The following is a 288,358-nucleotide window of genomic DNA, read 5'->3' as shown; positions in this document are numbered from 1 at the left end:
TATAAAATAAATGTATTATTCGATGATAGAGTTTGCATATGAAGCTAAACTTCATGTTACAAGATGAATTTAGTTGGTTATAAGATTTTTAATTTAAATATTTATTTTATTTTATTTTTATTGTAAACCACCATGTAACTTATGCACGTCTTTTTTTAGCCAATATCTCTGACACTTTTGAAGACAATTCTGTTAAATTCATGACTCAAAATTATTATTCTCCATGTTTTTGCAGTTAAAGAAGAGCTCAGTGAAATTTTCTTTGGTTGGTATTTAAAGATTTCAGACTGATTGCAGACCAACACAGCTGCCGCTCAAGCAATTATCAATTATTATTATTATTTATCTTCTGCGGCTGTTGCTGCAAGATGCACATGGATGCATCAGGGATTTAGGTACACTAGCAGCATGCAGAACTGCCCTGCATTGTGTGGTTGCCCTGCAAGATATACTTGCAGCTAAAGAGTGAATGCTTGTAGTCTCTTGTGTCCAGAGCTCTGAATTATAGCACACTGCATGTGCTGAAAACAAAACCTTGGCTCAAACTTTGCTGAATAGCAACATTTATCTGTATAAAACACACTTTACCCAAACCAGCTCAAAACAGCACTGCTTTTAAAGAGGTGAGCACACCAGTTGTATTTCATTATGCAATGCCAAGCTTCAGTGTGAGTATGTAATTTATTGAAAAATACAGCTTTAAAGTAGAGCAAGAGATTGAATAAATCATGATCTCATTTCGGCCTCATTACAGTTCATTGAATTTTATGACAATCCACTTTATATAGTCTCTGAAATCTAGGTGAGGAATGCCGCCCTTCCCATAAATCAGCGAAAAAGTCACAACGATTTTTTTTTAGTAATTTCTAACAATGCATCCAGTACTGAGACTGGGCTGAGGATTATACTGTATGTTCTGTATGTAGTGTAATGGTTATTTGTACAGTTTAAAAGTTATTTTTGGAGTGTATAGCCTAATTTAAGCTGAACTTTTTCTCCTGACCAAACCGCAGTAGTCTAGGCAAACAAAGTCTGCATTTAGACTATGTGTGGCATCGTTTAAAAATGTGTTCATTAAGGAAAATTAATAAATACAGAATTTCAAGTCCAAAAAATTATCAACACTCTTTGACAATAGCAGAGTTTTCTAGGCAAGAATGTGAGGAATGTACATGAACAGGGCCGTTTCTAGCCATAAGTGGTATAAGCAGGCCCACGAGCCACCAGGGAGCCTGGCAAAGCAAGGTTGTTTTATATTTAATATATATATATATATATATACTGTGAATATATATATACGTATATAAAATCTGCAAGTAAGACTCAGGCAGCTGTTATGGCTCAATTAGACAGCCTCGCTCAATGATCCATTCTAAAGGATTCATTCTAAACTCCTTTCAGAGAGCCTACTCTGCTCTGATTGGTCAGATGTCCCAGTGTGTTGTGATTGGTCTACCGCTTACAGCATGTGTCGGAAAGGAAACGGCCACTACCATATCCGAGTTTCAACTCCATCTGAAAAAATGTCTGTTTTACCTTACCAATTTGATCCTGAGTCCGATAGTGATACATTGGAAGATCAACCCGAACCACCATCGCAAGCACGACGAGAACAGAATGTTTCTCAGTGGTAAGTTTATATGTAGTTTGACAATAACGTGAGTTAGCCGGTTAGCAGAGGCTAACAGCTAACAGGATAACAGGCTAACAGCCTGCCAGCCTGCACTGGCTGTACATGTACATTTGTTACCAAATTACGTAGGTTAGTACAGGAAGTAAGTCTGGAATTACTAACGACTCGTTTCAGGTGTTCAGAATCGGTTCTTTCTTTTGGGTGTCAGTAATTCCAAATTTCATGCACTTTGATTTTTTAAACTTTGCAGACTTTTTTACATTCACAAACAGCTATATAACACACTACATGAAAGGTAATATTTGAAAAATCATAATAGGTGCTCTTTAAGACTTTTTCGGGCAAATTCACTAAATAGTTGTGCCACTTTTGTGTAAAATTTCAGCGCAAAACGTCTTATTTACAAACCACCCACGATCTAGTTTAAGAAGGCGCAATCAGCGCTGAAATACCACTGTGTCTTGACTAGTCACTGTCATTCCTTTCTGCACAAACACGGCTCTTTTTATGTAAATCAAGTTCATTATAGATTGCGCTTTATTCACAAAACTCCATGCTATTTTCCTGTTTCAATTTTTATCATGTTATTACCACCCAAGGAAATCAAGCAGTAAACTGAATTTTATTTAAAATATATGTTTATGTTAATTTTCTATTGATCATGGCAGTGGACATCAAATTAACAAATTATGGACAAGAGTGTTACAACCTGGCATACATCCAGTAGTGTGGTGTACTCAAGCATAATTCCTTCAGGTGCTAAACCACAGCATGCATGCGCTTTTACCGGGCATGCTTTATTCTAAGTTAATTCCCCCTTCTGTGTTGTGGAAGTGGCCATTTTATATTTATATTTACTTTAACCATATGGTTAAATAGTGGATGAGTCACAATCTCAAGATGGCGCCGAGTATGGCTGCTGCGTTGCGAGCTCCGACACAACATGGTAGTGTTTTGTTTGTTTTGTTCACAACTCTTATGTTTTTTGTCTTGGATGTCGTCTGCATTATTGTCTACGACAGACAAACACTTTTGGACATTGGTTCAGCAATTTCACACCATAAACCGGACTTCAAATTCCTCAATGCCGACCTGCTGTTTACAAACACGCAAGCGGAGCCCTTTGTCTGGGCTGCACGGCCGCGGAAACGCAAGAGGAAAAGGGGAAACAGAGCCGGCGTTCTCATCAGAGTAAGATGCCGCACAAATCGACCCCCGCTACCCAGTATTCTACTGGCAAATGTTCAGTCTCTGGATAACAAGTTCTGCGAGCTGAAAGCGCGGATCTCTTTCCAATGAGAGACAAGGGACTGCTGCATTATCTGCCTAACAGAAACTTGGACGTCTGCGGAGATTCCAGACTCAGCCATTGAACCCGCGGGGTTCTCCGTGCACCGAGCAGACAGAGCGAAAGACCTCCCAGGTAAAAGCAGAGGTGGTGGTGTATGTTTTATGATCAACAAATCCTGGTGTGATCAGAGGAACGTACATTCTATCAAGTCTTTCTGCTCTCCTGATCTGGAATTTCTCATGCTTCTGTGTCGACCATTCTGGCTACCAAGGGAATTCACAGCGGTCATTATCACAGCTGTGTACATCCCCCCACAAGCAGACACAGACCGGGCAATCAAGGAACTGTATAGGAGTATAAGTGAGCAGGAAACCACGCACCCTGAGGCCGCATTCATTGTGACCGGGGACTTTAATAAAGCCAGTTTCAAATCAGTCACACCAAAATACCACCAGCACATTAGTTTCAACACACAAGGGGACCGGGTTTTGGACCATTGCTACTCTCCCTTCCGGGATGGCTACAAATCCCTCCCCCGCCCACCATTTGGTAAATCGGACCACTCTTCCATTCTGCTTCTGCCCGCTTACAGGCAGAAACTGAAACAGGAAGCACCCACCCTCAGAATGATCCAGTGCTGGTCGGACCAATCAGACTCTACGCTACAGGACTGTTTTGATCACATGGACTGGGAGATGTTCCGGTCCGCCTCTGATGACGACATCGAGCTTTACGCTGATAGCGTAATGTGTTTCATCAAAAAGTGTGTGGAGGACGTAGTTCCGACCAGAACAACACGGATCTATCCAAACCAGAAACCATGGATAAATAGCGATGTTCGCGCGGCACTTAATGTGCGGACCTCCGCTTTCAATTCCGGGAATGCGGAGGAGCATAAACAAGCCAGTTATGCCCTCCGAAAAACTATCAGAACAGCAAAACATACGACTGGACAAGCCCGCTCTCCAATACTGCACTCGAGAGCTCATCATCTTCGCGGGCTCCGAACAAGAAGCCAGACTCGCTGTGAGACGAGCCGGCGAACTCATCTGGAAGCCTGATTGGGGCAGACGAGCGTGCTGGGGCATGGGAGGTCCGCGGGGGGATACCCGGCTGAGACGATCCCATTGGGGTCCCCAAATCGCCCCCAGTGCTAGCCGTGCTGGCCTCATACCCGTAGGTAGAAGGACCGAGGCAGGGAGCTGCTGGGGTGGCTCAAGATTGAAGGACAGTTTAACACCATCAACTCTAGAAACATGTGGCAGGGAATTAACATCATCACGGACTTTAAAGGGAATAAAAACTCCACCATGAACACCGCTGCCTCTCTCCCGGATGAGCTAAATACTTTTTATGCTCGTTTTGAGGGAAATAACACCACCCTCGCGGAGAGAGCTCTCGTTGCCGAAGCTACAGAGGTTAGTTTACTTTCCGTCTCTGTAGCGGATGTAACCCGATCCTTCCAATGGGTGAATATCCGCAAAGCTGCGGGCCCAGATGGCATTCCGGGCCGCGTCATCAGAGTGTGCGCGAACCAACTGGCTGGTGTTTTTACAGACATTTTCAACCTTTCCCTCTCTTTGTCTGTAGTCCCCACATGCTTTAAAACATCCACCATTGTGCCTGTTCCAAAGCAATCAAAAATAACTTGCTTAAATGACTGGCGTCCTGTTGCTCTGACCCCCATCATCAGCAAATGCTTTGAGAGACTAATCAGAGATTACATCTGCTCTGTGCTGCCTCTCTCTCTAGACCCATTGCAGTTTGCTTACCGCAACAACCGCTCCACTGATGATGCCATTGCATCTACACTACACACTGCTCTCTCCCACCTGGAAAAAAATAACACTTATGTGAAAATGCTGTTCGTAGACTACAGCTCAGCATTCAACACCATAGTGTCCTCCAAGCTAGATGAGAAACTCCGGGCTCTGGGCTTAAACAGCTCGCTGTGCAGCTGGATCCTGGACTTCCTGTCAAGCAGACGCCTGGTGGTTAGAATAGGCAGCAACATCTCCTCATCACTGACCCTCAACACTGGAGCCCCACAGGGCTGTGTTCTCAGCAAACTCTTGAATTCCTTGTACACACATGACTGTGAGACAACACATAGCTCCAATGCCATCATTAAGTTTGCTGATGACATGACGGTGGTAGGTCTGATCACTGACAATGATGAAACAGCCTACAGAGAGGAGGTGCACACTCTGACACACTGGTGTCAGGAGCACAACCTCTCCCTCAATGTCAGTAAGACAAAGGAGCTTGTGGTGGACTTCAGAAGAAAAGACAGAGAACACAGTCCCATCACCATCAATGGAGCACCAGTGGAGAGAGTCAGCAGCTTCAAGTTCCTGGGTGTCCACATCACTGAGGAACTCACATGGTCCATCCACACTGAAGTCGTTGTGAAGAAGGCTCATCAGCGCCTCTTCTTCCTGAGACGGCTGAGGAAGTTTGGAATGAACCGCCACATCCTCACACGGTTCTACACCTGCACTGTAGAGAGCATCCTGACTGGCTGCATCTCCGCCTGGTACGGCAATAGCACCGCCCACAACCGCAAAGCACTGCAAAGGGTGGTGCGAACTGCTAGACACATCATCGGAGGTGAGCTTCCCTCCCTCCAGGAAATATATACAAGGCGTTGTGTGAAAAAAGCTCGGAGGATCATCAGAGACTCCAGCCACCCGAGCCATGGGCTGTTCTCACTGCTACCATCAGGCAGGCGGTATCGCAGCATCAGGACCCGCACCAGCCGACTCCATGATAGCTTCTTCCCCCAAGCAATCAGACTTTTGAACTCTTGATCTCCCATGATCAAAATACATCAGCACTGCACTTTATTACTCTTACTCTTATATCTCACACTGGACTGTCATAAATATTATTATTATATTAAAATCTCTCTTAACAACTTACTATCAACCGACAGCCTGAATGTCAATACAGTACAATACAACCTACTGTACATTCTATATATACTACTATATATACTTTTTTTATTTTTATTGAATAATGTTTATCTATATTGTGTGTATTGTATACTGTACAGTGTATGTTATTATTTGTATATTGTTGTGTGTAATTATGTGTATATTAGACTTTAAATTGTGCTGTGTTAATTTGATGTTATTGTAAATTGGTATATGTCTCATCACTGTCACGACTGCTATGCTGATCGGAAATGCACCCAAGAATTTCACACACCATTGCACTTGTATATGGCTGTGTGACAATAAAAGTGATTTGATTTGTGATTTGTGTGGGCAATTGAGATGGAACTCACCAGAAATGAGTGGGATCAGTTGTTGAAAGGTAGGGGCTCTGTGAAGAAGCTCTGAACAAGCCTCCTGTGACCCCCATACTGCAGCTCGTCGATTTCAGCTTGATCTTATATCTGATATGAAACATGATTTAGGAACTGTAAGAAGACTCTGACAAAGTGCTTTCTGAACAGTAGTTCAGGGACAGATGGTTGGTCTGATATTGATACATGCAGAGATGTGATGGAGGGCTGTGTTATTTAGTAACAGCAGAAAACAAGAGGGAAGCCATCAGATAGATAGCACACAAGACATGGGTTTGTATCATCTCTGGGGTGAAACAGGTAAACATTCGTAAACACAATTTGTTTGTGAGATTTTTAATCAATGATATTCATCATTATCTAGAAATAGCTGTGCATATCGTCTACAAGTAGGGTTGTTATGACACCAACATTTCAGTGGTGGATACCAATACCAGTTAAAAATTCACAATTCTTAAAACCTCTATTTTCAGTTTACTATCGTCATCATTTTTCAAAGTATGCAGTAATGAGCAGCATTTTCGAAAATTTCCATTATTGGTGGAGGAATATGCTAGTGTGGATGTGAGGTGTAAATTTTTCAAAATCAAGGCGTTTTTGTGGCCACAAATTGACTATGTTGACATGATGGGCATTTGACCTAAATTTCAAGAAATGCATTTTACCATTCACACATACAGAAAGCATGAGTTCTTTAGAGAGCTTGTGTTCGCACATACATATGAACATCAGTGCGCAGGTACCAAACTGAGTCAGTCCTCGGTACTGATATTGTAGAAAATCTTTATGTTTTATTTACATTTTAGTATTGACCTTACATACTTATGTCAAACTTTTGACATCCCTGCCCCAACAAGTGTCTGGAAAGAAATAGAGTGATGCAGGTACTGTATAGAGGAAGAAATGGAAACAGATGGAAACATGAGAAAGAGAAACAGTTGAACCAGTGATTGCTAGTAATTAGGTATTAAATGTCATAAATACTTTTATAATTATAATGTCCAATACATTTGAGCCTTTAGTCAAGAGTTTGAAGAACATATTTCACTTGTCCTCTTCCTGTGGAGCCACTCAAGCAATCCTCCACGCCTCCTGCTAGCTACAATAATCATTAGCTACAACATAATTTACCCCCTGTCGGGGCAGTGGTACTCTTTGTGTGTTCAGAGTCAGGCCAGTGAACAGGCACCACACAGGGAGGAGAGGAGCCGGGGAGACCTCTCGCTCTCGCTCTCTTTCTAAACAGTGGCCTCATGGGAAGAGAAACTTTAGTTAAAAATACTGGTTTAGTGGACTCTCATTATCCAATGTTTTAAATCATGCAAATAGAGTAACACTTCAGCTTGCAAAGTGTGAACCTTTGGGTGCAAGCACATTTCAGCTAAACATATGTTTTGAGAATTAATGCATACAGTACATCCAAGCAGAAAACTAGGGAAGCCCTGAAGTGCAAGGTGAGAAACTTTTATGTAATTTTTTTTCTGATGTGTGTAAGAACACAGAAACATAAAAAATATATTGTTTGTCTGCATAATTTCTAAATTTTTCTACATATTTAAAATTTTTCCTTGGAAATTTATAAAAACACACACACACACACACACACATTTATATATATATATATATATATATATTGCGATAACAACCAGCTGACTATACATTATTACTGTTGCGTACCCCTCCAAACATTCAACATCCATTTGTGTACCCCCTCTCTAACGCATAGATAACATTCACACAAGGTATTTTGAAAATATGTATATTTAACACAATTAACTTTGTAAATCGTCTCCCTTATATTAAACATGTTTTATTTGTACATGTTTTGTACGTGTTATATTAATCATATACATATTGAATAAATGGCTTACCGATTGAGATGTGTATGCTAGATATGTTAGAACTGCATAACTTGAAAACTCCCCCCTCATCGCGTTGCGATATTCAAGAATATAGTTTGGTTCTGTGCCTGGAATTGTGCATCATTGCAGGTACGGCATTGCCGGCTGACTTTGAGCATTGTGGGTATGTATCTGTGCAATTGCATGGTCAGCTCAAGGTGCTTTTTTTATGTCACATTTGACACTGTTAGCAAGGTTGAGCTCATTTGCTGAAAAAAAAAAAGTTTAAAAAAAAAAACTAAAATCGTGGACGACTGACATGTGCGAATGTGGTAAAACAGTGAAGTATCAATTTTACTTGCTATCACTAAGCTACATCACCTAGCAGAGTGCTGGGCTGGCGAAAAAAGATAATTGTGTGATGCACAACAAATAAGTAGATGCATTTTTTTTTTTTTAACCACAAAAGAAAGGATTATATAATTGCATATTTATCTGACCTTTATGACACAACCATTTTGGTGTTTCTACACAAGAGGGCACACAAAATGATTTTTGCCAGTGAGAAATACATGAACTGGGTTTGAACGTTAATATAGACAGTGATGAAATCAAAAGAAAGGTAAATCTCAGAATTTTATTCACGTACCCCTATTGTTACCTCACATACCCCCAGGGGTATGCGTACTCCAGTTTGGGAAACACTGCATTATCCAAACCAAATAAATAGATAAATGTACATGAAATGTTGATTTACGTTGTAATATGATATTATGTGAGAAGAAATAAATCGCTGAACAGGTGAATTCTACCTCTGTTTTGCATTTGAGTTCTGTTGGTTTATTTTGTGGAAATGAATATGTGACTGCTTATTATCCAGCTTATTCAAGATTACTTGCTAGATAAATAAGTAAATGGACATGAAATATTGATTTGTGACAAAACTGATATTAAGTGAGAAGAAAGAAATCGCTGAACAGCTGATTTGCACCTCCAGTTTACATCAGAGATATGTTGGTGTTTATTTTATGGATATGACCATCTGACTGCTCATTATCCAGCTTATTACAAGACTACTTGCCAAATAAATAAATAAATTGATATGAGTTTAAATAATTTTATTAGTCTACTTGTAGAGATCGCAGAGTGAAGTAAGAAAGATGACAATAGCCTAATGACCGTTCTGATATGTCTTAATCCCCGGATGTGCCGTTCCTTATCAGAAATACCAGACCACTAGATGATGCCATCAACCAATCAGAATTGTCTATTCCAGAGACCCGTGTAATAAAAAAACCTTTAAAGACAGTCCTACCCTGAGCTCTGAGGATAATCGATGGTATATGCTTCCGCTGAAGCCATCAGTCCTCATTATAAAAATCATGTTTAATGCAGGATTCTTGGTGAAAAACGGCACTACACATAATCCTGAGGGGGAAAATACATCAGTCGGAGAATCACAATAAAAAAGCCGCTCACGTCCATGACTCGCTGTGAATGACACAACTGAGTTGTTTTTCCTTCACTCACAAACTACTTATAAGTGTATGTATCTGAATATTTTGCAATATACTTTTAATATATTGATTCTATACTTATAATCAGCAACTTTAAGTGTGCACACAGTAATTTTTTCCTCATTAAAAAAGTTTAACTCTTAAAGACATTAATTGTAATTTTGCAATATATGTAGGAAATCATGACCACTCATGTTAAAATGAAGACTCCGGTCATATCAGTAACCTTATAAAAGCTGTTTTATTCTACATGGAGAGGGTCTGCACATGGGGTCTGCCATGTTAGAATCACATGACCAGTTGAATACTACTCGCTTAATCTCAGTAACCGTCCTGTTATTTGACACTTTCACTCATTGATTAAAGTAATCATGGCTGTGACTGTGAATACTTCATTTCCACAATGGCATCTGAAACTGAAAACTATTGATTTTAAATGATGCTGTATCCAAGCCGCTAGGTGTCAGTGTAAGTCCAAGATGACACAAAGACAAAAGTTACTGAGTGCACTTTTAAATCAATTGTTTTATATTTTTCTATCACTTTTGATTACATCATTCCCAAAGCATAATGCGAGTGTAGTTCATTCCCTTATTAGAGACGTTATGAAACAGTTTTGTACCTTTGTCTTTTTGTCTGATTTGAAAATACTTTTATGCTTCAAATCTATTGTAATGTTGTGATTCACTTCGGAGCTGGTTGGTTTGGTTCTTGGCTTAGAACTCTTTTATAAAGGATTTTATGAAATCCCTATGAAAAAACATATGAATGGGAAAATACTACCGGAACCAACATGGCTGAAAAAAATGTGGGCACTGTTGCACTCCATTTCTATAAATTTGTAAAATGCAACAGCTGACATGCTATTCCTGTCATTTGACAACTGATGATCTTTTACAAATGATGTCCTAAAATGACATTTTAAAATGACTGGATGACTGATATTAGGAGTCCTCATTTACTGTGTATTTGCAGTACTGTCTTCACTGACTTATAATAACTTATAAATAACTGTATTGTTGGTGGTCATCATTGGTTGATGTGAAAAGCTCCAATCACTGATCACTCCACAATTACAGCTGGTTAAAAAAATGTAAGACACTCATTTGACACATTAAAACAGAACAATCCAACCTACTAATGTAAATCTCTCTGTTTTATCTGCACACTTTTAGGTTTTGGTATTATTCAAGGTTTTGTTGTCACATCTAATGGTTAGAAACACAGATCTTGATTCTTAGCATTTTATTTTTTGATGCTTATAAAAACTGCCAGTTGCTATACACATTAAAGGAAGTCAAACATGTTTTTTGATTGTGAGCTGAGTAAGAAGGGCAGGTGGCAAGCTTATTCTCATTAAACCAGGAAATCTCTGCTTCCAAAATTATGGATGTGATCCAGGCCCAACTACCTCCTCCCCAAGAGGCGTAAACGTTCTCATTCAACAAATACACAATCAAAAACCTCAGGGTGGGGGGAGAAAACAGATCAGGTTCAGTAATCAGCAAGAACATCATTTTGGAAAGAGATTATATCCAAAGACTGCCATGATAGTTTTAAAATCGGAAATAAAAACACCATGGGTTGGTGTAAAATTGGGGATTTAAGGGGGATCGTGGTTGAATCTAGTAAACAAAGAACAATGCTCTGTGTGTAAGCAGACCTCACCCTCCCAAATGGCTCCATAGCCCTGCTGCTTGCTTTTCAGAGAATTTCTGCATCTTTGGGGAGGTTGGTAGGGAAGCAATCTCTCAACTGTTTTGATTTCAGTCTTTTTTCCTGCTCGCTGTCATGCATTTCCAAATCTCTTTTTTCTATTCCCTGGGTTGTTTGGAAGGTGGCTGATTTCTCTTAGAGCTCCACACTGCTGGCTCCTGCAGACAACATCAGCGGGAGGAGTAAATAGAGGCCGTTACTTTCCACTGGGTTTATCCACCATCCACCATGGAATGATTGAACAACAGCTGATAGATGGTTGGGGGAGAAATCAGGTCTCCATGCCACAGGAAGGACCCTGGGAATCAACACAGCTGTGGGCCATTCACATAAACTTCCCGAACTCTCTAAAATCTAATATCCTAAAATCTGAAATCTGTACCCTCATGACCTTTTCTCACTCTCTCCCATCTCTTTCTGTCTGATTTGAAAGCTATTTCCAAAAAACTTGACTCTCATTTCAAAACACACCTTATCATCTTTCTCTCTTGCCAATCTGCCCTCTTTACTTTTGCGAATAAAATCTTTTATCCTTCATTTAATTCTGTCTCTCAAATCGCCCCTGTTGAAGTGATGTTGAAGGGCTGGAAAGGTCCAAAGTATTAAACTGCACACAGAGAGTATTGGTAACACTTAATGAACCAGTGCTGGAAACTATTCTTTCATAAGATTCATTTCTGCTTTCATCCAAATGTAGATAAATTAGTTAATTTAGTTCCTGTTTTAATCTTATGACATATTTAAACATTATGAATATATCTACAGCTTTGACCATTCACCAGTAAATCAAAATTAGATAATCAATTTACCAACTGATCAGTTTAACACTTTCTGTTCACTCCAATAGGTTTTCTGTTTTCCTGTTATTTATCAGAGGCTATGTCTGAAATTAAATACTAGCATTCTGCTTACTGCAACTGCACAGTATACACTGTACATTGCCTGCTTTTTTTATTTTATTTTTTATAGTATGTAAAAGTCACTTTGTAGTATATGGTATGCAATGCTTCTAAAAGTAGTATGCTACTATGTAGTATGCAGTATACATTTTTTTAAATAGCAGTATATGTGGCATGGGGGGGGGGGGGGGGGAGGGGCGTGCCTTGCCACTCTCTCTCTCTCCTGCAGACCAACATGACCATGCCCCCACATGCCACAGTATACTACTACATATTATGCAGTATACACTTTTTTAAACAGTTGTAGACTACTGTGTTGTAAGCAAATTTTTTAAACTGCAGTAGTATTTAGTATGCAATGTTTCTAGCAGTAGTATGCAATGTTTCAAAGAGTAGCATGCTACTGTGTACTGTAGTATGCATTGTTTCAAACAATAGTGTGCTACTATGAAGTATGCAGTTTGCAACACTTAAAACAATAGTATGCAATGTTTCAAACAGTAGCATGCTACTATGTATTACGCAATATTTCAAACAGAGGTTGTACAGTATACAAACTGTATACTGCAGAAATAGTAAGAGTAGTATGGTAGTATGCTATTTACACACAGTCAGAAAATTCAACAGACTTCAACAAAACAGCAGAGTGCCCAAGGCACTAAAAGCAACCATGTATTTATCAAACTAATTCATGTTATTGTAGCAGTTTACTGCCTGTAAACTTGTTTGAGTGGCAGTCCTCTTAAAAGTCCCTTATACCTGCCCTAAAAATATGTAACATTATACAGTCTGTAGCCTTTCGCCTCAACTCTGTGTATTAGTTCTAATGAATAACGCATAGAAAAGTTTCCCAAAAGTCCCAATGTCCTGGATATACAGCTTACTAGCAGTGAGCTGAAGATGGTCCTTTCTCTCAGCGCCTCAATCGATCTGAAGATAACTTGCCCCTGGACACGTTTTAACTGGGGAACACTTAAGTCTGATATAGACCTGACTGCACTCTCTGCACTTATCTCTGTAGGGATAAAGTCTGTAGGATGGTTTTGGTCTGATGCTTCAATAAGTGTAGTTATAGAGAGCTACGGTTAATGCTACCAATGAAGGGAAAGAAAGACAAACAAAACAAAAAAGAAAATAACTAGAAAGAAACACTGGGAACTGGGTATGTGAACCCAACAGAAAAAAGAGAGAAATTGAGAAAAATAAACAGTAGATTAAATAGGACAAGGAAAAGAAAAGGAATGGAAAGTTGAGAAAAACTGAATTTAAAAAAAGAAATAATAAAAACAGAAATAGCACATGTGGGTGGAAGTATGGAAGAAAAAGGTGGCATTGCTCTGTAGGCAGATGCATCTGCACCTTATTTTTTATGGGGCATTAGACAAAAGGAAAAACTATCTTAGTTTAATATGTGTAAGATGCGTTAGTCTAGTGGTACAATTTTTGTTTAGTGTGCAAGGCTAACCGAAGTCAAGAGTCTTATGAGTTATAAGCAACATTAGAATGGGTAGATGATGACAGATTTGTGTAAGAAGTGACTTGATTGGACTGAAAAAATTTAAACATGTAAATGGTGATTCCCATATAAACTTTAAACTTAATTATAAAAGGTAGACATACTTTTTTAGAAGTTAGATTTAGAATCCACTGGGCTTAAAAATCAAGTGATGTGCCCAGACTAATCGCACAGTGAATTCGGCAACAGCAGGTTCAAAATTCTGCTGCTAAAATTGATCTGAGTTTACTGAAATTTGAACCACTGCCCCCAGTGACCAGAGCTGGAGGTATTGTTCAATGTATGCGCACGTGTGCGCTCCAGTTTCCATGTGAAATGTCCACAGAGTGGTGTCAAAAGCGAGTTGTATTTTTAGCTGTAAATTATGCAGTACAGTCAACAGGAATGCATATTTTTTTAGCCCTATGCCTTATCCCTAAACCTATAACCGTCAGTGAAGTAAAAATGTAATTTTAGAGCGAAAATGCAACCTCTAAATTGCACTCACCGTTGATTATGTGAACGCAATTACTTCCTGGTTCCCACAGGACCAGAACCAGAACCCATGTCTTGGATGTTGCACTACCAGTAGTGCTAGAGGGAAAGATGAACACATTTGAATTTTTGGAAAAAATGTTTGATGGTGGGATTGCAAAATGTCGATTTCATGTTGATGTGCCCCCTCAGTTTGAATAGGCATAATGCTTCTGTCTACAGAGACCTGTCCACCAGTCTCCACATGAACACTAAACATCTCACAAAGGTGTATCCAATGTGTGTGTGTGCATCCCTGCATTATAAACAAGATAATCCTCTAAGACCTATGTGTACATACATTTACGGATGTATAAACACTTTTGGATTATTGGACTTGATTTTGACATTTTCAACATTTTAAGGCTTAAGGATACAGAAAATAAACACAATAGTAAAGGAAAAAAAGAAACTGTTATCCTTCTAGTTAAAGGTGAAGTGTGTAATTTTTTTTTTTAAATGTTAAAATACATTCTCCTATCCCAGTTTCATATGAAGAGACAACTGTAAGTAAGCCATTTTTAGTTACCAGATTCCACTGGCATTTAAACACTATTAAACAATCAAAGATTTGCTGGTTAAGTGTGCCATTTCTTTACTAGTAACAGCACCAAACAGAATTACTATCTGTTTGAGCAACTTAATTGTACCAGACATAATAACAATGGATCAACCAATGGCAAGAGGGACTAATTGTTGGCCTGAACAATAGAAGATGGGGGAGTTTTTGAAATTTTTCATTATTTATGCAATTCAATTTGGTACTGCAAAAATTACACTCTTCATCTTTAACATGCACTTTTTAGACATTTAAAACAAATTATTTCTCTAGTCTTTCTAAATGGCTACTTTAATTTATGGGCTCCTGTGTACTGATTTATTAAATCTGACTGAAAGTAGAACAACCTTGTTTTTATTGTCCCCTGAGAACATCTACCTGTCCAGCATCCGAAAGCTTGGCTATGATCACCTATCAGAAGCTGCCGTGAGCCAGCCACGTTCCTATCGACCCATCCGATTGGCTGAAAGCCCCCTCTGCACTTCATGGCCCAGGAGACCGGAAGGTCGATATTTTCCTGCAAGAAGAAATTATTGATCCTTCTCCAAGACCCCAACATCTCTTCTCCCCTGCCTCCCACTAAACAAAACACTCCAGCGGAGGAGAAATCTGGCATAACGATCAGTTTAAACGATTAGTAACGGCTCCAGCCAGTCAGTAGCAAAGCTATGGGAATGAGGGAGGGCAGATATGAAACAATACACAACAACAGAACTCGATAACATGTGATATATGTGTGTGCACTTTAGGGCTAGGGTTGGAAATTGTAAGGAACTGAATGATTCTGGAAACGATTCCCATTGCTCTTAACAAGACTGGTTCCTTAAAGAAAAAGTTCACCCAAAATTTACTCAAAAAATTGTTTGCCAACATATTTACATAATTCACTAAAAACAATGCAAGTTCTAACACGAACATGCGTGCCACTGTGAACGAGCTTTTCTCATATTCACTGAGAAATTACTTAAAGGGGTCATGACATGCCTTTTTTTTAAAATTATTTTTCTATTTTCTCACTTATAATTTTAGTAATATTCTTAGTTATATATTTGCAAAACATGATCATTTTCCACCATCATTCTGACTCTCTGTCAGAAACACTCAGTTTTGGTGCTGCTTCTCCTTTAAGACTTGACAGTACATGCACACTGTTATGATTAGCTCTCTGCTCTTGATTGACCTGCTCTCTCTACTTGCCATTTTACTGCTAACTGCTACTGGGTGGGCTACGGAAGTGATAAGGTAAAGTGACAAGGTTGTTTTAGCAGCTTGGTTTCAACAAATGCTCATTTTGAAGTGAGGAGAAAGTTTTGAGTTCTGAAAGTTTTGAGTTCATTATGTTATTATAGTACAATGAACGTCTCGGTTACTGTCATAACATCCATTCCCTGATGGAGGGAACGAGATGTTGTGTCAATGTAGTGACACTAGGGGTCACCCTTGGGAGCCCCAAACACCTCTGATCTTTGAGAAAAGGCCAATGGGAATTGGCGAGTGGAATTTGCATGCCACTCTCCTGGACATAAGGGTATAAAAGGAGCTGGCTTGCAACCACTCATTCAGGTTTTGTGCTGAGGAGCCGAGACAAGGTCCTGGCCATTTCAGAGGATAGTTCAGTGTTGTGGCAGGAGTCTCATTCCCTCCATCAGGGAACGGAGGTTACGACAGAACATGACTGGGGTAAAAAACGTACGTCTTCACCTCAGGGGAGGGGAAAGGCGCTATGCGCAAGCAGTACACCCAGCCAGCTGTCCCGGAACTTATCTGTTCGTACCTGACAACACACGGGACGAGACCAGCTCAACCCGGAGATTATAGATTCTTGCAAAGGTATTGGGTGTTGCCCAGCCCGCTGCTCTGCAGATATCTGCTAAAGAGGCACCATTGGTCAGAGCCCAGGAGGCTGCCACACTCCTAGTGGAGTAGGCTCCTAGCCCCAAGGGGGCGACACGTCCTGGGCGTGATATGCCTTAGCGATGGTGTCAATGACCCAGTGGGCGATCCTCTGTTTGGAGACAGCGCTCCCTTTCCGCTGTCCGCCAAAGCAGACAAAGTGCTGCTCAGAGCGTCTAAAGCAAACCAAGATTGCGTCTGCAATCCAAATAGATGCACAAAGCACGCATCGGACACAGCAATGATAAGGCCGGGTCTGCCTCCTCCCGGGGCAGCTTCGCTTGCAGGCTCACCACCTGATCCCTAAATGGATTCTTGGGAACCTTGGGCACATAGCCCGGTCGGGGTCTCAGGATCACATGAGAGTAACCCAGACCGAAATCCAGGCACATTTCGCTGACAGAGAACGCCTGTAGTTCCTCTTGATGGAGGTGAGCGCCGTCAGGAGGGCAGTCTTCAAAGAGAGTGCCTTTAGCTCAGCTGACTCTAGGGGCTCAAGTGGAGCTCCCCGTAGGCCCCGAAGGACCACGGAGAGGTCCCACGAGGGGATGAGACGTGATCTGTGGGGATTTAACCTCCTTGCGCCTCTCAGGAACCTGATGATCAAGTTGTGCTTCCCTAAATACTTACCATCTACTGCATCGTGATGTGCCGATATAGCGGCTACATACACCTTCAAGGTCGCAAGGAGTGTGAGGTCCAAGAACCAGGTCTGGGTAGGCCAATAGGGCACTACAAGGATGACTTGCTCCTTGTCCTCCCTGACCTTGCACAACGTCTGTGCAAGTAGGCTCACTGGGGGGAACGCATACTTGCGTAGCCACAGGGGCCAGCTGCGTGCCAGCGCATCTGTGCCGAGGGAAGCCTTGGTCAGGGAATACCAGAGCAGGCAGTGGGAGGATTCCTGGGAAGCGAACAGGTCCACCTGCGCTTGACTGAATCGACTCCAGATCAGCTGGAGCACCTGAGGGTGGAGTCTTCACGCTCCCCTGAGTGTGACCTGCCACAACAGCACGTCCACTGTGCCCTACACCGGGGGAAGGAGTGGTGCTCTTACCAGCTCCTGTGTAGCAGGTCTCTGACTTCCTGGGCTGCCTGTCTCAGGGGTACTTCGAAGCCTTCCTTGGGTTCTTGGCGGCCAGCCGTGAGACGGGTATTCCTGTGGGCGTCTCCACGCCGGGGCCAGCCTGCTGGGGCGGGCTGTGGCAGAGCTGGTGTCACCGCAGGGAGATGCCCTTGGCGACGAGCAGACGGGGTGCAGGATCTTGAGCCACGCTGGGGTAGGATATGTTGGATGGCCTCCGTCTGCTTCCTCACTGTCGAAAACTGCTGGGTAAAATCTCTGACAGTGTCGCCGAATAGGCCAACCTGGGAGATGGGGGCATCAAGGAAACGTTCCTTGTCAGCCTCCCTTGACTCGACCAGGTTGAGCCAAAGGTGGCGTGCATCTGGACCACCAGGGTGGACATCGCCTGCCCGAGAGACCACGCCGAGCACAGCTCCTGCATTGATCTCGGGTCAGAACTACCCTTGTGCAGTTCTCCGAGCGCCTCGGCTTGGAGCACTTGCAGGAGAGCCGTGGCGTGCAAAGCAGAGGCGGCCTGTCCAGTGGCACTGTAGGCCTTAGTTGCCAGTGATGACGTAAACCTACAGGCCTTGGACGGGAGTCTCGTACGGCTCTGCCAAGTGGCGGCGCTCTGCGGGCACAGGTGCACCGTGATCACCTTATCCACCTGGGGAATTGCCGAGTACCCCCTGAAAGCCCCATTGTCGAGGGTAGTGAGAGCAGAGAAGCTCAGAGACCGGGTCCGGGCAGTACAAGGTGCCCGCCACAATCGCGTGAGCTTATCACGCACTTCCGGGAATAAAGGTATGGGGGTGGGGCACCGCCGTGAGTGGTGCTCGGGGCCCCGGAACCAATCATCATCGAGCCACGAGGGTTCAGGGGAGAGCAGAGAATTCCACTCCAGCCCGATGCTTGCAGTCGCCCGAGCAAGCATGGCTATCAGCTGCGCATGGCGTCAGACTGAACCAACCCGCTCTCCGATGCTGTAATCGAAAGCTCATCCGCTTCGCGAGTCGCGAATGAGATTGCGAACTCGCCCTGAGATGAGCCGGTTGTCCCATTGTAGAACTTGCTGGGGCAAACGAGTGTGCTGGGGAATGGGAGGTCCACGGGGGGTTTCCAGGCGGAGCGGTTCCCATTGAAATCCTAACCGATGCGGCCTAAAACCCATAGGTAGAAGGACCATGGCGGGGAGCCGCTGGGGTGGCTTTTCCTCTGAGGAAGGAAAGCCACGATCGCAATGTTGCCATAATCATGCTCTCGCAGTGAGAACATGACCCGTCCGCGAACGCTGTCCCTGCATGGGCAGCGCCCAGCACGTGAGGCAGCGATTGTGGCTGTGGGAAATGGAGAGGTAATGATCGCACCCAGGAAATATACACAAATGGAAAGACATCTTTAAAAAGATGCTCTCTGTGAGTGCCACTCTTTTAGAAGGGAAATATACTCTTTTAGAGGAAGAATATACTCTTTTAGGCTGCTGAAGCACCCAGGGGCGTTCTCTGTACTCAACCGGTGCAAGAGGGGGAGAACCTGCTGTAATGCACCGTAAATCCAACAGCCTTTGTAGAGGTGAATGGATCGGCAGAGGAATTCAGCTCGCTGAAACACAAACACTCGGCTCCGAAGAAAAAATCTGAATGAGTAGTTGCAAGCCAGCTCCTTTTATACCCGTATGTCTGGGGGAGAGGCATGCAAATTCCACTCGCCAATTCCCATTGGCCTTTTCTCAAAGATCAGAGGTGTTTGGGGCTCCCAAGGGCGACCCCTAGTGTCACTACATCGACACAACGTCGAGTGAGTGACACAAGGAGAACTCTTCTTTGTCAAAAAATCAGGGAAAATTTTATTCTTCATGTCATGACCCCTTTAAATTTTGGGTTGTTTCTCACTAAAACATATCATATGTCCCCAGAGACTTGGAGTATGACATACAAATTGTATGAACTATTTTTATGATTCTTTTGGGTCTGAGATATTATTAAACCATCTCCTTTTGTGTTCCCCAGAAAAAAGAAAGTCACATGGGGTTGGAACAATAATAATGTCAGAATTTTCTTCTTGGGTGACTAAAGGATTCCATTAACAATTCGCTTAATACTTTTGAGAAAAGTAATTTGGAAATAAGAAATGCCAAATTTTGAGATCATTTCAGATTTTAGCAGAACAGATAAATAGGCATAAATGTAATGCAGTTTTTACAGTTTTGTACACAGTAATGATTCTTGGTTCATTTCAAGTCAAACATGATGAAATTAAAGCTTGTAGTGTGTAACTTTTTCAGTGTTAAAATACTTTCAGCCGTTCCTCGAAACTGAGCCATTGGATTAGCCACGCCCCCTCTTTCCAAAACCCAGAGCTCCAAAGATACCAAATTAGCTTTACTGAGACCGACATCATGCAGAAACGTTTTTTTTTTTTTTAAAACAACAGCAGCAAAATAGCACCCTCAACAAACTACTGTTATGAACAACATGGCTTAAAAATGGCAGTAAGTCTCAATAATTCGCTGCAACTACAATACTAAGAGAACGAGCAAAATAATTGACAGGTCGAAAGCGTCATTGTTTGCGGACACATTTGTATTTGCTGTATACAGAGTCTAGTGTGGTCACAGAGACAGGTGAGATTTCTAACAACACTTGTTTCATTAATATCTCTCAGGGAGTAGGAAAATTTTTTGCACACCTTTCCATGAAAAAATCACTTACAGCACCTTTAATATGCAGAGACAACTACAAGTAAGCCATTTGTCTGTAAATACAGACTCTTAGCACTTTAAAAATTGATCTGTTTGTTTTGAGCAGCCTGTCCAGCCTGACACAAAAACATTGGCTCGACCAATGGCGTGAGCTGGGGGTGGGACTATTGTCAATTCAAACAAGAGCAGATGGGGGGCATATTCACAAATCTGTCTGAAAACAATATTTATAATTGCAATTTTGTTGGATGGTCATTAATGGCGCAGAAATTAAACACTACATCGCTCTGACTGATTAATTAGTGTGTTTTTATATATATATATATATATCCCTATAAGAACAAGCTTATAAGTAATTTGTTCAGGAATTGGACCACTGTTTGTTTGTTTGTGCTGTATATTTCACTCTGTAAATTCAGCACATCTGCGGAAGAATCGAGAACCACTAACAGAACGGAAAGCCATGAAATTTATTCGGTTCTGTTTTTCTTTTTTTCTAATAGAACCCATTCTGAAACCAGTACTCCACTTCCTGTTTCCCAAGCCTAGTCTGTGCTGTATTACGCATGATATGTAATGACAATATGACTCACAGTGAAATATGTGTTTCAGAGACAGATAAACTCTGACAACCACAATTCTCATTCTGATGTCCTACTGGGATTCACACTTCTAACATTCACAGTATCTGCTCTGTGAATCAGCGACAGAGGACAGGCCATCGCACTAGAGAAAGAATAGTACAAATCTATTGGTAGGTCAAAAAAAGCAAAATACAACTTGAATATTAATGAGCATTTACGTTTATGGCTTAAGGGCGTAAACGGAGGAAATTATTTTTCACTTCCAAATTTTGCACACCACAAAGCCCACACAGGCTCTGGTTAAAGGCGATGTTTTAATGAGAAGAATTCAGCACCATAACACAAAAACTTTTAGGTGCTTAGGGAGGAACACAGGGGCCCTATTTACCACTCTATCTGTCTGTCCTAAACAGGAGCCAACACTTCTAAAACCCTTGTCTCTCATCTTCAAAGCATGATGGCTGGTGGCATGGAAAGAGGTCTCCCCCCTCATGGGCAAGACACAGAAAGGGCAGCGGCAGGGGCTGGAGGAAGCCTAAGTCACCCTGGTTGAAGGGTATCTTTGTTCCCCGCCAAGTGTGCTGGCTGCCTGGGCCGGGCTTAAATAGAGGCCCTGGTGGGAGGCCTTCAGCTGGTGGAGCTCATCTCCGGCAGCTCCCCGCAGCCCTTTTTCTCTGAAGAAGAGGGCAGGGGGTACGAGTGGCGCTGATGGGTGGGCGAGAGCCTCTACTATGAGTTTGCTATAATGAGGGGCTGTTCGCTCAAGTCTGAAGCTGCTGGAGTGTGCATTAGCGAGATGGTTCAAACTAGTTGTTCAACGTGTGTAGCTCTGCGCCTGCCAGAGGTGTTTATTACTTGACAGTGGGGGCATTTTTAATTGAGCTTGAAAGTTGTGTCTTGGGCAATGGGAAGGCTGATTTTGCTTAAGCTTTGGAAAGCAGAAAGGACAAGGTCTGGTCACCAGCATGTTGTGTTACTGGACCTTTGTATGGGATGTTGGTGTGCTGGTATTCCCACCATACTTTTTACTCGCTTAACCAGCAGTGTGCAGATTGAATACATTTAAAGTGGGATATTTTCTGAACATTTAGAGCCTAATCTCATGAAAATTACAGTAACTGTGGTGGCATTTTTGCTAAATCATTATATGGTTCCTTACATGTATCACGGCAGTTCCGAGGTGAAATGTCCACTGAATGGTTCTAAGAACAAGTTACATTTTCTCCCAAACAGATGAGTTTTTCAAGGCTAATGCTCAGAGTTTTAAATCAAGAAAACCTACCTCCCAACTCTAAACCTTAAACCTAAACCTAACTGATTGTGTCATACGTAAAAGCAATGATGAAAAATGCAATTGCTAAAGCATCCACGTCATGTTGCAGTACTTTTAGGACACTTTTGGTTTATGTGTTGACTCAAGTGTTCATCGGGACTCATACCAGTGTCCTTTTCATTGCAAGTGCAATGCTCAATATATTGAGTTACCGTACAATTTGATTGTAATGTGCACGTTAAAATGTAACCCATTACAAAGGGAATAAAAGTCATTGTTGTTTTAGCAACAATGTTTAATTCACCAGGAATCTAGTGCGGTATTTAAAATGAGCCATGTAAAAATTATTTTGTACAAATTTAGGTAAAGTAACATGCTTCTATGAGATCAGGTAGAAAATTTGTCATTGCCTTCATTTTTTAAATATGATGCAAATGGCTACATCAATGTCATCCCATACTAGTTTAGGATTATCTTAATCCTGATTATTTAGTCATGAAACAATATACAAATAATGAAAGATGATTAAGTGTCCCACTTTTAGTACCTTTACCTGTATTTACCCTATCCAATAAAATAAATCTTACCAGAACCTAAAAACTGCAAAAGTTACACTGATCCTGAGGAGAAACAACTTGTTCTGCTGACAAAAGTCCAAACTTTTACATTTTGTAGTATTTCATCATATGTAAACCCTTAAAACAATACCGCCATTTTCAAACTACATGGCTCTCTTGGTTTCAAGCACCACAATACTCCTAGCATCATTTGCAGCCTGGCAATGCACAAGCAATGTTTATTTGTGTTTTTATTTATATATCAAAGTGTTGCCTGGCAAAGTGTGCCTCCTAAGCAGTCTTTCTCTATCACAGGCGAAGACTATCCCTGTCCGTTTCCCTTGACTACGAAGAAAGGCAAACCAAGAGCGAAAAGAAACACTGAATGAAACATAAAGGGAAAGAGGTAAAGGGGTAAAAAAAAAAATTTTTTTTGATATATTTTGTATTTTCTGAGTTGTATCTCCCAGGATACGTTGCCCTATTAAGGTACAGAAAAGTCATTAATATTTCTGTTTTATTTGATGCAAAAAAATGAGTTTCTGACTTCCCGTCTTATTTTTGTTTGTTAGTATGTGTGAGAGAGAGAGTGTGTGTGTGTGTGTGTGTGTGTGTGTGAGAGAGAGAGAGAGAGAGAGAGAGAGAGAGAGTGTGTGTGTGTGTGTGTGTGTGTGTGTTAGTGTGTGTGAGAGAGAGTGTGGGTGTGTTTGTGTGTGTGTTTGTGTAACCAGTGCTGGGCAGATTTCTTGTGAATTGTAATCAGATACTGATTACAAATTCCATGACAAAAAATGCAATCAGTAACGTAATCTTGTAGATTAAATTTTTGGGTAATATAATCTGATTACTTTTGGATTACTTCCAACCTAATTCTATTTTATTTGATGTCACATGCATTTGAGTAGGTTAACCTTGTACCATTTTAACATAAATGTACAATAAGAAAATGTATTTAATTCTTTATTACAAACAAAAAGAGCCTCACAATAGAGCTCCTTATTACATTTTTAAAAAAGTACATTAAACATTACATGAATGAACATACAATAGACATTAAATCTAACAGCAATGACAGTGCATGGCCAAAGTTTATCATTCAAAACACTAAGACATCAAGTTCATTTTAAGTGCATAAAACAATTGAAACATTGCGAACATTAATTGGTCATAAAATCAACATAAAATGATTATAAAATGAACAAAAATGAATGTCCATAAAATCAACAACAATTACATTGCTAGGTATATCAGTGGTATGCTGATTTAGAATGAAAAAATTAAAATATAAAGAGTATGAATTGAGTGATCAATAAATTAACAATTTACTGCCATTACCTTCTTAATATGTAATCATGTAATCCATAAAAAGTAACTGTAGTCTGATTACAAATACTTTAAAATGTAATTTAATCCAATTACAGGTACTTGATTTTGTAATCTGATTACATAATCCAGATTACATGTAATATGTTACTACCCAGCACTGTGTGTAACAAAACTGAGAAAAGTGTAGTTTTATTGTTGCATGTATGACCTATGTGTAATATTAATGCATGTGTGTGTAATATTGTGGATTAACCCTTTTTCTTCCCTTAATCTGGCAATGTATCTCAGGGGATATGTACACTTCAAAATGTGCTAAATAAAAGCATGAACAACATATTACTTCATATTACAACATAATTTTCTTCTTCTGCTTCTTAAGACAATGTTCTCATTTAATATTATAGTTTTATTGTTTTTTTTTTTTTACTGAAGAAAAAGCAAGATTAATATATAATTAATTATCACAGTCAGCATGTCCTGCACCATGGGCGACCATGTTGATTTGAGGTCAGGCTGACTTAAAGATCACAGAAATTTTTAACCAAGTCATGTGACCCACATACTCAAAACAGACCCTACTATAATAAATGATAAGAAGATTGGGTGAGAATCTCTTTCTCATACCCCCTATAAGAAACTAAAGAGTATGTATCTTGTGGTGCACGTTGCCTGTTTTAGGGTTAAGGCAACTTTTGTTCTCCGTAAGCTGCTTAGAGCTCTTTCTATCAAAAATGACACAATAGTATTGTGTTTGTGTGTTTACCTGGGCTAAGACTATATCTTTGATGTATGTTGGTGACTGGTGAGTGAGGGTATTTATGCGAGTAAATATATGCGAGTGGGTGATGTTTGATGAGCCGTTGCTTCTCTCTTCGTAAGGTGTCTCTTTTTCTCCCCCAGCTCATCTCCTAATTGGAGTCACCATACAAACACAAACTCCCATTGGTGCAACCCCAAATGCTCCAACACAACATCACATGTACACACCCACGCACGCACAAGCCCGCGAACAGCTCGTTTTGTGTGATGACAGTCACCTCTAGCATCTCTGCAGCCAATTAAATGTGTTTTCAAGACTTGTCAGATCATTTTCCACTTCCCCTTCCTCCCTCGTGTACGAGCTTGTCTTTACACATCAATGGGAATGTGTCACAGCCAATGGCAGGCCAGCATCTAAAGAGCCATGAAGGGTTGAAGAACACACACACAGGATTTGGACATGTCCATGTAGTTAGTGCTCATCAGAGGTCTTAGGGGCCTTTCAGAACAAAAAGTTATTTCCTTAAAAAAAAGCTCCCATGCGATATGCAGCACAACGGTCAAAGACATCTATCTAGTGCATGTTTACATAGAAAAAAATAGGTGCAAAAGCCGTAGGGGCATTAAGACTAAATGCATTCTTAAGTAAAAAAAAAAAGAGCTAGAAGCAGAAAAAACTCATAGAATAGGACATAGGTGTCTTGAGACATGTTTTTTCAACTTGACATGGTGCCTAAAAATCATGGCACTCCTGCATGAGATGCTATGAACACAGCAAGAAATAGCACAACTGTAAAAAACATCTGGCTAGCACGTTTACATAAAAAAAAAAAATAATAAAAAAAAAAACAGCGCAAACGGACGCAAAAATACGTAGGGGCAGTTCAGACCGAACGCATTATTGTGCTTAAAAAAGCTAGATGCAGCACAATAAATATAACAGAACTCAGGTGTCTTGAGGCATGTTTTAAAAGTTATTTTTAACTTGACAAGTCATCTAAAAAATGTGAGATGTGCACAACCGTCATAGTGGCTATTTAGACCGAACGTGTTCTCGAGATGGTTTCTCAAGATGCATTTTTAAAAGTTGAAGTTCTTTTAACTGTACCGTGACATTGTGTCTACAAAAACGTGGTACTCTTGAACAAGATTCTGAAAAAGCAGCGCAATGAGGCACAATGATAAAAGTTGTCCATCTGGTGCATATATTAAACAATAATTTAAAAAACCAGCGCAGATGAACACAAAAACTAAGAGGGCCGTTTTAGACCAAGTGTGTTTTTGCGTTAAAGAAGCTAGTCACAGTCAAAGACTTCCATGCAGTGCATGTTTACATAGAAACACAATTAAAAACAGTGCAGACGGATGCAAAAACGTATAGGGGACCATTTAGTCCAAACATGTTATTGCGCTAAAAAAAGCTAGACGCAGTGCAATAAACAGAATAAAAACTCAGGGGTCTCGAGGTGCGTTTTTAAAATTGCCATTTTAAACTTCACACCACTTCTAAAAAAAGTGGCGCTCCTGCATGAGACGCTGAAAAAACAGCGAGAGTTGGTGCAGTAGTCAAAGACGACCTTATAGCGCATGTTTATACAGAAAAACTATTGAAAAAAGTGCAGACAGACGTAAAAACAACATTCAGTCTGAACGGCCCCTTATGCCGTAAAACATCTTCCACAGAGCCAAGAAAGAAATAATCGCAAATAACACTCCTCAGAATTCATGCAATCTCTCCACCACACACATACATATACTATACCTTGCTTGCATACACACACACACACACACACACACACACACACACACACACACTAATGCATATATAATCAGCGACCTGACCTCTCTCCTACATATCTCCTGAATATTCCACAGCACCAAGTTTGTAGATATACTCATCCTCAAATAGACACACACAACCTCACTCCCACGCATACTGTATATAAACACAGGACATTGCCAAGATTTGCTAGTCTTCTAGAGCTTTCGTTTAAAAGGATACTTCCCAGCATGCTCCACTACCACCCTGTAATCGATGTAGCTGTTGCTGGAATGGAAGTTAAAGATAAACAGAAGTTTTGCTCATTCGAATACGGTCACCTTATCAGCCTGATTCAGAGTTGTGCCCACTGCCTGGATTTAAAAAACAAAAACAAGCAACAAACTATGTAAATGACCGCCAAACACAATGCAAATGATTTGATGAGAAATGTTTGCATTTACAGACATTTTGATTGCACAGTTTGGTATCTTAGCAAAACAATGGTGCATGACATTGTTGAAATATCTTCTGAAACTCTAAAGAAGATGTGTAAAAACAAACTTCTCAGGAGAAAATACAGGAGACTTAAGGAAACATCTCCATTTGCTCTCCATTTAATCTCATTGCTGTCTAGAAGAAACAACTGAGATATTAAAGAGATTGATAGTTTTTACCAATGGGAATCTCTTCTGTGATTGTTAATCTGAGTATAAATCCTCTGTCAGGTGAATAAAACACAAGTCTCTGATTATGTTGATAAATTACATGCATTTGACAAACTGTGAGCCCCTGAGGCAAGCTTTTTATTCTGTTTAATACAGTGAAAATCTGATTTCTGGCATCTGCAGTACAAAGTGTGTGCATGAAATGTCTTTCTGCTATAGAGAGTCATGCCTGGTTGGCTGTATTATGCAATTTCATTATCATATGGGCCATGCATCTCACATTCCATTTATTAGAGGAGATAAATAGCTCCCTAAAGTTTAACAGATGGTGAGAACAGATTCAGCAAGGAGATTTACACTGGGTTTATTCTATAGGTTAATGGAACATTTCAAACAAAAATGAAAATTCTGTCATCATTTATGCACCCTTAAAGTATGTCATTCCAAACCGGTATAAATTACTTTCTTTTGAGGAACACAAAAGATGATATCCATGCAATAAAAAGGTTTTACCCCTAAAGAAATTAACAGTAGTTTTGAAAAATATATTTTAAAACATGTACTCTCACATGAGATGAAAAATCCAGTCATATCAGTAGCCTAACGAACAATAGCAATACCATTACGATACCACTTCTGCAGGATATTCTGTAAAGCTGCTTTGAAATTATGTGTATTGTGAAAAGTTCTTTACAAACAAAAAAAGTGACTATTAAAAGCTGATTTATTTTACATGGAGCTGGGCTGTGTCATGGGGGCAACCATATTGACATTATGTGACCAGTCAAATACTACTTATTTTTTATGTCAGTAACCCCCTATCATTGGACACTTTTGCTTACAAAATAAACTAATTATGGCTGACTGCGAATTCTGTATTTCTACAAGCGCAGCAGTAACTGAAAACTTTGGCTTTTACAAGATGCTGCATCCACTCCACTAGGTGTCAGTATAACAATGCCTACATAATAAAATCAATGCTGTGCCAGAGAACTCTGCAAATCCATTGATTTCAACTGCGATGGTGCATCGGAATTACATAGAGAAAAAACGCAAGGGTTTGCAAAAGTAACACTTCGTCATTGCATCAAAAATGTGAGAATTTTTGCCAAACTCAGATCGTGCCATGTTGTTTTGTCACATGATTTGGTGCGTCAAATGTTTAACCCTTTAATGACAGCCTTGAGTCTCCTGAACTGGGATCAGTCCATTTAAATGAAATGAAATTATGCATAGCCTATAGCGAAGCCAAAACGTAATGTTCACGCATGTGGACGCGGGAAGAGTGCCTCTTCAGTTTTACGAGGAATAACATGAAAATTTGGCTATCAACTACTAGAAAATCAGCCTTATCTAAAGATCTCCAAGCAAAATGCTAATGCGATTTTTGTCAACAAAATAAGTATCCTCTTTTTGATGAAAGTGTTCCGTCTTCCCTCTCTTCCCAATCTAAATTGCACTGCCCTCCTCAATTAAAATATCTAGCTAACTTTATACTAATGAGTCCTTAAACAAGGAGATTACCATATCGCTGACTAAAGTAAAGAAAGAAAGAACACTTCAAAGCTATGAAGACAGTAAAGGATCCATGGCAGGGGGATGAATAAGCAAGAAAAAATAAAAAAGGGGGAAAGAAAAAGGGAGGGGTATCAGAGCGATCAAATCCCCCAGCTTCCACTTGAACTTTACTTAATGTGCATAGGGACCTTCTGCTGCAAATAATTCTGATAGAGTCATATCATGTGTCAGCTAGAGAGAGACAGGGCAGAGTCTAGAAGAGTGCAATGTGGTGAATGCTCTCACAAAGACCTGTGACAGCTCAGACTCCATAATTAAACGAAGGGAGTGGAGATAACAAGACACTTTGTCTCTCCTAGCGCCCCTGTCACCTCCGTCATGAGGCTTATCCTTCCACCCCATGCGCTGAATACAGACAGAATGATAAGGGACATCCATTGCTCCCACCTGCACGTATATTACACTAATCTTAAATTATTCACTGCTCGCACCTGCGCCGTACTCATAGAAGTTATGGGAGAGCATTTAAAAGAGGGATTTAGGTTGAACATATCCACTGTTTGTAGGCAGAATGGATCTCTTGAGTGAAAGTTTAGCTTTAGCGATTTACAATGTTTCTGTTACTATGTTTGAAGAAGATACTATGGATTCACAGCCAGTGTTGTACATATTCCAGGTAAAGGTGTAGCAGCCACGAGGGATGTGGGGGACACGCTCCCTGCACTCTTTAAAAAGGTAATTTTTTTGTCCCCTGCACTTTTCCAAGCTAAACCCATACCGAGTCCAAATGGTGGATTTGTATACAGTATTCTTTGCGTTTTGTTACTTTGGGCTGATTGAGCACAGCTGCGCGCGCTGTCACAGACTGTCACTCAAGCCGAGTCCATCACTGCTGCAGCATCAAGCTCTTCAAAGTGAAACACTTTCCTTGCTCCACAGAGTGATAAAAGAATAGTTTTGTCATGCAATGCCTTCATTTAAAACCAAGACAAGCGGATATTTCAAGATTAAAATTGAAGCAGGGGCCTGGGTAGCTCAGCAAATATTGACACTGACTACCACCCCTGGAGTCATGAGTTCGAATCCAGGGCGTGCTGAGTGACTCCAGTCACGTCTCCTAAGCAACCGGTTGCTAGGGAGGGTAGAGTCACATGGGGTAACCTCCTCGTGGTCACTATAATGTGTGGTTCTAGCTCTCGTTGGGGCACGTAGTGAGTTGTGCGTGGATGCCACAGAGAATATTATATCATGTGCAATATTTACACATTCACCCCGTGCCCTTGCACTGGCAACTATAGCAGCTAATTGGGGCTGATTAACTGTATAAATCCACGTAAACATCCAAGTTAAGTGTAAATGCCTTTTGCTCTGCCGTTCGTGTGATTGACAACTGGAACGCGAACAGATAGCATTTCTGTTTGTGCACAGCGAGGTGAGAGATGTGCGGGCGAGGCGATCGTATGGCGAATAATATATTTGTTCACATAAAGAGTAAACGCATTTGATCTAATGTACATTATTGTATTTATTTGTTATACTTTAGTATCTTTAAACTCCAATACAAGATGGGTAGTGTTTCTGGGCGCATAGCGCCTCATCCGACCAAATTATCATAACCTACATGTTATAACCGAATATTTAAATCATCCACAGAATTATCATTTCCACTGTGTGCAGTCTCCTGAGTTAAAATAATATCACCTCAGTGAATTATTTAGTAAATAAAGAATTCTTCAGCTTAATGGCAAAATTGTGTATACATATAAATAAAGAGTACATTTTAAAGTGTATCTGTATGTTTTGCCTCTCTATATGTTATTATATTCTTAATCAAGTAATGATTTGTCAAAGTAATTTAATACATTCAGCATGAAATAAAACATTGCAGGAGTGAAGAAAGCAGTAAACACCCAGCTCGTACATCTTCCCCGTGGTGGATTATGGGCAATTAACCATCATCGAGAGTTAATCAAATGTACACTCGAAATAAGAGTGCATAAGAGGGTAAGAATGAGTGAAAAAAAGTAGGGAACGAGTGGCTCACTCAGAATTCAGACACTCTTACAAAATGGCAGACACCCAAAACAGTGAACTATATAGTGGATAGGAGGCGGTTGCAGCCACAGCGAGTGTTCCGCAACCGGGGTTGGTGCCCTACGCAGGCTGCATACTCTGTGTTTAGAGAGTGGTAGTACTGCTGTACAGAACTAATGATCTAAATTCTTTCGACACTGAAAACTGTAACTACACTTAAATAAGAATCCAGACAAGTAGCCATTAATAAAGCATGATCTTGCTTTGGTTTATATTTCAGCATTATATACAATGTCCCTGTGGGACATTTTCACATTTTCATCGCAATAATTACTAGTAACATTTCCAAACCTATCTTCTTATTGACAAATTCATCCAGATATGACAAGAGCCCTTAAAGAAATAGTTCACCCAAAAATTTAAATTCTCTCATCATTTACTCATCCTCATGCCATCACAGATGTGTATGACTTTCTTTCATCTGCTGAACACAAATTAAGATTTTTTGAAGAATTTCTCAGCTCTTTTGGTCCATACAATGCAAGTGAATGGGTGCCAACATTTTAAAGCTAAAAAAACAAAAAACAAAAAAAAAAAAAAAAATCACACAAGTCAGCATAAAAGTAATCCATACAACTCCAGTGGTTAAATCCATATCTTCAGAAATGATATGATAGGTGTGGGTGAGAAACAAATCAATATTTGTCATTTTTGCTATTCATATTTTACATTCTTCTCCCTACCCAGCAGGGGGTGATATGCAGAGAAGAATGTGAATCTCCAAAAACACAAGAAGAAGAATGTGAAAGTGATCTGTTTCTCATCCACAACTATCACATCACTTCTGAAGATATTGATTTAACCACTGGAGTCTTATGGATTACTTTAATGCTGCCTTTATGTGCTTTTTGGAGCATCAAAATTTTGGCACCCATTCACTTACATTGTTCTGACCTACAGAGCTGAAATATATCTTAATTTGTGTTCTGCAGAAGAAAGGAAATCATACATATCTGGGATGGCATGATGGTGAGTAAATGATGAGAGAATTAAAAGTTTTGGCTGAACTATCCCTTTAAAATGATAGCTCAGCCATAATTTAATATTCTGAAATCATTTCCCAACTCTTATGTTGTTCCAAACCCATGTGACCTTCTGTATTCTGTGGAACACAAAAGATGTTAGACAGAATGCTACAGACTGACAGGCTCGGTCACCGTTCATTTTCAAAATATAGAGGAAAAAAACACATTCACTGAAAATAAATAGTAACTCGGGCAAACATTCTAATATCTCCTTACTGTGTTGCATGGAAGAAAGAAAGTCATATGGGTTTGGAACAACATGATGATGAATGATGACAGAATTTCCATTAATAATAATAATAATTTTGTAATACATGTTAAATTTGTATTATGTAATGCAATATAGGGGAGTTAACATCAATTATGTAATTTGTGAAAGTACGAATTACAAGTTAATCACTACTTGAGTAAAATTTCAATAGGATACTTTCTTACTCTTACTCAAGTAATTATTTATGTTAGTACTTTCACTTCTACTTGAGTATTTTTTTTTTTTTTTTTTTTTTTTTTTAAGTAATTGTACTTTTACTTGAGTACAGTTTTTGGCTACTCTACCCACCTCTGATTAACACTGCACTGTAAGTGTTGGGTCTGTGCAAGCCACCTACTGACAGCTGTGTCCCCCCACTTTTAAAATGACTGCTACACCCCTGGTTGTAGGCATAAGTCTATGATCTTTTGGAGAGATATATGGAGTTCACTTCACACCAGTGGTTGATTGACAGTTAAGGAGTCGAAGCATATCTTTCGAAGGTTAGATCAATACAGGCCATGTGCTTGGGGAGATATAACTTGGCACCATACAAAGGAGATGGATTTCATCAAAGCCAGAAGAAATGCTCAAGTCTAGGTAAATGCTAAAGGTATATTCCACTCAAAAATGAAAATTATGCACATGATTATTTACTCACATTTATGTTGTTCCAATCCCAAACAGCACCGTCCTGCCGAGGCATGGACTCTGCAAGACTCTACAATACCTGTGGTATCTGGGACTAAGACATTAGCAGCAGATCTTTCAAGTCCTGTAAGTTGCGAGGTGGAGCCGCCATGGATCGGACCTTTTGGTCCAGCACATCCCACAGATGCTCAAATGGATTGAGATCTGTGGAATTTAGTGGCCAGGGCAACACCATGAACTCTTCATCATGTTCCTCAAACCATTCCCGAAACATTGTGGCAGGGCGCATTATCCTGCTGAAAGAGGACACTGCCATCAGGGAATACCATTGCCATGAACGGGTGTACCTGGTTTGCAATGATGTTTAGGTAGTTTTCACATGTCAAACAGATGTTAACATGAATGGCCAGACCCAGGGTTTCCCAGCAGAATTTTTCCCAGAGCATCACACTCCCTCCACCGGCTTGTTGTCTTCCCACAGTGCATACTGGTGCCATCACTTCCCCAGGCATACGGCGCACACGTACACGGCCGTCCAAGTGATTAAAAGAAAACCGGAAAAAAAAAAAACTCTGGCCCTTGACAAAGTCGCTCAGGCCTTTACGCCTGCCCATTTCTCCTGCATTCAACATGTTGACTACAAGAAATGATTGTTCGCTTACCATCAAATCTGCCCAGGCCTTGACATGTGGCCTTGTTAGGAGATGATCAACGTTATTCACTTCACCTGTGAGTGGTCATAATGTTTTGGCTCATCAGTGTATATAGAATATTTTCTCATATTATGAAATCATTGAATAGTTTTGGATGAGATAGTTAGTTATTCACTGTAAATCATGACATCTACTGCAGCTCTCCCTGGTGCATTCATGACAGTTTATATGTTATTTAGTAGCAATGTCTGATTCATGAACGAATTGTTCAAATAGGCTTTGTTAACTGGATCAACAGATTCATTGAAAAGATATGATTCAAAAGAATGATTCATATATGAACTTAGACAACATTACTTCTTTTGTGAACTCTCATGAACGTGCCAAAGATTTACAGTGAATAATAACTTTATTCTGTATCTCACTTAAAGCAAGCATATGATTTCAGAATAGTTGGAATATAGTGCACAAATCATATGGACTACTTTTATGATAATTTTATGGTGCTTGTACATTGTTTATGAAGCTTGAAAGCTCCAGTCCCAATTCATTGAAATTGCATGGAAATGAGTGACCAGCACATTCTTCAAAGCCTCTCCTCTTGTCTTCCATTAAAGAAAGAAAATAATATGGCTTTGGAATGACATGAGGAGTAAATGAAAATAGAAATTTCATTTTTGGGTGTATTATTCCTTTAAGAGTTACGATTTCACTTGTATTCTTTCGCACAGGAAATGTATGGACAAAGGAACAGATGCAACAGCCTATAGACTGAAAAAGTCTGGCATGGTAGCATTCAGAACTCTTCTGTTCTGAATCCAAAAATTGTATAATCTTTTAGGAGCCTTCTAAATAGGATAGCATAACATTTGTCAGTTAATGCAAACACACTATTTCTGTTTAAATTAGGCAGCCTAGCTTCAAATAAACACATGAAGCGCGCGCGCACACACACACACACACACACACACACACACACACACACACACACACTTCCCTTTTAAGATTTCCATAAGCCCATAATCTGATCTGACGTGTAGTTATGTTTAAAGTCAAGTTTCTCTTTGGTTACTATAGCGTGGGGCCAAAGAACCTGGTGAGCTGCAATGGGATTTAAATAGTTTGCATGAAAAGCCCTCCAAATGAACCCATAAATAAAAAATGGACTTCCTTTTAGCTCTCCATCTCTTTCATGTGTAACATGCTGCAAGGTGGAGATTAGATGGTCTTTGTGTTCAGTGTCAATTTGAAGTCAAAGAAAGAAGCTCCTGCCTCTACTGTTAAAGATAAAGTGACTTGCATTGAGTCTGTGTAGAACCTGGACTAATAGATGAGGATTTTTGAGAAGATATGCATGTGTCAATGCATGCTAGGGGAGGATTGTTAAAGTATGCTATAATAAGGAATGATATTTTCAGGTTTGATTGTTATTAGCCTAATTCAAAGCTACCTGTTACATTTAAATTACCTTTCCAAACAACAAGTAATTAAGCTTCCAAATTTCTGCACACATTTAATTGGCTCTGTCGGATATGATCAGTCAAGTGTATCTGGAAAGCAAATTTGGTTGAATATAAAAAGCATTTAATAAAAAATAAAAAAAAAAGTCATGCCAATTTCTGACTCTGGGGATTTTTTTTTTAACATTTCATATTAATGTCTTAAGGTAGTTGTTTACAAGAGGAAAATGATTACAGGTTTTCTTTCATGGCATCACCAAACCAAAATTATATGACAACCAGTTTAATTTATGTCAAATTATATTTTTTAAATAGAAAATGTTCTTTATAAAGCCTCAAATTACATGGAAACTCCAAATATTTCCTATATTTTTGAGAAATAAATTTTAGGCAGGGAAAAAAAAATATCCTTTAAGCAAAAATGCATCAGTCATACTTTCCACAGCAGATGGATGTTTAAGCAGACATGTGGAAACAGAGCTTCCCTTTACTAAACCCACATCAGCAAGTGCTATATCCAAAAGACTGCACCATACAGACAAATATTTATGTGATATTCTCAAAATATGGCTTAGGCCCCTCCTTTAATGTTAGTCTATGGGATGCTAGTTTAAGTGTCTACTTGACTAAAATATGAAATCTAATCACTTAGAAAAGAAACAGTACACATTTGCTCAATACGCTGCAAGACTTGAGGTACCATTCAAGTCTGTAGCACAAATGGGACGAGTTACGTGCATAAGTCCAACTCCCAAACCCTAATTATGAGCAATAGTAATAGTGTTTGCATGAGCAAGCATCACTTAAATGCACGTTTTATCACTTCACACAAAAAATATGCTTATACACACTAAGCCACATTTTGCATTCATATGTGAGAGACACATGAATTAATTAACACGACAAAACAGTAAGATCAAAACTGTTTTGCATCAGGTCACGACCATGCAGTTCCCGGTTGAGACTGCTGGGTAAGACGCATCTACCAAAATAACACTTGAAACTTCTCCAAAGTCTTTATAACCCAGAGCCAACTTTGTTGGATGCCTCTAAATAGATGTCTGTGTGTCTGGCTGCTTTTGTTTAGTGTGCAATTTTGCCTGTTGTCTGCCTCTTCCTGTCTTAATTAGTAGAAATAGGAATCTGTTTAATGTGAGGAATAACTTCCTCTCCAGCTCCAATAGGAGCACAGCTATGCTTTTACTCCTGCCACACATTTATGTATCCTACCTACTGAAAAAAAGACTTAGCTGGTCTCCCTGCCTGGAGAGGTTGGTCTGTTTGCTGGTTTTAGATAAGTTTTGTGCACTTGTCAGACAGTCAGGCTGGAAGACCAGCTGTCAAACCAGCTAAATGAGCCTAAGCTGGTTTAAAAAAGTCTAGCTGATCTCACAGCCTGGACAGGCTGGTCTGTTTGCCAGTTTTAGAATGGTTTTGTGCAGCTATCAGCTGGTCAGGCTTGAAGACCAGCTGTCAGACAAGCTAAAGGAGCCTTAGATGGTTTTAGATGGTCTAGCTTGTCTCACAGCCTGGTCAGGCTGGTCTGTTTACTTTTTTTAGAATGGTTTTGTGCACTTGTCAGCAGGACAGTCTGGACTGTTTGCTGGTTTCAGAACAGTTCTGTGCAGCTATCGGCTGGTCAGGCTTGAAGACCAGCTGTCAGACATGCTAAACCAGCCTTAGCTGGTTTATGATGGTCTATGTGGTCTTGCAGCCTGGTCAGGTTGGTCTGTTGGCTGTTTTTAGAATAGTTTTGTGTATTTGTCAGCTGGTCAGGCTAGAAGACCAGCTGGCCAACAAGTTAAAACAGCCTAAGCTGGTTTAAGATGGACTAGCTGTTCTCCTAGTCTGGTCAGGTTGGTCTGTTTGCTGGTTTTAGAAAAGTTGCACTTGTCAGCTGGTCAGGCTGGAAGACCAGCTAAACCAGCCTAAACTGGTTTAAGATGGTCTAGCTGGTCTCCCAGCTTGGTCAGGCTGGTCTGTTTGCCATTTTTTTAATGGTTTTGTGCACTGGTCAGGCTGGGAGACCAGCTAGACCAGCTGAACACTAGCTTGGCTAGGCTGGGAGATCAGTTAGACCAGCTTAACCCAGCTAAAATGAGCAAACCAACTTAGGCTGGTTTAAGCTGATTTTATCAGCAGGGTTAGAAGCACAAAAGTTAAAATTAAATTGAATGTTCAAGAAGCACATTTTGGCTCTGTACAATGTCAATACTTGCCAATTTAATTTCATAATTTCATCTCAGTGGATGTATCAACCCCTGCCAGTATCAATATATAATCACATTAAATGGCTGAAACAGATCAATACAGGACCATTCACTGACACTATTAGTCTATATATGTACATAAAAAAAATCTGAACCAAGAAGATCAGCTTTCAATAGGACTGTGCATTCAGTTTTATTAGAAATGCAGCTTGTTTTCAAGTCTAGCCAAATAGACTTCAATGATACACTAAAATCAAGGCCCTTGTCTAAAATGGGTTTCTTTAGGGGCCTTTTATCAAATTAAACTCTATGTTCCAACTGCAATGCTATAGTGAACCAGCAGGGGCAGAATAGAATGTTCGTAAAACAAATGGACTATTGCAAGACCAGTAAACTTAACAACAGCTATTTTAAACAAACAGAAGAGGGTAAAACTATAGCTTGTTCCCTCATTCAGAGCTCTTAAACTTCCCTCGCCCATTGGAAATGACTGAATACGTCCTTGAAAAAGAATGAATAAATAAATGCAGGCCAACACTTGGTTAAAAAAATTGCACTCCTTTCAAATTCAGTTAAAGCCTCTTCAGGCACATAGCCTTCCTGTGTGCTTCTCAGGCCGTATCTGGCAGCCTCCTCACTGTCAGGCTAATGCCTCTCTGATCTCGCACTGAAATTTCGATTAATCAGGACTGATGTCTTCCTGCTTGCACTTCAACATACAACAGTGACAGCCTGATTTGTTCTTGTTTTTATTTAACCTCTTAACTTGAAACTTTGATTCTTTTTCTTCTTCTTTCTCCCACGCTAACTTTGAAACCTTGGATGTGACACTAGCGGAATAAATTGGTGGATTTACCTGCCTTGCAAAAAAATAAATAAAAAGAATGAGTCAATTACAAGACAAAAGCTGCATCTGAAACCGTGTAATGTCACAGTATGTACTGTATTTGAAGAACGCACTTATCTGCCAGCAAAAGAGTACGTTCTTTTAGGTATGCATGTGAGTAGTATGAATCGATTTCAGACATACTTCATCCGGGGACATGGGCATTGTATTGTGACCTGAACATATGACGTAAGAACAGTTGTGGAAGTTATCTGCTCTGGTTTTGTTAAACAAGCACCATTTAAACACAAGGGACAATTATGGTATATAAAGCACTTACAGTTGAGAAGATCAGTCCGCCTTGCAATGCACCGCCATTCCTTTAAATCCAGTGTTTTGTACGTGACGTCGCCTCGGCTCCCGAGGGAGCCATTCTAAGGTTGCTTTCCTTAAAAAAAAAAAAAAGTGTAAACGGGGGGCCTGGGTAGCTCAGCGAGTATTGACGCTGACTACCACCCCTGGAGTCGCGAGTTTGAATCCAGGGCATGTTGAGTGACTGCAGCCAGGTCTCCTAAGCAACCAAATTGGCCCGGTTGCTAGGGTGGGTAGAGTCACATTGGGTTAACCTCCTTGTGGTCGCTATAATGTGGTTCTCGCTCTCGGTGGGGCGCTTGGTAAATTGTTCGTGGATACTGCGGAGAATAGCGTGAAGCCTCCACACGTGCTACGTCTCTGCACTCAACAAGCCACGTGATAAGATGTGCAGATTGACGGTCTCAGACGCAGAGACAACTGAGATTCGTCCTCTGCCACCCAGATTGAGGCAAGTCACTATGCCACCATGAGGACTTAGAGTGCATTGGGAATTGGGCATGCCAAATTGGGGAGAAAAAAAAAGAAGTGTAAACATTATGGTTCTGTGGGTCTGTTTGAGCATCCCGAGCTGCCCGACACAGCAACATTAGCTCGACTAATGGCATGAGTTTAAGGCAGGGCTATCTGTTTATTCAACCAATGAAAGATGGAGGAAGTGTTTGGGAAACTTGATTGAAAGTCATTATTTTTGCAATTACTTTTTGTGCTGCAGAAATTTCACACTTCAGCTTTGGGTCATTATGACACTACTTGATATGAAATGACAAACATGCTTAAGCACTCTGAACAGATGTTTAACAAGACAATCAATGATTTAAATATGAACTGAAAGAAAGCCCTACTCTCTTTTTAACAGTAATTAAGCTCTTTTATGTTTACAGACACTGAGCTAGTTAAAAAAAAAAAAAAAAAAAAGGTTAAGAGCATGTACTGCATGTAAAATCCAGCAAAATATGTTACTATGCAGCCTACATAACAGCGACCAGCACTGATGGTTGTAATAAAAAACAGCAAAGGCAGACAAGCGTAACCATTTTTGAGCAGTTCTCCAGTTCCCTCTGAGAGGAGACAAAGTCAATGAGAAAGAATTACTAATCAAAGGAGGAATACTGCTAACATTAATGTCCAATAGCACAATGATCTGGAGAGAAAGAGGGCACAGAGGAGTGGATGTGTAGGCCTACCACAACGATCACATGAACGAATGGATGTAAATATTCCAAGCTTGAAGCAGCTCACAATTCAATCAGCGACCCCTGAAACGAGCTGGTATATTTACAGAGCTGTGCTAGCATGTCGACATGTGCAGCAGATGATGTAGCCATGGCATGCTAATGAACAGCGTTAGTGGGGAGAGAGATCGATGTGTTTGTGTGGATGGATTTGAGCAAAACTGAGCATTGATTTGAAAAGGAGTGCAGTCTAGTCTTTCACCTGCACAGCCAGGGCAAATTCGTTCTCTCTTCCACCAAGTGCTGCTTTTAACAACTTGCGCTAGTTGATAATTCAGTTACTAAAAGAGATAGAAAGGAAAATTGACCAAAGTTCTTCTCTACAACCAGCTTTCTACTATGAAGGACACAAACTTTGGCTAGGAGTTTGATCAGTTAGCTCTTAGAGCATTTGCTCATCTGCTATGTGTTTCTAAAATGTTTTGAAGACATTCATGTTTAACCCTTTAAGCTCTGATAGGTCATGTGAGTTTTTTTTTTTTTTTTGTCAAAATATGAATAAGTATTAGTATTATAAGTTAACACAAAATAGGTATCGTTTGAAAGCTTAGACGTTCTACTTTCCAATGCATTTAGGCTTTATGACCAAAACTGAACAAGTTCTTTGAAATTTGCAGACAATCAGAAGGGTTCCATTTTGATTATATTGACCAAAAAATTGCAGTGTACATATTATTGCAATCAGTAAAAACATCAAACTCATCAAATAGCCAAGTGTCATATGTTGTTGGAAAGCTCTCAAAGAGGGTGCCAAGTAAAGGACATGGATTTGATGCAGACTCATTAGCCATGTTTCCACTATTGGGCCAAAAGAGGGCATGCTAGTACGTGCCAGGGCCAGTTGTGTTCCCACTGTCACTTCCGGGGCTTCATCGTGCCTCCTCAGAGCTTTTCTCGGGGCCAACTGCCAATGGCCCGCCAATCACCCTTGGGCCAAACAATGCCAAACAGGGATTGAGGCGGGTTCAATGTCAAAGGTGGAGTTTCGCCGAACTTTACAGGTTGTATATCGAGTGCACAACGGTACAGTTATAAAAAAAAAAAAAAAAAAAAAAAAAATGCAGGCACAGTACAAATCTGTTAAAATGCCCAGGGGACAAAGCGGTGCCCAAAGAAATGACTTTCCATGGTTCAGTGAACTTTCATAAACTGTGTGCTGGGACATTGTCCCGGTGTTAGTGGAGAGACCACTCAGGACACCATGGCAGTTACAATCGGTGAGTTGTCAACACTAACTTATCCAGCTGTTTACATTTTATAAAAACTCTATATTCTAGATAACTAGATACCTCAGCTTGAGCTTCCCTCTTGCTTATGAAATGGGCAGGGTGTGTGACTCGGCCCCGGCTGGCGAGTTGATAGCCTTGGCTCGCACTGGCCCAGTAGTGGAAAAACAGCTATTGAGTCAAAAGGCACTCATTCTGTGAAATCTCATAACTAAAATCATGTCTGCATGCTATGCAAACCTTTGGTGATTGTTGTGTTTGCATGTGTAATTAGTTCTCATGTACAATTATTCTTTTTATTTGTTTGGAGACGTTTTTGGACACTAGGATAAAATATTTGTAATGCTATAATTTGATTGCATTGCTGTAACAACAGTTTTCACAGAGAGTTGACATGACTGGGAACACAGCAAAAGCAGTTTTTCGGAGCCACCTTATATACATCAAGATATGTCAAATTTAAAAATAATGAAAAACAAAATTGTCGTGTTTTTTTTTCCATCAGTTTCTTAGGCTGAGAGTCTCAGAAATGTATTGAATCTATATCATTAAATAAACAGAAAAAGTTATTTAAAATGATACCAAACACTTGATGCTTTGTCACGCTATAAGCCTTTAATTTTGGGTATGCCACCGAAACAGGAAATCTTTAAAAACACCCTCAGAGCTTAGTGTTAAGAATGCTGGTGAATCTGCTTTTTTCAGATGAACGTTTGCTTAATGGCTAAATAAGTCATCAACTCACTAGAAAGAAATTAGCCTGGGATCCACTGCAAAAGAGACTCTTGCAAGAACTGTGTGACAAACCTGCAAAAATATATGGTCAATTTGCAGTAAACATTACGATTAGAATGCACACTTCCAAAAAATGCTTGCTGTAAATTTGCGGCAGAACTCTTTGCATGTGATTGTTTAAATGTTATGTTAAAATAGTAACAAAAGTTCTTTAGCTCTCTGCAAGGAGGAAGCAGGAGGTGGCAAAATCCAACTCAAAATGGGTATTTTGTCAACACAAATTCGCTTTCCAGCATAACACAAAAGCACACACAAACACTGCTGCGTATGTGCATCTCTCACTCTCTCCCACACTGGCGTCTTGCTCGCTCTTAAAAATGGGTCTCCATTCTCACTGCAAGAACAAACAGCTGTTTGAGACAATCAATGACTGGTGAGGGTCATCACCCAATCCTCGCTCTCCAGTCACAGCCAGCACTCGTCCACGCCCCCACAATTATGTATATTTTATAAAAAATAAAAATAAAGTCTTAACGTCATACACATTCTGATTCTCAGGTTAATTGTTTAAGGATGTTTACATACAAAAATACTAAGAAATTATTTTTTGCAAGGGCAATTTGAGGCAAACAATTTTGGGTAATTACTCAAAGAAAGTGATCCACTACAAATTACTTTTCTAAAAATTGTAATTAGATTAAGGATTACTTAATAAAAAAAAAAAAGTAATCACATTACCAGTACATTTTCTCTTAAGTTATAGTCTAAACCACTTTAAGAAAAAAAAAATAATCTACTTGTTCATTGTTGCATGCTAGCCATTTTCTCGTTTCAAATTTACGACACACCTTCAATTGTCACAGAAACACAAAACAGAAGTACATATGAAAATTAACATTTTAAGTGTATTCTACATATTTTAGAAATATGCATAACCCAAATAATTGTCACAACACAGATGACAGGTTGAACCAATTGTGGGAGCTTTATTGAAGAGGATACTTTTAGGTAAGTCAGTGATAAGAGGGATTGGTAATTTAGCTTAGAATGACGGAGTTAGTGTTCCCAGGGAGAATGCTGAAGGGTCGCCACTCCAGGACGATGAAGAAAGATGAAACCTTGGGATATGGAGGATATACGAGGGTGTATATAGCTTCACACTGGACCTCCGACAAGCAGGCGAGTCTGAGCGTCCCTTGCTGAGACTATATCTAGAGGGGCGGAGCCAGCTCGTTTACCGTGGCTGGCATGGGCCATGACGGGGAAGTAACCTCCATGGTCACTGCCGCTGACCGCGGTGAAACCCCCCAACCACCGGAGCTTGGAGAGGGTTAGCAGTTATTTAAGGGGAATGTTGGGAGAGGAGTCACCTTGTGGGTTGTGGTGATGGGAAAGACCTCCTCAATGTGTAACGAAAGCACTGTAGGTCTGGATCACAGGGCCATTTTGATTCCATAACTTCGTAGCCCACTGTAGAGCTCGCCCAGAGAGCAGTGAGATAAGCTACCTTTGCTCATTCAGTGGGGAATCTACCAGGCTGCATCTCCATAAACTGTGAAAGTACAGAAGGAATCCACGCTGGTGCCATGGAAGTAGGGATGTACGTCGAAGATGCGAAAGTTGCAGAGGCCGTGGCTGCTGAAGTCTCGTTCGGGCTTTGTGGAGAAGTTGCAGGGACGTTACTAGTAGCTGCAGCGGTGAGCAATGTTTGTCAGTTGATTCAGAGGTTGATTAACCGCTGGAGTCATGGTTGTGGTCTAGTCTGTCACGACACAAACACAGATGACAGGTTGAACCTAATCGCGGGAGCTTTATTGAAGAGGATACTTTTAGGTACACTACAGTTCAAAAATTTGGGGTCACTTGCCTGAAATGTTTCTCTTGATCTTAACCTTCTGATCTGAAGGCGTATGCTTAAATGTTTGAAATTAGTTTTGTAGACAAATAATTGTGCCAACAAAATAAAAAAATAAAAAATTAAGAAAAGCAGCCACCAAGTGCCCAGCATATAGATGGAAACGCCTTCAGTACTGTTTAAAAAGCATCCCAGGGTGATACCTCAGGAAGTTGGTTGAGAAAATGCCAAGTACACTTCTGCAAAATCTAGGCAAAGTGTGGCCACTTTGAAGATGCTAAAATATAACGGTTTTGATTAATTTAGGATTTTTAGTCACAACATAATTCCTATATTTCCATTTCTATTATTCCATAGTTGTGATGACTTCACTATTCTAAAATGTGAAAAAAAAGAAAAAAAAAAAACCCTAAACTTTTGAATGGTAGTGCAAGTCAACAGTGATAAGAAAGATTGGTAACTTAGCTTAGAATTACAGAGTTCATGTTCCCAGGGAGAATGCTGAAGGATCACCACTCGACAAAAAAAGGAAGAAGATGAAACCTTGGTTTATGGCAGATGAGGGATTTGAGGGTACAACTATAGCTTCACATAGGCCTTCCAACAAGCAGGTGAGTCTAAGCATCCCCTGCAGGGACAAGACAACAATAGAGTGGCTGGGTGAGTATTTATGGAGGGAATGTGATTGAGTGATGGATTGGGATCAGGTGTGAGCGATTAGTGGTTCAGGGAGAGGGAGATGAGTGTGGAGTGAGAGAGGGAATCTGGTGTGGATGTAACAATAATGTAATTAAAAGTGGTTAACTTAATTTAAAGTCAGTAACTGTAATCTGATTACAAGAACTTAAAATGTAATATGAAAACTACTTTTTGTCTAAAAAGAAATTGTATAAGATTACATTTTTGTATTGAGAATGTTTCTCACACAAATAATAATTGAAAGAACTCAAAAAGAACTTCAGAGCATCACATGATTGTGCTTGTCACAATGTGATGACAACAAAAATAGTTGCACCGATGACTGTATTAACAAATTATATTTAGCATTTTTAGAATGAATATACAAAATAATGACCCTTCCAGAAAGCAGAAAAGTTTTGATTACAGACACATTTCCATTTTAAATGCAGGTATCTCTTTTTCCATGTTCTCCAAATATTATTTTGTACAGAGTGCTGGCCTTTCTTCGTGGATGAAGAAAGCTTTAGGCTTGACATGTCAGATTGATTCTTTTGCTCGAACAATTTGTTCTCACTCAATACGGACTAAATGACTCCTTCGTCATCGATCCGATGGTGCTGCTGTTTGCCGTCTGGCCTTGACTGTTTCAAGTCTCAGGCATATTTTCCTTTTCTCTCTTTTGAATGTGCTCGGCTCTGTGGCTGAGAACATGCCTCTTTATGAAATTACACGAAGTGCCTTTACTTACAATTTGCAGATGCAGTGATGGTGACCTTTGGACATAGTACTGTTTTTTAGTACTCTGTCGCACAGACATGGATGAGTAGACAAAGTGAAATGCTTTTATGTGTTTGATAGAGGAGGAGTGTGCATGTAATGAAAGACATCTTTACTCATCCAGACAGCAATCTTTTAACGCCTCGGGCCCGGTGCGGCTGAGCATAGTTTCTTCTCCTGGAGACGTGCCGGATGTGTTGTGCTTGTGCACACACTAAACTTTCTTTGTATTTTTGGCCACTTGTCTGAGATGGTGTCTAATTTTATAAATTGATATGACAGAAATGTGCAAATACAGGTGCATCTCAATAAATTAGAATGTCGTGGAAAAGTTCATTTATTTCAGTAATTCAACTCAAATTGTGAAACTCGTGTATTAAATAAATTCAGTGCACACAGACTGAAGTAGTTTAAGTCTTTGGTTCTTTTAATTGTGATGATTTTGGCTCACATTTAACAAAAACCCACCAATTCACTATCTCAACAAATTAGAATATGGTGACATGCCAATCAGCTAATCAACTCAAAACAACTGCAAAGGTTTCCTGAGCCTTCAAAATGGTCTCTCAGTTTGGTTCACTAGGCTACACAATCATGGGGAAGACTGCTGATCTGACAGTTATCCAGAAGACAATCATTGACACCCTTCACAAGGAGGGTAAGCCACAAACATTCATTGCCAAAGAAGCTGGCTGTTCACAGAGTGCTGTATCCAAGCATGTTAACAGAAAGTTGAGTGGAAGGAAAAAGTGTGGAAGAAAAAGATGCACAACCAACCGAGAGAACCGCAGCCTTATGAGGATTGTCAAGCAAAATCAATTCAAGAATTTGGGTGAACTTCATAAGGAATGGACTGAGGCTGGGGTCAAGGCATCAAGAGCCACCACACACAGACGTGTCAAGGAATTTGGCTACAGTTGTCGTATTCCTCTTGTTAAGCCACTCCTGAACCACAGACAACGTCAGAGGCGTCTTACCTGGGCTAAGGAGAAGAAGAACTGGACTGTTGCCCAGTGTTCCAAAGTCCTCTTTTCAGATGAGAGCAAGTTTTGTATTTCATTTGGAAACCAAGTCCTAGGTCCTAGAGTCTGGAGGAAGGGTGGAGAAGCTCATAGCCCAAGTCCAGTGTTAAGTTTCCACAGTCTGTGGTGATTTGGGGTGCAATGTCATCTGCTGGTGTTGGTCCATTGTGTTTTTTGAAAACCAAAGTCACTGCACCTGTTTACCAAGAAATTTTGGAGCACTTCATGCTTCCTTCTGCTGACCAGCTTTTTAAAGATGCTGATTTCATTTTCCAGCAGGATTTGGCACCTGCCCACACTGCCAAAAGCACCAAAAGTTGGTTAAATGACCATGGTGTTGGTGTGCTTGACTGGCCAGCAAACTCACCAGACCTGAACCCCATAGAGAATCTATGGGGTATTGTCAAGAGGAAAATGAGAAACAAGAGACCAAAAAATGCAGATGAGCTGAAGGCCACTGTCAAAGAAACCTGGGCTTCCATACCACCTCAGCAGTGCCACAAACCTCCATGCCACGCCGAATTGAGGCAGTAATTAAAGCAAAAGGAGCCCCTACCAAGTATTGAGTACATATACAGTAAATGAACATACTTTCCAGAAGGCCAACAATTCACTAAAAATGTTTTTTTTTTTTATTGGTCTTATGATGTATTCTAATTTTTTGAGATAGTGAATTGGTGGGTTTTTGTTAAATGTGAGCCAAAATCATCACAATTAAAAGAACCAAAGACTTAAACTACTTCAGTCTGTGTGCATTGAATTTATTTAATACACGAGTTTCACAATTTGAGTTGAATTACTGAAATAAATGAACTTTTCCACGACATTCTAATTTATTGAGATGCACCTGTATGTGCAAATATATATCTGCCCAGTAATAAGCCAGTAACTGTCATTATTTTATAATTGAATTTGCATCTGAAGCTCTGCGTGTGGTCCAGATAGATGCGCAGGGCGCGAACTGGACATAGCAATGACAAGGCCGGGTCTTCCTCCTCTGAAGAGAGCACTTGCAGTTTCACCACCTGGTCTCGAAAGGGAGTGGTGGGAACTTTGGGCATGTAACCGGGCTGGGGTCTCAAGATCACGTGAGAGTGTGCCGGCCCGAACTCCAGGCATTCGCTGGTGACAAAGAGCACCTGTAGGTCCCCCACCCTCTTGATGGAAGTGAGCTCGGCCTGCTCCAGGGGGCTCTCTGTATGGCAGGTAGGACCACAGAGAAATCCCAAAAGGGAATCAGGTGCGGTCTAGGAGGATTCAACCTCCTTGCGCCTTTGAGGAACCTGGTGATCAGGTCGTGCTGCCGTGAGGATCTCCCATCCAGTGTATCGTGATACGCAGCTATAGCAGCCATGTACACCTTCAGGGTAGAGGGAGACAGCCATCTCTCCAGCCCTTCCTGTAGGAAAGACAGCACAGACCCGACCTCTGTGGGTCTTCACCACTGGAAGAACACCAGTTCGCAAAGAAACGCCACTTCAAGGCATACAGCCACCTCGTAGAGGGGGCTCTGGCCTGAGTGATCATATTTACCACCGCCGGCGGAAGATTCGCTAGGTCTTCCGCGTCCTGTCCAGGAGCCAGACATGGAGATTCCAGAGGTCTGGCCACGGGTGCCAGAGTGTGCACTGCCCCTGAGTGAGAAGGTTCTGCCTCAGGGGAATGCGCCAGGGAGGGGCTACTGCCAGGAGCATCAGGTCTGAGAACCATGTCCGGTTGGGCCAGTATGGCACAACGAAAAGGACTTGCTGCCCATCCTCCCTGACTTTGCACAGTGTATGTGCAATGAGGCTCACTGGAGGAAATGCATACTTGCGTAGCCCCCTGAGGCCAGCTGTGTGCCAGGGCATCCGTGCCTAGGGGAACCTCGGACAGAGAGTACCAAAGGGGGCAGTGGTAGGACTCTTGGGAGGTGAACCTGCGCCTCCCTGAATCTCTCCCAAATCAGCTGGACTACGTAGGGGTGGAGTCTCCACTCCCCACGGAGCATTACCTGCCGTGAGAGCGCATCCGCTGCATGGTTGAGGATGCCCGGAAGGTGAGTGGCTCGCAGAGAATTCAACATCTGCTGACTCCAAAGGAGGAGGTGGTGGGCGAATTGCGACATGCGACATGAACGTACACTGCCTTGGCGGTTTATGTACACCACGGTCGCTGTGTTGTCGGTCCGGACCAACACATGCTTGCCCTGAATCAACGGCAGAAGCCTCCGCAGGGCCAGCGATACTGCCAGCAACTCTAAGCAGTTGATGTGCCATTGGAGTCAGGGCCCTGTCCAGAGCCCCAATAATGCCTGCCCATTGCACACGGCGCCCCAGCCTGAGTTCGAGGTGTCTGTCGTGACCACGATGCACCTCGAGACCTGCTCTAAGGGAACGCCGCCCGTAGAAATGCGAGGTCTGACCAATGGCTGAAAGTCTGATGGCACTGTGGTGTGATAGTCACCTCGGGACTCGAGCCTGTAGCCAGTGCTGAAGCGGTCCCATATGCATCAACCCGAGATGGAGAACCGCCGCCAAGGATGCCATATGCCCCAGGAGAATCTGAAATTGTTTCACTGGTGCCGCTACCTTCTGCCTGAAGCTTTTCAGGCAGGTCAGCACTGACCGTGCACGCTCGGTCATAAGACGTGCCGTGAGAGTGACCGAGTCCAACTCCATACTGAGAAAAGAGATGCTCTGCACAGGGGAGACCTTGCTCTTCTCCCAGTTGACCTGAAGCCTGAGTCGGTCGAGGTGCTGAAGCACAAGGTCCCTGTGCGCACACAATAGATCCCGCGAGTGAGCTAGGATTAATCAGTCGTCAAGATAATTGAGTATGCATATGCCCTTCTCCCTTAACGGGCCAGGACAGCCTCTGTGATCTTGGTAAAGATGCGAGGGGACAGGGACAAGCTGAAGGGGAGGACCCTGTACTGTTATGCTCGTCCCTTGAAGGCAAACCGAAGAAAGGGTCTGCACACCGGCACATTTACCTGTTCGCCGGCCATCTCTCGATGGAGAATGAGGGAACGTAAGGTACTCGTGTCCGACTGGTTGACCAGAAAGACTTCCAGTGCTTGGCCGTCACGAGCGCAATGACCTAGGGAATGAGGAAACTGCTCTTTTATTGACCATATGGATGCCGAGGCCCAGAAGGCACCCGGCAATGTTATACTCACCGTGTGCTGGCCCAGTAGCGATGGTGGGGCTGGTAAGTTCATCCGGGCCAGACCGGTCAGAGTCAGTCGCCTCATCCCTGGGTCGCCCGTGTCAGGGAGATGGGTGCACTGAGAAAGTGAACCTTCTCAGCGTCTCGCATCTCCGCAAGATTGAGCCACAGGTGCCACTCTTGGACCACCAGAGTGGACATCATCCAGCCCAGGGCGCACGCCATGACCTTCGTCACCCGTAGGGCGAGGTCGGTCATGGTACACAGTTCCTGCATAAGCTCCGGGTCAGTTCTACCCTCATGCAGATCTTTCAACACCTTGGCCTGGTGGACCTGCAGAATGGCCATGCCGTTCAGGGCGGAGGCGGCATGACCCACAGCCTTGTAAGCCTTCGTCATCAATGAGGAAGAGAACTTACAGGCCTTGGAAGGGAGCCTTGGTCGGTCCCTCCAGGTGGCTGTGCCCTGCAGGCATAAATGCACCGCTACAGCGTGCTGTCCCTGGGGAAGCTCGACATATCCCTTAGCCGCTCCGCCGTCGAGGGTAGTTAGGATGGATGAGCCTGCGAAGCGTGTATGGGCAGAAAAAGGTGCCTTCCATGACTTCGTTAGCTCCTTGTGCACTTCCGGGAAAAAAGGTACCAAGGCGGGGCATGGCCATGAGTCGTGCTCTAAGCCCAGAAACCAATCATCCAGCTGCGAACACTCAGGGCAGGGTGGAGGGTTCCACTTTAGCCCAGTGTTCTCAGTCACCCCTGGGCGGGAGCTCAGAAGATTCCAACAGCAGAAGCCCACCCTCCGATGCTGTGACCGATAACTCATCCTCGTCACGAGCCCCGAACGAGACATTAAATCCGCCCTGAGCATGCTGGGGGATGGGAGGTCCACGGGGGTTGAGCCAGAGGAAATGCTCCCATGTCCACATCCAGATTGCCCACAGCGCTCGGCGACCCAGCCGCCTGATTATCAGCCCAGGACAGACTGGGCTGGGAAGCAGCCGCAGTGGCTCCGTGCTTCACGAAGAAGGAGGTGAGCCATGACCGCAATGTTCTCATGTGCATGTTCTCGCAATGTTAACATGACGCCTCCACGAAAGCTGCCTTGGCGTGCTGGCGCCCCAAGCACTCGAGACAGATCTCATGGGAATCCGGAGGGGACAGATAATGGCCACATCCAGTAGCACAAAGGCGAAAGGCCATCTTTAAAAAGACGCCAATCGTTTGTGCGAGCTCTTTTAGAAGAAAATATACTCTTTAGAATATACTCTTTTAGCACCTGCAGACTCGGCCACCAAAGCGCCCAGGGGAAGCACAACACTCGACCGTGCGAGGGTGACTGCTGATATGCACCGTAAATCCTGCAGCATAAGCGTTGGTGACAGGGACGAACACACGTGCGTACAGCTCCAAAGAAAAAATCTGAATGAGTGATGCACGCCATCTCCTTTTATACCCGTATGTCCGGGGCGGAGAGTGGCATGCAAATTCCACTTGCCAGTTCTCATTGGCCTTTTCTATTTTTAAGCAAAGGTGATTGGGGCTCTCAAGATTGAACCCGTAGTGTCACTACATCGACACAACGTCGAGTGAGTGACAGACAGGGAACATGCTTGACTTAATGAGCTCATGCATGAGTGCAGTAGTAGAAACAAGATGAAATAAAACTAGATTAAAAAATATCAAATAACTGTGATAGAAACATCACTGTGGCCTCATATTTTTGGTCTATTTCCTCAATAATACAGTACATCCTTGTACAAATGGGAGAGTTTAAGCTGATCATCTCTGCAGCGTGGTTTGATGAAATTCTGCTTTCCTCTAAAGAATTGAATCTATCCCTTCACACCAAAAGTGGGAACTAACCATTTAAAATCCACTCAGAACAATCCTCAGAGGAGGATATCTTCTGCTCATACCCATAGACTATGGTTGCCACTTTCTCAATATGCCTAACAACCTCCAAACTTTAAAATGTAACCTAGTTTATGCCTGCCAAGAACACCAACAAACCCACTTCCTCTTTCTCAGTGGAGGCACACAGCATTAAGTGCTAAGTACTCAGCAAAACCGGTTTCCAAGGAGACTCACCCAGGCCGTGAGTGAGGAGATGGATGAGTTTATGGAGCTGGATGCCACGATCTATGATAGGTGTCATGACAATGAGAGCACTCATGTTGGTGTACATTTCCTTGTCCATCAGCCAGAAGGCCAGAGACTTGTCTCTAACCAACGCCTAAAAACAAGCATGGAGATGTGAACTTCTAACCTTGAATAGTGTTTACAAAAAGAGTCTGATTTCAGTCAAAGAATTTACAGTGTGAATGGTGACCAGCAAAACTATTGAAGCTGGTTGATCAGCATGGTCTTTCTGATGAATCTGGTTGACCAAGAATGTCCTGCTGGTTAAGCTAGTTTAGAAGCCTGCCAAGGACACAAGCAGACCAGCAATGCTGATCTTTTTTATTTATTTATTTATTTATTTATTTATTTTTCAGCAGGGATACAATGATGTTTTAAAAACTCTTTATCTTCTCATTAAATAAAATTACATCCATAAACATTAAAAACTGACATTACCAACCTGGTCATGGCTCCCAGCATAGGTGACTGAGGCTTCCCCTCTCCTTCTGTTAGTCAGGGTTTCATCAATGCTCCCTAAATCCCAGTCCTCATCCCTAACTTCCTTCAGTATCTTTGAAGGAAAATCAAGAAAGCACACATTTTTATTTTAGTGTTAAGACTGAGGGTTCTCACAGTTATGGGAAAGCTGGATATATCAGTGAAATTTAAAAAGGTATTTTCCAGGCCTGAAAAGTCATGAAAAATAGTAAAATCTTAAAAGTTATGGAAAAGTAATCGAAATTTCTTTTGTGAATATAATGTTTTTATGGGTTTGCTCTGCTCTGAAATATATAATCACTTATATGTTGCTCTTGCGTTGAAGACTGTGATGTTTGATTTGTGAGTAAATTATTCTTTTGAGTTGGTTCTTTTCAATGAATTAATAAATTCACAAATTGGTCTAAAAAAGATTTAAAAAAAAAAAAAAAAAAAAAAAAAAAATTACCAGTAATCAGAAACAACTGGAAAGGTCATGGAAATATATTGGTTTAAAAAAGGGTGGGAACCCTGATAACTGCTATAATAACAAATAAGTACCATGGTATTACTATGGGTTATTTTTATGGACATGTTACTGTGGTAATATCATTGTTTTGTTATATGAGAACATCCTTTGCATGGAAAGATGCAAACTGAATCAGTCGTGGTAAAACACTTGACTCTCTTAGTGGGCACTGACAAGCAGACTACTCGGCCAATTAGTCTTTGAGCTGCAGTGTCAAGTTGAGGTCAGAGTCGCATTTGAGAGTTAACTCAGGACAAAATTCAATATAGCGAGCCCAATGGACTGGGAGGCCTCCATAGTCCAGGTGTGGGATCCTCCATGTGTGAAATTCCAGATTGCTCCTCTGCATTCGGATGCCCCTCCCCTGTCCTCTGTCTATCCCATGTCCCGTATGTTGGAACAGCCATCTTTAAGCAGAATCTGTAGTTAGTGGAAGACTGGCTCATTGACCACATAAAGGCTCAGAGCTAGTGAATCCCATTGACTTTTCCAATACCAACTATATTTCTGGGTCGGTGACTTGGTGTACTTAGTGGGATTAGGTCAATGACTATGTTAGGACTCAGTGGAGCAGTGTTCAGGTCATTGGATGGATCAGTGCTCTGTGTCCTCCAATGACTTTTTTGAGAATGAGCTCACCTTCTGAAATAGTTGAAGCAAAGGATGAGAGTTCTGTTCTCGCTTGCAAGAGCTCTGTGTTGATCGGACACAGTTTGTGTGGCCAAGGGTCAATGAGTACAGCTGGATACCAGAGCAAGCCTGGCACCCTGCGTCAGAACACGGGATTAAAATCTCCGTTCTGCTTAAACTCTCTCTAATGAACGCAAACACCTGCTCGCTGTGAGACACCTGTTTCTGATTATGACTATTTACTGTACCTCAGGATGTTTTTCCCCCCGGTGAGCATATTCATTTGGTACATTATTTTATAAACATTTCAGAGCATACTGATAAATAGTTTGGGTGGCTGGCATATGCTTAGAGTTTATGTAGAAGTGAATGGTGATGGGTAAGGAGAAACAGACATAAAGAGAGTGATTGAAAGTGAGAGAGAAAGGTATTAATATATCAAAATAAATTTTATTGCACCACAAATGTGGCTAGAATGTATTTAAGTCATTAACACAAACTACATTTTACATATGAAGAAGAAAATCTGAGTGGTATTTGCCCACGCAAAAGTCGTTGACATGATGCTACTGTAGGGTGTTGTGGAACATTGCCATGGCATTGCTTTGTGGATGTTAGAGCATTGCTACAGTAAGTAGTTGTTTTAGGGTTGTTGCCTGGTCCATTTTATCATCCACCAGGTGAAAAGCGTAAGTACAGTCACTTACAAAAGTAATAGCACACCTCCCTTCAACAAGCCCCATGATTTGAGGCATCATTAGGCCCAGATGGAATCTGTAGATTTTTTTTTTTTTTTAACATTTTCTGCCGTGATAATGAGGGAAAAATAAGCTGAATTCTGTATAAAGTATTTAAACATAGTAATTAGGGCTGTCAATCAATACAAATTTTTAATCAAATTAATTACATGATGTAGCGATTCAATCAAATGAATCACAATTAATCACGTCAATATTTGCTGAGAAAAATAAAGATAATTTACATCCAAATAAATATAATTTAATATATAATGATTTCAGTAATTACAAATAATAAATAAAATATTCAGATTATTAAAATACACTCACAAAACACTGTGTTAGGAACACCTGAAATTTTGTAAGGTTTTTTTTTTTTTTTTTTTTTTATCAAACCGCACAATGATGACTCTTAAGACATTACAGATATTACAGCTTCTTTTTCTGTTAAAAAATCATTTTCTGTAAAGCTGCTTTTAAACAATGTTACTTGACTTGACCTGTACACCTACTTATTCATGTGAATATCTAATCAGCCTATCATGTGGCAGCAGTGCAATGCATAAAATCATGTAGATATGGGTCAGGAGCTTCAGTTAATTTTCATATCAACCATCAGAATGGGGAAAATATGTGATCTCAGTGATTTCGACCGTGGCATGATTGTTGGTGCCAGACAAGCTGATTTGAGATTTATCTGCTGATCTCCTAGGATTTTCACTTACAACAGTCTCTAGAATTTACTCTGAATGGTGTCAAAAACAAAAAAACATCTAGTGAGCGACAGTTCTGCGGATGGAAAAGCCTTGTTGATGAGAGAGGTCAATGGAGAATGGCCAGACTGGTTCGAACTGACAGAAAGGCTACGGTAACTCAGATAGCCACTCTGTACAATTGTAGTGAGCAGAATAGCATCTCAGAATGCACAACATTGAGGAGGATGGTCTACAACAGCAGAAGACCACGGCGGGCACTTTATTAAGACCACTAATAAAGTGGTCAGTGAGTGCATATTACATTACTGTAAATATATAATGGCTAACAATTAAAGCATTGATTAGACTATACAAAATGTGGCTTTAGAATATATTGTTTGTTTTGTTTCCATATCTTTGACATCTTTCACGTAAAATTAAGCCTATTTCCATTTTTGGCCTACTCTAGACAGTAATCCATTCTCATTGGAGTTTTTCAATCTATCTCTGCACGCTTTATCTGCGCAATTAAAAATGTTTGTCTATATACACATAGATGGACACTCTTAGTTTATATAAAAGTAGACTGAAATTTTGAATAAAGCATCTCAAGATCCCTGCATTCTGCTGTACTCTGGCCAACTGTGAAAGGCTTTGTATTCATTCATGTTTCGAAACCTTGCGCTTTCCATCTACGCACTTGGCATGCACCATCCAAATAAAGCCAGTTGAGTGCAGCCCTCTCTGACGCAGCATAAAACTCTGGTGTGTAGGTGCCCTGATAACCAGCTACTAATGGCACACGTAATACCAGTAGGATATTGGAACGTCAGCCGAGGGAATTACTTCAGGGAGCAAAAGACAGGAAGGAAGTGACTCTGACAGGCCCATCTCTCTCCTCAGCTCCTCCTCTCCTGCTCACCATCATTAGAGCAGACGGGTGACGGACAGATAAAGGAAACCTTTTAATAACATTGCAACCTTTTAAGAGGGGGCACAAACGACAGAGCCCACAGGCAAGCTGGAGCTAATCAATGTGGCTGTGCCCTGCCATCTACTCTTTTTCCCTGACACCCACTCTCTATCTGTTCTCTCTATCGCTCTCGCACTCCTCATTCTGTCAGTAGAAGGGGAGACATCTTCCACCTACATTTTCACAGCTGATCCTCTGAAACTTCTCAGTTTAAACAGCACTTTTCCTCCTTATTAGAACTGTTCTCTGCTCTCCCTAATGGGACTGACTCTCAGTCTGTCATTAGCAGCAATGTGTTTTAACAGATAGAGGATGAGGCCTGTGATAGGATTAAGCTCCTCTTAGGGGAGAAATATAATGCTGTGGTGACTTTTAACAGCTGGTTGTTTTTGCCTGTCTTTTCCTTCACATTCATGTTTTTTTTTCTTCTTCTAAGTATTCACTGAGATTGGAGGTTTCTCCTCCCACATAGACTCTTGTCTGGGGCTTAGCTGTGGAGTAAACTTTCCAATGCCTTTTAACTCTCTTTCCATCTTAATTTCTCCAAAAGTGGGTGCCGATGGTATTTCAGCAGGCGAATAGTCCTCTAAAGTCTAATGCAACTTATATTCAGGTCTGGCTTTATTTAGGTATAGAATGACCACTTTTCATTATTCAATCAATTCCAGATTAATAAAATCAATTTACTTTACTGATGTAAAATTGGTTTTGAATGTAACTTCATTCTGACACATACTGAATCACTTTTCAGTCATTTCACAGATTCAACTTTCTCAATATGATTTTATATTGGTTTGCATGTGTGTGCATTATATTGGTATTTTTGTGACATGACATCATGCCTAAATAAGAACTAATCTCTGTCCGAGACAACACAACTCTACATCTGCTTTTCAACCACATTAACACGTTTTAGCAGCAACAGAAAGACACCTTAACTCCACCAATCAGTATTTGTTAATGAGGTGTAAATTCTTGCCAATGATCTTGATGTTTAAGAACGTCTACTCAAAGTAAATCCTATAAAACCGAAAAACAGCATTAATCATAAGCTGGAGAGGGACAGCCACATTCATTAATGATTTTACTGCCTCGTTGCCCTTGTCCTTATATCATAAAGGAGGGGTGACCAGGCATGGAAAACAAAACACAGAAGAATTACACTCATATAATCTCATAAAGTCACTCTCAGATTTGTGTTATTTTTCAAGCTGGTTTACGCAACCGCAGTCTTTAAAGATGTGCTGTTTATTTTTAATTAGAACCTCTGTTGTTGGGCAATGGTTTATGATTTGCTCTTTTAACAAACATGATTATTCATTCATGCTTATGTGATACAGCAGAGGACACTGGGGATATGCAACATTTAGATATGTAAACTCTCCCATATCAAAATGTTAATGTGTAATAAACATATGAGGATATGTGCATACAAAAAAATCAACATGATCAAGACAGAACTGAAAATGTGCTTTTAAGACTACTATTTGAGTGCTTTCTTCATAGCAGAAACATTCTGTTTGATGAATCAGTCTATAATTCATTTAAAGGTATGGTTAACCCAAAAATGAATATATATATATATATATATATATATATATATATATATATATATATATATATATATATATATATATATATTTATTTATTTATTTATTTATTTTTTATTTTTTTGCAAGAATATATTAGGTAGAATGTCCAAGGTGCTGTATTCATATGTTGAATGGGAACTGTAGTTTACAAGCTCCAAAAAAGACAAAAAAGTTCCTTACGACTTGTAAGCTACATACCAAGTCTTATGAAACCACACAATAGTTTTGTGAGAGGAACAGTCCAAAATTTAAGTTGATTTTCACTGAAAATCTTGCTTGATAGCTGTGGTCACAGTTCACTTTCACTGAATGGACAAAAGCAGCATAGACAACTAAAAAAATTATTTTATGTTCTACATACAAAAATACTGCATGGTTTGGAACTGCATAAGGCTGAAAAGATGATGACAGAATTTGAACTGTTAAATGTGATTGTATCAATATGAACTTTTCATAAGCCGTTCAGAGTATAAGAGGCAAGAGTTTGCCCCAGAAAAAGTTTTCATCCCTAGACCTAAGTTTGGATCAAATTGATTCAAAGCTGGAGCTGGAAGCTGTGCTTATTTTTTCTCTTTTTAAAAGATCAAGTCAAGAGAACAGAACGGTTTCCTGTGGAGTGAGTGCATCAGGCCAACGTGTTACATGCACTGCTGGCACACTTACACTGCCTTACAATGGCAATCTGTGAAGATCTTTCCAGTCGAAATATGCTGCAGTTTACTTGTCTGCCGTCTTTGTTGTGTTTGCTGTATAATTCATTACAGTTCACTGAATGTGACAAGAACTTCGGCTCACATTTCCTCTTAATATAAGCTTAACAAAGAAAAATATGAAGAAGTGCAGGGCAAACTGACAAATTTTTTTGTTTTTTAATTCCTCGTCCGGTTAGCGAATGTGCATAAGCGCCAAAAACTGGAAGACACAGATAAGCAACATGAGACACAAAGACGTAAACAACAAAGGAACTGGAATAGAGAGAGATTCCAAATATATAGTGAAACAACAAAAGAAAAACAACAGTAGAAGTGAAATCTTGAAGCAAAAGTGCTTTCCCTTTACGAGACATTTTTATATGATAAAAAGCAGGTTTTCATATTCGAGATAGGGTTAGTATACTAATACAAGGAGGATATGGAGACAGAAACCACAAACTGCTTTTAGAATCTCAATGTTTTCAGAATGTGAATCATTATATAGTCTTCAAATAAATATTCCATGCTGAGATGCAATGTGAGATGCATTTTATTGGTGCCTCTGAGCCACAGGAAGTAGAGATAGGATTTGAAACAAGAGGAGTCCTGGTAAAATGACTTCAAAGGGAAAGTTCACCCAAAAATGAAAATTCTCTCATAATTTACTGAACTTCATGCCATCCCAAATGTGAATGAATTGCTTTCTTCTGCTGAACACAAACAAAGATTTTTAGAAGAATATTTCTGCTCTGTAGGTCCTCACAATGCAAGTGAATGGGTACCAAAAAATTTTAATCTCTTAAAAGCATAAAGGCAGCGTAAAAGTATCCATAAGTCTCCAGTGGTTAAATCCATATCTTCAGAAGAGATATGATAAGTGTGGGTGAGAAACAGATCAATATTTAAGACCTTTTTACGATCAATCCCCACATTCACTTCCACATTCTTCTTTTGTTTTTGGCAATTCCCATTCTTCATGCATATACAATATATCACCAACTACTGGGCAGGTAGGAGAATTTATAATAAAAAGGACTTAAATATTGATCTGCTTTTATGTGCTTTTAGGAGCTACAAAGTTCTGGCCACCATTCACTTGCATTGTGAGGACCTACAGAGCTGAGATAGTTTTCTAAAAATCTTTGTTTGTGTTCAGCAGAATAAAGAAAGTCATACTCATCTGGGATGGCATGAGGGTTAGTAAATGATGAGAGAATTTTCATTTTTGGGTGAACTATCCCTTTAACACAGAGATTCTTAGATAATGAGGAGATGCATAAGCCTGGGAAGACCCTTTTGTGATATAAGCATAAGATTACTGTAATCTGTCTTTACTCCTTCTAAACAAAAGGTCATCTGTTTCATAGTGTATACACTCCCCTGTACACACTTTAAGGGATAGTTTGTGCAAAAATTACAAATCTGTCATCATTGTTTCAAACCCAGTTGACTTTCTATCTTCCGTGGAACCCAAAAGGAGATGTTAGGGAGAATTTTAGCGACTGGCCAACACACTGATGTGTTGGCCAGTCACTAAAATGATTTAGCGACTGCACTCATATGAATTCGTATGACTTTCACTGCAGCCAATGACGTCGCTGGACATAGTTTTCATCTAATACATGACAATTACTTGTTTCTGTCACACACAACAGTTTCCTATCATGTTTACACACTTTACTGATCGGTTAGGTTTAGATAAGGGGTTTGGGTATGGCATAATATTAATAAGCATGTCTTTGACACCTCGCTCGTGGAAATCGCGCTTACTTCTGCGTTACACATCCAGGCATTTGCACGTGATGAAATCGTAAAAATTCATAAGGACAAAATCGTACAAAATCATACAAAATATCATAAAATATATACAAATTTTCATGAGATCAGGTTGGACTGGCAGCCTCAGTCACCATTCACTTTCATTGTATGGAAAAAGGAGCAACGAAAGTGAATGGTGATTGAGGCTATCAAACCCTAAAATCTATGTCCTTATGCACATCTCCTTTTGTGTTCCACTGAAAAAAATAAAGATATTTGGGTTTGGTACAATATGAAGGTGAGTAAATGATGACAATATTTTCATTTTTGGGTGAACTATCCCTTTAAGTTTGAAATAATGCACTGTTTGCAAAGAGAACAATACATTTAAAGCTTCTTTTTCATTTTAGCATAAGAAATATTCAGTAATGTTTATTTAACATACCAAATGTTGTCTTTATGTAAACAAATAGTTAACTTTAATTATTTATCTGCAACAAAGTTCAGATTTTATATGTATAAGTTAACTTTATTGCTATCAAACCATATATCTTATTTATGTTATGTGTCTGTGTTTATGAGCAGAGGAGAAACATAAATAGACAAATCAATAAACGATAAGCTGCCATGCCATCTCTAGAGGACTGGCCAACTCCAAGGGTCAGCGGTACAACACACACACACACACACACACACACACACACACACACACACACACACACACACACACACAGCTATCCTTATGAGGACATAGACATAATGATTTTTATACTGTACGAACTATAGATTCTCTCCTCTAACTCAACCCCTAAACCTAACTCTACCCCTAAACCTAACCCTTACAAAAAACTTTCTGCATTTTTACATTTTCAATAAAACATAGTTTAGTAAGTTTTTTTAAGTGATTTAAATTATGGGTACACTAGAAATTTCCTCATAAACCACATTTATAGCATAATACCCTTGTAATTACCAGTTTGTAACCTAAAAAAAAAAGTCTCCGTAAACCACCCAAACCCACTAACACACACACACACACACACACACACACACACACACACACACACACACACACACACACACACACTAAATTGTAATGTATGTATGATGAAAGAGAGAAAGACAGAGAAGAGTCTATGGTACAGCTGAAATTGAACTGATACTGTGAGACAGAACAGAGGACCGCATGGATCTTTATTTACTTGCACAGTGCTGAATTAGCCTCCCTGCCATCAATTATCTGTAATTCCTCGACTGCACAGTAGAGGGAGGAATTACTACAGACACTCAAGATCTGGCTATAGCACACTTGATAATCTTAATACATCTACAAATAGCCACAATTTAAACATTAGGGAAAATACACAGTATATTTGACTTACTGAAACTCACGGGAAGGTTCAGAGACCAGAGGCTTTCCATAAAAAAAAAAAAAAAAAAACAGAGTAATCCATAGAAAATAACAGCAAAAATGAGTCTTCTATAGCCAAACTGCCATGATGACTGACCATCAGGTGTGGTCCCCCCCCCCCACACACACACACACTCGGATGATATCACACCTGCAATCTCATGAAATCTGCCATTTTTACCAAATAAACAGGAAACGTTGAGCACACACTGCACATGCCCAAACCATAGACTTAATTAGTGCAAGCACAGCTCCACTGCAATAACATACAATCATTGTAGTTCAGTCTGACAGAAAGAGAGAGAGAGCGAGACTCATATTATCAACGCTTCCTCTCTTTCTCTCCCTCCCACTTCTCTTCTCTTCTTCAGACCACAGGAGGAGGAATAAAAGTATATTGATACATAATTCATCAACCGGAGGCCGAACTTAATGCCCAATATATTCTAATAAGGAAGCCCAAATCAGACTGACTTCCCATCACAATTATACATTATGAGCTTTAATTGTTCCACTTGAGAGAAGACGGGCAGGAGGGTGGGGTGTTAATGCGATGGGTGGAGGTAATGGAAAAGTATTAGATATTTTGAGTTAATTTGCTTAAGCAAATTAATCAGATCAACAGCCACACGGAGCTCAGCACCAGGATATAAACTGCATAAACAAGACTTGTGGAGTGCTTTTAAGCCAGACAGGCCAGAAGGATATTAATCTGTTTTCTAGTGCCACTGCTGGTAATTACACACAATGGCTTCATTTGCTATGACCTCTTTCTCCCAGAGCACACAAGACGGATCTCATGCATGTACACAGATTAGAGACACAGACTCTGAAAACTAATAAATATGCACACATGGATAAAACACATGCAATAGCTCATAACTGCACTAAAACATTCCCACACAATTGCACATAAAGTGCCTGTAGACACATATGGATTTAAATAGCTACATAAACAAAAATTATCTCACACACAGGTTTGTTTGCTTTTATGGACCCCCTGTTGCTTTCTGTTGTTCTCAAAATAAGCTAATTAGAGGTGCTTTCAAAGGTAAACATCACTATAACTATAGCTCATACATACAATTTTGGATTTTCGAAACACCAAATCACGTAACTTATCCAATACCATTTGTGCCATAGACATGTATTATACAACATAGTCTCAATGCAACTCTAATACAGTTGAAACTTTGTTTTGCAGCACTTTTCATGTTACTGTCTCCTTAAAGGAATATTCCAGGTTCAATACAAGTTAAGCTCAATCAAAAACATTTGTGGCATAATGTTGATTACCACAAACATTTATTTTGACTTTAAAGAAAGCAAAAATTTGAATGGGGCAAATCTGTAAACATTAAAATACTCACTGTTTCCAAAGTACAGCCACAAGACATAAACAATATGTGTGTTAACATGATTTAAGTGTGATAAAATTGCTTACCTTTTCTGTATAAAGTTATAGCCAATTTTACAACTTCATTGCAATGATGATGTAGGGCCATATTTTAAGAGCACAGCGCAATGCTTTAAGTCATAAGCGCAAAGTCAATGGGCATGGCAATGAAGTTTTGGTATTTTCGTGCGAGCATGGGCTAAATCTAGGCGCAAGTGGGTTTGACGAAATTGCCCGCACAACGTGCAATGCACAAATGGGCTGGATCAAGTGCAATTTAATTCTGAGTTTCTTCTCTGGTTATTCCACCATCTGCTTCCTATTATATAGTCATTCCCTCAAGTACCAGCAATATAAACAAAGTCAGCACATTCATAAGAAGTTGGTTGTGTAAAAATTTACTGTGATTCTGTGAAAATGTGATTCTCATCAGGATTTGGATGTATGCTCTGTTAAATTAAAGATATTGTAAAAATTATTAATAATTTTCATCTACTGACACACAAATCATGGCTAGTATTAATAGTTTTATATTTAATATTTCTCAGGAAAATAACAAATTGCGCATTGCACCACTTCATTAACATACAATGCACCCACAGTTTGTGCACCTACACCCACAGTAGCGGAAACACTCCCACCCACGGCCACTTGTTTTTTGCACTGGCATGAAAATTCCACTTAGAATTAGCACTCTCACGAAAATTGGATAAGATATTGCACACGGTTGTAGCGCTGTGCTTTGCACACTCACAAAAATAGAGCTTGTAATGTCGTCAAATCCTAAAATCCATAGAGACCGACAAATCAACATAGGATTTCAAATCAATACAAAACAGGCATCGAATTTAAAATAGCCTCCTATCTAACACTTTATTTCACAAGTTCACATGTTCATTTAATCTTTGAATGGAAGAGAAGCTAAACATATTTGGCTTTCTGTCCATGATGGAGGGCTCGAGCTCGAGACTCGAACCGAGCATGAAGTAACCACCCGGACTCCTTTGTTTGATTTAGAGGTAACTAGTCATGAAGGTGAAGTTGGGGTGGGGGAGGGATGCCAGAAGAACAGTTGTAGGATGGAGGTAAACCGCAGATTATATATGCTTACTCCGGTGCTGATTGGTTGGATTAAATGAAAATGCTCCTCCAAAACTTTTGTTAAGAACTCAACAAGTGGACAGTGAGCCAGAAATATGGTAGTTCATGAGATGGTATAGACTGCAAGATTCTCTATAAAAATCTAACCCCCCCCAAAGAGTTAGTATTAAATAGAAGCTGCGAGGCTATGGTAGCATTACTGAAATTATGTAACATTAAGATGTGACAGTCTTTCAGCAAAGTGAGCTGTTCAGTGCTGAAATGGGGGTGTTGTTTAAGAACTAGCGGCGGATGCATTTGTGAATGAAGGGAGCTGAACGGGAGCTAACATATATGTGAGAGTGGGTTTACTCACAACATTCGAACGGGAGATCCCAGCAGGCAATCGAACGGGGAATCACAGCACTTGATATTGATTGGGCCTATTGGTTTCTTATTAGAACACCCCCCCCCCCCCAAAAAAAAATTTTTTTAGGAAGTATTTAACGAACATAAGCCGTGTGGGCGTTAGATGATGATGTTATAGATGGCATGCTTGTAGTGACTTTTAGTGCTGTGAGCTCCTGTGGGAGCTGTCTGGTGCTAAATAAAAGGGGGGGGGGGGGGGGTTGCACTTAGATAGATGTTGGTTTGGCGGTGGATGCAATTGTGAGTACACATACCTATACATCCAGACGTGGACCGTTCGAAAGGGAGGGCTGCAATCCGAACTGGAATTGCGTGCAAATGATAGAGGGTTCTTGCTCACAGCATTCGAACGGGCAAGCTCAGCAAGCAATCGAACAGGGACCCACACTGTATTCGAACAGGAGAGCCCCCTCTGCGCTTCAAAAGTGAGAGACCATGATACAAATAAACACGAGTTAGCTTACAAAGCCTTTGAACAGGAGAGCCCTCGCTGTGATTCGCACAGGAGAGCCCGGGTTGCATTTGAGCGGGCGAGCCCTCAACTGCGATTCGGATGGAAGAGCCCACAGCTGGATCATGAAAGCGAACACAGTGCTCGAACAGGAGAGCCTATGGTGAAACCTGGAAGCTCACATCATGCTCGAACGGGAGAGCTAGCGCGGTGGTCTGGATACGAGCGGAGCCTTGAGCTATGAATGACAGCTGAATTTAAGTTGCAAAAAATGTATTAATGAAGTTATTTATTCATTCATGTATGATTAAACATTTCCGAAAGCGTGTATATTATCTATATGTGCATATGCATACCTATGGACAAATGCTACTCAGGTAGACCTTTGAGCAGCATTGGTTGCTGCTCCATTGCAGAATGAATGACTGAAATAATGGGTCGGCCGGGATTCCGAATGAAGAACTAGGGGATAGCAATTGGAGATAGTAGAGAAGAAAATGTAAGCATTGTGGAAGCAGTGCCTGATAGCGCAGGTATATAATCCGAATGTTTATTTGATGTGTGTTTATATCTATTATACGTATTTCAATAAGTATGTCTCTGAAATCAATAAGACATTCAGCAGGTGTCCCTTAGATGTTAGTGATTTAGAAAGTTTACAACTCTGATCTTTAATATGTTTAGCAGATGCCAATTAGACTGATGCTTCCAGATGAAAGGTCTATAATTGAAATCTCAGAGGTGCACATAGCCTACGCCATCTTGGGTGGTGGTTACAGGTGCAAGGAAATGAGCTCTCGCAGGAGCGAGAATGAACGGGCAGAAACCTGAAGCATGGGACCGCACAGCATTCGATGAGAGTGCTCCTGTTTCACATAAAAATTAGTAATGTTTTATATTAAACAAGCATGCTTTGCAATATGACCGGGCAGAATCCTCCAGCATGGGACCACACGGCGTATGATGGGAAGGGCCCAATTTTACGTGTAAAGTTATTTACATTACATTTAAATGAGAGCTCACTCTGTGATACGCATGGGCTGGCTGTTTAGAGGTGTCCTGAAGCAGCCCGATTGTCAATCACTAAAGTGTAGTGATTAGTACGTATGCGTTGTAGGAGAAGGGGACTTGACTTGCGAAGCTGGGGCTCATTATGACTGTGGTGAAGCATAGACAAAAGTGCTTCAGCGGAAGCATGTTAAAATACTGCGGCGGCAGTGGAACAGTATTTGAACCATTAATGATGCCGAAGAAACCCGAAGCGTGGTCGAACATATATCACATTAGTCAGCAGCTAATATTGCGGCTAGAAGGGGCTCAAGGTTGGGCATGCATCTGCATTCTGCTGAGATCACAGCTGAGCCAGGCACTCTGATAGCAGGTGTCTCCATTATCAGAAACATTGGCATGAGGGCTACCACAACTTGCTGCTTCCTAGAGCAACAGTGTTTGCGTATAATATGACATTTCCAGATAATGTAATGTGTAAATTATGCATTTGCAGAAATGCCTAGCATTAAGAGGCACTGGCTATTAGGGTATTTAATGAATAGTTGAGCCAGAATAGTAAAAGGTGGGATGCAGGAGCAGAGTTTAAAGCACTGCTGTAGTTATTGAGTGTTTGAACTGGAGTGGTAATGAGAGCATGGTAAAAGGAGCTCTGGTGGGGGCTAAGAGTGACTGCAGTGTTTTCACTGTTGTGGAATCCCCTGTAGATGCACTTCTATAAAGATGTCAAACTTAGGAAATTTGACGGAAAGGTGTATAGCAATCGGTTTTGTTAAGTTATGATAATGTTGATTAATGACACATAACTTTAAGATTGTGTAGCACGATTAGGTGTTGCAAGACACCTGAGGGCACGTGAAAAACAAATTAGATGTGTTCAAACGCTTGTTGAGGGAGAAAGAACAAAATGTGGCATCTGCGGACACCTTTGGGGGAAGGCAATAGACACTTATAATTTCTATAATTATTACAGCTTATGGAGGGAATAACATTTAAACAGTTGTGTAATGTAAGTGCATGAGCAGCCATAATGGTAATCGGTAGGACCAAGCAGGTGAATAAAGGAAGCTTATTGTAGTGGAAAAATAGTGTTCTCATTTCCTTGCAATTGTAAGCAGGGGTAGAGGATACAGAAACAATCAATTTATTTGCTGGATTATTTCTGGATCATATGTGAAGCGATCAGAATAAATACGTATGTGCATAAATGCGACATTGTTTAAAGTGTTGTTTTGTAATTGAATTAGGAGGCACATGAAACTAAAGTACTTGGATGACTGTCCGTGGTCTGATATTATTTAGCTTACACGTATGGTTTCTTTAGTAAATTATTCTCAGAACGTAATGTAATTCAATTCATTCTGTATTATATTGGGAAGAGATGACTCGTCTCATTATGACAGGGATGTACGAAATTATTTGGAGTTTGTGCCTGAGAATTGGATTTAAAAATATATGGACACCATTTGTGATAGTGTAGTATAAATACAGCTTCTTTGTAATAAATTCTACAGAATAACTGAGATATTCTGAGGATAAAATCCAAATTCAAGGCTGAATTATCTGGTGCTGATTTCAACACGTTACTTTAAGATTGTGTAAAGCACTGAATTATGACAGATTTAGTGTACCACATTAAAAGGTAGACATAGGTACAAATTAGGCTCTAAGGTGAATTTTAAGGGTGTGTTCACACTTGGCAGGTTTGGTTCATTTAAAACAAACTCTGGTGCGATTGCTCTGTTAGTGCGGTTCATTTGAACAAGTGTAGATGCTGCCATCCGAACCTTGGTGTGCACCAAACAAGCCTGAATAGTGGGTCTCGGTCCGCTTCTAAACAAACTCTGGTGCAGTTCGATTGATATATGAACAAATGATTGCAACATGGACCAAAGACGTCTAAACGGACCAAAAACAGGAAGTAATTTGCCTAATACTGACCTCAAGCATTCCTGGTTCTTCTCATCATATGAGCTATGTTGCCCTTTACAGCTCGGTACAGGCGTTGGAACCGCCATCAACTGTCCTTGCAGCATATCTTCATTTGTGTGTGCAACGGAGGAATTCCTGGTGCTGTACTGACTCCTTTACACATTTTATTAGCTCTTCGTTTGTTCTCAGCTGGTAAAAATACCACCATATATACATATATAAATCTAACGAGCGCATTTCGCCCAACAGCCAGCATTGTTTTGGATGTTCGGCAAGTTCCGTCGCAAAAAATACGTCTTAAAATTTGTCCAATCAGGCTGTGACTTTATCATGATGCCTTTTGTTTTGTAGCTTTAGGTTCGGTGTTAAAAATGCCAGTGTGAACGCTAAGCGAACCAGGACTAAATGTATCATTTTCTGTTTTGGTCCAGACCAAGAGGACCAAGAGAACTGAACTACAAGTGTGAACACACCCTAAGAGTCTATGGTCCAATAATTTAAAATAGCTTTAAAATAACCAATAACATGTGACAAAATAGAGAAGATTTCCTGTGAGATTAAAGAGATGGATTGATTTCACCTGCGTGAAACGTTCCTCCTGGTCTGCGGGAGGAGAGAAAGTTATACAACGGGCTATAATTATACGTTTGAATAGATTTGCAGAAAGCGCCTGCTGCTTGGTTAACAGAGCTGCATGGCAAGGTGATTGCAAAGGCTGCAAGGAGGCGAGACACGCTGCGGAATGAAGATGTGACATGGAGCGCAACACGCCGCTTGCAGAGCCGGAGTTGATTCGCATCTGCTTGCACAGAAGCTGTATGCAGCTGTAGGAAGCTGTAGCCTGGTCAAAGCAGATGCTGCTGTGGCAGCGAGTTCACTCAAACAGGTCGCTCTGGTTTTGAGAGATGTTTATAATTTAGAGTTGCGGTCAATTGAGAGGAAGTTTGTTTGTTCTGTGATTGGCCCTGTGTTCCAAATGGAATAAATCACCCTCCGAAGGGCATTCAAAGGAGAACAATCATGATAGTCATGTGAAATAACTTTGAAAATAAATTCCAATAAAAGGCGAATTCCGAAAGTCCCACACTGTTTAGCCCTCACAGTGGATTGAAAGTCTTCGAAGGGAATACGGCATAGGGATGATCACTTCTGCATGAAATGCACACTAGAATGGCCTGCTCTGCAAGGTATTCAGGGGTGAAAGGAATTAAACACATGGGCTGGAGAACTGGTTTGAAACTGGAGTGTGTTGAAAAAAGTTTTAAATCAGTGCTGATCTTTGATGTCCTTGCCTCAAATTAAAGCTGTGATGGAGTTCAAGTGACGTGAAGCAGCGTCCAAACGTGGAGGCACCACTCTGGGTGGAAGTTAAGATGAGAGGACCTACATACAACCATATTGAGCTGTACTTAAGGTATACAGTGAAGCAGTGGCTGCTTGCGGAGGCATCTTCAATGTCAGGGTCTGCTTCACTGAGGAAAGATTAGAAAGAAAGAAAAAAGAAAGAAAGACATGGCAGAAACAGTTGTTAAAGTGGCAGCTGCTGTTGCCATGAAAATAAGAAAATAGTGAGCTGCTGCAGCAGCTTTGTTGAAAACATGAGCTTATCTGGTGAGGGCAAATGCTTTGTGCATAGAAGGTCATCTATCGCATGGATATGATGTGGGTAAGTGGGTGGGGCCAAATGCTGGAAGAACAGTCGTAGGACAGAGGTAAGCTGCGGCTAATACATGCTTACTCTGTTGCTGATTGGTTGGATTAAATGAACATTCTTCTCCTGAAATTTGTTAAGAACTCCATTTTAAGAAAGGAAATGTGCGTGAACAAATGTTGTTATTCCATGTTTATTTAGGCAATAAAAATGAATGGTGTATGTCAATAACATGCTTCCTTCATCTCGTTCCAAACCAAATGTTTGCTTTCTTCTGTGGTACACAAAAAGTTATTTTTCTATTAAAATCATGGTTAGGTTTAGGATTTGGGTAAGGGGATAGACTTCATGGTTCCCTGTCTGTCACTCACTCGACGTTGGAGCTGAATGGTCATGCTCATTGAGCTGAATAGCACTGTTCATTCACCTCTGCTGGATCTGACGGCGCATTTCAACGGCTTCTCCCTCCTCTGCATTGGTGCACTGCAGAGAACACCCCTGGGCGCTTCGGCAGAAAAACTAGAGAGTATATTTTCTGAAAGAGCATTTTTCCCCTCTAAAAGAGTATATTTCTCTAAAAGAGCGCACACACGGAACGTCTTTTTAAAGACGCGTCTTTCTAAAGATGCCTTTCCGATCGTGTGTTATTCCTGGTTGCGGTCGTTTTCTCTCAACTTCGGATGGTCATGATCGCTGTCTTTCGTGTCTGGGCATGACCCACACGGAGGCAGTGTTTATGAATGGTTCATGTTCTCACTGCGAGAACATGACCATGGCAACGTCACAAAGAGCCAGGTAAGTGCTTTGATGTCCCTAGACTCAGCACGGCCACGATGTGCTGTGGCACCTCGCACTCCGCCCCGCCGCGAGGCCCCACCTTCCGGTATGTCCAACAATGTTGTCCCCATGGTCCCCCTCGCGCAGAATTTGGACACGTGGCTTGCGCTTTCCAATCCGTCTCGGTGGCTGGTCCGGACCGTCCGACTCGGCTACGCGATTCAGTTCACCAGGCGCCCGCCCAGGTTCAGCGGTATTCACTTCACCTTGGTCAAGGGCGAAAACGCTGTCACCCTGTGTGCGGAGATCGCTGCCCTCCTACGGAAGGACGCGATAGAACCTGTCCCTCCAGCCGAGATGAAGAAAGGGTTTTACAGCCCCTACTTCATCGTACCGAAATAAGGCAGTGGGTTGCGGCCAATCTTGTACCTGCGAGTACTGAACCGGGCTTTACACAGACTCCCGTTCAAGATGCTGATGCAAAGATGCATTCAGGCGAGCATCCGGCATCAAGGTTGGTTTGCAGCGGTAGACCTGAAGGATGCGTACTTTCACATCTTGATCCTTCCTCGACACAGACCCTTCCTGCAGTTCGCGTTCGAGGGTCAGGCGTATCAGTACAAAGTCCTCCCTTTCAGCCTGTCCCTGTCTCCTTGCGTCTTTACAAAAGATCGCAGAGGCTGCCCTTGCCCCGTTAAGGGAGGTGGGCATTCGCATTCTCAACTATCTCGATGACTGGCTAATCCTAGCTCACTCTCGAGACGTGTTATCAGAGTCTACCCGTGGTGTAGCGGCTTCTTGGGACCTGGGCAGAGGTGCCTCTCTAACAGACATTTGCAGAGCAGCGGGCTGGGCAACACCCAACACCTTTGCAAGGTTCTACAACCTCCGGGTGGAACCGGTTTCGTCCCAGGTAGTGGCACGCAACACAAGCGGATAAGCCCGGGATAGCCGGCCGGGTGTATTGCTTGCACATAGCACCTTCCACCTCCTTTTGAGCTGAAGACGTGCGCCGTTAATTCCCAGTAGTGTTCACAAAAGTTGTTCCCTGGTTGACTTCCTCCGAGCCCTGTGGCAGTCGAGTTTTCGGAGAGACTCGCTGCCGGCCCAGTACACGCGCTAACTAAGAGCCCTGTTCTGGGGTAGGTGCTCCGCATGTGGTGGTTCCCTGTAAGGCTAAACCCCATGGGATCTATATCCTCCGCTAGTTCGTTTCCCTGCTGGCAAACTGCGTCTTCCTTGGGCAGAGCCCCTCTTCCCCGGTCAGTAACTCCTCCCCCATTGGGCAGGATTTACCTTGAAGGCTCCATACATGGTTGGAAAGACCATGTGATGTATTCTTCCACTTAAATATCCCCCCCCCCCCCCTTGGGGCGAGGTGTGGTCTCCACGCTGTCTTCCCCTTGGGAGGGACACCCCCCGACTAGACCTGGCGGCCCAGTTGGATAATCCCCCTTCTTTTTTAGGGAGTGGAAAAAAAGAAGGGGAAAAGAGGCCACGACTGGGTTAAGCCTGTCTCTATCTTTGGGTAGTCGACTTGTCCCCAAAAAGGGCCGTTCGACACTCATAACTGTGTTGGGGGAGGTTACGTGTCGACCTGGTGTGCTGGCTATGAGGCACAAAGCAAGTCTGCCCACCACACACCGCCAGTTCACGTAACACAGTTCAGCCTTGTGGCATTTTGTATAGGGAACCCTAGTGTCACTACATCGACACCAACGTCGAGTGAGTGACAGATAGGGAACGTCATGGTTACTGGTGTAACCTCCGTTCCCTGATGGAGGGAACGAGACGTTGGTGTCGATGTAGTGACACTAGGGGTCACTCTTGGGAGCCCGAGACACCTCTGGTCTTTGATAAAAGGCCAATGAAAATTGGCGAGTGGTATTTGCATGCCACTCCCCCGGACATACGGGTATAAAAGGAGCTGGTATGCAACCACTCATTCAGTTTTACGCTGAGGTGCCGATATAAGGTCCGGCCATTTCAGCGGGTTCAGCATTGTGGCAGGAGGGACCAACGTCTCGTTCCCTCCATCAGGGAACGGAGGTTACACCAGTAACCATGATGTTAGGTTTAGGTTTGAGTTAGGGGTTAAACTTAGGAAAAGTCATGATAAAGACATTTATATAAGGCATGTTTTCATAGAAAATAATTTAAAAACAGATGCTTTCGGTGTAAACTTGTTTTTAATCACAGAACCGTTTCAAAAAAGACTGTGTATATTGTAAAACAAAAAAAGTAAAGTCTCTTCAAGTAATTTTAACCACAGACCTTATTTTACCAACCTGATCTCATGAAAATTACATGCCGGTGGCAACATTTTTGCAAAATGATATTCTTTGGTCTGTTACATGTCCAGTATCACGGCAGTTCAGAGGTAAAATATCCACTGTGTGGCACTAAAAGCGAGTTCAATTTTCTCCTATACAGATGATGTTTTATGGTGAATGTTTTAATGAGTTTTAAAACAACAAAACGTACCAACCTATAGTGTCATAAAAGCAAATAAGAGAAGAAAAAATGCAATTGCTGAAGCAACCACGTCATTTTGTAGTGCATCTATGACATGTTTGGCTCATTTTTGGTCATTTTATGAACTCACAACTGCCCATATTATATTTTTCAGTTAAACCTGACTTCTCCACCTTACAGGGAGCAGCAGACATAATTGCCACCCACCACAGGCTGACAGAAACTAAGTTGACTTCTGATCTAATCTGCTCCTCAGTTATTCATTCATCTCCAATTCCATATCTCTTCCTCAGGAAGTAGGACTAAACTCTCGCTCTCCTCTCTGCCCCACAAATCAAATGGCATTGTTAATAAAACTATTGATTCCACATATTAATGCATTCATCACAGAATATGGTTTTGGAGATAGAACAGCTGCTCTCTTTATGGAAATCTCTAATGATTTCATTAGGTTTTGAGGAGGTTTCATTACAGGCAGTGGACCTCTTCTCTTCCTGTTTCTCTCCACTCTGTTCATCATCTGCATTATCGATTCAGGGTGGCAGACATTTTAATTTCACAAGAGAGCCACGCTCAGCCAACCTCCGTCACAGTGTATCGCGCAGCTCAGAAACTCTAACGCTGTTTGTGACATGGAGGAGGAGAGGTAGAGAGACACAAAGAGAGAGAGTGGGGTGGAATTCAATAGTAAATCAGTAGACAGTTTGCCCTTTTGAACACCTCACTGTGAAAAAATGAGTTTTGAGTTTCAGCACAGACAGGTGTGTGTGTGTGTGTGTGTGTGTGTGTGTGTGTGTGTGTGTTCTTTGTTTGAGATGGTTAAAGACACAGGGTTACTTTAGTTTTTTAGTTTTAATTTAGTTTCACCCCAAATTAAAAACTAATTATTTTACTTGTGAGTTTTTAAACCCATATTAATTAAGAAGTACCATACAATACAAAATGTGTGTGCTATATTTAAAGCCTTCTGAAGTTTTTGTGAGGAAAATACCAACATTTAAGTAGTTTTTTGGGGAAAATTTTGCCTTAGGTCATAGCTCTCAAATCTCATTCGCGCTTTTGCATATTCAAACTCGGTCCATCACAATTGGCTACAAGACATGCGAAAACTTACTTCATTTGGTGGCAGTGATATCAAACCTGGGACAACAATGTCTGGACTTGAATATTTTGTTTGTGTGAGATGAGATTTAAAATCGACTATGTTACATGTTAGCTGTGACATGTTATCTTAAATTTGCTTAAAATGTTGCTTAATTTGCATAACGTTGGCAAAAAATTGCTTACATTTCAGTCTGTTCCTCACACAAAGTTACCGTATGGCTTCCCAGATAGCACATGAATATATCCGAGATGTCTGTTTTAGATCTTCTTATCTGGAAAGCATCACAATCTCTTTAACATCTGCTAAACGTTTTTAAATAATCAGATTTACAAACATTATAATAAATGTCTCAAAGACATCTGCTGAATGTCTTACTGACATCCGAGACATACTAAGAGAAATGCGTCTTATAGATGTATTTGCAGATGAGAAAACAAAATAAAAAATAAAAAAACCTTTTCCAGATGTAAACACACACATCAAATAGACGTCTGGGTGATGAATGTGTGCTATCAGGGTTCAGAAGATATATAGTGCAGTGAGTAAATAATGACAATTTTCATTTTTGAGTGAACTATACCTTAAAGATTGTAAACAGGGATACGGTTGATATTCTGTAAACAGCTTAAATGCAACACAAATTCCAAGGCTCTTTTTCATATGATTGAATATGATTTGTTTCACTTGTTTTCAATTGTTTTTTAGGGTTGCGTTCTGGTTTGGTGCCAAGCATGAAAATCTTGATTTTCCCATGCAAGACTTGAAAGTCATTAGACTTTTGGAAGTCAAATTAAATAGGCTTGCAGAAAAGAGATTGTTTGTGTGTGTGTGTGAGGCAAGATTAAGTTAGCTAAAATGACACAGATCAATCCTTATGGCACCATATTTCACATGCTTTGCAGTTATGTAAGCTTACCTGTCCAATAAGAAGAACATCAGTTCTGATCCCCAAAACCGAATGAAGGTCTCTCCAGTAATCAAATGTCCTGCCAATATTCACTCTAGTTTTCAAGCCGTTCACACATTGGCAGAAAAAAAAAAAAAAAAAAAAAGGCATTTTTTTGAAAATGTAAAAATGCAGAATGTTTTTTGTGAGGGTTAGGGGATAGAATATATAGTTTGTACAGTATAAAAATAATTATGTCAATGGAGAGTCCTCATAAGGATAGCTGCACCAACATGTGTATGTGTATGTATGTGTGTGTGTGTGACAGAGCAAGAACAAAAATGCACTTGCATAAATGCCAAGGCTTAATATAATAGAGAGACAGAGACATAAATATATCAATACACAAATAATAACTTTTAATAGCCTTCAAAATGCTGCCAAAGGACAAATGACAGATGGACAAAATGGGTCCGAAATAGAGGCCTGACAGAAAAAAGGAGCTACTATGTAAACAAATCATGCCAGATCTGTGAGTCAGATCGCACTGAACTCACGCAGCAAACTCAATCAATAGTCTTCCTTTTGTCATTTTAAAAGGCATGGACATGCAAAAAACCTGGCCCAAATTAAAGCTGAAACACCCACGCTGATACACATGCAGATACAGCTGAGCCAGCTGGGAATTTGGATGTGAGACAGCCACTGTGGAAAATCTACAAATACACAGCTTCATAAAGAGAGGTGACCCCAAAACAGTGAACTGCAAACATCAAACAACATCAATGGCACAGAAGCAAACACAAAGGGGGAACATCAGGAGCTCACCTGAATTCATTTGCCTGGCACGGCCATAGTCAGATGATAATCAAAACCCAGTACTCCCTCTTCAATGGACCTGCACAAGCCTGGCATCCCTGATACATCCTGCACAAAAAATCATGATGCGAAAATGGTGAGAGAGAAATGGAAGAGAAAATGCAAAATAGATCCAAGAATGTGCATTTAGCAAAGGATACAAGTCAAATCCTCATACAAAGCTAAAAAGTGTAGAGAAGAACATTGCACCTCTCTGAACATAGTTTTGGGTGGAAAAAGTGCTATGTCTGGTTTTCTCGAGCTATGTTTACAGTTTGCACAAGGTATATTTTTAAAAGCTGTGTTTGAAGTTTGCTCCAAATTGCAACTGGTGAGTTGCAGGTGGTCATTTATCCATTAGAGGGTGAAGACGAATTTTTTTTAGACCAAGATAGGCAGATTCTGCTCTTATGAAGAGAGGAGCGCTAGTCATTGATGATAGTATCTGGGCTGGAGTACAAATCATGTCTTGTTAGCAGTGCTTGCTTGCAGCTTACTGTAGCTTGATCAGTAACAAGCTACTGTATGTCCAACACAAAGTTGTGTGGTTTGACAAAACGCTACATTTTTGTAACATTCTATTGTGCACACAGTTTTACAACCAAGCAAGCTGAGGTCAACATCAAACCAGATCTCTCAAAATGTCCTTACTGTTTCAAATGTAGCATTGGGAAGTCCTGTCCATTATGGGTTTGTATAGATGGGTCACGTAGCTAAATGGGCAGATAACAAAAAATTACTTGATTGATTTAAGTTCCTTACACAGAAGTCCCTTTTCATCACAGCGGCATGTTTTCAAATCCGATATATTCATCATTTGACAGGGTAGGTTGGAGCCTCCCTGTTTTAGTCTGTAGTTAATGACATCTTTCATTGACAGTAGAGATGGACTCTTTCGAAACACTGCTTCATGAAGCTTCGAAACTTTTACGAATCATTTGTTTCGAACCAATGCTACAGAGCACCTGTCAAACTGATTACATGATTTTAGCAAACAAGGCTTTGTTACATCATACTGTTTCTAAATGTTTCGCTGTTGGTCGCTAGGGGGCATTGATCCCAGAGTGAAACCCTGAATCAGTGTTAAATGCAGGCTGTAAATGATCTTGAGTTAGTTTAGCAATAATTTAAGTCCATTAAATCAGACTGATTCAAACAAGTGTTGCTGATTTGAATGCAGTTGTTTTTAATTCCTTGTCAATCACCTTGAAAAATCTAAAAGTTGTGTTTATGAGAAAGAAGTTTGAGAGAGACAGAGAAAATTTGTGGTATTTGTTTTACAAAAAGTGAATCTGAAATTTCAACTGTAAATGTGCGGTTAGTGGTTAACATACTTGCCAAATAATCTGAAGCACTTCAGATTTGGGTTTGAGTCCCATAATGAGTGAAAGTAATTAGTCTCATTTTTATATGTTTATTTCACAATCTTTATACACATATTTGTTGTTGTTGTTTACACAAAACAAAGCATTGTTTTAGAATAAAAAATAAATATTGTTTGGTCTTTAAAATATTTTTAAAACATCATAAAAAGGCCAACTATGGACTACATATTCTGCAAAGATTCAGATCTGTTTATTCCAGGATATTGTAGATTACCATTAAAAATACATAAAAAATACAGGGGAGCAAATCATTTAAAATGCATTTTGTCATTGTAGCTGGTTTTGACTCTAGTCTTCCTATTGCATTTACCAATAGATATCCTCAGCGTGCAGTGTTTTGAATGCTTTGAAACAGTGAATTATTTTCCGAAGCAACTGGTTTAATTGATTCGAAGTTTCAGAAAGCTTCAGTTCTCCCCTTACTCAATGACAGCCTACCAGCATCGCAGCTGGTCTATTTAGGGCTGTTGTCTGCCATTTGGGCATGCGTTGTTGTCAACTCTGCCTTCCAGTGTCGCATGTGTTCGTCTGAACTAGAGTGACCAAATGTCCCCATTTTTACTGCGCATTCAAAACAGTGTGCAAAGTGAAAATACATAGCAAGAAAGCCCCTGTTAAAGCCTACTTGCAACAAGGTTAATAGTGTGCTGTTTATTGTGACCAACAGAAGGGGCTGCTCGCTATAGCAGCTTTAAGTCATTCGTCTTCCTTTACTGATTACTTTTTCGCACCAGTTTGCCATTAAGAATTGGACCAGGGAGCAAGCGCAATTCATCGCAAAATGCAAAAGAATCATCATCATCATTATCGGCTTCGAGGTGAGGCACATATTTACTATGTTATAAAGAAGTTATTTTGTTATGTTAAATATAAAATTAATGCATTTAAAATAAGAATACGACATTAATAACATGGGAAAATAAATTAAATGTATAATAAAGTATCTGCAAAGAACAACAATAAATGTAAGTCTGCGCATTATAGCATAGATTACATTGCGCCTTGCTGGGAAACAAGCAGTAGTGTAGTCTAGGGAATACGCATGCATACGCCGCATGCCCACCTAGCTTTCTTAGGATTTTGCATATGCCCACCTGAAATAAGTGATGACACGTATGGCTGCCAGAACAATGAGTAGTCTTTTGACCTGGAACTTTTTCAGTGCAGCACCGTTGAGTGAATTGTGTGTAATTATCCTTTTGTGCATATTGCTGCCCCCTTCGGCATAACGTGGCGCCATTTTGTGGCCCATTCTGCATAACGCGGCATCTCATTTCAGCTTAGTCCCGGTTCTCCCGATGGCCAGTCCGCCCCTGATCGGCCCCAATGTGCGTCTGCCCACCAGGAAAATGCCCGGTATGCCAGATTACCAATCCAGCCCTGTAGACAAGTGAGATCAGTTCTTTTGAAATTCACCTGCCAGTTTGCCAGCAAGTTAGTAGCCTACCATCTTACTTTTAGGAAAGTACCAGGTAAAGGTGAAGGAAAACAGGAAAAGTGAGGGAACTTTAGAAGAGAGTTAGAAGATTGATGTAAAGAGTGTGACCAAGGGCAGGTGTCCCTGTGGAGTCAGCTGCAACAGTTCTAATATTCAATCATTGTTTAGAAATGTTTGTGTTTAGTTCACTTTTATGCCACAATGTCATCTACTGTATACAGTGTAGAAAATAATTAACTCATATGTAACAGAAAACAATTAAAAACTATCAACTTTACCTGCGTATCAGAATCAAAAGTGTATGATATACCCAGGGTTGGGAGGGTTACTTTTAAAATGTATTCCACTACAGATTACAGAATACATGCTGTAAAATGTAATTTGTAACGTATTCCGTTAGATTACTCAAGGTCAGTAATGTATTCTAAATACTTTGGATTAACCCTTCAGCACTGGTAAATTTTTTCACTTGTTTTGACTATAAAAACTCTGCCAGTACAGTAAGACAAAATACACATGTTAAAAATACATTCTCTGAAAAACCTAAACATCTAATGCAGCGTTGTCTCTAAAACAAAATAAATCAAATTTTAGATATTTTTACAGGAAAACAATACAAAAATTATTATCAAGAATACGATTTTTGCCTTAATATCAAAGGTCTTACTAGAAAAAAAGAAATTATGATTCAATGTGAATTTTCTTGATAAAAAAAATATGACCGTGCCTGGTAACGTGCATGTAAAATGGTTGGAAATAGCATTTTAGATTATGTAAAGTTGATAATTTACACAAGGTTTATTTCTGTTTCTTCTGCTCCAAACTTACTTCAAACGTACTTCTCTGTCTGCTCGTATGAATGTAACACATCATAAGAAAGTGTTTCACCGCTGTTCAGATGCACTTTGGATCACATCATTTATATGTATAAATGTTTTCCATCTGAAAGGACTAAATATTAAATGAAATAATTGACAATAAAATGCAAAGTAATTGTAACGAATGAGGCTGGTATCCATTCAGCCAACCGCCAGAGCGAGCCCTCTCCCGAATACTAGTCATGAACTGTTTCTTCTACGTTTACTTCTTGTTTGCACTGTATAAATAGCCATGCCTTTCCATAGATACTTTGCGAAGTATTACTTATATTTTGTATTTTAAATACGTAATCCCGTTACATGTATTCTGTTACTCCCCAACCCTGAATATACCATAGTTCATCACATTACCACATTCACAAAATACATAACATCCAAACTGTCCCCCTTTTTTCATTTATAGATAAGTAGCATGTGAAATTTCAATTACATATTTACCACTGAACTAGAAATGCCCCCGTTTTTCATTTCAGAAATCTGGTCACCTCGGTCTGAACGCTACTTCCTGTTAGTTGTTTGGCTGATTTATGGCCTGCTGTTTTGCTCAAATCTATGGAAGTAAATTAATGACAAATGTCTTTGAAACATAAAAGCACACTGAATTGCACTAATTGAAAAATAAACGCATTGCATTAACAGTGCTTGCATTTTTTAGGGGATGCAGTTAAATATGGATGTATATATAAGCTGTGAATATTTCAACTGAAAACATTTTGCTCCAGCCAGGTCTCCTAAACAACCAAATTGGCCTGGTTGCTAGGGAGGGTAGAGTCACATGGGGTAACCTCCTTGTGGTCGCGATTAGGGGTTCTTGCTTTCAATAGGGTGCGTGGTAAGTTGTGTGTGGATTGTGGAGAAAAGCATGAGCCTCCACATGCTGTGAGTCTCCGCGGTGTCATGCACAGCGAGCCACGTGTTAAGATGTGTGGATTGACTGTCTCAGAAGCGGAGGCAACTGGGACTTATCCTCCGCCACCCGGATTGAGGTGAGTAACCGCGCCACCACAAGGACCTACTAAGTAGTGGGAATTGGGCATTCCAAATTGGGAGAAAAGGGGATACAAAATAAAAATAAAAAAATATTCACCTTCCAAAATGTTCACTCTCTGCTTCTAGGATTCACCACAAGGTGGTGCAAATGGGTGTTGATGAAAACCAACACCCATTGGTCAAGAGAGAGAGAAAGAGAGCATGACTGACCTTGTGAATTCCTGCTTCTGTTGCAGTGATGAACAGTAATGCTGCAGGAACTCTGTTCCTCAGCTGTAGTGTGATAGTAACCCGCTCCGATCATGGAGTGACGCTGCCATAAGTGCTATCGAAAATATCAAGTGTTTTGTTGTCTGAGAGAAAACATGGAGAAAGCCAGTTTCTTTCATGTATATCTCTATAGAAACTCTTATTTTGACACCAACACAGAAAGATTTCTCTCCTCCTCCATGTTGAAAGTTTATATCTTCTCCCAACTTGGAAAATGATCAGGTTTGGCAACCTGTATGTGGTTGATTACTTGGTTTGTTGTCACTGTTAGCTGTGATTGGTAGTAATGCTGAAGCTGTTAGTTTAACTCTATTTCTCATCTATAGTGTAGTAGAAATCCAAATGATCATGGAGTGAGAGACAATTTTGGATGTCTTCAAAGAAACTTGCACACCTGACTGGCACATTTTGTCAATGTCAGCTCAACTCACTCATAACACACACAAGACAATCTTTTGCTCAAATCTTTAATGTCACAGGGATGAATGAAAATTCACACATCTGCACTGCTCTTACGCGTTAGTTTGGAACGCCACAAACACAAACAGAGTGATACAAACAGTAAAGCATCACAGTGCTGATAGTCTGCACTATCAGCACTCTTGGAATTCCTCTCGTCCAATCAGATTTGGAACTGGAACTAACTGTCATATAATTGGCTACATTTCATTATCTACAATTACTTTATTCTAATTTAGGCTTTGTCTTAACATTTTTCTCTGTCCCTCACCACAATAGCTATACAGATATTTAAAGATATTTCAGCCTTATATTGCTTTAATGTAGTTGTAGAGTAGCTAATTACTTTTTTAAAGGCAGCTTGTAGTTTAACTACTTTAAATAGCTTATAGCTTGGGAAGCTACAGTTTCAAAGTAACTTGCCAAATGTGGCTTGTAAATACTGGATAACACTACCCAACTTTAATAATCTGGAAATACTATAAAAGTACTAGGCATCAAACACTTGATGTGACTTGAAACAATCTATGTAAATGGATATATAAGAAAATAAAACCTGGCCATCACACACCGAACATTTTTAAGTTTTTGAGCACAAACCCAAATTGTGCCCTGCAAATCAGGGATAAAATCTTTTAAAGTCAGGTAGTATAATACAGCCTTTTGTTACATGGGGTCAGGCCAAAATCATCAAGGACATTTGGATGATTCGCTCACCTTGGTCAAAAGACTGAGGTTTGTGTCAAATCTGACTGTAGAATATCCCCATTGGTCCAGGGGGCAGTATAAGACCACCACACTAAACTTTACGAGGTGGGTGCTAGCTGTAGTATGGAATTCAAAACAAATTATAGAAAGCTTAATAACGCTTCAGAGACCAGAATTCGTAAACTTTTATCCAATCATGAGACCCTGGGATTGAGAAAATTAAGGTACGGAAAGTATGTTGCCTGGGTTGTGATAACCCATGAGATGCAGATGTTGTTCCTCTTCAGAAATGCAGCTGTACTATTCCATTTCCTCATTCATTCTGTACTTTGATTAATCACATTGGCAGATGGGCAAATTAAAGCAATTGGAAAAATGCCTGCTTCTATTACAACCTGCCTGTAGGTCACATGAGACCAATGAAGAAATAGGGCAGAGAGAAAGACTGCAGCACAGACCTATAAGGTGCCTTGCCCACTGAAAATCTCTCATGTTCTTTTCTTGAATCTTTTGGCCTTAATCACCCAATTATCACCCTGATCCATTAGCTACACTGTTCAGCTTCACCTCTCAGGAACTCATCTTTAAATAAATGCAACAGCACAGAGAGAGCAAACCGAATAGAATGAAATGAAATTTCCACTCTTGAGAGAGGAAAAAAGGGTAACGGGAGATGTAACTGGTGGGAAAGAAGTAGAGAAAAAGAACAAAAATTATACCTCTTCAGAAAAATAATAGATTGGTACTGCAGTGCAGGTGGGCTCACCTCTGCTACAGTGATGCATTGTGGGTAGAGCTTGTGCAGAATATGATTGGACAGCATCAGATATATGAGTGCATCTTCATCCACATGCCTGCCGAAGTATTCGCTGTAGCTCCCTGAAAATGACATTCCTGGACAAACAAACAAGACAATCGAACCAAAACCAGAATAACAGAATTGAATTAAATTGTGTAATTCTAAAAATCTCCAGCAAGACATGGGTTTCATAAATCAAATCATAGTCCTCTCAGATGTAAAATAATATCACTGTGATGTGTGCAGAATGGCCCTCTCATCATTTACCATAATAGTCTACGAGTGCCTTTGAAATCTATTCATGTAATTTGTACTTTTCCTTTGAATGTCATGATTCAGAGTCTTATTAGTGCAACACAAATGACATACTTGGCATGCTTCAGCCCTGCCGACACAACTCTGCATCAAAGCACTTACAGTACTTTTTTCCTACTGCTTAACTAATTCAAATATGTATCAAAGCACATTTAGAGTAAATGATTTACCATCTCCCTCAGTAAAACTAAAACTAAACAAGGACATTTTACAAATATGAGATACTCAGATTGAGGTCGAGCTTCTTCTTAAAGGAATAGTTCATCCAAAAATGAAATTCTGTTATAATTTACTCAATCTCAAGTTATTTAAAACCTGTATGGTTTTCTTACTTCTGTGGAACACAAAATAAGAAGTTTAATAGGCTGTCCGAGCTGCTCTGTTCCATACAATGACTTGTCCATATCACTTTTGCACTACATTTCAAGTTTTTTTGAAGTCATTTGATATCTTTTTGTGGAACAGACTCAAATTTAAGTCATTCATTAAAAATCTTGTTGGACAGTCATGATCACCATTCACACTGACTATATGAAAAAAAAAAAAAAAAAAAGCAGATTGGACATTCTGCTATAAATAGCTCATTTTATGTTCCATGGAAGAAAGTCATACAGGTTTGGAATGACATGGTGTTAAATAAATTATGTTTATGTTACATTTTCATAGTGAACAATGAAAGGTATGATAGGACTGACCGATCCCATGATGGTCACACCATCAAATCTGAAGCCGCCAAAGTAATACTCTTCCATCCACCAGCGCAGGTTGGAGAGGAGGAACCACACCACCTCCCAGCTTTGGAAAAGAAAGAGAGAGAGAAATCATCCCTACAACATTTACATTAAAGGAATAGTTAACCCAAAACTGATTTACTGAAAATCATTCACTCTCCCTCATGTCATTCCAAACCTGTATGACGTTCTTTCTTTTACAGAACACAAAAGGAGGAATTTAAAGTCTCGTTTGTGGATTTCCATACAATGGCAGTTAATAGCGACTTGAAAGCTTAAAAAAAAACAAAACAAAAAAAAACACCCAAAAGTGTCATAAAAGTAGTACAGGCAACTCATACAACATAATCCAAGTCTTTTGAAGACATATGATAGGTTTTGGTGAGAAACAACATGAAATGTATTTATTTATTACAGTGAAAATCCTGTATGAATTCATGATTGCATGTGAGAAGCTCGCTCACAATGGATCTCGATGAAACCTTGCGAAAGCAAAAACCTTTTTGAAACCTTTTTGCTTTTGTGAGGTTTCAGCACATGCCATTGTGAATGAGTTTCTCTGACAGAAAAAAAATTCTGTTTGTTTCTTACAAAAACCTAATGCATGCCTTAAGAAGGCTTTGAATATGACGCATGAGTTGCATGGACTACTTTTATGAAACTTTTGGGTTGCTTTTTAATCTTTAAAGTTGTTATCAACTGCCTTTGTATGAAAATCAGAGATGGCAACAATCATTAAAACATCTCCTTTTGTGTTACACAGAGGAAAGAAAGTTATATTGGTTTAGAACAGCATGAGGGTAAATAAATGATGATAGAATTTTCAATTTTGGGTGAACTATTCCTTTTTATACTTCTCTGATGAAACCAAAACCTCCAAAAATCAATCAACTGTAACCTTCTCTGATGCATAAAATACAAAGCAAAACAAAAAACACATTGAGCAATGGATTCATTCTTTGATTAAATAGGAGCAGCAACACAAGTTTGTTTGATTCCAACCAGAAAGACAGATGGAGAGAGAAAATAAAGAGGGAGATAGAGAGAGAGAGAGGGGCAGCAGGTTGGGTGGCTGTGGTGGTGTGATTCCCTGAGGACAATACTGAACAGTGTGTGAATAAGGGGTAGATGAAACTAACTAAACAACACTGAAAGCACTCCATCCTCTGAGCAACATCACCATTCTCACTGAGAAAACAACCTCCTGCTTTTTACATTTTGTTCTGAGCTGGTCTACTTCTTCCTTTTGAAATATATTTGTCAAAAAATAAAAAAAATAAATCAGTCACAAAGCTAAACACACACACTCAGAAATGAAGGCATGAGACAATAACACACTCACAATGCAGAACACACACACACACACACACACACACACACACACACACACACACACACACACACACACACACACACACACAAGAGAGAGAGAGAGAGAGAGAACCAGGGCATCAATAATTTTGCTTTGTATTTTATGCATCAGAGAAGGTTACAGTTGATTGATTTTTGGATTTTTGGTTTCATCAGAGGAGCATAAAAAGGAATAGTTCACCCAAAAATGAAAATTCTATCATCATTTATTTACCCTCATGTTGTTTTAAACCAATATAACTTTCTTTCTTCTGTGTAACATAAAAGGAGATGTTTTAATGATTGTTGCAATCTCTGATTTTCATACAAAGGCAATGTGTAAGTGTGCTTGTGTGAGAGTGGGTTTGTGTTTTTCATATTTGACAGATAAAAAATAAAAAATAAAAAAAAAAATTGCTATATTTTTGGTCTTTCCCATTCATTTTCAATGGTCGGTTAATTTTGACTGTGAATACCAAAGGTGTCGCTTTTTTATGATCACTTAGATTTATAGAATCATGCCCAATTTTTGTTTTATGTTCAGATGGCAAATTAAGGAAAAGTCACCAAGTCTTGTACTGTTCAGATAAAGGAAATCATTTTTATTAAATTAAATATAACCAAAAATAACCGAATACCATAGGAGGGTTCACTTGGTAAATACTTAAATATATAGAGCATTGTAACATAGCGAAATCCCCAGTGTATTTTGGGCTTGTTTATAGCTAAAAGTCCAGCATTATGCACCAAATGGTTATTCTGGTTATTATTGGGATTTTGGTTGCACACTAAACTGCTTTTGATATTTTTTCATTCTGGACTCTTCTAGCCTCAATGTCTGTGCCTGTCATAGTAAGGAAATGCTAATAAATGTTTTATCATTCTATAAAACTAATATATAAATTATGATTAGTGGTTATCTGCCTTTTCCACCATCTTGGTTATCAGTATCGGCAAAATCTACTATCGGTCAACCTCTATTCATGAAACCCCATGAAATCAAAAGCTGAAGTGTTGTGAATTTTAGTCCATGTCTATTATATGTAAAGCCATCTATTGTGATTCCTAAAATTTGACAAAATAAATCTTTAGCAGATGCACGCATTTAAATTGTACAGTCTCTTTCTTCTAGAAAAATGTTACAAAAAATATTGATGACAAATGCTGTCAAGAATGAGGATCTCCCTCCCCCTAATAACACCTATGACTAACTAGTAGCAAATCATGGTTAATGGCTGTGACATAACTAAAAAATACAGAGCAGATCACTTCAGTATGTCTCAAATTTCCTGTTTCGATAGGAAATACATAAACATAGGAAAGACAACCGTTAAATGTAATTTAAGAATCAACCATTGAAAAACCATACTGTTTGGCTGCTAATCTGAATGTATTGGGGAACATGTCCTCCACAATGTCTATGGCAGCTACAGACCTGTGTAAACTGATTGAATAAACCATTCAGCCCAAATAAAGATAGATAGCCCAAATAAATGGTTTAAAAGTGCTTACAGTAGGGAACAAGTTAGTCTTCGGAGCACTTATTCGGTAGCTCCGTGGACACTGGTTCGTGGTTGCTGTGCGACGCCCCCTAGATGATTTTTGCCGACGTGCCACATATTTCCGTGTCGACAAGTGGGTCCTCCGAAGACGCCAAGAGTTGCACCACCATGTCCCACCACAGGCTTATTGTGATGGGCTCCCTCTCCATTTAAATAAACCATAGGTGGGTGCTTTTTGGGGGAGGGTGGGTGCTGACCATGAAAACTCTATCCATCCAAATACCCACTATAATGCATCACTTCCTCCTCGGGGGGCTAAGGACTGCTCCTGATGCCCCCCACATCCCATGGAGCCACTAAATGTCCGAGGACACTCGGTGTATGGCCGGGAGGCGGTGGGGCTGTCCAAGGAGAAATTATTTGTCCTTTTTTACCATTTTAAAGTATTTATGACTTGTAAGTGGGTGCAATAGCATCAGGGGGATGTGCTGAGTGCTGTACAGCTGTTTTTCTCAAAATTAGATTAGATTAGATTCAACTTTATTGTCATTGTGCACAGTACAAGTACAAAGCCAATGAAATTCAGTTAGCATCCAACCAGAAGTGCAAATAGTAATATATTATAAAAAAACAAATGCAGGTAAAGTGCAATTGCGAATGAGGTAGATTTGTAGAATAGTGCAGATGAACACTGTAGTGCAGAGACATGGTAAGGTATGAGATATAAAGTGGTTCAAAAGGGAAATGAGCAAAAATGGTACATATATACACATTATACTATACAATGCATATTAAGTAATATATTGGATACAATATATGTATATAAATAAATTGAAAATATATAATATATACAAGTAAATATACTGTGTGTAGGCATAAAGTTATTGGAGTTACGGGAGTACAGAAGAGTACTCTGTGCAAGTGGCAAGAGTTGTGTGATATTAAGAAAGGGCAAGAACGCATCATTGTGATGAGGAGGAGGGCAGGGCCGGGCCGTGAGGACACACGCCTGGCCCTGAATCTGGCTAATCAGCTGGGAGGGGGATAAAGATGATCCGTGTGTGTATCTATGTGTTTGTGTTTACGTTGATTTAAGTTAATTTATGATATTAAAACTTACATTGATTGTTCAGCCGGTGCCCGGGAGGGATGCACTGTTGCGGAGTCCTCACCGCTGCCATCCTGACAGGGGAGCAGCCATGGCCATCTGCCTGGGGACAGAGGGGTCGCTGCCGGCTTCTGAGAGTCGGAGGAACTGCTGTCATCCGCCAAGCAAGGGGAGGAGCCATTCCGTCCCCCAGCGGTCGGAGGACTTGCTGCTGTCCACCAGGGGAAGAGCGAGCTGTCATCCGCCAGAGGTCGGAGGAGTGGCTGAGGACCAGGCAACGGCGTGTCCGGGGACTGGCGAGACAGTTTTCTGTCTGTCTCGCTCTCTCTCTGTTGCTCTGCCTCGCTCTTTCCCTCTCCCTTTCCCCTCCCCTTGTTTATCCCAGGGCTCCAGAAATGCGGGGAAGACCTGCCGGCAGGCACGCCTAGAAGGCCAACACCCCCCTCCAGGAAAGGGGGAAGTACGTCATACCGGGGGTTTCCCCAACCTGAGTCAGGTGATGGAGGAGTGTGACGAGGAGGAGGGCGGGGCCGGGCCATGAGGACACATGCCCGGCTCTGAATCAGGCTAATTAGCCAGGAGGAGGATAAAGATAAGCCGGAGGCACCAGTTCGAGAGAGAGAGAGCCACGTGCAGCCACTGTGTGTGTGTGTCTATGTGTTTACATTGATTTAAGTTCATTTATGATATTATGATACCTCAGAGTTTGGGACATAAATCAAGAAAAATAACTGTTACTTTACATTCACAAATTCGGACAGGCTTTAAACTTTGCACACTGTCTTAGGGGCTTTGAAATATGTAGATTTCAAATTTGTGTCATTTGGAGCTTTCTGAGGGATGTCCACGAAAAACCTATAGAAATGAATGGAATAAATTGCTCATGGGATTCACCCTGGCAGCATGCCCAGAGGTCATAGAGACCACAAATTTCACAGAGTGACCCCTCAAGGGTCTCTTGAAGACATATCAAGAGGGCTAATGATTTTGGTGAAGTTTTGGTCGAACATCAGAGAACACCTTTAAAGGGCTCTGGTCGGGCACAGCGGGCACCTGCCGTGTGCCACATGAAGAAAAAAGTGTCAGGAATGCCTAAAACACACTTATAGAGGGCATGTGGGATGCCTGGGCACTGCCCAGCATGAATTAGGGTGACGTATGGCATCGGGGGGCACATGGGGGGCAAAGGCATGCCAAAGTTGTATTTAGTGGGTAAGGGTACAAATAGCGGTTCTGTGGATGAAAAGAAGACTATGAGGAAAAATAGTGGGTAAGGGGGACACAGGAAGTGAGTTCGTGGACACAGGAAGACTAGTGGGTTTGTGGACAATAGGGGCCCTGTGGATGCTCTTTACATTACTAGATGCGCCGTGGGTGATAGGGGGCATGTGGGCAAGCCCCGAAGTGACCATGACAGCTCGAGAGTGCCCCTAAAGGTGTTCATACAGCAAGGTAAGGAGGAAACTTACACTTACCCAAAAGTAATGGCAAAGTGACAGATAGCCACCAAGCTAATGGGCGAGTGACAGTCCACAGAAGGCGATCCATCACACCAACTATGAGTCCAATGGCAATTTACGTGAATGGGTTTTTTTTTTCCCATGAAAAGCCTAAATTCCCTTACTTCTATAATGCAGTCAAAACTTCTGATATAACAATGCAACTTCCCCATTCACATTTCCTTGGGGGAAACTCAAATTAAACCATCATATTGTAAATAAGCCAATTAAATAACAGGTGAAAAACATTATGTATGAGGCTCACTGCACTGTCTCTCATCCTCTCTCTGTCTTTTATAGTTGCAATTGAAATGAATGCTGAGTTTTCATTGCTTGGCCTATGAAGCCATCCCAAATTAATCTTAATTTGCACAGTCCCCCATCTCGTGTGTATTTAAATAACTGATTAGGTAGAACAGCAGAGATTCAGTTTTAAAAATACTTCATAATGTTTCAATTTTAAGAGTTTTGTGAAAGCAGGTCAGCTTACCACATGAGTGTTTATATAATCAAAAACATTAATAATAACCTTTAGTATCAAGTCATAGCATTAACAATCCTAAAGTAGGGAAGACCAGAGGAAATTGTAACTCTAATTTTTTTTTTTTTTAGTTACATTTGCACATGATCAGAACATGATCAGAACAGATTTATCTTGGCTGTCTGAAGTTCTGATGCCTTTGAATTCAAACTAATAAGCAGTATATTTTATAACTAGGGTTTTTGATTATAAATTTACAGATGCTAACAATGTCGCTGGTAGCTACCATACACTATTTCATCATGGCTGTGAGGTATGGAAAATATAAGGCAGATTTGCAGCATTCTGTGCCCACTCTACACAGCTGAGTTTTTGCACACTTATAATTTTTTTTAAAACCCCTGACCACATCCATCACCGTCATTAACATTTCGTCCACAAATAACATCAACTACAGCAAAGTTTCGCAACATGCACTGATGAATTCAGTCCATTCATACAGATATGTGCTCAGTGTGATGATTATGTGTTTGAGATGCATGAAAACAGATAGGCGCACGCATCTACTGCAGAACATGCCTGCAGACCTTGGCCAAAATTTCATCAGGGGAGGTTAAAATGAGTTTTGCCTTGGCTTTGTGGAAACCACAGAGCCACAGTGGCCAGGACTGAAGACCTGTAATTTTCAGATATATAACATTTGGACATGCCCAGGAGTCCACAGCTATGGGCCTAAAGAACTATAGCTTCAAAAAAAGTAAAAAAAAAAAAATACAGCATATAAACAGCATCATCAATTTAAGATGAGGGAATCTACAGGGGGCCTCATCAAGGACACTGCCCTGAGTAAAGTTTCAGCATCATTCTCAAAAACACTTGGTATGCAACCACTCATTCAGATTTTCTCTTCGGAGCCGAACGGTCGATGCTCACTGAGCTGAATTCTCACGACCGTTCATTCACCACTGCTGGATCTGACGGCGCATTTCAGCGGCTTCTCCCCCCTCTGCACTGGTGCACTGCAGAGAACACCCCTGGGCACTTCGGCAGAAATAAAAGAGTATATTCTAAAAGAGTATATTTCTCTAAAAGTGCGGCACATCCGGAACGTCTTTTTAAAGATGCCCTTCTGTTTGTGTGTTATTCCTGGTTGCGGTCGTTATCTCTTGCCATCTGATGGTCACGATCGCTGTCTTTCGTGTCTGGGCGCTACCCACGCGGAGACAGTGTTCGTGGATGGATCATGTACTCATTGCGAGAAAATGACCATGGCAACTTTGCGGTCGCGGCTTGCCTTCGTAAGAAAGCAAGTCACCCCAGCGGCTCACCGCCTCTGTCCTTCTACCTACGGGTATGAGGCCAGCGCGGCTAGCACTGGGGGTGATTTGGGGACCCCAATGGGACAACCTCCGCCGGGTATCCCCCCATGGACTTCCCATTCCCCAGCATGCTCGTCTGCCCCAATCAGGCTTCCGGATGAGTCTGCCGGCTCGTATCATGGCGAGTTCAACCTCTTGTTCGGAGCCCGCGAAGGTGATGAGCTCTCGAGCGCAGCATCGGAGAGCGGGCTCGTCCAGTCAGACACGGAAGCCTCAGCTGGGCTCCCCCCTCGGGTACGGTTGCCCAGTCACAGGCTGACACGGAGATGACGGACATGCTTTCCCGGGCAGCCGCGAGCGTCGGGCTAGAGTGCAACCTTCCGCACTCCCCTGAACCCTCGCGGCTCGATGATTGGTTCCTGGGTTTGCGGCGCCACTCACAGCCACGCCCCACCCCAGTTCCTTTCTTCCCGGAAGTGCACGAGGAGCTGACAAGGTCGTGGGAGGCACCTTTTACTGCCCGATCCTGATCTTTCAGCTCCCCTGCCCTCACTACCCTCGATGGTGGGGCGGCCAAGGGCTATTCGGCAATCCCCCCTGTGGATAAGGCGCTCATGGTGCACCTATGCCCGCAGAGTGCCGCCACCTGGCGCGGGTGCCCAAAGCTCCCATCCAAGGCCTGTAGGTTTACGTCGTCCCTGATGGCCAAAGCCTATGGTGCTGCTGGACAAGCCGCCTCCGCCCTGCATGCCATGGCTCTCCTGCAAGTCCACCAAGCCAAGTCCCTAAAGGAACTGCACGAGGATAGTTCCGCCCCGGGATTGAGGCAGGAGCTGCACTCGGTGACCGACCTTGCTCTCCGGGTGATGAAGGTCACGGCACGGTCTCTCGGGCGGGCGATGTCTACCTTGGTGGTCCAGGAGCACCACCTTTGGGTCAACCTGGTCGAGATGGGAGAGGCCGACAAGGCACGGTTCTTTGGCGCCCCCATTTCCCAGGTTAGCCTGTTCGGCGACACCGTCGAGGACTTTGCCCAGCAGTTCTCGGCAGTGAAGCAGCAGACGGAAGCTATCCGGCACATCCTGCCACGGCGTGGCTCAAGATCCCTCACCCCATCTGCTCGTCGCCAAGGGAGTTCTCCTGCGGTGACTGCACCTGCTCTGCCGCAGCCCATCCCTGCAGCCCGGCCCCGGCGTGGAGCCCACCGCAGGAAGCAGACACCACCCGTCTCATGGCCGGCTGCCAAGAACCCGAGAAAGGCTTCGAAGCACCCCTGAGACGGGCGACCCAGGGACGAGGAAACCCGCTGCTCTGGAGCTGGCAAGCAGACCACTCCATCCCCCGATTGAGGGCCGGGAGGAGAATCTTTTGTTACCTTTTCATTTAATTTTGCCACATGCCCAAGTGGCTGCGGTACCCAAGAGTTCAGCAAAAGAGCGGTTTCCTTGTTCCCTGGGTCACATACACGGTGCGCACGGCCGTCATCACGACCACCCTCCACCATTCCATTTTGGCAGCTTTGGCGCTCCAGCGGCAGTTTTCCTGCCCCTGCGCACCCAGCTGTGGCACAAATCCGCCCCCGATGTGATGGTCTCCATGGGTCACGAGGACTGGCCTCTTCCTCCCCCATCCCAGGCTATTCCGGGGGTGGTCACAAGGAGCCAGGTAAGTGCTTCGATGTCCCTGAACTCAGCACGGCCAAGACACAACTTGGCACCTCAGGCTCCGCCCCGCCTCGAGGCCCCACCCGCCAGTACATCCAACGAGATTGTCCCCTCGTTATTGTGTGGCTTGCGCTTCCCAACCTGTCGCGATGGCTGGTCCAGACCATCCGATTCGTCTACGCGATTCAGTTCATCAGGCGTCCGCCCAGGTTCAGCGGCGTCCACTTCACCTCGGTGAAGGGCGAGAATGCCGCAACCTTGAAATCGCTACCCTCCTACGGAAGGGTGCGATAGAGCCTGTCCCTCCGGCCGAGATGAAGAAGGGGTGTTACAGCCCCTACTTCATTGTACCGAAGAAAGGCGGTGGGTCGCGGCCAATCTTGGACCTGCGAGTACTGAACCGGGCTTTACACAGGCTCCCGTTCAAGATGCTGATGCAAAAACGCATTCTAGCGAGTGTCCGGCATCAAGATTGGTTCGTGCTGGTAGACCTGAAGGACGTGTACTTCCACATGTCGATTCTACCTCAACACAGACCCTTCCTGTGGTTTGCATTTGAGGGTCGGGTGTATCAGTACAAGGTCCTCCCTTTCGGCCTGTCCTTGTCCCCTCATGTCTTTACAAAGGTCGCAGAGGCAGCCCTTGCCCCGTTAAGGGAAGTGGGCATTCACATCCTCAACTATCTCAATGATTGGCTAATCCTAGCTCACTCTCAGGATGTGTTGTGTGCACACAGGGACCTGGTGCTCTCGCACCTCAGCCGACTAGGGCTTCGGGTCAACTGGGGAAAGAGCAAGCTCCTCCCGGTTAAGAGCATCTCTTTTCTCGGCTTGGAGTTGGACTCAGTCTCGATGATGGCGCGCCTCACGAACGAGCACGCACAGTTGGTGCTGACCTGTTTGAAGGCGTTCAGACAGAAGACAGCGGTTCCACTGAAACTGTTTCAGAGGCTCCTGGGACATATGGCATCCTCAGCGGTGGCCACTCCACTCGGGTTGATGCATATGAGACCACTTCAGCACTGGCTCCAGACTTGAGTCCCGAGATGGGCATGGCACCACTGACCTCAAATTTCTATGGGCAGGTGTTCCCCTAGAGCAGGTCTCCAGGCACGTTGTGGTTACTATAGATGCCTCCAAAATGGGCTGGGGTGCTGTATGCAACAGGCACGCAGCCGCCGGCTCCTGGACGGGCCCGCGGCTGTGTTGGCACATCAACTACCTCGAGTTGTTGGCAATTCTGTTTGCCCTGTGGAGGTTTCGGCCGTTAATCCAGGGCAAGCATGTGTTAGTTTAGACAGACAACACGGCAACGGTGGCATACATCAACCGTCAAGGCAGTTTATGCTCACGTTGCATGTCACAACTCGCCCACCGTATCCTCCTCTGGAGTCAGCAGCGAGCCACTCACATCCCGGGTGACCTCAACACTGCAGCGGACGCACTGTCACGACAGGTTACCCTCAGGGGAGAGTGGAGACTCCACCCTCAGGTGGTCCAGCTAGTTTGGAATCGATTCAGACAGGCACAGGTAGACCTTGAGACGTGGTCTGGCAGGACAGGGTGTGGGGCGTGGCCTGGCGAAACAGGGCGTGGGGTGTGGGAACAGGGCAAAGTCAATGGAAAGTGGGGACCTGAGAGGCTCGAGGGGCGGAGCCAATGGGGATGAGGACCAAGGCGGAGCCACAGGGATGGAGGCCCCCAGTGGAGCAGAGGCAGGCCTGGACCATGGGGCAGAGGCTTGCTTGTGACATGGCATGAAGCAGTCTGGGGCTTGGCTGTGACATGGCATGGAGCAGACTGAGGTTCGGCTGTGCCATGGCATGGAGCAGGCTGAGGCGTGACAAGACATGGGGCGTGGCCTGGCGAAACAGAGTGTGGGGTGTGGGAACAGGGCAAAGTCAATGGAAAGTGGGGACCTGAGAGGCTCGAGGGGCAGAGCTGATGGGGATGAGGACCAAGGCGGAGCAGCAGGGATGAAGGTCCCCAGTGGAGCAGAGGCAGGCCTGGACCGTGAGGCAGAGGCTTGCTTGTGACATGGCATGAAGCAGTCTGGGGCTTGGTTGTGACATGGCATTGAGCAGACTGAGGTTCGGGAGGCCGAAGTTGGCAACGCAGGCTCTGGGACGGACGAGGCTGGCAACGCTGGCTCTGGGACGGACGAAGCTTCCAGCTCGCTGGCCGTGGCAGGTGTGGGCATTGGCTTGTTGGCAGTGGCAGGCATGGGTGTTGGCTCGTTGGCCGCGGCAGGCATGGGCATGGGCCCCTACCTGGTGAAACACCCATCAGTAGGGCAAGGTCGATATACCGAGCAAGGCCATCGGCACACCGACCGTCAGGCATTAAAGAGGAAATCGGCTCATTAAGCCCGAAACGGAAACAGTCCTTGAGGGCCACCTCATTAAAATCCACCCTGCAGGCCAGAGCGCAGAATTCCTCCACATACTCCACCAGGGGATGACCCCTGGCATAGATGAAGGAGCTGAACTACTGGGTTCATTATGGGTGGACAGGTATTCTGTAATGATGCTGGCAAAGACAATGATGAAGACGATGACAATGAAGTGATGAACCCAAGTGCAGTTTATTTTCCAAACATGGAATCCCAAAACCTTGACTAAAAATGTGAACTAAACATAAACATGAACTTGATAAATGTAACTTTACATGACTTGGCTTGACTATGAAATAAAACATAAACGTGAACTTGATTTGACTTGACTTGACTTGACTATAAACAAAACAACAAAGTTACATACACAATACCTGACAACAGGCAATGGCAAACATGAGGGCTTAAATACAAGGACATGGGTAACAGGTAAACAAGACAACCAATCACAAGACTAAACTATAAACAAGATAACAAGACTAAATTAACTTTAACCAATGAAAAGACAAGACTAATAACAAAGTAATCAAACAATGAACCAATGAAAACAAGACACATGAACAGGGGAAACACATGACAAGATCACATGAGGGAACAGGAAATCACATGATATGACAGGAACAGGAACTAAACTTGAATATAAAAGACATGAAAACAAGAACAAAACACATAAACATGATATAACACCTATTGCTGTGCATCTTCGAATACACGTATGGCCATTATAACAATTCAGTATCAGCAAATACACTCTCCACTGCCTCACACTTCTCTCTCTCTCTCTCTCTCTCTCTCTCTCTCTCTCTCTCTCTCTCTCTCTCTCTCTCTCTCTCTCTGAGCGCATGCTGGGAACAAGTGGGCAGAGTATGGTGAGTGCGAGTACGAGTGGCAGCCATTTGTGGCTTGAGCGAGTGCTTAAATCTTTATTTTTTTGTGTGTGTGTTTTATATATGTTTATTGGGTTAGATCATTAGTAAAGTTATAATGTCTGCAACCAACGTTTCGCTGGGAAGCACGACAATTTTGAATACAATGAGCTGTGTAACTCTAACAAGGTGCCATGGAGTGAGAATAGAGTCTAGAGTTAGCATGGAAGAGTGCTGTCTAGCAGTGGGGGAGTTTGTGGGACATGGAAATGTTGTGTTGGCCTCACGTATGAACAATGCAATCGTGCTTTTTCTGAATTCTGTCGAAAAAGCAAATGAGGTGGTTCAAAGTGGTGTTATTCTAAACAGCTCACTTATACCTGTGTCTCCTCTGAGCAGCCCTTCCAAAAAGATCATATTGTCTTATGCCCCTCCCTTTGTTAAAGATGACGTTCTTGCTCAAGAACTGTCATGCTATGGTAGATTAGATTCTACTATAATAAAAAAAAAAATCCCTCTTGGGTGTAAATCGTCGCTAGTAAAACATCAAGTGTCTTTTAGAAGACAAGTGTTTATGGTTCTGAAGAATGGAGTTAATGAAATTAACTTGGTTTTCAAGATTAAAATTGATGGCTTTGATTATACAGTGTTTGCTACTTCTGATACTGCAATTAAATGTTTTAGCTGTGGTAAAATTGGTCATCTTGTTTGTGCTTGTCCTGACAAAATGGAGGGTGCAAGCGCAGAACAATCCGAACCTGATCTGCCTCTGGCTGAAATAGCGGCTGTCGTGGCTGGAGAAAGGGTGCTGCTGATGGCACATCTGCTTTTGAAGCCATTGAGGATGGGTCGACGACAGTCGTGGTTGCCGCTAGTGAACCTATTGTCGGGGAAACTGTGGCAGAGATTGTAACTGAATCTGGGAAAGCTAATGTGCTTTCAGAATCAAATGAGCTGGTCAAAGATATTCAAAGTGGTATTATAGTGACAAACATTGAGGAATCGAGAAAGGACGATGATGAGTTCGAGATGGAAACAGAATCAGCTTTCAAACAGCTTTTAAGAGAAAGAAAAAGAGTGGTGGCAAAGCCTCTAAACAAGTCAGAAAAAGTGCTGGTGAAATAGAAAATATGAACTCAGATAGTGATGAAAATTCCTTTGATTCAAGTATGTCTCAGTTTTCAAACTTATCTACTTGTTCACAAAATGAAAATTCAGTCAGTATATATAAAGCTGAAGAGATCAGTAAGTTTCTGCAGGAAACTAAGGGACAGAAAGGAGTGCAGGTTGAAGATTTTTTTCCTGATCGTAAACAGTTTGTTAATGATGTGAGATATCTGATGAAGGAGGGGGCTTTCAGGATGTGGAGGTTTATTTGTCTATGAACAAACTAAGGAAAAAAATTCTAAAAGATGATTTTTGATGAAAATTGATTGTATTGTTAACTGTCCTTAATATCATTTTTATGGTCTCTAAGACCTATATGAATGAGTTTAAAATTGGGACTCTTAATCTAAATGGTGCTAGAGATCAGTCATAAAAGAATGATGTTATATGAGTTTATTAATCAAAAGCATATTGATGTAATGTTCCTACAAGAAACACACAGTGATGATAAAAATGAGGTAGATTGGAAGAGAGAATGGGGTGGACAAATTTTTTTAAGTCATAAGTCTTCCATGAGTTTTATTCTCTAAGAATAATTTTATTCTACCTGCTTCTTGTGAGATATAAGAAGTTGTAGATGGGTGTTTTTTAAAGATTAAAGCTAAGTTTGAGAAATTCACAATAGTTTTTACAAAATATTTATGCACCTACAAAGGGAGTGGAAATAATTATATAAGCAATATTTTGATCTGAATACAGACAATTTGGTGTTTTTAGGTTGAGATTTTAATTGTACTATAAATGATAAGTTAGATAGGAATCATTTAGAGCCACATGTTGCTTCTCAAAGAGCTCTTATACAATTAATAAAAACTTATGATTTATGTGATGCATGGAGAAGCATGCATCAAAGTGCTAGACAGTACACTTGGGTTCATAACCGAAATCATCGTATCTCTTTGGCACGACTTGATAAATTTTATGGGTTACAACATCTTTTTAAGTTTTGTAAAATTATTCTAGTGGGTTTCTCTGATCACAGCTCAGTTCTGTCTAGTGTAATCGTTAAGTCAGTAAAATATACAAGTGCCTATTGGCTTTTTAACACATCCTTGTTAAATGATAATATCTTTATAGAGAATTTTACCTTTTTTTTTTTTTTTTTTTAAACAACAAAAACACTTTTATAATTCATTACAGCAGTGGTGGGATTGTTTTAAATAAAGACTTTTGTCAAAAATACACTCTGAATGTTACAAGGGATATAGCTCAGTCAATGAAGAGATTAGAGACTGATATAGTGGATTTACCTGATTTAATAGGATCCTCAAAAGATAAGAAACACTTTGATGTGATTAAAAAAAAAAATATATTATGGCTGACCTGTTGTGTGTCAAAGTGCAAGGAGCACTTTGACACACATGTTTTCAAACTATTACTCAAATTGATGCTGCTCCTAAATTTTTCTTTAATTTAGAAATGAAAAATGGACAAAGTAAATTTATCCACTCATTATGCTCTGCTACAAGGCAAGAGCTCACTGAGCCTGCTGATATACGTAACCGTGCTGTTGGTTTTTATTCAGATCTTTATAAATGTCGCCAATGAGTTTTTTGATGTCTTGACGGAGGATGGATGAGGAGTCTAATAAGTTTTTAGAACAAAGTTTATCTTTACAAGAGCTTCCTACTGCTTTAATGAAAATGGACAATGGTAAATCTCCTGGAATCGATGGATTACCTGTTGAGTTTGATAAAACTCTATAGCATATCATATGAGTGGATCTAATGACAGTTCTCAATGATAGTTTGAAAGAAGGACTCCTGCCACTCAGTTGTAGACAGTCAGTCATCACTTTATTACCAAAAAAGTTGATCTTCAAAGTATTAGTAATTGGCGCCCTGTGTCACTTTTGTGTTCAGAGTGTAAAATTTTATCAAAGGCTCTGGCCATAAGATTAGGCAATATTATGGGCCAGTTGATACATTACTGTATTTCCAAAAAGTCTATTTTTGATAATATTGAGTTGATTAGAGATGTCTTAGATACTTCAAAACTCTTGGGTATTAACACTGGTCTAATTTCTCTTGATCAAGAGAAAGCTTTTGACTTAGTTGAACATCTATATTTTTGGAATACCTTAGAAGCTTTTGGCATCAGTCCTGAATTTATATCAAAGGTTAAGGCTATGTACTTTAGCATTGAGAGTGTCCTCAAGTTTAATGGCTGTTTAAGTGCTCCCTTTAGAGTTCAGTGGGGAGTCAGGTAAGGATGTGCCATAGAGCCTTTGAATCTTAAACTTTGTGCTCGATTAAAAGGGTTAACTTTACCTGGTTGTAATGATTACTTGTATCTCTCTGTCTATGCAGATGATGTAATTGTTTTTATTAATGAAAATAATGATGTCATGAAGTTAGAAAAATTGTACAAGACTTATTTCTTCAGCTAAAGTTAATTGGGGGAAAAGTGAAGCCTTAATGGTGGGGAGCTGGAATGGTGATCTTCCGAGTCTACCTTCAGGACTGCCTTGGAAAAGAGGCTGACTAAAATATCTTGGGGTTTATTTAAGAAATGAAGAATTCAAAAAGAAAAACTTGGAAGGACTGTTTGAAAAAGTTAAAGGACGTTTAGAAAAATGGAAATGGCTTCTCCCTCAAATGTCATATAAGGGGCATGTTCTTATAATTAATAATCTTGTGGCATCCTCTATATGGCATAAGTTTGCTTGTATAGACCCCCCAACCTGACTTCTCATGAATATTCAGAGAGAATTGCTGGACTTTTTTTGGGATAAACATCACTTGATTCCCCAGAGCATTCTTTTTTGTCTAAAGAAGAAAGAGGCCAAGGTCTAGTTAATCTTGCTAGCAGAGGAGCTACCTACTAACTCCGTTTCGTACAGAAATTTTAATGGGACCTCATACACTCGTATGAAGGCCAATGGCACAAAGTATTTAAAAAAAAAGTTAGCAACATGGGACTGGATGTAGCTTTGTTTACCTTTTATATGTTGTTGTAGGAGGCCTCTAATGCAGAAATAAATGGGTTTTTACATTTTTTACATTTTAGTAAGTTTTTAGGGAAAAGTTGTAATATCGCAACGTTGGGCCTGTTGGGTAGCAGAATTTCAGTGATTTTACTCACTGTCTGAACAAATGTAGAGAACATCTAATGGTTCATTTTCAGGGTGTACTGCTTGTGTAGCCACATAACAGTAGCCTATATATCTATACACTAATAATCACACAATAATGATTATCAGACAAGTCATATTTTTATGAAACATTGTATATTATAAAAGATATATGTTCAGATTGTATTTACAAAACCTGATGAACTGAACAAAAACTTTGGCATTTACTATGTTTAGCTCTGTTCATAGCCCTGATCTGAAAAATCAGCGTTGGTACTGATAAAATCCTTTTTCAGCCAACGATACCTGTCACGAGGCATGGTCTGTGTTCTTGAATGGCTTGGTTTTGTTGGCATGATGTCCACAAAATCATCCGATGGGCAGTCATTGGGTTTTTTATTTTCCTTTTCCAGTTCACAGGCATCTCCACATTCCTCTTCATCACTTGTATCAGAGTCCTTCTCAAAGTCACTGTTCCCATTTTGGACGGCATCAGTGACATCATACACATTGTAGATAAGACGGTCTTTCCTGGCTGGTGGCATTCTGAAATGTAAAAAAACAAAAAAACAAAACACTGATTATTTTCCAGGCTAAATAATCTCAATGCAAATAAATCCCAATCATACTTACACATTTTAAAGAATTGACCCATTCCACACATTTCACACAATACTCTCTGGCTAGCTTATTGTGCCCTCTACTTATCATGCTAATAGCACTTATACCCCCCACATTCCAGAACATTATCACCTGTCCCTCATGAAGCAAGCAGATATATGGGCAAACAGGACCAGTTAAGTATATTTTATAAATGATAAGATACAGATAGTTTCAAATATTGCTACACAAATACTTTCAAATTCTCAAAGAAATAATTTATTTTTTAATTCAACTTGAACTTATCATTTAATAATAATTTAATTTTGACTGAAACTCAAATTGGTAACAAAAAAGACATTTTAAACTTGTGAATGATCAAAAATAGTATGTTTCTATTAGTATTTTTTTTCACATGGAACAGGTGAGAAGTACAATTCATCCATGTAATGTGCAAGGTGCACGGGCAAATTTTGCTGCCCCTTTCATCCAGTGTTGTAAAATTACAACATTGACATAACAAGCTCAAAATCTAATATGATCAAAGCATTCAACAGTACCTTAATATCTGCATGATCTAGACATATTACTAATCACAGAAAAAAAAATATTTTAGACATTTTACTTACTTGAATGATGATTTATCCAGTCCAGTAAAACAAGATGATGTGCTTCAGGGCAAGTTTGCAGGTTGTGTGAGTTCATGACCAGGTGAACAGGCCTATTTACAAAATCTACCATCCAATAGCATTGCAAGGCTTAACAATAGGACCTATTAGTTGTGTAAATGTGGTCTTAGAGAGAAAAAAAAAACAAACAAAAAAAAACATGTGCAGGTTTATTTTAGTAGAGCTAAAATCGATGTTGTAATATTACAACAGTGGGCATCACAGGGTTAATGGACTATAAGAAGTTGGATTATACTGGAATTCCTTCCTTTTATAAAAGTTTATTTAAAATGTGGGTCTTTTTAAACATCAGTGGATGGAGTCGGCAACTTCTCTTTATTGGCTTCTTGAAGAACCAACTGTGTTTAGAGCTCGGTTTGATGTCTCTGGAGATGATATTTTTTGGCTTGACAGATTTATTATGTGCTAAGAAACTTTTTCAGTTAAAATGTATCATAAGTGAATCAGGTTATATTTACAAAATACAGAAAAAGCTGCTGCCCTTTTGGTAATTAGATCAATATGTTTTGCTAAGAATTTTCTTGATAAACTTGCTGTGATTTTAACCATTGAAGAGAAAGCATTCTTAGAATTCTAATCCCTGATAATGGAGATTTGTTTCCAGGCACTGAGATTACACCTGTTTTAGACGAGTATTGTCCTCTTTTAAATCTGGGAGCTAAGTGTTATATAAAAATATTAAAAATATTTGAAATAAAAATAGTTTACATAATAAAACAGACACAGTATTGAGAGCTAAATTGGGGATTGAAAATGAAATTAAACCAGTGTGGAGAGTACTCTATAAGCCACCTTTTTCTGCTTAGAAAGATAAACTGTTTTTCATTGTTTCATGTATTGTAACCGGCTCAACCCTTTGTTTGATCTTTTAAATGTTTTATTTGATTTATTGAATTTTTGCTTCACAAAGCAAGGCTTTATATTTGGGTTTGGTTATAGTCAAAAACAAAAATGGATATGTCAACTAAGTAATTTTATTGTGGGACGAGCAAAATATGCTGTTTATATCACCAGAAGAAATAAGATGGAACAGACAGCAGGACAAGAAGTTGTACCATTGTTTAAAAACATGGTGAAATAAAGAATTTTTATTTATTTAAATGTTTATAATTTAATGGGTGCAATTGATCATGTTGAAATCCAGTAGTGTTGTGATAATGCTTTGTGTTCTGTTGTTAATGGAAAACTTGTTTTTGTAAATGAGCTAGTCTAAAAATACTTTGTACTTCAGATTTATTGAAAGACTTGTTTTTGTTTTTATTTATGCATATATTTTACTTTACAGAATAATGTAAATTGAATTGAGACACTGTTTGTAATAAAGTAATTGTAAAAAAAAAAAAAACTCTCTCTCTCTCTCTCTCTCTCACACACACACACACACACACACACACACACACACGCACGCACGCACGCACGCACGCACGCACGCACGCACACATTGGTGCGGCTATCCTTATGAGGACTCTCCACAGACATAATGATTTTTATACTGTGCGAACTCACTAACCCTAACCCTAACCGTAAACCTAACCCTTACAAAAAACTTTCTGCATTTTTACATTTTCCAAAAAAATAAAATAAAAATAAAATAAAAATAAATTGTTTAACTGTTCATTTTTTAGTATGTTTTTTAAGCGATTTGAATTTTGGGGACACTAGAAATGTCCTCATAAACCACATTTATAGCATAATGCCTTTGTAATTATCAGTTTGTAACTTAACAAAATGTCCCCGTAAACCACCCAAACCCGCCCCCCCCCCCCACACACACACACGCACACACACATTCTCTTTCAGTGCAGAGACTGAGTCTTGCCACGCACTAAAAAAAAAAAAAAAGAAAGCTGTGCATATGAAGCTTTCATAAACTAAACCTGGAGAAGCAGATTGCATTTGTGCATCTGTGGAATCTAACGAGAAGCTGCTCTGATATGATAAGGTTAACAAACCCGCAGTCCTGCCTCCACCCTCACCATAAACAGATTAGGTCCATCACCACAACTGACAAGAGAGAGAGAGGGGAAAAAAAGAGGTGGGAAGCACAATAAGATTTTCCACAGAGGCCAGATGGAGATGAGTGATGAATGGCTGAGATAGATGAAACCCCCACAATCCTTCACTTCAGACTTTTCAAACAAATCAGACTTTTCCACCTCAAACACATTGGTAAAGTAAGGCATTGTGATGTGTCATTACCAACACACTCTCATGGTGAAATCGTCAGGATTCAAACGACTTTTCTAAATTTGGCTAATTCGTATGATATCGTACAACTGCACTCGTTTTAATTCCCACAACTTTCACTACAGCCAATGACGTCACTGGACATCATTTACATCTAATACGTGACAATTACTTGCTTCTGTCACACACAACAGCATGTCATGTTTACACACTTTACTGAATGGTTAAGTTTAGATAAGGGGTTTGGGTAATGGCATAATATTAATAAGCATGTCCTAAATGCCTTGTACGTGAAACTCGCGCTTACTTCCACACAAAATCGTGCGACATCACAGGAAATAGGCACCTCGTAAATTATGCACAATTCATGAGATCGGGTTGCAGACTTTGATGTTGTATATCCACCTTAAAGCTGAAGTGTGTAATATTATGTGAAAATACTTTTTCCATTTGTAGGCTGATTTCCTCAAACACTGTAAACACTGTGTCTCTGTGGCACTATGAAAATCTTTGAGAATATTTGAAAATAAACTATTGTTTATTTGAGGAGCCTGTCATGCAACACTGAATCAGCTAATGGCATAAGTTGGGGAAGGGACTATCTGTTTTTTTGACCGAGGACAGATGGATGGAGTATTCGGGAAAGCTGTTTGAAAACAATGTTTATTTTTGCAATTACATTTGGTGGCTTTAGTGGCCCAGAAATTACACACTTCATCATAAATATAGCAGGTTAATCTAAAAGTAAATTTTTGTTTAATGTATTTTTATACCTCTATACTTTGTGTTTTATTACCCTGGCATTAATTATAAATAAATAAAATAACATTAAAAAAAAATATATTTGGCAACTTCTGGCTCTCTATTTTGGAAAAGTATCTCCATTTTGGAAAGTCATGGAAATAAAATAGTGCATTCGTTTTCCTTTTGCTGTTCGAGCAACTGGGAACACACAAAACATACATTTGTTATGGTCTCCCATTTACCTCTGTCAGTCTACCTGCCATAGTGTTCCAAAATGGAAAATGTCAAAATGGTTTATTTAAAGGAATATAACAGGTTCAATTAAAGTTAAGCTAATTGACAGCACTTGTGGCATGATGTTGACAACCACAAAAATTAATTTCAACTTGTCCCTCCTTTTCTTAAAAAAAAAGAAAAATAAAGTACAAAATCTGCGTTATGGGGCACTTGAGTGGAAGGCTTCATTCTCCTCATACAACTCTTGCACACATGGTAAGTGAGTGTTTTACTACTGAAACTACTCGATAAGAAAAGTGAATCCATTGAAATTTATCTTAATGTGCACATGTTTGGATTTAGAGCTCTAATCGATGTTGTTTACCGAGCCTTTGTCATGAAAACTATACCGTGAGTTTGCATGATCAGACCTGTCTGTGCATTGCTAATATGTAATTGCAGTTTCTATGTGTAACATAAAGGTCAAAACTGTTTTGATTTAGCATGTTTTGATGTGTAGCCTACTCCTGGCACAAATTAAGAAATAACTCTTGTTATACCATTTTCATTGTTTAAGACACTGTTCACCCAAAAATGACAATGCTGTCAATCGTTTACAATGTCATTCCAATGTGACTGGATAAGTCTGATTTTTATTTTCCATGCAATTGTAAAGATGGGGACTTGAAAGTTATATGGGTTAAAAACAACATGTAAATGACAGAATTTTCATTCTGGGTGAACTATTTCTTTCAACAGTATTCAAATATTGAAGCTTAAGTCTTAGATCTTTCAAAATCATATATTTCAGTTAGTCAAGATTGAATAAAGATTTTATGGTAATATTGTGAGCATGTTAATAGGTTTTTAAGTCAGATAGAAAGAGCTCTTGTGCTGGTTATCTGGCAAAAATGGCCTCACAAGTGGCAGCCAGTGGACTGATGGGTTAATATAACAGAAAGTTGTGGAGGGTCAGTGCTCTGATTATTTGTAGCTACAATAGTTTTAAGCCTCTTTCAGCCCTCTGTATGTTTAGTCTTTAAGCGTTGCCCCGTTCTCTTCCTGTTTCAGTCAATTCCCAAGGTTAAACATTGGCAGGTTTGTTGAACTCTCATCTGCTGATAAGCTATAATCGTATTCTTTTGTTTGGAGTCAAAATAAAAAGTGCACCATGTTTATGGATTTTATTCTGAAGGTCATAATTAATTAATGTTTTTTTTTTATTTATTTTTTTATGTTTTGTATTTGTTTTCAAAAACTCATAAAGTATGCCAAGAGCATTTTTGTTGTTTGTGAGACAATATCAAGTTTGGAAGCATACGGTTTTACCAGTTAAAATACTTTGTGTGAATGAATTCAGTTCAGTCCAGGTGCGTTGCACTAGATGAAAAGATTTTGATTTTGATTCTCTGAACTGTGAAATACAATGTAAACAAACAACTCGCAAGAACATCTGAAAAACCTACACTGCAACAGAAATCGAAAATAAAGAAAACATCAAAACAAGCCTAAGAGCAGAATCTTCAAAACCAGCCTTTCTGTAATCTCTGCCCATCAAACAACTCAAAAATTAATGATTTGGTCTGGAATAAGGGGTCATGTAGAGGACTGTGTAAACTTTGAAATTCCATTTGTAGTGAAATTTGTTTTGCTCTTTTTCCTCACAGAACTTTTACAGAACGCTGGCAGGCCCGCAGAGGAAAAAAAAATAATCATCAAAATATTAATAACTACAGTCTTAACCAACACATAGGTATCATTTTAAAGCTTAGAAGCTGTACTTTACAATACATGTAGGCATTATGACCAAAACTGAACAAGTGCTTTGAAATCTGCGGACAAATCAGAAGTGTTCTGTTTTGATAATTTACAGTATAAAAATTTTGCACTCTACATATTATTGTAATCAGTAAAAACATCAAACTGATCAAATAGCCATGTGTCATATGTCGTAGGAAAGCTCTCAGAGAGTAGAATACAATCAGCCCATATTTTTATTCACAGACAAAAATACAGCGAGTAATAGCTAAGTATATGTCTTTGACATACATGTTACATGTAAACAGATGTTGCTTATAAGCCGCGTTTCCACTTATAATTTCACAAAGATTAAACAGACCAAAAAATATCAATATATAAAATAACATTAGTTAGAGGAGGATTCCCGTTAAAACGAGCCCACACACTACATAATCAGATGCATAGATCATAAGATAATCCACACTAAGTTCCATTTGCACATAGCACATACAGTAATGTGCTATCTGGCTAAAAACATGTTAGCTTTCCTAGACCAGATGACTTAATTGGAAATAATGTAGTACATTGTCCAGCATCATGGAATGCTAAACCAATTGTATTAGGATTCAGATCACTGCAACCAGATGTGGAAGTCATCCAAATATGGGCAAAGAGGATTGTTCACTCTAATTGCATATGGCATCCAGGAGATGGCACCAAGTACATGACACAGATTCAATGATGGCTAAAATGACACAGAAAGGAACTGAATGAGATCTCGTTACTCGTGCCTGCATGCTTTGGAGAGAGAAGCGTACATTTAGTTATTGTTGTTTTTGCATGTGTAATTAGTTCTTAAGTACAGTTATTATGTTTTATTTGTTTGGAGAGCCTTTTGGATAAATAATTTTTTTAATGCTATAACTTTTGATTACTTTGTTGTGTCAACACACAATTTGTCTCAGATACAGGTAACATGATTGGGAACAAAACAAAAGCAGTTTTTCTGAGCTACCTTATGTACACCCTGAGATATATCTGAATCCTAAAACGATTGGTTTAGCGTTCCTGAGATATATCTGAATCCTACGATTGGTTTAGTTTCCCATGACGCTGGACAACGTACTACATCAATTTTGAAGAAGTCATCTGATCCAGGAAAGCTAATGTATTTTTAGCCATATAGCACATTATGTGCTGTGTGCACATTGTGGTTCATGTGCGTACTCCAATGAACTATGCATCTGATTACATTGCGTGTGGGCTCATTTTAACAGGAATCCCCTACTCTATGTAATGTTGAGTGACATTTTATGTTTTATTTATTTTTTCGTGAAGTTATAAGCAAAATCACGTCTATAATCAACAACTGTTTACATGTAACATGTATGTCAAAGACATATATAACGTGTTCCCTGTGTGTCACTCACTCGACGTTGTGTCGATGTAGTGACACTAGTGGTTCGATCTTGAAAGCCCCAATCACCTTTGCTTAAAATAGAAAAGGCCAATTAAAACTGGTGAGTGGAATTTGCATGCCACTCTCTGCCCCAGACATACGGGTATAAAAGGAGATGGCGTGCATCACTCATTCAGATTTTTTCTTCAGAGCCGAATGCTTTTGGTTCGTCTTCTCACCTCTTGCTACACTGCTGGATTTTCTACGGCACATATCAGCTGTCACCCTCACACGGTCGAGTGTGGTGCTTCCCCTGGGCGCTTCGGCAGCCTAAGTCTGCGGGTGCTAAAAGAGTATATTCAAAAGAGTATATTTTCTTTAAAAGAGCTCACGCAAATGCTTGGCATCTTTTTAAAGATGTCCTTCCGCATTTGTGCTACTGGATGTGGCCATTATCTCTCCCCTCCGGATACCCATGAAATCTGCCTCGAGTGTCTGGGGTGCCAGCACGCCGAGGCGGCTTTCGTGGAAGGGTTGTGTTCTCATTGCAAGAACATGCCCATCAGAACGTTGCAGTCGCATCTCACTTCCTTCTTCATGAAGCAAGGAGCCACCGTGGCTGCTCCCCAACCCGGTCCGTCCTGGGCTGACGCTCAGCTGGTCGGGTCGGCAAGCACTGCAGGCGATCTGGATGTGGACATGGGAGCGTTTCTACCGGCTTAGCCCCCGTGGACCTCCCATCCCCCAGCATGCTCGTTCTGTCCGTGCGAGCTGTTGAGCGATGCAGGCGGTCTGCCTCAGGGCGGGTTTAACGTGTTGTATGCGGCTCGCAACGAGGATGAGCTTTCAGTTGTGGCATCGGAGGGTGGGCTTCTGCTATCGGAAGTGGACGAATCTTCTGAGCTCCTGACCACGGGCGGTAGAGCACAGGATAAGGCGGATGCTGAGATGGCAGCCATGCTTGCCCGGGCGGCTGCAAACATCGGGCTGAAGTGGAACCCTCCACCCTGCCCTGAGCGTTTGCGGCTGGATGATTGGTTTCTGGGCTCGGAGCGTGACTCACGGCCACGCCCTGCCCCGGTGCCTTTCTTCCCAGAAGTGCACGAGGAGCTAACGAAGTCATGGAAGGCACCTTTTACTGCCCGTACACGCTTCGTGGGCTCGTTGACTCTGACTACCCTCAATGGTGGAGCAGCTAAGGGATATGTCAGGCTTCCCCGGGTAGAGCACACCGTAGCAGTGCATTTATGCCTGCAGGGCGCAGCCACCTGATGCGACCAACCAAGGCTCCCTTCCAAGGCCTGTAAGTTCTCTTCCTCTTTAATGACAAAGGCTTACAAGGCCGTGGGTCAGGCCGCTTCCACCCCGCATGCCATGGCCATCCTGCAGGTCCACCAGGCCAAGGTACTGAAAGATCTACACGAGGGTAGGACCGACCCAGGGCTGATGCAGGAACTGCGCACTGCGACCGACCTCGCCTTACGTGCAACGAAGGTCACGGCGCGCGACGATGTACACTCTTGTGGTCCAAGAGCGGCACCTGTGATTCAACCTTGCGGAGATGCGTGACGCCGAGAATGTCCGCTTTCTTGATGCGCCAATCTCCCAAGGGGGGCATTTTTCTCTACCGTCGAGGGTTTTGCCCATTAGTTCTTGACGGTGAAGAAGCAGACTGAGGCGATTAAACACATCCTGCCGAGGCATGACCCAGCCACCTTCAGGCCACCGAGGTCCCGCACCCTGTCTGCTTCTCGCCAGAGCCATTCCCCTGCAGTGCCGGCCCTGGCTTCTGTACCATCGGAGCCCACACGCCGGCCTCAGAGAAAAAGATCCTCCCGCAGGAATTCAGCTCCACCAGCCCGTCAGCCGACCCTCAAGAACCCCAGATGGGCTTCGAAGCGATCCTGACATGGGCCGCCCAGGGATGAGGCAACTTCTCCTGACTGGTCTGGCCCGGGGCATCTCTCCAGCCCCACCATCGCCCTGGGGCCAGCGCGTGGTGAGTATTACATCGCCGAGTGCCCTCTGGGCCTCGGCACCCACATGGTCAATAAATGAGCAGTTTCCTCATTACCTGGGCCAGCTCTTCCCTGTGGATGCCATTTTCCTCGCATACCAATCTCAGGACTTGTCATGCCCCTTGGGAGTCCGGGCACACTCCGCTAGAGGTGTTGCGTCCTCCTGGGCACTGGCAAGGGGGTCTCTCTAGCATTAAAGGGTACTTAAGTTCAAATGAAATGTGTAGTAATATTTTTTAAAGCAAAATGGCTAAAAGAATTATATGTATCCTACTGTATTTGATGACAAATTGTGATTCTGAGATGTTTAAAGTGTTAATTCTGTGACATTGAGAACAAAAATGTGAGAAATGTGAAATTATTGAATGTTTCTTGTTATTAAATAAATGTGATTTAACATCAGGTTGGCAGGTTTTAATATGCTTTACTGAGTACAAATTTGCCATTCATTAGGTACAAAGTGCTTGTCACTTGGGCAGTACCCTTAAGCTGTTGATGCTCATTGACCCCCAAAAATTGCGGCTTATAAGCAACAACTGTGTACACGTAACATGCATGTCAAAGACATAAACTTAGCAATTACTCGCAATATTTTTGTCTGTGAGTAAAACAAATAGCATGCTTGTTTTCTACTCTTAGAGAGCTTTCCAACGCCATATGACACATGGCTTTTTTTATCAGTTTGATGTTTACTCAGGCACAGGAGACATGATTGAGAACAAAACAAAAGCAGTTTTTCAGAGCTATCTTATTTAAACCCTGAGATATATAATGTAAAATCAGAAAAAAATAAGAAAAGTATTTTTTTTTTCAGCAGTTTCTTAGGCTGAGAGTCTTATAATTTATCCTATTCTATATCATTAAAAAAAATTAGTTTTCTTTAAAATGATACCAAACATTTGACCCTCTTTGTTTTTTGTTTTTTTTTTTGTTTTTTTTTGTTTTTTTGTAGAGTTATAAGCCTTTAATTTTGGGCATGCCATTGAAACAGGAAATCTTTAAAAACACCTTCAGAGATTAAAGGGATATTTTATGCTTAAGTGTATGTATGAAAACAAAGAGATTTCATAATGACAAACTTCTGTTCTGTTCCTTACACAAAGCTATTGTGTTTCTTAGAAAGACTTAGAATATAGCTTACACAATTGCATAGATTTGGCTCAAACATTGGGGCGGGGGTAGCAGCATGAAATCTTTACCCATGTAGACCCCCGAATCTCTGCCCCTGAGCTTATAAGCCATTTATGATACTTGAATGGTATGTGTGTTTTGTCATTTTGGAGCTTGGCAGACCTATTCCCATTTCATTTCATTGTATGGAAAAGAGTAGCAAGGACATTCTTGAAAAAAAAAATCACATTTTGTGTTCTAAGGAAGAAAGAAAGAGGTTGGAACAACATGAGGGTGAATAAATGATGACAGAATTTTACTTTTTGGTGAACTATTTCTTTAAGTCAGGGCCCATACAGCATTCATCAACAACATACATGAAATGCTTCAATCCAATTCTTTGAAAATGAAATGCCTGTCCTCAACTATTAGATCAGGCAAACACGCTGTAGGTTGTGCAATCCACTGACTGAAAGGTTGGCGGCTTGGAAGAGAGTGAGGAAACTGTTTATGCTGTATGTGTGCAGTGACTAATGACCAGACTGATTTCAGAGAGAGAAACACACACTGGCAGCTCATCTTTTCTCCTCACTGCCTTTCTGCCAAACACTAAATGCGGGAAACACTGAACGCTGAATATGGGCTCATTATGCTTAGGTTCAAAAAAGATTTTTCTGTGCGCAAACAATCCTGCTTCTCTACCATCTGTTGCCGTGGGAGACTGGAAGAGTCGGTCTCTTTCAGCAGAGTGAATGAAAGTGGCAAAACAGCCTGCTGATTAAAAACGGGCTGTGCTAACGTGGCCAATCAATAGTGGGAAGACCAGGCAAGGTCAAAAGTATCCTTATTTACAGAGAAAGAGAATGCAATGAGACGGAGAGAGAGAGAGAGAGAGAGAGAGAGAGAGAGAGAGAGAGAGAGAGAGAGAGAGAGAGAGAGAGATTTAGCTGAATTTCTGTACCGAGTTCTCACAGATCACCTATCATAACCTGGGTTATTATACTGGTTATATCGGTGTTAATAATAGAATGGTAATGTATACTGGTATATTATACTATTTTATTTTTACTGTATTTCAATGGCTCTGTAATTGTACTCTGCACAATGACAAGAAAGTTGAATATAATCTAATATCTAATCTAGATAGATTACATTAGTTTTTTTTTTTTTTTTTACATTAGATAAAGTTTTTTTGCTAACACTTTACAATAAGGTTCCATTTGTTAACATTAGTAGACAACATTAGTTCAAATGAAATAACAATGAACAATAAATTTACAGCATTTACTAATCTTAGTTAATGTAATACATTTTTTAAATCAGAAGTTGTATATGTTAGCATTAGCACTATGCACTAACACAAACTAACAATGAACAATTGTATTTTATTTACTAACATTAACTAAAATTAATAAATGCTGGAAATAATATATTGCTCATTGTTTGTTCATGAAACCTACTGAATTAACTAATGTTAAAGAATGGAACCTTATTGTAAAGTGTTACCAGTTTATTATTATTAATTATATTATTATTATTTAGTTTTCCTTACTATTTTCAACTTTTTAATTTACTTTAGTTTTCCTTAGTTTTTGCTCTATGAGTGTCAGTTTCAGTTTAGTTTTTCTAGCTTGTTATTGTTTTTGTTTTTCACTATATTTTGTTTTTATTTTAACTATTGTTTTAGTAGCCTATATCAGAGTTGCCAAAAAAAATAATGCATTGATATCAACTGATATCATTTATATATTTGTAACGCTTTTAAATTTCTCAGGGCTGTCTAGTGTTATCGCTATCGCTATCATTATCGCTAAGGGGCATTTTCATGTTTAATGAAGGTGGGTTGTTAAAGTTTAAAAGTGTATCCAAAACTAAAACTATAATTCTAAAATAAGTAAATGATTTACACAGTTAATAATTTACAAATATATATTTTAATAAAATTGTGTAATTAAAATAATTAAGAATTTATATAATAAAAAAATATTTAATTTACTATAATTATATTTAGTTTCAGTTTTACCAATTATGTTAGTTTTTTGTATTATTTAAATTATCGGGGGGAAAAATATCTCATTTTAGTTAATAGTTCATTTCATTAAATAACACTGATCATAACAAAATCTATGCAGATGAATTCAACATTCTAATTAACAAAAACTACTCTGAGTCATGAGGTAGTGAGTCTTGAGATCAGATTATTGACCAGGGCATAATGGTGAGATAATAATTCAGGTCACACACAAACACACACAAAAGGCCTGGGTCAGACCCGAAGGCTTAAAAAAGCACCACAAGTTTAATTGCAAAATGCAAATGTTTGACGTGGTGAAAGGTCTAGAGACAGCTATAATACACTGCTCTGATTTTCTCAAACTCAGCACATGAGCACATGGGAATGGAGGGAAGAAAGAGATGTTCTGACTCCTCTGCATTTCATCTTTCTGTGGCCTTGAACTCTCGCTATCCTGCCCTTTTTCCCCCCTCCTTCCATTCTTCTGTTCCAAAGCTCTTTGTAGATGTTTTACACATCTTTTTTTCACTCAGATACTGTAGCTTTTTTTTGGCAGAATGCTACATTTGGAGCTAAAGCTCATCACCGTGGGATCTCCAGCGTACACTAAAAAAACAAAAAACAAAAAAAAAACAACAACAACAAAAAAATTATTCTTGCAGGTTGTTCAGTTTACTTTATTAAAAAGAACTAAAGCAACACAATTCTAGAACATTTTGACACAACTTGATTTCATTGCATTCCATCCAAATAAATTTGTAAAATTGAAGTTTACTAAATCCATTTGAGTTGGGACTACATAAATACTTTTTGTAGCACTAAAAAAACTGACCAGGTGATTTCCATTTCCATCTTTGAATGCTCCAACAGTTTAACTGTCCTTACACTTGCTCACCTGGCATAGACTAATGATTAATAAAATAAATTAAGTTGGACCAACAAGATGAAATTATTTTAATTAATCATTATTAAATTGAGTTTGACTAATGTAATAATTGAGTTGAGTACATTGATTTCACCTAATTTAAATAAATTATGTTGGGTCAATGAAAATGATTTAATTTGAATGAATGAAATTATATTGCTTGTTTGCTTGTAAAAACTTTCTCAAATTCAAGGTAATGACTTTTTATTAGTAGATGCGAGATAAAATACGGACAAATTCAAAGAAGATTCTTAAAAAACATTTTCTAACAATGACGGGGACTTGTTTGACAAGTGTTGTTAGAAATTTACATTAAAGGGATACGAAAGATAATTTTCATTTACTTGCCCTTACATCAAACCTTTATGATTTTCTTTCTTCTTTTGAACACTAAAGCAGATCTTAAGCAAGATCTGCTGCCCTTTTCCATACAATAAAAGTGAATGGTAACCATTGGCTGTCAAGCTCCAAAAACAACAAAAAAGCATAATTAAAATACCATTAACAGAAGTTTACATAACGTTTACACTGTTTTCCAAATCTCTCAATTTGAATTACACTTAATTGAAGTGAAACAAATTAAGCTGAAAGGAACCCAATCAAATTGATCAAAACCCAATCAAATCAAAGTGTTTCTCACGAGAGAACAAAGACAACCTGCCTGATGAGTGTTACTCCCTTTGATATCCCACATGCTGTGTTATGATGACCTGCAGAGCATTAGGCAGCTCTCTTAAGAGTAAACCATACAATTCCTTTAATTAGTTCTCAGGCTGGGCTACGAGCCGTTGTTGATTGTTTTGGTGTCAATGTTGGCTGTAAGATTTAATAGGACTCAGTGGAGAGGCTCAATTAAAACGACTGTCATCTCAGAGAGCAGCCAATCAAGCAAACAGACAACAATGTGACACTTCAACAGGCAACTAACAAAGGAAAAATGAGAATGAAAGTTGATAAAGGAAAGGGATTAAAGACACAAACTCATGTCTACATGGGCACACACTTCAAATTTGCTGGCCATCTTACACCAACTTTTGTGTAACACGAAAGAAAGAAAACAGGCTTTAGAATGAGACAAGGAAAGCGTTTTACAGGTTATTGCAGAATTAAATACTGGATGAGTAACCAAACCTTTTCACAGATGTTTCCTTTCTTAAAATAAAGTGTTGGATTGGAGGATAGCTAAAATGTTACAGTATGTTTGTATTTGTATCGATTTGAAATTGTGTTTATTGTTTGGTTGGTCTCTATGGGAATTAAAGTCGTGGTTCCCTATCTGTCACTCACTCGAAGTTGTGTCGATGTAGTGACACTAGGGGTCACTCTTGGGAGCCCGAGACACCTCTGGTCTTTGATAAAAGGCCATTGAAAATTGGCGAGTGATATTTGCATGCCACTCCCCTGGACATACGGATATAAAAGGAGCTGGTATGCAACCACTCATTCAGATTTTCTCTTCGGAGCCGAACGGTCATGCTCATTGAGCTGAATCCTACTGTTCATTCACCTCTGCTGGATCTGACGGCGCATTTCAGCGGCTTCTCCCTCCTCTGCACTCGTGCACTGCAGAGAACACCCCTGGGTGCTTCGGCAGAAAAACAAGAGAGTATATTTTCTGAAAGAGCTTTTTTTCTCCTCTAAAAGAGTATATATTTCTCTAAAAGAGCGGCACACACGGAACGTCTTTTTAAAGACGCGTCTTTTTAAAGATGCATTTCGGATTGTGTGTTATTCCTGGTTGTGGTCGTTATCTCCCAACTTCGGATGGTCATGATCGCTGTCTTTCGTGTCTGGGCGCAACCCACATGGAGGCAGCGTTTGTGGATGGTTCATGTTCTCATTTCGTCAGAAAGCAAGCCACCCCAGTGGCTCCCCACCTCGGTCCTTCTACCTACAGATTTGAGGCCATCGCAGCTAGCACTGGGGGCAATTTGGGGACCCCAATGGGATCGTCTCCACCGGGTATCCCCCTGCGGACCTCCCATTCCCCAGCACACTCGTCTGCCCCAATCGGGCTTCCGGATGAGTTTGCCGGCTCGTCTCACGACGAGTCTGGCTTCTTGATCAGAGCCCACGAAGATGATGAGCTCTCGAGCGCAGCATCGGAGAGCGGACTTGTCCAGTCGGACACAGAAGCCTCAGCTGGGCTTCCCCCTTCTGGGACGATGCTGAAATGATGGACATGCTTTCCCGGGCGGCCGCGAGCGTCGGGCTAGAGTGGAACCCTCCGCTCTCCCCTGAACCCTTGCGGCTCGATGATTGGTTCCTGGGCTCGCAGCGCCGCTCAAAGCAGCCATGCCCTGCTCCAGTGCCATTCTTCCCGGAAGTGCACGAGGAGCTAACAAAATCGTGGGAGGCACCTTTTACTGCCCGGCTCCAATTCCGCAGTTCCCCCGCTCTCACTACTCTCGATGGCGGGGCGGCCAGGGGCTATACAGCGATTCCCCTGGTGGATAAGGCACTCGTGGTGCACCTATGCCCACAGAGCACCGCCACCCTGACGGCTAAAGCCTACAGCGCTGCTGGACAAGCCGCCTCTGCCCTGCACGCCACGGCTTTCCTGCAGGTCCACCAAGCCAAGGCGTTGAAAGAACTGCACGAGGGTAGTTCTGCCCCAGATTTGATGCAGGAACTGCGCTCAGCGACCGACCTCACTCTCCGAGCAACGAAGGTCACGGCGCGGTCTTTCGGGCGGACGATGGCCACATTATGGTCCAGGAGCACCACCTTTGGCTCAACCTGGTTGAGATGGGTGAGGCTGACAAGACACGGTTCCTTGCTGCCATTTCCCAGGCTGGCCTATTTGGCGACACCGTCGAGGACTTTGCCCAGCAGTTCTCAGCGGTGAAGCAGCAGACGGAGGCAATCCGGCACATCCTGCCCCGGCGCAGCTCAAGATCTGGGTTAAGCCTGTCTCTACCTCTTGGGTAGTCGCCTTGTCCCCAAAAAAGGGCCGTTCAACACTCATAACTATGTTGGAGGAGGTTACGTGTCAACCTGGTGTGCTGGCTATGAGGCACACAGTAGTCTGCCCACCACACACCGCCAGTTCACGTAACACAGTTCAGCCAGTTGTGGCATTTCGTATAGGGACCCCTAGTGTCACTACATCGACACAATGCCGAGTGAGTGACGGATAGGGAACGTCATGGTTACTTGTGTAACCTCCGTTCCCTGATGGAGGGAACGAGACGTTGTGTCCCTCCTGCCACAACGCTGAACTACCCACTGAAATGGCCGGACCTTATATCGGCTCCTCAGCATAAAATCTGAATGAGTGGTTGCATACCAGCTCCTTTTATACCCGTATGTCCAGGCGAGTGGCATGCACATACCACTCGCCAATTTTCATTGGCCTTTTATCAAAGACCAGAGGTGTCTCGGGCTCCCAAGAGTGACCCCTAGTGTCACTATATTGACACAACGTTTTCTGACATCAACAGTGTGTGTGTGTGTGTGTGTGTGTGTGTGTGTGTGTGTGTGTGTGTGTATAATGGAACATATAGACCATGTACTGAATGTCTTACTACAATACTACTCTTACTGTTTCTGTTAAATCTTTGTTTGGCAAAAACAGTGAGAGTAGTATGGATAGTATGCCACTGTGAACACCTCCATAGACACACAAGCACGGGGCTCGTGAATCAGCACGATGCCCATGCGTGAAGAAATAATCACTCTTTTGAGTCGGTTCTTATTGGTGATGTACTTAATTGTGGACTGGAAGGTTTCGCCAAGGTGTGCCAAATGGGGAAGGACCGGCATGGAATTCACAATACGAGAACTTGCATATGTTCACCATTTTAATTAATCTGACATGAAGTTAACTGCAATCTATGCTTCTGAAGAGTCTTGCATGGCACGACAGTACAAACAATTGTTTGACATAGACACACAATAGACTTCAGCCCATGACACAAATCTCAACAACGGCGACAATCTACAAACCTCATTAAGTTAAAAGATGAGCTCCTAACATTACCACAAAACAACTGACTAACAGTGAAAAAACAAAAAAAAAACAAACAAAAAATAATAACAGAATAAATAAAGTCAATAAACAGCAAAAAATAAGCCCATAACACTAACCACATAATTTATTAATGTTGCAATGCATGCTGGGAACTCGCAAAGAAGCAAATTGTTTAACATGAAATTGTTTTTTTAGACAACACTGTTAGGCTAGTTGGAATAACATTTGAGAGAATATTGTTGGTCTAGCATGTGTTTTTTTTTTTTTTTTTGTAGATGGAAGTAATTCACATTTCATTGTATTTGTGACTGTAAAAACCTCATAAGCTGGATAAAATGCAATTTATTTTTTTAAAGTGATGTCGTATGATAACTTACAATTTCACTATCCCGTACTCATTATTTCGAGTTGTAATCAGACTATATTGTGTTTTCAGAGCTGTGGCGCAGTGGACTGTCTGGTCTAGGTCATATCCCAGTCCCACCGCCCCTCTGTCTCACCTCTACTGTCCTGTCAGCACTCATAAGTCCAATAAAATAAAGGCAAAATGGAAATAAATAAATAAATGGTCTTTTTGAACTGGGAAGAAAGCAACACTCTAAGTCCTATCAAGTAGGCAAAATGCAATAAGTAAATAAATAAAAACATAATTAAATGGTTGTTTTGGACTGGGGAGGAAGCATTTTGAACTTTAGAGTATGTCAGTACTGTCACAGTCTATCTCCCTCATGTTTTCCTAGGACTCTTATTTCAAGTGTTCCCCCGGAATACATCTCCCATAGTGCACTGCCCTCATCACTGCCATCTGTTCCTCATCTTCTTCACCTGTCTTCCATTCCCTCATTAATTCCTTTTGTAAAAATATCCTCTAGTTTTGCCCAATCCTTGGTCAGTCCTTGAAGTGTTTCGTTGATTTGTTATGTTTAGCTTTATAGTTTGTTCCACTCCAGAATTTATTATTAAAAGATTGAAAGTATCTACTCCTGAAAGTATCTACTTATGTGTCCTGCATCTCCTCTCCATGACACCAACGTTACAAGTACATTGAACTTTTATTTCAAAATACTGTGTTCCACATTCTCTCTTTAATTTGCATCTATGTGTGTGATTTATTTATACTAAATCATTTATAAACATTCTAAATAATGTCTTAATGAAAATGTTAAAATGCTAATAGGTTTGTGTCAGGGTTTGGTCTAGCAGTAGAGGTAGGTTTAGGGGAGAGAACACACCATTAGATCAGTATAAAAACAATAGAAATAAAAATAAAAAAAGTTCTCACCATGTTAAAAAACAAACAAATATGTGTGTAAAGAGAGAAAGAAAAGAGAGAGAAAATGAGCTGAAGAACGACATGAAGGCTGGGGCGAATTACTTTTCAGCATGTGTGTAAATCTCAGGCATTGCGGTGGCTTCTTCTACATCTTTCTCTGCCCCTTAAAAAGTAAAATTTTCAGCCTGACTGGAAACAGACAAGCCAATCTGTTCACCTGTTAGAGTACAAAGTATCCCCCAAATACGGCTTTATTTCTCACATCAATAATTGATTAAAGACAAATCCCTGGCACACCGCCACTGATGAGAGATAAGGTCTGTCTCCTGAGTGGAAGTTTGGAGTGCTTGTGTGAGAGCAAGTGGGTGACAGAGCCGGAGTTTCCTTCCTGTGAGGCTCCCTGGGTGTTGAAGACATTGAGTAAAGGCCCTCGGTGTGATAAGTGAACCCCTGTGGGGTAAAAAAAAAAAAAAGAGTCGATCAACTCCTACGGTATCTCAGCTCTCAGCCACGACTGCTCTGTCACACTGCTAACACATTCAGCCATCTCTGACAATCAATAAGCACCACTGAAGTGTGACTCAGGAGTTCTGTTCCATACGCTAGTGCCTCCCTAGACAATATTTTAAGGCATCACAAGTGCACACCTAATGTGGAGGCTGTTCCAAACAGAAAGCAGCAAAATTATATGAATTAAGATACCTCATTTTGGCCAAAATAAAATGCTGTTTTTCATTCAACTCGGGAAGTCTGATTCAGAGACAAAAAAAAAAAAAGAATTATATTAGAAATTATCAGCATAGAATTCATAGCAAGCATTGTATACAGTAGCCTATATAAAATAATGTTTTTTTTTTTTTTTAAATAAATGTATTCTTAATATTAAATACATCCCCAAAAATATTAAAAATATTAAAAATATTTCAAATCATCTGGCCATCTAAATCAAAGACTAGCCTAAATCTATCTCTTCTGCATGCACACACACCCACACTGCTTGAGCACGTTTGGACTAAACGTAATTTTATGCAAATTATTTTATTTTATTTATTTAATAATTGTTTAATTATTTTATTTAAATTATTTGTTTTAATTACAGATCTGCTTCTCAGTCAAAACCTGGCAGCATCAAATCTGTATTAATGCATCATAATAAACAACAATTCAGTGAAGACTTGGAAACAACTGAGAGATGTACGTTTTACCTCAATATTTTTATTTGCATCTGGATTAATCATGCATGTAAATATAGTAATTATATATAGCTGCCAAAAAGGTCTTCAGCATGTCACACAAGGCTATATCCGCAACGTAAAATTAGGCAAAGAAAAGTGTGATGCAGCAGTTTCCTTCAGGATCAAAGCACATGCTTATGTTCTACGAAAGAGAGTGAAGGTGAAAATTTAATGTTATCAACCCTTGAGTTTTTGGTTTGATTAAAACAATTATTTGAACAAAATTAATTGGTTATCAAACGGTTACCAGCATTTAAAAATAAAGTTCCCTTATGACTCAGTACACTTGACGTGTTCTGCTAACGCATATGGGTAGTGTCCTTCTACACAACCTAGTTGAAACCTCTCTACAATAACACCAATATTCTAATATTGGCTATGGTGTTTGAGCCCAGCCCTTTTAGGCACGAAGCTGTCCGCTATAAAATCATGCGTGCAAACATCATTCCTCAGAATTTTCACGACAGCAATTCATCTCTCATCCATAAGCCCTCTACTACTTCACCGTCGACATACATGAGTCAGCGGGCGGGATCTTCGTTGCAACGAGAAGACTCTCTGCTCCCCTGCAGTGTTCCGGTGAACATTTACTCTGCCTTGACACTTCGCTGGTAAACGGTCTGCTTCAGCTTCATGATTCCCCACAGTGCTTCGGCAGGAGTTTTGTATCCTTATAAGCTATTGTTTTATGTGTATATGTATGTGTGTGTGTATATATATATAAAAAAACTAAAAGAGCCGCTTACATGTTCTCGTCTTTTTAAAGATGTCATTCTGTAAGTGTTTTCTTATGCAAGGGACACATCCCGCCGTCAGATCAGCATGAGAGCTGCATTCACTGTCTGTGCACAAGCAGAAACAGCTCTCATAGAGGCAGACTGCCCTACGCACAAGATTCGGCCCTCTGTAGGAGCGCACCGCCTCATCACGTTCGACACTTCTGAAGCTGGGGATGATGATGTTATGTCTCTCATTGCATCTGGTGAGTGGTCAGTGGATGACAATGCTGCTCTTCTCCCCAGTGAGGGCGAGAAGCATGCACAAGCCACTGAAAAGGAGATGCTTCGTGTCATTTCAAGGGTGATCGAAGAGCTCAGTCTCAAGTAATCTCCAGAGAAACATGAAAAATCTCACCTTGATGAATGCTTCGTGCAGTCCGGACGCCATCAAGTGACCGTGTTCCGCAGATCTGCCCCACTCATCCTGGAAGTTCATAACAAACTGACAAAATCCTGGCGCATGCCCTATTCAGCTCACTCGCACAGCGATTCCACTCTTCTCAATACAGTGGACTACTTGGAAGACAAAAGTTATGCCCAACTACCCCCCCCCCCCCCCCCCCGAAAGAGGCGGTAGCAGCACATCTCTGCCCGGCGAGTAGCAGGGCATGGAACTCATGGAAGAGCATACTCTGAGGTGGGCCAAACTGGTTCAGCACTCCACGAGATGACAGTGCTCCGAGTTCTCCAAGCTAATTACAAAGAGCTCCGCACCACTACGGACTTAGCGCTGCAAGCCACGAAAATCACTGCATAGGCCATTGGCAAGTCAATGAGCAACCTGGAGTTTTTGGATCATCACATCTGGCTGACCCTCACGGAAGTGTGTCACGCGGGAAAAGCTGCTCTATTTGATGCTCCGGTGTCTCCAGCCGGCCTTTTTGGAGGCCCTGTGGATAGTTTTGCTGAGCGCTACATCACGACTCAACAACAATCACAGGCTATGAGAAAAGGTGATAAGGCGGTTGCGGTGCACCTGTGCCTGCAAAACGGCGCCACCTGGCAGGGCCGCCTGAGACCCCCATCCAGCACCTGTAGGCTTACGTCGTCTCTGGCAACTAAGGCCTGCAGTGCCACTGCACAGGCTGCCTCCGCCCTGCTCGCCATGGTTCTCCTGTAAGTGCACCAAGCCAGGGTGCTAAGAGAACTGCACGAGGGTAGTTCTGACCCAGAATTGATGCAGGAGCTGCGCTCGGCGACCGACCTCGCTCTCCGGGTAACGAAGGTCATGGACTCTCGGGCAGGCGATGTCCACGCTGGTGGTCCAGGAGCGCCACCTATGGCTCAACTTGGTCGAGATGTGGGAAGCTGACAAGGTATGGTTCCTTGATGCCCCCATCTCCCAGGTCAGCCTGTTCGGCGACACCGTCGAGGACTTCGCCCAGCAGTTCTCGGCAATGAAACAACAGATGGAGGCTATTCAGCACATCCTGCATCGGCACGGTTCAAGACCTCGCACCTCGTCTGCTCATCGCCAAGGTTGTCCTCCTGCCGCAACAACACCGGCTCCGCTGCAGCCCACCCCAGCATGGAGCCACCCGCAGGAAGCAGATGCCACCAATCTCACGGCCGGCCGCCAAGTGCCCCTGAGATGGGTGACCCAGGCACGTGGAGACCTGCTGCAGGCCTAGAGATGGTAAGCAGACCACTCCATCCCCTGGTGGAGGGTCGGGAGGAGAATCCTTTGCCTTTTCTTTGAACCTACACATTCAGAAAAGGAGCGGTTTCCTCATTCCCTGGGTCACATATCCGGTGCTCATGGCCATTGTTATCACGACCACCAGCCACCATTCCTTTATGGCAGGTATGGTGCCCATAGAAGGCGGTGGGTTGTGGCCAATCTTGGACCTGTGAGTACTGAACCGGGCTTTGCACAGACTCCCGTTCAGGATGCTGACGCAAAAACGCATTCTAGTGAGCGTCCTGCATCAAGATTGGTTTGCAGCAGTAGACCTGAAGGATGCGTACTTCCACGTCTCGTTTTTACCTCGACACAGATCCTTCCTGCGGTTTGTTTTTGAGGGCCGGGCGTACCAGTACAATGTCCTCCCCTTCGGCCTGTCCTTGTCCTCTCGCGTCTTCACGAAGGTCACAGTGGCAGCCCTTGACCCGCTAAGGGAAGTGGGCATCCGCATCCTCAACTATCTCGACGACTGGCTAATCCTAGCTCACTATCGGGATGTGTTGTGTGCGCACAGAGACCTGGTGCTCACGCATCTCAGCCGGCTGGGGCTTCGGGTCAACTGAGTTTGCGGAGAAACTCGCTGCCGGCCCAGTACATGTTCTAACTAAGCCCTGTACTGGGGTAGGTGCTCCACATGCGCTGGTTCCCCATAAGTGAACATATGTGATATATCTTCTGCTAAATTGTTTCTCTGTTGGTAAACTGCGTCTTCCTTGGGCAGAGGTTCCTCTGCCCCCAGTCACTGTGTTTGTAGAGCTCCTCCCCCCCTCGGGTAGGACCTACCATGGGACTTCTCCACATGACATATTTCCGACAAGACTCGGTAAGACCATGTGACATATTTTCCACTCAAAATACCCCCCCCCCCCCCCGGGTGGGGTGTGGTCTCCACGGTGTCTTCCCCTTGGGAGTGACACCCCCCCCGATGTAGACACTTATGATCCCCAGTCGGTAAACAAATTCCACTCTTTTTGGGGAGAAAAAAGAGGAAAAGAGGCCACGACTGGGCTAGCCTGTCCCTATTTTTTGGGCAGTTGACTTGTCCCCGAAGTGACCGTTCGATGCTCATAAGAGCGTTGGGGGAGGTTACATGACAGCCTGGTGCGCTGGATATGAGGCACACAGCAGTCTGCCCGTCTCGCACCGCCAGTCCACGTAACACAGTTCAGCTTATTGTGGTGTTTTGTATAGGGACCCCTAGTGTCACTACATCGACACAACGTCGAGTTGGTTACTTTTGTAACCTCCATTCCCTGATGGAGGGAACGAGACGTTGTGTCCTTCTTGCCACAATACTGAACTACCCGCTGAAATGGCCAGGACCTTGTCTCAGTTCCTCACAAAACCTGAATGAGTGGTTGCCAGCCAGCTACTTTTATACCCGTATGTCCAGGGTAGTGGCATGCAAATTCCACTCGCTAATTCCCATTGGCCTTTTTTCAAAATCAGAGGTGTTTGGGGTTCCCAAGAGTGACCCCTAGTGTCACTACATCGACACAACGTCTCGTTCCCTCCATCAGGGAATAGAGGTTACGAAAGTAACCAGGACTTTTTCTGTGTCTCACATTAATCACATGCAATAAAGTTTGCACATTATGCACAACCGCTTCCCAATGGTAAGGGTGCATTATATCATGTATGAACATACAAATATTGCTAAAACAGTACAGCGCTCGCACGAGATGCTCACATTTTTTCAATAAGGGTTTTCTCACTTCAAAGCCCACACATTATGCACAACTGCTTCCCAATCTTAAGTGGAGCGCATGCGCAAGTGCTGACCCAGATGCTGGTGTGTTCGTGTCTGTTTGTTTTGTCATAAGCTGTTTTTTATTTTGTTTTTGGTGCTATTTTACTCTCAGACCTTTGGAGATATGTTTCTTAAATTTATTTTGGTATGAATTTGGAGTTTAAAATGTGCCGTCGATTGTGTTCTTGCACTCAAAGCTGAAGCAGAGCTGGGAAGTCTGAGAAATGGCAGACTAATGAGTAAGATGATTTACAGCCGTGAGGATTTACTGAGTCTTCGATATAATGTGAAAGTTCCACCAAGACCTCTTCACAATGTTCCTCTCGAAATCATCTATTCTTCACAAACATTGTGCGGGAAAAGGAAAAGGAAAAAGAGAGGTACTAGAGGGGGAATTCGGAATAGACTTAAATGACGTGGCAGCCGTTTTCCTCTGCCCAAAATAACCCTAACTAATGCCCGCTCACTTAAGAACAAAATGCTTAAACTCGCTGTATTAATGAAATATAACAGAGACTTCAAGAGAACGAACCTGCTTTGCATTACTGAAACGTGGCTAACGGAGGAGACTGATGATATAAACCTAAAGGGATATTCGCTAAATCGACTGGGCCGCGATAGTCAGAAATCATCCAAAACCTTTGGAGGAGGACTATGTATGTTTGTCAACGACAGCTGGGCAACAAACATTATGGCATGTGGAACCTATTGTTCAACCCATTATGAATGATTATCTGTTTCATTTAGACCACACTATCTGCCCTGAGAGTTCAGACAAATTACTATTATACTAGTCTATGTACCTCGGCTAAATTTTGCACTTGCAGCCGAGGGCATTGCTGCCAGCTACAACATGGCATTGCGCAACTCAGCAGATGATCCAGTGTTTCTTCTTGGAGATTTTAACAACTGTGAAATATCCGTGTTTTTGCAGAATCTGGAACAGTATATACTGTAACTTGTCCAACGAGACTGGGCAAAACCTTAGACAAATATTTTGGTAATGTGGATGGTGCTTATGTACCAAGGTTACACCCACCACTAGGACGTTCAGACTATAACATTATCCATCTCCTTCCAAAATATAGACAGATGTTAAAAAGGACTAAGCCTGTCATCCAGCAGGTTCAGTCATGGACTAAAGACTCAATTGAAAACCTCAGAGACTGTTTTGAGAGCACCGATTGGGATTTGTTTTTTAATGATTTTCATTGCTGCAGTGATTATGAGTTGCTGAATGACACAATTACCAGTTACATTATTTTTTGTGCAGAGGCGGTGGTTCAAACACATTTTTTTAGAAAATTCCCAAAAACAATAAACCCTGGATTAATAAAGATCTTAAACAATCTTTAAATAAGAAGGGAATGGCTTTTTTAAGGAATGAGACATTCAAGGTAAAAGAGCTAAATAAAGAAGTTAAACACAAGATAAAGGAGGCGCAAATACGGTATAAAGGGAAAGTTGAGAAGGAATTTAAAATGGTAATGTCAGAGATGCATGGAGGGGATTAAATACAATGATGGGCAGACAACAGAAATGGGTACAACTGTTTGATGATGACCCCATAGCTTTGTAAATAATTTAAATGTTTTTTATTCACGATTTGACAATATTGCAGATGTTGTGAATAATGATGCTCTGACAGAATCTGAACCTATGAGAATAGAGGTAGGGGAGGTTATCAAAGTGCTCCGTAGAATTAAACCAACTGGCTACTGGTCCAGATGGCCATAAGGGCATTGTTCTAAAAGAGTGTGCAGAACAACTTGGGCATGTATGTACTAGGCTGTTTCAGGTCTTTTTAGATGATGGTTTTGTACCAGTAGCATGGAAAAACACTACTGTTATTCCAGTACCTAAAACACCTCATGCCAGAGCTTTTAAAGACCTTCGCCCAATTTCCGTTACATCTGTTTTGTGCAAGTGCATGGAGCATATATTATGTAAAGAACTGTTAGCACAAATTAATGGCTCTGTAGATCCATTACAATTTGCTTATATTGCCAATTGGAGCATGATGGATGCCTCCCTGACCTTATTACATAAGGCCCAGCACCATTTAGATAAAACGAATGCTCATGTCAGAATTCTTTTTATGGATTTCACATTTTTTAAAAGAAAGATTGCAAGATTTAGGTGTAAGTATTTGGTTAATTTTATGGACTGAGAAATTTTTAAGAAATAGGCCCCAACGCGTCTGTGTTAACGGAGTCTCATCTGATTGTTTAGTCTTAAATTCAGGGTTACCACAGGGATGTGTATTATCACTTCTGCTATTTTCTTCAATGTAACAGGGACGATCTCACTTTAATCAAATATGCTGATGATTTGGTTTTAATTGCTTGCCAAACAGACACGAATAGTTCAACTTATTTTGAGTATATTAAAAGTCTTGAACAGTGGTTTGATAACAATCATCTAAAAATTGAACATTGAGAAGACAAAGGAATTATGCTGTGGGAATCAATATAGGACAGGTACGGCTGGCATTTCATATGAACAAGTTATTATAAAAGGTGTAAAGGTAGAGCAAGTTTCAAATTTTAAATATTTAGGTACAATCATTGATGACAAATGTGGATCATATACATAAGAAAACAAGACAGCATTTAGGTGTACTCAGGAAATTTTAGTACTGATAGGAGGGTCCTAACCATTGTTTACAGATCGATGATTGAAAGTATTTTAACATATAACATTGCTTCATGGTATGGCAATTTAACAATGAGACAGAAAAATAAATTAATACGAGTAATTAACGAAGGAAATAAGATCACAGGCCAGAAACATAGTTCATTGCAAGAGCTGTTTTCATACTTTATGGAAAAAAAGGCAATTGCGGTATATTCAGACCAGATCCATCCCCTCCATTTCTGATTTGAGGCTCTCCCTTCTGGGCGGAGGCTGCGTATACCGCAGGCTAAAAAGAACATATATAAAAGATAATTTGTTCCATTGGTGGTGACTGTTTTAAACCAAATTCTTAATTGAGGTACTATATATTTATATGGGTAGGTGTGTGTATGCGTGTATGCATGTGTATGCATATGTGAGTATGTGTGTGTGTGTATATATGCATATATGTATATATATATATATATATATATATTGTATTGTATTCACTATTTTTATTGTGTTTTTAATGGGGACAAATGTGTGTTCCATGTGCTTTATTATGTGTTGTCTGATAAGATTTTTTATGCCATTGTCAAAGATGAATTTCTGTCCAGGAAATCTGAACAGACAATAAAGTCAAAACAAACAAACAAACAATGGTGAGCGGCGCATTATATCATGTATGAACATACAAAAGTTGCAAAAGAGTACAGCGCTCGCACGGGACGCTCACACTTTTTCAATAAAGGACTTTCCCACTTCAAAGCCCACACATTTCGCACAACCGCTTGCCAAAGGTGAGTGGCGCATTTTATCTTGTAATGAATTACAAAGATTGAAAAAAGATTACAGCACTCGTTGCACAAGCACGAGACGTTCACACTTTTATCAGTAAAGAGCTTTCCCAGGTCTAAGCCCACACATTATGGACAACTGCTTCCCAGTGGTGGGCGGCGCATTATATCATGTTATGAACATACCAAATTGCCCTCTGACCCATTACGTGGACGTGTGGCAAGCTCTTACTGGCGTTCCGACTGGGTGCTAAAAATGATCGAACATGGTTATTCAATCCAATTTGCCCGTCAGCCACCCCGTTTCAACAATGTCCTGTCTTCCATGGTTCCGTCTGAAGATGCGGCAGTGTTATGAGCCAAAATACACACTCTTCTCGCAAAGACCAGTTGAGGCTGTTTCATGTGAATTAATAAGCCTGCTGTCCCACTGCGCGAATGCATGGCAAGTCCTCACGGGCATGTCAGAGCTGGGTGTTTACAACGATCGAGCACAACCTGTGGTCCGACGCACAGGCTGACACACGGCAGGATTTACAGCAGCTATTTCCTCGTTCTGGATAAGGACGACAGGCTTCGGCCCATTCTAGTTCTGAGACACTTGAATCGTGCGCTCACGACACGCCCATTCAAAATGTTAACTCAGAAACAGATCTTATCGCACACCCATCCTCAGGACTGATTTATGTCAATAAATCTGAAGGACACATACTTCATGTACCAGTTGCACTGCGTTACAGGTGGCTTTTTAGATTTGCGCTTGAGGGAACTTCGTATAAATTTAAAGTCCTTCATTTCAGTCTGTCTCTAGCTCCCCGCAAGTTCACGAAATGTATCGATGCGGTGCTCGCCCCATTGCAAATAAATGGTTTGTGTGTTTTGAATTACCTCAGCGATAGGTTATTACTAGCCAATCAGAGGCACTACTGAGCGAACACAGAGACTTGCTGCTTTGCCAAATGGAAAATCTGGTCTAATGTCAACTGGACAAAAGCACACTTTCCCCTAACCAGTAAATCTCCTTTTTAGGAGTTCATGCGTACGAACTTCATGAACCAGCGTGTACAGATCATTCTTCAGTATCTGTTTCAGTTCAAACTGAAAAAAAAACATTACCACTGGAGTCATTTCATATTCATGTGCATCGTTGTGACTCACCACTGTCTGGCCACTCTAGCACCATGGACAGCGCCAGCCTTCTACCAAATAGGGTGTTATGCTGGGTCAAGTTTTCAGAAGAAAAGTGATGATCACAAATGCATCTAACACAGGTTGGGGCGCAGTGTGTAATGGAAGCCTGACTTTCGATACCTGGACAGCTGCAAAACGGCCTTGACATGTCAACCGCTTAGAGCAGGGGTGTCAAACTCGGTTCCTGGAGGGCCACAGTCCAGCAGAGTTTAGCTCCAACCCTAATTAAACACACCTGAAGCAGCCAATCAAGGTCTTCAGGAGTGCTTGAAGATTACAAGGAGGCATTTTGGAGCAGGGCTGGAACTAAACTCTGCAGGGCTGCGGCCCTCCAGGAACTGAGTTTGACACCCCTGGCCTAGAGCTACTGGCTGTCTTTCTAGCTTTGAGAGCTTTTCATTCCGATATTGTGAATCCTACGCCCACACTAGTTAAGACTGTCTGACCAACTTTTTGTGTGCTATGGAGGACGCACGAAAGGAATGTCCATAGCAAAGACTTTCTCACTGGATCGTTGATACGGTCACACTGGCTTACGAATCACAGGGTGCGAATTGACCAGTTAGTGTTAAAGTACACTCAACTAGAGGCGTAACCTCTTCATGGGCATTGTGTCCTTACAAGACATAAGTTTTGCAGCAGGATGGTCTTCTCAAAACACATTTGCAAGGTTTTACAACATAGATATAATGTCTCTCTCAAAACAAGTCCTCTCTGTCTAGAGCGCTTGCTATTTTATTGGCCAAATATATGCTTATGCCTCTCTTTTTAAGTACAGACTCCCTGTCACTTTACATGGACCATTGTGCTCCCAAAGTTACAGGCACTTCATTATAAATAAACTTCCTTTCTGACTGGGTTCGTGAAGGAGTTAATCCATACTACACCGTGTGCCCAATTATTAGGCAAATTGTATTCCTCAGGATTAATTTTATTGTTGAACAAACACAATGCTCTCAGTCAATCCAAAATGTTATTGAACCACAAACCTGAATGTTTAACAAAGAAAAAGTGAGCTTTGTCTTTCTCAGGGGAATATATATGTGTGCACAATTATTAGGCAACTATCAGTGTGCACAATTATTAGGCAACTAAATTACAAAAATAATTTCCCCAACTCAATTGTTTATTCTCAATTTTTAGAGTAGGTGCAACAAATAAGTTACACAAAATGACAATTAAATAACATTTTTGGCCTTTCAAAAATATTCAGTGACCAATATAGCCACCCTTCTTTTCAATAACTGCCATGAGCCTTCCATCCATGGAGTCTGTCAGTTTCTTGATCTGTTCATGGTCAACTTTCGCTGAAGCAGCAACCACAGCCTCCCAAATGCTGTTCAAAGAGGTGTATTGTCTTCCCTCACTGTGAATCTCAAGTTTGAGAAGGGCCCACATGTTCTCAGTAGGATTTAAATCAGGTGAGGAAGGGGGCCAAGTCATTATTTTCACATCTTTGAGGCCCTTGCTGGCTAGCCAAGCAGTGGAGTACTTGGATGCATGTGATGAAGCATTGTCCTGCATCAAGATCATGGCCTTCTTGAATGCTGAGGACTTCTTCCTGTACCACTGCTTGAAGAAAGTACTTTCCAGAAACTGGCAGTAGGTTTGAGAGTTGAGTTTCAGTCCATCTTCAACTCGAAAAGGTCCCACTACCTCATCCTTAATGATAGCAGCCCATACCCCTCCTCCACCTTGCTGGCACCTGACCCGAAGTGGTGCCCTGTGTCCATTAGTGATCCAGCCACGAGAATATCTATCTGGTCCATCAAGAGTCACTCTCATTTCATCTGTCCATAAAACTTTTGGAAAATCTGTCTTCATGTATTTCTTTGCCCAATCTTGATGCTTCAAATTGTGAATATATTCAGTGGTGGTCATGTTTCAACCTTCTTGACCTTGGCCATGTCTCTGAGCACTTGACACCTTGTACATCTGGACACTCCAGGTAGGTTGCAGTCCTGGAATATGGTAGCATTGGAGGATAATGGGTTCCTGGTAGATTCACGTTTAATTCTTCTCAAGTCTTTTGCAGTTAATTTGCGCCTTTTCTTCTCCATCTGTTTTTTGCGCCCCAGTTGACTATTCGCAACAAAACGTTTGATTGTCCAGTGGTCACACCTCAATAGTTTAGCTGTTTCAAGAGTTTTGCATCTGGCTGAAAGGCATTTTACAATATTTGACTTTTCAGTGTCTGTTAAATCTCGTTTTTGGCCCATTTTACCTGAGGTAATGAAGCTGCCTAATAATTATGCACACCTTGATATAAGGTGTTAGACACTTTCGCCACACCCTCCCTCATTACACAAATACATACCATCTGAAAATGAATGAATCCAATAAGCATTCAAATTTATATGGTTTGGAGTTGGAAAATGTGCATGGAAATAATGATAAGATCAGAATACTCACTTGCCTAATAATTGGGCACATAGTGTACAGTATATGGCCATAGTTCATAAATATATTCTGAGTGTTCCCCTCCTGGCTGACCATAAGGTCATTCAGTTGTGGCATACTCATGTCGGTCACCGTCCCGCGAGACTGTGGTGTCGTGTTTCCTCTCTGAAAGGTTATGTCATGTAGTGCGGCGTGATGGGATTCTGTTCCCCATATGCATTAGCAGAACGCAATGTCAAGTGTACTGAGTTATAAGGGAACATCTCTGTTACGTACATAACCTCGGTTCTCCTAGATGAAGGGAACGAGACATTGCGAATGCTGGCCGCACAACAAGACTCAAAGTTCTTTGGGATGTGAGCGATGAGCTCTTTGTCCATCAGTCAGGAAATTCTGAGGAATGATGTTTGCGCATCAGTTTAGTTTCTTGTGTGCTTCAAGTGAGGTGAAATATTTCCATGGTGGGCTTCAATACTGAGGCAGCTCAGTAGGTTTGGAAACCTTGGGGCCCTGACATTAACACAGACACACACTGCACGTAAACTTTGCCTAACCTTGTGTTTACACTCTGGACAACTAGAGACAATTTATCTGACATAGTCAACAATGTGACACACAGAGATCTGCTCATAAACATTTTACCTGCAGATGTATGCATATTCATATTAGGCCAACGCATTTGCTTTTTACTTGGGCCAGTTCCACATACATAATTTACTTGGACCAGTTCCACACACTGTTTAAGTCCTGGAATAAAGAGGTCTCGCGGCATTGGCAGCATACTTCAGTCAAGGACTAGACTGAATCAGAACAGTAACCCAACAACCAAGGACGGATTAAGACCTCCCAAGATGTGATTACGTTCACCTTTATGCGCTACAGGACGCTTGTCAGATTTGGTTGGATTTTTCAAATAGATGGAAGAAAAGTTTGTAGCAATGTCTGACATGGCCAATTATATGTACTTTGTAATTATGAACTGATTCAAAATCATGCGTTATTATTAGGGATGTGCACGGTATTTAAATATCAAAATCAAAATTTGGTTATTCTGCACGTGTATAGAGTTCTTCAACCCGATATGAGTCTGACGGTACCCGACAAATTTACAGGTTTAGGGCCAGGTTCGGGTCAGTTTTTCAAGTAAGCTATATGGCGAGTTATGGGCTGTTCACACGTGCGTCTGCGCTGTTTTAAAATAGTTTTTCTATGCAAACATGCACTGGACGGACGTCTTTAATCGTTGTGCCATGCCACAACTCAGGACTGTGGCATTATTTAGACACTGCATTAAGTTTAAAACATCTTTAATATTTATAAACGCATCTCGAGACACCTTTGTTCTGTTTCAACATTTGTTGTGCTGCATCAAGCTTTTTCAGTGCTGTTGTCACAAATTAACATTCTGATGAAGTTCAAGTTGCAAAGAGGAATGTGACTGCTACACATGATTCCAGATTGTTTTTCACCTGGCAAAGTTTCAGCGCTTGTTAAATAGTGAGCCAATGTCATCCCCCCTCCCCCTTTTGCTCTGGTGTGTAGACAATAATTACACAAGTTAAATGCTGAATCATTAAAAAATCTAATCATCCCGAAGAAGTCCTATAAATCGCAGCATTCGTTGCCTCATGGAAAGTGCACCTGCCCAGGCAGAATGAAACATTTTCCAGTGATTACGAATGGGCCTACTATGTTGCAGGCAGTGACAGAGATTATTTTTGTTTGACTTTAATGTGATTTTATCATTTGAAGATCTATGTATTATGCTATTTCGGCTCATAGCTCACTGTGCACTTTATTCCCTGCTAATCTGAGATTGTGTTTGATGCATCCATGGCAATAAACGTTCTTTATTCCCGAGTCCCGGCTCCCGTTCGTGAACTCTTGCGGTTAACCAAATATTACAAATGTTTACAGTGTACATATTTAGGGTATTAAGGCATCTTTCGCTTTATCATTAAACATTAAATGCATGCACAATTTAAACATTATAACGTCATCTATACTGTTTCATGAATTCTGTCGCTTATATGAATTTTAACCATCAGCTTTGTACACAGCCAGGGTAAACTGCACCTTATCTTTGTGTTTGGAAGCATTTTGTAAATCAGACGCTGTCCTCTGTAGCCCTTCAAAAAAATGTGCTGCACCTGTGAGACGCAGATTCCCTGAGCGCACACTTGAGTGTCTGTGCTCGCACTGCTGTAGTCCAGCACGCATTCGGCCGAACAAATGGTATTTCACATAAGGCTGACATTTATGTTGATTTATAATATATATATATAAAAATAAATAAATAGCCTAATTGATTTAGAGCTTTGGGTTCAGAGGCCCCTGGGCAACAGCCCAATCGGCCCAGTGGTTAATCCGTCCTTGCCAACAACAGTTCACCAAATTTTTCCCCTTTCTCTGAAGCATGCTCAGACCTTTCAGTAGATCTCAGCTTTATAAAAGCTTCTTTGATGTGACAAGGGAAAAGACTGGGTGGTTGGGGGAGGTGGACTGCACAATATTGACGGATCTCATGAGCTGTCTGTCTGTTCCAAACTTCCTCTAACTCTCCCCACCAGCCTTCCCAGCCCCAAAACACTTCACAGGCTGAGCTGGACCCATTGGGATTCAATTATAACCAGTTAAGTGAAATCTGCTGGACAGCAACAGCATGTTGCAACTCTAAAACATCAAAATAGCTTCCAATTAGATTTCATAAATAAGAAGCACAAACACACTGGAGTCTATAAATTAGAGACAGAGAGAGCGAGAGAGCGAGAGAGCGAGAGAGAGAGAGAGAGAGAGAGAGAGAGAGAGAGAGAGAGTCTACTACAGTATGCAACTTTGGGGACTTAAGCCTTAACTGGAAAACACATTTATAAGACAACATTTCTGTATCCAAAGCAAGACTCCTTAACATCTTATAAACATTAAGACTTTAAAGTAAAAATATCCACATAAGCATTTTAAATTCTCTTTGGTCTGTTGATTGAGGGTGTAAATGCAGTAAGGTCTGGGGAAGATTTAACTGAGATTAAAGCCAAGCCTCTATCATCCCACTGTGTTTATTCAGCTGAGAGTGAATGATTAAAACCCATGTAGTTAATCTCACAGGGGCTGAGCAACTTTTTGGTGGTGCCCAATCATAGCAGGATCTTCTCATTCATATAAAGTTTCCATAGACCAAATATTAGTCTTTTTTCAAATTAGTTTTGATTGCTTGGTCTGAATCCAGATTTGATCCCACCCCCATTCCCAGACCCAGAGCTATCTTTTCAGATTACATTATTTCTCACTGAGCTGCACCCTTAAAATGATCAGCCTAGTCTCATGAACATCAAGTGACTGTGACAAAATGTTTGCAAAACTAAATTAAGCGCTTCATTACACATTTAGCTGCAGTTTCCTATTGAAATGTCCAGCGGGGGCACTAAAAGTGAGTGAAATGGCACGTAAAAGAAAATGTTTTTCAGGTGAATGTTAGTAGGGGATTTTAAAGGTGCTGTAAGCGATTTTAGCCATTCAAACTTCCACGAGACTGAGCCATTGATTTAGCCACGCCCCCTCTTTACAAAAAAGCCACACCGACACTATTGGAACTGACACAAAGCATGTCCCATGGATGTCAAACACAACAGAAGTGGAATAGCACCCTCAACTGACAAATTATAAATCAGAATATGGCATTAAGCCTCAGTAATTCACTGCAATGACAACACTATGAGAACGCGCAAAATGATTGACAGGCAGAAAGCGTCAGAGACTGCGGCCCTCAGAGACCGACATGACACCATGACACTTATTTCCTGTTATATATTTCAGGGCGAAGGAAATTTTTTGCATAACTTTCCATGAAAAAATCACTTACAGCACCTTTAATGAGTAAAACGTACCTTCCTAACTTAAAGTGTTGTAAAATGAAATGTAAAAAAGCTAATTTTTTGAAGCAAATACTCCATCTCATGTTGCTTCTATGACACTTTTGTCTCACGTGTCAGCTTGCAGTCCAACACTATCAGGTGAGCTACCGTTGAAATAATCACATTGGAATGCGTGTGTAAATATAGGTGGGTCTGTAATAAAAGCTTTAAAATGTATAGTTTTTCAAATGATACGTTATAATAAAGGTGTTTCAACAACATACAGTAAAATAGCAATGTGTGAGTAATAGAGCAAAAAAAATAAGTGTTTATAAGGTCATAATCAGCCATTGTAGTTGTGATTTGTGTGAAAGTAACTAAAACACACAGTTGTTACAACACCTCTACTGTAATTTCACCAGGAAACTGCAGCAAAATGTAGAATTCGGCATTTAGAAGTCAGTTTGCAAAAATGTTGTTAGAGTAACATTTATTCTATGAGAATATGTTAAACGTAATGACTGAGGAGGAGAAGATGCCAAAACATACTCTACGCAAGTACTTGAACGCAGGCGCTTCAAGCTACGCAAGCTCGATTTTGTGTGTTGTTATGTTCCAAAATGTGTCTAACCGCAATCCATAACACATGTAAACTGTTGTTGCTTACACTCCTGAAGAGGCCTATATGGACTACTATAAGTCTGACCTGTTTCTTTATATTGAGGAAGCCTGCTAAAATCACTCGGCTGTTTATGACTTTGTAGCAAAACGTTTAATGGGGCCGGTGAGTGTATATGTTTTGATTTAGACTGCTTATTTTCCTTTTACCACAATAGCGTACATATTTCTCTCTCTCTCTCTCTCTCTCTCTCTCTCTCTCTCTCTCTCTCTCTCTCTCTCTCTCTCTCTCTCTCTCATCAGTATCTTAGAAAGTCCATCTGTTGAGCTGTCATATTATTAGTGCTCAGTGACACTAACAAGTTTAAGGAGTGGATGGGATTGAGCTGTAGACTGTTAGTTCATAGTTTACACTCTATTATGAGATGTTAGGCAAAATGTTAGCCTCAGTCACCATTCACTTTAATTGCATCTTTTTTCCATACAATGAAATGGAGCATTAACATTTTTGATGATGGTGAGTAATGATGACAGAATTTTTATTTTTGGGTGAACTTTCCCTTTAAGAATGTCCAATTTACTGAACATTTACCTTTACAAGCAACATGTGGGCAATGTTAATATTTGAATTTGAATTAAGTAAAAAACTTTATCTGGTTGCCATGAAGAAAGCAATTCCAATGTACCACTAAAGAGAATAATGTTTGAAATGAGGACATTTCCCTGTATGATTTTTTTTTTACATAATTTTAAAACAACTTCAAAATATGTTTAATTTCTTTTAAAAGCTAGTAGTTCAAGGCCCTAGTCTAAGATTTGCATCAGGACCTTCATTACATTATGGTAATTAAAATGTCATCAATACAAGGCCTTTCAACACTTTGCCCGACGGCATTCTTTTAGATCTCAAAACATCTAATTTGAAAAGAAGTGACAGACTGCAAGCAGCAGCCAAAACTTTTGCGTATTAAATCTAATGATGTCTATTTCCATTACAGTACCCTCTCAGTGTCTCACACAAACACATGCATGATGCCAAATGGCCATATGCAAGTTAAATATGCGTAGACATCAGCTGTTCTGCCATCCAGTGTGTTTTGTCTCGCTCTGTTAGGTTTTCTTGTAGATGTTTGATTTTCCACTCTTTGTACTTGTGTTTTAAATTCAGAAATGCATCACTTGGAGTCTACCTAATGATGTCTTCTGCCAACTCATGAAAGGATTCAAAAGGTTTATTCCTTTGAAATTTTTATAGAATGAGACATATTTTCTAGCAAACCCAAATAATAAATAACAAAAAGTGAAAATGTCCAGTTGTTACTTTAAGGAGCTATTTACCTGACTTGACCCATTAGAAATACTTTTGTTGGTGTAATATAATCAGGTTGAATTAATTATAATTGAATAATACTCTTGGCTTGAATAAAACCAGTTAATTAGATGTTATCATATAAAGGACATGTTTTGTTTAAAGGAATTAAATAATAATAATAATAATAATCTGCCATCATTTACTCACTCTCAGGTTGTTTAGTAAATAACAACTTAACTTTTGATCTGTTTCTTATCCAAAGCTATCGTATGACTTCTGAAGACTTGAAATACAGTAAAGTGCGCTTTTACAATACTTTTATAGTGCTTTTGCATTCTTTGAGAAGCTTAAAAGCTCCAGTCCCCATTCATTGTAATTGCATGGAAATGATTGACCAGTACTTTCTTTAAATCTTTTCTTTTTGTGTTTCATGGACAAAAGAAAGTCATATTGGTTTGAAACATGCGTTACAGTGATTTACACAGATTTACAGCAGTGTTACCTCAGGTAAAACCCCTTACCCCTGGTAAAATCACTGTAACGCACAGACGTGACAAAACCAGCAATATGATAAATGACAATAAACATTTTAATTTATAATTTATAATAATTGAAATAAACTATTCTTCCAAAAATGTAAAACAGTTCATTATCCGAACTGTAGGAATTTGCGGTTGCCGAGCAATGTAGCAACTTGGTGCATTAAAATAAAATGTGGTGAGTCTGAACTATCCGTTTTCTAAAATTTATTTTTATGTTCCATTGTACTATTCCTTTAATTGACAAAGTATTTTGCAGTGCATTTTCATTATATGCTGAGTAAAAAAAAAAAATCTAAATAAATATTCCATTAATTCCTTCAGTATGTATATTGACTCAAATCTGCTCTGATTGACTACAAAAAACACAGATACAATCTTTATGGCTATCACTGAGAATGTCACTGGATGAAAAACAGAGCTCATCCAACATGCAATTACAGTGCAAACAACTCCAGACACAGTGTTAATTACAAAGTGAAGTCTGTTCTGCAGGACAGCTGCTAATACACACTGACTAGCAGTCAGTGCTAACAAAGCAGTTGTATGAGATGAAACAAACAAGTATCCTAAACTGTATTACAGCATCTGTAGCAGAAGGTTTACTTTTTCAGTTTTTAGTCCTTGTTTTAAATGTCTTTTCTTGCTTTTGGCACTTTAAAATGGTAAATTGCTACTGATTGTGCAAGACTGTGGTTTTCCATTATGCAGTGCTTTATATAAGCATATGACATGTTAGTATACTATTAGTTATATTTAGCGTATAATATATATTTTTATAGCAGAACTGCAACTGAAATTGACAGCCAGTGATCTGGGTAAATGATGACAATTTTAAGTTTAAAGCAAATTATCTGCAGAAGGTGTGACTTGATTTGGCAAAAGGGTGACTTTTGCAACAGTTTTGGAATGTTTTAAACAAACACTTTTACCAACACTAGTCCTGCAACCCCTTAAACTCTCTGGACCCACTGGTGCTACATCACAAAAAATGTTTACGCTTAAACATTAAAGTCTCCGTATATAAGTCAGGCATATGAGGTATCATTTGAAAGCTTAGAATCTGAACTTTTCAGAGATAACCATCACTTCTGCATTTGTTACTTAAAATAACAAAATAAGGCCTCAAAACATTGGTGTTGAAATTAGTGTCCCCAGAGGTAATGGGGTAGAAATATTTATATAAAAATAAAAGTCCTTCACATAGCACATAAATAGACAAATCATATATCAAATGAAAGCTATTACTCTCAGGAATGTGACTGTACAGTTAATTTTGTTGCCCTAATACCACAGTTTGGAAGATTTTCAAAAGAATCACAAAGTGAAATATGATTTTTGTAAGTCATCAAATACAAGTCTCTTTTATCCCCACGAAAACTGCTGCTGTAAGCCCCAAATAGCTAAAAACTTTATATCTAAGAAAGATTTATATCTTTTACCTTAGGAAGTTCTCTAAAAAAATGAACCATTGATTACTTGTCTGTGAGCTTGCTTGTGTGAATAATTTAATGTTATATCTTAGATGTCCAGAACAAAATGTCATCCAGAAGGAAAAGTATGCAAATCAAATCATCAGAAAATATGTTTTCGACTACTGATGATAAAATGCTTTATATCTTCGCAAAGGGGAGGATCTCAGCTTTCTAATGACACCTAGATTGAGCTTCTACTCAGAGGCTAAGATATTCAATGAAACAACAAGTTTGGTGCTTGAACTGAAAATTAGACTGAATGTCTATCGATGATCACATCTATGAGGGCTAAAATACGTTAGAGCACCATCTACATTTCAGATCTGTATATTGTAATGGAATGTGATGAAGAAAAAAAAATAATTTCTAGTGCTTTCTGCCACCTAGTGGAAAAAAAATAGACTTTTCAAAGTGAGGTTGAGGGAACAGAAGCAGAATTACATGTTTAAATTTTTTGGAATTCTGTTTATCATAAGATTATAAACACATACAATATTATTTGTGAATAATTAGAGTCTTTTTATTTTATTTGGGTGGTTCTCTCAAAAATGAGACCAATTTTTTGCAGTTAGTCCACAGTATGTGTGAATGGTGAGCTTTTAAATTTGAGTGTGAAGAATTGCAGGCAGCAGCCCAAAAAATGCACCAGAGTTTAAGGGGTTAATTAATTATATTTAAGTGAAGTCATTTTTATTTGTATAGTGCCTTTCACAACACACATTGTTTCAAAGCAGCTTTACAGAAAATCATGCATTAACAGAAAATGAAACTGTAATATCTATAATGTCTTAGAGTCATCATTGTGTAGTTTGATAAAATATGATTGTGAATTGTGTTAAAAAAATAAGTAATTAAATAATAATTGTATTTAGAACCCCAGTGAGCAAGCCGAAGGCGACTGTGGCAAGGAACACAAAACTCCATAAGATGTTGGTTAATGGAGAAAAATAACCTTGGGAGAAACCAGGCTCACTGTAGGGGCCTGTTCCCCTCTGGCTAACATCATGAATATAATGCCAATATTGCTGATGTATATGTCACGAATGGTTGCTGAGATGAGACAGGAGATGTAGGATCTATTTGCAGGCTTTAATAACAATGACAGAGAAACAACAAATGGAAACCCAAAACAACAACAAACAAGAACTGACCAAGAAGGAACTAAACAAGAGGGTATTTATACATACAAGGCCTAATGAGGGAATGGAAAACAGGTGAGAACAATAAGGAACAGATGGCAGGGCCGGGACAGGGTCAGGAGGCCTGGGAGGTGGCCACAGGGACGGGATTGGGTGAGAAGGCCTGGGAGGTGGCCACAGGGCTGGGACTGGGTCACGAGGCCTGGGAGGCGGCCACAGGGCCGGGACCGGGTCAGGAGGCAGAGCCGCTGGAGGAGGGGCAGGCAGAGCTGCTGCAAGAGGAGTCTCTGGGAGAGTGGACGGAACCGCTGGAGGAGGAGGAGTCTCCAGAGGATAGGGAGGAGCCGTGGAAGACTCTGAGGGTGGAGCCGTGGAAGACTCTGAGGGCGGAGCCAGAAGAGGCTCAAGGAAGGCAGGCGGAGCCGGGAGAGGCTCGAGGGGCAGAGCCATGGAGGGCGGAGCCATGGAAGGTGGAGCCGTGGGAGGCTCGAGGGGCGGGACCATGGAAGGCGGAGCCATGGGAGGCTCGACGAGAGCTGACAGCAACTGGGGAATGACCTCTGTGGCCATGAGCATGGGCAGAGACTGGGGAATGACCTCCGTGGTCATGAGCACTGGCAGCGATTGGGGAACGACCTCCGTGGTCGTGAGCACAGGCAGTGTCTGGGGAATGACCGCCATGGTCGTGAGTATGGGCAGAGACTGGGGAGAAGATATTCTTTTCCTTCTCCTCCATTTCCAGACAGCTGGAAGCATAGTTACGGGAGCGGGCGAGGCCACAGGTATTGGCTCTGGGACGGCCGTGGCAGGCATGGGTGCTGGCTCGTTGGCCGTGGCAGGCGTTGGTGGAAGGTTTGGAGCAAGGAGCCGTGGAAGGCTTGGAGCCAGGAGCCGTGGAAGCTTGGAGTAAGGAGCCAAAGATGCAGGTTTTGGCCCAGGGTTCCCACCATAATCCACTGTGAAAGGGGAACCACAAAGTTCCAGAGCCTTCTCAGTATATTCACAGAGCGTCCAGTGAGGATCAGTCGGAGGCATCAGTTCCTTCAGTGCACTACTCAGACCGGTCCGGCAGAAAACCACCAGAGAGCGGTCTGGATAGTGCACTAAATTTGCTAGTTCTAAGAACTCACAGACGTGATCCTCAACTGGACGGTCCCCTTGTTTAAGAAGAAGAATTGGGACAGCTGCTAGATCCATGTTTGGTCAGTTATTCTGTCACGAACGGTTGCTGAGATGAGACAGGAGATGTAGGATCTATTTGCAGGCTTTAATAAAAGATTATGACAGAGAAACAACAAACGGGAACTCAAAACAACAACAAACAAGAACTGACCAAAAAGGAACTATACAAGAGGGTATTTATACATACAAGGCCTAATGAGGGAATGGAAAACAGGTGAGAACAATAAGGAACAGATGGCAGTGATGAGGGCAGTGCATGATGGGAAACGTAGTCTGGGGGAAACACTTCAAAATAAGAGTCATAGGAAACACGAGGGAGACAGACTGTGACAGTATAGTGCAAGTCATGGTTTAAAATTATTAAACTAAGTAAGTGTTAAGGGTCAGTGTTTAAACAAATGTTTTGTATGAACTGTAAGATTAATTACTAATGTCTTTGAAGTCCATCTTGGATTAACTGCAGAAGTTCACATAGATGCATTGTCCTTGTTAGTTGGCTGATGAAGGGTTTTGTTGGCAATTAATTGATAGTCTATGTATTCCATTTCAAGAGTGTATTCCATCATTAGACCGAGGTGATTCAGGCAGAGATCAGTCAGGTGCATCGTAGTTCAACCGGCCGGTAATTTCGGTGAGGTCTATCCTAAATCCAAGGTTCAGGCAATGGCATATGATGTATCCCATGTCTTATGTTTAGAGTTGGCATCAGTTCATCCTCTGAAAACCATCGTAATAGACTGAAGTGATGTTTGGCTGGCACTGGCTGCTATTAGTCATCATCACTCAGAGACACATAGCAGTGGAGTCCAAAACGAAGCAGGAATGGAGCTGGATCCAGCCGGTTCTGGTGACCTCAGGATAGGAGTCCCGAGGTTGAGACAGGGGAACAAATAGAATAATATTACCATAGATGCCATTCAATTTATTGCAGAGTTATAGATCATGATCAATGTCTCTGGTTTCTGGTTCCGGCAGACCTAACTAAAGCAGCCTAATTGTGAGTTGAAGGATAAATTAGGTGTATTCCTGGCTAAATAGATGAGTCTTTAGTCTAGACTTAAACTGAGTGAGTGTGTCTACATCTTGAACAGTGTTAGGGAGACTATTCCATAGTTTAGGAGCCAAATATGAAAATGATCTACCTCCTTTTGTGGATTTTGATATTCTAGGAACTATTAACAGGCCAGAATTTTGCGATCGTAATGAATGTGATGGAATATAGCAAGGTAGAAGGTCACTTAATAAGCTTACAGTACAGTACATTCATCGAGAGTCAAATTATATTTTAGCGGCTTTTAGAGGTTTTTGGTCCAATAATTAGTACCTCTGTTTTGTCAGAAATGAGTAGAAGGAAATTTCTGGCCATTCAATCTTTTATTTCATTGACACACTCTGCTAATTTGGAGAATTGTGAAATTTTGTCAGGTTTTGAAGAAATATAAAGTTGGGTATCGTCGGCATAACAGTGGAAACTTAGTCCATGATTCCTGATAATATCTCCCAGGGGAAGCGTTTACAAGGAGAAAAGCAGAGGCCCTAAAACTGATCCCTGTGGCACTCCATACTTTTGTTTGGTTTGGCAGTTCCTCATTTACATAGACAAAGTGGTAGCAGTCTGCTAAATAGGACCTGAACCATGCTAATGCAAGTCCACAAATGCCAACATAATTCTATAGCCTATTCAAGAGAATGTTGTGATCTACTGTGTCGAATGCAGGTCTAAGATTTAAAAGCACCAGAAGTGAAATGCAGCTGCGATCAGATGATAAGAGCAAGTCATTTGTAACTCTGATAAGTGCAGTCTCTGTACTGCGGGGGCCTAAATCCTGACTGAAATTGTTCATATATACTATTTCTCTGTAGAAATGAACGAAGTTGGGAGGATACTACCTTTATAGTATTTTTGACATAAACAGGAGATTTGAAATCAGTCTATAATTTGCCAGTTCTCCAGGATCAAGTTGTGGCTTCTTAATGAGCAGTTTGATAACTTCCATTTGAAAGTTTTTTGGGACATGTCCTAATGATAGCGAGGAGTTAATAATATTAAGAAGAGGTTCTGAGATTATAGGGAATACCTCTTTTAAGAGCATAGTTGGTATTGGATCTAACATACATGTTGTGGCTTTTGATGTTTTGATACATTTTGTTAGCTCTTCATGACCTATGACAGCGAAGGATTGAAGTTGCATGTGAGGAAAATTATGAGACACTGTTTTCTGAGGTACTGTGACAGATGATTGCATAACTCCAATTTTATTTCTGACTATTTAAATTTTACCAGTAAAGAAATTCATGAAGTCATTACTCTTGTGCTGCGACGGAATTTCTGGTTCAGTTGAGGCTTTATTCCTAACCAGTTTAGCCACAGTACTGAATAAACACCTAGGATTGTTGTGGTTATTTTCTATGAGTTTGCTAAAATATGCTGACCTGGCAGCTTTTAGTGCCTGTCTGTAGCTACGGGCACTATCCTTCCATGCACCGCGAAATACCTTTAATTTTGTATTCTCCCACTTGCGCTCCATTTTCCAAGCTGATCTCTTGAGAGCATGCATGTGATCATTGTACCATGGTGCAGGGCTTTTTTCTTTAATTTTCTTTAATTGAAGGGGGGTGACACTTTCAAGAGTGCTAGAGAAGACTGTATTTATATTTTCTGTTATTTCATCAAGTTCTTCTAGGCTTTGGGGCTTACTAAGTGTATGAGATAGATCTGAAAGATTATTAGTGAAGCTATCTTTAGTGGTCGAAAGAATAGTTCTACCTGTACAATAGCATGGTGTAGATTGAGTAACATTAGCTGATCGCAGCATACAAGAGACAAGGTAATGATCTGAGATGTCATCGCTCTGTGGTAGAATTTATAGAGTATAGAGTATATATAGAGTATGTGGTAGAATTTATAGAGTATGATTATGGCGATGAGTTGGTCCTGTCACATTTTGTCTGACTCCAAGAGACTTGAGAATATTGATAAATGCTAATCCCAATGTGTCATTTTCATTGTCTGTGTGAATGTTGAAGTCACCAACAATTAAAGCTCTATCTACAGTAACTACAAAATCTGATAAAAAATTAGCAAATTCACCAAGGAAATCAGAATAAGGCCCGGGTGATCTATATACTGTAGCAAGGGTAAAAGATGACAGAGTTTTTTTATTTATATCTGATGGAGTCACATTAAGCATTATTAGTCCAAAAGACTTAAACTTATATCCTGTCCTCTGAGTAACACCAAAAACTTCACTGTAAATTGTAGCAACACCTCCTTCTCGACCCTTCAGATGAGGCTCATGTTTATAACAATAACCTGGGGGAGTAGATTCATTTAAACGAATATATTAATCCAGTTTAAGCCAGGTTTCAGTCAAACAGAGTGCATCCAAACTATGATCTGTAATAATTTCATTTACAATTAGTATAAGAGTAAAGGTAGAAAGAGATCTACCTAGTAGCCCTACCTTCATATGATGTTTATCTTAATTTTTTAAGATGTTCAAATTTGATCTTAATCAATTTATTTTCTAAATGATTTAGTGAGAGTTTTGTGTTTGGTAGTTTGGGGACCAGACACATTATCTATGTGATATATAGGTGATACAGTGCACTCACTGAGCACTTTATTAGGAACACTACGGTCCTAATAAAGTGCCCGATGTTTACTTTTTCTGTTGTAGCCCATACTGTTTTTATGCACTGCACTGCTGCCACATGATTGGCCGATTAGATGATCGCATGAATAAGTAGGTGTACAGGCATTCCTAATAAAGTGCTCAGTGAGCGTATATTATTATATATTTTTTTCTTTTGAAAGTTGCCTTCAAAATCTACTTGACTAAAAAATAAATGGGCATGACTCTTTGAAGTGTATCGGATCGGGGGATGTCATGGCCATTTACGGACACCCAAAAGTGAGGCGTGTCTCCTCTGATTGGATTTTAATGGAAATGAGGGTCAGAGGGTTATCCTTTGGCCATTTCTGATATGGCATGGCAAATCCATAAGGATAGTTGTGGGACATGGAGCCGATTTGTCGCCACAGTTATCATTTACAATCACATTCAAAGACTGTAAACACTCAGCAACAAACATCACTCATTACTGGTGACTCAATAAAAATAAAAAAAATAAATAAATAAAAAAAAGAAGAAGAAGAAAAAGAAAACTTACACTATAGCATTAGACACTTCATTCTCAAGTCTGCATTTATGCATGATGAAGGGATGCTAGGGAAGCATACAGAGGTAGAGAGAGGAGGGGGGAGATTGTTAGACTGAATTGAAAGAGGAAAAGCGTGAATGAGACAGGCTCATTTACACCACAGAGACGGCAACAACTGCAGCAGGCCACAGATGAAAGACTTTAAAGAAGAATCAATATATTACTGCCACTCTACCAATCCCCAATCAGTATTAAAAATAATTGGCACTGGACAAACACTGCAAGAAAACAACAAAAACAACAAAGGCTTCAAACAACAGAGCACAAAATAACAGATTAACAAATAAACAGAATTAATAAATAAATTAATCAGAATACAAAGCTTTGAAACTATATTGTCTATTGTCCTTTTATTCTATCACTAAATGATCCCCTCTTACCTATCTTTATCTATGTAAACAAACAAACAAACACACACACACACACACATACACACATACAAACTCACACTGACCAAGTTGCAAGGTCAGCTTGTAAAATAATTAAAATATATAAGATTAAATTAATTAAAAAAAAAAAAAAAAAAAAAATGAAAATCACATACCACTTTCAAAAACACTTTTCCATTTCAACAGATTCATTAAACACAAAGAAAGATAAGTAAAAAAATAAATAAAATAAAAAATAAGTCAAAACAATGGGATTCATTTAGTGCCGATGTTAGTTAATTTAAAGCATTATCAGAATAGACAAATTGTTTTCAAAACTTTGTGTCAAAGGCTAATTTATTTAATTTGTTTTCCAGCATTCTGTTGCAAAAATATAGTTATTTCTTCTATTTTTCCCCTCAACTGTAACTGAGTTTCTTTCTAGAAACATCAGGGCAACTCTTGAATAGTTTATCTGGGTAAACAATTTAGAACTCATTAAATGCATATTTAATAACAATATGTGTATGCATAACAAAGTATTATGCTATTACATCACTAACTGCTTTAAACGCAATCTGTGATATTTCAGCATGACTGTGAGAATGAAAGCTGAGCAATTGTTACTGTACTGTTTGTGCACTGTCTTACAAGGTATTTTATAATTTTGAGTTTTTTACGCTGTGTGATGCACAATTTCCTACGTTTCACAATATTTTCTCTCCTTGGGTGTAAGCCTAAAATCTTGGAATTTAGACTTAAGACTGTTAATGAGACATTGCATAAGAAATATTGTTATTGGAAATATAGAAGAAATATATAAGCCTTACACATAAGCAAACCAAAGCAATCAAGTTTCGAAAGCTAAACAGGACTGAAATCTATTTTCAAGTGAATAAAATGATAACATTTTCAATAAGGTTCCATTTGTTGACATTAGTAAATCCATTAGATATAATGAATTAACAATGGGAAATATATTTTACAGCATTTATTAATCTTCGTTAATGTAAATTTACAAAAATACAATTGCTCCTTGTCAGTTCACGTTAGTTCATACATTAACTAATGTAAACATATACAACTTTTTTTTATTTTTTTATGCATTACTATATGTAGAAATTAACATTTACCAATAATAATAAATAAAAGTATTGTTCGTTGTTGTTGTTAACAAATGTAGTTAAATAATGTTAACAGATGGAACCTTATTGTAAGGTATTGCCAATAAAATAAATTCAACCCAGACCCACTGCACAGATTTGGTGTAAATCTGACCCTAGTTTTTCACTGCACCCTGTCATCTATGTAGACAGCTTGTTTGTGTGTAAAACTGGCTAACAGTAACCTATACTGTGTCTAAAAAAACACCACATTTTCCTTTGGTAGTGACATACAGCAATGTGCTCAACTTGAACGATAATGCTCCCTATTTCACCCTTTCACACAGCAGAGTCTATACCATCCCGTCACTACCGAGCTATGTCAAAACATTAAAATATTTTCACCGGTGAGCAGGGATTCAGGTAGAAAAACAGAAAAGCTGAGAGGGGAAAAAAGGCATACATCCAGAATCAATAAAAAGATATGGCCAAAAATTGATGTTCATTCTTAGAGGTAACCGGCGGACAGGACTATCATTTTGGTGGGTGAGGCATGACCCATCAGATTCAAAACAACAATGATGTGAAATCCCATTAAGGAAGGTGGCAATGGAGGGCAACACTGAGACCTCTAATGGATCAGAGCTGAGAGGTGGCGTAAAGAGAGCCTATCATGTAAAAGCCAAAAAGAGAGGTGAAGAAAGTCAAGAAGCGGGGAGATTTCTTAAGGTTCTTAGAGTAAGGTGAGTAAGACGCATTGAATATTTACCAAAAAGTGCCTGTTTGCGAACTCTGAAGTACCGCATAGAGGAGTGGTACACTTGCCCACTGTAATCAAAGTGAATCACAGGTAAATGGCTGTGACCATTTGGGAAACACCATAATAACTCAAATACGTGATCCTAAGATGCCATTAAGATCCATTAGCGTTCCATTAGCATTTCAATACTTCTGAAAAACTCAAGGGCTTCTTGATATGCACGAATGAGAACTAATTTTAGAGGACAAGATCCTGTAGAGCAAGGTGAAAATGAGAGGACAATGTATTAAATGAGGCAGAACATGCATACTGCATGGCTAAGTTATACATATATAGCATTGCCCATGTACAGTGGGGTTCAGAAGTCCACACTGAAAATCTGGGATTTTTTTCCCATTTAAATCTGGACATACACAGAAAATAAAAAAATAAAGAAAAGTTCTGACGAAAAATGAAGATTCTGCTCTATTTCTAGCTCAAACATTGATATTGACCATGTTAACTTCTTTGTTCAAAAGGTCAGATTTCCTTGCCTCCATTAAGCACACAAGATGCTCTTTGGAACATTCTCAAATCATGCTGGATAACATGATCAGGTTTTGCTCAAACGTTTTTTTCCCATATGAAGTCCATATGGAGTTTACATTTTTATAATCAAATTAGAAAAATGCAAAATAGTAGCTTTTCACTAGATTTTGGACCCACTTGTATTTCTCTATAGCATTGGTTCCCTATCTGTCACTCACTCGAGGTTGTGTCGATGTAGTGACACTAGGGGTCACTCTTGGGAGCCCCAAACACCTCTGCTTTTTTTAAAAAGGCCAGTGAGAATTGGCAAGCGGAATTTGCATGCCACTCCCCTGGACATACGGGTATAAAAGGAGCTGGTATGCAACCACTCATTCAGATTTTCTCTTCGGAGCCGAGCGGTTCTATTCATTGAGCTGAATTCATCCGCCGAGTTCATTCACCTCTCTCTGCTGGATTTTACGGCGCATTCCAGCGGCTTCTCCCCCTCTGCATCTGTGGTTTGCAGAGTACGCCCCTGGGCGCTTCGGCAGAAACAACTAAAAGAGTATATTCTAAACAAAAAAAAAAAAAGAGTATATTTTCTTTCTAAAGAGCGGCACACACGGAACGTCTTTTTAAAGATGTCTTTCCGTCTGTGTGTTATTCCTGGTTGCGGTCGATATCTCTCCTCTTCTGACGGCCATGATCGCTGTCTTTCATGTCTGGGTGCTGCCCATGCGGAGACATCGTTCATGGATGGGTCTTGTCCTCACTGCAAGAACATGACCATGGCAACGTTATGGTCATGGCTTGCATTCGTAAGAAAGCAAGCCTCCCCAGCGGCTCCCCGCCAAGGTCCTCCTACCTACAGGTATGAGGCCGTGCCGGTTAGTGCTGGGGGCGATTTGGGGACCTCAATGGGACCACCTCCACCGGGTATCCCCCCACGGACCTCCCATTCCCCAGCACGCTCACTTGCTCCGGTCGGGCGTTTGGATGAGATCGCCGGCTCGTCTCAGGGCGAATTCGACATCTCGTTTGGAGCCCGGGAAGAAGATGAGTTATCGAGCGCAGCATCGGAGAGTGGGCTTGTCCAGTCGGATGCAGAGGCTTCAACTGGGCTTCCTCCTTCGGGAGTGGTCGCCCAGTCCCAGGCTGACACGGAAGTGAAGGACATGCTTTCCCAGGCGGCCGCAAGCGTCGGGCTAGAGTGGAACCCTCTGCTCTCCCCTGAACCCTCGCGACTCGACGATTGGTTCCTGGGCTCGTGGCGCCACCCACGGCCACGCCCCGCCCCCGTTCCTTTCTTCCCAGAAGTGCATGAGGAGCTGACAAGATCATGGGAGGCACCTTTTACTGCCCGGTCCCGGTCTTTCAGCTCCCCCGCTCTCACTACCCTCGATGGCGGAGCGGCAAGGGGTATTCAGTGATCCCCCAGGTGGATAAGGCGCTCGCGGTGCACCTGTGTCTGCAGAGCGCCGCCACCTGGTGTGGGCGCCTGAAACTCCCATCCAGGGCCTGTAGGTTTACGTCGTCCCTGATGACTAGAGCCTACGATGCCGTTGGACAAGCCACCTCTGCCCTGCACGCCATGGCTCTCCTGCAAGTACATCAAGCCAAGGCGCTAAAAGAACTGCACGAGGGTAGTTCTGACCCGGGATTGATGCAGGGACTGCGCTCGGCGACCGACCTCACTCTCCGGGTGAACAAGGTCATGGCACAGCCTCTCGGGCAGGCGATGTCAACCCTGGTGGTCCAGGAGCGCCACCTTTGGCTGAACTTGGTTGAGATGCGCGAGGCTGACAAGGCACAGTTCCTTGACGCATCCATCTCCAGGTTGGCCTATTTGGCGACACCGTCGAGAGCTTTGCCCAGCAGTTCTCGGCAGTGAAGCAGCAGACGGAGGCCATAAAGAACATCCTGCCCCAGTGTGGCTCAAGACCCCACACCCCGTCTGCTTGTCGCCAAGGGTGTCCTCCTGCAACTACAACACCGGCTTCACCGCAGCCCGCCCCCATGGCCCGGCCCTGGCGTGGAGCCCAGCTCAGGCAGCAGACACCACCCGTCTCACTGCCGGCCACCAAGAACCCCAGGAAGGCTTCAAAGCACCCCTGAGACGGGCGACACAGGTGCAAGGAGACCCGCTTCTCCGGAGCTGGTGAGCACACCACTCCATCCCCCGGTGGAGGGCCAGGAGAAGAATCTATTGTTTAGTTTTCATTTAATTTCGCCGCATGTCCAAGAGGCTGCGATACCCAAAAATTCAACAAAAGAGCGGTTTTCTTGTTCCCTGGGTTACGTTTGGTGTGCACGGCCATCGTCATGACCACCGTCCACCGTCCCATCTTTGCAGGTATGGCGCCCCAGCAGCGGTCCCCCCGCCCCTGTGCACCCAGCTGTGGCACAAATATGCCCACATGGGATTGAGTCCGGTGGACTACGGGGACGAGACTCCTCCTCCCCCCTCCTCGGCCAATCTTCTGGTGGGCGGCAGGAGCCAGGTATGTGCTTCAATGTTCCTGGACTCAGCATGGCCACGGGGCTCGAATCCCCTCGACATGGCACCTCGAGCTCCGCCCCGCTGCGAAGCCCCACCCGCCAGTACGTCTGACGTGATCATTCCCTTGGTCCCACTCGCCCGGAGTTTGGACGCGTGGCTCGCGCTTTCCAACCCATCGTGGTGGCTGACCTGAACCATCCGACTCGGCTATGCAATTCAGTTCGCCAGGTGCCCGCCCAGGTTCAGCGGCGTCCGCTTCACCTCGGTGAAGGGTGAGAACGCTGCTACCTTGTGTGCGGAGATCACTACCTTTCTGCGCAAGGGCACGATAGAGCCTGTCCCTCCAGCTGAGATGAAGAAAGGGTTCTACAGTCCTTACTTCATCGTACCGAAGAAAGGCGGTGGGTTGCGACCAATCCTGGACCTGCGAACACTGAACCGGGCTTTGCACAGACTCCTGTTCAAGATGCTGATGCAATAACGCATTCTAGCGAGCGTCCGGCATCAAGTTTGGTTTGCAGCAGTAGACCTGAAGGACGCGTACTTTCACATCTCGGTCTTATCTCGACACAGACCCTTCCTGTGGTTTACCTTCGAAGGCCAGGCATACCAGTACAAGGTCCTCCCCTTCAGCCTGTCCCTGTCCCCTCGCGTCTTCACGAAGGTCGCAGAGGCTGCCCTTACCCCGCTAAGGGAAGTGGGCATCCGCATCCTCAACTATCTCGATGACTGACTAATCCTAGCTCACTCTCGTGAGTTGCTGTGCGCACACAGGGACCTCGTGCTCCGGCACCTCAGCCGACTGGGGCTTTGGGTCAACTGGGAAAAGAGCAAGCTCTCCCCGGTTCAGAGCATCTCTTTTCTCTGTCTGGAGTTGGACTCAGTCTCGATGACAGCGCGCCTCACAAACGAGTGCACAGTCGGTGCTGAACTGACTGAAGGCGTTCAGACGGAGAGCAGCATTTCCACTGAAACTTTTTCAGAGGCTCCTGGGGCATTTGGCATCCTCAGCGGCGGCCACACCGCTCGGGTTGATGAATATGAGACTGCTCCATCACGCCGATCTGTCACCACCTCTTCAGCCCGTGGACCGACCTTGCATTTCTACTGGCAGGGGTTCCCCTAGAGCAGGTCTCCAGGCGTGTTATGGTTACAACAGACGCCTCCAAGATGGGCTGGAGCACCGTATGCAACGGGCACACAGCCACAGGCTCCTGGACTGGCCCGTGGCTGAATTGGCACATCAACTGCCTAGAGTTGTTGGCAGTACTGCTCGCCCTGCGGAGGTTTCGGCTGTTGATCCAGGGCAAGCACGTGTTGGTCCGGATGGACAACACAACATTGGTAGTGTACATCAACCGCCAAGGCAGTCTACGCTCCCATTGCATGTCACAACTCGCCTGCCATCTCCTCCTCTGGAGTCAGCAGCACCTCAAGTTGCTACGAGCCACTCACATCCCGGGCGACCTCAACATCAGGTTACCTCAGGAGAGAGTGGAGACTCCACCCTCAGGTGGTCCAGCTGATATGGAGTCAATTCGGTCGAGCACAGATAGACCTGTTTGCTTCCCAGGAATCCTCCCACTGCCCACTTTGGTATGCCCTGACCGAGGCACCCCTCGGTACAGATGTGCTGGCACACAGCTGGCCCCCTGGACTATGCAAATATGCATTTTCCTCAGTGAGCCTACTTGCACAGACCCTGTGCAAGGTCAGGGAGGATGAGGAGCAGGTCATCCTAGTAGCACCTGGCGAATTCTCCTGAGGAAGGACCTTCTTTATCAGGGACGGGGCACCATCTGGCACCCGCGACCAGACCTCTGGAATCTCCACGTCTAGCCCCTGGACGGGATGTGGAAGACCTAAGTGGCCTACCACCGTGGTGGTACACACAATCACTCAGGCTAGGGCTCCCTCTACAAGGCGCCTGTATGCCTTGAAGTGGCGTCTGTTCACTAAGTGGTGTTCTTCCCGATGCGAAGACCCCCAGAAATGCGCAGTCGGATCAGTGCTTTCCTTTCTGCAGGAGAGGCTGGAAGGGCGGCTGTCCCCCTCCACCCTGAAGGTGTATGTAGCCGCTATTTCGGCGCATCACAATGTAGTAGATGGCAAGTATTTGGGGAAGCACGACTTGATCATCAGGATCCTGAGAGGTGCTTGGAGGTTGAATCCCTCCAGACCGCACCTCGTCCCCTCATGGGACCTCTCCATATTCCTTCGGGGTCTACAGGGAGCTCCCTTTGAGCCAGCTGAGCTTAAGGCACTCTATTTGAAGACTGCCCTCCTGACTGCACTCACTTCCATCAGAAGGGTAAGGGACCTGCAGGCGTTCTCTGTCAGTGAATCATGCCTGGAGTTTGGTCCGGGTTACTCTCACGTGATACTGAGACCCCGACCGGGCTATGTGCCCAAGGTTCCCAAGACTCCTTTTAGGGATCTGGTGGTGAACCTGCAAGCGCTGCCCCAGGAGGAGGCAGACACAGCCTTGGCGTTGCTGTATTTGGTGCGAGCTTTACGCATCTATTTGGATCGCACGCAGAGCCTTAGAAGCTCCGAGCAGCTCTTTGTTTGCTTTGGTGGACAGCGGAAAGGAAGCATTGTCCAAACAGAGGATCGCCCACTGGGTCATTGACACCATCACGATGGCATATCAGGCTCAGGATGTGCCACCCCCTGTGGGGTTACAAGCCCACTCCACCAGGATTGTGGTGGCCTCCTGGGCCCTGACCAGTGGCGCCTCTTTGGCAGACATCTGCAGAGCAGCGGGCTGGGCAACACCCAACACCTTTGCGAGGTTCTAAAATCTTCGGGTTGAGCCAGTCTCGTCCCATGTATTGGCAGGCACGAGCAGGTAAGTTCCGGGACCACTGGCCAGGTGTACCGTTTGCGCATAGCGCCTTTCCCTCCTTTGAGGTGAAGACGTGCACTCTTGCCTCCCAGTCGTGTTCACAGACAGTGATCCCTGGATGACTTTCCTCCTGAGCCCTCTGGCAGCTGAGTTTGTGGAGAAAATTGCTGACCAGCCCAGTACGTGCGCTAATGAGCCCCTGTACTGAGGTAGGTGCTCCACATGTGCTGGTTCCCCGAAGGCAACCCCATGTGATATCTTCCGCAAAATTGTTTCCTTGATGGCAAACTGCGTCTTCCTTGGGCAGAGGCCCCTCTGCCCCTGGTCGCCATGCTTTGTAGAAACTCCTCCCCCTTTGGGTAGGACCCACCATGGGACCTCTCCACATGACATATGTAACACTTCTCAGTGGAAGGAGGAGGCGACAAGCAGATTTCCTGGTTCAGGTAAGCGTTTTATTCTCCCTACTGCAGCAAATGCACTCGTTCAGGGCTCTTACACTGTTCAGTGACTCACTCTAAAAATATACAAACTACTTCACAAAAATAAACTCTTGAAATAATCAACTCTTGGCTTCACAATTGGCTCTCTGTTGCCCAGACTCTCTCTCTCTCGTCTACCTGCTGTGTGGCTCTATTTATGCCGCTCTCCCCATGCTCACTGAAATTAGAGACAGGTGTTAGACATAATTTAACTCAGGTATAAGACCATGTGACGTATTTCCACTCAAAATCCCCCCCCCCCCCCCCCCTTTTTGGGTGGGATGTGGTCTCCGCGGTGTCTTCCCCTTGGGAGGGACACCCCCTAACACAGACACTTATTGCTCCCAGTCAGTTAACAAATTCCACTCTTTTTGGGGAGAAAAGAGAGGGAAAGAGGCCTCAGCTGGGCTAGCCTATCCCTATAGTTAGGCAGTCGACTTGTTCCTGATGGACAATTCGACACTCATAAGAGTGTTGGGGAGGTTATGTGACGACCTGGTGTGCTTGCTACGAGGCACACAGCAGTCTGCCGTCACACACCACCAGTTCACACAACACAGTTCAGCTAGTTGTGGCATTTTGTATAGGGACCCCTAGTGTCACAACATCAACACAACGTCGAGTGAATGACAGATAGGGAACATCCTGGTTACTTTTGTAACCTCCGTTCCCTGATGGAGGGAACGAGACATTGTGTCCCTCTTGCCACAAGTGCTGAACTACCCACTGAAATTGCCAGAACCTGGTCTCGGCTCCTCAGCTCAAAACCTGAATGAGTGGTTGCATACCAGCTCCTTTTATACCCGTATGTCTGGTGGAGTGGCATGCAAATTCCACTCACCAATTCTCATTGGCCTTTTTTCAATAAAGCAGAGGTGTTTGGGGCTCCAAGAGTGACCCCTAGTGTCACTACATCGACACAACATCTCGTTCCCTCCATCAGGGAACGGAGGTTACGAAAGTAACCAGGAAGTTTTATAGCAAGCTTACCTGGAGTAATTGAATATTCGACTGCCCCAGAGCGAGTCGTTCCATCTGGATCCACTGTGAAAGAAGCAGGAGTCTGTCCTGTCAAAGTAGTTCAGCCCATCTTCAGTGTTGCTGGAGGCGTGACAATGGACCACATCCAGCAGAACTGTGATGTCCATGGAATGTGCAGTATCAACCAGATGCTTCAGATCACCAGGAGTGCTAAACTGACAGTAAGAAGAGAATGTGTGGTCTGTCATTTGGACTGAGTTGTAGTTTCTGGGGTAGCACAGCCTACTGTTCCTTAAGCTCAACTGATACAATATAGTGCTAGTAATGCCAAGGTTATGGGTTTGATTCCCAGGAAACACACATATAGATAAATGTATACCTTGAATGCACTGTAAGTTGCTCTGGGTAAAATTGTCTACAAAATGCATAAATCTAGTTCTTAAAGATCTTGGTTGATAACTGAAAGGGTTCAAACCCCAAATAGGTGTCAGAGATTGCAGAGGCAGGACCCAAACACAGAGTGAAAAAGTCAAACGGATTTATTTAATCCAAAAAAACAAAAAACAAAAAACAAACATAAACAACCCTGTAGAGGAAAAACTCCATCCAGCGCTGGCGATATCTTGGAGCTGGACTGGGGCAGACAAACAGAAATCCAAGACCGACCGGAACCGACAGAAGGAGTCACAAAGGACCGACATGGGTAGAGGACTTCACGGGTCCAGCCTACCCCAAGGACCCGAGACCCGACCCGGGACCCGTACGGGTTTGGATCCACTTTTTATATGGTCAGCCGGGTCCAGGTCGGGTCCCATTCTATTTCTGCGGGTCCCAGGTCTGTTTAACATTATGTGTAATACCCGAGTTGATCCGAGAAGACCCGGTCATGATCAGACAGTGCTGATGATGATGGTGCTGTGTGTGTGTTGTAACTTGCAACATTGTAAAATTAGGATGAGAAAGTGTGGGCCAGGAAATAAGGTGAAAAAAACGGAGCGAAGCCACAATGAGCTGAGTGACGTCAGAGGCAGAGTGGAATTAAGGCACACGATAGCAAATTAGCAGTGCTAACGTTAGCAGTCGTAGCAATGAATGAGCAATCGTTATTATAGTTCAAAAGGACAAACCGTTGAAGTTATCTTATGCGAGATAAAAAAAAAAAACTGCAAAGCTGAATCTAAACAAATCACATGTGTCATCATTCACTGTGACAGCAAGTGGAATTTTTAAGATGAAATAATTAGTGGATTAGCTATGCTGTTTCAATCAGCAAGAGAGGAATCACAGAAAACCTGGATGTAATTTACCAACTTTCTTGGCAAGGAGGATGGATTATATGCATCACGGCCAGGCACAGGGGAGAAGGCTACTAACATTACATTAGGTAAGACACAAAGTTTTGTTTTCACAACTTGTAAATTAACTTGTTAATAGCAATCAGCTGTGAAATCGGTGTCGATCGGGTCTGTGTCTCCCGGCCAGGTCCGGGTCCTAGCTTTCAAATAATAGATTGGTGCAGTTCAGGTCCGGGTCCAGCATTTCTCAGTTTTGCATGGGCACGGGTACAAGATTTCAAATAATAGAGGGGTCCGGTTCGGGTCCGGGTAGTACATTTACGGGTCTTTTTGGGTTCAGGCATGAATTGTAGGACCCATGAAGACCTCTAGCGCACGGCAGGGAAATAACAACCGAAACCATGCGCTCACACAGAAACAGAAAACGAAACACAAGACAGACACAAGATGATGATATCACAGTCCTGTCACACAAAAACCCAGACTGACAGAGTGACAGGACCATGACAATAGGTTGATCAATAATCATCAGGGTTGGGAGGGTTATTTTTGAAATGTATTCTACTACAGACTTAAAGAATACGTGCAGTAAAATGTAATTTGTAACATATTCCGTTAGATTACTCAACATCAGTAACGTATTCTAAATACTTTGGATTACTTCTTCAGCACTGGTAGATTTTTTCACTTGCTTTGACTATAAAAACTCTGCCAGTACAGTAAGACAAAATACACGTTAAAAATACATTCTCTGAAAAACCTAATATCTTATGCAGTATTGTTTCTAAAACAAGATAAATCAAATTGATTTTGTTTTAAGGATTATTTGATATTTTTACAGGAAAACAATACAAAATTTATTATCAAGAATACAATTTTTGCCCTAATATCAAAGAAAAAAATTAATTATGATCCAACGTGAATTTTCTTGATTAAAAAAAAATATATATGATCGTGCCTGGTAACATGCATGTAAAATGGCTAGAAATAGCATTTTAGCTTAGCGTAAAGCTGATAATTTACACAAAGTTTATTTCTTCTGTTCCAAACTTACTTCAAATGTACTTCTCTGTCTGCTCGTATGAATGTGACACATCATAATAAAGTGTTTCACCGCTGTTCAAATGCACTTTGGATCGCATCATTTATACGTATAAATGTTTTCCATCTGAAAGGACTAAATATTAAATGAATCAAATGACAATAAAATGCAAAGTAATCTTTTCAGTAATCAAAAGACTTTTTGAGTGTAATTGTATTCTAATTACCAATGATTTAAATTGTAACTACAGTTACTTATATTTTGTATTTTAAATACATAATCCTGTTACATGTATTCTGCTACTCCCCAACCCTGATAATCATTACCATTGTGCTCTTGACCTCAGGCTGCTCCAAGGAAACTGTTCTTTAATAACTGCACTGTAAATTCCTTAAAGATAAAATAACTACCATAAAAACTTACAAGTTATCCTTGTCTTGTTATTGCTGTATCAAATTCTGCTATTCATATGCCATGGCATTTACATGTGACCATAAAACCCAGTAATTGTTGATGAAACTAAAATCAAAGCTTAAAAAAAAGTCAATGGAAAGCAAAAGTTTCTAAGCAAAATCAAGTGTTTTCAGGAAATGTACATGAAGACCAGAAAAGGGGTTAGAAGCTGAAAATCTGACCTAAAAATGGGTCTCAAACCACAAGGTCATGGACTGAAGGGAAAAACAATGTTAAGGGCAAACAATTAAATGCAGCTAACTATATAATCATGCATAGTTAGGATAGCTAAAGAAATAGGCTCATCTATATTTTAATTGTAAAAGGGAGGACAAACACTTTCCATATCCTTTGTTGCTGACATCAAAGTTAATGCATCCCATCATTTCTTATGTTATTTTATTGGAAATTCTCCATCATTTGTCACCATTCATCATCATTCGTGTTTGTCCCATATGTTATGTTGGGAAATCATCTGCACTTCTTTATGCATTTAAAAAATGGTCTATATTCCTACTTTTGCCAGTTGATCAGCCTATGCAGTCTATACTGTATATAGTAATATTTTATTTAAAAAAGCCAAAATCAAGGTTACAGTAAGGCTTTTCCAGTTGTGTGAATGGGGCCAGCTTTAAACAAAAAAGGTTAGTAAGCGATTTTATCACACTAAAATAATAATAACATGCGTATTGATTATGTCTTGTGGCTATATTTTTAAAACAGTGAATATTTTAACATTTATGGATTGGCCCTATTCACTTCCACTGTAAAAATCCAGATTTTTTCTTTTTTTTTTTTCTTTCTGATTAACACTTTTATTGATTCAGACACATGAAACAGAAAAGCAAACATATATACACCAAATCAAATTTTAACCCCCATAATTCACTATTGTCCTCCTAATACCCAACCCTACCCCTCAACAATATCCTTGTGGTCCAACTTGAGAATATACACAAAAAGCGAAACAATATATATATATATATATATATATATATATATATATATATATATATATATATATATATATATATATATTAAAATAAATAAATAAAAATAAAAATCACACACATTTAAAACTACACATCTCTCTCCACTTCCCCTCCCTGAAAGCCCTCCAAAAATGCCAAATAGCTGCTCCATTTTCTATCAAATAATTCCAAGTTTCACTGCCTTCTATATGACATTTATTCGAATGCTGCCACCCTGCCCATCTCTATGCACCACTACTGAAATGAGGGTGTTCCAGCCAACTTCCATCCCCTAAGGATGACCTGCTTGTCGATCATAACACTTGCTAGGACCCAATATTATTTATATATTTATCCCCTATATTAATGACCGCCCCATCGCCTAAAATACAGAGTCTGGGGCAAAATTAAATTTGAGTGTCCAATACATCACACATAAAACCCTGAACCCTCAACCAAAAATCTTGGATCTTAACACACCACCAAAAAACTTGGGTTGTGTCCCCATTTTCTGATTGGCATCTGACCAAGCCTATACAAGCTAGAGAGGGTCCAATCGAATCAATGTAAAATCTTAAATTGCATAAGGCGCACCCTTGCATGTCTAGATGTAGACTTGATGTTTTTTAGAATCCTAGCCCACACTCCCTCCTTCCTCCAGGGATTGACTCAAGATGGCGACGAGTATGGCTGCTGCATTGCAAGCTCCGACACAACATTGTAGTTTTTTGTTTGTTTTGTTTACAAATCTTATGTTTTTTGTCTTGGATGTTGTCTGCCTTAATGTCTATGACAGACAAACACTTTTGGACATTGGTTCTGCAATTACACACTGTAAACCGGACTTCAAATTCCTCAATGCCAACCCGCTGTTTACAAACACGCCAGCAGATCCCTTTGTCTGGGCAGCCCGGCCGCGGAAGCGCAGAAGGAAAAGGGGAAATTGAGCCGGCGTTCTCATCAGAGTAAGACGTCGTGCAAATCGACCCCCGCTACCCAGTATTCTACTGGCAAATGTTCAGTCTCTGGACAACAAGCTCTAAAAGCGTGGATCTCTTTCCAACGAGAGACGAGGGACTGCTGCATTATATGCCTTACAGAAATTTGGATGTCTGCGGAGATTCCAGACTCAGCCATCGAACCCGCGGTGTTCTCCGTGCACCGAACGGACAGAGCATGGTGTATGTTTTATGATCAACAAATCCTGGTGTGATCAGAGGAACATACATTCTATCAAGTCTTTCTGCTCTCCTGATCTGGAATTTCTCATACTTCTGTGGCAAACATTCTGGCTACCGAATTCACAGTGGTCATTATCACTGCTGTGTACATCCCGCCACAAGCCGACACAGACCGGGCACTCAAGGAACTGTATGGGATTATAAGCAAGCAGTAAACTGTGCACCCTGAGGCCATGTTCATTGTGACCGGGGACTTTAACAAAGCCAATCTCAAATCAATCGCACCAAAATACCACCAACACATCAGTTTCAACACACGAGGGGACTGGGTTTTGGACCATTGCTACTCTCCCTTCCGGGATGGCTACAAATCCCTCCCCTGAATCAGCAGGGAGTAATACACTAATGCATCATGGCCTTTTCCAAAAGCAGTAATCACCACTTCCAGAGTATCTGCCGCTTTAGGGGGGTGTATGCTACTCCCAAAAATAGTACAAAGCAGGTGGCTGTAACGATGCTGGCACTGGCAATGACGAAGACGATGATGTGAAGATGAGAGAACCCAAGTGCAGTTTATTTACAAGTGAAACCAAAACCCTAACTATAAATGTGAAACATGAACTTGACTTGACATAAACATAAAATGGCTTGACTTGGCTAGGAGCAAAACACATCCACATACATTCAATAATTGACAACTAGACAATGCAAACATGAGGGCTTAAATACAAGACATGGGAGAACATAAACCAATGAACAAACAGAACTCTAACAAGATAATTAAACAATAAACCAATGAAAACATGACACATGAACATGGAAGGAAAACAGGAATCACATGACAAGGGAAACAGGAAATAAACATTTCAAAATAAAAGACATGAATCAACAAAATACACATGACAGTGGCGCAGCTGTAAATACCTAAAGAATTGAGGCCTGGGGATCCCAAAATGTTGAACCATATTTTCAAAGGATCTCAACACTCCACTCTCATACAAGTCACTGAGTGTACTAACCTCCCTCACAATCCACTCTGTCCAGCAGAAAGTGGACTTATTAATACATAATTTTGGGTTCAGCCATATGCTCGAAGCAACATTTAAATAAATGTCTGAATTTAACATACCTAATGCAAATGTGAGATAACGGGGTGTAACTTAACTTCTCCAGTTAGTTTGATAGAAAGGCTTTGCAATGCGAAATAGGGGCAAGAACTTCCTGTTCAATACAAAAACAGGGAGGGGCTCTCTCAGGTGGAAGCGACCAATGAGCCAAATGTCTGAGACCAAATGCATAATAATAAAACAAAATTTTGGGTAGGACTAGCCCACCTTTGTCAGTCGGCCTATGCAATTTACTAAAATGTAATCTGGAATGTTTACCATTCCAAATGAAGGACTTCGCTATGCTATCAAATTGCTTGAAATAAGAAAGGGGGACATCTACAGGGAGAGATTGTAGCAGGTAGTTGAATTTTGGAATACAATTCATTTTAATAACATTAGCCTTCTCAATCATCGATAAATGTAATGAAGCCCGCCTGCCCACATCACTTGAAAAACTTTTTATTAAAGGGTCAAAATCAACTCTAACTAAATCACATAAATTTGTTGGGAATAAAATGCCCAAATACTTAATGCCCTGTTTGGGCCACTGGAAGGCGCTGGCTGAAAAGACGTTACTGGGCAGTACACTGTCAGAGAAAATGCTTTGGATTTAGACCAATTGACTCTGTTTCCTGAGAATTTAGAAAAGGATTTAATAATTCTGAGGAGGCAAGGCATAGATCTTGTAGGGTCAGAGATGAATAATAAATTATCATCTGCGTAAAGCAAAAGCTTATGCGCCATACCTCCTGCCACCACCCCTGGAAAATCATCCTCCTTTCTTATCGCAGCTGCTAATGGTTCCAGCGCAAAACAGAACAATAATGGGGATAGAGGGCAACCCTGCCGGATGCTCCTATCAAGAGAAAAATAATCTGAAATTAATCCATTTGTTTGTACCGCTGCTACCGGGAGTCTATAAGTAACTTAATCCATCCAATAAAAGTATTCCCAAACCCATATATTTAAAAAATCGTAATTTTTTTTTTCATTCTACCATATTCTGCCCCAGATCTGATGCAGGAACCGCGCTTGGCGACCGACGAAGGTCACGGCGTGGTCTCTCGGGCGGACGATGTCCACATTAGTGGTCCAGGAGCGCCACCTTTGGCTCAACCTGGTCGAGATGGGTGAGGCCAACAAGACATGGTTCCTTGCTGCCCCCATCTCCCAGGCTGGCCTATTCGGCGACACCAGTTCTCGACGGTGAAGCAGCAGATGGAGGCTATCCGGCATATCCTGCCTTGGTGCGGCTCAAGATCCCGCACCCCGTCTGCTCGTCGCCAAGGGTGACCCCCTGCGGTGACTGCACCTGCTCCACCGCAGCCCCTTCGGCCCGGTCCCGGCGTGGAGTCCACCGCAGAAGCAGATGCCACCCGTCTCATGTCCGGCCGCCGAGAACCCACGAAGGTCGTCAAAGTGCCCCTGAGATGGGCGACCCAGGGTCGACAGAACCCACTGCACTGGAGCTGGTAGTAAGACCACTCCATCCCCCGGTGGAGGGCTGGGTGGAGAATATTTTGTTGCCTTTTCATTTGATGATTTTGCCACATGCCCAAGTGGCTGTGGTACCAAACAGTTCAGCAAAAGAGCGGTTTCCTCCTTCCCTGTGTCACATACTTGGTGTGCACGGCCATCGTTATCCCTTTGGTCCCCCTTGTGCAGAACTTGGATGCGTGGCCTGCGCTTTCCAATCCATCGTGATGGCTGGTCCGGACCGTCCGACTCGGCTACGCGATTCAGGTCACCAGGTGTCTGCCCAGGTTCAGCGGTATCCACTTCACCTTGGTGATGGACGAAAACACTGCTAACTTGCGTGCGGAGATCGCCACCCTCCTACGGAAGGGTGCGATAGAACCTGTCCCTCCTGCCGAGATGAAGAAAGGGTTTTACAGCCCCTACTTCATCGTACCGAAAAAAGGTGGTGGGTTGTGGCCAATCTTGGACCTGCGAGTACTGAACCGGGCTTTTCACAGACTCCCATTCAAGATGCTGATGCAAAAACGCATTCAGGTGAGCATCCGACATCAAGATTGGTTCGTGGTGGTAGACCTGAAGGATGCGTACTTTCACGTCTCGACTCTACCTCGACACAGACCCTTCCTGTGGTTTGCATTTGAGGGTCAGGCGTATCAGTACAAGGTCCTCCCTTTCCCCCTGAAGGTCACAGAGGCAGCCCTTGCCCCATTAAGGGAAGTGAGCATTCGCATTCTCAACAACAGAGTCTGTGCAAGGTCAGGGAGGACAAGGAACAGTTCGTCCTGGTAGCACCCTACTGGCCCACCCAGACGTGGTTCTCAGACCTCACGCTCCTCGCGACAGCCCCTCCTGGTGAATTCCCCTGAGGAAGGACCTTCTTTCGCAGGGACGGGGCACCATCTGGCACCTGCGACCAGACCTCTGGAATCTCCATGTCTGGCCCCTGGAAGGGACACGTAAGACCTAAGCGGTCTAACACCCGAGGTGGTAGACACGATCACTCAGGCTAGGGCCCCCTCTATGAGGCGCCTGTATGCATTTAAGTGGCGTCTGTTCGCTAAGTGGTGTTCTTCTCGACATGAAGACACCAGAGATGTGCAGTCGGATCAGTGCTTTCCTTCTCGCAGGAGAGCTTGGTAGGGCGGCTGTCCCCTTCCACCTTGAAGGTATACATTGCTGCTATAGCAGCACGCAATGACACAGTGGACGGTAAGTCCTTAGGGAAGCACAACCTGATCATCAGGTTCCTAAGAGGCGCCAGGAGGCTGAACCCCTCCAGACTGCACCTCGTTCCCTCATGGGACCTCTCTGTAGTTCTTCAGGGTCTACAGAGAGCCCCCTTTGAGCCTTTGCAGTCAGCTGAGCTTAAAGAACTCTCCTTGAAGACTGCCCTCCTGACTGTGCTCACTTCCATCAAGAGGGTAGGAGACCTGCAAGTGTTCTCTATCAGCGAAACATGACTTGAGTTCGGTCCGGGCTACTCTCACGTGATCTTGAGACCCTGACCGGGCTATGTGCCCAAGGTTCCCACGACCCCTTTTAGGGACCAGGTGGTGAACCTGCGAGCGCTGGCCCAGGAGGAGGCAGACCCAGCCCTGTCTTTGCTGTGTCCGGTGCACGCTTTACGCATCTATTTGGATCGCACGCAGAGCTTTAGGATTTCTGAGCAGCTCTTTGTCTGCTTTGGTGCACAGCGGAAAGGAAGTGCTGTCTCCAAGCAGAGGATCTCCCACTGGCTCACTGACGCCTTAGCTATGGCATATCACACCCAGGATGTGCCGCCCCTGGTAGGGCTATGAGCTGATTCTACCAGGCATGTAGCAGCCTCCCTGGCCAGGGGTGCCTCTCTAACAGACTTATGTAGAGCAGCAGGCTGGGCAACACCCAACAACTTTGCAAGTTCTACATTCTCCGGGTGGAACTGGTTTCATCCCAGGTAGTGGCACGCAATTCAAGCGGATAAGCCCGGTATTGCCGGCCGGGTGTATCGCTTGCACATAGTGCCTTTCACCTCCTCTGAGCTGAAGACGTGCACCATTATTTCCCAGTAGTGTTCACAAACTATGTTCTCTGGTTGACTTCCTCTGAGCCCTGTGGCAGTCGAGTTTTCGGAGAGATTCGATGCCGGCCCAGTACACGTGCTAACTAAGAGCCCTGTTCTGGGGTAGGTGCTCCGCACGTGGCGGTTCCCTGTAAGGTAACCCCATGCAATGTATATCTTCTGCTAATTTGTTTCCCTGTTGGCAAACTGCATCTTCCTTGGGCAGAGCCCCCTCTGCCAGTCTCCATGTTTGTAGTAACTCCTCCCCCATTGGGTAGGATCTACCATGAGACTTCTCCACATGGTCGGCAAGACCACTTAAATATCCCCCATTTTCCATTTAAATATCCCCCCCTCTCTTTGGGTGAGGTGTGGTCTCCTGGCGGCCCAGTCGGATAATCCCCCCTTGCTTTTTAGCGAGTGGAAAAAAAGAAGGGGAAAAGAGGCCACGACTGGGTTAGCCTGTCTCTATCTTTTGGGTAGTCGACTTGTCCCCAAAGGGCCGTTCGACACTCATAACTATGTTGGGAGAGGTTACGTGTCGGCCTGGTGCACTGGCTACGAGGCACACAGTTGTCTGCCCATTACACACCACCAGTTCACGTAACACAGTTCAGCCAGTTGTGGCATTTTGTATAGGGACCCCTAGTGTCACTACATCGACACAACGTCGAGTGAGTGACAGATAGGGATTGTCCTGGTTACTTGCGTAACATCCATTCCCTGATGGAGGGAACGAGACGTTGTGTCCCTCCTGCTACAACGCTGAACTACCCGCTGAAATGGCCAGACCTTGTCTCGGCTCCTCAGCATATAACCTGAATGAGTGGTTGCATACCAGCTCCTTTTATACCCGTATGTCCGGGGGAGTGGCATGCAAAATACCACTCGCCAATTTTCATTGGCCTTTTATCAAAGACCAGAGGTGTTTGGGGCTCCCAAGAGTGACCCCTAGTGTCACTACATTGACACAAAGTCTCGTTCCCTCCATCAGGGAACGGAGGTTACGCAAGTAACCAGGATGTTTTTTGTTTTTTTATGGGGTGCCCTAACCAATTCACATTCCACGTGGAGAGAGACAGTCCACTCATATTAACATTTGGCATTCTGACATAAATTGTGTTTTGAAGTAGATTGTGTGTCAAAAACAGGATTATAAAGACCACATTCCAACAGCAGTGCAACAGTCAAACCCCTAACACTCCCCAGAACTAAACAAACACAAAAATGAAAAACGTGCGCATTAACCCCTCACATGACTGCGGCAACTGGCGTCCCTCCCTCCAAACTCAAACAGTCCATGCACATCTATGAGATCCTCCGCGACAACTTTGCTGTCAGATTGCTCAAGCCTGGTGATTCTATGCAAATTTTGTGAGGCAGAATAACACAGCGAAAGATAATCTATAACACAAACTCCAGCCAATAGGCAGAATAAACACAAAGAGCATGTAGCTTCATCCATAAAACTGTCCTAAAGGTATATTATTCTACAAAATAAACTCCAGCCTATCGGCAGCACCAGCACAAAAAAAAAAAAAACAAACAAAAAAAACTTTCAGGTTCCTCAAACTGTCAAGTAGATGTTCAGTGAGCCAGCCCACTCGGCTACAACTTGAGTATAAGCAAATAACTTGCTCTCTCCAATGACTTTGCCAGAAATACTCCACAAAATAAACTCCAGCCGATAGGTGGAATAAGCACAAAGAGTGTGTAGATTCATCCACAAAACCGTCCTGAAGTTGTGTTGCTCTACAAAATAAACTCCTGCTGCTAGGCGGAACCAGCACAAAAAGAGCGTGCAGAATCTTCAAACAGTGAAGTGAATGTTCAGTGAGCCGGTCCACCCAGCTGCAACGTGAGCACCACAACACGACCCACTCACTCCATTGACTTTATGAAGGACATCGCTTGCTGTGGGCATGTGAATGTTTTACGGCCATCCTTAGCATCTATTCTCAATTTGGCTGGGAATATCAGTGCAAAAGCGACCTTCCGTTGATGTAAAAGTTTCTTGCATTCTTTGAATCGATCACATTTCTCTCGTCAAGTTTGCAAAGTCTGGGGAAAAAAAATGCTGTGGTTCTTCCAAGAAAGCCTTCCTTTACTCCTCGCCTCACGTAACACAAGATCTTTATTGGATGATCTTAGAAATTTGGCCAGAATTGATTGGGGCCTCAGCAGATGTCCTCCAACTTCTCCCAAGCACGCTCCAAATCCACCTTGGTCACTAGCGGATTAGCAGATAATTCCCTCTCCGATGACTCCAGATAATCGATCCGTTTCTCGACAACCCCCACTCTTGTGACCACATTAGTAAATTTCGCCTCCATGGCAGTGATCGATCGACGTATCACAGCAAGATCCTCCAAGTCAGCAACGACCTTCGCCAGCATTGCCAACATGTTCAATATCTCTCCGCATTTCCCGCAACTCTCCGACCAAATCGACTCCCTGGTCTGCGGCCTGCACAGGGGTGTCAGCCTGAGCACGTAAGTGTCTTTTAATGTCTCCAGAGCCTGAGGATTTTGAATTCTTTGACATATTGTCCTCCTAGAACAGTTATGGAACAAAGTGTATCAAATCTCACTGTTTTATGTCATTAAAAGGTATTAAAACTAGCAAAGTGCACAGAGCTCGCCGTTCACACGTCCGATCCTCGCATGGTGTCACGTGACTCCTCAGATTTTTGCCTTTTTTTTTTTTAAAGCAAAGGAAGGGCAAGTCAAAATGTATTTTTTTTTTTTTTTTTTTTGGTCATCAGTATTACGCCACAAATGCTGTCGATTGAGCTTAATTTTTATTGTATATTCCTTTAAAAATTTTGAATGTTTACTTTTGTATCTTCACTTGTAGTTTAATGTCAGATCTGGGTCCTGATGCAAAACCAATTGAGAAACATTATTAAAGATGGCTCAGTTAAATAAAGCGCCACCTATAGGATAAATAAAGTGAGTGCTGTTGATGGACTCTGCTCTAAGTGTGCAAGTACAGGTAAAGGAACACCATAACACTCTTCAATATAATCACAATCAAATCAATGAAAGGACACTCCCCGCATGCCTTCCAGTATCTACTCTACATTACAGGGTTAAAAGATATCAGGACCAAGAAGAACAAGGAAAGTGAGAACAAAGCTAATGATATTCCCTCCCTTGCTTCCATCCACCAGGAGAGAGAGGAATAGGCCTTAAATGTGCATGAGTGATCAATCATGAGTGAAATTATTCTGTATACATTGCACTTTATCTGGACCGGTCCACCAGTGCTGGCCGCCTCAGCCAGCCAAAGCCGAATAAAGATTCCCAATGACTCTGTCATATCTTATTAGGTTATGGGAGTTGCTCACTCCCCACATTCAAAGATGCAATTTTCTTTTATGAGAGTTTATTTATTTTGGAGGCCCGATTTTATTTTTTAACTATTGTTATTTATCAGGCCTTTCTTCTATTTGGGGATTAATGGCAAATGTATTTACAGTGAGATTACTGCCCTTGAGAGGGGTCCTCATCCTGATTTAAAGACTGGAATTGCTGCTCCGCAATCCAAGAGACAGCCCCACCAAACCCTGAGCCCTAATGGAAAATAAAAAGCATTTAGATAGTGTCACATGCTCAGTCTACTAGGCCTTTTAGATATAACACTACTAAATAAAATGTGACCAGGGCACAGCATGCTAATGTGTTTGGCGAACAAGAAGAGCGAGTTCTTACCAACTAGAACAACTTGATTTGAGACCCTGAGGTGTGAATAATTTCTTTCGGGACTTGGGTGTCAACCTTTGTTTGTAAAAATACAATCTATAACTGCTCCAACTAGAGGGCTGTTAGCAATCAGACAACAACATACTCAAGCGTCAAGAGGGAAACATTCCTATATATTGCCATGTTGACACTCTGTACGCATTTTTTAACAGCACTCTCTGTTTTGGAGATCTTTACTTCTGACTGAAACAATTCTGCAGTATAACACAAGTTATTATTTATTTTGTTTTTGTGCAGCAACTTACTGTACACTTATTACAGAGGCAGTTCTGGAGCAATTGGGTTTATGTGCTTTGTTCAAGGGCATGATAGGAGGAGCTATTATGGATCACCCCTTGCAGGCTTTGAACCTACAACCTTTCATTGAAGGAGGCACCGGAGCCACATCTAGTCAACAGAACATCACAGAAACTCTTTTGACCTGGACTAGTAAGCAACCACCCAGAGCACCCTTGCCACCACCTATCAATGCCCTAACAACCCCCTTGACACTGCATAGCAACATGTTTCAAAACATATGATTACTTAATACAGTGGACTATTTTTAAGAAATCTCTGAAATCTACCTGGATGCAGCAAAGAAGTTAGTGACTTGACAGCCAAAGCTTGCATAGTAGACATGTTCCATGATTGCCAAGAGCTGAACACAGTTGTATCCTGAGATGAAAACACAGGGAAAAAGTAAAAAAAAAAAGAAAAAAAGAAAAAAAAAGGAACATCATCACAGATAAGTTTAAAGTTAGAAGAGCTTCAAAAATTAAATCTTCAAAGTGAAAAACTAAAGACACATCTAAGACATAATCTTTAAATTGTAATCTAACAATAAGGATTAATTTCAATTACTTCTATGTCCACAGTGGAACATTTTTATTAATTATAATATAATTAAAAATCAATCAAACCAACACATAGGTTTAAATGTCAACTCCAGCACTGATTTGAATCTTCAATGACAAAATGATGGCATGACAAATTATAATTAAATTCATATTTTCATGCAAAAAAGTTTAATGTGTAAACACTTTCTGTGAATAATAAGCATTTGACACTGTTATATATGCTCTGCTCCAAACCAAGTGAGCTGCCTTGTTGTTTACTACCTACATAGGCAGCTACCTTCTACTATCCTAACTGAAATGGAACCTCATAAGTGACTGATTTGGAATACAACTTACTCAACTTTGACGTGACACTCTAATAAGCATAAACAGACACAAATATTGTGTAAAACAATAATTTTTTAATCTATTTGGTATTAAATAATATTAGTATTTTTATAATCAACATTTGGATTTTTTAACTGAGCTCATCACAATGCATTTTGAGATTGCAATACTGTACATGGGATGTCTTAAAATTTGGTCAAAAAGAGGGTATCTTAGAAGGCAGCATAATTATCCTCTTCAACTCTGGGGCACAATTTGGGCTGCCATCTGCAAATTTTCACACTCAAATTTAAATGCTCACCATTCACACATATTGTGGCGTAATTGCCATAAATTGGCCAAATTTTTCAGAAAACCACCAAAATAAATAAAAAAGAGACTCCAATTATTTATAAATAATATTGTCTATTTTATATATATATATATATATATATATACACACACACACACACACACACACACACACTGGCAGCCAAAATTTTGGAATAATGTACAATTATGCTGTTTTGGAAGGAAATTGGTACTTTAATTCACCAAAGTGGCATTCGACTGATCACAAAGTACAGTTAAGACATTACTGATGTTAAAAAACAGCACTATCACTATTTGAAAAGTCATTTTTGATCAAATCTAGACAGGCCCCATTTCCAGCAGCCATCACTCCAAAACCTTATCCTTGAGTAATCATGCTAAATTGCTAATTTGGTACTAAAAAATCACTTGCCATTATATTAAACACAGTTGAAAGCTATTTGGTTTGTTAAATGAAGCTTAACATTGTCTTTGTGTTTGTTTTTGAGTTGCCACAGTATGCAAAATACTGGCATGTCTTAAGGTCAATATTAGGTCAAAAATGGCAAAAAAAAGAAACAGCTTTCTAGAAACTCGTCAGTCAATCATTGTTTTGAGGAATGAAAGCTATACAATGCTTGAAACTGCCAAAAAGAAAAACCTGAAGATTTCATACAAAGGTGTACATTACAGTCTTCAAAGACAAAGGACAACTGGCTCTAACAAGGACAGAAAGAGATGTGGAAGGCCAGATGTACAACTAAACAAGAGGATAAGTACATCAGAGTCTCTAGTTTGAGAAATAGATACCTCACATGTCCTCAGCTGACAGCTTCATTGAATTCTACCCGCTCAACACCAGTTTCATGTGCAACAGTAAAGAGAAGACTCAGGGATGCAGGCCTTATGGGAAGAATTGCAAAGAAAAAGCCACTTTTGAAACAGAAAAACAAAAATAAAAGGTTAGAGTGGGCAAAGAAACACAGACATTGGACAACAGATAATTGGAAAAGAGTGTTATGGATCTAAACCCCACTGAGCTTTTGTGGGATCAGCTAGACTGTAAGGTGTGTGAGAAGTGCCCAACAAGACAGCCACATCGATGGCAAGTGGTACAGGAAGCATGAGGTGAAATGTCTCCTAAGTATCTGGACAAAGTGACAGCTAGAATGCCAAAGATCCGCAAAGCTGTCATTGCTGCACGTGAAGGATTTTTTGATGAGAACTCTTTGAAGTAGTTTAAAAAGTTCTGAACATTTTTTTTTAAATTGCAGTAGTAATTTTCACGTTATTAATATCCTGACTATACATTGTGATCAGTTGAATGCCACTTTGGTGAATAAAAGTACCAATTTCTTTCCATAAGAGCAACATCTGTACATTATTCCAAAATTTGGCCACCAGTGTGTGTGTATATACACACACACACACTTTCTGAGCAGTTTATTAGGAACACCTGTGCACATACTTATTCATTTGATTATTTAATCAGCCGATAGTGTGGCAGCAGTACAATGCATAAAATCATTCAGATATGAGTCAGGAGCTTCAGTTAATGTTCACATCAACCATCAGAATGGGGAAAAAAATGAAATCTCAGTGATTTCGACTGGCATGATTGTTGGTGTGGTGGCTTGTTTGAGTATTTCTGTAACTGCTGATCTCCTGTGATTTCCATGCACAGCAGTCTCTAGAACTGTTTCAAAACAAAAAAACAAAAACAAAAAAACATTCGGTGAGTGGCAGTTCTGCCGATGGAAATGCCTTGTTGATGAGAGAAGTCAACGGAGAATGGCCAGACTGGTTTGAGCTGACAGAATGTCTACAGTAACTCAGATAATCACTCTGTACAATTGTAGTGAGCAGAATAGCATCTCAGAATGCACAACACGTTGAACCTTGAGGAAGATGGACTACAACAGCAGAAGACCACATATGGCACTTTATTAGGCCATAGTGTTCCTAATTAAGTGCTCAGTTGGCTGGTTAAATAATTGAATGAATAAGTATGTGTACAGGTGTTCCTAATAAATGCTCATCAAGTGTGTGTGTATATATATATATATATATATATATATATATATATATATATATATATATATATATATATATATATATACAGTATATTAGTAAGTATGTAATTCTGGTTCTGTTCACTCTATCTCCCTCTAAAAACTCTTATTTCATTCCACTAGATTGCAGCAAATACTAGAATTTTTTCTAGTATCAGCTTCCATCACATTGTGCAGATATGAAATACAGACGGTGCTCTTTAAGCCCTCAACGCATTTGAGCCCTCACCGATGTGCTCATCAATAGACATTCAGTCAAATTTTCAGTTCATGCACCACCTCTTTGTTTCATCGACTATATCGGCCTCTGAGTGGACTAGAAGCTCAATAAGGGTGGCATTAGAAAGCTGAGATCCTCCCATTTGCGATGGTGTATCAATAGTAGATAACATATTTCCAATAATTTGAAAACTGGACGCGCGCTCAAATTCATGATGCTCTCTTACGAATTCTGCTCAAAATGTGTCTGGTGCGCCTGCAAATCTCTCTGCTCCCTCTCTCAGATCTGCTCTCACTCAGATTGTGCATTTTTTGCATTCAAACCGTGTCCCCTGCATTTGCGAATCTCTCTGTGCTTTTGCTGTAGGATTTCATTCTCTTCACTATTGGATTAAACATGGTCTAAAGTTAGCAACCAATCAGAATAGGCTTCCATGACTGACCAATGAAAATGCTACCTCATACACGGGATCTCATTGGCCGAGGGTGAACTGCACTGGGAATTCTTTGATCATCAATCATGGCGGCACAGAATCGGCAAACACAGGTAATTAATTGATGAAAAATTAATCCAATGTATCTTAAAGATGTGTAGAAATGGGCCGTTTAGATTATTGCAGACATGTCTGTCTAACTGCACCATCACATTGTACAAATAGAATGAAAAAATATATGGTTCTTAAATATCAATATGGTCATGCATGTCTTGTGTAGAAATGGTAGTAAATCAAAACCTATATTTATGTACAGTAAGTATATATAGAAATTCTCTATGGTGGTATATGTTTCTCCACCTTTTATGGAATTGGGGAATTTGCCTCAAGCATGTGTTTTATTTCTGACCCTGATTCAGCTTCTTTCCAAATGGGACTGCAGCATCTTGAGATATTGTAACATTGTTACATTAGATGTCTAAATAACTAATATATAATGTGCATAACCTGTAGGGTACAATGGGGTAAAGCCCATTCAGGGAAAGAGGCACATTTGATTTATATTCTCCCAAAACACAACATAGCAACCAAAAGTACCACAGCACTTTCCAAAACACCTGTTTGTCAGTACCCATGTGATTATTGCGTGTAAAATGCAAAGGTTAGTTTTGAAGGTAATTTGATCTAATATTTCATAAATTCTTAATTATTGCACATGTATGTGGCTAATTAAAATCACTAATATTTTTTATTTATTTTGAGACAAAATACTTATTTTCACTTTCAGATTTGTTCATGGTGATTAAATCACCATGATTGCTTTTAATAACTGTCCAATAAGTGAAAGTATAGTTTCTGGGGTAAAATGACCCCCCATTGCAGGGGCTAAAGCCACCCATAAAACACATTGTTGTTTTTATTGGGAGAAATATAACATATTCAAGATAGCCTCACACTGACAGATCCAGTCACAATAGAGATGAGTTTGATTATTGAATACATACACTTTTCTGAATCATGATCTTAATTTGTTACTCTAGCATCTTGCTGTCTCAAAAGTATTTTAAGTTGACAAGTTTTGCACTATAACTATTACCCCAATATCTACACAAAATCACCAAAATCCCCCTTGCCATCTTTTTTTAATTCATTTAAATCTTTTCACACAAATTATATGTGAATGTTCAATGAAAAATACATTCTTAATTATTCATAAAAAAAATACAATCTTAATTCTTAATATCTTAATACACATAGCGACCAGAAAAAAATAAAAATAAAAACACAATTTTCCTTAAGGTGTGCCATAGTCCTCATTTTACCCTATAACTCTTTTTCTTTCCACAGATCTTGCTTAGACGACTTATTTTGGACAGGTTGTTAAATAAACTGCAGTATGTTGTTAACCATTTTGCCTCAGGACTTGATCTGAATTATCTCCATTTCATTTGCACACATGTACTGATACTAACTGATGCACTTACAGAGCAAAATGTTGTCCCAAAATGTATTGTGAATGCTCTCAGAGAGCTGTGTTTCATGGTGAGAGGACAGTTGGAAAATGAAACAAATATAACTAACAATAACAAGGCATCAAATGGCTTCAACATTTTTTACACTTGGTGGAGAGGAATGGCTTGCCTTTAAGGTAAATTATAATTAAAATTATAACTTGTTTATGTCTTTACCCTGCACAAGATATCCTGAATATTTATGTTTTCTTTACTCATTATTTTTAAGGAATAATTCCTGCAAAGTGTTTATTTCATGTGTCACTGTATAACTGTTTTGAATGTAGACTTTGTAGACTTTTATTTTATTTTATTTTTTTTTGGAGAAAAGATGCAGTCAAACTGAATGATGAATAAGACTGTCATACTGTCTAACATATCCTTTTGTGTATGCCCCCACCACCATGATGGTGTGCAAATGATGACAGAAGTTTAATTTTTGACTGAACTGTTCTAGTAAGCTGATTCCTTATCCATTTCAATCTTTTACATTCATGCAAACGTGTTTGGGGAGATCAAGGAGTTGAGAACCTTGACATCACTCGTTTCATGTTCACTGTAAGCAGAACAGACTGGGCAAGTTTCATCTCCGGAAAAAGTGTGCACAACCAAAGGTAAGTTAAGAAAAAGCGGGTTGTAGGCAATATTGATTCCTTATATTTGTTCAATTATTTCCAGCTATGCAATGCATGATAGAGGTTAAGCATAATTTATGTCCATAAATTGTCTCACACACATATGTTAAAAAAAAAATTTAATTACAGAATTGAACGTCTCTGGCGTGACTTGTGGACAGCGGTGACTTCCACATATTACGATGTCCTGCATAGTCTTGAAGAAGATGGCATGCTAGACATTTCAAATACACTACACATTTTCCTGGTCCACTTTGTGTTTCTTCTTTGTCTCCGCAAAGACTTGCAGACATTTTCTGAGGGCTGGAACCATCACCCCCTCCACACTGAGGGAAATATGCTCTCAGCAATTGTGGGAGGTTGGACTTCTCCAGAATAGCATAGCTGAGCCTGAGAATTTAGAGGTATTTCATGGGTTTAATGTCTCTCATTTCGAATGCACTATCAGGCACAGAGAGGATGCTTTTTTGACATGTGATTTGTAATGATTATATTTTATGAATCCCTAGGATGTAGAGTACCTTGACATAGACTGGAAGAGTGCCATTTTGCATGAGGAATCATTAACAGAATGTGGAGTTGTGGTCCCAGAACTCCCCATCCCCCTTAATGAGCAAGACATGAGAAACTTCCAAGCTGCTGTAGACCCTACAGCTACATCAGTCTCGCATGATCAAGACATCTATGTTCGATGCCTTCATATTTTTCGCTGATAAATTATGTAAGAGGGCATGGATACTAAATCTGTTGTGCTTTGCTTGTTGATATTTAACAGTGATGGCAACACATTCTAATATTTTGCATTGAGTTTTTAATGAACACCAGCAATCTTGTTGCTTTAAGTACAGTGTACTTATTGTAACTGTCAAGTATAACATTCTTTTTTAGGTCATTTTACCTTAAACTACAAATGTAATGACATTTAAAGAAGCATGTGTTGCTGAACTTTGACATAGTCTTAGTATTTTAACTTGTTTTACAAGAACTTGAAATTGAATCATAAAGTAACAAATAAATTCAAGGTCACTGTATTCTGCATCACAGTGATGATTGAATTGCACTGTGATTCTGAACTGTGTCTTCTCCTCCAACAGAAAAGGAATGTGTCTCTGCCCTGTCACCCACTGAAGGAAGGTCTTTGAACTCATGGAGGGAAGAGAAGTCAGCTCAGAAGTACTGTCATCTGGGAATAATAATAATAATAATAATAATAATAATAATAATAATTGTAATATTTAACCATCAATAAACTTCAGTACAACCAATCCATGTTTAAAATCTGGTATTAGCATCTAAGGAATAGTTCACCCAAAAAATGAAAATTCGGCCATCAGTTTTTGGAACCTTTATGAACACAAAAGGTGTTTATTTACAGCAAAATGTCCAAGCTGTTCTTTTCCATACAATGAAAGTGAAGAATGGCCACAGCTGTCAAGCAATATTTTCAGAGAATAACAATTTCAATTTTAGGTTGATCCTCACATAAACCTACTGCATGACTTCAGGAGACTTTATTATTGTCACACATTATACATTTTCATATGTACAGTGAAATTTCTTTGTTTTCACATATCCCAGCTAAGCTGGGGTCAGAGTGCAGGGTCAGCCATGATGCAGTGCCCCTGGAGCAGATAGGGTCAAGGGCCCAACAGTGGCATCTTGGCAGTGTTGGGGCTTGAACCTCTGACCTTCTGGTCAGTAACCCAGAGCCTTTAACTGCTGAGCCACCACTGCCCCAGTTAAGAAATGTACTGACAACATTTTTCAATCAGCTCCTTTTCTGTGTCTGTATGGAAGAAAGTCATACAGGATTGTAATGACATGAGAGTGCTTATATTTTGATTACAATGATTTCAATTTTTGCTGAAATATTCATTTAAATTGAGGACAATAGAAAAAATGGCCAATATTATATGTGATGTTGCGAAAGCCTTGTACATACTGAATTAATCCTGAATTTTAAGTTTTTGCAACTTAATTATAGTGTTATATTATTTTTTACCTCGCTCCAGTTCCTGGAGAAAGTTTTGTGGATGGTTCATTATTGCAACCTCCACCTGTTCTCTTTATGAGCCCTTTTCGCTGAACTCTGCCTGGCAAATTGAAATGTCAAAGTCTGCATCCACCTGTTAAATAAAAGTAGATAACACAAGCAAATTAAAGCCCAGATTTACACAGAGTATACAGTTCACCTCCGATCTCCTGGCCCTGGAACAAACAGCGACTGACAGATTTCTGAGTGTTTTGACATAATATCACCAAGGCCGTGGATGCCTCCAACCATTTCTTCAAACCAAAAATGATCACAATTACAATTCTGCATGACTACTAAACAGTTATTACAATGTTACAACTACACAATTGATGAATGCAATTATACCTGTCAGAAACTCTTTGCGAAGTGCCCTGTATCTATTCCAGCCTCGCCTAAAAAGAAAACTTTCAGCTGGTTTGCTGAAGATGTCTTTTTCTGTTTCTGCTATTGAATGAGACCCCTCTCCAACATATTCTTTCGTGATACAGTGATGTCAATTTTTTTGCCTTTTGTGATCACTGCAGCACTGATACTTTTAAAAGCATTATCAAGTCTAGGCAGGAATAAACAAGAACATTTACTCTTGTTCATTTTTTTATTAAATTGAATTTTCAGTTTTACCTTATATATATATATATATATATATATATATATATATATATATATATATATATATATATATATATATATATATTGACATTCAGTACCATATAAAAAAACACATCTGAGGTCATCACTGTACCATGATACTATCACAGTACATATTTGTGGGGAATTTAGCATGCTACTCAATGCTTTTTATGGCAATTAGCTTCAAAGATGGAACAGTCCTAGAATCAACTGGTTTGAAAAAAAAAAAAAAACACACTAGTGTCTAAAAATTATGCCCCTGAAAATACACAAGTACACAAGACATGCATGACCATACTGAACTTTAAGAACCATATATTTTTTCATTCTATTTGTACAATGTGATGGTGCAGTTAGACAGACATCATCAATCCGATTCAATCATCTGCAGTCATCCAAGCATCCCATTTCTACCCATCTTTAAAATACATTTGATTAATTTTACATCAATTAATGAAATTAATTACCTGTGTTCGCCGATTCCGTGCCTCCATGATTGATGATCAAAGAATTCCCAGTGCAGTTCACCCTCAGCCAATGAGATCCAGTGTATGAGGTAGCATTTTATTGGTCAGTCATGGAAGCCTATTCTGATTGGTTGCTAACTTTAGACCATGTTTAATCCAATAGTGAAGAGAATGAAATCCTACAGCAAAAGCACGGAGAGATTCGCGAATGCATTGGACACAGTTTGAGTGCAAAAAACACAAAATCTGAGTGAGAGCAGATCCGAGAGAGGGAGCAGAGAGATTCGCAGGAGCACCGGCCACATTTTGAGTGCACACACGCACTCTTCGAGTGAGAGCAGGCAGAATTCGTAAGAAAGCATCATGAATTTTAGCATGCAGGTCCAGTACTGAGCGAGAGCGAAGGAAATCCGCATTCGAGCAGAGAAGTTTGCGCTCTCGCACTGCATGCCTGCACTCTCGACATTTAGCAGGATTGAAATGCCAAATAAACAAGGTCTAAAACGTTTTGTGATTGGATCACAAAAACCACATACAAATGTGGTCAAAAACGCATGTAACCACATCGCATTTGAGGTGTAAATGCTAATCCGTCCTGTATGTGTCCCAGCAACAGTGAAGCACCGCACCTGTCAATCAACTGCTGCGCTAAAACAAGAGTATAAACTTTGCAGGTTAAAAGCAGCTTTATAAGGAAATAACCGTTCGATCGGAAAATGTAAAAAGGCGGATACATACACAATCACGAGAGCCTCACGAATCTTCTTTAGTGTGTCTGATATCAACACAGATGACAAGCACGGACACCTGAAGCTCCTTTAATACAGGTAATATACTAAAATAATGGATAATTCTGCTTAACATTTTGCACTTGTGCTTAGATCAATTTCAACCACATTTGGGAAAAACAGTGCGCCATTTTTTTCACACTTTTTTTGTCTTTTCTGAATTTACTGCACTTTAATATTGTGCAGTAACACAGTAACATAGTGATTGATATATGTCGTCATGAAACAGAGATCCTCCCCTCCAAATCCGAACACAAGTGAGATGCATTTAAGTGACCAGGTGTAAACAGCGATGTGTTTCACCTGACCACATGTGATCGGATCACCCGAGACACATTATAATACCAGGTGGAAACGGGGTCTTAGATATAACATTGGACACAATGCTATATTAGCTAATGCTATTCACACAAGCAAGCTCACGGACAGGTAAAAAATGGTTCATTTTGTAGAACACTGCCTAAGGTAAAAACAGATATAAAGTTTTTAGCTATTAGGGGCATACAGAAGCAGTGATTAGAGCGCCCCCTTTTGGACCCGCCGGCGGGCCTGCAGAGTTAAAAAGGGTAATCCTGCCTACGTTTCGGAACAGCCTTTATGTCGGAAAACACTGATGTCTTAAAATTATGCCTATGTAGGCAGTTTGCTAAGTTTCGGAAAAGAGCTATTGCCAGAGCTATTTTCTTAAAAAAAAAAAAAAATAAATAAAAAAAAAAATCAGAAAGATGTAAAAGAGTTTAGCGTTCTTTTGGGGTTCAGGTGGAGTTTTCTTTTGGGCTCCATGAAACGGAAACGGCTGAGGAGAAACACCCCACTTCACCCAGTGTGGGAACTGTATCTCTCAGCTGGAACCATGTATCTGTCCATAGTGCCAGAGCTCACAATCACTGCTGAGTGTCTTCTGTAAACTACAACTTGTAAAATCGAAACCTGTGGAAAACTTCCACTCCCACTCTGTAAACACTCTCACACACCAGGACCTGAGAGAGAACAAGAGCAGGACTGACCACCTGCTACCAACAAGAATTCAACACTGCACTTTCTCTGATAAAAAAAAAAAAAAAAAAAAAAAAAAAGAGAACAACTGCAACTTACATTGTTGGTATATACAATAATAAAATAAATCCCCAAAACAACAAACTTTCAGTATCCTGGTAAGCAAACATAAAATACATCACAAAGACCCCTGCTTGCATCATCTGGAAAGCATTACACTGTATTTAAAGTATCAGATTTTTGTAAAAAATATCTGATAAACATAAAAAACAAAAGTAAATTTACATAATGTACATTCTTAACCAAAAATGTCATGAAAATCTGTACTCAAAAGGCTTTCTAAGACCACGTCCACACTACGTTTTCAGTTGAAAACTCTGTTTTCCGCTATCTAATCATTGTCATTATTTTCCAAATTATACGATAGGGATGATATATATTAAATATATAATACAATATCTTATAAAGTATACTGAATAGTACAAAATATTATACTAGAGAATATTTCTAAACTGTTTTTTGGTGGAGGAAAAACACCATTCCAATGTGGATGAGAGAGGTAAACATTGCAAAATCAATGTGTTTTTATCCAAAAATGTAATAGTGTGGACATGGCCTAACACCCAACAAGGAACGTTTTAGTGTCATATTTCTGATGAATAACCATTCTAAAGATTACACTCTCCAGACGCCCACATCAACAAGATGTATTGGTAATTTACAGGTATATGTGCTATCAAGAAAAATGAATATTGTGAACATTGCAATAACTAAATAAGGATTTAACAGTAACAGAATGACATTCTCCCATTTGAACTGTGTAATTGTTCATTCTGGTGTTGTGCAGTGCAATTTGTCTTAGACAGGGGACTAAAGACAAAGAAGTAAAACAGTAATTAAAGCAAAGCAATCGTTTTACTCACAACATCAGAGTTCACTCAATTAATCTGGCTACAAAGTGTCCCCAACAAAAGGTTTTCTTTTGAAATATTATAACTGAATTCAAGAACACACTGTCTTTTTTTTTTTTTTTTTTTTTTTTTTTAATAAGCATTACTGCTAGGGCAATTTCCTGGATGCAATAATATCAAATCAGGCTGCTGTGAGTATAGGCAAACTTATACTTATTTTCCTCCTGCTCTAACAAGTATGACTAAAGCATTTGTCATAGTCAGCTGAGAATCAAGCAAATACGATTAAATCAAACCCAGGTGCTTCTAGCTGTGTCTGTGATCTCCTCGATTGAACATTTCCACAGTGTCTGACGCTTCAACGCACGTAACCAAAATGACAATGTCCCTATTTAATATTTCATGACATGCTCCCATCACACCTAAGGGAAAGATACCAGTACTTCCATAAAACTTTTTCACAAACTTAACTAAAATAGCTGTACAGTTATAGCCAAAAATCTGAGAGAATTCTCAGTATGCGAACATTCATTTGATTCCTTTGAGAAAATCATGGCCAAATTGTCATTTCTGGGTGAACTATCCCTTTAAATATACAAATGACAACAGTAAAGAATATTTTAGCTGTAGAGATGTTTTTCTTCTGCCACTTGTGAAACTTACTATGGCTGTGACTGTACCTGAGTACTGAGAAACTAAGTATAGTCCCCCCCCCTCTCTCTCTCTCAGTGTAAGAGCACATAAACTACGCTTGTCTCTCTCTGCTTCTGTGATACTTGCGTCTGGTTCCTTTTGTTTGTCAATCAGTTTTTTTGTGTGGATGTTGATTAATTCGCAGAACAAAAGATGCTTTTTTGCACCACTTGTCAGAGTCAGTCCTTCCTCTTACACATAATCTGTCATCAATGGATTTAATAATCAGACCTGTCAAGCCACAACATTTTATAATTCAGTATATAACAATAAACCCTGATAACTCAGGGGAAGGCCATACATAAAGTATAATAGTATAACATTTTTTGTTTTTGTTTTGTATACATCTTTTTTCAAATAAATAACTTTCAATGCATTTTCGTTTGAGAGTCAGTTGTATTTTAAAAGTGAAATAATTTCTCAGGTCTCTGAGAAATGTATTGTCCCTTTTACATTTAAAGACCATTTCAAACTTCATAAAACATTTTTTTAAAAAAACTGCACAACTACAACTGACAAGAAAATAATTCCTTCAATGCTTTAATTCTGAAAAGAAAAGATTTAAGGGCAAAATAAGGGCACCATCATTTATATATATGGAAGAGCTTTTTGGCACTATATATATATATATATATAGTGCCAAAAAGCTCTTCCATTAGTAGAAAAGTGCAGTGGTGCTTTTGTTGCTTTCTGGAGGGCTTGAAAATCAGAGAATATTAACTGAGGCACAGAACCCTAGAGAGAGTGGCGATCATTCTTTGTGACTCATAGTGCCTTTGTGACAGCCTTTGACTTTTCTCTCTTAGGACTATTTTAACACCTATATGAGGTGTGAAAAATAATTTTACGCTAACTAACTCTCTGCTTACAAAGAGATTTATTTGCTTCAGGCAAAGTTTAATGTCTCAACCCTTGAGAAAACAAACAGCAGAAGGTTATGTTTTATGGATCAGACAAATGCAATAAACAGTACTGTTTAAAGTACCTTGTTTAATTCCCTCAGCTAAAAAAAAAAAAACTCATTTGGACCCATCTGATGTTGTAATTGTAGGCTGGCTTCCTCTCACCCTTTCATGTCAAAAGCTCTGTAAGGGAACAATCATGGAAAACGGCTCTGCGTGCAGTAATGGAATCACTTGAGGCAGCAGCTGTTCTCACATCTGCTAACTAAACTTAACAGTTCCGCTTGCTACAGTTGGCATTATATTCCACGTAAAACTGCTTGTCGTTTACACTCTTTGGCTTGATCTGTGTCACTACATACTATATGCATGATTTTTTGTTCTTATAATGTCTTTCAACCTTGCTCTTTTTAAAGGAATTGTTAACCCAAAAATGTAAATTCTGTAAAAAAAAATATATATATATTCACCCTCATGTTGTTTAAAACATGTATTACTTTCTTTTGATGGATGAGGAGATATCGCAGGCCATCTTTTAAATACAATGGCAGGTTGATAGTTCCTCACTTTAAAGTTTAAAAAAGTACCCAAAAGTATCATACAAGTAGTACATGCATCTCCTGCTTCATATTCCATGTTTTCTGAAGACATGTGATAGGTTTAAGAGAGAAAAACCCATCAATTTAAGCCATTTTGCAGTAAAAATATTAAAATATGTTGCACATTTATGAGCGCTAAGAGAGAAGCTCATTCACAGTGGCACACATGTTCACAGGAGAACTTGCATTGTTTTTAGTGCTAAACAACACAAAAGAAGCTCATTCACAATGGCATGCATGTTCATAGGAGAACCTGCATTGTTTTAGTGCTAAACAACACAACAAAAACTCATTCACAGTGGCGTGCAGATTTACGCGAGAACTTTCGTTGTTTTTAGTGCTAAACAATGTAAGAGAAGCTTGTTCATAGTGGCATGCATGTTCATGGGAGATTTTGCATGGTTTTTATTGCTAAACAATGCAAGAAAAGCTCATTCACAGTGGCATGCATGTTCACGGGAGAACTTGCGTTGTTTACGTGTGTTCATGTGAGAACTTGCATTGTTTTTAGCGCTAAACAAAGCAAGAGAAGCTCGTTCACTGTGGCATGTGTGTTCACGTGAGAACTTGCATAGTTTTTAGTGCTAAACAACGCAACAGAAGCTTATTCACAGTGGTATACGTTTTTGTGTGAGAACTTGCATTGTTTTGGTGCTAAACAATGTAAGAGAAGCTCATTCCACCGTGTAACAATTTTTTATTTTTTGGGGTTCCTGGGTAGTACGTGTTATTTCCTAATTGCTTATTTCTCAAAAAATATAGAAAATGGCTATTATTCCCCACAAACTTTGCTTTTGTGACCAGGACAGTGATATTTTGAAATTTACCTATTTTCCAGAACATTCCAGATACATTCAGTGCTGAGTAAACTTGGAGTAACTTCTAGAACTTTCTAGAACTTTCCAGTAATATAAATAGTAGTATAAATACAGGGGCCTTAAGCCCACCAGTTTAGTTCCAGCTGCCTAACTGGATACATATCTGCATTTTTCTGAGATGGCATCAAGAGGCTGCAAGCATCCGGCAGACGCATTTTGCCATGTCTGCCGCCAATTCATCAAGACAAGAGTGAAAAAGTACTCCGTGGAAGCATCTGCTAAGATGTGTGAGGCCTACAAGGCATATTTCGGCATCCCTGTCGGGGATCAAGACAAACCCTGGGCACCTCATTTCACCTGCGAGCACTGCAAAAAAACTCTGGAAGGTAAGATGGACAATTGTTGCTCGGAATTTTATTATAAATTTTGTAATTTTTAAAATTCTAAAAGTTTTTAATTTTAAAATGTTTTACAATTTTCAATGTTATTGAAAAATATATCATATATGTAAAATGTTGCGAGAATCTCTTACACATTAGTCATGGGTGAAATAAATGTATTTTTGTAGGATGGTACATAATGGAAAAGAGAGCCATGAAGTTCGCCATCCCAAGAATTTGGCAGGAACCCACTGACCAGTCAAACAACTGCTACTTCTGCATGGTGGACCCTTCCAAACATAGGACTGGCAAGAATGTACCTGCTATCACGTATCCAGACCTTCCTTCATCCATCGCCCCGGTGTCACACTGCCATAAGTTCCCTGTACCCACTCCTCCGGAGAGAGAGCAGCTATCTTTAGAAGAGAGCAGCAAGTCTGAGGAGAGAAACCCATACTACCCCAACCAAAAAGACCTCAATGACTTGATTAGAGATCTTGGTCTCACCGAGTCCAGTGCCAAGCTTTTGACGTCTAAGCTCAATCAGTGGAACTTGTTGGATGAAAGTGTGCAAATCGCAGATCAGAGGAAGCGTCACCAACCTTTTTCCAGCTTCTTCACCCGTCAAGATGGGCTCTGCTTCTGCCATAATGTGACCAGTTTGTTCTAGGTAATTGGAATCGCCTGTAACCAGAATGAGTGGCGCCTCTTCATTGACAGCTCATCCAGGAGCCTCAGTACCCGTCTCTTCCCCTGGCTCACTCGGTGCACCTCAAAGAGGATTACAACAGCATCAAGACCTTGCTGGACGCCTTGAAGTATGATGAGTACATTTGGGAGGGCTGATTTGTGAAAGTGATTTACAGTATAATTGTAAATCTCAAAAAACGACTCACTTCTAAATATTTTGTAGTCATTTTTGTATTACTTTAGTACAAATACATGTTAATTTGGATTCAAATGTTGTTTTTTTTTCAGACTTTATGTGAACGAAAAGACACAAATTCGCTCGTTTTCTCATTGGAAATAGGTACATTTAAAAATATCACTGTCCTGGTCACAAAAGCAAAGTGTGTGGAGAATAATAGCCATTTTCTATACATTTGAGGCATAAGCAATTAGGAAATAACACTTACTACCCAGGAACAAAAATTGTGTTACATAGTGTACAGTGGCATGCATGTTCATGGGAGAAACTGTGTTGTTTTTAGTGCTAAACAACACAAGAGAAGTTCGTTCACCGTAGCATGTGTATTCACGCACAAACTTTCATTGTTTTCAGTGCTAAACTATGCATGAGAAGCTCATTCACAGTGGCATGTGTATTTACACAAGAAATTGTATTATTTTTGGTGCTAAACAATACAAGAGAAGCTCATTCACAGTGGCATGTGTATTCATGTGAAAACTTACATAGTTTTTAATGCTAAACAATGCAAGAGAAGCTCCTTCACAGTGGCATGCATGTTCATGTGAGAACTTGCGTTGTTTAGCACTAAGTTGGTGGTGTAGTGATAAAGACTGGTAATAATGTTCAGTCGGTTCAGTCAATGCAAGAAGCAAGATATGAATGATCATTATTCTGCTCTATAAAGACAGTGCAGTAACTACACCAACACTAAAACAGAGAAAAATATATTTAAAGCTTTTGATTGTCCACCCAAATGTTTTGTACATTCACCCACCAATTTGTGCATTGGTATTGCACCAATCAGAGACTGTAGGTACATGAATCTGAGCATAGTTGAACCAAACCCCAGATTATAGACAAATCATAGTCTAAAAGACCACATTTTCAATCATAACTCAATGTTGACAATATGTGTAGTTGCCATTAAACTGCAGTATTTTGCCTTCAGGGATACTGCCAATGTAAATTATTACTGTACCATTTTATGGCAGCATTACATGAAAGTTTTGTGTGAAACAAATGTCACCAGCACCCGATGCATAACAGAATGAAAACATGCTCAATCAGTCATGGCTAACTGCACCTCTTTCAACTCACCTGTAGCAAAATTAGCTCACTCATACAGATTGTTTGATAAAACAGTACGTTTTTCTTCTTAAAGACCAAAGATCCATTTCTTCCGCCCGCTGAGCATAAGGTTAGCAGTTGCCTCTCAGCAAGGGGTATGTTCTACTTTACTCAATTCAAATCATTTTGACGTTGTGTGCGAGTGTTTTTCACAGTGTTTCTGTAGATTTCATCATTCACCCAGATCCTTAATGTGAGGTAGCACATTTTGGGGGACGTTTTTTACGAGGCAATTTTTTCCTCGGGCGAGGCGATGCCCACATGGGCCTCGTAGATAAGAAGGCTGAAAGGCAGAGGGGGTCTATGGTGCTGAAACTGGGAGGAAGAGAGAGAAAGAGAAAGAGAGTGAGAAATATAAAAAGAAAGAGACAGAGAAAGAGAAAGAGAGAGCTCAGTTACAACCCACCCTTCTTCAACAGGCTTTGATGAGAGATTTTGCTAGAAGTTTCTGTTGAGAATCTGGGTTACCTCAAAGATCCTGGTAGAACACAACTCAAATATTTGTCTTTGTTGAATGCTTGGAAAAATCCAATGGAGACAAAGTTCTCAGCCAAAACCAAGAGTTTCAAACTCTTGGAGCATGAAGATTAAGAAAACGCAATATAATTTCAATATTATATTCGTTTAAGTTTGGAAATATTTTTGGTTTAAGTTTTAGAGAGCTCAAAAACTAATCTCTACACCCGAGACAGGCACACAGAAGTAAAATGCATAAAACAACGGCTGTGCTATTTCTAGAAAGCAAAAAGCAATATTTCTTGCCTTTAATCATGCAGCAATTGCTATAACAGTCAGATGACATTGCTCCTCCAATTCATCTTTTCAAAAAACTTGATAACGAGTATGATGCCATTGACCATGACCGGCTGCATGAATGTCTCATGCTATGAATAGATATCAAAGGAGAGTATGTCTCATTGTCAGTGTGGAAGAACCATACCATTTCAAATCCATTTGCAAATGGTTCTTCAGCAAAACGAAGACATCAACAGGGCAAAATCTGTTGTTGAATCGCTTCAGATTAAATTGGCTGTTTAATGTGGCGGACCACTTTAGAGGAGGCAGTTTCGAGTGTCATTACTAATGCATAAGAGGAGACGCCATAAGAGCGGGATGCTTCAGAGATGCTAATAGCTACCAATGGCTGAAAAATCCCCTGTTCCCTGTCAAAAGCTACACTTAATGCTGCGCTTGATTAAGCGCTTATGGAAACGTCTTTAGAAGTGACCAGCTGTGAATATGTGTGCAACATGTCAATGAAATTGACTAGAATCTTTATAGCCTCTGTTGGTGACATCATCAGAATGCGCCAGTACCAGGGGCTATAAATAGATGTGTCACAGGTGCATCATCAGGTCTTTTGTCTTCAGACCACTCTGTGTTGTGTTTGTGCTTCTACAGCTTCTCAAGCTCTCTATTTTTCTTGTGATAGGAGTTAGATTTGTCAGACAGTGTGCAGAAAACTTTCTCTGTCTCTGTCATTCAAGTGTGGAAAAGACAAATGAAATAAAAAAAAATAAAAAAATGAGTGATCATAAAGCAAACGGTGTGTGTTTCCATGCTTACGTCCTATGGCTGAATCGGACACACACCAGTTTTGTTTTGTTTGTTTGTTTGGGGAAGAGCACGCTGCTCTTCCATTGGAGCTAGGCGAGTGTGAGCATTGTGAGCTGTTCACAGTGAAGACACTGCGTACTCGTCTCGCTTACTTCCAAAAGCCAGCACCCACCATTCCATCGTGGGGCTCGCGTATGGATCTGGCTGAGGAGCGAGAGACGGGTCCGTCCCTATCGCTCGCTCTCTCTCCAGACCCATTTTGTCCCTCACATGATCTCGAAGCACACCCCGGCGCCTCTTCGGTTCATGAGGGGGACGATGAATCTCTTGGGTCTGCAGACTTTGAGTTGCCTACCTCTGAACATTCCTCACATAATAACAAAGCAGTTGAGGAATGACTCGAGGTGGTTACTTGTGCGGTGGCCAGATTACAGCTTGACTGGCCACACGAACAAGAGACCCGCAAATGATCGAAACTAGAAGACAGATTTCTGTCTGGTGGCCAGGAGAAGGGAACACAAAATCAGTCTCTCCCCTTCTTTGAAGATCTCCATTACGAGTTAACTCATTCATGGGAGAAACCTTATACTTCCCGTATCTTTGTGCCTTCGACGTTGACATATTCGACTATCGTGGGTGCTAAGGCACAGGGGTATACGATGATGCCACAGGTAGAAGAGACACTCACGGGCTATCTATCGCCTGGTTTGACATCATCATTAAAAAGACCAACTCTCCTCACAAAGCTGTGTAGAACCGCCTCAACGCTTGTGGGGAAAGCTTATCAAGCAGCAGGTCAGGCTGGTGCTGCGCTACACACCATGGCGGTGTTACAGGCATACCAGGCTGATCTGTTGAAGGACCTGAGTGCGGGTAGTACAATTGACGTGGAAGCATTCTCAGAGCTTCGTCGAGCCACAGATTTATCTCTCCGTGCAACCAAGCAGACAGCTCATGCTATCGGCCATTCAATGGCTGCTTTGGTCAGCACAGAGAGGCATCTGTGGCTAAACCTCACGGGCATTAAGGATAAGGACAGGGTATTCCTACTTGATGCCCCAGTCTCACCTTCCGGCCTGTTTGGCGATTCGGTGAATACAGTCGTCACCATGATTCGGGAGGTGAAAAAACACGAGGAAGCCTTTGTGCAATTCCTTCCTCGCCACATTCAGGGGCAGGGGCTACTGGCCACCCAGCCTCACCCCGGTCCTTCTAGAAGGGAGACTCGAGTCGCGCTCCCCCTTGTAAAGATTGGGGACCGGCTCGTCGCCCTCAGCAGCCTCCAAAGCAAGACCTCAGGACCATTATTTCCAAAAAGAAGAAGTCCTGGCAGTCTTGTGCTCAGCATTGTGGGGGTAGCCCCCCTCGGGACGGGGCGCGCAAAACATCTACCCTCTCCTTCCCGACACCCAGTGGGGCAGCGGTTTCCAGCTAAATGTTGAGTGTTCCGATGCTTCCTGTTGTCGCCCAGTACACGGAATACCCAACATCCCCTCAATGGGAAGTATCGAAGTTGGTATCCATTTCAGAGAACCTGGCAGTGTGGAAGCTACTGCCAGGTATTTCTATGTAGGTCCTAAAGACAGTAGAAAAGGGCTACAGAATTAAATTAGTTCGCCGTCCTCCGTGTTTCAACGGTGTGGTCCCCACTACCGTGAAACCAGAACAAGCACATTTACTGTCACAAGAGCTGCAATCTCTTCTGGTCAAAGGGGCCATAGAACATGTTCCCCTTCCAGAGAGAGAGAGTCAGGTTACTACAGCAGATACTTCCTGGTTCCCAAGAAGGGTGGGGGATTGCGTCCGATTTTAGATCTTCGAGGCTTGAACCGCTCAATCAAGGTGCTCAAGTTCAAGATGCTAACTGTCAAGACGATCGTGTCACAAATTCAACATCGCGATTGGTTAGTCACGATCAATCTCACGGATGCATACTTTCATATAGAAATACTGCCACAACACAGGAAGTTCCTGAGGTTTGCTTTCGGGGGTGAAGCTTACCAATATCAGGTTCTTCCATTCGGCCTAGCCTTATCACTTCGCACATTCACAAAGTGCATGGATGCAGCACTGGCTCCATTGCGACTCCAGGGCATCCACATTTTGAATTACATAGACGAATGGCTGGTACTAGCACAATTGCAAGAACTGACATAACAGCACAGAAATGTCATCTTAGCTCATCTAGTTTCTCTGGGGTTGAGACTCAACGACAAGTAAAGCGTTCTTTCTCCTGCCCAGAGAACGACATATTTAGGATCGTATGGAATTCGGTCACGATGCGGGCACAGCTGTCTTCTGCTCGAATCGAGACCATTCAGAATACCCTGAGCAAAGTCAGGCTAGGCCAAGATCATACTGTTCTTCAGTATCAACGAATGTTAGGTCTCATGGCATCTGCGTCCTCTGTGATCCCTATAGGCCTTTTGCATATTTGACCGTTTCAGTTGTTGGGTCCCACTCTAGGTGCATCTTGCCATCGCAGATTGTTAATGACAGACGCCTCCCTGTCGGGCTGCAGAGCGGTCTTAAGTGGTTGTCCAGCTCAAGGGGAATGAGAGGGTCATCAGCTCGATTGGCACATCAACTGTCTCGAGTTGATGGCTGTATTTCTGGCCCTGAAGTACTTCCTCCAACATGTGAGAGGCTGCCATGTCCTGGTGCGGGTGGACAACACAGCGGCAGTCTCTTACATAATTCACCAGGGAGGTCTGCGGTCGTGCCAGCTAAACAGACTAGTGCAGCAGATTTTTCTTTGGGCCCAGGGCAAGCTCCTGTCACTCAAAGCAGTATATATCCCTGGATGCCTGAATGTGGGAGCGGATTTACTGTCCAGACAGAAAATACTGACGGGAGAATGGAAACTCCACCCCGAGGTAGTAAAACAAATCTGGTTAAGATTTTACAAAGCAGAAGTGGACCTCTTCGCCTCCCAACAGACAGCGCAATGTCCCCTCTACTTCTCTCTGAGTCACCCAGCCCCCACGGGTCTGGACGCGATGGCGCATACATGGCCCAAAATGCGCCTGTATGCATTTCCTCTGGTTTCTCTGCTCCCGGGAGTTCTAGCCAGAGTTTGTCAACAAGGATCTTGCCTCTTACTGATAGCGCCGCGTTGGCCGAACAGAGTATGGTTCTTGGAGATAATATCTCTCCTCGATGGCTCACCTTGGCTGATACCAGAAAGGAGGGACCTTTTGTCTCAAGCGCAGGGGACAATATTTCATCCCCAGCACGAGCTGTGGAACCTTCATGTTTGGCCCCTGAAGGGTACCAACTGAGGGACACTGGGTTTTCACCTGAAGTTATTGAGACCATTCTGAGTGCTAGGGCTCCTTCCACTAGAAAAAGTTATGCCAATAAATGGGGTATCTTTGAAAGGTGATGCACTGCACATAATGCAGATCCAGTTAACTGCCAGATTGCTTCAGTTCTGGACTTCCTGCAGGAGAAATTATCAGTAGGCACATGCCCCGCCACTCTCAAGGTTTATGTGGCCGCTCTGTCGGCTTGCCACGCCTTGATTGATGGGGTGCCACTGGGGAAACATCCTTTGCTCGCTCGCTTCGTTCATGGGGCTATGCGACTGAGGCCTCCCGTTAGAACCAGGATCCCTTCATGGGACTTAGCTATAGTCCTTGAGGGTCTGGTTGAGACCCCTTTGAACCTCTAGAGTCGGTGTCTGACAAGCTCCTGACTCTAAAGATGTTTTTTCTTATGGCTATCACTTCTTTAAAAAGAAATGGAGATTTCCAGGCTCTGTCTGTCTTGCCATCCTGGTTAGACTTTGCCCTAGGAATGGTGAAAGTGATATTGCATCCTCATCCTGACTACCTGCCTAAGGTTCCTTTCTCGACCGTACATCCGGTCACTCTTGAGACTTTCTGTCCTCTGCTGTTCACAACGCCGGATCAAGAGAGACTTCACAGACTGTGTCCAGTCCGTGCTCTTCAGGCCTACATCCACTGTACTAGCAGGTGGCATAAGTCAGGGCAACTATTCGTTTGTCATGGAGGCCGTAACAGGGGGGCGGCCGCCACAAAACAGACAATGTCACATTGGGTGAGGGATGCTATTGCCCTTGCCTATGAGGTGCGTGGTCAAGCTTCACCAGTAGGCATCAGGGCTCATTCTACCAGTGGAGTCGCTTCTTCTAAAGCTTTGGCGGGGGGTGCCCCTCTGCAGCATGTTTGTAATGCGGCAGGCTGGTCCTCTCCACAAACATTCATAAGATTTTATAGTTTGGATGTTCATGCCACTCCGGGCTCTCACGTCCTTGAGTCAATGTCACAAGCTCATGTCTGAGACCTTTCGCATTCTTGTGAGCACACACTACACAACCGTAAGGGGTCCAGACACCCACAGTGCGGCGGCGTGGGTATTCTCGTTCCCATAAGTGCTTAATCAAGCGCAGCATTAAGTGTAGCTTTTGACAGGGAACGTCTCAGTTTACTTGACCGTAACCCTTGTTCCCTGAGAAAGCGGAATGAGATGCTGCGCTTCACTGACACACTGAGGATGTCCCAGGACTGCTCTTCAGACAAATATACCTGATGATGATCTTGTGGCACATCTATTTATAGCCCCTCGTACTGGCGCATTCTGATGATGTCACCAACAGAGGCTATAAAGGTTCTAGTCAATTTCATTGATGTGTTGCACACATATTCACAGCTGGTCACTTCTAAAGACGTTCCCATAAGTGCTTAATCAAGTGCAGCATCTCGTTCCGCTTTCTCAGGGTACAAGGGTTACAGTCAAGTAACCCGAGATGTTGTGTTCCATGAAAAAAGATAGCTATACAGAATTGAAAAAAAAAAAAAAAAGAAAAAACATGAGGGTGAGTAAATTATGCATTTTTGCCAAATTATTCCTTTAAAAATTGACTGTAAACCACCTGACTCTTAAAACCTAAGGTCCAAAGAATAGCAGAAGACATTCTCCTTCAAAACATGAGCTGGGACCAAAAAACTGTCTCAGAGAAGATCAGAGGTCATGTACGTACCCTAACAACAACATACCTTTCCTACTTTGGAGCACTGATGGTATATTTGGATGAGGTTTACAGGTCAAGTTCAGCACTGGTTATCAATCTTTTATAGATAAAAAGATCAAGAGAAAGGATGCATCTGGGTGTGTTTGTAGATGTTTGTGTAAAGGTGTGAGAATGGGAAATCACTCAGTGGTTCTTGGAGACAGTTATCATTCAATGATGACCTGTGTGATGAACAGTTCTCTGTTGACCCTCTACAGGGCAAAACTGACTCAGAGTCCATAAAAGTCCATAACTTAACCCTTCCTCCATGACAGCTCTGAAACCATCCACTCTAACTCAACTCATTTGCCAAAGGGTTAAGGAAAATAATCTTAATTCAAGATATACTCTCTGAAAACAAGTCTTATTATATAACACAATTTTGCTTCTCAAATAAATGTACCTTTAGACATTTTGTTTATATATTTTTATTTTAAAACGACAAAAATACTGATGAGAAAATTATTTTTGCAGTGTATGAGCATTCAGATTACTTTAATGACCTAAAGTGCTCCTCATTCTCCTCTGTCATACAGAATTCCAACACTATCCCTAACAGTGATGAATCTAGTGATGTCTAGTCTTAAGACCTGTCTTTCTATAAGCCTATCAGCAGCATAACATCTACATTTATACATTTGGCAGATGCTTTTATCTAAAGTGACTTAGTGCTTTCTGTGTATACTGTATGTCTCAAGAAAGTATACTCGAACCCACAACTTTGGCATTGCTAGAGCTTTGTGCCAGATGAACTACAGGAACACATCAAACAATTGAATAAATAAATAAATAAATAAATAAAAAGAAACTACCTTCAGTTGTTGGGTCCCACTCTAGGTGCATCTTGCCATCGCAGATTGTTAATGACAGACAGAAACTAACATATCTATAATCAATGCATCTCTCCAAGATATAACAATGTAACTGTCCACTCTAAAAAGTTTTGAGTGTAAAATCAGTGGTTGTGGTTAACGCTCACCAGGTATGGTTGTGGAGGGTCCCAGTGAGTCCAGTCAAATGAGACAGAATCCAGCATTTTTTGTGACATATTTTGCCCAGGGAGAGATCCGAAACAGATATTCGCCTTTTTTTTAGTCAGGATCACAAGATATAGAAAAGACAAAATTATAATTATATAATTATTAAACCTACCTTACCCCCCATACACAAACAAACACACACACACATACAGGCATAAGGTGGACAGGTGTTTGGTGATGCAATCTGACAAAGGGGAGGAGAGCAGCAGAAGAAAACAAAGAACTTTAAGAAGGTCCATCATTGCTTTCAATCTCCCGGGGCACAGATCGATAGCTTCTCTGGACCTCTAGAGAGACAGCAGTGCAGGATGGTACATCCTTAACCTACTCTGTTCAGCTTTGCACAGACTATTACCAAGCTTAGAACATAGCAGCCATTTTACTGACAGGAGAAATAACACTGTGACTTTGAGAAAGAGAGAGAAAGACAGACAGATTGGGGGGAAATGAGTGACTGGAATCATGAAAAGCAAGAGCAATATATCTTAACAGTAGAGTTCCGGAAGTAAAGATGCCATTCAAAATCTTCATGTGAAATTTATTTTTAGTGAAAATGTTTAAACTAGGGCTGTCGATTAAAAAACAAACAAACAAACAAAAAAAAAAAAAAAAAAAAAAAAAAAAACGCAATTAATCATGTCCCCGGACTTTAATAAGAAATATTCCCACCATCGGGGCAATTCAAGCTTGAAGTACCATCTGTTTTCTCCAGGGGGCAGTAAGCGAAACTCCAGCTGTATAGGCAACACACAGCTTATATAGAGAACAAACCACACTCACTGACAGCAGACAGCACAAGATAAGGATGGAAGTGTTCTTGCATTTAAACACAGCTTGATGGAGCACAAATCCGAACGCAGGGATCTCAAGACATGTTTTTCAAACTACGTTTAACTTCAAGACAAATTCCTTGTATGTGGAAGCATGCTTAGCAATAAAGCTGATTCTGATTCTGATTCTGAACTTGACTCAGCGACCTAAAAACTTTATGTTGATGATGAAATGCAACCGGAGTGCTATGAACTGTAGGCCAATGATTGGCTTATGTTCAATGATATGGAAATAAAAAAAAAAAAAATATATATATATATATATATATATATATATATATATATATATATATATATATATATATATATATATATATTATCAATGCTTTACTCGTCTGCCACAATAATTGAATGAATTTTCCATCCATCCATTCTCTATAGCCGCTTATCCTATGCAGGTTCGCGGGTAGTGCTGGAGCCTATCCAAGCTGTCTCTGGCCGAAGGTGGGGAAACACTCTGGACAGTTGGCCAGTCCATTTCAGTTGATGCATTTTAATTATCTGAATTATTATTTTTTACAATATATATATATATATATATATATATATATATATATATATATATATATATATATATATATATTTGTAATTATTTAAATATAACTCTTTATAATTATTTCATCATTATATATAGAATTATTTTTATTTGAGGGGCTTTCTCAGCAAATATTTATATATGCGATTAATTACGATTAATAAAAAATGCACACTATGTAATTAATTTAATAAAAAATGTTAATCGATTGACAGCCCTAGTTCAAACCTTTACAAAACAGAGCTACCATAAGCTGTGAGGTTGTTAAACGATGGTTAAATCATCTGTAGAAGCCATAGGTCATTATGAATTCAGCTCAAACATAGTAAAATCAATGCTTTTTCAACCAAAAATGTAAACATAATACATGTTAACATGATTTTAGTGTGATAAAATCAGGGATTTATCACTGTTACTACGTTTGCATGGGCATGACAACAAAGATGTAATATTGGACATAACTTCACACCAATATGGGCTGCGTTTCCCCACAAGCATTGTAAACCTAAGGGTGCATCACATTAAGCTTTCTAGTTCAGTAGTCAGGGCACTGATCAATGAGTCGGCCATTTTAAGGGCTGTCTCATTCGGAAAATCGTTCCAGGGCACTGAAACTTTTTCTCCCTAAACAATCTCAGTTGTACATGTATAAATATATGATGTCAAAGCCTTATTTAAGAGATGCTGTTTGGAATGTCTTTCATCCATAATTACAATGAAAGCTAAACAATCTTTTAAATAGTAGAGTTGTTAAAAGTAATTTTAAAATACACTCCTTTATATTTTAATTTCTTTATTTAAAGGCATATTGTGGGTTCAATACAATTAAGCTCAATCGACAGCATTTGTGGCATAGGCTAATGTTGATTACCACAAAAATAAATTTCACATTTTCCCTCTTTTTCTTTAAAAATCCAAAAATAAAGGTTACAGTGAGGCACTTACAGTGGAAGTAAATTGGGCCAATTTTTGGAGGGTTTAAAGGCAGAATTTATGTGAAGCTTATAATTTTATACAATAAACTTGTGTATTATTTGAACTATAAAGTTTTTTTAAATAGTGAATTTCACAGTAATTTTAGGGTTTTAGGGTTTGTTGACATTACATCGTCATGGCAACAAAGTTGTAAAATTGGCTATAAATTTACACAGAAAAGTGATTGCAATACTTTCGAAAAAGTATTCTAATTTTCAAAAATTGGCTCTCATTCACTTCCATTGTGAGTGCCAGATTTTTGCTTTTTTTTTTAAAGAAAAAGAGGGACGAGTCGAACGTTTTTGTGGTAATCAATATTATGCCACAAATGATGCTGATTCAGCTTAACTTTTATTGAACACAGAATAATCATTTAATGCCATTTATCTTTCATAATAACACTGTACGTTTGAATATCTTTAATGAAAATGAACGATACAGCGATGATGCTGATTAATAACAGCTGCGCTTAAATCTGCGAGCTCGTTATCATGTTGCAGGTAAAATAGTAATACGTTTCCTAATGTTCAGTGGATCAACACACTTGCCAGCGCCCAAATTCATGTTCGTGATATACTGATTTACAGGAGCTGATTGAGACACACTCTAAGTAGATTGTAGAAAGGTTCGTACAAATAATTTTAGAATTACAGACACCGTAACTTTAGTACTTGAAAATCATGCTCTTAAGTAATCACAGGGTGCTTAAGTGCATCATGAGGAAACAGACTCATGTAGTCACCTGCAGGACAATCGTAAAATTACACTAAAACTTAATGTAGTCATTACTGTGTTGCTTAAACTTAATGCAGAATATAGTCTGACTTTAATATCATGACTAATATTTGACTTTAATATATATATTTACAATAATAATACATTAAATAATATATTATTTTATATTATATTTTATACAACAGTTAGTTTCACTCCTTGAATCTGATTGGATGAGAGGCGTTCAAAGAGTGCTGATAAAGGACTGTTTTTAACACAGGGGATATGTCGAGCTCTATATAGAATGAATGTGTTTGTGTCTCTGTGTGCCATATAAATGCAGAATCTGCCTCTAGCAGGTAAATTTCTTAGCACTACAGAGTGATCCAGACAACTCCCTTTATGGATTAGCATGAGTTTAATTTAGAGTGAACGAACAATCTCGTCTCCATTTAGCACAAGAGTAAAGTTCACCTGGGCACTTTTCATCTTGGACGTGGCATCAAACCTTTATTTATATTTAATTCCTATCAAAGCTCTCCTCCCTCTGATCTGTCATAACACTCTCTGCCAGAGTCCAGCCTCACATCTCACACCACTATCGAAGAGCAAAGGACCCAGAGTGTTAATCGGGCTCCTGGGTAAACGTCTGGAAATTTCTGTGCGTAGACTGTGAAATATGGAGTGTTTAAGTTGTTTCGATTTCTCTCACTCTGCACACACACAGACACAGTTGTACGTTTGCTTTACTGTCATGGTGGGTGCTTTTCATTGACTTCAATTGTTTTTATACTGAGGTAATCACATTTTCCACCCATAACCCTAAATCTAACCCTCACAAAATACTTTTTTTTTTTTTTTTTGAATAATTCACCCAAATATGACAATTCTGTCATCATTCACTCACTTGTTTTTTTTTTTATTTTTTATTTAATTTTATTTATTTTTTTATTATTATTATTATTTTTTTTTTTTTATAAATCTAACATTCTGGCCATTACCACCTGCCTTCATTTAACATGAAAATTATTATACGTTAAAATGAAAATGCCACTAGAAAATGATAACTCTAGATGGTCCTGAAGTCATAAAGTGAACACTAATGAAAACTAAATTAAATTGAAAATACAAATTAAAAAAAAAAAAAAAAGACACACACAATCTCTCTTCCCACACACTTTCTGTATGAAACAACCCTAGAAAACTATTTTCTCCTCACTTCCTTCAGACTCCAGTTAAGTGCTTTGATTTCCCCTGAGATGACGAATATACCCCTGAACCAGCTGTCTGGAGTCACTGAGGTATCTCTCAACAAACACGAGCACAAAAAAAGAATGTACCAATACAGAGAAAGTGGGGCTGTAACCACCATAGACATTGAAGGGGGCATGTCCACACCAATATTCAGAATAGTGGTCGTAATCTAAAAGTATATCAGGGCTTGTGTGCTAGTGATTTGTGTTTTGTGCTTTTGTTTCTTAATTGGACAGATATTGTGGAGAGTGACAGGAGATTATTAGGTGAGAAAGAACCAGGATAGGATCAGATCATGTCGCGGGTCAGATTCAAACCTGCATTACCCACATAATTACCATGGCTCAACATGTCTGGAGTCGGGAGGGACAGATATGGTTTTTACAGTGGCTGATGCTGATATCAACAAATCAGGGGTGTGTTTCCCAAGAGCATCATTAGCCAACTAAGGTTGCAAACTCCATCGTTACCAACATCGAAACTGTAGTTCCAACGAACATTCTCAAACAGCATCACAAAGTAGTGTGGTTGGAACTACAGCTCTTTACCTGTTGTTCGAAGCATAGTTTGCTGTGTGGACATCATTTAAAATCGCTGAGGCTTCTAAATCTTTTATCCATATATATTTTTCATTCTGTCAAGACTTTGACCACGTTTACATTCATTTAAGAAAATGATTTATTCTGGGATTTTGCAGAGAGCGGCGTTCTGAAACATCACATAAACATGAGTGCAGCATTTGAAGTGATTAAAGGCTGTTAAGAGAAAGCACTTTATCACACTGTTTCTGTCAGAGAACAATGCTTTAATGTGTTAATGTTAACGAATAAGTGGTGTTAATATATTTTTGAAGAGTGCACATGTGCATATGCTCAAGAATACCGAAGTCTAAAATAGAGAGAACCCCATCTATTGCAGTGCAATGCATCTGTCGCATTACAAACTGCATGCCGCTTTCGTGTCTTCAGCAGCTTTCTCGCATTAAACGTGTAAATGAGCTTTCTGGTGTACGTGTAAATGAGCTATTATAATTTAATATTCACGGAAGTTATTTTTCCACCCCCCAAGTAACGTCATTAACGACAGCTCAACCAGCGTTGTTCAAATGATGGATGTGTGACATAGTTAATACGGTTTCGGGAAACAGTCGTTACTAGCTAGTTAATTTCTACAACGATGCATCGTACTATGATGGTTATGGAATGAGTTACGCATTGTACGGGAAACGCACCCCAGGGTTGCAAGCAGCTGATATAATGCTGATATTTATATAATACACATTAATGAGAGTAAATGAGATGCAGAATAATAATAATAATAATAATAAAAATACAAGAACATTTATTTCACACAACAATTACTAAATATTTACTAGGCTGCCAGTAGATTTTGGAACTGACTCGAGGGAGAGGCAAAATAGAGTATTAAAGAAATAAAATAAAATGAATAAAATAAACAAAAATAATAAAATAAAATGACAAATAACTAAATAAAATACATTAAAATACATTACATAAAACAAAATAAAAAATATAAAATAAAATATATAAAAGTGAAATAAAATAAATAAAATAAAAAAAGGCTATGTGATATTTTATTGTATATACATTTCCTGCACAAACAGGAAACCTGCACAAACACCTGCTGTGAGATATTGCCAGCACTGGTGCTAAATCTTCTGATAGAAGACCAGCTGATTATTTTTTAGAGTTATAAAAGAGACAAATACACATGGATTACACACCTCCAGTATGCCTGAGGGAGAAGTCGAGTCGGAAAGAAAAGATACAAACCTTAAGAAAAAAAAAGGAAATTACAGGAGCGAGAGAGATACAATTTAATAATACACTACAACAGGGTATTCTGTAGGAGGAAAATAAAGAGGAAAGTGCAACTTTGGCTAAAGTTCAGCACCCCCAGTTTCCATATGTTAAGCCTGGTCACTCACCCCCAATTAAAATCCCTCCCTGGATCCCCTCTGCATGCTTAAAGAAACTGTGTATGACAGCCGATTACCTCATACAAACCTCCACCAAGACTTGGGGCTCCATCTGTCCACCTGATACCCAGAAAAGGGCAATAAAAAAAGAGAATATTCAGCCACTGACCCCTTGGGTGGACATTAATGAACTTCCCTTCCTCTCTTACTCACAATTTTTCAGAGAAACACTCAAGTCTCTTTCTCTCTGCCCAATAATTGCCATTCAAACCTCTCATGCTTTTACAGTATATTCGACCTAAAGTAGCATCAAAATAAAAAAAGAGTACAAAATGCTTTGTTAAACCTTCTATCCTACTCAAGAGAAGGAAACTGCGGGAGGCAGAACTCACAGCAGTAACATGGTGGAAGTCTTTTCTTAAAGTAAGAGCTTCATGACAAGAGTTCCTGAGAGAGAACAACTACAGTCAAATTAAAGGGATGTGACTTCCAAAGTCTTGCCATGTCACACAATTGCTGTTAATGCATTATTCATTAAAAAGGTTGAACTGCCCCCTTCACTGGGTAAAGAGTGAGCAGAATATGCACAGATTAAGCACAAATAAGCACAAACCACAATTCAGTCATGTCTGCTTGATCAGTAATTACCAAAAGATAATTTGTCACTTTGAGGATCTTGTTAAAATGTGAAAATTGAAACTGAAATGGAAAACGTCTGCATCAATTTAATAAAAAGGAAATAATTGACGGAGTTCTCAAAAACACAAGACACTGTTTCCCTAAGAGGTCTTCAAATTTCAATTTCCAACATAGCAATATTTCAAAGGCATAAATGGTGGTGGTAAAATGGTAGCAAACAATCAGTTAAATTCATTGACCAGATGGGGTTGCATATGTAAGCTGCAATTTATTTTTAAGTTCAAACGGGGCATAAGAAAGCCTTATTTTTTGGTTGTGCTTAAACCCCAGCAATAAGCGACATGTGTAAATATTAGCATTCTAAAGATGAAGTATAGACACTAGCATCACCAAATGGAATTGCAAAAATTTTCCAAACAGATTGCCAGAACACTTCTCCTTGGGAAAGTGTTTTCCATTGGTCAGAAAAAAGGATACTACCGCCTCCAATCTCACTCCATTGGTTGAGTAAATGTTGCTATGTCGGACTGCTTGGGTGCTGTTGGGATGCAATGTTTTGAAAAGTGCCTAAGAGCCACAGTGTTACATATTTTTACATCAAAGCAATATATACACATCACCTTTAAGATAACAGCAGGAAGACTATTTTTTCATGAGGGTAATTCAACTATGGGAGGAAAAAAACTACATATCCCATTTGTATGAGTTCAAAGGGATGGACAAGTAGTTTATCTTGACAATATACTTTATCTAACCATAGGCACATGTTTTTGAAGGTCAGGACTTAAAAAAATGAACTGTAGCTGATCTGAGCTCAGCTGAAGCAGCACTAATGTGATCCGAACAACCTCCGGTGTCTGGTGGAGTCAGGGTGCTTCAAAACCCTGAGCATGGAACTGCGGTAAACTGTGCAGGACATGCAAACCCCGCCAACTCTGGCAAATGGGAACTTGTTGGGCACTCAACGGCCCCATCTGCTCCTTCTTCCCATCAACCCCAGATTAACCCAAAGAGCCAAGTCAAGCAGCTTTGTCCCACAAATGCCACCCAAACCTGCCAATGGCCATCAGTGTTCAGGGAGGGAAAAAGCCAAGATCCCATTTTGCATTAGCAGAGCGCATAACAGCGTCTAATCAGGCTATAGAGACACACAACCTTTGAATAATCCAAATGTTATCACACAGATCGTGAAAATGAAAACTGCTGTTCATAGACTAGATTTCAAATTTATGTTAATCCATGATATTCTGTGCTAAATATAAATAGCTCTGATATTTATTATATACTTTTCTCAAATCACTATTCCCTGTCTGTCACTCACTCAACGTTGTGTTGATGTAGTGACACTAGGGGTTCGATCTTGAGAGCCCCAATCACCTTTGCTTAAAATAGAAAAGGCCAATGAAAATTGGCAAGTGGAATTTGCATGCCACTCTCCGCCCCGGACATACAAGTATAAAAGGAGATGGTGTGCATCACTCATTCATATTTTTTCTTCGGAGCCGAATGCATGCATTGTGTTCGTCCTCTCACCTTTCGCTTACACTGCTGGATTTTACGGCGCATATCAGTGGTCACTCTTGCACAGTCAAGTGTTGTGCTTCCCCTGGGCGCTTCGGCGGCTGAGTCTGCGGGTGCTAAAAGAGTATATTCAAAAGAGTATATTTCCTTCTAAAAGAGCTCGCGCAAACGCTTGCCGTCTTTTTAAAGATGTCCTTCCACGTTTGCGCTACTGGATGTGGGCGTTATCTCTCCCCTCTGGATAGCCATGAAATCTGTCTCGAGTGCTTGGGGCCCCAGCACACCGAGGCAGCTTTCATGGAAGGGTTATATTCTCCTTGCGAGAACATGCCCATCAGAACGTTGCGGTCACGGCTCACTTCCTTCTTTATGAAGCAAGGAGCCACCGCGGCTGCTCCCCAACCTGCTCCATCCTGGGCTGATGCTCAGCCGGCCAGGTTGGCAAGCACCGCGGGCGATCTGGATGTGGATATGGGAGCATTTTCGCTGGCTCAACCCCCGTGGACCTCCCATCCCCCAGCACGCTCGTTCTATCCAGAAGAGCTGTCGAGCGATACAAGCGGTCCGCCTCAGGGCAGATTTAATGTGTCGTTCGTGGCTCGCAATGAGGATGAGCTTTCAGTCGCAGCATCGGAGGGTGGGCTTCTGCTATCGGAAGTGGATGAATCTTCTGAGCTCCTGCCCACAGGCGGTAGAGCACAGGATGAGGCAGACGCTGAGATGGTAGCCGTCCTTACCCGGGCGGCTGCGAACATCGGGCTGAAGTGGAACCCTCCACCCTGCCCTGAGTGTTCGCGGCAGGATGATTGGTTTCTGGGCTCAAAGCGCGACTCATGGCCGCACCCCACCCTGGTGCCTATCTTCCCGGAAGTGCACGAGGAGCTAACGAAGTCATGGAAGGCACCTCTTTCTGCCCGTACATGCTTTGCGGGCTCGTCCATCCTGACTACCCTCAACGGCGGAGTGGCTAAGGGATATGTCGAACTTCCCCAAGTAGAGCGCACCACAGCGGTGCATTTATGCCCGCAGGGCGCAGCCACTTGGCGTGATCGACCAAGGCTCCCTTCCAAGGCCTGTAAGTTCTCTTCCTCATTAATGAGGAAGGCTTACAAGGCCACATGTCAAGCCACTTCCGCCCTGCATGCCATGCATGGGCTTTTTGGCAACACTGTCGAGGATTTCGCCCATCAGTTTTCGACGGTGAAGAAGCAGACCGAGGCGATTAAACACAACCTGCGCCAGCGTGACCCGGCTGCCTTTAGGCCACCGAGGTCCCGCACCCCGTCTGCTTATCGCCAGAGGCTCGGCTCCAGTACCATCGGACCCAGTCGGGCTTCAAGGCAGTCCTGGCACAGGCGACCCGGGGATGAGGCGACTGACTCCAACCGGTCTGGCCCAGGTGAACTTTCCAGCACCACCATCACCCCTGGGCCAGCGCATGGTAAGTATTATATCGCCGGGTGCCCTCTGGGCCTCGGCGCCCACATGGTCGGTAAAGCAGCAGTCTCCTCATTCCCTGGGTCAGCACACTCGTGATGGCCAGGCACTGGAAGTCTTTCCGGTCAATCAGGAGAACTCGAGTACCTCCCGTTCCCTTGTTCTCCATCGAGAGACAGCCAGAAAACAGGTAAGTGTGCTGGTCTCTGGGTCCGCTCGCCCACCCCAGTCACCGGGTTTGCGGAGCAGCACGTCCCCCCTAGGCTGTCTTCCAGGCAGGGCACCTGCTCTGCCCTGCCGCGAACCACCCTGCCCGGGCATGGTAAGTCCAGCCATCCCCCTGGTGCCGCTGTCGCAGAGGCTGGAGACCTGGTTAGTGCTCTCCAGCCCCTCACGGTGGCACATCAGGACGAATTGCCTCGGCTACATGATCCAGTTCACCAGACGCCCGCCCTGGTTCAGTGGCATCCTCTTCAATACGGTGCAGGGCGAGGGTACCTCCGTCCTCCGGGCGTACCAGTACAAGGTCTGTCCCTGTCTCCTCGCATCTTTACCAAGGTCGCAGAGGCTGCCCTGACTCCTTTGACAGAGCATCAACTGCTTAGAGTTGCTGGCGGTATTGCTGGCCCTGCAGAGGCCTCGGACGTTGATTCAGGGTGAGCATATGTTGGACCGACAACACAGCAACCATAGCGTACATGAACCGCCAAGGCGGCGTACGCTCATATCGCATTTCGCAACTCACCCGCCGCCTCCTCATCTGGAGTCAGCAGACATTGAAGTCGCTGCGAGCCACTCACCTTCCGGGCGTCCTCAACCATGCAGCGGATGTGCTCTCATGGCAGATAACACTCCGTGGGGAGTGGGGACTCCACCCCCACATAGTCCAGCTAATTTGGGAGAGATTCGGGAGGCGCAGGTAGACCTGTTCACCTCCCGAAAGTTCTCTCACTGCCCCCTTTGGTACTCCCTGTCCGAAGCTCCCCTCGGCATGGGTGCCTTGGCGCACAGCTGGCCTCGGGGGCCGTGCAAGTATACGTCTCCTCCATTGAGCCTCATTGCACGGACTCTGTGCAAAGTCAGGAAGAACGTGCAGCAAGTCCTGTTTGTTGCGCCGTACTGGCCCAACCGGACTTGGTTCTCGGATCTGATGCTCCTGACAGTACCACCTCCCTGGCACATTCCCCTGAGGCAGGACCTTCTCACTCAGGGGCAAGGCACACTCCAGCACCTGCGGCCGGACCTCTGGTATTTCCACGTCTGGCTCCTGGATGGGACACGGAAGACCTAGCAGGTCTTCTGCCAGTGGTGGTAGACAAAATCACTCAGGCCAGGGCCCCCTCTACAAGGCAGCTGTATGCCTTGAATTGCCATCTTTTCACTAACTGGTGTTCTTTCCGTGGGGAAGACCCACAGAGATGCGCCGTCGGGTCTGTGCTGTCTTTTCATCAGGGGCTGGAGAGACGGCTGTCTCCCTCTACCCTGAAAGTGTATGTGGCTGCCATAGCAGCTCACCACGATACACTGGATGGCAGTCTCTCACGACAGCGCGAGCTGATCAACAGGTTCCTCAAAGGCGCGATGAGGTTGAATCCTCCTAGACTGTGCCTGATCCCCTCTTGGGATCTCTCTGTGGTCCTACCTGCCCTACAGAGAGCCCCTTTTGAGCCCCTGGAGCAGGCCAAGCTCAGCACTCTGTCTCTGAAGATGGCCCTCCTTGTGGCGCTCACTTCCATCAAGAGGGTGGGGGACCTGCAGGTGCTCTCTGTTACCAGCGAATGCCTGGAGTTTGGGCCGGCACACTCTCATGTGATCTTGAGACCCCGGCCCAGTTACGTGCCCAAAGTTCCCACCACTCCTTTTCGGGACCAGGTGGTGAACCTGCAAGCACTCCCTTCAGAGGAGGAAGACCCGGCCTTGTCATTGCTGTGTCCAGTTCGCACCCTGTGCATCTATCTGGACCGCACGCAGAGCTTTAGATGCTCGGAGCAGCTCTTTGTCTGTTTTGGAGGACAGCAGAAGGGGAAAGCTGTTTCCAAGCAGAGGTTGGCCCATTGGATTGTGGATGCCATTTCTCTCACATACCAGTCTCAGGACTTGCCATGCCCCTTGGGAGTCCGGGCACACTCCACTAGAGGTGTTGCATCCTCCTAGGCACTGGCAAGGGGGGCCTCTCTGGCAGACATATACAGAGCTGCAGTTTGGGCTACACCCAATACCTTTGCGAGGTTTTATAACCTACGCATAGACCCGGTTTCGACCCGAGTGTTACACGGTAACAGCAGGTAGACCGGGCGGCCGGTTGGGTGTACCGCTTGCATTGCGCCCCCGTACCGGTGAACTCTGGACGCCTCTTTAATTCTTTAGCACTGTCTGGTGAGGAACGCGGCGGAGGAGTAATGCCACCAGGCCCAGTACTCATGGTATTCCCCTTTTCAGGTGAGCCCGTGTGCTTGGGCTCAGTGCTCCATGCATCGTGATTCCCCATTTGGTAATCCCATATGATGAGTTTCCACTGTCGGTTTCCCCCTTAGGTGAAACCTGTGCTTCCCCTCGTCAGAGCTTTCTCTGTCTCGGCCACTGTGCTGCGTATCCTCTCTGTAGATAGGGTCCTCCTGTGGTATCATTCCATATGTGTACTCCCCGTTGGTAAGTCCATGTGAAGTATGCTCCACATGTTAACCTCCCTCCAGCAGGATATGGTCTCCGTGGTGCTCTCCTTCCTGAAGAGGTAAGACCACTTCCCAATGCTATTCTAGAAAGTGCTCGGAGGGAGATTGCTTAACAGCAAATTGAGAAAGGCACCGCCAGTAGCCTACTTGGGTAAATGCCTCTCCCCCCTTAACCGGACTAGGGAGACGCCTTGCCTAACTCGCTGGAAGGTCACGACGTGGTTGAGCACTCGCTGCGAGGCACGCAGCAGCTTGCCCGTGTCCACTCTTCCGTGCCTCGTGACATGGTTCAGCACCTGCGGCGTTTCCTATAGGAACCCATAGTGCCACTACATCGACACAACATTGAATGAGTGACAGACAGGGAATGTCTTGGTTACTGATGTAACCTCTGTTCCTTGATTGAGGGAACGAGACATTGTATCCCTCCTGCTGCGGCACTGAACTGGCCGCTGACATGGCCGGGACTCTCTATCGGCTCCTCAGCATAAATCTGAATGAGTGATGCATGCCATCTCCTTTTATACCCGTATGTCCGGGGCGGAGAGTGGCATGCAAATTCCACTAGCCAATTTTCATTGGCCTTTTCTATTTTAAGCGAAGGTGATTGGGACTCTCAAGATTGAACCCCTAGTGTCACTACATCGACACAACGTCTTGTTCCCTCCATCAGGGAACAGAGGTTACATCAGTAACCAAGACGTTTTTGCTCTTATGAGATGTTCTTTTGCCATGATTTGCTTGATATGTGCAAACACTGGCATAGAATTAGGAGAGACGGGGGGTACACGTCCCTCCCAATTCTTAGAAAGGGGTGAATTGTCACCCCCAATCATGCATCTGTCCCTGTTGTGCAGCTCTGTTCTCTAGCGTTACATGTAGGCTACTCAGAGCTTGCGTTAGGCATATGAAAAAGTTTTCAGACCATTTCTTAAAAGTGCTAAGAGCAGGATGGGAAATGATTGGGGGCTCATAGCAAAAGTGCAACCACAATTGCAGAGGCGGACCCTCGCACCATCGACACGCACAGACAGACACTTCTCTCGCTCCGCAAGTCTGCATCAGTTCGGTGATAAATTCCATGACTGTTTGCTTCTCTCATTTGAAACAAAAGCTCCTAGTGAGTAAGCTAACACTATCACTCCCTGCTCTAAATATCCCTGCCCATCACTTATTCTGTTCTTCTATCTGTTTTAAAAGCCTTCTCACCCACTCGAGGCCCGAAGTGCGGGAGGGATGGATATATTGGATATAGTAAATTAATCAGGTATGAGAAATCACAAAATATAATGTCACCAAATGCTACAGTTTACTTATTAATATTACCATGAAAAATAAGATATGTTAAATAACCTTAATGTAAAAAAAAAAAATGTATGCATAATTTTAACCTCTTTTGCCATGGGTGATGTATTATATGTTTGTTTAAAAGATTGACAGAATTAAATTACATTGTTAATAAGGTAATACAGTCAGTGATAGCTATTAGAACACCATTGTGATAACACTATAATTATGGAGAGTTCTATGAAAAGAGATTTATCTGAAGTGTTACAATACTAAACAGTACAGTAATTTTAAGTGTTCACTTTATTAAAAATAAATAAATAAATAAATAACAAAGCCCTAATGCATTATTTATATGCAATATTTAAGCAAAACAGCCCATGATAATATGCTATGTCTCATCAGTGTCCCCCCCAAAGTTTAAACGAAATCTACGCCACTGCATGCAAACGTTTCCACTCAGAAATCATGATTCATTAAGTTCACTTTTACATTTTGTCATAATTTAGGATATTATTATGAACCATATATATATATATATATATATATATATATATATATATATATATATATATATATATATATATATATACATATACATATACTGTCAGTCCATTTTTAAATCATGATTTGTCGCATGATTTTCCATAGTTAATCGCGATTAATTGCAGATTTTGAAAGTGCTACAATTTTACTCTCTATATATTTCTTTTCCTGTCAAAATGCATTTATTTTCTTCTTAGGAAAGAAAGCAAAACAATATGTAACAATATAATGCTTTATTAAAATTCTCCAAACAAAGCCTTCCACAGTATAAAGATAGAAATGCACTACAATAGCACCAATTCAAGTAACATTAAATGTTTCCCAAAGTCTAAAGGCCATATTATACTTCTGCGTCGAACCTACGGTGTATGCTTCGTGTAGTGGCCAGCATGTGGGTTTGACTTTATAGTTCTGCGTTGGTGTGTCTGCATCATTTTGTGAGAACACAGCCAAAATGTTACTGTATTGAGACAAAAATGCCTTAATTTCTGAAATAACTGTACATTTGATAAATAAACTAAGGCAATGCAATGGTATTCGTCTATTCAAAAGTATTTATTAAATTACTGAAACATTCAAAATAAGTTCATCAATGTAATACATATAATTTATTATACATTTTGCCTGCAATGCAGAGAGACAATAAATCAGGCATATACTGTATGACTGCTTTTGACTCGCTTAAATAATAATAAATAAATAATGTGGCATACTTTGATGCTCCATGCTGAAAAACAATAATCAAATTAATTAATGACTGCTTGCTTGACAAACGCACAATGGGTGTCATTTTAAAACTTAAACTCTTTATGCATTTAAGCAAAACTCTTAACAGGTGCTTTTTTAATCTGCTGACAAATGAGAAGTGTTCTGTTTTCATAACTTATCAAATATGATTATTTACACCATACAGTCAAACTGAGAAAATGTGACGCTACCTCAGATAATTTCTTGTCATGCTGGGGGCATTAACAGTGGACAAATCACAGCTTTTGTGGTCTGCATCGACACGACGAGCAGTTACTTTTTTTCAGTTACATCGGCGTAGGTTCGCCGCAGATCGGCCTTAAGTGGGCAGTTGTCTAATTGAAAGAACTAATCTCCACTTAGGTAGCATTTTCATTGCAATAGGCAATAAATCTCTTAAACTCTCATCCTCCACAATATTAATCAGCCGGCAGACTGTGGCTATCCGCTTTGGTACAGCAATTTGAAGTCGAGCATTTATGATTTGTGTCAGTGTGTCAAGCGCCACTTTGAACTCCACATGAAAAGCGCTTATGGATTAAAAACTTCTCATTCTGCATTTTGGTGATAGTTAAGACTTGCCGTGCATCTGTGGTAATTAAAATGTACCTTACTTAGGCTACAAAATACTGGATTTCTATCACAAGTCCCATCTGGGATTGTTTTGAACATCAAATAGCGTTAAGAGCTTCTTTCCCTATCACTTTATCACTGATACTGAATCACCGCTGCGTGTGTTTATGGTGTGTATGTAAGTGTAATGACAGACACATCGCAAGCGTTCCGCTGTTTAAGCTGTGTTTTTTTTATTTTTTTTTTTATTTTTTTTTATATGCATGCATTAACACATTAATTTTGACAGCTCTAATATATATTATATTAATATTAGAAATTGTATAACTAAGTGACCCTAGAATGAGTCTTTCTTTTGTTGCAGAGTAACAAAAATTATGTGCATTATAGCATAAATGAGGCATAGAGCCCTTTCAGTGCACATAAGAACACTTGTGCACAACTATAGTATTAGTAAATTAGACCCAGTTTATTGGTTCTAACAGATTGTATGTTTGTTGTATAAATTGACACTGTGGTACCTTGAGCTTGGTCAGGTGCATTATGGCAGGTGATTTGTCCACTTTTGGAGGGAGGTGCAGTTCCCACATCCCAAACTCTTTCTGCGTGAAAGAGTGAGACAGGAATCACAGGAATCTTAAAATTAAAAATAAAAGTATAAATATTAACCTCAGAATTACTCAGAATGCTCTCAGTGGTCAGAAAGCACTTACTGTTTCACAGTAGAACATGCTGTTTCACTTGCAAATAAAGTTTACTTGCTTTTAACTGCCTCAAGCAAATCTCTTGAATATATTTCAAAGATTTGGTGCCACAAATTCAAAATTTGTCAAACCCTGCACCAAAAATAAAAGTGTTTACCAATGAACTGAAGAAAAAAAACAAAAAAAAAAAAACAAAAAAAAAACAATATGCGTAGCCTGATTCCCAGTCGTTGTGTAGCAGCCAGTCAGAATAGATTCCAACTAGCAATTTTCCTCCTTGCCATTTTTCTGTGCAATGTGCATTAGATGGTCCTTGAATGATAAAATGAACTGTGGATCAGTCAGACATTTAAAGCCCTTTCCTGCCTTGGTAGACAGGCCAGAATGAGCTAGAATAAGCACCAGAATTTATGCCAGTTGTCAAAAGTATGGCTTGTGAGGCTACCAACACTGCACTGAATCACTCTTATGCTTTTTTGGCAAACTCCAGACGTGCTTCCACTGGGTTCTTTTGAGTAATGGCTTCTTTTGTGGTATCCACAGGTGTTATGAAGAGCTCTTGATATGGTTGACTGGTGCACCTTTACACTGTTCTCAACTACTGAACTCCTTCACTGTGATTGTTGGCATTTCTATGACACAAGTTTCTTTCTTACTGACACTGACAGTTTTTTTTTTTTTTTTTTTTTTTGTACAAACTTCTCCAGGAAGTATCTGAACGGTTTGATATAGCTTCCACTTTCAGACAACTAAACCAACTGGGACATCCAAACACTTGGATATGTTTTGAATCCTTTTTCTAATTTATGCATTGTTCACTTTATCTCTAACAATCTGTCTTTATTTCCTTGAAAAGTGCTTTAAAAATGATGACTAAAGGAGACCATTCTGATAATGGTCTCCTTTAGTCATCATTTTTTAAAGCACTTTTCAAGCAAATTGCTGTTTGATTTCATGTTTACTAATGTTTAAGAAAAAAGGACTGCAAATTGGTACTTCACACATACAGATTTTCATGTGGTAAGCAATCCCAAAAGTAATCATATTAGATTGCCTAAAATGTATAATCGAAAATATTACATTACATATTAAAATTTTTATGTAATTTGTAATCAGTACCACATTAGATTCCTGAAGTGAAAGAAATAAAAATAAAAATCACTCAGTGCTTAGAAAAAGAATATCACAAAATTTCAAAGCAGCATTTGAAATTGGCTAAGAATCTGAAAACCTTTGCAAGTCACTGTATATTTAGATGCCCTGTAAAAGCAACTTCATTCATGCATGGCTTTAACAGCTGAATTGATGCAGAGGCAGACACTAGTGAAAATGCAGAGTGCTGCACGCCAGCTGACGTTTCCGACTGCCTCAGACTGTTCATTCAGTTCTTGGAAAAGAGGTTTTCGTGACTGCGTGACCCCCTCTCAAAGCACAGGAAGAGAGACACAAATTTGTTGTGAATAATTTCTGTCGTTCTGCCCTGTATGCCTCTGTATATTTCTTTTTGCATTACAAATTCAAATGGAGTGGAGAATTTAAATAAATAAATCAATAAAGTACCATCGCCAGTGCAATACGCCTACCCACCAGCAGCTCCCTGACGTAGATCAAGTCAGGCTTCCACAGACCCAACTTTCTCTCACTCTCTCTCTCTCTCTCTCTCTCTCTCTCCCCTAGTTCCGACTGTGAAATTGAAACCATATAATATGAGCCATGTCAAAATGCAATCTCACGCCAAATTGGAAGTTGGGATTTCCTATGACACTGCCTGTGGGTCTCAGAGTGAGATAATTACAAAAAGGCAGAGGGATAAATAGAAAATGGAAGGATGTGATATAGGTGGGGGGAGGAGAGGGGCCACTGGTCATACGGATATAAGTAGTGTCACATCGAGAGTGGAGACAACATTTTGCTGCCATCTAGAATTCTAGTAAACAGCCGCTTTCCCCAAAGGGAACAATGTGCCCTTTTCACCCGACTGTATGGTTTCACTAACTCGAAGAAAACGTGCATGTACCGACAGCAAACACACACTCACAAACCGTGTACTTACTGATGAAGTACATCTGAGCATTTAGTGTATTTTAAAGCAGTCCTCTCATATTACACATGCATAAAAAAGCAAAAAAAAATAGCACGGTATAACAATGGTTTTGGAACATGTTATGATGATAATACCTTGTTTTGGACAATTTTTAATGGAGTTATTGTATTTTTTGAAGTACCTTTGGAGTACCATGTATATTGATATGCTAATCAGGTCATGTATAATCATAGATCATATATATGATCATACATATGCATTTAGCAAAACTATAAAAAAAAAAATAAATAAATAAAAAAAAATAAAAAAAAAGATGGTATTGCCATGTTTTTAAGATAACCATGGTCATAATAATATGTTTATTTATTTATTTAAAAATATTATTTATTTATTTTTTTTTTTTTTTGGACATTTCACACAGTTATACCATTGTATATGCTTATCATTCAGATCATATGTAATAACAGATGTCACTAACAAAAAAGTACCAAAAATGATCATGTTATTACAAAGTTTTTTTCATGTCACCATTGTAATGTCATGTTTGTTTGTTTTTTACATATACAGTGGCATTACCATGGTATTCTTTTAAGTAATTTGAACTACTATGTATATGAATATCTAATCATTCAGATCATATGCCATATAATCTTAAATTACATATATGCATTCAATACAAAAGTACTAAAATGCACCATAGAATTACCACTGTTTTTGAATATGTACCATGGTATTATTTGAAGTACCTTGGAGTATCATGTATATGAATATGCTAATTATTCAGTATCTCTGTACACATTAGAGTACCATGGTATTAACCATCTGATACTATCACAGTACCATGGTACCACCGCTGTACTTTTTTGTAGGGAATGAGTGTGTATATTTGTGTGTATGAAGATAGAGAAAGGTACTGATTTAAAATTGTACTGTTGTGACACAGTTCACTTATTTACTGTAAATGACCAAATTTCCAAGTGGGTAAAAAAAAATAAAAACAAGAGGTTAGGTCTCATTATCAACACAGTCTTTTCTAAAGAAAAATAAATCATATGTTTCTTTCATAAGATATCATTTGACTAAAAGAGTGCTGCAGTATTGTTCAGGTGCTCGAACATGTCAATAACACAAGCTTTAATGAGGAAGATGCTGAGATACATGGATGCCACCAGTGACCGAAGAACCATGGGCTAGCTAATCATTCACTCCTTATCATCAATTATCATATTAAAGGTGCTTTAGGGAATTTAGATCAGTATTCTCTCCTAGACATGCAAGTAGTTTATTAAGATAAGACTTTGAGGGAGGATCTATGTCAATATGCACCATGTCTTCCAGTTATAATCAATAATTGCTGAAACAGCATTAGTAGAGCCTCAGGAATTAGCTTCATGTTTGTAAACACAAGAACAGAGGTGGGTAGTAACATGCTATATTTACTTTTTGGAAAAAAGTTACTTTTATGAGTATATTTAAAGGTGGGTACTTTTCACCCTTGCTCAAGTAAATTTCTAATGAATTTTTTTGTACTTTTACATTGTTACAATGGGCGACGTTCCTGTCGTTACATTACAGGTTTTAATTTAATAAGTGTAAATAAATGCATAATATGTTGAGAGATTTTTTAAAGGAACTTTTACGACAGCGGAACTTTACAGCTGCACTCTGCCACTGGAGTCGAGTCCACCACTGCAGCAGCAGCTAGCATGCCAAATAAACACTTTCTTCGCTCCACAACATGAAAGAGAGTAGTTTCGTCATGCAGTGCCTTCATTTTACAATAAGACAAGCAGATATTTCAAGATTAAAATTGCAGTGTGGTAAATGTTGGTGATTATGATAATGTGGGCTTGTCTGGGTCATTGTCAGTTTCAGGGTGATACTGTAATGGGCTCTTATGACCTAAGTTTATAAGTATACATTTTTATATCAGTGTTGCAATATATCAGTTCCTAAATCCATGTAAACATCTGCATTAAGTGTAAATGTCTTATGCTTTGTGGATCACGTGCTTGGCTTCTGGAGCTTGAGGTGACAGTATGTCTGCGCCAACACAGCATTTCTTCATTTGATAGATGCGGCAAGTTTTTCTCATGAACAACAGAGCTCTGAACTTAAATAAGCCCAACACACTTCCAAATATAGAGATAAGTTGCAGTTTACCCTTTGTGTACAAAACTAACGATGTAAATTCTTTCAACACTGAAAATACTGTAACTACACTGATCTAAGAATCCATACAGGACTTTAAAAAGTGACAGAACTTTGAAATAGTGACAGTAGGCGCTAATAAAGCATGATCTTGTTTCGTTTTATTCAGCATTACATATAATTGGGCCTGTGGGACATTGTTCACGTTTTTCATGTAATAATTACTAGAAACTGGTATCCAAACTTCTCTGCTAACTGACAGATTCGTCCAAATCTGACAAGCGTCCTTAAAGTGATAGTTCAACCATAAATTAATGTTCTGTCATAATTTCAGGCCCTATAAGCAGTGTTATTATATTTTTTGATTTTTTTTTTATTTGGTTTTTATTTCTATTTTATATTCAATTTGTCATTACAATTTAGTTTAGTCTATCTAGTGGTATTTTCATGTTTAATGTGGATTGTAAGTGTTGCAAATTTTATAATACAGGGCGAATATGGGCAAAGTGACAAAAAACATTTAAGCTTGCTCCACATTGAATCCATATGTATTTCATTAAATTATTAAAAATCGTTACTAATCTAATCTGTGGGGAGTATACAATTAAAGAGATAGTTCACACAAAAAATGTAAGTTCTCTTATCATTTACTCACCCTCATGCCATCCCAGATGTATATGACTTACTTTCTTCTGCTGAACACAAATGAAGATTTTTAGAAGAATATCTATGCTCTGTAGGTCCTCACAGTGCAAGTCAATAGGGGCCAAAATTTTGAATCTCCAAAAAGCACATAAAGGCAGCATAAAATTAATCCATATGACTCCAGAGGTTCTGTACCATTTCTTATGCAGTATGTAGATCAGTTGACCACACAACAACATCCTGTCCCCTGATCAACCCAAATATTTCAGCACATTCTGATTCAAATCCAGTCAAATCCACAAGCTACGTTCCACGCCCTTTGAGCTCCACTTCCAATCCTCAAGCCGAATTCGATTCCAGGGGCAGAGTAGTTCATTTTTCTTCAGGCAGACAGGTTTGCAATAATTTTAAAGATGGCAGTTGTACTAGGCAGTGATGTCGTTTCCTGCATGTTTGTAATTATTGCGGCTGTGCACATGTCTGCTCCATCTGCCCTATTTTGAAACCAGAGAAAAATAAAAATCTCTCTATTCCTGTTAATGTCTCCTACCGAGAAAATCGATAGAATATTTCTAATCTCATCCAACCTCTTATCTAGACAAAACTGCTCCAAACAAGAGCTCCTCTCCCTTCTCAGCCATCTAAACTTCGCCATGTGCATAATTCCTCAAGGTTGCCCTTTCATCTCCCACCTCCTTTCTCTCGCCTCTTCTGCTTATGCATTAGATGACACAATAACTCTAAACTCACCCTGTCGCGATGAGCTAACGCTTTGGATTACTTTCCTTAAACAATGGAACGGACTTACCTTCTTCTACGATGACTGTCTCTCCCATCCAGACGATATCCAACTGTTTACTGACACCGCCCCCTCCTCCAGCTTTGGAGGATGTTATCAAGGCCACTGGTTTGCATCCACTTGGCCTCCCGAGCTCTTGAATCTCCCGCAGTCCGTAGCCTTTTTTTTTTTACAGAAATTCAGAGCATTATTTCCAGAAGCAGACCCGACGCCAATCCCGTTTCCTTCGGAGCTGATCTTCCCATAAATTATCCCCTAAAACTCCTCCATAACAATGTTCCAAACAATTTCAAATGTTTCAAACAATTCCACCAAACCTACAAATTGCCGTTTCCAGATTTTTCCTTACTATCCATCTATTCTTTTGTATCTCAACTATTTAAAAGGTTTCCAAGCTGGATCTATTAAAGGCTATCTATGCGACATCCACTTTTTTCATAAATTATTTTTCGGCAACCCCTCTCCCGCAATAAGTAACTCTCAAACCTCTCTCCTCATTAAAGGAATCCAAAAATCTCAACCTGCTTGCTCCAATGCTAGATAGCATCTAACCATTGACCTGTTAAACAAATGCATCTCTACCCTGCGTCTTGGCTACCATTCAGTTAATACAGCTCGAACACTCGACACAATGTTTAATCTAGCCTTCTTTGGCTTTCTCCGCTGCTCAGAACTCACAACAAGCTCAAAATTCAAGCTCAAATGTACATCCCACATTCTCAGACTTAAAACTACTAGACAACAAAACCATCACATTCTTTTTTTAAACAGAGTAAAAAAGACCAAGTTAAAAACCATTACATTTACATTTTCAATTTGCCCACTCCCATTCAACTTTATCATTCACTCGCATCCTTTCTAGCGTACAGAAGATCCCAAATTGAAAACCCAATCGATCCGCTCTTTACCGACGACAACCATGCTGTGAAAAGATTTAGGTTTCAAAAACACCTCAAATCAGTCCTCCTCCATTCCATCATCCCAGACGACCTGTTATCCAGTCATTCATTTCGCATCGGAGCAGCAACTACAGCCATCCAAAAAGGTCTTCCAGAGCAGCAAATCCAATCTCTCGGTCACTGGTCTTCAGGTGCATTCCATAGCTACATCAGATCAAATCGTTTTCATATCAAAAAGTGTAATTAGCTAATTCGCCTTAAAAAGGAATCATCTGTGGAGTCGCCCCCTACAATCTTCTCATTCTCGCCCAACGAAAGAGCATGCTTATGGGCATTCATGCACACACAGCTCATAGCAAACGTTCGTTTATAACATTCCCGTGCGCATGCGTTCCTAAGCATATACGGATAAATTACTCCATTTATAGTACTAGCAACATAAACCCGGCCATCGTTTGCAGCTCAAATTCTGCCCATTCCACGACCTCTAGAAATCCACTAAGTCTCTCATTCGAGCGCTGTGCCTAGTCCTCCCTTTCGAGCACAGTGTGATTTACCACACTATGGTCGTGGGCTCTTCCGTTTGAATGCTGCGTGAGCTCCCAGGCTTCGGCCAGGGGCTCTCCCGTTTGAGGGCTGAGTTGGCTTACAAGTTCCGGCTGTGGGCTCTCCCTTCCAATTTGCAGTGAGGGCTCACCCATTTGAATGCATCCCGTGCTCTGCCATTCAAGTCGCAGTGAGAGCTCTCACGTTCAAAAGCTGTGTGAGCTAACTCACATTTATTTGTATCATGGGCTCTCCCTATTGAAACTATGAGTGGGCTTTCCCTTCCGACCGCTGTGTGGGTCTCCATTCGTTTGCCTGCTGGGCTTGCCCATTCGAGTGCTGTGAGCAAACCCACTTTCTCACATATAACATTAGCTTCCATTCGGATTGCAGCGCAAGCCCTCCCTTTCGAAAAATTCTTATAGAGAATCTAATCTCATTAACTACCATATTTCTGGCTCGCTGTCCACGGTAGCAATTGCCATCTTCATCACCTTTTTGGGGGGTACTTCGGGCTCGGGTCGAGTATCGTGCTCGAGCACTCCATCATGGACAGCAAGCCAAATATGCTTACCTTCTCTTCCATTCAAAAAATTACATGAACATGTTAACTCGTGAAATGGAGTTTTTAACAAAGTTCGGGAGGAGCATGTTCATTTAATCCAACCAATCAGCACCGGAGTAAGCATACATAAGCCGTGGCTTACCTCCATTCTACGACTGTTCTTTCGGCATCCCTCCTCCACCCCAACACACCCTGTCCATCATGGACAGCATGTGAACAGCATGTGAACTCGTGAACTGTTTGTTTGTATCTGGTAGCATACACAACCCTTCAGCAAATGATGGTAAACCTCTCGCCTTTTTCTCAATGCTTTCCTTTTTGCAACATGGGACATGTCTTTCCTGTGCTTTAGTAGAGAAAAAAAAACAGAGGAAAAAGCAGTCCTAAAAACTGGAATATGTGATCATCCTCCATAGCGCACTCATCCAGTGTTTACCTCTTACACCAACTAACATATTTGTTACATACATTCAAGCATCACAGTGGAAAAAGAAACCGTAACTGTGCCAACTGGCCTGGATCAGCATGGAACGACATCAGTTTTGCAACAAGAACCGTTCTGTCTGATGGTGGAAAAGCGGCTCATGTTTCCTAGGCAGTGTTTTCTTAATTCATGCATTTGCTCTATCACATACAAATGGTATGTTTCAGGGAGAAAACAAGGCCAGGGAAAGTAGTCCCATCATAGTTCCAAATAGTTTTTTTTTTTTTACTGGTCTGTTTTTTAATGTTCAGGGGCCTTGTTACAGATACTTCATATAATACGTCTTAAGACCACATCCAGATGAATACGTTTCGATACATATACACAGTTCGCAACCCATTTTACTTCTGTAATGTTACATATTTCAGAGTGAAATAGCAGATTACATTCTTTGAAGTACCTTCCAAGTTGAGACATGATTTTATCTATGGGGAACTGATTGGATCAGGTCAACTGGTCTTTATAAAGATCGGTAGTTGGAGGGGAGGGGTTGAAAAATATGTAGACTTGGTGATGACAGCCGAAAATAAAAGTTGTGCCGGAGTCACAATCTTTATTTTGATAAAGATTACAAGGTCAAACCATTGAATCATTCACAAAAAGACCAGGACAATGTATTAGAAAAGTAAATAGGTTCAGTTTTGATTTAATGTTGACTGAAGACACAGCAGAGGTGGCATGTTGTTCTACAAATAGACTAAGACACCTATGAGGATGCATTGAGGATACTTGTTTGTGAATAGATAACACCAGATATTATTCAAGATGGAGAAGTATTGCCGATGTGACAAAGGGAAGACAGAAAGGGCCCAAGTCACACTCACAGGTCCCCGTTTCTCCACACTGCCTGTGGATCATTGCACATGGCATCTCTCAAAGCTCTTAATTAGCTGACAGAAGAAATCTGAAGCTGGCCAGTGGCGATTTAGCTGCTCTGTAATAAAACATTTGCTGCATTTGTTAAGTTGCACTCTTATTTCCCAAGGACTTCCGATTAAATTGTAAGCACGGAGCCTATGGTAGAAACAGTTTTGGGAGAGGGGAAGGAAAAGAGAGCATGGGGACGTGGTCCATTGGTACTTGGACCACTAAAGACCCTTTTTGACAATCAGGGAGCCAGAGCAGTTGCCCAATCTGGAATGGCTAGCATGGTCGGAGGCAGGATAATATCCTCATTATCTAAAGTTTCCAACAACAAATATAAATACAACTGGCTTGACTGTCGCAAAACAAAACTATTCATGCACAAGCAGATCTCTCCCAGTACAATCAACTAAATTGTAGGTTGGAAACTCCCAAAGCGGGACTGGATGTGTATTTAGACAGACATCCCATTCCCATCCATGTTGTGTTGCACTTTATTTACCCTGCCTGTCTATTCAAAGGTTTTATTGACAAAGTTTTATTGAATTGATTATGACTATTATTCGTTATAACTTCTGTCTGTTGCATCAAAAGCAGCTTGCGATTGCATAAAGATCATGAATCAAATTACTTGTAAGTTAAAATATATTTTCAAAACTAGGAGGAAGACTCAGACAAAGAATGTGATGTGGCATATTTACTTGTGGGCAGGTTAAGAAATAAAGTATTCAGTTAAATCATCATTCAGCTCTCAAGTCAGTGGCACTGCACACCTGTTTTGAGAGAGGTTTTCAGTTCTCCTATATACACACACCAGCTGAGTATTGGTTTTGGGTTGAGAACAGCACAATTTTGGTGGAAAAGGGGTTTAAGAGAGCAGTTCCATCACAGAGATTGTGTATATTTGGAAAAGAGGGACTGTAAATGTAGGTATATGTGTCGGTGTGTAGTGTGTGTAGCAGCAGATATGGAGTAATCTCTTATGGAGGACATTGTCACATCTTTTTGTCAACACAAAGAGGTGAGGGGGTCGGAGGGAAGGACCAGACAGGAGGACAGAAACTGAGCAGATTTCAAGCAGGAACTTTAAAGATTTCCCCCTTTTCCTGACACAAAGCGGTCCCTTTTCTATTGGCTGACTTTAGGCAGGGACTGCAGACTGACTCCACTGACAGAATACGTGATCCGTGAGCTAAGAACAGGTATCAGATGTTCCCACTCCTGCATTTGACAGCTAAGAGCTTTACTCTAAGATACAATGGGTCAAAAAAGGCTGGGAGGAAAGAATAAACATCAGCTTCAGCTCAGCTCAAGTTTTTAACAACAAAAAAGGAAGACACAGCTCTGAGGCAAAAAAGCAAAGGATTCATTGAGATTGTTTGCTTGTGAAGAACTGAGGCACAAGAGCGTGGTAAAGAAAAACACAGAAGGTAAAAATCTTCTCTCAGCAAAAGAAGGAGAATAAAATATTTAATGGTCGAAAAGCGAGAATCCTGGCCAAAACGCTTGCAGTGCTCCCTAAAAGTAGGGATTGTGTTTGATGTCAGATTAAGGTGCAAATGGGAGAGAATGCGATATTATACCAATCTATAACCTCATTCTCTTACTAACTGGCATCATCCCCCTGGTTAGACTCTGTCTTTCCTGTTCTCTCATTGATGTCATCTCCACCCCCTCAATATTTCTTTCTTTTTCTCTCTGTATATGCTATCTTTTCTTCTTTACCTGACAGCTAATTCAGAAGTAGAGTTGGGCCAAAATATTTGAAAGTCACAGATCAGAATTACCCCAAACACAATTTTAAGCCTAATGCACATGTGTGATCAATGTTCTGGACATAAAGATGTGAAAAAACCCACAAACACGGAGCGAGAAATTCACTATAAAAACATTCAAATTCAACAAAAGAAAAACACAGGTTAAAGATCTAATATAATATAATTAAATATTTTTGATATGCTGCTTGCAAAAACTTAAGTCATAATACATGGCTACTTCTGAATTTATGTCAAAGGAGAAAGATTTTGCCCCCAGAATGGTGTAGTTACGGCATCTACCAGCAGGGGCTAATTGGCCCATGCTAACCAGTCAAACTTTGACGCCTTGGTTATTTACCACCTGCTTTCGTAGCCTTAATAGCATCATGTTAATTGCAACAACGTTTGTGAATCAGGCATGTTTAGTATGGGCTTCACTTAGCCTACATAGAAAGGACACAATTTTGGGCTCAAAAGAATGACAATGACTCAACTTAAAAATGCATGATGCAGCATTACATCAACATATTAAAGGAATAGTTCACCCAAAAATTATGATTCTCTCATCATTTACTCACCATTATCTTGTCTCATATAAACTTGTACGACTTTCTTTCTTCTGCAGAACACAAACGAAGATATTTTGATGGAGATATGATGTGAATATCTATACAATGCAAGTCTATAGGGACCAACACTTCCAAGATCCAAAAAAATGACATTAAGGCAACATAATTGTAATCTATTGACTGGCCAAGTTAACAAAGAATTTCCTGCATGCATTATTTCCTGTCTTCCATATACAAATATAGTGTGCTTTAAAGATCACCTATTATGGTTTTTAAACATGCCTAATTTTGTTTTAAAGGTCTCATACAATAGATTTACATACATCCAAGATCAAAAAACACTTTAATTTGCTCATAATTTAAATTGCAGCATTACCTTTTTTTCCCAGTGTCAAAAACGACTCGTTCAATGATCCGTTCTAAAGGATTCATTCTAAACCCCTCCTTTCAGAGAGCCTACTCTGCTCTGATTGGTCAGATGTCCCAGTCTGTTGTGATTGGTCTACTGCTTAGTGTAGTGTTTGAGGGTGGGTCAAAGCTGTTCGCGAGCAGCCAATGAAGACCAGAGGTGGGGTTTTTTGTTACCAAATTATGTAGGTTAGTACAGGAAGTAAGTCTGGAATTACTAACAACTCGTTTCAAGTGTTCAGAATCGGTTCTTTCTTTTGGGAGTCAATAACTCCATTTGTCGTGCACTTTGATATTTGAAACTTTGCAGACTTTTTTACATTCACAAACAGCTATATAACACACTACATGAAAGTTAATATTTGAAAAACCATAATAGGTGCTCTTTAAATTTGTTAGCATAGCCAGTCAGTTCCCAACAGGGCATCTGTTTCATTCTCAAATATACTGGTGAAGTTTGGAAGTCAAGACTATGCAAACTGTTACTTTACGATTAGAGGGAATATACGTATCCTAATTTTGAATCCTGGCTATAACAAACTTCATATTTTCTTTTAATGGAGTAAATCTTAACAACAAAACATCAGTTCAACTAGTTTTTTCTCTATTTGTTTCCTCTCTGTCTCTCATTGTCTCTAAAATAACAATACCGTCAGAATACATGTAGCACACAATTGGCAACGCACATCATTATGGCTTAATAAATCACTCACAGCAAACCCAGCAGATTTCTTGCCCTGTAAACACAAAGTGCATTTCAAACATTAGCGGCATAAAATTAAGCCTGTTTCCTTGGCAACAATAAATCGCTTGTACTCTGATTCACAGATCTATCCATAAATAACTGTATGTGATGGGCATGAGTCTCCTCATGACAGGATTGTGTGGTTGCTTACTGAAATCCCCAGTTAGGAAGAAGTCCTCCGCTCCTGGCACCCATTCCCTAAAGCCAGGCGTACACAGTGCGAGTTCTGACACTCGGGAGGTCGTGAGCCCCTGCTCACATTACGAGTCAATTTATCTGATAATCGTACAGATGCAGTGGTACACGGCACGACTTAACGACCTGACGAATTCCAAAGCAATCACACAATTTTTTGCGCTATTTATCATTATAAGACATAAAGCCAGAGGAGAACATTGCTTTAATTCCTTGTAGATTGCGATTTAGAAATAAAAAAAGACTGGCATGGCCAGGGGCTCCATTAGCTGAAAACTCATCTTCCAAAAAAAAAAATAAAATAAAATAAAAATAAAATTATATATATATATATATATATATGTATACACTGTGTGTATATATATATATATATATATATATATATATATATATATATATATATATATATATATATATATATATATATATACTGGTGGCCAAAAGGTTGGAATAATGTACAGATTTTGCTGTTTCAGAAGGAAATTGGTACTTGAATTCACCAAAGTGGCATTCAACTGATAGTATAGTCAGGACATTACTGATGTAAAAAACAGCACCATCAATATTTGAAAAAAGTCATTTTTGATCAAATCTAGACAGGCCCCATTTCCAGCAGCCATCACTCCAACACCTTATCCTTGAGTAATCATGCTAAATTGCTAGAAAATCACTTGCCATTGTTGAAAGATATTTGGTTCATTAAATTAAGCTTAACATTGTCTTTGTGTTTGTTTTTGAGTTGCCACAGTACTGTATGCAATAGACTGGCATGTCTTAAGGTCAATATTAGTTCAAAAATGGCAACAACAAAAAAGAAACAGCTTTCTCTAGAAACTTGTCAGTCAATCATTGTTTTGAGGAATGAAGGCTATACAATGCTCGAAATTGCCAAAAAACTGAAGATTTCATACAAAGGTGTACACTACAGTCTTCAAAGGCAAAGGACAACTGGCTCTAACAAGGACAGAAAGAGATGTGTAAGGCCAGATGTACAACTAAACAAGAGGATAAGTACATCAGAGTCTCTAGTTTGAGAAATAGACACCTCACAGATCCTCAGCTGACAGCTTCATTGAATTCTACCTGCTTAACACCAGTTTCATGTACAACAGTTAAGAGAAGACTCAGGGGTGCAGGCCTTATGGGAAGAATTGCAAAGAAAAAGCCACTTTTGAAACAGAAAAACAAAAAGAAAAGGTTAGAGTGGGCCATTGAGCTTTTGTGGGATCAGCTAGACTGTAAGGTGTGTGAGAAGTGCCCGACAAGACAGCCACATCTATGGCAAGTGCTACAGGAAGCGTGGGGTGAAATGTCACCTGAGTATCTCGACAAACTGTCAGCTAGAATGCCAAGGATCTGCAAAGCTGTCATTGCCACACGTGGAGGATTTTTTGATGAGAAATCTTTGAAGTAGTTTAAGAAGTTCTGAAATTGTTTCTTTCAAATTATAATAGTAATTTTTCATGTTATTATTGTCCTGGCTATACACTGTGATCAACTGAATGCCACTTTGGTGAATAAAAGTATATATATATATATATATATATATATATATATATATATATATATATATATATATAATTATTACAAATGCTGTCCGACATTTGACAGATTCAGATTTCAAAGGGAGACTGTGAGATTTCATGACTGTATACATCAATCACGAAAACAGTGTGTTGCTGCCAGTTACTTCATGATCATTTTTGTGCACCATTTCTGACATTTATACTTGGATTTAATTTAGTCTAAGCTCAAACATGAGGTTTAGTGCAGAATTCTGAGTTATTTTAGTGGAGTAGGCTACCTGTATCAGCTTTAGATGTAGGTTACATCATTCTCATCTGTATCAAACTGTCACTGCTTGCATGTTGATAGCAGACATGCTGAAGAAGTCTTGTCCATGTAAATGCACTTTAAAGCCACATGTAGCAAAGTTTAAAAATCTTGTTTTACTGCTGCGTTTGACTGACAGGTAATACTTTCAACCTAGAAGTCCTTGGTTTCACCAGACTCACGCTTGAAAAATATATCTCACATATCCACTATCGTGTATATACAATTATAACAGTTATACCCCCTAAATGTCACCTTAGAACTGAAACGAATGCAAGTATTACAAATAAAAATAGCAAAAATTACAAATAAAAATTTTACAACTTTTTCAGAGTAATAAAGATTGTTTTCTAGCACAACCCATATGGCAAATGATTTGTTTGAAGAGCAGAGAACAGCATGGCATTTCTGTAAAATCCTTCCCAGAGATGTGGTCGTGAATAACACGGGAATAATCAGTTGGGAGCTCACATGACAGCCGAAAATCACACCCTGTAAGCCTGCCTTAAGGAGGAGACTATTGTCGAATCAGCGCTGAATTCCATAGAGAGAAAAATACACTATAAAAAAGGTTTGTGATTTTAACGGGGGAAAAATGTCATTTAAAAAAATACTTTTTCACATTTTTTTTTATATAGATTATGATCAATTCTGAGACTCTCAGCCTATGAAACTGCTGAAAAATCACAAAATTTTGTGTAAAAAAAAATACTTTTTTTCACATTTTTCTGATTTGACATTATATATCTCAGAGCGTAAATAAGTTTGATCTGAAAAAATGCTTTTGTTTAGTTTCCAATCATGTCAACTGTAAGCAAGTAAAATTTTGTGTTGATATGACAAAACAATCAAAAGTTATAGCATTACAAATATAATTTATCCTATTGTCCAAAAACATCTCCAAGTGTCCAAAAGGAAGACCTGTAAGACTTCTCAGAGTGATATAATGTATGACAAGAAATTAGACACAAAGACATGCGTTTGACGAAATGTGTGACTAAATTGTTTGTGATTATATTGTGTGATTATATTTTGAAGAACAGATGAAAGAAAAGCCGCCAATGCACGTCTGATTTGATATGTGTGCGCAGTGAGCTCTGCTGTTCAAGAGTACAATGAAAGCGCTTTTCCAATACATGTACATGCATAGAGTTCTGGGCCTCGTTTCCCAATAACTATTCTACTATATTCTACGAGCGATTTTACAAATGTTTGTTAGTTTTTATGTGCGCTCAGGGTGTGAAATATCACCCGCCTCCCACCAAATGCTAATGTTCTACCCACAACAGGCGGGGGACCTGTAAGATGTCTCGGAGTGAAACATGACAAGAAATGCTGTTAGTCAAAAAGATACGCGCTTGAAGAAACACACTTTTAATATATTTTATTTTATTATTTTCAGTGCTTGTGTCTGATTTGCTGTTTGTTCAGAGGCGTGCAACGGGACCCTGTCTCGTGGAACAAGTACATGTGAAGAGTTATTACTCCTTTTTCTCTGTTTCATTCATCTGAAAACTGTTTGCAAGAATAATGTCATATATGAGAATGCTGCCAATTATCTTTGATCATCTCAGGAGGTGCTGTGAGTTTAGTTTGCTTTATTTCCAAGGGGCAGTTCACTTACACATTGTGAAATCAACTCTGCAGGTTCAGTAATATATACAGGTATCTTTATATTAAAGAAACAAAGACAAAAGTGATTAAATCATAAATTAATACACAACACGTTCACCTTGAACCTAAAATTGAGTTCTATTTTCTTTTCTTTAGGCAGTAGTGATGGGAAGATTGGATCATTTTATTTGAATCTTTGAGTCTCTTTCAGCAAAATGAATGAATCTTTATTCAAGTCATTTCATTCATTTTGTTCATTTGAGCAGAATTAAATTAAAATGTTACATTTTCAATAGCCAAATCCCCCCCAACATGTCTACTTTTACAAACTTTTATTATAGTCCCAATAAGGAAAAATGTATAATGCAGCCAAGGATAAATGATGAGAAACAGAAATGATTAGTTCACCTCTGGAATCTTCTTGTCCGAGTTGTTCGTTCTTTTGTCACGTGACAGCCGCATGTGCATAGTGTATATAGCTGTCACGTGACAAAAGAGCGAACGACTCGGACCAGATACCTCGAGAGGTGAACTAATCATTTCTGTTTCCTGTGTGAGCAATGCATAGCATATACGGCTGTCATGTGACAAAAGAACGAACGACTCGGACCAAAAGAGTTGAAAGGTGAACTAATAATTTCTGTTTCCTAAACAGCATCTATGTGGTTTTCACATAACAAACAAATGGAGATTGCGCAATGCAAATGCACGGCCAACACAAAATGAATGAATCACTCTCTGAGACAACTCGTTCTTCTGAGTCACATAAAAGATTCATTCAAAATGAATGAATCATTCATGAACGACCCATCACTAGCATTAACTGTATTACCAAAATGCAATACAAACACATTCGATAAGAACACACATTTGGCAGCATTTTTTGGGAACACAAGAGCAATTATTAGGCTTATTTTTGGGAACACAAGGGCAATTATTAGGCTTATTATGATGATTATTATAATTATCTTTACATTTATAATTGTCTTAATTTGTAGGCTATTAGTAATTTTTCACCTGTTGTGATACGTGCGTGATGGCAAATGGGGCCGTTGGAGACAGTAGATGGTGGTTAAATATGATTTTTTTTAATCACTTTGTTATTTTAATTGCTTTTTTCATTTCGTTTAAAATGCAATTTGAATTTAGAAACATCTTTTGTTCAAGTTTTTTGTGTTTCAATAAATTAATTAAATTTCTAAAGCAAAATCAATAAAGCAAAAATATTCACCGACACTTGGTAGGGGGGTTGGCCATATACTGTAATCGGATATCTCAATATTTTAAAGGTGATTATCATTCAAATATTTTTTACATATCGCCCAGCACAAAAGGGAAGTAAATTTTTTTCATGAGCAATTATAAAATGAAGTAATTTTAGGGAGACCCACACAAACACGTGTACTCAATTCCATATTGCAACGTTACCTATACATTTTTGCATATTTGATTGTTTTTGTGTTTTTGAGAAGTCTATGGGCAATATAAACATTTTATTTTATTGAAAAAATTTGTTTTTGGAAATAGTAAATTATTTGTTTGTGCTATGGCTCTTTCAAAAAAATGCATCAACCAAAAATTTAAAAATTGGCTCCTTAGTTAAAAAAGGTTCCCGACCACTGTTCTAAGATTTCAAACAATACCTATTTTGTGTTGGTCAAGACTGTATTTATTAATATTTTGATAATTGTTATTTGTCTTTGTTATTACTTTATTTTAAGTTTTAAGGGTTAATATAAAGTAACATATATTTAGAGTTAAAAAAAAAAAAAAAAATGTCATATTAGCAAAAGTTCTTGATTTTAAATTATTTTTCATCATGTCGTAGCCTTCAAATTTACCATCTCTTTTATTATGGTGGTTATCCGTATGTAATACTTCTCAGTGGAAGGAGGAGGCGAGAAGCAGTTCCCTATCTGTCACTCACTCGACGTTGGTGTCGATGTAGTGACACTAGGGGTCACTCCTGGGAGCCCGAGACACCTCTGGTCTTTGATAAAAGGCCAATGAAAATTGGCGAGTTGTATTTGCATGCCACTCCCCCGAACATATGGGTATAAAAGGAGCTGGTATGCAACAACTCATTCAGATTTTCTCTTCGGAGCCGAACGGTCATGCTCACTGAGCTGAATACTACTGTTCATTCACCTCTGCTGGATCTGATGGCGCATTTCAACGGCTTCTCCCTCCTCTGCACTGGTGCACTGCAGAGAATGCCCCTGGGCGCTTAGGCAGAAAAACTAGAGAGTATATTTTCTGAAAGAGCATTTTTCCCCTCTAAAAGAGTATATATTTCTCTAAAAGAGCGCACACACAGAACGTCTTTTTAAAGACGCATCTTTTTAAAGATGCTTTTCCGATTGTGTGTTATTCCTGGTTGTGCTCGTTATCTCTTGCCTTCTAACGGTCACGATCACTGTCTTTCGTGTCTGGACACTGCTCACACAGAGACAGCGTTCGTGGATGGTCATGTTCTCATTGCGAGAATATGTCCATGGCAACGTTGCGGTCGCGGCTCACCTTCGTAAGAAAGTGAGCCACCCCAGAGGCTCCCGCCTCGGTCCTTTTACCCACGGGTTTGAGGCCAGCGCGGCTAGCACTGGGGGCGATTTGGGGACCCCAATGGGACCGCCTCCGCCAGGTATCCCCCCGCGGACCTCCAATTCCCCAGCACGCTCGTCTGCCCCGATCGGGCTTCCGGGTGTGTCCGCCGGCTCGTCTCACGGCGAGTTCGACCTCTTATTCGGAGCCCGCGAAAGTGATGAGCTCTCGAGCGCAGCATCGGACAGCGGGCTCGTCCAGTCGGAAGCCTCAGCTGGGCTCCTCCCTTCGGGGTCGATCGCCCAGTCACAGGCTGACGCGGAGATGATGACATACTTTCCCTGGCAGCCGCGAGCGTCGGTTTGAGTGGATTTCACCGCTCTTCCCTGAACCCTCGTGGCTCGGTGATTGGTTCCTGGGCTCGTGGTGCCGCTCAAAGCCACGCCCCGCCCCGTTCCTTTCTTCCCGGAAGTGCATGAACAGCTGACAAGGTCGCGGGAGGCACTTTTTACTGCCCGGTCCCAATCTTTTCAGCTTCCCCGCTCTCACTACCCTCGATGGTGGGGCGGCCAAGGGTTATTCGGCAATCCCCCGGTGGATAAAGGCGCTCGCGGTGCGCCTATGCCCGCAGAGCGCCGCTACCTGGCGTGGGTGCCCAAAGCTCCCGTCCAAGGCCTGTAGGTTTAGGTCGTCTCTGACGGCCAAGGCCTACGGTGCCGCTGGACAAGCCGCCTCCACCCTGCACGCCATGGCTCTCCTGCAAGTCCGCCAAGGCGCTAAAGGAATTGCACGAGGGTAGTTCCGCCCCGGGATTGATGCAGGAACTGCGCTCGGTGACCGACCTCGCTCTCCGAGCGACGGAGGTCATGGCACGGTCTCTCGGGCGGACGATGGCCACACTAGTGGTCCAGGAGCGTCACCTTTGGCTCAACCTGGTCGAGATGGGTGAGGCCGACAAGACACGATTCCTTGCTGCCCCCATTTCCCAGGCGGGCCTATTCGGCGACACCGTCGAGGACTTTGCCCAGCAGTTCTCGATGGTAGAGCAGTAGATGGATGCTAGCCGGCATATCCTGCCCCGGTGCGGCTCAAGATCCCGCACCCCATCTACTCATCGCCAAGGGCGTCCCCCTGCGGTGACTGCACCGGCTCCGCTGCAGCCCGCCCCTTCGGCCTGGCCCCGGCGTGGAGCCCACCGCAGGAAGCAGACGCCACCCGTCTCGCGGCTGCCCAGAACCCGTGAAAGGCTTCAAAGCGCCATTGAGACGGGTGACCCAGGGACAACAAAACCCGCTGCTCTGGAGCTGGTAAGCAGATCTTCATCTTTTTGTTACCTTTTGCATTTAATTGCGCTGCATGCCCAAGTAGCTGCAGTACTCAAGAGCTCAGCAAGAGTGGTTTCCTTGTTCCCTGGGTCACGTATCCGTGTGTACGGCTGGCATCACGACCACCGTCCACCACTCCATTTGGCAGGTTGGCACTCCAGCGGTGGTCTCCCGCCCTCAGCGCCCAGCTGTGGCACAAATCCGCCCCCGATGTGACAGTCTCCACGGGTCATGAGGACAGGCCTCTTCCTCCCCCGTCCCAGGTTGTTCCGGGGGTGGTCACAAGGAGCCAGGTAAGTGCTTCGATGTCCTCGGACTCAGCATGGCCACAACGTGGTGTGGCACCTCGAGCTCCGCCCCGCCGCGAGGCCCCACCTGCCAGTACATCTGATGACGTTATCCCTTTGGTCCCCCTTGCGCGGAACTTGGACGCATGGCTTGCGCCTTCCAGTCCGTCACGAGGGCTGGTCCGGACCGTCCAACTCGGCTGCGCGATTCACTTCGCCGGGCATCTGCCCAGGTTCAGCAGTGTCCACTTCACCTTGGTGAAAGACGAAAACGCTGCTACCTTGTGCGGAGATCGCTACTCTCCTATGGAAGGATGCGATAGAATCTGTCCCTCCAGCCGAGATGAAGAAAGTGTTTTACAGCCCCTACTTCATTGTACCGAAAAAAGATGGTGGGTTGCGGCCAATCTTGGACCTGCGAGTACTGAACTGGGCTTTACACAGATTCCCGTTCAAGATGCTGACGCAAAGACGCATTCTAGCGAGTGTCCGGCATCAAGACTGGTTCACGGCGGTAGACCCGAAGGATGCGTACTTTCACGTCTCGATCCTTCCTCAACACAGACCCTTCCTGCGGTTTGCGTTCGAGGGTCAGGCGTATCAGTACAAGTCCTCCCTTTCGGCCTGTCCCTGTCTCCTCGCATCTTTACGAAGATCGCAGAGGCTGCCCTTGCCCCGTTAAGGGAGGTGGGCATTCGCATTCTCAACTATCTCGATGACTGGCTAATCTTAGCTCACTCTCGAGACGTGTTATGCGCACACAGGAACCTGGTGCTCTCACACCTCAGCCGACTAGGGCTTTGGGTCAACTGGGAAATGAGCAAGCTTCTCCCAGTTCAGAGCATCTCTTTTCTCGGTTTGGAGTTGGACTCAGTCTCCTTGACGGCGCACCTTACGAACGAGCGTGCCCAGTCGGTGCTGGCCTGTTTGAAGGCATTCAAACAGAAAACAGTGGTTCCACTGAAACTTTGGGGCATATGGCATCCTCGGCAGTGGCCACCCCGCTCGGGTTGATGCATATGAGGCTGCTTCAGCACTGGCTCCAGACTCGAGTCCTGAGATGGGCATGGCGCCACGGGACACACTGCATGGCCATTACGTCGGTCTGTCACCGTCTTTTCAGCCCTTGGACCGACCTCTCATTTCTACGAGCAGGTGTTCCCCTAGAACTGGTCTCCAGGCGCGTTGTGGTCACAACAGACGCCTCCAAAACAGGCTGGGGCGCTGTTGGCAACGGGTACGCAGCCGCAGGCCTCTGGACGGGTCCGCGGCTGCATTGGCACATCAACTGCCTCGAGTTACTGGCAATTCTGCTCGCCCTGCGGAGGTTCCAGCCGTTGATCCAGGGCAAGCACGTGCTAGTTCGGACAGACAGCACGGCAGCGGTAGCATATGTCAACCGCCAAGGTGGTCTGCGCTCCCGCTGTATGTCACAACTCGCCCGCTGTTTCCTCCAACGGAGTCAGCAGCACCTCAAGTCGCTACAAGCCACTCACATCCCGGGCAACCTCAACACTTCGGCGGACGCGCTGTCACAACAGGTTACCCTCAAGGGAGAGTGGAGACTCCACCTTCAGGTGGTCCAGCTGATTTGGAGTCGATTCGACAGGCACAGGTGCACCTGTTCGCCTCCCAAGAATCCTCCCCACTGCCCGCTCTGGTACGCCCTGACCGAGGCCTTCCTCGGCATAGACGCGCTGGCACACAGCTGGTCCCCTGGCATTCGCAAATATGCGTTTTCCCCCAGTGAGCCTGCTTGCACACACCCTGTGCAAGGTCAGGGAGGACAAGGAGAAGGTCGTCCTGGTAAGCACCCTACTGGCCCACCCAGACGTGGTGCTCGGACCTCACGCTCCTCACGACAGCTCCCCCCGGGCAAATTCTCCTGAGGAAGGACCTTCTTTCTCAGGGAAGGGGTACCATCCGGCACCCACGCCCAGACCTCTGGAATCTCCATGTCTGGCCCCTGGATGGGACGCGGAAGACCTAAGCTGTCTCCCACCTGCGATGGTAGACACGTTCACTCAGGCTAGGGCTCACTCTACGAGGCACCTGTATGCCTTTTAAGTGGCGTCTGTTCGCTAAGTGGTGTTCTTCCCATCGGGAAGACCCCCAGAGATGTGCAGTCAGATCAGTGCTTTCCTTCCTGCAAGAGAGGTTGGAAGGGAGGCTGTCCCCTTCCACCTTGAAGGTGTATGTTGCTGCCATAGCAGCACACCACGACGCAGTCGACGGTAAGACCTTAGGGAAGCATGATCTGATCATCAGGTTCCTTAGAGGCGCCAGGAGGCTGAATCCCTCCAGGCTGTGCCTCGTTCCCTCATCGGACCTCTGTAATTTTTCAGGGTCTACAGAGAGCCCCCTTTGAGCTTTGCAGTCAGCCGAGCTTAAGGCACTCTCCTTGAAGACTGCCCTCCTGACTGCGCTCACTTCCATCAAGAGGGTAGGTGACCTGCAAGCATTCTCTGTCAGTGAAACATGCCTGGAGTTCGGTCTGGGCTATTCTCACGTGATCCTGAGACCCCGACCGGGCTATGTGCCCAAGGTTCCCACCACTCCTTTTAGGGACCAGGTGGTGAACCTGCAAGTGCTGCCCCAGGAGGAGGCAGACCCAGCCCTGTCATTGCTGTGTCTGGTGCACGCTTTATGCATCTATTTGGATCGCACGCAGAACTTTAGGGTCTCTGAGCAGCTCTTTGTCTGCTTTGGTGCACAGTGGAAAGGAAGCGCTGTCTCCAAGCAGAGGATCGCCCACTGGCTCATTGACGCCATAACTATGGCTTATCTTGCCCAAAACATGCCGCCCCCTGTAGGGCTACGAGCCCATTCTACCCGTGGTGTAGCGGCTTCTTGGGACCTGGCCAGAGGTGCCTCTCTAACAGACATTTGCAGAGCAGCGGGCTGGGCAACACCCAACACCTTTGCAAGGTTCTACAACCTCCGAGTGGAACCGGTTTCATCTCAGGTAGTGGCACGCAACACAAGCGGATAAGCCCGGGATAGCCGGCCGGGTGTATCGCTTGCACATAGCGCCTTCCACCTCCTTTTGAGCTGAAGACATGCGCTGTTAATTCCCAGTAGTGTTCACAAAAGTTGTTCCCTGGTTGACTTCCTCCGAGCCCTGTGGCAGTCGAGTTTTCGGAGAGACTCACTGCCAGCCCAGTACACGCGCTAACTAAGAGCCCGGTTCTGGGGTAGATGCTCCGCATGTGGCGGTTCCCTGTAAGGCTAACCCCATGCGATCTATATTTTCCACTAATTCATTTCCCTGCTGGCAAACTGCGTCTTCCTTGGGCAGAGCCCCTCTGCCCCAGTCTCCATGTTGTAGTAACTCCTCCCCCATTGGGCAGGATCTACCTTGAAGGCTCTCCATATGGTTGAAAAGACCATGTGATGTATTCTTCCACTTAAATATCTTCCCCTCTCTTGGGGCGAGGTGTGGTCTCCGCGTTGTCCTCCCCTTGGGAGGGACACCCCCCGACTAGACCAGGCGGCCCAGTCGGATAATCCCCCTTCTCTTTTAGGGAGTGGAAAAAGAGAAGGGGAAAGAGGCCACAACTGGGTTAAGCCTGTCTCTATCTCTGGGTAGTCGACTTGTCCCCAAAAAGGGCTGTTCGACACTCATAACTGTGTTGGGGGAGGTTACGTGTCAACCTGGTGTTCTGGCTATGAGGCACACAGCAAGTCTGCCCACCACACACCGCCAGTTCACGTAACACAGTTCAGCCTTGTGGCGTTTTGTATAGGGACCCCTAGTGTCACTACATCGACACCAATGTCGAGTGAGTGACAGATAGGGAACGTCATGGTTACTGGTGTAACCTTCGTTCCCTGATGGAGGGAACGAGACGTTGGTCCCTCCTGCCACAATGCTGAACTACCCGCTGAAATGGCCGGACCTTATATCGGCTCCTCAGCGTAAAACCTGAATGAGTGGTTGCATATCAGCTCCTTTTATACCCGTATGTTCGGGGGAGTGGCATGCAAATACCACTCGCCAATTTTCATTGGCCTTTTTTCAAAGACCAGAGGTGTCTCAGGCTCCGAAGAGTGACCCCTAGTGTCACTACATCGACACCAACGTCTTGTTCCCTCCATCAGGGAACGGAGGTTACACCAGTAACCATGACGATTTCCTGGTTCAGGTAAGCGTTTATTTTCCTCACTGCAACAAATGCAGTCTTTCAAGGCTTTTATGCTGTTCAATAACTCAGTCTAAAAAATCCACAAGCTGTTTCACAAAATAAACTCTCAACTTCGCAATAATAACTCTTGGCTTGACAATCGGTGCCCAGGCTCTCTCTCTCTCTTCTACCTGCGGTGTGGCTCTATTTATGCTGCTCTCCCTGTGCTCACTGAAATTAGAGATTTAACTCAGGTGTAAGCGCCCTTACCGCTTTCTCTCTCTCCGGAGAGATGCTTGACCACGCCCCCGCTGCCACACTGTATATTTTAAAATACAGTACAAAGCAGATATCAGTATATCAGATAGATTGGTATATAAACATTATTTCAGTTATTGAAATATACAGCCAAGAACTGCAAAGTATAATACCTAAAACAGTGTCACCACATTTTTTACAGTAAATTTCTGCCATCCACAGCTACCAGATTTTTTTTCACCGTATATTTAACAGTGTAGAAAGAGAGAAAAGACTGGTATCAGCAAACATAATAAAGGTCAGCAAGTCATGTTACTTAGATTAATTTACTGTCTTTCCTGCATATTCCACATCCACAAAGCTCTAATCAGCCACAGTGGTGTAACCAGCGTGAAACACATCACAATGTATTCTCTAATACTTTAGAACAATCCAGACACTTGTTGTTCTTAGCTCACACAGAGAGATCACTCAAATCCATGTCAACTTTGGATTTCAGAGAAAACTTTTTAAGTTATTTTGCGCAGAAGATCTGGGGAATGATTCACAGGTACTGCTGAGATCTGAAAATAACTCTTTCCAACAGTACATTTTGTTGAAACAACACAAACAGAAACACACATTATCATAAAAAAGAGTTTGAACCCTTTTGAAAGCCATTTCAAAGGAGTTCCTAAAAGTTCTCTTTCCGTTTCCCCACCAAAACAACTAAATTCTTCAATTTTCATATAGCAAAGACCTTGTAAATTTGAAATGTATTATTTTTTTATACACATCTCAGACAAACCAGAACGTCTCGGTTACTGTTGTAACCTCCGTTCCCTGATGGAGGGAACGAGAAGCTGTGTTGATGTAGTGACACTAGGGGTCGATCTTGAGAGCCTGAGACACCTTCAGATCTTTGAGAAAAGGCCAATGAGTATTGTCGAGTAGAATTTGCATGCCACTCCCCCTGACATACAGGTATAAAAGGGAGGCTGGTATGCAGATTCATTCAGGTTTTTGCACTGAGGAGCCGAGACAAGGTCCCAGCCATTACAGTGGTGTAGTTCAGCCTGTGGCAAGAGGGACACAACGTCTCGTTCCCTCCATCAGTGAACGGAGGTTACGACAGTAACCAAGACGTTCCCATTCTGTCATTCACTCAACGTTGTGTCGATGTAGTGACACTAGGGGTCCCTATACGAAACGCCACAATGGCTGAACTGTGTTACGTGAATTGCCAATGCAGGTGTAGGCAAGCTACTGTGAGCATAGGAACAGATGCACTCGGACTGCATGTAACCTCCCCAGACGCCCCAAAATGTCATGTAATTCCCAACAACGCCAGTCGCGGCCTTTTCTCTCTAAGTTTTTCTCTCCACAGAAAATTATATTCGGCTGGGGCCTTTAAATGCTCATAAAATGTGCCAGGGAAGGTGTTCTTGTCCGTTCCTATTCTTTCAGGGGGAAAAGACCCCACGGAGGCCACACCCTGCCCTGAAGGGGAGGGTAAAAAAGTGGCGAATATGTCATATGAGCCTAAGGCCACACATGGAAGAGGCGCGGTGGTAGGTCCTGCCCTTCGTAGGGGAAGAGCTCTACAAACGCAGCAACTGGGGCAGAGAGGGCTCTGCCAAGGGAGATGCGGGTCTACTGAAAAAGGGAGACCGTACCGCGGAGGATACATCACAGAAGGTTACCGGGGTAACCAAGATCTGTGGAGCACTTACCCCACTACAGGGCACGTTAGCACACATACTGGGTCCAACTACGAATTCCTCCACTGAATTCGTGAGCCAGAGGGCTAGGAGGAAGGACATCCAGGGTTCAAAGGTCGTGAACACGCATGGGAGAGAAGAGCGCACGGCTTCACCTCGTGGAGGGGAAAGGTGCTATACACAAGCGGTACACCCGGCCAGATGCCCCGCGTAACGAAACTTACCTGTTCGTACCTGAAAGAACACGGGGCAAAACCAGCTCAACCCGGAGATTGTAAAATCTCACGAAGGTATTGGGTGTTGCTCAGCCGGCTGCCCTACAGTTGTCTGCTAGAGAGGATCCATTGGCCAGTGCCCACGAGGATGCCACACTCCTTGTGGAGTGTGCTCGAACCCGCAAGTGGGCAGACACGGACTGGGTCTGGAAGGCCAAAGCGGTGGCGTCCATGATCCAATGGGCAAGCCTCTGTTTGGAGACAGCATTCCCTTTCCGCTGTCCACCGAAGCAAAGAGCTGCTCAGAGCATTTAAAGCTCTGCGTGCGATCCAAGTAGATGCGCAAAGCATGCACCGGACACAGCAACGATTAGGCTGGGTCTGCCTCCTCTGGGGGCAGCGCTTGCAGGCTCACCACCTCATCCCCAAAAGGGGTCATGGGAACCATGGCCACATAGCCTGATCGGGGTCTCAGGATCACGTGAGAGTCTTCCGGACTGAACTCTAGGCACTCTTCACTGACAGAGAATGCTTGCAGGTCCCCGACCCTCTTGATGGAAGTGAGCGTGGTCAGGAGGGCGGTCTTCAATGAGACGGCCTTTAACTCGACTGACTCTAGGGGCTCGAATTGGGCTCATGAGGGAAAGAGGCACGGCCTAGGAGGGTTCAACCTCCTGGTGCCTCTCAGGAACCTGATGATCAGGTTGTACTTACCGAGAGACTTACCTTCAACAGTGTGGTGGTTTGCTGCTATAGCAGCTACATAGAGCTTGAGAGTGGAGGGGAACAGCCACCCGTCCAACTTCTCTTGCAGGAAGGAAAGCACTGACCCAACTGCACACCTCTGGGTGTCTTTGCTATGGGAAGAACACCACTTAGCGAAGATACGCCACTTCAGGGAATACAGAGTAGAAGGAGCTCTGTCCTGAGTGGTCGTGTTAACCACTGAGGGTGGTAGACCAGTTAGTTCTTCTGCGTCCCATCCAGGGACCAGACATGGAGATCCCAGAGGTCTGGGCATGGGTGCCAGAGGGTGCCCCGTCCCTGAAAAAGAAGGTCCTTCCTCAGGGGAATTTGCCAGGGAGGGGCTGTCACAAGGGGTGTGAGGTCCGAGAACCAGGTCTGGGTGGGCCAATACAGAGCCATGAGAATGACCTGCTCCTTGTCCTCCCTGACCTTGCACAGAACATGTGCAAGTAGGCTCACTGGGGGAATGCGTATTTGTGCAGCCCCCGAGGCTAGCTGTGTGCCAGCGCATCTGTACTGAGGGGAGCTCCCATCAGGGCATACCAGAGCAGGCAGTGGGAGGATTCCCGGGAGGTGAACAAGTCTACTTGTGCCTTGCCGAATCGACTCCAAATCAGCTGGACCACCTAGGGGTGGAGTCTCCACCTGCCACGACAGAGCATCTGCTGTGGCGTTGAGGTTGCCAGGGATACGAGTGGCCTGCAGCGACCTGAGTCACCACTGACTCCAGAGGAGGAGGTGACAGGCGAGTTGCGACATGCGACGAGAGCGTAAACCACCTTTGCGGTTTATATAAGCCACTGTCATCATGTTGTCCATCCGGACCAACACGTGCTTGCCCTGGATCAACGGCAATAGCCTCCGCAGGGCGAGCTGTTCTGCCAGCAACTCGGGCAGTTGACGTGCCAACACAAGCGAGGTCCTGTCCAGGAGCCAGTGGCTGCGTGCCCGTTGCGCACGGCGCCCCAGCCTGTCTTGGAGACGTCCGTCATAACCACGATGTGCCTGGACACTTGCTGTATAGGGACTCCAGCCTGCAGGAATGCAAGGTCTGTCCAAGGGCTGAAAAGGCGGCAGCAGGTGAGCGTGAGAGCCACACGATGTGTGCCACGGTGCCATGCGTACTTTGGAACTCGGGAGCCAGTGCTGTGGCGGTCTCATATGCATCAACCCAAGTGGCTTGACCGCCGTTGACATGTCATATGCCCCAGGAGCCTCTGAAAGTATTTCAGTGGGACCGTTATTTCCCACCTGGATAAGTTCAGGCAGTTCAGCACAGACTGCGTGCGCTTGCACGCTATCATTGACACCGAGTCTAACTCCATGCTGAGATAAGAGATGCTTTGAACCGGGGAGAGCTTGCTCTTTTCCCAGTTGACCTGAAGCCCTAAACGGCTGAGGTGTGTGAGCACCAGATCCCTGTGTGCACACAGTAACTCTCGAGAGTGCGCTATAATCAGCCAGTCATCAAGGTAATTGAGTATGCAAACTCCCACTTCCCTTAACGGGGCAAGGGCTGCCTCTGTGACCTTCGGGAAGATGTGAGGGGACAGGGACAAGCTGAAGGGGAGGACCTTGTACTGATATGCCCGACCGTTGAACGTGAACCATAGGAAGGGTCTGTGTCGAGGTAAAATCGAGACGTGAAAGTACGCGTCCTTCAGGTCTACTGCCGCAAACCAATCTTGATGCTGGATGCACATCAAAATATGCTTTTGCGTCAGCATCTTGAACAGGGGATTGTGCAAGGCACGGTTCAGAACTCGCAGGTCAAAGATTGGCCGCAACCCACCGCCCTTCTTGGGAACAATGAAGCAAGGGCTGTAAAACCCCTGTCTCGCCTCAACTGGAGGGACAGGCTCTATCGCGCCCTTCTGTAGGAGGACCACAATCTCCGCCCGCAGGACGGCAGCGCTCTCGTCCTTCACTGACGTGAAGAGAATGCTGCATAACCGTGGCGGGCGCCTGGTGAATTGAAACACATAGCCGATTCGGATGGTTCTGGCCAGCCAGCTTGACGGGTTGGAAAGCGATAGCCACGCATCCAAACTCCGGGCAAGGGGCACGAACGGAAGGAGTTCCGCATCGGGGAGCGGTGCTCTGACCCGAGGCAGCCGCATTGAGGGGACCCTCAAAGCCCTTACCTTGCTCCGTGTGCCCGGCGTAAGGCGGACCAGCGACTGAGGAGGGCCTCTCAGGCCGTCCTCGAGACTCGTCACCACTGGCTGGGCGGGGGTGTGGTTTGTGTGATGCAGCGGGGCATGCGAAGGCAGGGGGCCGCGTTCGTGAGGCCCAGGCTGCAGGCGCTTGGTGTCCAGTAGCCGTGGGGACGCCGACTGTGAGCACTGGCGGTGTGACCCGAGGAGAGAGGAAACTGCTCTTTTTTTGACAATGTGGGTACCACAGCCCTTACGGGGTGCGGCGAACAGAAAAGAAAAAGGGAACAAAAGATTTTCCTGCTGGCCCTCCACCGGGGGATGGAGTGGTCTGGCTATCAGCTCCGGAGTTCTTGCAGACGTCTCGATCCTTGGGTGTCCCGTCTCAGGGGACTCTTGAGCCGCATCGGGGCAAGATATGCTGAATGGCCTCCATCTGACGGTGTCCTCGATGGTGTCGCCAAAGAGGCGGACTTGGGAGATGGCCGCGTTAAGGAACCACGCCTGTCTGCGTTCCTCATCTCGACCAGGTTCAGCCACAGGTGGTGCTCCTGGATCACAAGAGTGGACATCATCTGCCCAAGTGCACGTGCTGTGACCTTAGTCGCACGGAGGGCGAGATAGGTCACCAAGCGCAGCTCTTGTAGCACACCGGGATCAGAACTACCCGTGTGAAGCTCTTTCAAAGCCTTGGCCTGATGGACCTGTAAGAGGGCCATGGCATGCAGGGCAGAGGCGGCCTGACCGGCAGCGCTGTTGGCTTTAGTCACCAGAGATGACATCGTCCTACAGGCTCGGGAAGGGAGTGCCGGGCGACTCCGCCAGGTCGTGGTGCTCAGTGGGCACAGGTGTGCCGCGATCGGCTTATCCACCTGGGGTATTGCGGCATAACCCTCGGCCGCCCCACCATTGAGGGTAGTGAGAGCGGACAAACTGAAGGATCGGGTTCGGGCAGCGAAAAGTGCCCTCCATGATCACGTCAGCTCGTCGTGCACTTCCGGGAAGAAGGGGACTGGAGGAGGGTGTAGCCGCGAGCGGTACGCCGAACCCAGAAACCAGTTGTCAAGCTGCGAGTGCTCGGGCGGGTGGAGGGTTCCACTCAAGCCCAACACTCGCGGCAGCCCGGGCAAGCATGGCGGTCAGCACCGCGTCGGCCTCAGACTGGGCTGCAGCCCAATCGAGTCCTCGGCGTCCGACATCACCAAGGAGCTCTCCGATGCAGCGATCGACATCTCATCCGGCTCACGAGCTCCTTTTTTTATTTTTTATTTTTGTTCTCTTTTTTTTCTTCTTTTTTTTTTCTTCTTCTTTGTTCCCAGGCACCTGAGGCAGTGATCATGACCGTCAGAGGCGGAGAGGTAACGACCGCATCCAGGAACTGCACAGAGAAGGAAGGGCATCTTTAAAAAGATGCATCTTTCAAAAGACATTCAACGTCACTGTGCCTGCTCTAATAGAGGAAATATACTCTTTAGAGGAAATAAATTATTTTAAAGTGCTGTCGAAGCACCCAGGGGCGTAGTCTGCAGTGGAGTGCAGAGTGGAGAGAAAGCTGCTGGAATGCGTTGTATATCCAACAGCACATGCTTCTGAAGAGGTGAATGGTTCAGCTCGCTGAAATACAATCATGAAATGCTCGGCTCCAAAGAAAAAATCTGAATGAATCCGCATTTCAGCCTCCCTTTTATACCCGTATGTCAGGGGGAGTGGCATGCAAATTCAACTCGCCAATTCTCATTGGCCTTTTCTCAAAGATCTGAAGGTGTCTCGGGCTCTCAAGATTGACCCCTAGTGTCACTACATCAACACAACATCGAGTGAGTGACAGAAAGGGAACATGGGTTTAATTTCGTCATGATAAGCAAGAAAGCGGTTGAAGACTCATGTGTCTGTTTACAGTAGACTTCTATCTTGCACAAATGGAAAAGAGCATCAATGGTTCATTTTTAATCAATTACAGCCACAGTGAATAAAATATCAGATTTGTTCAAATGTATTTTATAGTGGTTTGAAAAGTGTAAAATATTCTCTGATGAAATCTCATTTGTGGCTTGACATTTTTGAAGCATTTTGCCACATATCTGCAAAACATCTTTATATCAATTTCCTCATCTAAAAATGCTGTTAAGTGACCTTTCATTCCGATCATAGACTATAACATTGCTTACATTTAATGTCACTTGTCTCTTGTTAAAGGAATAATTCACCCCAAAATTTACATTCAGTCATCTTTACACACCCACATTATGTTCCAAACCTTTCTTTCTTTCTTTCTTTCTTTCTTTCTTTCTTTCTTTCTTTCTTTCACCACTCACAAGTAAATGATGACAGAATTAAAATTTTTGGATGAGCTCTTTCTTTAAGTGCTTTTCTGAACCTTTTGACTATTCAAATGTAACATTTTTTCAGTGTTTGTTTAGGTTTCTCAGGTTGTGTTTCTCTTGGTCTAGAAGAGCACTGTATGTGTACAGTGGAGAAAAAATAAAAACAGCACAATATAAGCAGCATGGAGACAAGAACTAGTACTTTTGCTCTCATATTTTATTTATTTATTTATTTATTTATTTATTCACTTTTTTCATCATCATAGTGTAGGCAAAAAGGGAGGTAATTCTATGTATTCTCTGTATTTGCCAATTGCCATGCTCACACATCTATATAATGTAGCAAATAACTGAGGTTAAGGGTTTCTAAACACTGAATGAAATGCTGGTGTTAGAATCTAAAAAGTGTTGGGCCCAGTTGGGACTTCTGTGTATATATTCATGGCAGTGTCAAGAGGAATTACCGATGGGAACTGCTCATTTGGGTTCTACTGCGGGTTTTGAGTGCTCATTAAAACTTGAGGAACAACAGGATGATGGGTGCCATCAAATGGCCTCTCGAAACACTGCTTCTAATCAGACAGACAGAGAGAGAGAGAGAGAGAGAGAGAGAGAGAGAGAGAGAGAGAGAGAGAATGGTATACAGACAGACAGAGGCAGAATGAGTGTGTGCAATCTCTTCTTTGCTAAAAAAAAAAATAATAATAAAATTGTCCATAATACATTTTACATTAACAAATTTACCACTTTTAACTTTTATTTTCTAAATAATAATGAGCAGTTATTAAATATACAATATACTGTGCATTCAGAAAGTATTCAGATCCCTTCATTTTAATTTTTAATTTTTAATTTTTAATTTTTAATTTTTAATTTTGTTTCGTTGCAGCCTTATGCTAAAATACTTTTTAAAAAAAAATTCTTCATATCAGTCTACACTCTATACCCAATATTTGCAAAGCAAAAAACAGATTTTTATTTTTTATTTTTATATAATTGTGCACATTTATTAACAAGAAAAAAACTTAAATATCACATTGACATAAGTATTCAGACACTTTGCTATGACTCTTGAAATTTAGCTCAGGTGCATCCCATTTCGCTGGATCAACTTTGAGATGTTCTGTGAAAATGAATATCAGAGCAAAAACCAAACCATGAGGTCAAAAGAACTACCTGCAGTGCTCAGAGACAGAATTGTGTCCAGGCACAGATCTGGGGGATCTTAAATGCATGAGGTTTGGAACAACCAGGACTCTTCCTAGGGCTGGCCGCCCAGCCAAAGTGAGCAATCGGGTGACGGGCCTTGGTAAGAGAGGTGACCAAGGACCCGATGGTCACTCTGGTTGAGCTCCAGAGAACATGTGTGGAAATGGGAGAAACTTGCAGAAGGGCAACAATCATTGCAACACTCCAATGATCTGGGCTTTATGGCATTGTGGCCAGAAGTAAGCCTCTCCTCAGTGCAGTGCAATTCCAAGTGTCATGCCTGGAGGAAATCACCTGCGCAAAACTATATTGGACTCAAAATGTCACTGAGTATGGCTGCTGCATTGCGAGCTCCGACACAACATTGCAGTTTTTTGTTTGTTTTGTTTACAGTTCTTATGTTTTTTGTTTTGGATGTTGTCTGCCTTATTGTATATGATAGACAAACACTTTTGGACATTGGTTCTGCAATTGCACCGAAAACCGGACTTCCAATTCCTCAATGCCAACCCGGTCTTTACAAACACGCCAGCAGAGCCCTTTGTCTGGAAGGAAAGGGGGAAATAGAGCCTGTGTTCTCATCAGAGTAAGACGTCACGCAAATCAATCCCCGCTACCCAGTATTCTACTGGCAAATGTTCAGTCTCTGGACAACAAGCTCTGTGAGCTGAGAGCACGGATCTCTTTCCAATGAGAGATGAGGGACTGCTGCATTATCTGCCTTACGGAAACTTGGATGTCTGCTGAGATTCCAGATTCAGCCATCGAACCCACAGGGTTCTCTGTGCACCGAGTGGACAGAGCAAAAGACCTCTCAGGTAAAAGCAGAGGTGGTGGTGTATGTTTTATGGTCAACAAATCCTGGTGTGATCAGAGGAACGTACATTCTGTCAAGTCTTTCTGCTCTCCTGATCTGGAATTTCTCATGCTTCTGTGTCGACCGTTCTGGCTACCGAGGGAATTCACAGCGGTCATTATCACTGCTGTGTACATCCTGCCACAAGCCGGCACAGACCAGGCACTCAAGGAACTACATGGGAGTATAAGTGAGCAGGAAACCGTGCACCCTGAGGCTGCGTTCATTGTGACCGGGGACTTTAACAAAGCCAATCTCAAATCAATCACACCAAAATACTACCAACATATCAGTTTCAACACACGAGGGGACCGGGTTTTGGACCATTGCAACTCTCCCTTCCGGGATGGCTACAAATCCTTCCCCCGCCCACCATTTGGCAAATCAGACCACTCTTCCATTCTCCTTCTGCCCGCTTACTGGCAGAAACTAAAAAAGGAAGCACCCACCCTCAGAATGATCCAGTGCTGGTCGGACCAATCAGATTCTACGCTACAAGACTGTTTTGATCACGGCATCGAGGTTTACACTGATAGCATAACGTGTTTCATTAGAAAGTGCGTAGAGGACAATACGGATCTACCCCAACCAGAAACCATGGATTAATAGCGATGTTCGTGTGGCACTTAATGAGCGGACCTCCATTTTTAATTCTGGGAATGTGGAGGAGCATAAACAAGCCAGATATGCCCTCCGCAAAACTATCAGAGCAGCAAAATGCCAGTACAGGGACAAGATTGAAGGACAGTTCAACACCACTGACTCTAGAAGCATGTGGCAGGGAATTAATATCATCATGGACTACAAAGGAAATAAAAACTCTGCTGTGAACACCGCTGCCTCTCTCCCGGATGAGCTAAATACTTTTTTTATGCTCGTTTCGAGGGAAATTACACCCCCTCGCTGAGAGAGCTCTTGCGGCCGAAGCAACAGAGGTTAGTTCACTCTCCGTCTCTGTAGCGGATGTAACCCAATCCTTCCGACGGGTGAATATCTGTAAAGCCGTGGGTCCAGACGGCATTCCGGGCCGTGTCGTCAGAGTGTGTGCGAATCAACTGGCTGGTGTTTTTACGGACATTTTCAACCTTTCCCTCTCCTTGTCTGTAGTCCCCACATGCTTCAAAACGTCGACCATTGTGCCTGTACCAAAGCAATCCAAAATCACTTGCTTAAATGACTGGCGTCCTGTTGCTCTGACCCCCATCATCAGCAAATGCTTTGAGAGGCTAATCAGAGATTACATCTGCTCTGTGCTGCCTGCCTGACTGGACCCATTGCAGTTTGCTTACCGCAACAACTGCTCCACTGTGATGCCATTGCATCTACACTACTGTAGGAAATTAGGTAGTATACATGTAAACGGGATGGATTAAAGTGCCCGCATACCCCCACCATTATAAATAGGGAAACAGTATGTGTGAGCTAGGAATTAATTTAAATTGTTCTTATTCTACATTATTATGTAAGGAAATTTATAATGGAATTAGTCGTGTTAGACAACCATCATAAATTAGATAAATGACAAATAATTAGATTATTTGTCTGAATAAAATTCTCCACCATTAAAATCGTAATACAACGTTTGTTGTATCCGCTCACAATTTCTATTGTAAGGAATTAGCTTTAATAAGGTAATTATGATTAATTCACTTACTGGAGTAATATTATTCTCATGGCTTATTGAAAATAATATTACACATATTTAGGTACAGCTTTGAAGCAAAATCTTTTAAAAAAAAGATGAGATTATTTATAAAAATATACCACAGTCAAATTTTCTTTGAATACAGACAAACTTTATTGCTATTCTAAACATAAAACTAATTTAACACATACAACATGAAACAGGTTGGTGAGTATTGACAGAATGTAAAATAAATGATCAATACAGAGAAAATGAACTTTATGGAGTCTGTTGACAATGCCTTAAGAACCATCTATCCTTCTTTGAGTCTAAATCGATTTGCAATCAGATTACCCAAAGTATTTAACTAATAACTTTGCACTTTGAGCAAAAGTCTGGAGATGTACTTGTGTGTTGTTGCATTTCCTTGCATTGCATTTCCTTGCGTTGCTTGGTTCTTTGGCGTTTGGAGAAAGTTAGTTCCGTCAATGTTTAAGACTCTATAATGATTGTTGATAGTTGTTATCTCGATGGATGATGAAGTGGGCTTTGAAGCGAGGCCTTCGACAAGGAGGACTTGCGACTCCGGTTGGGTGTGTGAACCGTAGAGAGAGAGTGAAAGGCTTCCTCGGGACGAGTCCCGAGTTTTCCTTGGACTCTACATGGCATGGAGGCTGAAGAGCAAGAGACAGGACCAAGAGAGGAGACCAAGCGACGGTATCAAGAGAGCGTTGTGAGTAGAAGAAGAGAGCGCGTTCTTCCTGTTTTGCAAACATTTGAACTGAGATTGGCCACACCCCAAAGGTGTCCTGAGCCAATCAGAAGTGGCTTTTCAGAGTCACATTATCGACTGGTCTGTCCCTTTCAACGTCGATTTACCATCCTTTGTGTGGAGAGTCCTTTCATTCTTCCTGCTCAAAATAGTGAATGTTTAATCATGAACTTTTATATCTTGAAAGCGGTGCAAGGGACATGACATTCGTTGTCATCAACATTCTCTATGTAAACAAGCAAGCATTTACATACTAAATGTGACATACTTACATGACTATTACACATGTAAGTAACAAAACATGAAAATCCCTGGTTACAAATCATACTGGTTAATTCATTGGTTTTACTACATGGATAAAACATTACACATTATAAGAAACCAGATTGTCAGGGTATTTTAACAAGTTAAACCTTGATTAGTTACCATTATTAGTAGAATGAGATGAGTCACACAAGATTAAAGATTATAATCATCGATTTGTTATTTAGAAGTGATTACAAATCACTACACATATTTTAAAAGGTACATCGGCTGTAATCATTCATTTGTCTGTTATAAAAGTAATCACAAGTAATTTTCAGAATTATCTAGCAAGGCTAGGTATTGTGTACATTGTGGATCTAAAATCATTCTGTACATTTTAGAGGGTTAACGTTCTAAATGCATTCTGTAAATTAAGAAGTACAATGTTCATGGATTCCCTTTTAGCTGCTCTTTGCTTAATAATGAGATCTCATGAAGATCTTATGACTAATTATCATCCAGAATAAAGAGTCAAAGAATTGGCGTTGTTTTGTTCATTGTAATTTAGGAGGACAAAACAGAGTGTGTTCTGAGTCTTTCCCAGGAGTTCTAGGGAATGTGTCCTATGTCTTTTATTGCTTGTGACCTCTGCACCCAGGGGCCTCTTTGCAGAGATTATCTTAATAGCAGTGTCAGGCCAGAACCATTGAATGTGGGGGCATTTCTTCAGAAGCATGAAGTTCTCAAGTCATGCGCTATTTGGACAAGTCTCTTTTGTTAGTTTTATTGGCCAGATGTGAGCTTCTTCTAGGCTTCTTGACATCAGCTCGAGCAGAGTCTTTTAATTTATACACTACACACTGCTCTCCCCCACCTGAAAAAAAGGAACACTTATGTGAGAATGCTGTTTGTAGACTACAGCTCAGCATTCAACACCATAGTGCCCTCCAAGCTTTATATGAAACTCTGGACTCTGGGCTTAAACAGCTTGCTGTGCAGCTGGATCCTGGACTTCATGTCAAGCAGACGCCAGGTGGTTAGAATGGGCAGCAACATCTCCTCAACACTGACCCTCAACACTGGAGCCCTGCATGGCTGTGTTCTCAGCCACTCCTGTATTCCTTGAACACACTTGACTGTGTGGCAACACACAGCTCCAATGCCAACATTAAGTTTGTTGATGATACAACGGTGGTAGGTCTGATCACTGACAATGATGAAACAGCCTACAGAGAGGAGGTGCACATTCTGACATGCTGGTGTCAGGAGCACAACCTCTCCCTCAATGTCAGCAAGACCATGGAGCTTGTGGTGGACTTCAGGAGAAAAGACAGAGAACACAGCCCCATCACCATCAATGGAGCACTGGTGGAGAGAGTCAGCAACTCCAAGTTCCTCGGTATCCACATCACAGAGGAACTCACGTGGTCCGTCCACACTGAGGCCATTGTGAAGAAGGCTCATCAGCGCCTCTTCATCCTGAGATGGCTGAGGAAGTTTGGAATGAACCACCACATCCTCACACAGTTCTACACCAGCACTGTAGAGAGCATCCTGACTGGCTGCATCACTGCCTGGTACGGCAATAGCACTGCCCACAACCGCAAAGCCCTGCAAATGGTGGTGCGAACTGCCAGACAAATCATCGGAGGTGAGCTTCCCTCCCTCCAGGACATATATACCAGGCGGTGTGTGAAAAAAGCTCGGAGGATCATCAGAGTCTCCAGCCACCCGAGCCATGGGCTGCTCTCACTGCTACCATCAGGCAGGCGGTATCGCAGCATCAGAACCCGCACCAGCCAACTCCATGACAGATTCTTCCCCCAGCAATCAGACTTTTGAACTCTTGATCTCTCACGATCAACATACATCAGCACTGCACTTTATTAATCTTATTATCTCACACCAGACCATCATAAATTATATTCTCTCTTAACAACACACTGGCAACTGACTATCAGCTGACAGCCTGAATGTCAATACAGTACAATACAACCTATTTTATATTTTATATATACTTTATATACTATTTTTATTGTATGTGTATTTTATATTGTGTGTATGTGTATTCTATATTGTGTGTATTGTATACTGTACATTGTATATTATTATTGTGTTGTGCAATTATGTGTATATTAGATATGAAAATTGTGTTGTGTAAATCTGATGTTTATTGTAAATTGGTATATGTCTCATCACTGTCATGACTGCTATGTTGCTCGGAACTACACCCAAGACTTTCACCCACTGTTGCACTTGTGTATATGGTTGTGTGACAATAAAAGTGATTTGATTTGAAGCTATCCCAACAGTAAAGCATGGTTGTGGTAGCATCATGTTGTGGGGGTGTTTTTAAGCAGCAGGAACTGGGGGACTGGTCACGGTTGAAGGAAAGATGAACGCAGCAAAATACAGAGATATCCTTAATGAAAACCTGGTCCAGAGTGCTCAGGACCTCAGACTGGGATGAAGGTTCACCTTCCAACAGGAAAATGACCCTAAGCACACAGTCAAGACAACGGGAGAGTGGTTTAGGGACAACTCTGTGAATGTTCTTGAGTGGCCCAGCCAGAGACTGGACTTGAACCTAATCAAATATCTCTGGAGAGACCTGAAAATGACTGTCCACCGATGGTCCCCAGTGGTTTTTGCTTTGTCATTATGGGAAATGGAGTGAAAATGAAGGGGTCTGAATACTTTCTGACAGGACAGTTTTTGCTTTCTATATGTACTCTCTCTCTATCTCTCTCATATATATATATATATATATATATATATATATATATATATATATATATATATATATGGCCATGGGCCCTTGTCACTGAATATTTCATTATGCAGGCCCAGGTAAGGAAAGGAACTTTAAATAGTTGTTGTTGTTATAGATTAAATTACTTTGACATCACACTGCAGGCAACCGCGCTTCCGGATTCTTTTGAGCTGCAGATTTCAATGGTGGATATCGTCTGCAGTTTTAATAATCTTTAGAGCATTATATAATGTTATAATGTATATGGATGTTAATAAAAGTTATTATAAATGGATATCTTCAGTTTATAATAATATTTGACTTCAATATTATTATGTTCCATGTTCAAACTTTATAAAAGCTGCTTAACAATTGTTACTTATTGCATTCAAAATAAATGCAAAGACATTATTTTAGCAGTATAACATTAATTTTATCCAATCCTTTTATAAACAGCCTATGCGCTCTGATGGGAGACAGGGTCCCATTCTTCCCGTTAGACCTTTCATGGGTTTTGTTCATCCTAGATCATATTTGACCTCATTTCTGTCAACCATTTTTTTTGTGCAATTTTTTGTGCAAAAAGTTTGTTCAAACTTTTTTTTTCTCCCAATTCGGAATGCCCAATTCCCACAACTTAGTAGGTCCTCATGATGACGCAGTTACTCACCTCAATCTGGGTGGCAGAGGACAAGTCTCAGTTGCCTCTGCTTCTGAGACAGTCAATCCGTGCATCTTATCACGTGGCTCATTGTGCATGACACCGCGGAGACTCCCAGCATGTGGAGGCTCATGCTACTCTCCGTGATCCACGCACAACTTATCATGTGCCCCACTGAGAGTGAGAACCACTAATCGCAACCATGTGGAGGTTACCCCATGTGACTCTACCCTCCCTAGCAACCTGGCCAATTTGGTTGCTTAGGAGACCTGGCTGGATTGTGCGATTTCTTCATGAAAAGTTCAAATCCACTAACAGCAGCTGCTGGTCAACTGAGGAAACGCAATAACAATGATGTGATCTGTGAAATATTATAATTCATTTAAAATCCTGTTTTTCCTGATCCACCGATCCTGATGGAAATATCTTTATCTCCAATAATCTGTAGGAAATGGGGTGTTTAACCCCACAAACAACATTTTTGGGGCACTTTAAGCTCAATTTGTGCAAAGCGCTCATTGAACGCAGCTCTTTTCTGGCTTCCAAAAGAACCGTTTTTTTTTAGTAAATAGTAACTTCATATATAGTCATGTTTACAGTTCTGCTTAGTGTTATCTATAATTTTTGTGTTAAGAAAGGGTTTGTTTTGTTTAAGTCATCTTCACCTTTACCTTCTAACTAGTTCTGCCACTATTTGAGACATCTGCTTACTATAAAATAAAATACATTAAAGGTGAAACAATTCTGTTTGGACTTTCCAAAAAATTTCAATTTAGCATGCATTTCATTTGTAAGTATGAACATAATTAAATGTGGTTGGATTGGCTCACTTTATTCATAATTGAGTTGATTTAAAGGAATATTCCAAGTTAAGCTCAATCAGCAGCATTTGTGGCATAATGTTGATTAACCAAAAAAACTCATTTCGATTCATCACTCCGTTTCTTTAAAAAAAGCAAAAATCTGTGTTACAGTGAGGCACGTAAAATGGAAGTGAATGAGGCCCATTTGTAGACATAAAATACAAACTGTTTAAAAAGTATAGCCACAATATAAACAATATGCATGTAAACATGACTTTAGTATGATAAAATTGCTCATGATTCATGATATGCTCATGATACTCTTCAATGTGTATAACTCAATTATAGGCAATCACTTATTGTAATTTGTTTAGCAAAATCAACGACATTTATTGCAGTTTTGATGATCTCCAGATAAATACAATCATCATCTCTACCAGATCGCTCAACCGATTACCATTTTGACAGTTAACAGCCCAGCCGCAGATATACTGTCACGAGAGGCAGAATTAATATTACACAAAGCTGCAGAAAAAACAAAATAAAAAAACAAAACACACACACACAAATCAAGTTTTGAAAGTGTTTATTTGAAGGCTGTAAGCCCACTCTGTTATTCTGATGGGCAGCACGCTAAGATCCAAGAGGGTTTTTTCAAAGCTCTGTCAGCACAGCTGGACACAAGGAGGGAAAAATATGACCCCCATGGTGAGAAGGGAGCAACTTAATCACCCCATGAACAAATTCTTTCAGCAGCCATCACTTATTCGGTCAAACGGACTCGAACTCCGAAAGAATCGCCACTTAGCACAGCTCTGCAGGAGACATCGACGAAAAGGAGGGGGACATGGGAAATGCCACAGCCTGCCATTGCAAATACAATAACAAGCTTTCTGCCACTCTATAATAACAATGATTCAAGATGGCTAGGAAGCGCAGAAGCTTAGTACGCCACACCTTTGGTCACATCCTGAAAGAGGGTCTCTTCGGTGGAGATGTTACACATGACAACTCAATCCTGTCCTTTTGAAAGTGTGTTGAAAAATCGCCATGCTCAATGAGAGAGCATCAGAGAGTGAGCAGGAGAGAGGTTGTTAGAGAAGTAGAAGCGTTTACGCAGATCTCATCTTCTCGGCTAAAAGCCCCGGGGTGAGCTGAGTCATCATGACACAGCACTTTTCGCACAGATAGCTCGCGTTTACAAGGATGAAAACATGCAACAACAAACAGCTTGTTTTTCTGCCCCTGGCATCCCTACGAGATCATAAAAGAATCACAGAGGGTCTTCAAGCGCTTAAGAAGCTTTGTGGTTAACACCCAGAGGCATTGAAAGCCAAACACACGTGCACAGTTTAGCTTTGGAGTGAAACGAGAGGTAAACAGGGACCTCGGAGAAACAGGAAGTACTGATGGTTTAATAGCAGTATGTGATGGTATGCCAGGTCCCACCTTTTTGCTGATCGCCCTTTACTTTAAACATTGTGAATGAGAAAGCCAGAGAAAAAGAGGGAAAGAAACATCTTGCTGACCTGCCTCTGCTAACACAAACCACAGCTTAACCGTTAATTATTCCAATTAAGAAGAAGGATGGAAACGCAAGGTCTGTTTTTGTCTGTCGGATTTGCCATCAGGGACTAATTTGTTGCCTGACACAGCCAGTCTGGGATATTGACTACGTCTTTTTAAATATGCTAAGGTTTTTTTTCTTAAGGTGAAGACACACCTGCTATTTCTTAGGAAAATACCCGAGAATGAGGAAACTTAACCCTTTAAGCATTTCTCGGCATGCCAAGAAAATATTAATAACTACAGTCTTGACCAACACAAAATAGGTATCATTTTATAGCTTAGAAGCTGTACTTTATAATGCAAACAACTTGTTTGAAATTTGCAGACAAATCAGAAGTCTTCCATTTTTATAATGTATTAATCATTTTGCAATGTACATACAGTTTTATTGCAATCGGTAAAAACATCAAACTGATTAAATAGCCATGTGTCATATGCCGAAGGGAATACCAGCCAATTTGTTTTACTCTATTCTGTCTAATTAAATTAGACAGAACATGAAATATAACATAACATTGCTTAGAGGAGGGTATTCCTGTTAAAATGAGCCCACACACAACATAATCAGATGCATAGACCATTAGATAATCCACACAAAGCACAATGAGCACACAGCACATAATGTGCTATCTGGCTAAAAACACGATAGCTTTCCAAGACCAGATGACTTCATCAGAAATAATGTAGTACGTTGTCCAGCATCATGTAATGCTAAACCAGTCATATTAGGATTCAGATTGCTGCAACCACAGGTGGAAGTCATCAAAATATGGGCAGAGAGGATTGTTCACTCTAATTACATATGGCAACCAGGAGATGGCGCCAAGCACATGACACAGACTCAGTGACGACTCAGATGGCACAAAATAGAACTGAATCAGAATTTAATGTCTACTAGAGGAAATGCCCACTTTTTTTATTTTATTTTTTTTTTTTATCAAAAATTACTATTTTCACTAGTTGTAATTTAATTGTGATATCAACAATGAACATTTTACAAGTAACATTGTAATTGTTGATATCAGTAAAGGGAGCACTACTAGTAACAATTATTGCCTTGCTATCTAAAATAGCCTTTGCAGCTAGTGAAAACAGAATTACTGATATCTCAAATGTAATTTTAACTAATAAAAAACTATTATCGATATCTAGAGATACGATTTTAACAGGTAAGAATAGCTATGGTAATGAGCTATTGGAGGGAGACATTCCATGTGGGTAAAAACAGCTAGTTATTTTAAGTTTTTATTTTTATATTTAAGAAATGTAAAATGAGAATTCTTTTCAATTTGTCTTTTTTGTTCATTGTTAAAAAAAACAAATAAATAAAAACAATATTAGATTTGCATATTTGGGCGGCACTGCAACACCCCTTTCATCCTTTCAACCTGTGTCGTCATCTGCACTGCCTTAGTCCTTTTAGCCAGAATAACAGTTGGTACCGCTCTGCATATTTGGATCAATTTTAATTAAAAATTGTCCCAAACTACCACTCACTGTAAACTATACATGCTATACACAGAAAAATCTTGTTGCTGGGCACAAAGCTGGTGCTGTTGCGAGGTGTTGTCTCTAATGGTCGACGTGTAAGAGATCGCAAGCCACATCATATGCTGACTGGGAGTTTAGTCTCATACAGCTCTGGAAAAAATTAAGAGGCCACTCCAATTTTTTTCTTAAATCAGCATCTCTACATGTATGGCAGCCATTCCATTCCAGTGTCTGTTGAATTCCTGCTCGAATTTTTGTGCCAGGAGTGGCATAAAGTCACCCAACAGCAATGTGAAAGACTGGTAGAGAGCATGCCAAGACGCATGAAAGCTGTGATTGAAAATCAGGGTTATTCCACCAAATATTGATTTCTGAACCTTCCTCTGTTAAAACATTAGTACTGTGTAGTTTAAAAATGAATATGAACTTGTTTTCTTAGCATTATTCGAGGTCTGAAAACACTGCATCTTTTTTATTATTTTGACCAGTTGTAATTTTCTGCAAATAAATGCTCTAAACTGCAATATTTTTTCTTTGGAATTTGGGAGAAATGTTGTCAGAACTTTATTGAATAAAACAAAAATGTTCATTTTACTCAAACACATACCTATAAATAGTAAATCCAGAGAAACGGATAATTTTGCAGTGGTCTCTTAATTGTTTCCAACGCTGTAAGTACCAGTTTGGTGAACGTTGGTGAAAATGGGGGTGCTACAGAGCCCCACTTACATGCTCATTTTCAAGGGGGTGTTACAGAGATATCCCCCCCCCCCCCGCAACTTTGCCTAGCCCTAATGGCAGACGACTCTGATGTGTGTGCAAAATTTCATGTTAAGTACTCTAAAAGTACCGAAAACCTTGAAAATAATAATAATAATAATAATAATAATCCTTAGAAGAACAATAGGGCCTCCGCAGCTGCAAGCAATGATGACGGGCCCAAGCACCATGGGTCCATTTCCACCTGGTGGCTTTCAGAAAACTATACAAGGTGGACACATGCATTTGGCATTTTACATTATTCTAAAGAATTTTGAAGCAATTTGGGTTAATATAAGAGGACTATTAGGACTTTAGCCCCAAGACTAAACATACATCTCAATTTTGATCTAAATCACACATTGCACACAGAAGATATGAGACACTTCCTGTTTCCCATTTTTCTGCATTAATTTAATGCCTCGCTATGGCAATATCATTTGATATATTAAAAATCTGTTCACAATTTAGCATCTTCAATGTCTTGACATAATGTTGTCTAAATGTGGTGACAGTCTCATGAATCCTTTAGGAGTATTTAAAAGTTCAGTGACTGCAATATTAAAATGATCCAAAATGGCCGACTTCCTGTTGGGCGGAGCTAATAACTATAATTTTGAAAGTTGTCCGGCTTGATGAGAACCATATATGTACCAATTTTGGTGACTGTAGGTGAAAATGGGAATGCTACAGAGGCCGTCATACATGCCCATTTTAAACGGGGTGCTACAGAGCACCCCTGCATGCCCATGCATGAACTTTTGCTCAGCCCTAATGGCCAACAACTCTGATGTGTGTGCAAAATTTCATTAAATTTTAAGCATGTCAAGTGCCTCAAAAAACACCCAAATATAGGAAGAAAGGAATAATAAGCATTAATGTGTTGCCATGGCAACACTATTTGAAATATCAAATATCCCTTTACAATTTTACATCAGCAGTGTCTTGATATTATTCAATTTTTTTTTTTTTTTTTTTTTTTTTTTTTTGAAGCAATTCATTTAAACATAAGAGGGCTATTTCAAAGTCTGTTAAAAGTGTCAAAATATCCAAAAATCCATTCACAATTTAATTTCACATTTAGCTACAGAGCCCCCCTTACATGCCCATTTTCAAGGGGGCGCTACAGAGCTCTGCACTTTCAGTGCTTGGGCCCTAATAATCCTTAGAAGAACAAAAGGTCCTCTGCACTTTCATTGCTTGGGCCCTAATTATATCTTCTTCTTTCGGCTGCTCCCGTTAGGGGTCACCACAGCAGACCATCTGTGATCCGCTTATTTGACTTGGCACAGGTTTTATGCCGGATGCCCTTCCTGACCCAACCCCCAGTGGCTGGGGGACTCTCACTCACACCTACGGGGCGATTTTTAGAGTCTCCAATTCAATTAACCTGTATGTTTGGACTTGTGGGGGAAACTGGAGCACCTGGAGGAAACCCACATGTACACAACATGCAAAATCCACACAGAAAGACCCAGTTGAGCAAAGACTCAAACCCAAGACCTTCATGCTGTGAGGCAACAGCGTTAACCACTGAGCCACCATGCCGCCCTTGGGCTCTAGTTATATAAAATGCATTATTGTGTTGCAGTAACACAAACCTGTTTGTTAAAACACTGGAATGCTAAACTTTATTTTTGTTAAACCTTTTGTTTATCATCTATAAAGTTACAATGTTACAGATGTGCTTCACAACCTAATACATATAGTTTAAAAACACATTTTCTTCTCTTTTGTTAAAAGTAAAAATGTAAGACAATTTGTGTTAAAGCTACATCTAAAATTACATGAAATGCATTGCTGTGTTTTAGTAACATACTTCTGTTTGTTAAACTAATGGTAAACTTTATCTTTGTTAAACCATTTTTTCATATTTCAAGTGAATGAATGAGTTTGCAGCACATCCTTACGTTTTGTTTTACAAAGACATTTTCTCCTATTTGTTAAATGTAAAAAATGTAAGACGCCTTTGTGTTAAACCTACAGCTAAAATGAAACTAAATGCATTATTGTGTTTTAGTAACCCTGTTTGTTAAACCAATGCTAAACTTTATGTGAATGAGTTTGTTTCACACCCTTTGTGCATTGTTTTAGAAAAATGTTTTCTCCTCTTTGATAAATGTACAGATGTACAGATTTTGCCTTTTTGGAAGGAAATTGGTACTTCAATTCCCAAAAGTGGCATTCAACTGATCACAAAGTATAGTCAGAACATTACTGATGTAAAAAACAGCACCATTACTGTTTGAAAAAAAGTAATTTTTGATCAAATCTAGACAGGCTCCATTTCCAGCAGCCATCTCTCCAACACCTTGTCCTTGAGTAATCATGCTAAATTGCTAATTTGGTACTAGAAAATCACTTGCCATTATATCAAACACTGCCAAAAGCTATTTGGTTCATTAAATTAAGCTTGAGTTGCCACAGTATGCAATAGACTGGCATGTCTTAAGGTCAATATTAGGTCAAAAATGGCAAAAAAGAAACAGCTTTCTCTAGAAACTTGTCAGTCAATCATTGTTTTGAGGAATGAAGGCTATACAATGCTTGAAATTGCCAAAAAACTGAAGATTTCATACAGAAGTATACACTACAGTCTTCAAAGACAAAGGACAACTGACTCTAACAAGGACAGAAAGAGATGTGGAAGGCCAGATGTACAACTAAACAAGAGGATAAGTACATCAGAGTCTCTAGTTTGAGAAATAGATGTCCTCTCACATGTCCTCAGCTGACAGCTTCATTGAATTCTACCCGCTCAACACCAGTTTCATGTATAACAGTAAAAAGAAGACTCAGGGGCGCAGGCCTTGTGGGAAGAATTGCAAAGAAAAAGCCACTTTTGAAACAGAAAATCAAAAATAAAATGTTAGAGTGGGCAAAGAAACAGACATTGGACAACAGATAATTGGAAAAGAGTGTTATGATCTTAACCCCATTGAGCTTTTGTGGGATCAGCTAGACTGTAAGATGCGTGAGAAGTGCCCGACAAGACAGCCACATCTATGACAAGTGCTACAGGAAGCGTGGGGTGAAAAGTCACCTGGGTATCTGGACAAACTTACAGCTAGAATGCCATGGATCTGCAAAGCTGTCATTGCTGCATGTGGAGGATTTTTTTGTTGAGAACTCTTTGAAGTAGTTTACATTTTAACAGTAATTTTTCACGTTATTAATGTCCTGACTATACATTGTGATCAGTTGAATACCACTTTGGTGAATAAAAGTACTAATCATTTGTTTTTTTCATCCTTTTTGTGACCATGCGAGTTAGTTTGTGGCAAATCCTTTACGTGTTGTTTTAGAAAGACATTTCTTATATTTGTTAAAAGTAAAAAAATTAAAACACTTTTGTGCTAAAGCTACAACTAAAAATTCAACTAAATATATTATTGTGTTTTAGTTACATAACCTTGTTTGTTAAACTAATGTTAAAGTGTATCTTTGTTAAACCCTTTGTTTGACTTATTTAAAGTGAATATTTGAATGAGTTTGCTTCACATACTTTGCCTATTTTATAGAAGCATGTTTTGTCCTCTTATTAAAAGTTTAAAATATCAATCACTTCTGTGTTAAAGCTACAGCTAAATTTAAATAAACTGATTTATTGTATTTTTTTTATTTATTTATTTGTTTTTGTAACATAACCCTGTTTGTTAAATTAATGCTAATCTTTATCTTTGTAAAACTATTAGCTGAGCTTCATTACAGGGACTATATGAGTAAGTTTGTTGCACACCCATTTCCTTTTTGTTAAAATACACATTTACCCCTCTTTGTTAAAAATAAAAATGTACCCCAGTTTTCCACTAAGCATTATACAACATTAAATATGCATCATTTAAACGCATGTCCATAAACCACATGGATGATGTTGGTGGTCATAAACACTTCCTCTGGTTGGGAGGGAGGGAGGGAGGGAGGGTGGGTGGGTGGCTAGCATGTGTATTCCCAAAAACAGGTGCGGTCATAAAAAAAAAGGGTAATAAATCGTATTTTGACACATGGTACCAGATATTTACTACTGATTGATTCCAGCATAAGAGAGAAACTAATCAGCTTTTGCAACATCCAAGAGGGATTAAACAGTCACCAATCAGGACGAAACCCCAGGAACCTGATGACACAACACCACTAACATTGAGATATTATCTTACAACCAAATCCTATTTTCTTCAGCACAGTGTGGAATATTCCAGGTGAATCTTTACCTGAAGCTTCTGAAAGGCAACAGCAAATACAAAGGGAAAATAAGTTCATGAATAATAATGGTGTGGTGCAGTGGGTAAGAGCTCAACATCTATGACTTGATTATTCATGCGAAACAGCATACTGGTCAATTCTGGTGTAGTTATGGAGGGCTGCTGGCTCCCTACCGTGTTTGCCTCTGCTCTTTCCCTGGCCATTGTTGTGTGCCCGTAAGCAAGGAACTCAAGTCCAAAAATTGCTCTGGGTCCCTGCAATATTCAAAAATACCTCTCCCCTCATCCATGAATCCAACAGTGGCTTTGTGAAATAGCAGAGACTGCTCAACGCTCTACTGCAAATGAATAAAGATGTATTTGCAAAAAAGAACATCTATTTCAGGTGTTAAACCAAAACCTAAAAGTCTGATTTGGTCTGATGATGGTGAAAATAAGATCACAGGCCTTAGATAAAGCACAAAACAGAAATATAAGAAAAACACAGAAAGACACCTCCATTAACACTCAGTGATTTAATGAGGTTCATACTATCAGCTTTTTATTACTTTATACCCTGCTGCATTCTACTTAAATGGATTGTTCATAAATAAATATATATACAGTGTCACATACTCCATGTTGTTTGTTTGACTTTTATGTTGAAATTCTGGTTTAGTTCCCTGTTCCTGTTTCCTGTTAGTTTTGTAGTCCTTTGTAGTTTATTTTCATGATTGGTTTTCCCCTGATTGTTTCCCCAGGTTTTCCTCGTTCCCTTGTTTTCCCTTGTGTATTTAAGCCCTTGTTTTCCCCTGGTTTTTTGTAAGTCTTCATCTGTATTATGCTGTGCTTTGTTCCCTGTGCTTTGTTTCATTATGTTCTGAGTTACCTGGTTTACCTTTTTTTTTTTTTTTAATATAAAAAAAGGCTGCATTTAGATCCTCATTCCTCTCCTATCTTGTCACGTACAGTGTGAATATATATATATATATATATATGTTATATATAAGCCTATGACTTTTATTTTGCAACAAGATCAAAACATAAATCCCTAATTTAGAATAAGAGTTATAATAGATGAGTTCATATACAACTGTTTTATGTGTATCTTAAAAATCTTACAGGTGCACTATAACAGCAAGCAATCATGTAATAATCCTGCAGACAAGGCAACAGCTCAATATGTAAAATAATTCATAAGCTCACCGGTTTGCCTGTATTGCTTCGGCGCCACACGACTCCGACATTCACCTGTAGCAAAATAACATTAACCAACCTCCTACTGATCCACAAAAACCACAGAAAGATCAGCTAGTCCATCTAGACAAAGGCTAGTTGGATTACAAGTAATGTGTGGGGTAAAAAATATTGTACAGTATATGGACTTTGTCTGTTGAAAGGCAATCTTTAATTTAATATTTAAATTACATAACTGGAGAAGACAATTTCATGGTAATGTTTCATGTTACATCTCATGAAATAAAAAGCTCAATTAGGTACAAAAATATAAAAAATAATTAGAATTTCTACTGAAAATCTCTTTTTGGACTCAGCGTCTTGTTTTGTAACTAAAATGACATTCAGCCTACATTTAAATTTATTAATTTAGTGGATGCTTTATTTCAAAGCGACACTAAATAGGACAGCAGTAGCAAAAGTGACTATTTCAAGAGAGAAAAAATTGTGAACAAGTAGTTCGAAAATTACTGTAATAATTTCAATTGAGTACTAAAATAGGACGCTGATATTTGGAAAAGAACAATGAACTAATATATTTTCCATATTCAGAAACATGACAACATACAGGTACAGTATATACACTTATAATTCAACTTACATATGCAATATTGCTACTACAAGATATTTAGGTCTAGCCTGTACATTTATCCAATCCACAATCCATTAGAAAATGTGACATTTTTAGAGGCTGAAGACAAATATGTTCACAACTTCACAACCACCAAATGCATTCACTGGAGGAAAAAAAAAAAAATGTGTATGTGACAATGCTTGACAACGCTGCTTCCTGTGCATGCTAACCAAGTAATGGTCATGAATATCACAAACACAGAACACCTCATAACCAATTCTGAGTCCCCTTGTGGAACCACAGAACGCCTGACTGCACGTTCTGAAGTTTAATGAAAATAAGTTTTACATACGTCTGGGAGTTCAGGGCAAAGCTCGTTTATGCATTCCTCTCACAAGTGCCACCAGCACCAGAATAGGCTTAATTGGTGTATGGCATCTTATTCAAATGTATACTCTAAATAACATTAATTTTTGTGTTTTGCTCCCCACCCCATTTAAGCTTTGCATTTATCCAGTCCCCTGGGTGCACTGTTTCTGAATAGATATGAACCTTATCAAAAACAATGTCTGAGGAAGGGAATATTAAGAAGGCAAGAATAAATGAGGCAGCAAAAAATTTGCAGTTCTCTGTTGGCAGAAGGCAAAGGTGATATGACATGTTTACTTATGAGAAGAAAAGCAAGAAGCCAAGACAAATACCAGGTTGGCCTCTAACAAAGAGAATTCCAGACTGATTTTGTAAGAAGGTCATAAGTGAATTCAAATTTGCAAATGTAAAGAAAGTCACAAATAAAATAAAACTAAACTATGTCAAATCTGAGTGGAAGCATAAGGATTCCATATGCCAGAGGCAGAAATATCATCCTTTAACTGTATATTATGTACATGGAACATAATGACTGAGAGGCTCCTAAAATTCCCACAGCATCATCTCTCGCAGGGAAGGAAAAAAGGGAGCCATTATCAGTGATGAAGGCAATCAATCAAACTGATTCATTTCTAAAACACTAAATATAGAAGTTCACACAAGGCTGAAAGTGAGAAATATATCAGGCACTGAACCTCACTATATGGTAGCAGTGTCATCAGAGAGCAAATCACCATAAACATAAATACCTTACAAAGTCAATCAGCGGCCATCTTGGTAACACACCCTGTACAACTCATATATGCTTGAATGGGGAAAGACAGAAAATCTTCAATGCTGTTTGTCAAGATTACATTACAATAACATTTAAAATTAGCAATACATTCTAACAATAGTGTAAATTCTTTTTTTTTTTTTTTTTTTTTTTTAATCTTTAGCTCAAATCACACTTAAAAGTGCTATAATCAGTTTTAGCCATTCTGGAACTTTCAGTAGACTGAGCCATTGAATTAGACACGCCCCTTCTTTACAAAACACCACCCTCCAAAGAAAGCGTTGAGAACAGTGCATCTTCTCACTGTTGTCAAATACATCAGTGACAAAATAGCGCCCTCAGCTGACAATTGTTATGAATCTGAATATGATATTAAACCTAAATGATCCACTTCAACTACTGCACTATGAGAACACACAAAATGATTGAAAGGCAGAAAGCATGCCAAAGTCTTCTGATTGACTGATCAAAGAATGTGTCCGCAGCCCGCATTCTGTTTGCTGTTAACACAGTCTAGTGTTGTCACAGAGATCGGTGAGATATCTAAGGATATTTATTTCAGTGATATCTTTCAGGGAACATTTTCTGCATACCTTATCATTAAAAAAAGCTGCAGTTCCGCTTACTGCCCCCTGCTGACAAGACTCGTAAAAACATGATGGTGGTTTAGTGCTTAAAAGGTGCTGTAAGTGATATTTTTCATGGAAAGGTACTGTATGCAAAATAAATGTCCTACTCCCTAAAAGATATTAATGAAATAATAGTTGTGAGATATCTCACTTGTCTCTGTGACAGCACTGGACTCTGTTAACAACAAATAAAAATGTGTCTGCGGGCCGCGGTCTCTCATGCATTCTGTCTATCATTTTGTGTATAGTATTGTAGTTGCAGTGAATTATTGAGGCTTAAAGGGCTCATGCAGTGGAGAATCACATTTTCCTTGATATTTAGACATATAAGAGGTAACTGTACAATAAAAACATACTGTAAATTTCAGAACTCAAAACGTCCTCCCCAGTCTAATAAGAGCATTTATAGTTGCCACCCTGCTGAAATGTCTCATTTTGAAATCTGTCTGTTCGTGACGTCACGAAACATTGCTCATTTGTATTTACACATCCCACAACATGCATCATCGCACCTTTGGCCCTGCCCACTGGGGCGAAGTCCAAGTCAAGATGGCAGGCCTTGTGTGGCTAAAATCGCTTGCAGCACCTTTAAAGCTTAAATTGCTCTGATTGTAGAATAATTCCTTATTATGGTCCGGGGGCATGATTAATTGCGTTAAAAAACAAAACAATTTAAGCTATATTTTTTTATATAAATAATTGCACTGAATTAACTGAATATTAAATATAAACAATACTATTTATTCAACTTTTAGATATATTTTATATATTATATGATATAACTATTTTAGTTTTATTTTATTATACTTTACCTTATGTAAATATATATTTACTCATATGTTTTACATTGTTATATTAGGCATATTGTAAATATTTGTGTGCAGTCTGGGTGCTTGCAGAAAGCACATTTCAGTAACAGTGATGTATAAGTGACCAAAAAAAAAAAAAAAAAAACATCTGTAAAACTTTAAGCTGATGGGGTAAAAAATGACATTTTGTGGCCCCTTCTCCTACGTTCGGAGTGAGGAGGTGGATATTTTGAACTGCAATGTGCATTTCCATACTTCACACGTAGAGAGCCTTTATTCGAAAAAGTTTCCCATCAAACTCTTCTCATGAACTGAAACCCCCCGTGACAATTTTCTGCTGACAATGCCTGAATTAATTTTCAGTTTCTGTCTCCCAGCCTCATATAAAACCATCCTGTAGAAGTCTCAGGTGCATCTTCCCATGCCTGCGTGAGTGTGTTTGTACCTGAGTGAGGCTGTAGACATTAAAGAATATTTTAACAAGGTATGACTACTGGCTGGTGGTGCGAGGGCAACATGCCAAGCCAAGACGCTGTCTCTCTCTGTGCCATCTCGCTCTGTTTTCACAATCTCTGGCCAATTAAGCAGCTCACTCTGTCTACTGGATTGGCTGACAGTCCTATATCTTCCATCATGAGTTCTATATAAACATTAATAATAATAATAATAATAAAAAATGAATCTGGAATCTATGGCTGTCACAGCAAAGCTCACACACAGTGTTGGTGACAAATACTAATACTTCAGTCTCAAAGTATTATGGAATCGCAGTACCATCATCGTATATAGTGTGGGGTAGCCCAGTATCAGGTGACTAAAATTTGTACACTTTCACAACATTTGACTCATATAAGCATGATAACTGTTGTGCCTGAGGTGGTTTTAGTTGTATGTTTGATGCAAGATAAAAAAAAAAAAACAGGGAGCACATTGATTCATTCCACAATTAATGGTGGACAATTAATTAACGCAATTCCATTACAGAATGCATGCTGTAGGGTAACAATAGAATTGTAACATGTTTTGTTAAATTTCTCAAGATAAATAATCTGAAGTAATAGTATTGTTTGCAATTACTTTGGATTACTTAGTCGTTTTCTTCTTTTTCTTCTTCTTCTTCTTCTTCTTCTTCTTCTTCTTCTTCTTCCCTCAATGTTATTAACAAGAATGAGTGTTGGAGATTTCAAGCATGCAAAGGTACCATAAAAGTAAAAGTATAATAAAAATAATCCATATGACTTGTCTTCTGAAGCCATATTATAGCTTTGTGTGAGGAACAGACTCAAATTAAAGTCATTATTAATCACTTCCAGAGAGCTGTAAACAGGAGTCACAGAGCTGAAATCTAGAAACAAATCAATATGAGTTGTGAACAAATGATTTGGGCAGGTTTAGTGAACAACCGATAACATCCAACTCTGAATCATCGTTACTTGCCTCATGAACTTTCATTAAATAGCCTACACTGAATTGCCTCAGGTGAATAGACTGCTGTAAATATTAAAGCTGAAGTATGTAATTTTTTCTGTGTTAAAATACTCTCCTATCCCATTTTAATATACAGGGACAACTGTAAGTAAACCATTCATATGTACATACATTTTCTCAAAAACTGTAAGCACTGTCTGTCTGTGGCGCTATGAAAATGGCTCTGTTTGTTTTGAGCAACCTGCTAAGACCCATCTCAACAACGTTACTCAACCAATGGCGTGAGTTGGGGGCGGGACAATTTTTTTGTTTGACCAATGGCAGACGGGGGGCGTATTCAGAATGCAGTTCCGTTTGGTGGTGCTAGTGGCGCAGAAATTACATCAGCTTTAAATGAAACAAATGACAGTAAAATTCATATCTCTTCAGTAATCTAAATGTTAACTGTAACTGCAAAATAAATCTCTATCTGATTACCAATCATTTGAATTTTGTAGTTTAAAGGTGCACTCAGTAATTTTTTCCTCATTAAAAATGTTTAACTCCTAAAACAAGAATTGTAATTTTGCAATATATATAGAGGAAATCATGACCACTTATATTAAAATGAGGACTCCAGTCATATCAGTAAACTTATAAAAGCTGTTTTATTCAAAATGGAGAGGGTCCTCTGATAACAGTGAGCTCTAGAATAAGCAATTCACAGTGATGCTTCATAATAATCAGCATTCTTCTGTGCCTAAAAATATAAATAAATATCGAAAAGCTTGACTGACTGGGCTGTGTATTTTACAATATAAAAATTTTAACATTTAACCTTTATAAATATATATTTTTTAGTCCCATTAGTTTTGAAAATGAAAAGAAGCTAAATAAAGCTCTTCTGAAAGGTTGGGGTATGCCTTCTGCTATCATACCAAGGCTTTACACTCACAGACACACATGCTCAAGCATATACATACAAAGAAAATAAGATAAGGCTACTGACTTTTTGTCTTTGTCGCAGACTTTACACATTAGAGATTCCTCCGTGAGGTAAAGCTCCAGTCAACTGAACTGTAATGCATGTAATAAATGCACACAGATGTGTGTACAGTATGGCAAGCTAGATAATAAACTGGATTTCAGTTTATGAGGTCATAACGCCGTGGGGTCGTGGGTTATGCCATTGTTTATTCAGCTCATACCTGGAATAATGGCAGTATGAAAATGCTTCAGGAACATAAAGTCTATTATAGACACTGTCCCCATGCTCACCACATCAAAGAATCGGGTTCAGCTGCATATACATCATGTGAGGTGCTATTGTAGGACTTTGGAAAATCAGTTACATTCAGTATTAACAGAAAGTTTATTTGTAAGGGATGGAAAAGGTGCATATAGTACAGTAGGATTCAGAAATCCGCAATGAAAATCTGGGATTTAAAAACTATTTAAAATTTAGAAATAACGTTTTTGGAAAATGTCAAACATGGAAATGTTATGACATACAGTGAATGAGAAATATTTAAGATTCTGCACTATTTCTGCGCAGTTCACTAATCAAACAAGCAAATTTGAGACATAAGCCATATTTACTTTAAGGTGCACTCAGTATTTTTTTCCTCATTAAACAATTGCAATATATGTAGGAAATCATGAGCACTCACATTAAAATGAAGACTCCGGTCATATCAGTAACCTTATAAAAGCTGTTTTATTCTACATGGAGAGGGTCCGCACATGGGGGCTGCCATGTTAGAATCACATGACCAGCTGAATACTACTCGCTTAATCTCAGTAATCATCCTGTTTTTTGACACTCTCACTCGTGGATTAAATTAAACAAGGCTGACTGTGAATACTACATTTCTATAATGGCATCTGAAACTGAAAACTGTTGATTTTAAATGATGCTGCATCCAAACCTCTAGGTGTCAGTGTAAGTCCAAGATAACACAAAGGCAAAAGTTACTGAGTGCACAAAAGTCAGATTTCCTTGCTTTCATTGAAGCACAATAGATGCTATTTAAAACATTCTCATATCATACTGGGATAACATGGGTCGTCTGGTTTAGCAGAAACATGTGGAGTACATGCCAGCTCGAGTGCATGCTGTCATTAAAGCAAAATGGAACATTCCACATACTTAGACATTCTGAAATTCATGATAATTATTCAATTTAACTTTTGTAATGAATATGTATAAATGGAAGCATTTTCACAAGTGGACTCAGACTTATGGATCCCATTATTTGCGTCTTTAGAATTTGCTCTTCAGTATTAACTCAGTAGGCTATTATTCACAGTTTTTTTTTTTTTTTTTTTATGCTCAGTGAATATATGATTACTAAATGAAGCTGCATTGTAGCTCTAACAGGTCAGCATTTAATTTATTCTGCAGGTATTAATGGGTAAATATATTGCATACAGTAATAAGACTTTGCATAGGATTATATGATGTGTGGAAATGAAAAGAGAAGCTATAAGAAAAGGACTATGCTATACAATGATATGCCCATGTGGCCCAAAACAAATATTATACAATATGTTCAGTAGCTTTTTTCTGCATTAAGCTGTTTGCTTCTGCCATTTTGCATTTGAGGCAGCATAAGACTCTCTCTCTTTCTCTGGCCCTTAAATGAGCGAAAAAGGAAGAGCTTTGATTTGCCTGTCCCAGGCCCCCGAGATCTACATTCTTACCTTTATTGTGTGCAATAACTTCGCCTGGAGGAGCCACGTTATTTCCTGACTTTTCAGAGATGAGGGTGAAAAAAGAGTGAGTTACGATGTTATAAAAAATATGCACACAAAGCATCTCCTTTTCTCCTATTTCTTTCTTTTCCTCACAACGACTTGGTTTTCCCTGGTGAAATGCAGAGAGAGGACCAGACAGCAGTGCAAATTCTATGGGTAGAGTTGCCGAGGCGACATGAAAGGACCTCAGATCTGGTAGCAGGGTTATTATGGGCTGTGAAACCGAATCAAAAGGCCATTTTAGGGCTGTCACATGACTCCTGGGGCCATGTCGCCACATCGTGTTAAAGACATTTCCTTCCAGCATCCTCCCTAGAGACAAGTCAAACAAGACCTCACGCAAACACACTCATACAGACTCAAACCTTCAGACATGGAGGCAGAGAGAGGCTACAGACAAGCATAGATCAGCTCTGTCTGTTTGTGGTCTGGATGAAAATGTTTTGAAATAATACGGTGATAACCCACACAAGGCTGTTAGAGTGATTTTACTATGGGTAAGGGCTGCTCTTATAGGCACTACACAAAGCAGTAAAATCCCTGTAATGTACAGACTCAAGTGGGTTATTGCTAATAAAAAAATGGCAGCAACAGATATACGATAAAAGACACCAATATTCAACTAAGGAAAGTTTGTCAATACAAAGCCTGGTGTGAAATTTCAAAATAGTTTTAAAACTTTGAGGTTTAAAAGTTATATAAGCCTTACAGTCAGATAGACAGTCAGACTGGTTGATAGGGCACTGTTAGGGTTTTTCTAGATGGTTGCTAGGGTGTTCTGGACAGACGGGCGGACGGACGGACAGATGGATGGGTAGGTAGATAGATAGATAGATAGATAGATAGATTTTAGAGTCAGAGCTATGCAATTTATTAAAGAACTTTTGGTTGCACTTTATTTTAAAGTGTCCTTGTTACAGTGTAATTACACAAGTAATTACTGATTATTACTAATTAACAACATGTACTTACTATAGGTTTAGGATTAGGGTATGGGTTTGGTTAGGGTTAGCTGCTTGTAATTATGCATAATTGAATGTTATTACTACAATAAATACATGTAATATGTGTAACAAGGACACATTAAAATAAAGTGTTACTGAACTTTTAAAATGACTTCTTGAAGTTGGACTGTAATGGAGTAGATTTTAGATCTCATGATACTGCTATAATGGGCACTACTTTTGTAATGACTACATTAAGTAGCTCAAGCACAGTAATAGTGCATTTACATGTCAAGATTTACATATGTAAGTCAGGATTTGCATACACATAGTTGTATTTACATACATATGCATATATAAGTGGTCTAGGATCACTTATTCCTCGCAACAGTTTTTGACAAGGTCCTTATACCAACATGCTCCCTTTGAAAGTGATGTGATGATTTACATAGCCATGTTATCATAGACTTGTGCTTGTTAGTTTAAATGTGCGGTGAGATAACAGCTCTTTTTAATAAACACTGAGCTCATATTGTTTGTTTTGCTGTCAGCGACAGACTCTAATTTCTAATGCATCTCGTTTAAAGGACAAAGTGTTTGCTCGATAAAATTCTGGGCATCTGCCATAACAAACAGACTACTGAGCCAGCTAAGAAAGAACATGAACATGATTTGAACAGTAGGGTGGGTAAATAATGACAGAATTGAAATTTTTGGGTGAACTGTCCCTTTAATAAAATATCACATTCATAAAGATTTAATTGAAAATTTGGGGTATTTTCATTTAGTAATTGTTTTATATAAAAGCAGTAAGGTGCTCAAGGTGTTTTAAATATGGCTAAAGGATACATTCTCTGTGTCGTGCCAAACAATGTCCCTTCAGACGTGTATTTGCAATATAACACAGCCTTGTTGCTTATCGTACCTTTTTGTTTAATTGCAAACTACACTGGTCCTGAAAGTCCCACGCACTCAAATATAAACATATATTCTTTTTTTTTTTTTTTTTTTTTGTGGTATTTGTGAATCTCTGTGATTTACACAATTAAAGGGATAGTTCACCCAAAAATGAAAATTCTCTCATTATTTACTCACCTTCATGCCATCTCTGTTGTGCATGACTTTTGTTCTTCTGCAGAACCCAAACAGAGATTTTTAGAAGAATATTTCAGCTCTGTAGGTCCATACAATGCAAGTGAATGGTGGCCAGACATTTCAAGCTCCAAATCAAAATCAAAATCAAATCACTTTTATTGTCACACAACCATATAAATGCAATAGTGTGTGAAATTCTTGGGTGCAGTTCTGAGCAACATAGTAGTCGTGACAGTGATGAGACATATACCAATTTACAATAAACACCAGATTAACACAACACAATTTAAAATCTAATATACACATAATACACATAACACAATATACAAATAATAACATACAATGTACAGTATACAATACACACAATATAGAATACACATTATACAATAAAAAAGTATATATAGTATATATAAAATGTACAGTAGGTTGAATTGTACTGTACTGACATTCAGGCTGTCGGTTGATAGTAAGCTTCCAGTGTGTTGTTAAAAGAGAATATAATATAATAATAATATAATTTATGACAGTCCGGTGTGAGATATAAGAGTAATAAAGTGCAGTATTGATGTGCAGTGCAGTGCGATGAACTTGAAGCTGCTGACTCTCTCCACTGGTGCTCCATTGATGGTGATGGGACTGTGTTCTCTATCTCTTCTCCTGAAGTCCACCACAAGCTCCTTTGTCTTATTGACGTTGAGGGAGAGGTTGTGCTCCTGACACCAGTGCATCAGAGTGTGCACCTCCTCTCTGTAGGCTGTTTCATCATTGTCAGTGATCAGACCTACCACCGTCTTATCATCAGCAAACTTAACGATGGCATTGGAGCTGTGTGTTGCCACACAGTCGTGTGTACAGGGAATACACGAGTGGGCTGAGAACACAGCCCTGCGGGGCTCCAGTGTTGAGGGTCAGTGATGAGGAGATGTTGCTGCCCATTCTAACCACCTGGCGTCTGCTTGACAGGAAGTCCAGGATCCAGTTGCACAGCAAGCTGTTTAAGCCAAGAGCCCGGAGTTTCTCATCAAGCTTGGAGGGCACTATTGTGTTGAATGCTGAGCTGTAGTCTACAAACAACATTCTCACATAAGTGTTCCGGAATGCCGTCTGGACCCGCGGCTTTGTGGATATTCACCCGTCGGAAGGATCGGGTTACATCCGATACAGAGACGGAGAGTGTAGAACCTCTGTAGCTTCAGCTGCGAGAGCTCTCTCCACGAGGGTGGTGTTATTTCCCACGAAACGAGCATAAAAAGTATTTAGCTCATCCGGGAGAGAGGCAGCGGTGTTCACGGTGGAGTTTTTATTCCCTTTAAAGTCCGTGATGATATTAATTCCCTGCCACATGCTTCTAGAGTTGGTATTGTTGAACTATCCTTTAATCTTGTTCCTGTACTGATGTTTTGCTGTTCTGATAACTGGCTTGTTTATGCTCCTCCACGTTCCCAGAATTAAAAGCGGAGGTCCGCGCATCAAGTGCCGCGCGAACATCGCTATTAATACAAGGTTTCTGGTTCAGGTAGATCCGTATTGTTCTGGTCGGAACAACGTCCTCTACGTACTTTCAGATGAAACACATTACGCTATCAACGTAAAGCTCGATGTTGTCATCAGAGGCGGACCGGAACATCTCCCAGTCCGCGTGATCAAAACAGTCTTGTAGCGTAGAGTCTGATTGGTCCGACCAGCACTGGATCGTTCTGAGGGTGGGTACTTCCTGTTTCAGTTTCTGCCTGTAAGCAGGCAGAAGCAGAATGGAAGAGTGGTCCAATTTGCCAAATGGTGGGCGGGGGAGGGATTTGTTGCCATCCCGGAAGGGAGAGTAGCAATGGTCCAAAACCCGGTCCCGGTTAATGTGTTGGTGGTATTTTGGTGCGACTGATTTGAAACTGGTTTTATTAAAGTCCCCGGTCACAGGGTTTCCTGCTTGCTTATAATCCCGTACAGTTCCTTGAGTGCCCGGTCTGTGTTCGCTTGTGGCGGGATGTACACAGCTGTGATAATGACCGCTGTGAATTCCCTTGGTAGCCAGAATGGTCGACACAGAAGCATGAGAAATTCCAGATCAGGAGAGCAGAAAGACTTGATAGAATGTACGTTCCTCTGATCACACCAGGATTTGTTGATCATAAAACATACACCACTACCTCTGCTTTTACCTGAGAGGTCTTTCGCTCTGTCTGCTCGGTGTACGGAGAACCCCGCAGGTTCAATGGCTGAGCCTGGAATCTCCGCAGACATCCAAGTTTCTGTTAGGCAGGTAATGCAGCAGTCCCTCGTCTCTCGTTGGAAAGAGATCCGCGCTCTCAGCTCGCAGAACTTGTTGTCCAGAGGCTGAACATTTGCCAGTAGAATACTGGGTAGCGGGGCTCGATTTGCACGATGTCTTACTCTGATGAAAACGCCGGCTCTGTTTCCCCTTTTCCTTTTGCGTTTCCGTGGCTGGGCAGCCCAGACAAAGGGCTCCGCTGGTGTGTTTGTAAACAGTGGGTCGGCATTGAGGAATTTGAAGTCTGGTTTATGGTGTTTAATTGCAGAACCAATGTCCAAAAGTGTTTGTCTGTCGTAGACAATAATGCAGACAACATCCAAGACAAAAAACATAAGAATTGTAAACAAAACAATGTTGTGTCGGAGCTCACAATGCAGCAGCCATACTCGTGGACTCTTGAGCTTATGCATTTTATGCATAAAGACAGCATAAAAGTAATCCATAAGACTCCAGTGGTTAAAATCATATCTTCTGAAGCAATATGATAAGTGTTTGTGAGAAACAGATTCATATTTAAATAATTTTTTTGCAATAAATCTCCACTTTCACTTTTCACAAAAATTATTTAAATATTGATCTGTTTCACACCCAAAGTGATTGCATTGCTTCAGAAAACATATATTAAACCAAAGGAGTAGTATGGATTATTTTTACGCAGCATTTATGTGATTTTTGGAGCTTCACTTTTTTTGGTAGATTTTTGGTCACCATTCACTTGCATTGAAAGGACCTACAGAACTAAAATATTTTTCTAAACATTTTCGTTTCTGTTCGGCAAAAGAAAAAAGTCACACATCTGGGATGGCATGAAGTTGAGTAAATAATGAGAGAATTGTAATTTTTGGGTGAACTATCCCTTTAAGTATGTCTTAGCATGTTAATGTTTTAATTATAACATGAGGCGTACAGTTTATAGTGACTCGACTCAAACAGAAACTTTTAGAAAGATTTTATATATTACTTTGACGACCCAACATTTTTACAAGTAATCCAATCTCATGAGCAATCTAGGTCCCTCACCGCAGACAGTGTGTATGTGCGTGTGTTCTATATGTCAATTTATAAATATGGATTTCAGCTTTTCTTTAGTATGTGCTTTAGTGTGTTGCACCTGCACTGTTGTTCACCCCTTTGTAATGAACTCCATAGCAGCAGGGGCTCAGGCTGATGGTAGTCCTTCAGGACCTTCCGGGTGCACAAACACACAGTAATCAATTGTCAGGTTATCCACCAGGGGGAGTATTCCATTAATTTTGATGCTGGACCTAACATTTCACCCCCTTTATTCCATAATTTATTTGTTTACCTGAATATTTTCACAGTCATCAGAAAATATGATCAAACATGTGTGTATTTATTTCTAGCCTCAAACTGTGATGATGCAAAGGGTTCTGAGACTACAACAACATCAACAGAGCATTGTACTGTGAGAGACAGACAGACAGACATAGATAGATAGATAGATAGATAGATAGATAGATAGATAGATAGATAGATAGATAGATAGATAGAGAGATAGATGATAGCCATGCTTCAAGACACAACTGTCCACAATTGCTGAAGTAATGTAATATTAATTCAAATGTGAGCTTTGAAATCCTTCTCTGAATGTCTTCTTTCATGCGTCTTGAACATGTGGGAGCCGAAGGCATATGGAATAACATGCCCTGATAACTCTGATTGTAAAGAGATGACAGGAGTTTATAGTTTATCTATGGAGGTGTGTATGGATTTTGTAATCACTTCTTTCAGTCACAGTCTGCTAGAGTTACCATGTGTGTTTGTGGGTGTAAATTTAAGACAGGATAGATTTATAGATAGATAATAAAAAAGCAGGAGAGAGAGAGAGGTAGAAAGAAAAGCTAAGAGGAAAAAAGGAAAGATTAAGCAGGATTTTGTGTGGCTTTGAGCCAGCCGTGTGAGATAATTGATCCAAATCACCTGGGGAATGGGGGGATGGGGTGGGTGGTGTTCCTGCTTGAAAACAGGCATTATTTTTGCAATTCCGTTCGGTGATGCTAGTGGCATAGAAATTTACACTCTTCAGCTTAAAGGAATAGTTCAACCCAAAATGAAAATTATCTTATCATTTACCCTCATGCCATCCCAGATGTGTAGGTCCATACAATGCAACGGAATGGTGACCGAAACTTTGAAGCTCTCAAAAGCATATAAAGGCAGCATTAAAGTCCTCCATAAAACTCCAGTGGTTTAATTAATGTCTTCTGAAGTGATCCAATCAGTTTTGGGTGAGAACAGACCAAAATATAACATATGCAGTCTCCTTGGCGATCATGATTTTTAAGCTCAATTACACGTCCTTGGCCATCTAGTGGTCTGCACATGTGTCAAGTGCTAGGAAGTGTAATCGAGCTTGAAATCATGATCATGCCTAGAGACTGCAATGAAAAGATGTATAGTGAAAAAGGAATTATGTTTTGGTCTGTTCTCACCCAAAACCAATTGGATTGCTTCAGAAGTCATTGATTAAATCGCTCATATCTGCGTATGTGTACTTGCATAATGTATATTTCTGGCCATAAAGCGACTTACAGTGACAAAGGTACCGCAAGTCAGTAAGTTAAGCATATTTAAATAAATCTAATTTAAACCATTTGTTTAAATTGTGCTTTTGTCAGGAATTTTGTAAATAGGATCTAAAAATGCTTTTGTGTACGTTTTCAATATGTATGTTTTTGTATGCTTAGTTCAATCTTTTTAGATGAGACACTTTTAGAGTGACATCCATGTTGTGGTAACAGACAGGACAATTCAGTCCTGGTATACAATAGAAAGTCAATACTTTCACTAAATTCTATGCACCGCAATCACTGCAACCACTGTTGTTGGTGGTTTCTTCTGTCCTTGAGAAGTGTTTGTCAAGTTGCTTGTCCAATGTAAGATTTGGAATGAAATGGACAGGATGTGGATGATCAGGACATATTGATTGATTTAGACTGAGCTTGTGACATCTCCAGCCCACCACACTTCAGTCACAGACATAAGCATAATCACATCAGATTTGAGTCACCGGTCTCATGCTTTTTAGAAGACAGACAGCGCAATCGATTGCCGTGTTTGTGAGTGTGTGCCTTTGCAGGGGTAGGCCATGAGCTCATGATTAAAGCTCTTGATTTTACAGTTGATTTGGAATTAAGGGTGGTTAATTCCCTGAAACTTAATGCTCTTAAACTGTAACGCATGGCGCTAGCAATGCCAAGATCATAAGTTCAAATCCCTGAGAATGCATGTCCTGATAAAATGTATACTCTGAATGCACTGTATGTCATTTTGGATAAAAGCATCTGCCAACTGCATAAATATGTAATGTAAATGCACTTGCTATGGGCAAATACAGTGTTGGGTAAGCTACTTTGAAATTCCTCAAAATTTTAAGCAGTTAAGCAACATTCAAGCAACTCACCAAAAGTAGCTTACTACATTGAAGCTACTTAAGGGAGCCATATCTTTTTAAATAAATATTAGATGATATAAGTTATACTGAATCTGAGCCATATTTTTCAGGCCCAAAAATAATGAGGGTTTTTAGATCTCAATCACATTGACACCATTAAATTTCTACACATAGTTTTACACTAAATACAACTATAAACTCTGTAATACACCAGAATTTATGTGAATGAGTTGAAAACACAGTATTGAGTATTAATATTTAACAAAATATTTCGCTATAAAAAAAGACCTAAAATGTCTGCGAACGGTTTTATTATTTATTTATTTTTTACATTTTTAAATTATTTTTTAGAATTAGCTCATTTACATACACTGTCTGAACGAACTGATTCACTAGAATGAATCAGAGTTCCCAACACTACAGAAAGAGGACAGTGTAGAAGAGTGTGATTGATAATTGCTTCAGTCCGGTTGACTGTAAAACTGTTGCCACTATTTTGACATTAAAAACAGAGGTGTGTTTTTTTTTATTTGTATTTCTTTTTTGTTTGTTTGTTTTTTTTTTCTTTTTTTATGTTGTGCTACACAACTAGTTGTTAGAAAAGTAGTTATTTCTGGAAAAGAAACACTAGTTTGAAAACCGCTAATCTATAGGGTGCCACAGTGTCTGTCCCGGAAGTAAAAATCCCATTCATTTTTGGTTTGGTTCATTATCTTTAACTCCTTTATGAAGGATTTTATGAAAAGTATATGGGGAAAATCAATGGGATACTTCTGCAACCCAGGCGGCTGAAAAAGTGGGCGGGCACTGTTGCGCTCTATTGTTATGCTACTGGCAAATGTAGTTAAAGGGATAGTTCACCCCAAAATGAAATTTCTTTCATCATTCACTCACCCTCATGCCATCCCAGATGTGTATGACTTTCTTTCTGCTGCTAAACACAAAAGAAGATTTTTAGAAAAAAATATCTCATCTCTGTAGGTCCTCACATTGCAAGTGAATGGTGACCAACATTTTGAAGGTCCAAAAAGCAAGTAAAAGAAGGATAAAAGTCATACATATGACTCAGTGGTTAAATCCATATCTTCAGAAACTGTATAATAGGTGTGGGTGAGAAAAAGATAAATATATAAGTCCTTTTTTACGATCAATTCCCACCTTCACTTTCCCTTTCACATTCATCTTTTTTGCTTTTGGAAATTCACATTCTTCGTGCATATCGCCACCTAGTGGGCAGGGAGGAGAATTTATAAGAAAAAAGGAATTAAATATTGTATAAATAATGTTTCTCACCCACACCTATCTTATCGCTTCTGAAGATATGGATTTAACAACCGGAGTCTTATGGATTACTTTTACGCTGCCTTTATATGCTTTTTGCAGCTTCGGAAAAATTGGTACTCATTCACTTGCATTATGAGGACTTACAGAACTGAGATATTCTTCTAAAAATGTTCAATTGGGCTCTGCAGAAGAAAGAAAGTCACATCTTGTATGGCATGAGGGTGAGTAAATGATAAGAGAATTTAACAATATAAGTGAGTAATGATTGCAAAATTCTAATTTTGTTAAGTTAGTAGTGTTGCTAATTTTAATTAAAGGGATAGTTCACCCAAAAATTAGAATTTTGCCATCATTACTCACTTATGTTGTTCTAACCCAATATGACTTTCTTTAATGAAACACAAAAAAAGATGTTAGGTTGAATGTTAGGGGCTGATAGCCTCAGCCACCATTAACTTTTTATTGCATCTTTTATTTATTTATTTATTTATTTTTCATACAATGAGAATGAAAGGCGACTGAGGAAGTACCTAACATTCTGCCTAAAATCTTTTTGTATTCCACAGAAGAATGTCATACAGGTTTGTAACGACACAATGGTAAGTAAATGATTAAATCATTTTCAGTTTTGGGTTGAATTAAATTCTTTAAATACTCAATTATACAACACTGGGCAAATATATTTCCTGTATCTCACTTATTGCAGTAGATCTTTTGCGGGTCAATTTGCCTTGCTTTCTAGGTCCTTTTGTCATTCTCTTGCTCTCTATTTCGTTCCTTGTCTTCTTTCTATAACATGCACACACACTAGTGTAGGGCTTTACTGGTTGTTTAGATCAGTGTTACTATCAGAAATAATTAATGGTTATTTCTGTAGTTATTAATTAATATTTAAATTAATCAATTGAATCTAACTCATTAAAACCTCATATGGGGCTCCAGTAAATGTAGTGTGCTACGTTTAGGAGCAAGTTTGGCTCCAAGTTTGGAGTAATAATTATCAAAGATAATTATTAATTAATAAAATCAATAGAACATTGGTGAGAATCAATGTTAGCTTTTTTTAATCCTTTAAATCAACAATTATCAAAGATAATCTTTAATTGTTAACATCGATGAAACATTAATTAAAATTAACAGTAGCTTATTGATCATTCAAATTCAACAATCATCAAAGATAATTATCAATTATCAAAAATCAATAGAATATTAATAAGGATTAACATTGACGGGGCACCACCCTGAAATTAGGGACTAATAACCAAATAGTAAAACAGTCTCAATATTGGATTGTTTTCTTAGGAAAATCGACATCTGAAGAATATCGATTTTTGGGGAAAAAAAACAATGAATGAAGGTTTGAATCCGAGCACTGACATCCCGTCAGCATGACACAGGCGTATGCAAAACAAACCAAAACACTTCTCTTTGTAATATAAACAAAGTTTATTTATGCAGTAATATCAATTAATAATTAATACAATGCAGTCAATAAACTTCCGACTTACAACTACAAACTAAACAGTGATATGATTAGATATGGAAATAAAAATAATCCTATAACACATAAGGTGTGAATGTGTGTGAGAGAGCGAGTGTGTGTGTGTGGTTAGTACGAGAGAGAGAGAGAGAGAATAAAGTGATGGCCCTAAAGCCGATTTCGCGATAGTGGGAGAGAAAGCAGCTGTTAGTTTATCACTCAGAGACGCGGTGGACGGCTCGTTAAAGTCCCGCGTTATTTGACTCTTTAATGGATGAACTCAGTTGCTGTCTCACCCGCGATGGTGAAATTGCACAACAATCCAATTTGGTTGGACCACAATACAGCAAAACAAATTCATGATAATTAATACCCTGGGTATTAATAATGAGTGGACATGGCGGTCCGTAAACTGTACATGCAAAAACCTTGAAACACAAGAATAACACACTATTATATTCTATCTCTGCCCAGACGTAAAACTCTTACTTGAATCGCAGGAGGACACAGGTAGAATGTGTTTTCCTCCGTCCTTTAACTCTGACTCAGTTCTGTGAGGCTCGTGTGATGACGGGAGGCCATTTCCTCACTCTGTCGGCGGGCGGTATGGCTGTTGATTCTCGGTGGGCTGGCGGAGAACTCAGAAATGTCGACTTGATTGAAGATGGAAGAGAAATCTTTAATCTCTTCACTTCTGTAGGCAAACGGATGAAGATGCAAATTGCTCGGCGGTCTCCTTCGGATCCGTTAGAGTGTTCGGTTGAACACAGAGTAATCTCAACTCGTCCAGTGAGATGGAGATTGTATGGTCACAGTTTCAAGTCGGACATTACTTCCTTGTGCCACGAGGTTGCACCTGAGAGCAGCGATGAAACTGCGTCTATACAGGACGAACAAAGTTGCTGGAAGCAAATCCCGAAAGCATTTCAGAGGTATTTCAACTCCTGATGATGTCATGTTTGAGGGACGTTCTGTTGTGTGCCACATGCAATAGGAGTTGAGAGTTCGATCCTTTAGTGAGCAAGGCTTCATGGGATTTGCAGTCTGTTTTGGACTCCCTTTGTTTGATTTTGGTGCGATTTTTATCAGTATAATTTACGACTTGGAATGTGGGGGCTTGAGTTAGGTTTTTACGACTGTGTTAGGCCTGCCTTTGTCTTCTATCTGAATACATGTGGCCCAACACTAGCACACACTGCTGTTGTAAACATGAAAAAGTTTCTCAAGGCAGCAGTGTTCCGGCGCAGCGTTAAGAGGAGTGCTTGGTGGATTGAGACTCAAGCAGCATGTTCTTGTAAACAGGACATGAATGTTGGATTCTGATGAAAGCAGGTCTGCGTTATTGGCGTGACTCCTGGGTGTTCTGCACCTCTTTTCGTGCTGCGTAAATGGGCTTGGGCTTGAGCAGACTCATAAGTGGGGATGTACATTAAATAGAAAGAAGACTGCAGATGGAAGGAGAGAGAGAGAGAGAGTGTGTGTGTGTGTGTGTGTGGGGGGGGGGGGGGGGTGGGCAGGCTGAAGTGGTTTACAAGGACTTTTTTTGGGGGTTACAAACTGGTTATTACAAGGGTATTATGCTATAAATGTGGTTTATGAGGACATTTCTAGTGTACCCATAATTCAAATCGCTTAAAAAACATACTAAACAATGTTTTATTGAAAATGTAAAAATGCAGAAAGTTTTTTGTGAGGGTTAGGTTTAGGGGTAGGGTTAGGGTTAGGGGATAGAATCTATAGTTCGTACAGTATAAAAATCATTATGTCTATGGAGAGTCCTCATAATGAGAGCTGCAGCAACATGTGTGTGTGTGTGTGTGTCTGTGTGTGTGTGTGTGTGTGTGTGTGTGTGTGTGTGTGTGTTTGAGTGTTTGTATTTGTGAACATACAGTGTGTAAAAAAAGGGTGAGAAAAGGAAAAAGTGGAAAGAGTAGCAAAGTAATTCAACTGTATTTACCCTACATAAGTGTATTTAAAGTGAAAGTTCACCAAAAGAAGAAAAACACAAATCTGTCATAATTTACTCACCCTCATGCTTTTCCAAACCAAAAGGAGGTGTTATGCAGAATGTTAGCCTCAGTAACCATTTACTTTCATTGCATAAAAGATTATATATATATAATGAAAGGGAATTATACGTTCTACCTAACATCTCTTTTGGTGTTCCAGGAAATCATATGGGTTTGGAACAACATGAAGGTGAATACATGAAGACAGAATTTTCATTTTTTCATGAACAATCCTTTTAATTGGTAAGATAGAATGCCATGGAGAGGAGTACGATTTTACTTTAATCAGTATTATGTTGCTGAATTTTTAGTCTAAGAGGCTGTTCACACCAAGCGTGTTATTGCATCCACCTACGCTGTTGTTTAGGTTTTTTTTCTATGTACAGTATCTATGTGCTAGATGGATGTCTTTGACTGCTGCACATTGTCATGTTTATTTCAGCATCTCGCGCATGGGCTTTGCATTTTTTAGATGATGTGTCAATTAAAGAGTCTCGAGACATATTCATTCTGTTCTATTAGTTTTGCAGCATCAAAAAATAAAAAAACATTTTTTGCATGCGATTTCATATAATTATTGCCTTTTTTTGTCCCCAGTGCATGTAATTTTAGTGAGTATATGTGCATATGTGTGTAAAAGAACAATTTATGCATGTGGTAATTTTTTTTATTATTATTATTTGCATAATTAGGCCATCCCATATGCCAGCCCATATCCAGCCTCAAGACAGGAGTGGGTGGCCCAGAGAAGAGAGGCGTGACAATGGAGCTTTACTGCCAGCATGTAATGAGGCACACCTGATGCTTATTGTGCCTCATCACCACTGCCATAAACTAGAAACCTGTTTCTTCTGCACTGTGACTAGTCTTCCCTTGTGCATGCATTGGTGGCAGATACTGTAATGGCATGGCAAATCTGGGCAGTCACAAAGATGATGATGGCCCCATGCCTTACAACGTATTAGCAAATACACAGTTCTCTTCCCTTTTATTGTGCCTTCTGTCCCTGCTACATTATAACATGTTTTACCATCCTTTGGTTTCTGAAATGCAAAATCAAATTTCTTGTGTTAAAATATCACATGGCGGATAGTGTAATTCAAATCTGAAAGGTTTCTCCATTTATATTCAAATTTCATGCATACAAAACACTTGAAAAGAACAAGAAATGCTTGTCATTTAATTGAATACTGCAATATCTGTGGCTTGTGGTGTTTCTATGTTGTTGTTTTTTTTTTTTTCTTGCTTTCTTTCATTCTCTTTAGAAAGGTTTGCAGAACAACTCACACAATATAGTGCAGCATTTATAGAGCTCTGAGTAGACATGCTTTAGTATTGAGTCATCAGGCAAAGTGGAGCTGTGACACAGATGAGATGAGCAATGCATAGTGAGAAATGTTTTTAAAAGCCACCGGGCAAGAGTCTGAAGGGTTTGCATTTCATCTACACTTCACATTTCTCAAAAAACTGCAAAGTAGTTATATTAAGAGGATGGCTACTGGCATGAAATGAAAAACACAAGGAAATAAATAGATTACTATCCACTTACACACACACACACACACACACACACACACACACACACACACACACACACAACTATTAAATTATCAAAAACACCAAAAACATGTACTTATGTATTATATATATATATATATCTTGATGTTGATGATAGAATCAGATCTGGGAAATTTTAGTTGAACAGAGGAGCTTCAAAATATTAAATGCATTCTGAATACAAAAATGCACAAATGCCCAAATGCACATGAACTGACATAAAGAACATAAATAAAAATTGAATAAAAAACATGAATTAAAATATATGAATTACTGATCTGGACAGCCACCATGCATACTAAATTAACTGAGTTTATGAATTTATGTGGTGAACTAAATTAAAATAAACAGGTGCAGAGCATAAACAGATCAGTGTACTTAAGGTGTCATTAGTCACACAAACTCTCATAACATTAACTACTCAATTATTAAGGCTTCTAAAGAAACACTGCAAATAAGACAGATGGTAATCAGAAACAAGAAAGAGAAAGAATGACAAAAGAAAATAAATAAGGGAAAAAAATCACAGACTGCCCTGAGTAACCACTGAGACTTAATGAAAATAATTCCCAGTTAGACAGGTTGACTATAAAGCTTCAAGTAATGAAAAGATTTGAAAACAAAAAAAAAAAAAAAAAAAAATGCTTGCAATCAGTGCAATGTCACTTGTGACCAAAATTATAGCAAGAGAAATTAGCATGTTTGGTCTGAATTGTTTTCCATCCAAATTCATACCCGATGTGCTGAATTCCACACAAGCACCCCCACGTGGTGAATGTTCATGCCCCGAAAATCACCTGTGCTGTGCATGTGACCAGAACACCAGCATTCCATCCTTGTGACCAGCATCCAAAACACAACATATGCTGGTGACCAGCAATACAGTTCTTTTATTATGGATGTACTCAATTAGAATAAAATAACCCCCATCAAGAGCTCTACAGACAAAAGATCCTGTGCTGTTGCCATTAATGGCCCAGTCTCTCAAGTAGGTATTCTCACTTCATTTTCAGGAAATTATAGCAATTCATTTTAAATGAGGTGGCAGAGTGGCCTTAAGCTTACAAATAATTAGCTTGCCATCTATATGGTTCAGAAAAAAATCATTGTGAGTGTGTACTGACAATAACATCACACATCTGCAGGAAAATCTTCAAGCAAAGCAATTAAGAGTCTTTTAATATCCTTCAGCTTTCACAGAGTTGAGCCATAGAGCAGTCTGACCTTTACCAAAGCGTATGGTGTATATTTTACATGACATGGTTTTAACTTTATTTTCAGCCAGTTATCATGCTGTTCCGCTATGAGATGAAATTACAGACAGACAAACAATGCTCTGAGATGAATATGAGATTTCTTCCATTTCTCAAGAGTTCCAGGTACAGGCAGCACAGTGGAATAGATGTTTTTAGACTACTGCAGTAATGGCTATGCTGTTCTATCCCTATGAGTAATAATTGTCCGTGCAATTAGTGTTACCGTTAGGCACTTAAAATAAAATGTATCTGCTAAATGTAAATAAACACGTTGGATCATTCACACCACTAGAATCATTGGCGCTAAAAACTGTACAGTGAATCAATATTGAAGTCTATCAGTTTTTAAAGGGGTAGTTCTCCTAAAAAATAAAAGTCTGTCATCATTTACTCACCTTCATGCCATTCCAAACTCATATGACGTTATGCTTTTGTCTTTTTGTCTGATTTTCGTGTGGCACCTTCCAGAGACAAGGCGAGCAGCCAGACAGGACTCCAATGGCACTTTTCCACTGCACGTTACGGTTCGACTCGTCTCGACTCTGTTCGCTTTACTTTTCTGAGCTTGCTTTTCCACTGCAGTTTAGTGCAGCCTCAACGTGGGTGGGATTATAGGCTGATCATCATAGTTGCGCCGCCTCTACTGCCGTGACATCATCTTAAACATGACTGAAACTGAAACATAGAGTTTGTACAATTTGCTTGTATTTCACGAATTACTGCGACACAAAACAAATTAGCAACAACAACATCTTGGTTACTGTCGTAACCTCCGTTCCCTGATAGTTGTGTCGATTTAGAGACACTAGGGGTCACTCTTGGGAGCCCCAAACACCTCTGATCTTTGAGAAAAGGCCAATGAGAATTGGTGGTTGGAATTTGCATGCCACTCCACCAGACATACGGGTATAAAAGGAGCTGGCTCGCAAACACTCATTCAGGTTTTGTGCTGAGGAGCCGAGACAGGGTCCCGGACATTCCAGCGGGTAGTACAGCGTTGTGGCTCCCCCAACGTCCCAAAAGACATCATGTAGTTCCCCACACCCCTGAGGGGGGGAAGCGATGTTACTAGCATGGGAGCAGGCTGCGCCAGCCGCAGCCTTTTCTCTCTATGTTTTCTCTCCACAGAGTATTAGATTCGGCTGGGGCCATCTAACGCTATTATTCACGCCGGGGAAGGTGTTCTTTTTCTTTCCTATTCTTTCAGGGGGAAAAAAACCCCGCAGAGACCACATCCTGCCTGACGGGGAGGTAACATGTGGCAATACGTCACGTGGGCTCACCAGCCGCACATGGAAGAGGCGCGATGGTAGGTCCGGAGGAACTCTACAAACACAGTGACCAGGGGCAGAGAGAGCTCTGCCCAAGGGAGACGTGGGTCTGCCGACAGGGAGACTGTACTGTGGAAAATACATCACAGGGGGTTACCGGAGTAACCGGCACCTGTGGAGCACCTATCCCAGTACAGGGCATATTAGCACACGTACTGGGTCCGGTTGCGAATTCCTCCACTGAATTCGCGAGCCACAGGGCTAGTGAGGAAGGACATCCAGGGTTCACGGGTTCGTGAACTCACATGGGAGAAGAGCGCACGTCTTCGCCTTATGGAGGGGAAAGGCGCTATACGCAAGCAATACACCCGGCCAGCTGTTCCGTATTCCCAAACTTACCTGTTCGTACCTGACAAAACACGGGACAAAACCAGCTCAAGCCGGAGATTATAAAATCTCATAAAGGTATTGGGTGTTCCCCAGCCCGCTGCTCTGCATATGTCTGCTAGAGAGGTGCCATTGGCCAGTGCCCACGAGGATGCCACACTCCTTGTAGAGTGTGCTCGTATTCCCAAAGGGGCGGGCATGGCCTGGGCCTGGTATGCCAGAGCGATGGCATCCACGATCCAGTGGGCAAGCCTCTGTTTGGAGACAGCATTCCCTTTCCGCTGTCTGCTGAAGCAGACAAAGAGCTGCTCAGAGCATCTAATGCTCTGCGTGCGATCCAAGTAGATGTGCAAAGCATGCACTGGACACAGAAACAACAGGGCTAGGTCTGCCTCCTCCCGGGGCAGTGCTTGCAGGCTCACCACATGATCCCTTAAGGGGGTTGTGGGAACCTTGGGCACATTGCCTGGTCGGGGTCTCAGGATCACATGAGAGTCTACCGGACCGAACTCCAGGCAAGTATCACTGACAGAGAACGCCTGCAGGTCCCCAACCCTCTTGATGGAGGTGAGCGCAATCAGGAGGACCGTCTTCAAGGAGAGGGCTTTCAGCTCGACTAACTCTAGAGGCTCAAACGGGGCTCTCCGAAGGCCCAGGAGGACCATGGAGAGGTCCCATGAGGGGAAGAGGTGTGGCCTAGGAGGATTCAGCCTCCGGGCACCTCTGAGGAACCTGATGATCAGGTCGTGCTTCCCTAGGGACTTACCCTCCACTGCATTGTGGTGTGCTGCTATGGCGACCACATACACCTTCAAGGTGGAGGGGGACAGCCTCCCCTCCAGCCTCTCCTGCAGGAAGGAAAGCACTGACCCGACTGCGCATCTCTGGGGGTCTTCACCTCGGGAAGAACACCAACTCGCGAACAAACGCCACTTCAGGGCATAAAGCTGCCTCGTTGAGGGAGCCCTGGCCTAAGTGATCGTGTCTACCACTGCCAGTGGCAGGCCACTTAGGTCTTCCACGTCCCGTCCAAGGGCCATACATGGAGGTTCCAAAGGTCTGGGCACGGGTGCTAGATGGTGCTCCGTCCCTGAGAGAGGAGGTCCTCCCTCAGGGGAATTTGCCAGGGAGGTGCTGTTGTGAGGAGTGTGAGGTCCAAGAACCAAGTCTGGGTGGGCCAGTATGGGGCCACGAGGGTGACTTGCTCCTCGTCCTCCCTGACCTTGCACAGGGTCTGTGCAAGTAGGCTCACTGGGGGGAACGTGTATTTGCGCAGCCCCCGGGGCAAGTGCATCTGTCCCAAGGGGGGCTCCTGTCAGGGAATACCAGAGCAGGCAGTGGGAGGATTCCCGGGAAGCAAACAGGTCCACCTGTGCTTTGCCGAATTGACTCCAAATCAGCTGGACCACTTGGGGGTGGAGTCTCCACTCTCCGCTGAGTGTTACCTGCCATGACAGCATGTCCGCTGTGGTGTTGAGGCTGCCCGGGATGTGAGTGGCCCAAAGCAACCTCAGTCGTTGCTGATTCCAGAGGAGGAGATGGCGGGCGAGTTGTGACATGTGATGAGAACGTTAGCCGCCTTGGTGATTTATATACGCTACCTTCACTGTCTTGTCCATCCAGACCAACACGTGCTTGCCCCGGATCAATGGCAATAGCCTCTGCAGGGCGAGTAGTACAGCCAGCAACTCGAGGCAGTTGATGTGCCAACACAGTCGTGGCCCTGTCCAGGAGCCAGCGTCTGCATGCCCGTTGCACATGGCCCCCAGCCTAACTTGGAGGCGTCTGTCATGACCACGATGTGCCGGGGGGGACTCCTGCCCGCAGAAATGCAAGGTCTGTCCAAGTGCTGAACAAGTGGTGGCAGTCCAGCGGGATAGCCATGCATTGTGTGCCGCGGTGCCATGCCCATCTCAGGACTCGAGTCTGAAGCCAGTGCTGAAGCGGTCTCATATGAATCAACCTGAGCGGCGTGACCGCCGCCGAGGATGCCATATGCCCCAGGAGTCTCTGAAAGTGTTTCAATGGAACCGCTGTCCTCCGCCTGAATGAATTCAGGCAGTTCAGCACTGACTGCACACGCTCGCTTGTGAGGCGCACTATCATCGAGACCGAGTCTAACTCCATGCCGAGAAAAAAGATGCTCTGAAAGCTTGCTCTTTTCCCAGTTGACCCCCAAGTCCCTGTGTGCACACAGCAACTCTCGAGAGTATGCTAGAATCAGCCAGTCGTTGAGGTAGTTGAGTATGCGGATGCCCACTTCCCTTAACGGGGCAAGAGCTGCCTCTGCGACCTTCATGAAGACGCGAGGGGACAGGGACAGGCCGAAGGGAAGGACCTTGTACTGATATGCCTGGCCGTCGAAAGCAAACCGTAGGAAGGGTCTGTGTCAAGGTAAAACCAAGACGTGAAAGTACGCATCCTTCAGGTATAACACCGCAAACCAATCTTGATGCCAGACGCACGCCAAAATGCGCTTCTGCGTCAGCATCTTGAACGGGAGTCTGTGTAAGGCCCGTTTTAGAACTTGCAAGTCCAACCCACCGCCTTTCTTTGGCACGATGAAGTGAGGGCTGTAGAACCCTTTCCTCATCTCGGCTGGAGGGATAGGCTCTATCACGCCCTTGCGCAGAAGGGTCGCGATCTCCGCATGCAGGGTGGCGGCGTTCTTGCCCTGCACCAAGGTGAAGCGGACGCCGCTGAACCAGGGCAGGTTCCTGGTGAACTGAATTGTGTAGCTGAGTCAGATGGTCCTGGCCAGCCACCACGATGGGTTGGAAAGTGTTAGCCACGCGTCCAAGCTCCAGGCGAGGGGCACTAAGGGGACAATTGCGTCTGACATACCAGGGGGTGGGGCCTCGTGGTGGGAGGGAGCAGGAAATGCCACGTCAAGGAGCCTCGCTTCATCCCGAGGTGGCTGTGCTAAGGGGCACATCGAAGCACTTACCTAGCTCCACGAACCCGGCATAAGGCGGGTCAGCGACTGAGGAGAAGGGCCTTTTGGGCCGTCCTCAAGACTCGTCACAACTGGCTGGCCGGAGGTGTGGGTGTGGTGCAGCCGGGCATGCAAAGGTGGGGGGGCCATGTTCACGGGGCCCTGGCTGCGAGTGTTCGGTGTCCGGTCGCCATGATGACGCCAGTCGAAAAACACTAGCTGTGTGACACAAGGAGTGAGGAAACCACTCTTTTTTGGAAAATGTGGGTACCGCAGCCCGTTCGGGGTGCTTTGAACACAAAACAAAAGGGAACATAAGATTTACCTTCTGGCCCTCCACGGGATGGAGTGGTCTGGATACCAGCTCCATGGTTCCGGCGGACATCTCCCTCCCTGGGTCGTCCATCTCAGGGGCACTTAGGAGCCTTCCGGGTCCTCATGCCATGTTGTGAGGCGGGGGGCATCAGCTTCCTGCGGGGGGCTCTACGTGGTGTCCTTGACGGTGTCGCCGAATAGGCCGATCTGGGAGATATGTGTGTTGAAAAAGCGAACCTTGTCGGTGTCCCTCATCTCGACCAGATTCAGTCATAGGTGGCGCTCCTGGACCACCAAGGTGGACATAGCCTGCCCGAGTGCCCGTGCCGTGACCTTCGTCTCCCGGAGGGCGAGGTGGGTTGCCGAGCGCAGCTCCTGCATCACAACGGGATCAGGACCTCCCATATGCAGTTCTTTCAGTGCCTTGGCCTGGTGGACTTGCAGGAGGGCCATGGCATGCAGGGTGGAGGCGGCCTGTCCAGTGGCACTGTAGGCTTTGGTCACCAGAGACAACGTAGTCCTACAGGCCCTGGAGGGGAGCACCGGGCAATCCCGCCAGGTGGCAGCGTTTTGCGGGCACAGATTCACCGCAACCGCCTTATCCACCTGAAGGATCTCCGTGTACCCGTGGGCTGCCCCGCCATTGAGGGTAGTGAGAGCAGACGAACTGGGAAGTCGGGTTAGGGCAGATTAAGGTGTCCTCCACAACCTCATCAGCTCGTCATGCACTTCCAGGAAGAAAGGGACAGGGGGGGGCTGGAGGTTTCCAGTCCAACCCGACACTCGCAGCACCCCGGGCAAGCATGGCGGTCAGCTCTGCATTGGACAGACTGGGCGGGCAGACCCGAAGGTGGAAGTCCAGTCGTGTCCTCGGTGTCCGACAGCCGTGTGCGGCCAACAGCTGCTGAGACACTTCCTGAAAGACTTTTTTGTTCTGCGTCGCCCCATCCAGCTCTCGTTGGATCCTCTCCTCGGTTAATAACGAGAGGAACGTCTGCACCTCATTTATTGACCACAGTATGGTTTTGCGCACAGCCATTTCTTTTTACAATTCGAAAGTCGCGAGAACAAATGATACTGCTATCGCTGTTGCTAACTTTAAAACTAGTGGGTTGATGTCCCATGTCGCAAATCCAGTGATGCTGGTAGTGATGATTCTCTCTGACCAATCAGTGATCTGTAAGGTTTTGACATCACATTTAGTATCGGCACACTTGGAACCTCGACCGAGGTGGTACTAAAAAAAGTACCAAGTACCAGGTACTATACAGTGGAAAACCCCCAAAAAGCGAGCAGAGTCGAGTCGAGCCGTACCATGCAGTGTAAAAGCCCCACAAGCCTCCTTGTTCAGCTCAGAGATGGCCACATCTAAAGGGACTTTCAGTCAGACAAGGTGAAATTATTCTGCAGACGCTTAGATCCAGGAGGTGAGAGACAGAGCCAACACTCCATTGCAAATATTCTAAAGATCATCTTAAATATTTATTAACCACTTTTGGCACTTTGACATTTAAAGGGACATCAAAGAAGTCAC

General features: G+C 41.4%; 1 pseudogene; it reads right to left on the bottom strand.

Annotated features, from left to right (window-relative positions):
• Window positions 1–51,170: 51,170 nt before the first annotated feature.
• On the bottom strand, window positions 51,171–286,915 carry LOC127433231 (1,4-alpha-glucan-branching enzyme-like; annotated as a pseudogene).
• Window positions 286,916–288,358: the final 1,443 nt, after the last annotated feature.

This window comes from Myxocyprinus asiaticus, chromosome 43 (assembly GCF_019703515.2).
Source record: "Myxocyprinus asiaticus isolate MX2 ecotype Aquarium Trade chromosome 43, UBuf_Myxa_2, whole genome shotgun sequence".
Taxonomy (NCBI): domain Eukaryota; kingdom Metazoa; phylum Chordata; class Actinopteri; order Cypriniformes; family Catostomidae; genus Myxocyprinus; species Myxocyprinus asiaticus.
This window is presented reverse-complemented; position numbering and strand designations above follow the sequence as displayed.